The sequence below is a fragment of the Aythya ferina genome (assembly GCF_964211825.1).
Source record: "Aythya ferina genome assembly, chromosome: Z".
Classification (NCBI taxonomy): Eukaryota; Metazoa; Chordata; class Aves; order Anseriformes; family Anatidae; genus Aythya; species Aythya ferina.
The window spans coordinates 36956768-37188439 of NC_140299.1; the positions used below are offsets into that span (position 1 = coordinate 36956768).

Here is a 231672-nt window from a genome sequence, read left to right on the forward strand (position 1 = left end):
CACCAGAAACTTCCAGCGAAGAAAAGCCCTTATTATCCAAATCACTTTTGGCAAATCAAATCACTTTTTGGCAAATCTTGCATTGCAAAATCCTTTTCAGTAATTTCAGCCTTGTAACAGGCTACAAAAGAGAGAAATTATTTCACTTACATTGTTTCTGTTTTGCTGTGTAGCCATGCACCTGTACCACATAAAGCAAGGAGGATTCAGAGAATGTCTATCTACTCTGCAGATTGTCTTAGATGAAAACTCCTGGCAGTTTTTCCCTCCTAGTATTCTAATAAAAAATCAGAAGGCAAAGCCATTATCTATCTCACAATACCATCTTTTATTCAAATGCCAAATGTAAACCATATGGCTTCTATTGCTTCCTCTTCCTTTGCATTCTTTACAGATGTTGCATCTTTAGAAATACTCCTCTCAGTGTAGGCACTCTGGTATGATTTTTTTTTCCCAGAAATCTGTTTTTAATTTTTATCTTATTTTACTGACATTTAAAGAGAAGCATTGAAGTAGACCTAACATAATGACTGTATGTTTTGCAAACATACAGAGAAAGGAAGAACTGTTGGGAAATAACAATGCAGTCTTGAACATGAATAAAAATAATCTTGAACAAGTACAAAAATACAGTTACCAGCTTCAGGAAAAAGCAAGCAGGTTTAAAACCAAATTATGTTCAGGCACTTAAAATATTGTGGTGTTTATTACAATACTATCTTCAGACTCTTAACTGACCTGCTTCATAAGCACAGCAGAAATTAATTTCTAAACATTTTCAGTCATGTTGAACTCTGACCCTTCAAGTAAGGATAAAGTTGAAGAAAATGGAATTACTGGAAGAGATGTGGAAACAGTAATGCTGACTGTCAGAATCTGGGCCAGGGTAAAAGACAGAATTGTTTTACAGAGAAGAGCTCCCATTCCAGATTATCAAGACAGACTAAGTGGGATAAAATACCATTTTAAGAATGTTTGAGAGGATGATAATTTTGTTCTGATAACTCAGTCACCTAGTTTCAAAAGGCTAATTGGCATAAAAGTAAAATCTTTCAAATTCTTTTGTGAAATACAGGGGTAAAGAAAGCTGCATTTTCAGATAGAAAATATCGAGTGTTTGATTCAGATCCCTCTGTCTATTATTCTCTCATCAGAAAGAACTGATAAAACCAGCACCTCAGAAAGCTTTCTGGTGAACATTGAATCTTAAGCAATCTAATTGTACTTTGGGAAAAGAAAGAAAAAAAAGAAAAAGAAAAAAAAATAAAAGTCTTTTAGAAAACAGTAATACACTTTTGTCAAGAATACAGTCTGCAAGCCGTCTACAGAATGGAAGTGAGGAAAGGAGGAGGCAAGTGGTTTCTCAAGGTCACAGAGAAAGTCCTTTGAACCCATATCTCCAAACAACACAGCACTTCAGTTACAAGAACAAACATCCTTTCACTGTCCCCAGAACAGATGATGGGGCTGCAAGCACACATCATTTTTCTTAAAAGCTGCCAACTAATGTAAGAATTATCACTTGCTGTTAAAATGTTTCAGATCTCTTCTTAAGAAATGTATTATTTATACTCTACAAGGGATTTTTTTGCTAACAAGAGGGTGAGCACCAAACCTTTGCACCATCAAAATGCCCCTGTGAGTGTCAGGAAAGATTTCTCCACATATATTTCTTGAGGGTGCAAGGACATAAAGGTAGAACTTGACCTAAGCGGTGATAACAGATAGGAAACTTGAAACACAAACATTTCATTACCAGGCTGTCTAATGACAAATATCTTGCTGAGACAGTGTGATTTTAAAGTAGGCTGACTTCTTAGGATGTCAGGTACAAAGTGTCCCAGATACAGATATCTTTAACTCATCATTTGCCTAGCTCTTGAGGCAAATCCTAGAAAGGTTATTCCTAAGAAGAATAAACAGGAACATTTTGAGCTGGCCAACCCAGACTTCTTCTGTCTCATGTGAAGATGATGGACTTCACCCAGCTGGCATACAGAAGACAAAGTTGAAGGCTGTATCTCAATCCTATGTGGGCCTTCACTATGATGTGCATATCCCTACCTGCTGACAGCAGGGGGAGAGCAATAAGCCAGAGAACTAGCAGCCCTTATGGCTGAGGATGCACTGTAAGAGACAGAGAGAGGTTCTCTGTGGGCAGAATGCCCCTTCTCCATGTATGGCAATAGGTGTAGCAATCCCAGCTCCTCAGGTGACACCCACAGCACTGCAACTGCCCTTTTCCAGCTAACCAAATGGAGTTTCTCTGAATTTGCATATGCTTATGCATTACCCATCACAGATTTATTTCATCCAAGACTCCTGTAAACTCACACTCAAATCAAGCATTTGTTAACTGACAGAACTACCCAAACTGCAAGAGAAGTCCCAGATTCTCAGTGCTAGTCCCTTCCTTTCTGTTCCCCAGCTGGGGTTACTCTCCCCTGCCCATTCCAAGCCATGTGGGTTTAGCGCTAGTTTTCAAGAGCAAAAACATTGCCAATCAAACTTCCTTTCTAGAAGTTTGCTAAGAGGCAAGGCCTCCTTCCTTATCCCTAAGAGACCACCCTTGTTTCAAAGGGCAAACAAGTTAAGAGATTCCCCAGTCATCCACAGGAAACATATTAAATCATTTCAGCACAGATTAGAGCCAATACTGTCGAAATACTGGCAGCACATCAGTCCCTGATACTAATGGAAGCTCTGTTTCCCATCTTAATCATGTATTTGGTCAACCCTTTAAGATGTAAGTCCAATTTTGACAGCTTCAGGCTCAATATATTACACTAATTTTAATTGCCTACCAGATGTAAGAGATCTAATGATGTCTCCTCCTTCTGTGTATCGTAACTTACCTGAATATAATTCTAGCCCAGACCAACAAGGATGAGTGAAAGGAAGTATAATTCATTGTAACAGTCCCATCCATTATGTTTTCCACTGTCAGCCCACCATGAGGCCAGTGCACAGCTATTCTTCCTAACTTATAAAGATGTCTTCCATTCTAAATCTTGGGATTTTCAGTCACATTTCCCACTAAAACCATGGTTGTGTTGATTGAAAAAAGGTTTGGAGTTTATGAAATCCAGTTTTCCTGAAAAAGGAAATTTACATTTTTCCCTCAAGTATCACAGTGCTTTTGTACGTTACACCATGATGTTAACATTGCATTATACTATTCTTCATGTATCAGACAAAATGTGTCCTAACATAAGACCTTCTGCAGAGAAGTCTATTTTTTTTAATACAGCTATTAAAATTAAAATTAAGACTATGGGATAGGTTTTTGTCTTTGTTTTTGATTTTCCAAATATGGTGTTGCACTTTCTTGCAAGTAGTGTTTTTTCTCCCACCTGAATTGCATGTAATAAAATAGAGGCAATTGTGCTTTTGAGACAAACCATAAACAAAGTTAATACAAGCAACTACTCCTTTGAAATTCCTGCTTCTTAGTAGAGAGATAATTTTTTGTTGAGTGTTATGTCAATACAAAGAATCTGAAGTATTTCCAAGAGATGATCTAGAAGAGTCATTAAAGCATGGGGTTGAGTACCATGATACTCCTCATACATTTGACATGATCAAGTGAGCCCCAGTAATTCTGAACCTGCAGTGGAACATTAGTGATGTGCTACAGCAAAAGATCTGGTTCCATTTTTTTTTCTCCTTTTCTTTTAACATTGAAGGGGTCATTATTACCTCTGCATCAATTCATAACAACTATATGCATCTGAAAAAAACAAACAAAACCAGAAAAAAAAGCAATTATCACTACATCAAGGTGCCCATCTTCAGAAGGGATCTCAAGCCACAGAAATTTAATGGTGACTAAATGGCCCCATCTGATGCTGTTATGGGAAAGCAAAACACAGTACACTGTGGACAACATATAGGTAGCATGACATTTTGCTAATGTCAAAGATGTTTTAATATTGCATCAGATGTTGTCAGTCACTAACACATAAAGTGACAAATGCTCATTTAGCAATCTGAAATTAATAAAAAATTCATTATTGCTTGCCAGTATGTGAAATGCAACTGAATACACTGGACGAAGAGAGAGGGGTGGTGGGGGGAGGGAAGAAACTGAGAACTGAGGTAAGCTCTTGTAAAAGTGATTTTTAGCTAGTTTTGTTTGCCATGTTTGTGAAATTTGATGACATTGATTTTGTATAAAAACTATGTGAAATGAAGGGTGCCATGAACCATTGATATCACTTTAATCTTGTTTTTATTTTATTTTAACAGAAAAAAAGTGTAGTGTAATCCGGTTACATTTATCCCTTTCATTTTATTTCAAATTTGATCTCATTCATGTTTTAATGCTGTGGCAAGTACATATGTAAGAAGCCTCATGTACTATTTTTTTTCAATGAAACAACATAGAATCCTAGAATAATAGAATATACCAAGTTGGAAGGGGCCCACACGGATCATCGAGTCCAACTCCTGGCTCCACACGGGTTACCCAAAAATCAGAATTCAGACCTTATGACTGACAGTCCAAACGCTTCTTAAAGTCCCAGAGGCATGGTGCCGTGACTATGCCCCAGGGAGCCTTTTCCAATGCACAACAACCCTCTTGGTGAAGAATCTCTTCCTGATAGCCAGCCTGAACCTCCCCTGTCACAGCTTGACTCAGGTCCTTTCACTGGTCACCAGAGAGAAGAGATCGGCACCTCCCTTCACTCGCCCTTGTGAGGAAGCTGTAAATCATGATCTCTGGGGGTTGTGGTTGACAGCAAGTTGAACATCACCCAGCCTTGGCAGCCAGGAGGGTTAACCATATCCTGGGGTGCATCAAGCACAGCATTGCTAGTTGGTCGAGGGAGATGATTGTCCCGCTCTACTCTGCACTGGTGCAGCCTCACCTTGAGTACTGTGTGCAGTTCTGGGCACCACAGTACAAAAAGGACATTAAACTGTTGGAGAGGGTCCAGAGGAGGGCGACAAAGATGGTGAAGGGACTAGAAGGGAAGATGTATGAAGAGTGGCTGAGGGCACTGGGCCTGTTCAGCCTGGAGAAGAGGAGGTTGAGGGGAGGCTGAGGCTCATTGTGGTCTACAACATCCTCACAAGGGGGAGTAGAGAGGCAGGTGACCTACTCTCACAAAATCACAGAATCACAGAATTTCTAAGTTGGAAGAGACCTCTAGATCATCGAGTCCAACCTCTGACCTAACACTAACAAGTCCTACACTAAACCATATCCCTAAACTCTACATCTAAACATCTTTTAAAGACCAACAACTCTGTAAACACCAGTGACAGGACCCATGGAAATGATGTTAAGCTGAGGCAGGGGAAGTTTAAGCTAGACATCAGGAAGAGGTTCTTCACCGAGAGGGTGGCTGCACACTGGAACAGGCTCCCCAGGGACGTTGTCACTGCACCAAGTCTGTCTGAATTTAAAAAACAATCGGACTGTGCACTTAGCCTTATGGTCTAAACTTTTGGGTAGACCTGTGCGGTGCCAGGAGTTGGCCTTGATGATCCTTATGGGTCCCTTCCAACTCGGGATATTCTATGATTCTATGATTCTATGATTGTGATGATGTCTGAGGTCTCCTCCCCTCTGCCTCCTCTTTTTCAGGCTGAGCAGACAAAGTAACCTCAGCTGTTCCTCGTATGTCTTCCCCCAGGCCCTTCACCATCTTTGTAGCCCTTCCCTTGAAGTGCTTATCTGGAAGCCGTTCTCTACAACAGTTTAACGTCCTTTTTGTACTGTGGTGCCCAAAACTACACACAGTACTTGAGGTGAGGCTGCACCAGAGTAGAGTAGAGCGGGACAATCCCTTCCCTCAACTGAGTAGCAATGCACCCCAGGATACAGTTGGCCCTTGTGGCTGTCAAGGCACACTGCTGGCTCATATTCAGCTTGCTATTGACCAAAACCCTCAGATCCCTCTCTGCAGGACTGCACTGCAGCATATTGTCCCCCAGTCTGTATGTATAGCCAAGATTGCCCTGTCCCAGGTGCAGGACCCGGCAGTTGCTCTTGTTAAAGGTCATGTGGTTGGGGATTGCCCAACTCTCCAATCTGTCCAGACCTCTCTGCAAGGCCTTTCCACCCTCAACAGAGTCAACACCTCCTCCCAGTTTAATATCAGCAGCAAATTTACTCAAAACATACTCTAGTCCTACATCCAAATAATTTATGAAACCGTTGAAAAGAACTGGCCCTAAAATGAAGCCCTGGGGGCCCCACTGGATACCAGCCAACAGTCTGATGTGATCCCTTTTACCATAACCCTTTGAGCCCTATTCATCAGACAATTGTTCACTCTTTGCATGATGTTTTTATCTAGCTGTATGCTGGACATTTTGTCAAGTAGGATCCTATGAGAAATCATATCAAAAGCTTTACTGAAATCCAAAAAACAACATCAACTGGCTTCCCCTGATCAATTAGATGGGTGATCTTATCACAAAAGGAAATTAAAATTGTTAAACAGGACCCACCCCTCGTGAATCCATGTTGGCTGTGACCTGTGACTGCATTGTCTCACCCAGGTGTGTTTCAATAACTTCATGAATCATCTTCTCCATAATTTTACCAGGCACAGACATGAGACTGACAGGCCTGTACTTGCCAGGGTCTTCTTTCTTGGTCTTCTTGAAAATTGGCATAACATTTGCCAGCTTCCAGTCAACTGGGACCTCTCCATATTCCCAAGAATATTGAAAAATAATTGAGAGAGGTCATCAGCCAGCTCTATGAGCACCCGGGGATGAATCTCATCTGGACCCATGGATTTGTATGGATACAGGTGGAGCAGCAAATACTGCACAAGTTTAGGGTTAGCTGAGTTTATCATCCCCACCCTCACAGTCCTCCAGTTCAGGGCAATCAGGGTCCTGAAGCCCATAATCAGTCTTGAATACAGAGGCAAAGAAGGCATTAAAAGTCTCTGCTTTGCCTGTGTCCTTGTTTGTGAGGTGACCATTTTTTTGTCTGGTACTCCTTTTTCTGTTCACATACTTCAAGCAAGGCATCAAGTAAAGCTGTTTTTGTTTCTTTGTTTGTTTGTTTTTGTTGTCGTTTTCTGCACCAGAACACTTACAAAAAATAATAACAATCTGTTTTCAATTTATTTTTATTAAGGATTAATTTTCACTTCACACTTGGACTTCCTAACTTAAGATCAGATCACAATATGAAGTAGTAAGGATTCATAGTAAGGATTTCTTGAATATTTCTGTTAAAAAGGTCTGTTATGTTGAGAGAGTAATACAGAGTTTTCCCTTGCATTTAAATGCTAACATTATCCTGATTTTATTCAGTGGGTAAGAATAGATTTTGGTTGTTCAAAGGTAATGACTGGGTCTGTCTTCATTTTTAAAATGATTTGGTTTTAGTCAGGAAAAGTCATTCACATGAGTATGGCTATCCACTGTCAGGATTATAGTTAGGACACTGATTTCATCTATTCATGTCACATCAGCAGAATCAGAACCAACGTTCCGGAATTGTTTCTTGCCTCATCAACCACATTTTTTTCCCATTCGCTCGTAGATTTGCAGAGAATGCTATCAGGCAAATTTATTTATTTGTTTGTTTGTTTGTTTTGAATTGTCCTTTTTCTAATTAAATGTTGTCTTTTCTCCTTTAGGAGGAGAAAAAAAATAAAATAGAGGGAGAAAAATAATCTCTCTTGGTGCTTCTGCCTGCAAGGTAGAGCATGTTTTTAGAATTTAGGATAAGGGAAGACATTCTGGATTGATTCCAGTTATTTGAGTTATGGAGGGAATATCCTTCCCCAAAATAGCTTTCATGGTTGTTACTTGCCAGCAGATGTAAATTAAGAGCAGATAGGTTTTCATTCAATTTCTTGTTTTCTTAGGTCTCTAATTTCATATTCCTGCCATAGCTTCCTCATCTTATTCTCCACCTCCCTCACTTCCTTCTACCACACTATAAAAAGAAGCATTTTCTTCCTTCTGTGCTCAGAATCTTGATTTAGAAGCTTGAATATGACAAACGGAAAATAATGTTTACAAATTTAATTGAGTGAAGAAATATTTGGAAAGGGTTTGCAGTTTGTGTGCTTATGTTTGTTTTGGTGTGTCTGTGTGTGATTCTTAAAGAAGACAGATAAGTGTATGGAAAAGAAAAAAAATAGCTTTCTGTAGCTTTCTGTTTACTAAGAAAAAATGGGTTTAACCCTATCAGAATATTCACAACAAACAGCATTCATGAAAAAGAAAAAGGAAAACACTCAACCTACAAAAACTTTTTTTTTTTTTTTTTTTTTTTTTTTCTGGAAATGAAAGTGCTTTTGTTTCTTATTCCCTGCTATAGAAAATAATAAAAATTCAGCTCATCACTTTGATGTCTACTTGATCTCACATGCCAGGAGGCCTTCCTCTTCATTGCTTGCATCCTGGCAATCAGGGAGGTATGTGGACTGTAAGAGGACATGTAGAAGTAACACATGAAGAGAAGTTCAGGATGGGCAGTGTGAGAGGATAAAGAAGCCATTGTAATCATGCAGGTGTTACTTAATACTACTTAACAGCAAATGCTCTTGCTTTGTACCAGAGCATCTTTCACTCCAAGTTAACTAGGTGTCCAGTGTGTGGACAGAACAAGGAACACATAAACCAGATCTTGCCCTACAGCATCTCTGAAGGTCTTGCACACACTGCTGAGCAACAGCTTGAAAAGGAACAGCCTACCTCATTTATTTCCTTACCATTTAACAGTTTAAACAAAAGGATATATTTTGCTTAATTTATATTAATTTATATAATAAGATTTGTAACCTTCAGTGGTAAGACACTCGAGGCCTATTTCTGTTGATGGGAAACTTCAAAGGATGCTGAAATCACATACACGTATATGTAATAAAATAGTTGCATCAAGGTAATGATCATTTTTTTCTAAATATGTTGTTAAAAGTATAGGATGTGATGGTGAACATTGTGTGCCTGCACTAAACAACAGTGAAAACAAGTTCTAACTGAGTTTCAAACTGAGACTTAGCAAAGCATTTTGGAATGGTTTTAAATGGTTTGGAACTGTTTAGGAATGGTTAAGAATGGTTTGGAACTATTTAGGAATGGATACTACACACATCAGAAGTCACTGTCAGATTTTGGCAGGCAGCTGTAATGTCAAGAGCCTTCTCTAAAGAAGCCCACAGCAGGTTTATAACCATGACCAGACATGGCCTGGTTATAATAGGCGATTGGTTACAGCTTAGTGTGACAAGCATACTTTTGTCTCTAGATGAAGCCACTAAATTCTTCCATTTTATTTTCCTGATTGCAATTGATAAAGAAATAAGAAAAGAATTAAAATGCAAAGGGACAAGCTCCAATTGCCATGCCCACATCATGCTGGGTTGAAATCCCTCACTGTACTGTCCTTCACAACATGAAAGATATCTGCATGAGCCTGCAGAGTTATTTACTTCATATTCTTTTATGTAAATGAATGCTGTTTTTTGGTTTGTGACCAGCATGCTGTTTGTTTTTATGGTTGTTCACAGGATGAGACAGTGGTTATGTTTAGAAACATACAAGCAGAACAGGAATATTCTCTGGAGCTATGTCCACATCGATAATGCTTACATGAGGAAGAAGCAGACCAAAAAAAAAAACAAAAAAAACCACAAGCCCTTTTTGACAGACAATGGGTAGAGCAGGGACAGTTTTGTGCCAGAAAAGTCCAGAAAAGTGGTTTCAGACCTACTTAGGTCTATTTATATTATCATTCAGTCTTTGATGAGCACTTCCTTGGAAAACTGCCCTAACTCTGCATATTAATAAAGTATTTTTTTTATCTGGTCTTCTCATTAAAGGAAAAACAACTCATCATGGCTAAGAGTTGCATTACAGCTATTCAATTCCCTCCTCTCCTGTTAAGTATTCCCAGGCCACAAGGTCTGTGGTTAAGTGACATCACCATAAATTTTCCAGGGGAAAGTCTGCAGCACAAACAGACTCCTGAAGAGAAAGAAAGGTGCCCTAGCTAATGGCTGTACCTGCAGACCAAGTCCTGCAGGTCCTTTCACTCAGGGAATTTCACCAGGTCCTACGCACTTGTGTGCACAAGGGCCAGTCCTGGGGTCGTAGAGGAATCTGCAAAGCACGTGGCAAAGACAATTTTTTGGTGGAGTTAGATAGTGCTGGGGGAAGAAAAGGCAATTTAAGAAAAAAAAAAAAAAAAAAAAAAAAAAGGTACTGAACAGCACTGGGAAAAAATATACGTGTTTTCTCAAGTGTTTGTACAATTTGCTGATGGGGCTGTGTACTAACAAGTCCCACTCAGAGCCAATCGCCAGAGGCAGTGAACCTGTCATGGTCTCAGGCAGAGCACTTTAGTCTCAAAGTAGACTTTTAAAATAGCTCAGCCTATCCTTTCTGCCTCTGTTATAATAACCAAGTTTGACTTCAATGTGTCTCCTTTCTCAGGTAGAAAAGGAGAAACTTTTTCTTGTGCCTGTATCTGCTTTCAGTGATGTCTTTCTCTGTGTACTACTCGATGAGCAGTGTTGAGCAGACACCACCCCGCTCCAACAGCAGAAACCACATAAGCCACATGTGATGTTGAGCTGAGCTAATCAGCAGCAGAGTTAACAAGCCCTGGTGAAGCCGCACAATATCTCAGTTACCATGCTGTTAGGAGCACAGCACCCTCCCAGCACCAAGTGCTCTGCTCTGCTGCAGAAGACCCACACATCCTCCCAGGACACTCTCCATCTCACCAATGTGCTGTAAGCTGCTGGAGGCATGAGGGGCCTTTTTTCCTTTGCGTCCCTGTGGAATTGAGTTTAGAGCCCTTAAAATCTTTGGTGGGTGGTTTCTGATGGTGTAACAGTCCTGATTAATGATATAATAGGGAATGCATCTCTGTCACAGAGGCATTCTTTTTGCTTGCAGAAAGTTTTTGAAAAGCAAACTGTGAAAATAAAAGGATGCATTTTTATGAAAAATCTAATGCAAAAGTTATAGTTATGCTGTCTACCAAGGAACAGATACACATACACAATTAATTAATCAGAATTAAAGCTTTTTCCCCCTCATTCAATTTCAATAACTGTTTAAAGAGTTTCAAAAAAATTTTGAGGTTCACTTGTGGGAAGGAGGGAAAAAGGAGAAAGGGAACAGCAGTTATTTTATTTTTCCAAACTCTTTGTCATGCAGAGACTTGAGCTCCAAAATTCCCAGACAAGTTTTCCGTGTGATGGAGAGTTGTGCATATCTGATGGCTGTGCTGGGGCAGCTCCTCTGGCAAGCCAGTCTTTCCAAGAGCATTGCACAAGGACAGCTGTATCTGCTACAGCAGCGGCCAGGGATAGTGTGTGGACTCACATAACACATCTGTAATGTTCAGGTTGTGCTCTGCTCCCTCTGGGTTGTCACTGTTGTTCTGACATTGACCGAAATAGGTGTTGCTCACACATAATGAGCCCCCAAAGGACCTGCAACCCAGGTAAAAAGGGGCTGAGATAAAGATAGTAGTTTTTTGTTGTTGTTGTTGTTGTTGTTGCTTGTTTGTTTTTTTATAAGGGGGAAAGGGTTTTTTTTCTGAGGACATGTGGGCAAGTAGCTGGGTGCAAAGCTGACAACAACAGGCTGTGTCAGGCTGTTACCACGAAAGGTGTACAACTTTCACGGATGCTTCAGTGGTGAGGTGATGAAGACCAGACAGGGCAAACAGCAAGACATACAGCGGGAGGGAGTGGGGGAACAAAGACAGGTTTAGATTTGTGGAGAGTCCTTGAATTTCTTGAAGCAACATGAATATTTGCTGCCTGACTATCCTACCTGCAGAAACATGTGCTTCTTCATACAGGCATCTGCTTATCACAAATAAAGCTTAAAACTCTCTAAATTTCAGCTTCTTGGGGTTGCAAGCATAAAGCTTTCTTGTGCACATAGTCAAAAAAATAGTCTGCCCAGAACAGAAAAGCAGGTAAGCACACATAGTGATATTCCTGATGCATACAGTAGAAAGAAACTGAGATGTACACACTAAACATGGGCAATTTCTGTTCTTGTCCTCCATCATACTAAGGACACTATACCAGAAGTTTACTATATTAAAACAATTAAAAAAAAAAAAAAAAGTGAAAGCTATCATGTTGGATGAATGCCAGAACACAGTGTAATAGAAATGCAAAACCAGTTTCTACAGCTTTATTTCTTTCTACATGTAGAAAGAAATGGCACTGCTGGGAACTCTGTTCATAGCATGCTTTCTACTTCACTCACAGGGATTTTCTGTGTGTATGTTATTAATGGTAAGAGGTTAGGAAATATGTAAATCTTTGCACATCAAGATAATACAGAACAGTACCCACTGTGGTATTATAAATCTTTAAAATTGATTCTTAAACTAGCTGAGATGTAGTCTAGGGCTGCTTGTTCAGGCTTAATTGGACTTATCAGCTATGATACCATCTGTATTTGAGAGAAACGGCTGCATTTTCAGCTACTAAATCTGACTTGAGCACTTTATAAAAGAGGCCAGATGAATCAACATAGATACAATCTCTTTCATATTCATTAACTGTAGCAAAAAAAAAAAAAAAAAAAAAAAAAAAAAAAAAAGTTCTAAAGCAAACAAATGAAACAAAACCAAGAAATAACAGTAGTGTAGCATTTCAGTGAGTGGAAAATGTTCTGATTCTGAAAACAGTAAGACCCTTCCCCACCCTACTGACAGTACAATTTTCTAACCAAGATAACAGATTGCAAATGGGCTCCTGGAGGTCCCCTACAGGAAAACTGTTGCTTATATCTGTGAGCTGCTCCTGGCTGCCTGGACCTCCTGTAGTGCAGGCTGGAAGCCCATCAAAGCCCACCACTGGCTCCTCATGTTTGGCCCCCTTAGAGGAGGCAGTGCAACACAGGATGCCATCCTGCTCACAGGGCCATTGTGATGAAATGGGGAGCAACCACTTCCCACCTGTCTGTCCACCTGAGGGAACAGGAGCAGGGAGCCTGCTAATGACTTCTCTAAGAGAGCCCAGCTCGACCATTAGACTCTTCTGGGCACAGCTTGGTTTACTTCAGACCAGGGATTTTTAGGAAAAAAAAAAAAAAATCTAGCTTGAGATTTCCAGAAAGAACTGCTTTTTCAACTGTGTGCATGTGACTGAAAGTTACATACTGGTACTCCTCAGAGAATGCAGTGGAAATCCAGGCCCAGGAGAGAGCATTTTATCTGCTGACTTTTTGGTCTTCCACCACTGGAGACTGGGAGTCTCTGAACTGGAGTGTTGCATACATCAGTTTCTGAGGCTAGCACTTCCCCAGGGGGCTGTGCATCACAGTCATAGGAGATGCCTTGCAGGATTTTGTGCAGAGCCACGGATAATACAACATGATGGTGCCACAAACAGAAGTGTATGTTTGCAGGTTGGAGACCTGAGAGGGTGTAGTTTCCGCATTTAGTCACAGGGCCTAACAAGAATTATATGAAGCACACTAGAAAAGCCAGCCAAGGTCTTTATTTAACGTTTTGACAAGGCACAGGGGAGAATCCTTACTTTGCAAACCTGGCATGAGATTTGGCTTACAATACAAGACACATACCCAACCTTTAAACTCAGCTAAGCACTGGAGACTGACAAGAGAATGGAATCTAAATACACTGCTCAGCTGGAAACCTAGAACTTCTAATAAAGAAAAATAAAGTGTTTATGTATTACATTTGGTTCATATAACACAGAACAGCATTTTAAAAGAAATGAGAATGAAGAATTGTAGCTTGGTTTACATTGGCAATGTACTTTCCATAGAGACACTCCAACTAAAGGGTCTTGTGAGCTAATAGCTACGCCAGTAAAAAATGATTTCTAGTAACATCTGTGGAAGCTACTCCATATAAATTAAAGATAGGTGAATATAAGTGCACAAGTAATTGGAAAGTGGAACGGCAACAATAACTAATGTATTGTTGAGGTGGAAAAGCACATAGGGAGAAGGCTGAGTGTCAGGCAGAGTTCTCCTCCCTTCACTGCTCCTTGATCATATGTCAGGGTGGCTGAAGTCCTTCATGAGGACCAGGTCCTCTGAATGTGAGGCTTCTTGCAATTGTCTGAAGAAGGCTTCGGCTACTATACTTCCTGGTCAGGTGGTCAGTAAGAGCCACTCACCACAGAGTAGCTCAGATGTTGGTGGGTTCATGAATTCTGGCAAGCTCTCAGCTTCTTCATTGCTGGCCCCAAGGCAGAGCCTATCCATTCCTGTTGCTGTTTCACATAAAGGGTTTGTTAGACCTCCTCTTCCTGGCTTCTTTTTCTTAAGCACTATCACTGCAGCACTCCAGTCATGTGGGCTATCCCATCACAGCTCTCTGATCCCAATGAGCAGACAGACTTTTCCTTCTAAATGCTTGTTCCTCAGGCTGTGGTTATTAGAGTATGGGCACTTCAGATAGGCACAGAGTCATCTGGTTTCCCAGAAAGGTTATGCTAGCTTTCCCCATAATGCTGTGGTATTTAGTCTAACCACTAACATACAAGGATTTAATGATGTAACACAGCATGCAGGCAATCATGTGAATCAGACTATTAATGTTTTCTGTTGTAGTAATGGACTATTGCTAGGGACCTCTCTAGCAAACACACACATATATGCACATACTTATAAAAACAAACAAACGATAAAATCACACTTGAGCTTGCAACACCAGTTCCTAGGAGTGACAGACAGCATGCTAAGGAAGAGCTAAGTTGGACACCTCTTGTATGTCTGCCTTAACATATAAATATTGTTGCTTCAGTGGGTGTCTGTGAGAAACATGATGCCGTTTATTCCCCACACGTAATAATTTTGGGTATTCATTATGGTTTCATGTTATGAGATTGGCTGTTCAGAATACTTCAGTGAGGTATTTTACAACTCCCTAGTGAAATCAATGGTGTAGACTACTCTTATGTTTCCACCACATCTACCCTTGTGTTTTCCACCAGGAATCATTTCATTCGGTTTGTTGTTGTTTCTTAATCTTTTTCTCCCCAGGCACATATTTTCCTGGTGTTTTGGACATCCAGAATTTGGAAGGAAGTATTTAAAATGCAGGGAACATTCCTCAGCTTCACATCAGGCTTATCAGAAATATATGTACTTAATTTTTCATTAATGAAAAATGCTGAAAATAGAGCCCATATTTCAGTGCATTTGAAGACAACAGATGCTCTTTTATACAATAAATGTAACATGAAGAACTGTAAGTATGAAGTTACTGCAAAGCAACACAGGTCCATTAAGTTCAGAATAGTTCTGAAAATTTGTATCAGCCAACATTCTGACACAAACATTACCGCCAAAGAGTTGACACTATTCTAACCAGCCACCTGTAGTATGTAAAATTCTGCAAAATGGGGAAATAAAGGAACTAATTGGGTCATTACAGTGCCTCAGGTGGTGCCTTTAAACATCAAGAATCAAATTTTCAAAGGTCAAAATATTCTGACAAGTTCCAGTAATATATTTGATTTATTTCTATAGATAACTCACCCAGAGTGACTATGTATTCAGACTGCTTTCATTTATTAGTTAGATAGTATTAAACAGTTATATAGTACTAAAAAAGAGAAAGAGAACAAAAACACATATTTATATAGTTGATCCAAGAACCACTGAAAAATCTTCTATCTTACTTTCCTGCAGATTGGTGGACTTTATACACGAGGATGCTTCTGTGGCTCTTACTACAGTTTTATCCTTCTATTTTGAACACTACCTAAATGGAGTCCTTGGTGTTATTTTAAATGAACTCACAGCTTTTTGTGAGCTTAAACAGACTTCATGCAATCCTTTTTAGTAGTTGATTTTGTGACGGATCCCAGATGGAAGGACTGAGATCCCAGATGAACCGACTGTAGTAAATGTTCCAAACTAAAACTGGTATGAACTTTCCCCATTTGTCTTAAATTACAGTTAACCTCAAAGCATAGTCGTGACCACTTAAATCCTAAAACTACTGAACAACTAGCTAAAACAGAAGTACTCATTAAAGAATTGTCATCATGAGAAAAGGCAGCTGAGTCAAGTTTTGCTCCAGAATCTGACCAGGAAAATAACTTCACAGAACAAACCTAGACTTTGGTTGTCAGAGGAGGTTACTTCAAAGGTAGGACTACTAGATCACTTTATTTTACTGTCAGGGCACACTTTAATAGGCATATGAACATGTTTTTGATTTTGACAACAATTTTATGTAATGGGTCTCCCCTCTACTGACAAAACAAGGGCTGATGTCTTACACAATTAATGTAATATAGTGATCTAACTGTCTGATTCCGCCTGCAGATCAGGCACCTAATACAACTGGGGCCTGTTGATGCACTTACACTGCACCTGCACCTATTTGCTTTGACAGCTTTCCAGCATACAAATAATGGTAATAATATTAATAATCCAGTTTCTAAAATCTATCTGTAAAAGAATTACAGAATGATTAGAGAAGGGTCACAGACAACTACTTCTGCTGGACCTCCAGAGCATGAAAAACAGAATTTTCATTCACTAGCCACCTACATGATATTCAAAGAGTGGGAGACAGAAAAAGTCCAGACTTCTATAATTTGTAGTTATGTTCAGGAAGGTTTTCTACAAAAACAAGAACACAGCATGTTTAAATGACTGTGGATTTTTCAGTCAAGCCTGAATCATCTTACGAATGAATCTCATAATTCACTGTGGGTACACAAGTTTTATCAATTAAAAAAAAATAAATTAAAAAAAATAAACAAATGTGTCAATTACATGAAGAATCTGAAGAGAAATTATCTATATGGATAGAAAAAAAACACCCTTCTATTTATTATTTAAATTCCCCTTTCAGGACATGGAAAACTTTCAATTTTTAAAGTACAGTATCAAAAATTTTTATACTGAAAATAAAGGTTTGACTAGATAAAGATATGGTTGCACATTTCAGGAAAGGTTTCAGTAATATTGTTATTGTTATAGGCAGTAAATAGTTTGATGACAACACAATAAAGATGATGCAAAGGAAGAAGAAATATTAAAACAATGAATTTTTGTTTGAAAACAAACAAACAACCATCTACACATTCTCTGCTGCTGGATGACTATAAATAGGCATATTAAAAATAAGTACATTAGCTGTATCAAAATCCTTTTTATGTCATGAAAATGAAAAGGATACTCAGATTGCTGTGATTGCCAAAAAAAAAAAAAAAAAAGGAAAAAAGAACAAGAACTACAGGTATACTGTCATGTTCACTCCTCAACAGTACACTTGAAGGTTTTTTTTTCTTTTCTGTTGTTTTTCTGGGCCATCACCAAGTACAGATAGCTACATTTAGGCAATGCAAGGAATGTTTAGTCTTGAAGTAATAAAATTGGAAAAATGAAGACTGAAGAAGCTGTAATTTGCCAGAAGAGATAGAGAAGATAAAAATTATTTAAAAATATAAGTAATTATTAGCAAGTTATTTATCAGTTAAAACACTATCCTCATGTTACTGACACCAGGTATAATGTGACATCATTCTGTAAGACAGTGAAAGGCAGCTCAGTTGAAGTAACAAAATATGTGTTGTTATTCAGAGTTCCTGTATGATATATTTAAAGATTTTGTACAGCTTTTAAGAAAACTGGCTGAAGAGATGAATATGCAACTCTTACAATATAAGAGAAGTTTTAATCCTCTAGTATGAAAATGTTTGGTCCTTATGTGTATATAAAAAATGGAAAGAGCTCAATAGACAAATTATTGTGTCAAAAGCATAGAGCATAGGATTAGGATTTCACAAATCTATTCTCTGTCTCACTTGCATTTCTTTTCAAGGCAAACTTAAAAGATTTTTTTGACCCTACTAACCTCATCCTTCATTTAGCACGCTTCAGTTTTGTCAGTATAAAGGCCTCAGGAAGCTTTCTGTAAACTGGTCTTGCTAGTATGTCCATGTAAATACCCCAGGCAGGGAAAAGAAGTCAAATATCGGTGCTTATAGAAGTCCAAGCACAGCCAGCTAAAAACTATCCTGTCTTGCAGAGAAAGTTGTTCTCTGGGGAAGTCCTTTCCTTTTGAGAAGTAAAATGATTATAAGAAAAGTGATAGGTAAGTGTCATTAAAACTGCTTAATAAGATAAGTTTGGATAACCATTTTCATTTTATTTACATGATAAAGGGACCCGATATCTTAGCTCCACTGCCTGTAAGTCTTCTGAAGAGAAATTCTGGAACGATGGCTCAAGACATCCTGCAGAAAATTAACTTTGAATTTGGGGTTCTGCCCAGTGTCCATATTGAATCCCCACAAAGAGATTCCCAATAGGTGATCCATTTTGGATTGGCTGTGGTGACCCTAGTGCATATCACACAGGGAATGAAATGACACTGTTCTCTTTACAGGGATTTCATTCTCAAGATAAAATACACTTATTTTACAGCCTGGAAATCTTTGGATGGAAGAATTCAACTGTATTTCTTTTCAGCATGTTATCTAGAACAGGACAGCAGAGTAAAAGTTCAGGAAAGTGTTGTAATAATAGCTACCCCTGTATGCTTTCACTAATTTTCACAAAACTAACTATATTTTTTCAGTTCCTGTCATCTTCACGTGCTTTCATGGACACCATTTCTGTATGCTTCTCTGATCTCTCTCTTGCTTCCTGCAATCCTTGAATACCAAAGGACTTTTTGTTTTCCACTCTAGTCTCCAGGCTGCACTGAGACTGCTGCAGACTAATGTTTCCTATTGCCAGAAAGGTATCTGAATGTCTTTCTTCTCTGCTGCCAGCTGCCTGAATGTTTCCTTTGGACTCTGAAATAGTAAAAACTTTTTCATATCCAGCTGAAATTTTCCACTTCAATGAAAACTTGAAAATATGTCAAAAACTTTCAAATAATCCATGTGTGTTCATATCAGTGAAAAGACCGTTCTTACTGCAAATATCTAGGCAAGGACTTCAGCAAATTCTTGAGGACAAGTTGGTAACCAATTTGCTATGGACAAACTTCTCTGTTTAGCCTAGCTAATTAGTGTTTGTACAACATAAACACTCCTATTCCCTCAGTTGTGCTATGTACTTGGGATTCAAGGATTTAGTTAAGCTGGACAAGGCTTCACATGACTTTAAATGGCCTGGTTTTCAAGCCAATGGGAGAACAGCTACTATTTCTGGTGAGCTCCTCACAAAGCTCCCAGCATCTCTTATAACTGTTCTACTCCTAGCACTTGGAAAGTGTTTAAAGAGACAAGCTGTAACCTCAACACAATTTTTTAATTCTTATTCACACAGGTTTACCTGTGCAAACTTGTAAGATTCTCTCTTACCTTGGACAGCTTGGATCATCTTTCTTTTGAGAGTTAGTTAAATGGACTGCAGTCTCATGAAAGTCTGAAGACTCATGGCATCAGAGGAATACCTCTCATTACTTGTAAACAGGCCCTTTCAGTAAACATGAACAATAGTTGATTTGCCAAGAACTACCTGAAGATAAATCAGAAAGCTTTTCAAGAATATACAGGTTTCAAGACCCACTCCACTGGAAAGTGGCTATGCCTGCCTTGCCAAGGCAACTATTTTTCTCATTCAGAAGACAAGAATAATGTCACTGAGTCCTGCAGTTTGGATTTGATCAAATATGTGCAAATACTGAATGATCTCCTAGATGATGATCAAAATTAATAATCAGACCTTTATGAACAACTGGCTACTCTATGAAAAAAAAAATGTAGGGGATTTCCTGTGACAGCAGTGATGTAACTGTTCTTACATAGCAGAGATCTGCTTGGAGCAGAGATCTGTCGTAAGCCACTTGTCAAACCAACCAGCATCCACCTGAATGTAGGCTTTGCACAGCGATGTTAATGGCACTGTAGCCTTGCTACTCCCTTAGACATCCTTTTCATCTGAACGGTGTGGAACATAAGTCAAACCTTTGAGTGCTGACAAAAATTTCCTCTTCACGTACAGAGAAGCTGAAAAACATCTGAGATCTATTCCTCCATGCAGAGTTGTCACTGGAACTTACAGTGTTCTGCATGTGTCCAACTACCTGTACAATTTTGAACAGCCTAACACTAAACGTGATGTTGTAACACAATTCCACATGGGCTTGCTGGACAAAAACATAATTGTTGGAAAAAAGAAAGCTCTGCTCAGTCATATTTTTAAAAATTATCAGTAATTACACAGTTTACATAGATTGAGAAGACAAACATCCTCATCTAGCAAATCAAGCCCATTTCTTCTGCCTTCAGCTGAAATTTCTGACCTTTAGAGGTGTAATTAAAGGTCACTAATAAGAAGGAGAACTGAGAGAGAGCAGAAAAAAAGAAAAAAAAAAAAAAAAAGTATAGTTTACAAAAATTGCACCTGTTAATCAAGCTTTTGAAGATTCAAGAATAGACAGGAAAACCTAAATACTGTGTCCATAAAGTTCTTAAACTAGATGATTTTGCAATATATAGCCCACTTATTCTGAATTTTAAAGTTAATTTATTTAAAAATATATATAATTACTTGGGACTTATACTTTTAAGTGCAATATTTATACTTTCAGGCCCTAGTTATTCTGTGAAGATTGAAACTCTCATAGAAACAATAAAGATGTCATTAATTGTTATGAAGAAAATGAAGAGTTTCAGGCTTCAGAGTCTTTGGCAACAAAGACAGTCAGTCATAGAAATCCAGGAAAAAAAAAAAAATCCCAAGGAAAAAGTGTCTGAAAAAAATAGTAATTTATTAAAAAAAAAAAAAAAAAGATAAAAATATAAAAGTCAGTGGCCTCCCATGAGAATTTCAGAAATTTTCATTAGTGTTGGCTTATGGAGGAGCTTTGAAAAGCAATGTTATATCTATCTCTACCATGAAATTCATTTGACATTATGATTCTTGTGGAGTGTTTGAGATATCCATTTTGAAAGATCTCATAAAAAAGAAAAGCTTTTAAAGGTTTTATATTTAGCATAGCACGGTACTTCCTTTGGATAGCTAACAAAGAGCTTGACGAGAGTTCTAAAGCATTTGAATACTACATAGTTTCCTTAGCACCCAAAGCTAAAACCTCTTTTATCTCCCCAAGTAAAGCTGCTGCAGAATTTAGCTTTCAATGCAAGTGAGGTGTTCCTAAACACTATTATTCACTTTCTGATGCAAGCCCATGCTTCTAAAAATCAGTTTTCCCATAAATTTGTGTCCCCAAAACAATTGATTGTCCAGGGAAAAGAGAAAGTGTCCAGTTCTCTAAAATACTATCAAAATGGGCAGTCCTACCAGCAGAGTTTGTATGAGTCTGGAGAGGGTTAAGGTCAGAAGAGCTACAGCTTAGAATTAGTGATGGTTGCAAATGGAGAACTATAAAACTATCTGGGAGGAATTACAGCTTAATCACAGGCACTGCTGTGCAGCAGTGATACAGGTTAATTCATTTCACAGCCACGCAGCTTCCTGTGAGATCTTCTGATGGCTCGCAGCTGTGCTAAACCACAGTATATGCAGCACCAGATCTCGTGCAGAGAATGAAATTAACTTATGTGTCACCAGTCATCACTTTGGGAACATCATCTTTGTGGCTTTAACTCCAACTTCTTTCGGTGTTGTTATTCCACTATACACTATTGGAGAAGCTTAAGAAGTGGGCCCATGTGAACCTGATGAGGTTCTACAAGTCCATGTGCCAGGTGCTGCACCTGGGTCAGAGTAATCCCAACCATGAGCACAAACTGGGAGAACTCACTGAGAGCAGCCCTGAAGAGAAGGACGTGGGGGTTCTGGTGGACAAAAAGCTCAACATGAGCCAGCGGTGCGTGTTTGCAGCCCAGAATGCCAACTGCATCCTGGGCTGTATCAACAGAGAGAGAAATTTTCTGGCTGAGCAGAGAATGATAGGACAAGGGGGAATGTTTTTAAATTAAAAGCATGGACGTTTAGATTAGGTGTTAGGAGGGAATTCTTCACTGTGATGGTGGTTAGAGCTCTTAAGAGTGTACCCAGATCAAAGGGGTGTACAATGCAAGTTCTACCATTGTTCTGACTAGGTCATAAACTAGAATGAGAGGGGTTGAAATATATTTTTACTGCTCCAGGAGGGAAACAATCATACAAAAGGTTTTCCAGCAGTGTATGTACTTGTCATTGCTAGTCCAGACAGACAATCCACACTGCAGTGTCCAAATGCACTGTATCTTCTGTCTCTGTAGCCTCCTGAGCATCTCCACTGACAGATAAAAGGCAATTACCTGGTAGCATACAAGAACTGGTGAACTTGTAGAAGGATAAAGAAAAATTGAATTTATGTGTCTTGATAAACAGAAGAAAAAACAATAAATAAATAAATAATATGGTGTAGTTACAAATCCAGGTAGGAACTCAGAGATTTTTTTCAGAAACAAAATGTGATTTGCTCTCTTGTGAATTAGAGAACTTGTATGAAATCACACTCTATTACATTGCCTACTAGACTGTCAGTTTGTTTTGCTTTGAACCAAAGGTACGTTTCAAGGAAGAATATAGCACAATCTATATTGAAAGTCTGCCCTAAATCTGTGGACTTGACTCATAAGTTCTAAGGACAGAAAATAATATTTATAGAGCATTTAGTCAAATCATGACAGCACTGAGATATGACACACCTTGTGGGAAGAGCAGTCTTTTGGTCTTTTGAACAAATCACCATCATTAATATAATTTTCAAGTTTTAATGAATAATTGCCATTCTTAATAAACCAGACTTTAAATTCTAGTTTGAAACCAGACTATAATATATCATGGCCTGGTAAATGTAGTTCTGTATACATATTTCTGTTTGATATTTGTAGAATGTTGTCTTCTTGGAAGGGCTGGCATTGAGGGATACTTCCTATACAGCTGATTGACACTGTATTTTCTCTGTCGGGCAGGATAACATAGGCCACACTTCCCAAAGATTCCAGTAAAAAAATCAGTAAGGAAGAAATGATGTGGTTCACATCTGAACGTTCTGTTCATTCTTCGAAGATGAAACAAAATCTGCATCCTTCCTCACCGAAAGAAATAGAAAGATCTGGGTTTTGCATTTTCCATCTCACCTCAGCACATAACTTACTCACAGCTGTCTCAGTTTGTGATGAGACACACATCTGCAGACAGTCTTTGAGACTCATCTGTTCCTCCTAGAAAACACAGCCCCTGTGTTTTCCAATACTGAACCTAAAATCATAGCTCAAAATCAACAGACACACCAGAAAGCAGGTTCCTTGTGGCAATGTTATGAGGAGAAAGGGGCATCAGGGGCAGAATGACATTTCAACTGAGGCACTGTTGGCAACAATCACTTGGACAAAAGTGATTCTCATCATTCTTAATAAACAGATTAAGCTTCTCTGTTTGTATGTTTTAAACACAAATCTCTATAAGCACACATTTCTAATGGAAGCTAGTCATTTTCACATTAAAGAAACTTAAACTGACCTCTTGGTCCTAGAACCAGTGGAAAAAAAATCTTTGACAAAGCTATGAGAGATTTTTAGGTAAAGCTATGAGAGAAACTGGTAAGTGTCATTAGTATAGATTTCACAATATCAGTGCAGTGTATATGTTCCCAAGAACACATACATGTACTGAACAAATTCAAAACTAATTTTTTCAATAATTTACATTTAATTTTTTTCAATAATTTACATTATTGAAAAAAAGGTCATGTTAGCTACAGCACAGACAGCATAGATAACATGTTGCTTGTTAGGGTGTGAAGCAGCTGCTATTTTCCCTCTGCTTCAAATATGTCTAGAAAATTCTAAAAGTTTAAGGCAATACATGGAAAATCTACAGAATTTTCTACAGTTTAGACAATTCTAGAGTCAGTTCTGTTCTGCTGATTTCAACTGCAAAAATATACCATAGCTATTTGTCATGTAGGCTAACATATTACATCATTTAGATAATTTATAAATAGTTCAAGAACAGATGATGGTGCCCTCCTCATTGATTTTTTCTTTATACAAGGTGTCTACTTTTCCTCTTGTAGTTGTAGTATCTAAAAATTGGCAAGATTAAGAGAAATTGATTCCAGAATTAAATGTCTTGCCTTTGGGCCAAACTCTGTTTTCAATTCAATGAATTGAGCGCACCCTGTTCCTCCTGACCTCAGTGCATTAGTTCCATTTATGGAGAGTAGTGAAATAGTCTCACAGACAATGGAAAGCCCTTCGACCCCCTTCACAGGGGCCTGTTTATGTCCAGAGACAGGACTGTCAGCAAAACTACAATCCAGAATCTAAGAGATGATCAGTGCCTACATTTCACAGAATCACAGGATCACAGAACAGTTGAGGTTCTGTGACCTGTTGGCTGGGACCTCTGGAGGTCAACTGGTCCCAGCCCCCTGCTCAGCCAAGGTCACCTACAGCAGGTTGTCAAGGACCATGTCCAGCTGGTTTTTGAAGATCTCCAAGCAGGAAGACTCCACCATTCTTTTTAAGTAGAAGTAGCTATGAGAGATTTGGGGGTTGTGGCTGTATGTTTCCCTGTCTCTGTGTTCTCAAAGTTCTATCAGACAGCCTACAACACTGGAGAATTAAGAGAAAATAATTTCTTCCATGAGCAAAACCTAATGTGACAATTTTCAGCCATTCTGTTTTTACATTATGTTGTAGAATTGTAGAATCAGGAGAGGAAAGAAATGCAAACAAATCAAGATCTGCTATACCCCATCCTCACAAACTGAAGACTCCTTTTCCACGTAAACTGACAGCATTTTGAGATAAGGGAATGACAAATTTATTGGCTGGCCTCCTTTCAATTTGCTCTGTATTTTATCTTGCTAATTTTTATCCTGTTAATCATTCATCTGAGATATATATGAAACCCAGACCTTTGGAAAGACAAGAACAGAGAAATGGGTGGCATTCACAGGTAGATACACTAACTATTGTAAAAATGTTTAAAAACTCATTTGCAAAGCAAATTCCCAAGTTTGAATTTTTCTGGAAGATGGCAGCACATTTCCCAAAGCAGATTGAGAATCAAAGCACAGGAGTGTTTTCCATTCTTAAGCCTCTGCCACAGCTCTGTATCTGCCAGTTTTATCCATTCCTGTATATTTTGGAGTCAATTTTTACTCCTCCACTTTGCATGAGTCCCAGGTTTGACCTTGTCAGCTGTTTACATAGGGAGTGTTTTTCCAGAATAGTCCATATTGTTACAGCTTTCTGTTCCTTAGGCAGTGCCTCTGAATCAATTTTCATACACTATAAAAAAATAAGAATTTAACAGGTAGCTGTCGTGAATCATGCCATCTAGCTGCATGTTAGCAAGAAACAGCACAAAAGCAGATTACGAATTACCAACATGGCTTCTCACTTTCCCTCTCATTCCTTATTTCCCCTGTCTGTCACTACGCTTTGATTCAGCAAAGCACCAAAGCTTACAAATAGCTTTAAACTGTGGTTTTAATCCTCGCTCAAGTGGCCTCCTCCCCACCATGGATACACATGTGAGTGCACAGAGAAACATGTGTTTTACTGAACTTGGGCTTGCACCAGAAGTTATTGGAGGAGGCACCACTCTTCCCATTTATTTGCCATGTCCTTAGCACCATGACCCAAGCCTGTATGTGCACCTTAAGGTACTACTCAGTGAACAGCAGTCAAAGTGACATCAGCTGCCAACTTTCACAGTTCAGCAGCTGCATGAAGCTGAATGGAAACACAACAATATCTTTATACACTGAAGAGGTTCACTGGAGTGTCAAGACAGATTCATATGACATATTTGAATACAGACTGGTATAAGGTAGAGACAAGATCCCCTGAAGCCTGTCACATTCCTAGCACCAGAGGTTCTGTGGCCTCAGCTCATTCCAAGCATCTGCAGCATCCTGTCTGGGGAGTACACAGACACTGCAAACTGGACTACACTGGTGGATCTAAAAAACTGTCTCCAAAGGAAACAACAGGTCACATTTCTGAGATGCATAGAGACCACAGACGTATAAAATATCTGGATGCTCTACCAAGACCTCTCAACCATCTTTAATAGGAGAGATGAGGTCAGTAGAGATGTCAAGCTCGCTTGTTAACTGAGAAACTCCTTAACACTGTGGCAAAATGTAGGAATCATACAAGTATTTAAAGCTGAGATGGTCACAGCTTGTCACCAGTAAAATTTGCCTAATGAACAATAGTTCCTGAAGGATCTATGTTATATCTCCCTCTGTATGTAGTCCCCACTAAGTTTATGGATTTGCATGTGCTGGCTGATATGCACAAAAACTGAGGTTCGTTTTTAAGCCCCTCATTTTGGAGGAAGCATGCTGCAGATGTTTCTTATCCTAGGTACAAATACACAGATAGCACCAGATGTGGTCCATTGGACAGAGAGAAGCTTAGCCTCAAGTAGACAGCTGTAGCTGATGAGGTCATCAATACAGTTTAGAGATGGAAAGAGTTCACTGGAAAAAAACGTGTCACTTTTTCTTTTTCTCTTGTTTGAAGTCACTGAGCTTCAGGGTTCAGGGGAATTGTTGCTTTGACTTTATTCTTCTGTAGGCGGGTGGCTGCTTGCCAGTGGCAGCTGCATATGGGATCATTTGCATTGCATGCAGAGTCTCTTGTTTAAAGGGAAGCTCTTCCTTCCCTTAGATCATCTGCTTCTTTAGAGTCAGGACCACTGTTTCACACAGATTGTATTCTGCCTTTAATCTTTTTTTTTCCTCTGCTTACTCTCTACTCTTTAACAAGTATCCCAAAGCCAGGTCTAGTAGATTCATCTGGGATAGCTGAAAAAGGCATTCTTTGGACAAAGAGGGAATTATTTTATATGGATGTGGTTACATACTTCTGTGAGAGGATTTTTGCAGTGCACATATGCTCTCTTACATCACCATGCTACAAGAAGGAGTCTAAAAAACTGTCATTCACTGCACGCAGGGCACAAAGTGGATATTAAACCTGTCTTGGGAACAGTGTTCTTCATTTGTGTCTCATGCAGACAGTGGGGTAACCCTCTCAGAGCCCCACATCAAACAACTGCGCTACTTTCATCTCCATGAGCAATGCAACTCCTTTCTTTTGCACCTGACAAATCAGGGACAATCAACTATTTTAATGGGTTTTGCAGGGGGAGTACAGAGTGAGGGAGAGAGGAGAAAAAAAGAGTTCCCCTAAAATGACCTTATACAAGCTGTGACTAACATATTAGCAATTTGGCTTCATACACTGCACACAGGAGAGTGCCTAAAAGTAAAATAAGATGAAGTGACTATGATATAGCTCAGGCACTCAAGTCCATACTTGCTGGATGGTTGCCTTTTTCAGAGCAGAGGCACATGCTGTAAACTCACTCCTTCTGTTCCTATTCCATAGTTATGGTATAAGCTATCACTCTATCCCCTTCCTCTCTCACCCCCCACCCACACCCCCACCTTCCCAGACTGTTCAATATATGGGAATAGGTGCTTTGCTGTTTTCTGAAATAAGTTTAAGACTTGCTGTGCGTAGTCGCTCTAGTTATAGACAGCCAGCAAGACCTACACACAAGTAGTGGTTGCCTCTAAATCCTGGTCTGTAAATTAACCTTGCTTCAGAAGAGAAGAATTTTTTAAAAAAAAAAAAAAAAAAAAAAAAAAAAAAAAAGTGGACAAACCTAATTAAAGTGTAATGACATTTTAATACATGGCATCTCATAAAGTAGAGCAGACATGGTTTTAATAAGTTCTTTTTTTATTTTAATTTGCTGAATATATGAGTAAAAGAGGGGAAAAATAGACGTATAAAAATCTTGTTAACCTCGCCTCTATTTTTAAACTCTTTTGCACCCTCCCAAAAGGAAGAAAAGGAAAAAAAGAAAAAGACAACAAGTATGAGAACATGCAGGTTCACTGTGTCTTTGCTGGAGATGCACACATCAGTGACCGACTAAAAAGGGAAGGAGAAAAAAAAAAAAAAGAAAAAAAGAAAAGAAAAGAAAAAAAAAGGAACACAGCAAAAGAAAGCATGTCGAGGCGTCTAATCTATGGGAAGCTAGCCAGACTTCATTTATAGCCAGCCAATTCAGATTTGCCAGCTGAGACTCTCTTCTTCTCTGTCTGTCTAAGCTGGTCCAGACATGGTGTGTCGGGGACTCGCAGTGAATTGCTGCAGAATACCAGGCAGAACAAAGTGCTGTTAGCTGTAGTTTCAGCCCAAACGCATATCAAAGAGCTACTTTTTTATCGTGATTTGTTCTAAAAGCAATTCTATGTATCACAGAAAGAAAGAAGAGAGGGTCTGATTACTGCTTGTTTTGTAGGTGGTTTCTTTTTTTTTTTTTTTTTTTTTTTTTTGTTAACACAGTCTCTGTTAAACCCCTGGTGTATAGTAACTGTAGATTCCACTTGGTTCATTCCCTTTGAAGTCAGTTTGCTTTTGTTCTTTACCTAACTTGATGCCATTTTCCACAAGCTAATTTGTATGCAACCCTGGTCAAGAGCCGCCACCCAGAATTCTGTACGGGAGTTTATCGGCAGGGAGAATGAGTTTACTGTAGGGATAGAGGTGGATTTTGTCAGCTTGTGTGGTTGGGAAGCTGGGGGGAAAAGAAAGATTGAAAAGCACACAAGAAAGGGAAAAATAATAATAATAAAAAAAAAAAAAAGTAGGTTGTCAGCTTTGCCGAGCTATTGCAGACACAAATAAATATGGGAGAGCTGAATGTATCTGAAGAAGGCATGCTGCCTGACAATAACATACCACTAACACGCTGGCAGGGCAAAGAAAGGGAGGAAAATAAAAACAATGACCAAAAATCACCTTTTCCTTATATAATCTGTAGTTTTCACATTGGCAGAATGGCACCAAATTAGTCTGTAAATAAATAAAAAAAAGTATACAACACACACACACACACAAAAAAAAAAAAGCAAACAAACAACCCATCAAACGGAAAACTAAAAAGCCTTGAAGAACCCTGACACATTCAGAAGTTTGGAAAAGAAAACAGCAAAGAAATAAGTTACATATTGAGAGTAGGAAAAAAAAAAAAAAAAAAAAAAAAAAAAAACAGGACCCAGAAACCCATCTGCATTATGGTGTTAGCAAAACTTGTCTTTCCTCTGCTTTGCTTTTACATTTTTATATAATTTGGACTCAAAACTAATTTGGGGAGCAGAATAGAAATGTTTGCATGAATGCTAGCTATTGTTTCTTCTATGTCAAAGCCACCTATGTGATTTTGGCCAAAAAAAAAAGTACAAAAATTAAAAAGAAATTGCTTCTAGGATAATCAATGTGAATTTTGTTTTGGAAACACCTAGAAAAGCTCTAATTTATCCTCAAAAAGAAGAGTGGGCATTTATAAAGAAATACTAACAGTGAGAGTTATAATCAATGGAAACTATTTGGCAAGAGATATTAAAACATATTTTAGGGCTTAAGCCAATATTTAATAAGGGCCAAAATGAGACCTAATACAGTGGCAGGGAAGGAGCAGAGCAGCTTAGTCCATATCTGCTTGCTGTTATTTTCCACCACCGTCTTTGTTTCACTCTCTCAATGTGAGCGAGAGGAGGCTGGAATAGAGAAACCAGTAGTCTGATCTGTTCAAACAATGCTTGTGTTTTATGAGGGTTATTTTGTTTAGCAGTAGCACAGTTTCTGGCACTGTACTGTTCCTGAATACAGAGGGCCCTGACTAAGCTGAATCATGAAGCTGAACTGATGCTGAAGGGAAGCAAAGTAATTTGCTGGTCTCATCATTTCTCATGTAGTACCATGAAAGTATCTGGTCTCAGCTGTCCAAGCAACTCATAATTCACATGGTCTTCTCACAGCTTCTCCAAGCAAGAAATACCTTTCCCAAGACTACTGTTGAGAACATATTACCCCTACTTCTGGGATTTTAACTGTTCATCCCTGACAACAGAGATATTAGGCAATGTCAGAATTGGTTGCTTCATTTCCCCATAAGTAGGTTGAAACAGGTTTAGGTGATGGTGAGATTTCTGCTCTGCAGTATGGACAATGCACTGTAGCTCACCTTCCCTCACCAACTCAAATTTAATGCTCAGAGACTTGCATAGAAATAGTCAAATTACCCAGCAGATCCTCTTTATCCTGCACCATCATGCCTGTACTGCATATGCAGACACAACTTGTGTCCAGCCTTATTGAGCCTTCCATGCATGTCGTTAAGCTATCAAAATCAGCCTGCGGCACCCCGTCACTCACGTGTGGACAATGTCTGGAGCCTACAAAGAGAGTAACGCACAGCTCCAACCTGCAACAGGAATAAGAACGGGAGTTCAAACACGTGGCTTCATCACACCTGTCATTTGCAGCCCCTTGGGCTGAGAGGGTAGCCATGTCCTTGTTCACAAAACCAGGCTAGAGATGGTGGTGGTCCTCCTTGTGTTTTGCCTCAGCCTCCACTTCTTAAGGACTTTCATAAGGCCCAACTTTGATTCAGCCATCTGTGCTTTACAGAAAGGCAACAGTGACAGAGAGACTTCCTTTAAGTCGCATTGTGATAAATGCAGATGAGGACTTTGTATGCCATGATTATGTCAATATTGCCTTCAAATGACTGCTGAAGAATGCCTGTAGTTGTTCAGCTACTAGAGGCCAGGACACTCTTCCATTCCTCCCTTCACTTTTTTCACAGAATGATTTCACTAAACCTTGAATTCAGGACTCCTAAAAAGCACCACAGGGGTAGTACCTTGCTGGAAATACAGCGCTCCCTTCCAGGGAATGGCCATGTTATTAGATGAGGGAACATCATGTTTATTACACATGAAAGAGAATATTTGCTCTAACTGAATTTTCAAGGGTTTGTCATCAAATCGTCTGGCTGATCTGCCAGTTTTCTTTAGGCTATCTTATAAACTTCAGCTTCTTAAGTTGAAATGAAGTGCAAGAAGCAATGTGTAATAAAGTCTCAACACAACAACAAATATAAACCACATTTTGTCACATTAAAGATCATGATTTTCCCATTTTATGCTTTATCCAAGTATAGTAGGTGGCTTTACAGGCCAGACTTTTCTCCCTCAAAGATAAGCATTTAACTTTTCATTTGTTTAAGCTGGGGAAAGAACAGTACCTAATCTGTCACAAAAATTGTTCAAGCTCTTGATTGCATTTCAGAACTTCTTATTCAGCAAATCATGTTACAAGCATTTCTGATCATGAAAAAAAAATTGTTTCTTACTAGATCTACAATTTACTTTTTTTTTTTTAAAAAATGATTTTCTTTATTCCAGCAACATTTAGAACATTAGGAGCTCAAGTGAAAACAAATCACTTTCTGCAACAGGCTTTATTTATTTTAATCATAGGAAACATAACACACACACCAAAATATCTTATTGAACCCTTTTATTTATCAGATATTAAAACACTCAGAATAGCCAGCATGAGTGAGCTCTCAATGTTACTACTATTGACACACTATCCCAACCTGAGTGAGGGGGAGGACTATAACTATTTTAAAACAGTGTTTGTTTCCCAGGACAGTAGGCACTGTGGGCTATGTTGCATGCTCAAAACCTCTAATTATATATTCTGTACACCTAATAGCATCTCTTAATTTACCATGACTCTCCAACATTGATGGTGCCACTCTATCTACTGAAGGGTATTTTGGGGGAAAAAAAAAGAAAAAAGAAAAAAAGAAAAACAAAATAAAACAACAACAACAAATCTTTGGCAATATTTATGGCATTCTTTCCCAAGAAGGGATGTTTCAGATTCAGCATCTGCAGGGATTTCTCAGCAGAGCCCAGGGAGTAATGAGAACACCATGCTGTAAGATTAATGTTTTCTCTTTAGGTCAGGGTTCGTCCCAAACAAGAAGCAAAATGCTGTGCACTGACTGAGTGCAGCAGAAGAGGGCAGGGAAGTATTTACTTGCACTGCACTTCAGGTGGTCTCTGTCTGCTGCTATGTAAGGCTCTGAAAAGGTTGCTGGTATGCCAATGCATGATGCTGACACGCCAGGCATGTGGAAGTAGCACCATAAGTCATTCCCATTTTCTTCAATTAAAGCCATGAAACATGTTTGCAAACCTGTAAATCATGATGAAATGACCACTGCTGTGCACAGAATTTATTACAAGCATATTGCAGCATAGCTTACCTAAACGAGGTTACATACTGCTCAATATTTTTGGAATTGAGTTGGTGTTCAGTTGCATTCATTGGCAGCATCAAAGCTGAAGAGTTATTTCAAGGCACCGCACAGTGTGTGCCATGCCTCAATGTATAATAGTATGGCTATTTCTGGCCGTTATACACATCTGCAATAAACCGAAGTGTCTAATGCATAATAATATTAATTCAGTCTCTCCCCATTTTGAACTGTCATCTATAAGACAACAGCTTCCCCATTGTAATTGTTCTGTGAGGTTATTTTAATAATTTGCACATAAATGCAGAGCTTTGAGCTGCAGCCCATTTACAAGTGGTTTGTTTCACATACTTAAAGATCTGTCTTGAGAGTACGTTTGTAGGCCATACAGCACCCATTCCAGTCTGAACAACATAGCTCTTGATGTCTGCATACCCACATAAAGAATGTTACACAGCTGAATTCAGCAGAGTGGGCTATGTTGGTGGTAGGTCCAACCACTTGCCTCATACACCATTCCAGGAAAGGTGTTCCTGCAGCAGCACACACCTGGCTGAGACGGGTTTGTGTGGAAGACTGAAGAGATGTTTCCTGAAATTGTTTTACAGTTTCTCCAAGTGATTCATCCTCAGAGTTGTGGCTTTGCTCAAATGGTTTGGCCATGGGGGCTCAACAGTGTGGTCTGGAGTATACCACAGGCCCACTGCAGTAGCATGAGGTAGGCACTAATGCAGTGATGCTTATGGCTGCTGCTCTGCTGGAGCACTTCATCCCATCCTGGCAACATCCTCCAGCTCCTCATTTCAAGGGACTGCATTTGATAGTGATGTTATGTTTCTCCTTCAAGCTTTCAAGCAGTTGTGAGCTGGGAAGCATGCAGGTATCCTGTAACATGGAAGACACCAGTGTCTGGGCAGGTCCTGAGCATGTCCATGATGACTAGAGAGATGTTCACAGATGTCTGGGCAGAAAACCAATCACAAGAGGTCAAAACTGGAAGAAATTCTGTCTTGGAATCAATTCATTTTCTATATAAAGATCTGCAAGTGCATACCTGACCTATGTTTGTTCTTTGGTAGACTACTGTCACTATCAAGCATCTGATGACCAAGAAGTAGTGAAGGACTATGTGAAGAATATTTATTCAGTGTACCTCAGATTTCATTCCCCTAGAGCAAAGCTAATGCTAGAGGTAGCTCACAGCAATAGCTGATGGATGATCTGACAAATTGCTCAAGAGATTTGGAAGGGCTCTATTCGTCCAAAGCCAGAGTACACTAGAACTAGACAAACGTTCCCATATGCCTCTTCCCTTCTATAAGCAAATGAGTTTGTTATGGAGGTGAGCCGAGAAGTACCCTGAACAGTGCCAAATATTTTCCAAAGTGAGAAACTGCTGAGAAGAAAGGTCCTTTTTACTGCTGAATGACTGAGGCCAAAAGGGAACATGGATAAATTTAACTGTAATAAAAGAAAAAAAGAGAAAAAAAAAAAAAGCAGATGTGGAGGAGAGATGTGGAGGCCAGAAGGAGACATGATGGTGCATAGATCTGAAGTACCTGCTACTTTAGGCAAAGAAACTAAGAAAGAAATCACAGCTCCCAATTGTTGTCTCATTAGCCAACACTCAGAGAGAGGGGTGAGAGGGAGGGAGTTTCTGGGAAGTCAAAGTTTCTCCAGATTTCATCTGGCAAAGAGAGGTCTTACATTATCAAATTGCTAAATTCATGCACACATGAGCACTATTTACCTAAAACTGTGAGGCAATCACAGAAGAAATCATTCACAGTGCTATCTGGCTTCCTCCTTGGTGATCCCTCTGCAAAAGCTAATGGCTCAGTGGGAGTCCTTCTGCCTCCTCCCCAAAGACAGCATGCTTGCATCACCACCCCTGGGATTCCCTGGCACCTCTCACAGCCCATTTTGGTCACCTCAGCCTGCTCTCTCCTGTGGCTTGGGATTCATTAACAAAACCTATGGTGACATGCCTCCTGAAGCCTATAAACCTGGGCTGCTCTCAAGCCAGCTGCTCTGAAACATCACCATTAATCCCTCTCTCCACAGACCATGAGGAAAGAGTGTTCCCATGTCTTTTATCCCAGAAATCTCCCTTTCCTAGATGTTTCTGCATCCAGCTGGCCACTGTAATTGTAAATCAAATAGCTCATTTGTTCTCTTAGAAAAGCAAATGGCTTGGACCCATTAATTGAAGGGGGTTCTTCACAGAGAGGGTGGTTGCACATTGGAACAGGCTCCCCAGGGAAGTGGTCACTGCACCGAGTCTGTCTGAATTTAAGAAGAGATTGGACTGTGCACTTAGTCACATGGTCTGAACTTTTGGGTAGACCTGTGCGGTGTCAAGAGTTGGACTTGATGATCCCTAAGGGTCCCTTCCAACTCAGGATATTCTATGATTCTATGATTCTATGAATTATGGTCCACCTAATGACACAATGCCTGTTGCTGTGAGGAATCCAGTGTCCTTCTGGAGACACTCTAAAGAAGGGAGTGAAGCTACAGATGATGCTGTGTGTGTCAGCCCTGCATGTTCCTACCATGCTAGTTGTGCTCATTGTACCAAATACCGGCATTTGTCTTCTTGATAACTAATAAGAAATAATGCATGCCAATGTAAAGATAATTACAAGGCAAAGTAATTACATTATGTAGGTAAAATATATCTAAACCAAATGAAGGCTCTGTCATCACTGTGAGAGCAGCAAGTACAATTCAGCCATCAATAGCTTTTTGGTTGTATCCTTTAGGGATGAATAGTTACCAAACATGATAACAGCTCTCTGTACCAGGTGCTCGCAGATCTGAAGCAGGATCAGTTCACAGGGATCAGATCTTAAATTCTTAGGCATGACCTTTAAGGACATCTGGAAACATCTAGGCACATGAAGATGTTATTTCCTTGGACAACAGGGACATATATATGTACTTTGGCAGTTTGGTCTTGCACATAGTAGTTCTTTGTGTTGTATACTACAGTCCTATTTAGGATGTCCCCAGATGTCTCCCTCTGAAGCTTGCTATTTGATGCAATATAGTGGGTTTCAGAGATAAATCCAGCCTCAGTTTACTTGTGCTATGACTTTAGAGGTCCTTAGAAAAGAGTCCATTTGTAAAAGACCTAGAAGCTGAATGAACTCAGGGGGAGAGCACTGCTCTCATCCTCAGGAAGCTCTTGTGGTATTGTTGATGTTCTGCCATCAACCTGGCAAGAGGCCTTGGGTAAAATGTTTTCACATCTCTGTGCTTCAGCATCTTGAATTTTCACATGGAGATAGTGGCAGCTGAAGACAAAAAGCACAACACAAAACTGGAAAGATAGCTGGAGAAACAGGTATAGGGAAACATTTCCCAGTGTTGCACTGCTTTGTCAGTTTAGAAGAAGAAGGCAATGCTTTGAACTGAAAAAATTGATAGCTGAAAGCATCTGTAACAAATAATGACATCAGAAGTTGCTTTTCTTTGAAGAACAAACAGAAGTAATAAAAATTTAGCACTGAAGTGGGAGGTTCCAGTACACAGGCAAAAGAACAGAGAAATCGTGTTTTTTTCTCTGCACCTATGACAGCAGGGAGGTATTCAACAATGGACTACAAGGAGGTATTTAGTAATGTATTACAGGTAGCCCTTGGAAAACAAACCATGTTTAACACAATGAGAGAAAAGAGACAAGGTCATAGCTAAATGAACACACTTACAGGTGAAAGAAGTACATTTTGATGATGAAAGAGAGATGAACTTTTTGAAGAAGTACATGCACTTTACACATTTTTTTCTGAAGAAGCAACAGCTTGAATAATCACAGGCAGAGTTGTGGGACAAAGAGAAGAGAAATGGCATTTGTACTGAAGGGTAGGAACTAGTCCAGAAAAACAGGGCTAAAATCAATCCATACTAATCTCTTCAACTTTTTTTTTTTTTTTTTTCCCCTTAGTGGCTCTTTAATCTGAAGGGGCTAGAAACAAGCCATAGGAAATTCAAACAAACTAGCAAGCAAAGTGGAGATTTAAATCATAATGACAAATACTTTTGCTTAAGCCATCTATTACTGGCAAATACCAGTGCACAGGCAGAATGGCAGCAGTCGATCTCACATGGATAAGTCTTAGGGTCCCTGGGATACATTAGAAAGAAGAAAGCCTTGCTGTTACATACTGCAAGCAGAGATACTGCTCCTCCATAAAGAGTCCTTACAGTCATGCATTCAGTCATCTCTTTGAACAGTGCTGGGGTATATAAACTATGTCATGAAGTGTTCAGGGAAACCTGCAGGGTCTGTTTGGATCCAGAACCCTAGGCTGAGCTTTCTCAGCCAGCAGGTAATTCTGAACATAGATATGGGTTTTGTTTGTTTGTTTTGATGTTATTTTGGGGGTGTGGAAGGTGTAAGGGAGTGGGTTTTTTTTGTTGTTCGTTTGTTTGGTTGGTTTGGGGTTGTTTGGTTTTTATTTATTTATTTATTTATTTTGAAGTTTCATAAATCCTTAAGCAGACACACTGCACAAAAATTTTAAAACAGTCACAACATGAAAGTCTTCTGTGTCTTTGTCATTTTGCCTTCTTACCCCCATCTCCAATAGAAATGCCACTACAAATGCACCCTGTCTTCCCTCCCCTGTCCCTTATTCTGCTGCCTGGGAACCCCTGTCATTGTTGGTCCTTCCAGCACTGGCTCAAGGCGGCACAAGAGCAGAATGAAAAAGACCTGAAAAAGGTTCAACAGATGGCCTTGAAGAGCAGTGGAGACAGAGGGAAAATTCATCTGACTCACTCTAAGGCAGCCTGAGCAAAGTTAGGGAGTGAAGAAACAGAGCAAGCCAAGGAAAAAACAGCTGCAGCATGGGGAAGAGCAAACATAAACTTAGCAGTCTTCTGTTTCCTACCAGACGGAAAGGCTGGGCAGCTATTTCCTTCTCCTCCCCCATCTCAACCACTGCCCTTTACATCCATTTCATGTCACTCCAGCTAATGTATAATATCTTACTTCAATCTTTCTAAACTGCCCAACAAGAGCATTTGTGTTGCCGGTGGTGGATCCAGGATGCTTTCAAGCCCCTTTGAGGTTTAAGGGCTAACAAAATTGTTCGGAAAAGCAGGACAACACAGAACAAACCAAGAAAGGTTGTTTCACATGGGGAAAATATTAGGCCTCAGAAATGGAAATATTTTGTGGACATGCCTTGGTTCTTAAAATCTTTCCAGTTGAAGACATTCTCAGGCCAAGACAGATGTTTGGGAAGAAGCTTGTGGAACAGCTTTAAGAGGAGAGTCTGACTATATAAAGCCTTGTCTGTGTTTAGCACACTGAACACTCATCTCCATACTGCAAACATGCCCTTAGCCCTTAAGCCTTGTCTTTTTCATTTCTTCCAGAAGAAACTCATTATGAATTGGGTGACATTTTTGACCAGTGATTGCTCTTTTTCAGTGTTCAGGGCACTGGACTTATAAATTCTCATCTGGACATGCAAGTTGCCTACCAGATGGGCCTGTTGCTCATCATTGCTGGATGGAAAAAGAAGGCCGATACAGGGACTGCTGCTCTGATCAAAAGAAAATGCAGAATTTACAAGTCTGTTAGCCTAAATATAGTTGTGAGAAAAATAAGTACTGTTCCTCAGTCTCCTGTCTATTCTCTCTTGTTGCTCTGTGAGGAGATGACTGTGGTCAAGTTGTCTTCAGACTAGACTGGATTACCTCTTTTCATTTGCTTGACTAACTGCAGGTACATTTACTACTTTACCAGAAGCTACACAAGACTATGTTGATCTCTGCATCAAGATTTGTTCTGAAGTCCTAAAGACAGGGGAAGTGAAAGTAGCCAAATTGGCCACCAGTTTGTGTGAACGCATGTTGATGGCAACTAAGGAGATTTTTCAAGGAGGCTGCATCCAGCCACCTTAACGTGCAAAAGTCAGTGGCATTTGACTAGATTAGATACCATCAGTTCCTGTACAGTTGGGAGCACACATGCTACATAGCCTATTTTGGATACACTTCATGCTACATCTTTTCATATTGACAGTGCTGAAGCTTAGATAGTTGCTGTAGGAAACACCTTATATCACTGTACCTAAAGGTAAATGCCCAGAGTCCGTTCTCTTTGTGGGCATCTCTTTTGTTGGTCCACAGAATCAACACAAAGGAACTGAGGTGTATTTTGAGGTGAAAGGCTCTGCAAATATCTCTTCTGGCAGTTCTACAGAACTGCTTCCTTAAAAGCCAACTGTGTACCAGAGTTTCAGCAGAACCACTCTCCCGGTACAACTCAAGTCAATAGGCTCTGTAGGACTGCCACATTTTGGAAAACATATTTTGGAAAAACAGTTCTGCAAGAAATGTCAACTCTCTCTTTCTTTACACAAACTCATGTCCACATAACTTGCACACATATTTATTTTAAAGGACAACAGCCTTATTTCTCCTGTGTTTTATGGACTAAACACCTTACTTCATCCAGAAAAAAAAAAAAAAATATATATATATATATATATATATATATATATATATACAAAATTACTTCAGGTAGCAAGGAACCATTTCAAAAGTTGGCACTGAAGGCAACAAGGAGAGCTCTTTAAAACCCCAGCTGCAGTCGCTCACACAATGACCACCTTTGCTGCCCAGAAGCCCCATGTGCATAGCACACCAGCAGTTGGTTAAATGTGAGTGGTTAGGGGAAAAAAGAAGTGTGGGTGGCAAGCTGGGTGTCCATTATACACTCATCTAAATACATTTTCATGCATATGGAGCACATTCAGCTAATGAATTTGCATAAGCTGTATTTTGACAGATTTAATTAGGTAAAAGAAGTAGTACTAAATCATTTATATGAAGGTCTTTGAGTGGGTGGAAGGGAACAAGAAGCACAAAGAGTTGATCCGAGAAATATCTCTGGAAGTGCAAAGAAAATAATTCAATAAAAATACAGTACAACCAAATATGTTATTGTGTTTCAACTGGCTCAACCCAGCACTGCCCCTTACCTTAAGCTAAGGTTTTTTTGGACCCAGTAAGCAAACACATTAAATCCACAGACTCCCCACAGAGGCAAGTCAAATTTAGGTTGCAAAGTACCAATTTCTGTGTAAAATCACATCAGCAGTGAAAAATGAGTTACAACAGCCAGTGACTGCTGGAGGCGTTTTAGGCACACACCTGCAGTTGGCAGCTATGGTTTTCCCTTTGCATGGGAAGCCCCCCTCTCTCCCATCCTTCAGGCACTGCAAGAGAAGCACAAGCACAGACCCTCTCAAAAAGCCCAGGTTTTTGCTGCGCTGAGTGTGTTTTCCTCATCTGTTCCAAACACTTACCAGATTGTCAAAAGCAACATGGCTGTGCCAGCTAGGCGAAAGCTTAATCTCAGAGGGTATTTTTAGACCTACTACAATACTTTTGATCAGTCGCATCCCTAGTTGCTTCCCCTCCCCCAAAACTTTTCCTTTTTGAGCCATATGTTAGGAAATGTCTCAGGTTGCATCTTTCCCCCACAGTGCCAAGTACTGACAAGTGAGCAGCCACCAGAAGTGCTGTGCTGTATCAAAGAAGCTGTCCCAAAGCTGCACTCCAAATGGCTACAGAGGAAACATCCTGGCGCTAATTAAAAGCAGTGTTTAGGAAAAGGAAAAACAAACATTATCTAACATCTCTCTCCATCATCTGCCAAAACATTCACTACTTGCTTCATTAATTTTGCTAATTAGGCCCCCACTGTTGATCCACTACTATCATCTGGACCATTTATTGTTACAATATATGTACAAATCGCTTATTTTGCTGAGATGAGTAGATGTTTTACTTTTCTTTTGATCCACACTTCACACAAAACATTGTGGGTTTTGGTAATTTTTTTCTTTATTGACTAAAATGACAGAGGTCCAGCACTGTGTGCAGGTTTTAATACATCTAATCTCTTTTTAATCTCATGAGACGAAATCCTATTTATAATATCATCCCTTCCATTTTCCCAGTGTACAATACGAACATTTTATTTATTTACAGCTCAACAGTACTTCTCCCAAAATACTGATATTCCTCAGGAAAAAAAAAAAAAAAAAAAAAAAAAAGAACAAACTGCTACAACACCTCAGCCTAACTCCAATCTCTTATGCAGTGACATCAGTTGCTGTAGCAGAGATCCAGCCCTCAAATTAAAAAAAAAAAAAAAAAGTCATTGCATTCTGTTACCATAAGGCTATCATCACAAAGGCACTTACAAGACTCATGCTGCTTACAAAACTTTTCCTTTCACTCTGTGAGAAACATACAGTCTAGTCATTTTTTATTTTTGTTTATTAAATAAGAAAGTCCAGTTATGAGAAAAAGTTGTTAAAAAATACAACCTAAACAAAAGAACAGCAGCACTGGGGAGGTAGAAATGAGCAGGTCTGGACTTTCATTACAGCCTGGAGGACAGTTTTGTATTTAATTCATTTTTGTGGGATTAAAAAAAAAATAAAAAGGAGAAGAGAGAACAAAAGAATAAAGGGGGGAGGGGGGGAGGGAAAGAAAGGAAAAGAAAGAAAGGAAGGGAAGCCAAATAAATGTGAGCATTGCTATGGGTAGCAGTATGATGGCTGCTTGGCTGCCCCCCAGCCACCCGAGGCTGGCTCTCACTGTTCCTTGCAGGCTTTGTTGGCACAGAGGCGAGGAGGGGGCCGCAGGGGCTGTTTCCACACTGACACCAGCACCTGTGCTGGCATTCTGGTCTGTGAAAGGCTCTGCCTCATCAGCTGTGTAGGCAAGGTAAGGAGGCTGAAGTTAATGTGGTGAGACTGGGCTGCAGACTTCTCCTATAGCTGCTGCTCCACCTTGGAGGCTGGGAAGACCTCTGAGGGATGCTGTCCTTACAGTCAGAGCTGAGCAGGTGGCTCCTGTGGGTAGGAGGACAAGTAGAGACTGCCGTGTTAAAACGTGACTGAAAATACATATTCCCACAGGCAGAGCTTTCCAAACCCATTGCTATTTGACTCCACAGAGTTACACAAAAAGCGTTGGCACAGGTACGCAAAATCGCACACACAGAGTTCCCAATCAAATAGCTCTCAAATTCAGGTTCTAAAGATTTCTAGTGCCTTGTATAGCAATTGTCTTGTCAGCAGGTTAAATATCAAATAAGATTTAGTTTATCAGAATTAAGATCAGCATCTGTTCTTTTGAACAGTACCACCTCCAAAAACGGTATGGGCATTATGCAGGAACAGCAGCTACTAAGTGTATTCATGTTGCCCATTGCTTTTATTAGAAAGGACAAAGATCAGAATACTGCATTAGGAAAAACAAAACAAAACAAAACAAAACAAAACAAACAACAACAACAACAAAAAACAATATTCTCAAGTTCTTACACATCTTTACAGAAAGCTTTCTTGAATAAAGAGTGGTTTTATTTTTTTCTATTAATACTACTGATATAAAGATCTGATATAAGCAACAGCTATCTTAGGTAAGTTACAGCATCTCTCTTTGTTATAAATAGTGTTTCTTTGTTGTTGCTGTTACCAAATGTTTGTGAACATAGTGTAACATTTTAGAGTTCACTTACGTTTAACCGGGCTGCATTATTACACGGGTTCTGATTGCTCACAGACTATAAACCATTTATCCTCATGGTTCCCCAGCTCTTGCTGCATCCTTCACCAACAGAGCAGTGCTACACCAAGCACACCGAGTCCATCAGCAAAAAAAATGCTGAGCACCAACCTTCCTCAGTCCCAAATCAACAGCAGTGGCCTGCCCTTAATTATTGTATAAATGCACCCTGAAAACAACAACATGGCAAAGACAGCACATGATATTAAAACAGGTCAGGAATGCCTCTCCCATAGCCCACAGTAATCCTTCCAAAGTTTTGTGGCAGTAATAATCATCATGAAGCCAATCAGTTATTTTTACACTGGACTGCAAGTCCAACATCTGAGTGTCAAACTCCAGAAGGAAAATGGCAATCTTGATGAAGACTTTATCAAAATAAATTAGTGCTACTTTTTTCCTTCTTTGCCAAATGGATCTCATACTGGCTACTACAGGTAAGAGAAAAATAGATGCACAGTTTATATTTCTGCATTGTAGAAATGCTTGAAGAAATCTAATGACATAAATAAATGCAGAATTCTCAAAAGAAAAAAGAAAAAGTGAGGGTAAGGCAAGCTTAGGCTTGACCTTTTTAACCTTAAACCTTGAAGTGTTTAAAAAAGCAAAGAGAAGAACAAAAGAGAAGGTTCATGAGCCTAGAGAGTCTTATTGGGAGGATTTGTCCAGAGCAGCTCCAAAACAGGCTGCAAAACAGAGTGTACAGATCTTAATTTCTTGCTTGAAACCTTGTGTGCTGCTCACAGACATTGTAGGACTAGATTTTCCCCTTGCACACACCTGGTGAATAGATGCATTTCACAGTCACAGCTAGGTCCCTGTACAGGAACAGAGAATTCAAAAAAAATATAGAGTTGTTATTAGTGATTAGCTTTCCTCTCTGCAGAACTGGATTTGTTGCAATTTGCAGACACTTGCCTGCTCATGTGATGCTAACTCTACCGGCTTTTATTGCTTCAACACTAACAACTATAAACCCTTTAACAGGGACAATTTTTTACCAAATGTATAGCTGCTGTAATTGCCACATTGTACAACTGTGAGTGGGAGAGGAGGGCAGCAATACCCATACAAGTGTGGAGAGAAATAGCCCAAGAGGTAGCTGCACCTGTCTTAGAGCATAAACTGCCCTCAAACCAGGCGTCCAGAGCTGTTGAACATCACACCTTGTAATAAGGATCTCCCACAGAGCAGGTTGGTGAAGAACGGAAAATATGTCAACACGAATGTCTGTGTGTTCAAATCACTCTGATTTTTTTCTTGTTCTTTGACAACAAGGACATGTCCACCTGCCAGGCAGGATGAGCTAGCTTCTATCTTTCTTCTGCTTTCACTACTGTTCATTTCCCCTCATGCTCAGCTACACTCCTTTGACCTCCACTTTTATTTCTTTATTTTTGTAAAGAGCACTACCGCTATTAGATGTGAAAAGGTTAGAGTTAATTAAACAGCTTGGAAACACACATATATTCCCTTTTCCACTTGGGAAATTAATGAGGATTTAAGGCAGCACAGAAGAAAGGCACTGTCATTTCACAGCCAGGGTGGCATGAACTGCTTGGGCTGGTAGGCATCCTGGGTTGTGAATTCAGTTGTTTCTCTGTAGCACAAGGAAGACCCATCTGTCTGCCACCTCTAGGTAAGGAACATCACATGTGCACAGGCGTATGACCACACTATGCCCACTGAGCATGAAATCACTCCCAAGGAAGGAAGAACGAAAAGATGACAAAAATTCTCAGGAGACACACGGATGAAAGTTGCAAACATTGCTTCACCTCCTCACTGCCATGCAAGACATCTGCTATTTATTTCCAGCTATCAAATAATATAACAAACATTTGTTGCCTTTATAAACATGTAGAAATGATAATGACCACCACATTGAGCTGTGGCTATATTCAGGGGTCAAAAGGATGTATCCATAGGTTCCTATTCAGTTGTGTTCCTTGTATCCCACCGGGAAGGCATATATGCAGACACCATTTCAACCACTAATCCTATCAGGACTGCAAAAGGTCATCACCATCCCTTCCCTTCTTTAGTGGGACTATTTTTCAAATCAGGAGTAGCATGGACACTCATACGGACATAGACGCTTTAAACAAGTCCAAATTTTAATGGATTAGTGAAACTGCATGCAGGGAGTACCCGGGTGAGAGCAAGCACAAAACCTTTGTTTTGACAATGTTGTACACAAGAGGATGAGAAGTAGGCACAATAGTCAGCCACGTGCAACGTTTGCCTGTAGCAACTGACTGTGCCCGTGAAAATCAGTAGGAACAGCAGTTTTAAAAATTCATATAGAAATAGCTGCATATTGCCTGCATGCACTGGGAAATGCTCTGAAGTTTTCCACTCTGTACATCAGTCATCTGATTTGCCTGTGTCATGTACTTCTTACTCTTCACACTCCTTTCCAGGTCATAGTACAATTTGGCACCTTTCCCTGCTAGGTGGGAAGACTCACATTCTCATTCTCATCTCCTGTATTCTTGCTAGAGAGCAGGTAGTCCACAGTGCCTGAGAGAGCTCCCAGCCAGCTATCCCATATTCACAGCATAGCTCTGTCCAGAAACACGGTCTGGGCCTCAAGTCACAGCATTTTCTGGTGCCTCTTCCAGGGTCCCTAGAATACACAGCTCACTGAGGATGACAAGGCATACATGTTTGGGGTTCTTGGCATTTCTGTTTCTTTAGGTCATCGGGGCACACTTCTAAGATTTCCCAGTGATGGAGCAGAATTGCTGGCTTCCTCTTTTTTTGGCAGCAGCACCGTGCCTTCCTTCAGTAGTCGCTGCTCTGTGATGAAAAACAGTTATGGAAATACAAACATTGCTTTGAGTGGTTAGCATTGCTGAAGAGCAAATGTGGAGTGCTGTTCTGTAAAAGGTGGAGAGGAGTCACAAACAATCTAACTTATTTCCTGGACAAAATGCACTGGAAAACATGTTTGCAATCAAATATTCAACAGCTCACTGCGATAAAATGAATCTTTTTCTTATCCTATGAATATATTTTTTTCTTTTGTTAAGATTTCTGCTTTTTCTTAGTTGGAAACATCCCAGTCATCTACAAATGAAAAGTTGATGCTAAAGTGTATTTTTCCTTTCCTTTCCTTTCCTTTCCTTTCCTTTCCTTTCCTTTCCTTTCCTTTCCTTTCCTTTCCTTTCCTTTCCTTTCCTTTCCTTTCCTTTCCTTTCCTTTCCTTTCCTTTCCTTTCCTTTCCTTTCCTTTCCTTTCCTTTCCTTTCCTTTCCTTTCCTTTCCTTTCCTTTCCTTTCCTTTCCTTTCCTTTCCTTTCCTTTCCTTTCCTATATTCTTGGATTCTGTTTTTCCATAACACTGTCTCTAAACATGCATACACATTTTACCAGTGATTTGTAGAGCTTTCACTTCCCTCCAGGTTCTGTAAAAAGAAGCACCAAGCTAATTGCCTCTTCTCAGCTGTGTCATTACAGAGACCATGTATGTTGAATTCTGCTCAGTTGACCCCAACTAAGTCCATTGGCTTTACAGAGCAAAGTCATTAAATTTGTAAGTAGATTCATAGAGAGCTCAGTGTTAACCACAGTTGTTACAAAGACATGGCTCTGATTTCCCAGAAACATTATCTCAGACACTGCTTTTTGGGAAAGCTTGGAAAACGTTTTTTTAAGTTGTAACTCCTACATGCTTCACAGTGTGTTTCCATCATGCTCATTAACGCATAGCTGGCATTTGCTTACTTCCATATTTTCTGTAGTCATCCATTATTTTCAAATCTGAATACATCAGTGATACAGCCTTTCCTTTTTACTGAGCCTGAACACCCATGGAGCTTTTCCTCTCCACTTGCCCATAGGATCATTCTGTAGGATCTGGCTGAGATTCTGCTTAATGCTCCGGCTCTCATGCAAGACTTCAGCTGCTGGTACTACTGTGGAACCATGCTTGAAGGGTAAGGATGGTTGTCTTCTCTCTCTAGGAAAACAGTAGCAACAAAGAAACAAGAGCATAGAATATTTCTACATGTTAGAGAAAGGCAGATTCCATACAACTGCTGCAACATTTCTCCACAAATCACGTTTTTTCTTCTCACCAGTATTACCCTAAAACTCACATTAGATTTCCTGTACCCATAAGAATGCATCAGTCAGACTGCATACAACCCACAAGAGGCACACAACTATCACAGTTATTGCTACAACACAGCGCACGAGGCTGCTGCAGTGTGGGCTTACTGCCTTTGCTACACCCAGCTGCAGTAGTCAGCAGTAAGATTGAACCCAAGAGGCTGCAGAGGACTCAAAAAGATCCTACATAGTGCTGAAGGCTCAGAGTTACCATTTTTCTAGCATTTTTTGGCCTGGTACCAAGTTGATGCCCCATGCCAATACTTGTTGATATATAAAAAGGCAGGGGCAGAGCAAAAGGGTGCTTACAAGGAACGATGATTTCCTCTATTCAAGGCAATGGAAATAAGACAGAAAAAACAATCCTATAAAACTATTTAAAGGCAAGAAATCTGTGAACAATATTTACTTTTTTTTTTTTTTTTCTTTCTTTTCTTTAATATGGTGACCCTTAGTGATTCCTTTCTTGTTATAGGAAACAGCAAAGATGGCATTGAAAAAGTCTGGGTCATAAGACCTGAATTCTGGCTCCTTTTCTGTCATTGACCTTCCAAATGACTCGTAGCAAATCATTTCAAATTTTCCTTCTTCTGTACTCAAGTGTCAGCCACTAGTCCACTCTCACATATAATAATTAACTTCAAGACAGATCTCTAGAGGTTGACACTCCTCTGTAATGCTGAAAGGAACAATATTACAAAGGGAAAATCATGTTTAGCCAGCCTGACAGCCCTCTACAAGATGAGTGGCTCAGAGGATAGGGAAGAATAGTGGGTGTTGTCTACCTTGACTTTTGTTACACTTTTGATGCTGTCTCTGGTAACATCTGTGCAGACCAGCTAATGAAGTTCAAGTTGAATAAGTGGACAGTGGTGTGTACTGAAATCTAGCCAGCAGGCTGACGAAGGTGATCTTTCCCCAGTGCTCCGCTCAGCACTGGAGAGACACATCTGGATAGTGGTTACAACTATGAGCTCTCCAGCACAAGGAAGACATGGAGATAATGGAGCAAGTCCAGTGAAAGCCACGAAGATGACGAAGGGAATAGAGTATCTCTCATATTAGGAGATGCTCAGAGAACTGGGACTGTTCAGCCTGGAAGAGAGAAAACTCAGGGGAATCTTATTCACACATATACATTTCTGAAGGAATGTTGTAAAGACAAGAGCCAGACTCTTCTTAGTGATGCACAGAGAAAGGAGCAACACATTACAGGAAATTCTCCTTAAACAGAAGAAAGCACTCTGTTATGGTGGGGGTGACCATGCACTGGAGCAGGTTTCCCCACAAAGCTGTGAATTCTCCACCCTTGAAGATACACAAAACCTCATCAGATAAAGACCTGAGCAATCTGCTGTGGTTAAACCTAGTCTGAGTGGGTGGATTGGACTCCCTTTCAATGCCTACTCTTCTCTGATTCTGTAAATGTTGGGATTACCTGTGCAAGGTAGTGGCAGAGATGGCCTCCAGTGATTACTTGGTGTTAAGAAAATTACTGGGAAGCATGAGGAAAGGAACAAAAATAAAATAAAATAATAAAAATAAAATATCCCACATTGCTATTGCCATATTCTCAAAGACCATCTGTCTGATCATCCTTGCCATCTGCAGTGAAGTAAAAGGTAATATACATACATGATACATGTGAAAGTCTCTCATCCTCTGATACAGGGGAAACCTGGTTTATAAGGTGCACCAACTTTAGGTGCACAGCTTGGTCACGTTTGCAGCTCAGGGTACCTCAATGCAGAAATAAGAGACAGACCAGTGTTTTTTGTTTTGCTTTTTTTTTTTTTTTTTTTTCTAGTGACATTTGAGGGTCATGCAGTATAACGTTAAGTCTGTCTGACACACAAAATATTTAAAATTATCATCAACATTTTCATGCTCCCATTAAGACAGGCATATTAAATGTGATTTCAGCTGCATAATATCCCAAGAACCATCACCTGCTGATGAAGCATTTTCATCTGCTTCTCTTATGGACAGCTTGTAGGTTATTTCAAAGAGAGGGTACAGAACACATTTTAAACTCCAATTTATTCTGATCATAGTGGAAACTTTAGCTTAACAGGCGCCTGCATTTGTAAAAGTGTGCCTAAATTTGTATGTACTTCACCAACAGTCCAGAAGACAAGGACAAGCAAAAGCAGCCTATAGTCAATGAATGAAACGAACACCTAAGTTCCCAAAGCTGTCATAACCTTTCCTTCTGATGTTTACCAAGTTCTTTTCACAGATTAAGGAGGTGGAACACAATATCAAGGTCAAGTGATCTGCCTCTACTCCAAGAGGCTGTGACTGCAAAAAAACTGGCAACAAAGGAGAAGAAAATTCTTCTGCTAAATTAACAGATGTGATGTATAACACTTTTTACAATGGTCACATGACAGTGCTATGATGAATGCGTTAGCTAGGATCCCTCTTCCAAAAGTGAAAAGCTGCTGGTTAACACTCTCAAAGTGTTTTGATTCTAAGCAAGGAATCCAGGCATTCAGGTCTGCCCTCTCTGTGTGAATATTTTACCATGAGGGCTGCAGTTGTTTCAGATTTCCTTCTCACACCAAATGGAACTGATGCCAGACAGCAGGTTTGCTTGTACAGCTGAGCTGAGTTTACAGCCCTTCTCACTTTTATGGACCCAAAGTGCTGACTGGCTTGCATGCTTCACCCACTTGAAATACAACCAGGGCACAGTGGTGGAGGGGAAAACTGTTGCCTAAGTCAGAAATGATTAGAATTTCATCAGTTCGTTTCAGTAAAGCAAATAGTGTTCCCAGACTGTTTAAAATGGACTGCTGTCAGTCCTTTAAAAACATTTATTCAGTTCTTCATGTTTATTATGCAATAGGTCATGAGTGTTACTAAGTGTAATGCTGGGAGCTGGGTATCTGAAATTAATGCAAAGCCTTTTTATAAATTGCTGAATTTCTACATCCTCTGTTATCATTCTAAGGAGTTGCAGAAAGATCATTATGAAATAATGATGTCATCTTTAATCAAATGGCAACTTTGAAAGAAAGTCTAGAAAAAGCTCATCAAACTAAGAAGAATAGTCAGGACTTTTAGCATGGGCCCTGAAGACCATTTCAGAGACCATGAAGCTGAAAGTTGTCACATTTTTGTCTTTTTTTTTTTTTTTTTTTAAGTGGTGATCATTACCATCACCAGTTTTTCATAAGATAACTGGGAAAAAGAGATCAGACTTTAATTTTTCTAAGTAAAGAAAAAAAAAAAAAAAAGAAAGAAAGAATGTGACCAGCTCTGGGATACAGGAATACAGCAGTTGAACAGTGCACAGCATCACAGAAGAAGCATGACGTATGATTTCTAGTTGAAGTATGATGGGAAATAAGGCAGGCAGAACACAGATTATCTGAGGCTGATACTTAACAAAAAGGTTCAAATAATGCTGAAGACTAGGTTTCACTGTACGTCTCGGCAACTGGAAAAGTATTTTTACACAGATGATGAGGAACTAACAAGTAAATAAGACAGCATTTGCTTTTTTGCCTGGGGTTAAACTATGGGGTTATTTAACATAACCTATTCTGAGGGTTATTGTTGCATGATTATTATATTTGCCACATGCAAAGGAAAATATCCAATTTATTGCTGAATTGAAGTGTACTATATAGGGTATTAGAAGTGAAGGTTTTGATGGGCACAATATGTGTGGGCTGGATGAGTGACAGAAGATGACCAAAGGAAGCCTTGCAGGGCCTGCTGCCAGGAAGAGAGGGTATCCTGCACAAGAAAATGTCAAAAAATGTCACTGTGGGTACATGGTCCACTTAAATATGGACATTTCCAGTACCACTAGAGAACCACATTAAGTTGCCAGCTGGAAAAGCATACATTTGTAGATGATTTTTGTAGGCAAAGATCTTCAGACATACCTAAGGGTGTGGTGGCTCACTATGCCTGACCATTTGCACCTGTCTTTGGATGGTGGCTGATGCATTCTCTCCATGGCAGCAGCACCAAGTGCTAATGATCATATTAAACATTATTAATAGAAATTCAGTTAGTACAGTGTATTTTGCAGGTTACCACTCTCTTGAAACCATGTCAAAGGAATCACTGTGTTCACAGTAAATTAAACAATATACAGTGCACCCATTTTTAGAAACATTTTTAGCCAACAGTCTGCACCTAGGCAGGAAGTAAATGGTAGTGGCATAGCTTCTTAAACCACCTTTAAAAGAGATAAGCTTTCAGGAAAAATCTCTGAGAGGTAAATTAACAAGGATTTCAAAATGATCAAAGGGCTTTCTGAAAATCCCCAGGTTTAGCACTTGTACTTTTTTCATCAATCAGCTTGTGTTTGTTTTTAAAAGAGGTTATATTAGTATAAAGTAAGGCCATATCATATCACTAAGCCTTATCTATATTTTGTAGAGCACATTGCAAATGCTTTATTTTCATCTTCACCTTCTTAAACAGATCAGCACAAATCAAGAAGCTGAAAGATGGCTCTGTGCTTTGCTAGCAGATGCTGTATTGTGTTCTCTGTTAGATTTAGTTCAGGATTAACTGGATAAAATTTTCATCCCCTATTCATCAGGGGATGAGAATCAATGATTTAATAACTCCTTCTGGTTCTACAAATGGACTGACAAACCATCAGCTAGCATCCAAGACATCCAACTAAGGAAAGGGAGCTAACTGAAATAGTGAGAGTCATTTCTAAATACCACATGATATTGTTGTGTTGAAGAAATAAGAATAATTTTAAACTTGTGAAATGTGTCTATCTGTCCTAGAGCCACAAATGGTCATCTGGAAAGTCATCTGGAAAGTAGCGAACTACATAGGGAATATAGAAAAAATAGAAATCTTTAAAAATGACCAAAAAAATAAAAAATAAAACCAACTCCCTTTAATTAATACCCTAAAATAAAAGAAAGTTATTACACATCCCTTAGATGTTTCATGGCCAGGACCTCATCATCATCTTTGAATTCCAGATCAAAGGCTGAAGTGTGGCTTAAGATGTATTTTCTAAACCAGAGCTTGCAGTTCAATGTCTGCTAGCTATTTAAGATAAGTACACAACAGAAACAGAGTTCATTTCTATTTCTATTTTTCCTGCAGAAAACCAATCAGAATTTAAAGAAAGGTTTATGGGAAGGGAAGGGAAGGGAAGGGAAGGGAAGGGAAGGGAAGGGAAGGGAAGGGAAGGGAAGGGAAGGGAAGGGAAGGGAAGGGAAGGGAAGGGAAGGGAAGGGAAGGGAAGGGAAGGGAAGGGAAGGGAAGGGAAGGGAAGGGAAGGGAAGGGAAGGGAAGGGAAGGGAAGGGAAGGGAAGGGAAGGGAAGGGAAGGGAAGGGAAGGGAAGGGAAGGGAAGGGAAGGGAAGGGAAGGGAAGGGAAGGGAAGGGAAGGGAAGGGAAGGGAAAAGGGCTTGGAAGCATGTTGTCTTTTACTTCCAAATTTTGATTACATTTTGAATGATGTTTGATTATAATGTCCATTTGGCATGAGGTAGTAGCTCAATGACTGGCAGCACCAAAGTTGTCTAAGTGACAAGGCAAACACTCTCCTAAGGCTGTCTTTAAAGAACTGGCAGTAGCAGGCTACTGCCTAGTTACCTTGATTTATTATATGCTGTTTCCTAGCAAAAAAAGTTATAAACCATACCTACTGTTCCCACAATTCAAGAAATATTTGTGGGTTTCTTTATTTGTAAAAAGTCAATCAGGAAATGGATTTATCAGAAGGCAGTAAGTTCACTTTCCAAGTATAAAGAGAAGTGGTTATCATAGAAGCTCTTCATGCTCCAATCCAGAGTGTTCCAAGCTTTGCTCTTTGTTGTCACCACTACCTGTCTACTACATGATCTTTTGTCTGCTTCTTTTTCAGGCACATTGGCTATATCAGGCTTGTTTTTCAAAGGTGCTGAAAATTTACTACAGCAAAGTCAAAGGTTTGCTAAGTTCATGAATAATATTCAAATATTTATCTCTAACACAGTATTACACTTTACATGGCCACTGGCAGCTGTTTAAAACTGAGGTAATGAAAACTATCCCTCGAGCTGAACAGTGCTTTGTACTCAATCCAAAAGTGATAGTTAGCCAGCAAAATGCTGCAACTAGTTTCACTGAGCTTATGACCAAATGCTTTGATGCACACAAATACAGTAGAAGCACCAAGACAATTTACAGACTTTTTATTAATCATATAATTCCATGCTTTTTTTGGTAAACATTTTCCGTGGTTGGTTTCTCACAGGTTTTTGATTTTTTGTGGTGGGCTGGGAGTGATGAATGCCAAGCAACTGTCCATATAATATGTATCATATAATACTCAATATGCAATTATTTCACAAGGCATATTAGACTCTATGATGGTCTCAGCTAAATTTTCTTACTAAGCTATAAAACAGTTATGTGGATGAATTGGTTAGCCTAGGGTTACATACGTAGCAATTCAACAATGTGCACCTAAAGTGTTTAGCTCCTGTTTCTAAATCCAAGGCTCCTGGACATACTACAGTACATCTCTTCCACGATTTGTCATTTACCATTTTCCTCTCCTGGGTCTTTGCACTCTCACCTTCTGAAAGACAAGCTACTTCTTTGCAGTCTCAGTTGAATACCATGGTCTTCCTGGCAATACTGATACATAAAATGTGCCACATTATATTACAGGTCACTGCTGGACAAATCCAGTATCTTGTTTCCAAAATAGGTTAAATACCCATCATAAGGTTCAGGAAACCCGTACGTGAGAAATACTGTGACATTCCACTTACAGCTAACAAGTGATGAAACAGTTCTTGTTTCTTCTTTCATGCTTTTTCCAGAATTCTTTGGTTAGACAATTAAAACTGTAAAAGTTCTAGTAAATGAACTATTTAAATAATAGATAAGTATTATGAAAAACTCAAGTAAGTTTCCCTAGTAAGTCTGCAGAATACAAGTTAATTGACATGAATGGAATTATTGGATGAAAAGGCAGAATAAACTAGAGACTAACTAAGGAACCTCTCCATTGTTAGGGCCTGATACAAGCTTATATGGTGCATTTTTATTAACCCTAAGGAAATGGGGCTGAAATTATCATGCCACCTGCATAAATGTTCTGCCTTACTTCCTGGCCAAGTAACATCTGAGACCTTGATGTGAGAGAAGGAATCTTCTCCAAAAAGCTGGCATTTCTGGGACACAACTCAGGAAAGAGGAGAGCTGCTGGAGGATGTTGGCTCTGTCCATGGCCACAGGGAGGCTGTGAAGGCTGGCTGGGCATGGGGAACTGCCAAGGAATGAGGGAAATGTTTCTGGAAATACTTGAAGTAAGACTCATGGCTTACATTAGACATGAGAGAAGATTTTTGCAAGACAAATTCACCATTGCAGCTGCTGCTCCAGACTCCAGGTTAGCTGTAGTTTGGGTTATTGACCAACGCTCTTCTGCCTTACACGACTGGTGTCCAGATCTGTAAATGCTTCTAATTTAAATTTAATAGCATAAACTCTGACAGCATTGGAATCTTGGGTTCCACTCCAAGCATCTTGGAGTTTGGTTGCATCACACCCTGCAACCTCCATATCTAGCCGACATTTTGTGACTCCTAAGGCACCCATGAAGCACCTCTAGATCTGAGCCACTAATGTGACAAAATTTTCTTTTAACTCTGAAACAAGAATTACCTCTGAATGTATGACATTTAAAACACAGGGACACAAATCCCATGCCTTTGTGTCCATGGCTCATGGTCTGTTTTCAAAAAAACAAATTTTCAGAAACCAGACTAGTATTTATTCTTCAGGATCCCTATCTCCTCCCCTCCTCTTGAAATAGATGCAATAAAATTTATATATTAAAGTAAATGAACATACTCCTCAAGGAACTATACTTTTTTTTAAAAAAAAAAAAAAAAAAAAGTGTGAAGTTTAGAAAAGGCAGATCAGCTCTACACTAATCTATGAAAAAAGCTATCAAGATGTCTGTGATCTCCATTTCCGTTAAATATGAGGTAGCTGAGAATAAGTCAAGGAGGATTTAAAATCTGAGCAATGTTATTCACTGTACAGATGTCTATTTTATCCATTTAGATACGCTATGAGCCATAGCAAAAGAGATTGCTTTACCTTTAAAAACAGAAAAGGGAATTCATGTGAAGTGAGATGCTGAGCACAGCCACCAGCCCAGTGCAGGTGCATGCAGTGGTGGATGTTGCCAAGAACCTGAGAATGCTACAGTGTTTGGTTTTACAGCAGCAAGGGCCTGACCCTTGCAAACTGATCGGCCACTCCTCAGCCCCTCCTTCTGCGGAGACGGGGCCCCAGCAGCTCCTGGACACAAGAGCGGTCTGTGGCAGCTGCTTTTCATTAGTGCGCTTTGTGTATTTCAGTGCTCTTCACAGAGCTCTTTCTATACAAAACAGCAGAAACAAAATAAGTGGAAAGTTTGCCCTGTTCATTTTACTCTCCCCATTTTGTTCACTAACTATGATGGCAAAATAAAAGCACGCTCACTTTCTTTTCTTTTCCTCCTTTTAGCCATATTTCTCACTCTCCAAATGAGTGTACGGGTCATTCCTGTGCATTGTTAGTGGTTCAGGAGAATCACCACTGTGGCTAGAGAGTAAAAAGAAAGACTATGCTCTAGTGTGGTATTCATTAAGTCAGACTTCAGCATGATGGGGATTTCAGTAGCATAAGCATTTAAAATGAGCAGTAGTATAATAAACACGCACTTACCGTGATCTCTCTGCTCTTGTGAGGCCCTGCCTGGCGTGCTGCATCCAGGTCTGGGGGCCACAGCGCAATAAAGATGTGAGGCTATTAGACTAAGTCCAGAGCAGGGCCACAAAGATGATCAGAGGGCTGGAGCACCTCTCCCGTGAAGAAAGGCTGAGAGAGCTGGGGATGTTCAGCCTGGAGAAGAAAAGGCTCTGGGGTGACCTTATTGTAGCTTTTCAATACATAAAGGGGGTTTATGAAATAGATGGGTAGCAACTTTTTGCTCAAGCAGGTAATGACAGAATAAGAAGGAATGGTTTTAAACTAAAAGAGGATAGATTTAGATTAGATATGAGGAGTAAATTCTTCACTGTGAGGCTCAGTGAGGCACTGGCACAGGCTGCCCAGAGCAGCTGTGGCTGCCCCATCCCTGGAGGTGCTCAAGGCCAGGCTGGATGGGGCTTTGGGCAGCCTGGTCTGGTGGGAGGTGTCCCTGCAATGGCAGGGGGTTGGAATAAGAAGGTCTTTGAGGTCCCTTCCAACTGTACTGGGTCTGGCTGGAATGTTAACTTTCCCTGCAGCAGCCCATACAGTGCTGTGCAACCCAAACCATTCTGTGATTCCGTGATTCTCACATTAAATCTTCTAGTCCCCTCTATGCAGCAAATGGGAGATTCCTTCACCTCACATTATTTTAAATGTCTTTTGGTGAAAATCAGCATGTAACCAATCAAAAAATAATGGAAGTTTATAAATACATTACATATACAAAGAAAAACTGTGCCCTGTCTTGCTTTTAGGAGTGCCCCAGAGGCAGCAGCAACTGGTAACATGCAAGTGGTTACTTTGCTTATTTTAACATTTATACTCCAGAGCCTCAGTGTGGGGCTGAATCTCATTAACATAAATGCATCTACATGGAGATCAAAAAACACACACAAGGATGTTTAGAAGCAATGTCTGGAAGAAAAGGTTTAATTGAATGAAACCACATTGTTCCATTAGTTTGAAGAAACATAAACAAACTGCTGACTTCTAGGTATCTAATTCTATTTTAGGAAAGATAAAACCATGAACCTTCACTTGTGCTTAAAGGAATAACACAGGATCCTAAGACACTTGCTAGCATAGAATTACTCATATTATTGAAACTGTCTATAAGCAGATTAATGAGCTTTGTGTCATTAACTTCAACTATCCCAGTTCTCCACATATTGAAATGTTGATACAATAGCCGGAACAAGATTACCCAGTAAAAAAGGTAGAGAAAAGGTAGAGGACAATAAAAATGTAATCAGCTGATCAGCTGAGGCAACTTTCTTTAATACCCTTGCCTATTTTTGCATCCTTTGTTTTTAAAATCAGATTTCACTCTGCCGACCACCCGCCTAGTTTCCTACTGCAATTATATTTTATTGCTCTTTAAAAGAGTGGAACTGTAATTATTAGCCACTAGTAAATTTCTACATCTTTGCCAAAGACAAACTATGAGAGAGCACTCTTCCTCTATCCAAGGCAAGAGATCTCATTTTAAGCCTGGTATCTACATCTTTTATTTCCTTTGCCCATGACCTAATTTTTGCTCGGTATTAGATACATGTGACAGCATGGAGGGAACATGGAGCCTGCAATGCAGTGAGAGAAGCATAAGCATAAGCTTATACATAAGAACACTCCTTAGATGGGGTTACCATGTCAGCCACAGCAACGCGAGCTGGCTGCTTTTGAGAGCTACAAACATGAAGGCACCATGGAGGAAGACTGGGAGGTAGCACTAGTTCTCTGAGCAGTTCTTTGGGTTTCTGCTGCCATTGGTCATTGATGTCAGGGAGTCCTCAGGTATGGGGGAAGCACCTTCACGCAGCAGAGAGCAGGCTGGAGGCCATAGACATCCAAGAACAAAGTTTCTTCGAAATCTGATCAACCTTCAGGTCTGTATTCAAGTGCCATTAGCATTGTCAATAGAGGGCAGTGTCATTTCTTTTGCATAAATTCAGTAACTAGGACAATGCAGCATAGTACTTTCAGTCTCCCATAGGCAAATGTGTTTCTTAAACAATAATTTAAAAAAGAAGCAAGCTTAAAAGTCTTAGTGTTCATTTTATGTCTGTAGCCCTCTGCTACTGAAAGAGAGCTGGAAATGCCAAGGTGACCTACAAAGCCACACAACCTGCTCCACCTAACTATTACTCTGCTCCTTGACAGCTTCCATCCTGGTCTTTGAACCAGGAACAAGACTAACAGTAAAGACATGAATCAAAAAAAAAAAAAAAAAAAAAAAAAAAGGGAATCAAGACTTTAAAAAAGCATGCTAGAGAACTTGTTGAAATGCTTTTAAAAGCCAATATGATTAACTTTTCAAAGAAATTTTAATGAAAGACAAAAGTCTTGAAAATGCTTAAGATTCCAAATCAGTAACAGACTCATGTTTGCACATGCATCTATATGAATGCTACACACATTTACTCAAACTCCTTTACAAAGACATTTAAATATGATTTAATCATTCCTTTTCTTATTATTCTTTTTTTATTTTTTTCTCCAAAAACTACTGAAACCATCTATTTCTTTAATTGTGTGCCAAGGCCTGAGAGAGTTTAGTGGCACTGAAAACACTGCTCAAATAAGTGAACCAATTAGATTAATTGGCACCAGAGGAACTGTGTGCTTTTGGACTGTACACAGATGGAAAAGACCTTCAATGTTTCGTAGTTTTCAAGCTGTGTTTGTAAAGCTTTGTTTTCTTCAAGGATTGTGTCTACGTATCATGCTACTATTGATTTTCACAGAAGAACATGATGCATACATCCTGTCACAATGTGTGTCCACCAAATATCTTCCATATCCAGAAATGCACATTCTGGAAAATATTTATCCCTTCTTATTTTCAGTCACAAACCAACTCAGAAATCATGCTGAGAGCACTTCTGGACAAGAGAGGGTAGACACAGAAAGCAATCCCTTAAACAAATATTAGATGATTTATATTCATGTTTCAGCAGTGCCATAAACAAACAAATGCTAGGCTTATAGGCACAAGCCAGGTTCCAACAGAAGAATGTTCTCTACTTTTTTCAATAATTTTTTTTTCTTTTTTTTTTTTTTTCCTTTTTTTCTTTTTCTTTACTCCCCACCTTGCAACCCTCCAAGGAATTTCAGCAGAAACTTTCTTCTGGGGTTGGCAACACATTTAGTTTTCAAAAGTACTCAAGTACAACATGACTTGTGCATTTCTTTATTATTAAATAGGAGTTCAGACTTTTTGCAGCTTTTGCAACACTTGCACCAGGCAGCTGCAAGCGCTCAGAAGACTTCCACAGTTGCAATATGTAGTTTCATTCCATGATGCCCATCAATAGCTCAACGGCTATTGCAGAACTGGAAGCATTTTTGATGAATTAGGTAGCACATTTGAACAGTTTTTTAATACCTCTGAACTCATTCAGATTAACTGAGAAGCCATAAAGAAAGAACTGACTGACTGTAAATTAACAATACAAACAGCTTCAGAAATCTCCTGTGAGGTAAAGGAATATTCCCACTTTACCATTACTAAAAACAGTATTGAAAACAGAGTGTGATGACAGCCAAAGAGAGCTTTGTGGAAGCAGCACTGTATTCCAACCGTCTTTCCCACCAGTGCTGCTATGCAGATATTTGTCTCTCCACCATATCTGCAGTAAGGAGGGGACATACCATATTAGCATAGTGGGATTGGTTACTTAGTGGCAAGTGGTCACCAGCTGCAGCCCTATGATTTCAAAATGCTTTTAAAAAAATGAACCAAGTTGACTACAGAAATGATCTGTGATTTTGGTCCCTTACAGAATCATAAGGGAAAGAGAAAAATCCCCAGACCTTCCCATGATAGCTGTTTGTTTGTTTTTTATAACAGAGAACAGAAATTTACCTTAAATACAAACTTGAAGTAAATGGGTGATGGGTTTACAGATCATGGACCCTGTAGACTTCAAAACCCATCCAGATCCCATACTCTAATGCAAACATGCTAATGAGACATGAGAATAGCCTATTGCCCATGTACAAAAGGAAAGAGATTATTTTGATTACATGTGAGATAATCTTTCTCAGACAGGTGAGAAGAAAAAAAATCAGGAAAGATGAACTGAATTTCATCAGGATAAGATCACTAACTATCCTCAGTTTTCAATCATCTCAGACGTGAAAACATTTACCTTGCGAGCCTTTTCAGTGAATGCTCTTTTGCAGTCACACTTACAGACGAAGGTCTGTGATGGCATTGCACTGTCTGGAATCAGACCTGGCCTGTCTAGCCAAAGAACAATGAGCTAATGGAGACTCATTGAAAGAGAATGATATTTGATTCTGTTTCAATCATTTGATCTATTTGTTTCCAAAAGCATGGCATACAGGTTGAATAGCTTGGCATTGCTAACTTTTCCTGGTATAACAGAACTTTTAAAACTGGCACATTGCCTACAACATATTCAGTGTAATCACTCCCGGGCTTCTCAAATTTTATTGTTTTTTTATTTATTTAACTACCTGAATTATATCCTACTTAGATGGTAAATTTCTCTGGGATGTTCAGACACCTGTGGAGTGCCAGGTTTACTCACACTGATGTGCAAATAATACTTTGATCTCTAATGTACTGTAAAAATGATGTAAGTGACGATAAGTGATTTAATAACTGCTTCAGTTTAACCTGAAGGGTCTGTAGAAAACACCTTGCCTGTAAAATGTATTTCACCTATTCTGTCTCTCTGAAGATCCATAAAAACTTAAGTGTTTAGTTAAATTTAGACACAAAACAAGATCTCTTGAAAGTTTCAGATGCTGTGAAGAGATCACATCATTAACCATTAATTTAAATTTTAATTACTTATTTCTATGCAACTGACAATTAATGTTCTCAGCAATATCAAGGAAATAAAACTGCAAAGCCTCAAGTGATCACTAACAGAATATAGTGTTTAGGCTTTCTGTAATAAGATTTATTTGAAAACAGAACAAAACAATGCAAACACCCTAAAGCTTTAGGCAAAACAGCAAACTAAATTTAAATATTTTCAGGTTCAATACAGTTTCAGACTAATATTGCAACTCCTATATGCAGGCTGCATAGAAACTGTAGCAAGTTGAATGAGTTTTGGCAACCCTGGCTATACGTACAGACTGGACAATGAGATGCTGGAGAGCAGCCCTGCAGAGAGGGATCTGGGGGTTGTGGTCAACTGCAAGTTGAATATGAGCCAGCAGTGTGCCCTGGCAGCCGGGAAGGCCAACCATATCCTGGGATGCATCAAGCACAGCATTGCTAGTCGGTCAAGGGAGGTGATTGTCCCACTCTACTTTGCGCTGGTGCAGCCTCACCTCGAGCAATGTGTGCAGTTCTGGGCACCACAGTACAAGAAGGACATTAAACTGTTGGGGAGTGTTCAGAGAAGGGCAATGAAGATGGTTAAGGGCCTAGAGGTGAAGACGTATGAGGAGCAGCTGAGGGCACTGGGCCTGTTCAGCCTGGAGAAGAGGAGGCTGAGGGGGGATCTCATTGCAGTCTACAGCTTCCTCACGCGGGGGAGTGGAGAGGCAGGTGACCTATTCTCTGTAATTACCAGTGATAGGACCCACAGGAATGGTGTTAAGCTGAGGCAGGGGAAGTTTAAGCTAGACATCAGGAAGAGGTTCTTCACCGAGAGGGTGGTTGCACACTGGAACAGGCTCCCCAGGGACGTTGTCACTGCACCAAGCCTGTCTGAATTTAAAAAGCGATTGGACTGTGCACTTAGCCTTATGGTCTAAACTTTTGGGTAGACCTGTGCGGTGCCAGGAGTTGGCCTTGATGATCCTTATGGGTCCCTTCCAACTTGGGATATTCTATGATTCTATGATAGGTGAAGAGTAAAGATTGGCATATTCTAGTTGACTTTGTAACTCTTCAGCTACACAGTTTATCAAGCCTCCCACTTGACACTATTGTGAAGATTATACACCAAATGTGTATAAAGACCTACAGTTGTACCTTTATTGCTTGAGCTCTGAGCTCAAGGTCCAGTGTTCTTGCGTACACAGGTAACTTGCATTCAGTTCTGAGGCAAATGGATGTTATTCTATAGGTCCCATACTGCAGCACATGATTCGGGGAAGACAGAAGGATATTCACTACAACAACAAATACATAAAATACATGTCAAAGACAAAATAGAGTAAAAGTCTCAGTGACTGTGGGACCCTTTTGAAAAACAAAACAAAACAACAACAAAACAAAACAAAAACACAAACAAACAAAACAAACAAACAAATAAACAAAGAACAGTAACATCATTCATATCATACAGAGAATTTTAACAGGGGGCTTTGCCAAAAATCTTCAAATAGTTATTACTCCTGTGCATTTCCAGAAATTGCAGAACAGTGAGGTAGTGAGGTTTGAAAGTCCATGCTTTTCCTTCATTTCAGAAAGTAGAGTGCAAGTCTTGACTTTGTTGCTTTTAAAGCTAATGTACAATACAAAGTATGTGAGACCAGTTAAGAAGAAATTATTTCTCTCATGTTTCAGCAGTCAGGGTTTAAATAAAAGACAGAAGGGTCTGAATGGTATTTTTTGTTTCTGTTGTTCCAACAAAGAAAAAAAATAACACAGATAAACTGGAAGACTACCAATAAGTTAAGCAATCATTAAGTAGGACACAATGAATATGTAGCTCAGCTGAGAGTTTAACAAAGGGACGTTTGTTCTGCCAAGCAGCAGAGGTGAAAGGTTAATCAGAGGTAAGAGTGTATTAAAATTTAGGGTCAGGAAAAGATATTAAGCCTTCTGAAATATATTAAAAGCTCACCTTTGAACTTCTTCACCTTACTTCTTTGGCATCTTTGCCTCCTAGATCTCCTTCCCTGGAACAAATCAAGATATCCTGATCTCATTAATAGATTGCTAAAATTGCTTTTCTCAGAAATGTATTCCATATAGCCATTACTCACCAAGTGAGGAAATACTGTCAGTTCTCTACACTGACTCAATTTTCTACTATACGGACCACATCTGTTTCATCTCTATATTAACACTAGAAAAAGTTACACATTCAGTTCACACTTATACCCCCAGTATTTGGATTTTGAAAGTGTCCACAAAACTATGACCAAAATTCTTCAACTTAAAAATACTCTTGGAAGATTAGCCATACAAAGTCCCATTTTCTTAGTTCACATCTTTCTCTTTATCTCATGTGAGTCTTTTGATTTTTTCTTCACATGAAAGCAAATTATAACACTAGTATCAAGGCATCATCCTCCCCCATCTCAATGAAAAGCACTCTTCTGTCAACACCCTGAATTCCCTCCTCTCCATCCCTAATGATTTCTGGATTTTCTTTGGGTATTCCCCTTGAAAACAATTAGCAGCACCAAAGCTCATTTCCTACTTCCTTTTAGCGGATGTACAGTACCTTTCTTCTCAGCCTGTTTGCCTGCAGGCAGGAGAGTGGGGAAGAGAGTGTTCCCTGTTCTTGTCACAGCTCTTTATGAGGGCATCCCATGTGCTCCCCATCCTTCCAGGAGACAAAGTCAGTAACCTCAAGAGGGAATTATTAATCAGTTTTCAACTCCAGTGTTATGACTGTTCAAGTTTTCCACTAAAGCATCTTCCCCTTCTTCTTGCACATACCCATACGCTTCACCCTGCACCAACCCTGCAAATGGACATCTTACCTATTTACTATTCTCTCTCTGATCTACCTCATATTCCAATTGTGTGAATTAAGTGTTTCATCAGTTCTCCAATGATCCCATTTCTTCCTTTTCCTTCCAACTATACATTTCCTTTCAACTCCTTATTTCAGCACATATTTTGGATGAGTTCTTAGTGATCAAGGGCAAGATAATTTATTATGGTCAAATTTGAAGTACAGTTACTACCAAGTGCTCCCTAAATATGTTACATTTTTTTCCTGCAATTGTGATTTAGAGGTCAAATTTGGACATATGTTTTCAGACTTTCTGGATTATTCTTGACAATCTACTTTGGTAAGATGAACAAAAGTCACACTAGAAAAAATGAGGAGGGGATGACCATATCAAAAATCTGTACCTTATGCACCCAGATTAAGCACAGAATGGACAGTAAGACAGTAAACTAGAAACTTAAATCAGAGTTACTGGAAAGAGAAAGTCATGCCCTGCAAATAGTAATGGACAGGTAGGATCTAATTTAGCACATAAAAGTTAGGTACTAAAATAACTAAAACAATGTAGTCTAAATAGCATAAAATGAACACTTAGAATGAAGGGAAGGTTACTGATTTTAGGGATAAGAAACCAGGAATAATTTTCTGCCATAATGCATTCTCAAATACCATTCAGACATCCTGCTGTAGCTCAGCTACACGCTTTTGGAAACAATCATTAGAAGAATTTCAGCATTATGTTATGCAATCGAAGTATGTGATCACTAAATGATATATATGTTCACCAGATCTCCTGGAGGCAAAGGAACACTTTGTCTGGTGTTTTTTCTTCACCATCTTTCTTGAGAAAAAGCTCCACAGTCATTCATGAACCTTTATGCTACACAGCACTAATTGCAAAGCAAACCTAATGTGTAATTCATTAGCTTGAATTTCTTTATCATTGTGCTCCTTGCTGTTGTTTCTGAGAAAATTCTATGCATGACACAGTTTTATGGCCTATTCCAGGAGGAAAAAAAATAAAAATAAACAAACAAACAAAAAACTAACAAAAAAAAAAAAAAAACATACCAAAAAAAAAAAAAAACTTCAAAGAATTTCTCTACGTGTCTTCGGATGAAGGGTGGATCCTCAGCTCTCTTCCAGGCCCTTTGTGCTGCTCTGACACTTGGAAGAGCCAGAGAACTCTTGTAATTGGCATACCTTGCCTCTTTCAAGAGAAGAAATTTTCTAGGTTCAATGTTGAATGCTTTTCCTACTCTAAACTGCACAGCAGTCCCTGCTCAGCCGACATATGAAGAAGCTTTACAGTCTGATAATAGTTCCAGTCTTAATCAGTCTTAATAATCCAGAATCTAGTTAGTGACTGCAGATGCAGATAAGGCTTTGAGATGCCCAGCACCACCACCTTGGCCTTCACTTCACCCCCAGTCCTCTCTGGCTAGAGAGAAAGTTCAAGGAGCAGAAAAGCTACTAAGACTGGATGAGGATCAAAGTTGACATCTCTTGCAAAATCCTATCTCCTGTGTGACCAATACAATGCATACAAAGGTGCTGAGCAAGCTTGCTTACACCTTAGCAATGTTATTCCCTAACATCTTGACAGGTAATGTATCTTGAGGGAGTATCTCCTAGTGACTAGAGAAAGGCAAATGTGGTACCCACCCCTAGAAAGTGCAAGAAGCATGATCTGTTGAACTACAAGCCAGTAAGCTTCTTTTCAGTCCCTGGGAAAATCATGTAAAGAGTCCTCTTGGAAGCCTCTTCAAAGCACATGAAGGTTGTGGTGGTGACAGGTAATGGTCAGCATGTACTTACCAAGGCTGAAATGGAGAGCAGTGGATGTCATTTACCTCAACTTTAGCAAAGCTTTCAATCCATTCACTCACAGTATTTTATAGTCAGGTTAGGACATTAAAGTCTGGGTGGACAGACGGCTAACATAGGTTAAAAAAAAAAAAAAAAAAAAAAAAAAAGAAGGTTGGGTAACGTGGCTTAAAGGTTGGTGATTAACAGTTTGTGCTCTACCTGGAAACCAGTTAGGGGTGGCACTCCATCAGAGTCACTGTTGGTATCTGTCATGTTTAACAGCTTTATCACTGACCTTAAGGTGGAGTTGTACACCTGCCTGAAAAGTGAGTTAGGGTGCCTGTAGTCAAACATTTTGAAGGTAGGGCTGCACAACGAAGTTGGGTGGGAGGAAGGCAATGACAGTGACACCCTGAAATTCAGCAAGGGAAAATGCTGAGTTTTATTCTGGTAAGGCAGAGCCCTGCAGTAATGCAGTCTGGATGTGGGGAGAAGCTTTTTGGAAACAGTCAGGCAGTGAACTGAGCAGGGTGCAGTAATGTGCAGGAGGGCCAGCAGCACCCTGGTTGACATGAGCAGGATATGGCTCTGAGAACTGCCAGACTCCCACTTCTTTGTGCTCGGACCATGTTGTGAATCACAGAATCACAGAATATTAGGGATTGGAAGGGACCTTGAAAGATCATCTAGTCCAATCGAATACTGCACTAAATGCAAGAAAAAAAAAAAAAAAAAGAAAAAAAAAAAAGAAAAAAAAAAAAAGTCAGACTAGCAGGAAGGAGGGGAGGCACCAAGGTGGTGGTGCTGGAGGCCTTGCCCTCTGAGGTGAGAAGGCAGAGTAGGGCCGGTTCAGCTGGGAGAAGGGGCGGCTGTGGGGACACCCAGAAGCAGCCCTGGCACCGTCAGGAGGGGACAGAGGAGACGCAGCTGAGCTCTGCCCAGGGGTGTATGGGTGGGAGGCAGGGCACGGGCTGAGGCATGAGGGGCTCAGGCTGGAGATGAGGAGAAGCCTTTCCCCACCAGGACAGCCCAACTGTGGAGCCAGGGCCCAGGCAGGTTGGGCCTCTGTGGCCTGGGGGTTTCGTGTCCCAGCTGGGTGAAGCCCTGAGCAGCCCGGCCTGAGCCCAGGCTGAGCCTGGTCCGGAGGCCTCCTCAGGGCCTTTCCTATTTAAAATGTTCTGTCATTTTATTTTTCTGCAAACATGCTCTCTTCCTTTTGCTCCACTTAGGTTACAATATTGCGGTTATTTCAGAAATTAACTGTCAAGTCTTAGAGAAATAAAGTGTTCAGGACCTTTCCAGTAAAGTTATTAACATCACCATTTCAATCCTATTAGCCAAAAGGCTTCCTAACAAACTCTGTAAGGTGCATTCATAGTTTCTACGTGAATGGGTAGTGTAGGTAGGGCTGTGTTGTACCTCCTCCTGTTTCTTCATTTTCCCTTTAAAAAAAAAAAATGCAAATTTAATCTTTATCCAAAGTTACTATCACACAAAAGTCAAAATCAATACTTGCTCAAGCTTTAACAGTAATTATCACAGTAGGACATTTATGTTTTGTATCTGCTCTCCTTTTATAACTATTGAAATTTTACCCTGGTGTTGGAGAGGCTCACTGTCCAGTCATCCGTGGTTATTCAACAGCACTGTCCTTGAACTACTCTTCTAAATACAGTAGAAATTTGGTAGGAATCCTAAGGGTTGTTCTGGTATTTCCACCATTAAAACCATCATCCTGCAAAGAATCATGCAAATCTCAGACTAGACTGCAAACCACGTACATTGGTTTTCACAAGCCTGGAAAATAACAGAGCAGTGCCATTCATTGTTTCAATAGCTACTTTAAACCAATCCCCATACAATTACAATGGAGGCACATCAGCCCACGAAGCATGCCACCAAGCTGGGGGTTTTCAGCCTGGAGAAGATGAGGCCTGGGTGAGATTATATCAGTGTATATAAATACCTGAAAGGATGGTGCAATGAGTATAGAAACAGATTCTTTTCTATGGTGCCAAATGACAAAGACAAAAAAAAGAGGCAATGGGCATAAACTGGCACTCAAGAGGTTCTGTCTGAGCATCAGCAAATACTTCTTTACTGCATGGTAAAGGGAGCATTGTCACAGATTGCACAGAGAGGTTGTGGTGTTTTCCTCCTTGAAGATCTTTAAAAGTCACTTGGGTATGGTACTGGGCAATCTGCTCCTGGTAACTGTGCTTGAGCAGAAGGATTGTAAAAGATAACCTCCAGAGGTTCTTGACAACATCAACCACTCTGTGATTCTGTGACCTCCATTTCACTAGACACTGTTGATCTATAAAGTGGTATCTTGTAGAAATACAAGCCTTCTTGCCACTGCAAGAAGCCAGCAGAAGGTGAAAAATATAATATTCACCTACATCTGAAAAGCTGGATCCTGTCTAAACTGAAAAAGAAGGCATCCAGCAAGTGACATACAGAAGTTTTACTACATCTGTAGTATAACTGAGTTCTGCAGTGGAAGCCAGAATGTACACTGACACCACTGGTGTTAAAACAGGAGGCTCTTGTCAGATGTATGATTGAATGAGATCTAAAGACAACTGATTCTCACCAAAAGTCATGTTTATGGAAGACTCCTTGAACTTATCTATTTAATCTTCTAGGGAATGACTACTAGAAGGACTTTCTCACCAAGCGAGAGCAAAGACTACAGTATCTTAAGGGATGTCACCATCTTAGCCACCAAAAGAGAGGCATTTTGTAATGGGCAAGACATTTCACTGAAGTCCTTTTAGAAATCTTACGGAGAGTATAAGCAGATTATGTGAGCCATACATTAATTGAGTCAAAATTTTCCCAAAGTACTGGGAAAGAAATGACCTACAATTCCACAGGTTGTAGGGTGAAATTTCCTTATGAAAACTGAAGCCAAGAAAGATGGAGAGGATTGCTGACCAACTATAGTAAAACAAGCTTTTCCAAACTTCACTAAAGGTTCATCAGAAGTCCCGTCATTGCTTTAGAAGAGATCTTGTGCTAGTCTCTTCAAATGCACCATCAAGGATGTCCTGTTCAAGGATGTGTGGTCCAGGTAGAAGAAAGTGAGGTTATTCTGAGATATCAGAGTTCAAACTCATGATGAGTTTGACGACCCAAACTAGAGCCATCTACCCCATGCCAAAATGAGATTATGTTGATGTACACAGTGTCTTTTTGAAAGTTCAAAAGAAAGAAAAAAGATTAGGTCATGGAGTGAAGAACATCACCCAGTTATCTCTTCCAGAAACAGATTTTTCTGCTGCTATAATATTGTAAGTGGACTGTCAGAAATCTCTATTATAAGAATACTTCAATTTGTTTAAGACCAGAATAACTCTCTGTGGTCAGTTCTTCAAGCTGAGAATTCTGGCACCTAGTAAAGGTGGTCCACAAAGAAGTATGACCAAGTTTTCCACAGGTTCCAAGGGGAGATCCACTATTGAAATGGCACAAAGTATTTTGCCAAATTTCTTAGTTCAGAAGATGATACAGTATGTGCACTAAATGATACTAGAATCAGCACATTTTTAATATCTTTATCAATGATCTGGATGAGGGGATCAAGTGCACCCTCAGTAAGTTTGCAGATGACACCAAGTTAGGTGCGTGTGTCGATCTGCTCGAGGGTAGGAAGGCTCTGCAGGAGGATCTGGATAGGCTGCACCGATGGGCTGAGGTCAACTGCATGAAGTTCAACAAGGCCAAGTGCCGGGTCCTGCACCTGGGGTGCAATAACCCCAAGCAGAGCTACAGGCTGGGAGATGAGTGGTTGGAGAGCTGCCAGGCAGAGAAGGACCTGGGAGTGATGGTGGATAGTCGGCTGAATATGAGCCAGCAGTGTGCTCAGGTGGCCAAGAAGGCCAACGGCATCCTGGCTTGTATCAGGAACAGTGTGACCAGCAGGGCTAGGGAGGTGATCGTCCCCCTGTACTCGGCTCTGGTGAGGCCGCACCTCGAGTACTGTGTTCAGTTTTGGGCCCCTCGCTACAAGAAGGACATCGAGGTGCTTGAGCGGGTGCAGAGAAGGGCGACGAAGCTGGTGAGGGGCCTGGAGAACAAGTCCTACGAGGAGCGGCTGAGGGAGCTGGGCTTGTTCAGCCTGGAGAAGAGGAGGCTCAGGGGCGACCTTATCGCTCTCTATAGGTACCTCAAAGGAGGCTGTAGCGAGGTGGGGGTTGGTCTGTTCTCCCATGTGCCTGGTGACAGGACGAAGGGGAATGGGCTTAAGTTGAGCCAGGGGAGTTTTAGGTTGGATGTTAGGAAGAACTTCTTCACTGAAAGGGTTGTGAGGCATTGGAACAGGCTGCCCAGGGAAGTGGTGGAGTCACCATCCCTGGAAGTCTTCAAAAGACGTTTAGATGTAGAGCTTAGGGATATGGTTTAGTGGGGACTGCTAGCGTTAGGTCAGAGGTTGGACTCGATGATCTTGAGGTCTCTTCCAACCTAGAAATTCTGTGATTCTGTGATAGTCAGCTGAATATGAGCCAGCATTGTGCTCAGGTGGCCAAGAAGGCCAACAGCATCCTGGCTTGTTCACAGGGTCTGCACAAAGCCAATGGGTCTTGCATGGAGAAACCATAGGGTTGGACCAGATGACCTCCAAAGGCCCCTTCCAAACATAACAATTCTGTGAAACTGCAATCTTACTATCTTACTTTAACTCTTTTGGGGAAGAGGAAAAAAAAAAAAAAAAAAGAAAAAAAAAAGCAGTAGATGCAGTGTGGATTTAGGCCATCAAAGGCTGGACAGATGTCCAATGCATAGCACTGTCAAGACATTCTCATTGCATGAGAAAACTCGCTCTCTCCAAAGTTAAAAAAAAAAAAAAAAAAAAAAAGTTCTATAACTGCAGAGGCAGAGGGTAAAGGGGATAAAAAATTATCAGAGGAACCAACATCATGACTAATCCAGAAAACAATTCAACTTAATTCATAACAATGCACCGTAGAGTTCTGTCCTGTATTTGCAAAACAGTAGCAAGTGCCTACTCTAGCTACCTACTCCTGTTACCTGAAATAATGCAAAGAGAAAGTGCTGTTCAGTACTGAAAAATCCAAGCAAATATTAATAAAAAATCATTTTGTTATAGATGGCATGCACATACCCAAGGGAGCTTAGGCAAGTGACAAAGGCTAATTCTGTACCTTAAACAAAAATATGCCTTACCTCATGCTAAGATAGTCTAATTCACACATTCTGTAATTGCTGTAGTTACAGCAATACTGCTAGGTCCCTGTTCTCACAAGTCACATCCTAATATTAGATGTGTACATATTCACAGGAGCTTCATCTTATTTCACTTTCTTATTAACCACTGTGCTAACAAAAAGTGCCACTCTAATAAAAGCAGTATTAACTTCTTCCCACGCGTAAGGCAGTTTGCAAATGAAAATATTTCATAAGCTTTTATCTGCTTATTAAAGAAGCAACTACCACCGTCCACTTCTATCTTCTCATCCCCTGCCCCCAAAAAAGTAACCATAGCAGAACTACCCCACCCCTAGCCTAACTCTATTCCAAACAAACCTGAAACTCCTGAGTGGGACTAATAGCACTGTAAAAAAGAATGAAAATATTTAGTTGAATAAGCAAAATAAAAGCTTAACTGCTAAAGAAAAATGGAGAAAACTGCTTTATCTCAGATAGGCTCAGCCAACGCCACCCAGGCTATCTTGAATGTCTTCTCTGCACTGCTCAGAAACTAAGCCCTCCTGCTGCGTTTTGCACTGTTTTCCAGACCACCCACTCAGACGTGGATACACAAACCACATGTGCTAGGAATGCCTGCCCTACACTGGAAGCAATATCAGCGTTACAACCTTATTACTTGCGTGGCCGGGCTTTTAATGCAACTCATTTGTTTTATCTTTTCAATACCTTTGATTTCGTAGAGTTTTATATTTAGTCTCCCTGATGGCCTTGAGTTGCTTATGGATTTGAAAAGGGAATGCTCTAGGGGGGAAGGGGGAACACGACATGGACAAAACATTATCAGAGTGAAAATATTTTTAGTGGATTTTTCTTCCCTAATTCTGAGATGAGCTTTATTTCTAGGTCTTACTAAAAACAGGTAACTGACAGCATCACAAACCATTTCCTGAACACAACACAACCCTCTAATTCTGTCTCCCTGTCAGCAATGATAAAATGGAATCATTTATGCCTTTCAGTGCAGAGAAGGGCAAAAACAGGTACGACCAGTTTTATAGCATCAGCTCTCTGAAGGAATTTAGCAAAATGCATGACCCATTTAATGCAACATTCTGGACAGGGACACTTCCACTCAGAATCACACTGAATGATAATGAAAATACATTGTCTCCTCTATTCACAGGCCTCAAATCTTCAGATGGGGAAAATTAAAAGTAAATGAAGAATGAAAAATGCAAGATTATCACTGCAGCAAAATCAATCTGGCTGAGGTAAAACAGAATGTAAGATGTAATGTTCACACAAATGTGAAACAGACACAAGCATTTCAAGCCATAAAACAGCTTCGATTTTTGTACTATGCAGCAATACATCTCCCATCAAGACAGCAACAACACAGTTACTACAGCTGTGAACTGAAGAAGCTGACATTCTGCAAGCTGTGTCGTCATGGTATCTTACAGCAGAAAGAACTGCTGACCAAGCAAACTGTATTTTCTTTGTTAACGTAAGAATCACTTTCAGCTACCAAAGGATCTCTCTTATTTTTTAATTCCTCTTTCCTCCTGAAAGGGTATTGTTCTCACTCTGGTAATAGTTCTCCTTCCTGTCTAGTCACAGTGGCACTTCTCGCTGCTCAAGCAAATGCAAAGCCCTTATATGATTGTGCTTTGATGTTAATTTATCTGCTCACTCACACAGAGCTGGCCTTGTAAATGTCATTGTTTTAGCTGTGTTAATGCACTGATTAACCCCCAAGCTACACAAAAGCACTGCAGAAATATGAGTTGCAGTCCCCATCATCTGTTTGTAAGCCTTTTATGCCCAACAATAAATCTTAGTACAGTACACAGAATAGCTTCCTGGTGTAAGCCATATACTGCTGTATACTGCTTAACAATTAAGCAAACTACTGAGACTGAAAAGAAGACATGCACTTGTTGAACTTTGGAACGTATTTTATACTGCTTATTTTTGTGGTTCCTGGTAGCTGCAGCTATGGCTGAAGACAGCCATAGCTTTTGACAGAATTTTCACTAATAAACCTCAATTTCAGTGCATTGTACTACAAGCACCAAAATATATACTTAGGTTATAGATAGTGGCATTTTTGTCTTTCCAATTAAAAATACATAAAAACAAAAAATATGTTCTCAAGGACTACAGAGCACACAGAACAGCCCTGAGTAAATAAGATCCTACAGCAGCTCAAAATACACTCCCAGTTTAGCACCAAACTGTGGAAACCCATGGACCAATTAGCAAATACAGAAATACAAACTCCTCTTATACGCTTAAGCAAGAGTTTGCCAAAAGATTGAATGCTAGCTATTAAACTGCAGTTGGTAAAAGATAGGAGATGATGTGTATGAACAAGGACAGCATGAAGCAAACCAAACATCCTACTCCAGTCACTGTTCCAATGATAAGATAATGCATATGACAACTGAACAGGGTAGTTGTCTCTTCAGACCACTCTACAACTTCCCCATCCATTTTGCAAACTAATGGGGCTTGAAATCAGTAATCTCTCTCAAGAGAACCCAAAACACTAATACAGCTTCTAAGAAATTAAAATTATACTTAACAGCTTCCAAGGACTTGAAACACATTGTGAACATACTTTATTTCACCATGAGAAAGGGAAGGAGGTAAAATGGATCAGACAAAACCTGAGAACTCCCAATTTTCCTTCTCCTAGACTAAAAGAAACATCAGTAGAAACATACTGGGACTCTCCAAATGCACTGTTAATATACTATTTCCAAAATGAAAAGCACAGAATTAATCTAACAAACCAAACCAATGAAAAGTGCAACTTCACCAAGAGAAATTATTGATGATTTCTTAAAACCCAAACTCTGTGGAAGAAAAAGCACAGGTTTTGTTTTACCTTGGAAGACTCTCAGAGTACATCCATTTCTCCTTTCTTGCTCTCTTTACTGTGGACCAAGATATCTTTCAAATTTAGATTCTGAGTATCTTGTAAAGCCTCTCAGTGCATCCAGACTACTAGAAAGATACTAAAACTTGCCTCCACAACGTATGTCCAGTTCGTGAGGCAAAGAGTTAGTGGCAAGAATTAAAATTGTCCTTAATGCAAATGCTATTCTAGTAGCAGTGACTAACTTGCACTGAACAAAAGATTTTTTAGGTATTGCAGCTCACTGATAACTTCTGTCTGGTCACTTTAACCCAAATTCTTCTAGAGAAGTTTGTTTAAACAGCTTGGTGCTACATACAACTCCAAAACATTTATTGCTGAAACACTTTAACCAGTCCCAAAACATCAATGATTTTAAATGTTGAAAATGTTGGTAGGGTATCTTATTACAATTTCTTTAAGAGAAATATGACTGTTTGAAATCAATTGAACAAGGATTTATTTTGTTTCTGTATACAAAATTAGATGAAAATAGCTAATGTATTTTTAAAACTGAAATCAACATTTGGTAACTCTTATTCTATCAGAATTTTGTGGAAAACTCAACATGCACACAGGCACACATACACACAACTCTTCAGTCTATTTTCTTCCTTTGCCAACCTTAATGAATTACAAAATTAACGAGTTTAAGGATGCTCCATGATTTGCAATAAAGTCATTAGTAATTTGATACTGCAACTGCTGTCATCTCTTTTATGCCTGTTTTCCTACTTTCTGCTTTCTTCCACCCCATTCTCAATGAACAATAAAGATTATCCAGTATTTTAACAGTAAAATGATACATTTTGCCATTTCTAATAAGACAGTGCAATATTCATACTAGCAGTATCATGGGATCCTTTCCTCTCCTGAGACTGAAGGAGTTGTTACCATAAAACTTAGTCAGAAAAGTCAAAACTGACAAAATTCCACAAGTATGTTGTGTAACTAAAACATAGGAAGTTGAACACGCACTAGTAGACCAAAGGCTTTTAAGGTTGCTTTTAGATTTCCAAACATTTTCATATAAAATATCAATAAAAATTGAAGTTAATCCCCCTCACATGCACCCCTTCCTCCTCCCCACCATCACCTGTCTTATGCCAAAAGTAACTTTAAAACGATCCCCATCCCCCTCCAACAATTGCACATTAAGACATGGACTTAACAACATAATGCTTCAAGTATGCTTCATGCCAATCGTCAATAAGAGTCATAACATTACTGAAAAAGTACACTTGTTCTTTGGAAGCCTGAGAAGGACTTCCTGCAGAGTGTGGTCAAACAACATTTTAAATATGAAAATAGTCCCCCAACCCAATCCCCAATGCACCCTCTCAAAAACAGTAAAGTGTAAAATTTTCTTTGGACTTAAAGAAACAGTATTAAGATCTACCATCTGAATAAGAAATAACCCCAATAGGAATTTAGTTTTACAGTGCTGCACAAACTGTGTGCATGAAACAATATATCATACAGACACTACTGTTCAACACTAGATATACAGACTACATGTGGCATAAAAGCATATACATGACATATACTGGCCTGTCCAGAAACAAGATATATTTTTAAGACTGGAAAACCTGAATAAAGTTTTGCATCCAGAAGCATGATTTTTTGTTTGTTTGTTTGTGTTTTAATTCTTTTCTCTTTTCATTGGGGACTTTGTTTTACTTTGGAAGGTAAATAGAAAGGTAATGATTTCATCAAGAAACTATCAGCAATATGACAGCACCAATCTTCAATCTGAAACCGAGTACAGGTCCTCTCATTGGATCATACAAAAACAAGGATTCCAATTTTAAGGAATAAAAGAGAGTACGAAAGAATACTCATTTTGATAGTCAAGAAATCCTTCTGGAAGCACAAGCAGGTTATCGAACAGATTCTAAAATCTGGAAAGTGTAGATGTGTGTGTATATATATTTGTGTCAATATGTGCATGTATACACACACATATATATCATATATGTATTTATTCCAACATGTAACTGTATAACAACCTTTTTTTTTCTTTTCAAATAAAGAGTTTTAATTTAGCAGTTGTAAAACAAACAAACAAACAAAAAACAACAAAACAAAAACAAGAAACAAACCAAACGGGCTAAACAGACCATATACTACATGAACAAACAAAAATGTTATGCCAATAGTTTTATGGTATAAGTCACACACTGGCAGCAAAGGAGTGCAGAAACTCATAGTAATAAATAGCTCCAAATTAAGAATTTTCTACAACATTTTCTTAGAAGACAGGACCAGTATTTCTTCTTTTATGACGATCCTGCAGTACACCTTCACTCATATATATTTAACTTTATAACATTAAAACAGACACAAGAATGCAGACTGCAGAAGATGCTGGATTCAGGACAGTATACATAACATTTTTTTTGTTAGAAGTCCTACTGGTTTATTCGCTAAGGCTAGACAGCAAGTCGTATGTCCCATTTGGTGCATTTTCTACCATGGTCAAGATCAATAAATGGATAGAGCCTAGGACCTACAGTCCAACCTGCTGTGGTCTGGCCCACTGTGACAGTGGAAACAAAATATAGGACCATTGTTTGGTCCCCCACTTTGTATCTTGATTCTTGTAAGTGAAGAAGTGGAAAACAAGACTGTAGTGTTTTCAGTGACTACAGAAAGTTAGCAAGAAGTGACAATTTAACATGAATAAGGTTACTAGGCTTTTGATGGGACTGAATCAAAAGAGCATACATGGGATTCCACTACTCACAACATCTGATAGTGTCATTCAGTGACTCAATGACTTTGGAATACATGTATGCAGTAATAAATAGATCAGTAATGTAGTAAGGCAGTGTGTTGAACATGCATTCATCTTGTGGACTGGAACACCACAGAGAGATACATGATACCATACACATTCATTAAGACCAAGGTTTTTTGTTTGTTTGTTTTTGTGTTTGTTTTTCAAGGCTATCCAGGCAAAATCTTCCGGAGCATTTTCTTGTTGAGAAGAGCAGTCCTCTGAGTCTTGTCACTTTTCCTCTCCTTCATCAAGAGATGATGACTGGCTTTAAGGAAAAATAAAGCTGAAGAGTGTTGCTTTGTTTTCCCCCCATTTCGGTTGCATCATTCTGAATGTTTCATTTAGAGAACAGTTTTTGATACAGCCAGATGCTCAATTCTCATGAAGTTCCAGATGTTTCCAGATAACTCTGTAGTTTACGGACTGTGGTTTTGTCCAGTGAGCAAAGATCAAAGTCAAAGGTTGTATTTGTGATGTGAAAGTGTCCAGTTTCTTCTATAAGATTTACTATCTGAAAAGAAAGAAAAAATGCAGTTGAACATTTTAGTTGTATCAGACATCCACTATATCTATTAACAAGCCTCTAAGTATCACACAAAAAGCATAGAACAAACCCACTTCACCAACACTTGCAAATTGAACCTCGATCCTTATCACTGTCTTTCTGACACAGAACTATGGTCCAGACTGTAGTACCTTGTCTTTTTTCAGACTGTCATCAACTGTAACATCAGCCTACCCAACTGCTGTTCCAGAAAACATTACCATTGAGAATGTATTTTTCAAATGTTAAAATAAAATCTGCATATTTTATAAGTCTGTCTTTTACTACAAAATCCAAAAAATCCCTCAACCCCAACCAAACACAGCAACAATGAAACACCGTAACAACAAACAAAACAGGTAGGTCTGTCTGGGCTATCTACTGTTTGCATAGCTGACAAACAAGGCAGCAAAATAACTGACATAAGCCTTTCTGCAAGCAATAGAAAGAAATCCTTACAAAATCTAGTCTAAATCAAACAACACAAGAAAATGTACACAGGAGCTCTCAAATCTATCATTAGTTCACATACTAGCATTTTTTTCTTTAATAACAGACTTAAAAAATCATTAAAAAAACAAACAAACAAAAACCAAATCACACATGAAAGACTTGAAAGACTCATACTAATAAAGTAAGACCATTTCCTTTGGTGACTACTCAATCTAAAATCACAGCTTTCATTCAAACAAGAAGCAGAAGAGCTGTTAGGAATTCTTGTGAAGATCGGGGACTGGAGCACCTCTCCTACACAGAATGGCTGAGAGAGCTTGGATTGTTCACCCTGGAGGAGAACAGGGTCAGCAAGGATTTTACCAATTTATATAAATACCTCAATGGAGAGTGTGAAGAAGATGGAGCCAGGCTCTTTTCAGTGGTGCCAAGTGACAGGAGAAGAGAAAATGGACACAAACTGGAACACAGGAGATTCCCTCTGAACTTGAGAAAACATTTTTTTTCTGTTCTGTGAAGACGACTGAATAGTGGCACAAGTTGTCCACAGAGGTTTTGGCTTCAATGGCCTTTATGACATTTAAAAGTCATCTGGACATCATCTTGTGCAACTGGCTCTAGATGGCCCTGCTATAGCAGTGACAAGATGACCTCCAACAGTTCCTTCCAACCTCAACCAGCCTGTGATTCTGTGATATCAACAGTACACATCCAAGCAGTGCCTTTATACTGTTTTGACACTCTGTACTCTCTAAATTGTAGTCTGTATTTTTAAAGAGTGCTTATATTCAACACTGAGTTTCTGTAGTAAGTAACGCTACACACATGTAAGTGCTAGGATGTGCGTCTACCTAAAATACCCATACAGTATCTTGAGTATCTTGAAAAGCCAAAGCATAATTTGTCACAGGGCTAACACAGTGCCAACACACTATGACTATGGATCTCCTATGTGTTTCTTCATTCCATGAGACAGATACTCGAAGTGAGCATGTGGAAAGGCAACCCACCCCATCCTGAAGTGGGCCTCTTGGTAATGGCATGGACTGACAGAACACTGCTCTGCCTTTCCAGGCATCTCTTTTAAGGCCCTCTGGATAGGCTCAATGTCATATTTGCAATCTTCAGTTTGAAACCCACACAGTTCTAGACCTTCCAGACACACATCCACTGAAACACTGCTCTTTAATACTGAGTTTATTGCTCTATTTCCTTTCCCACAGCTGAAAGAGATACCTATTCTATACCTATTCTTACTGAGAATATATACCTATTCTTACCGATACCTATTCTTGCTGAGGTGATCAGCTCCGGAGCAGACGCCTTCTGCAGCAGAGCAGGGGATCAGGACAGGCAGGGCTTTTTTTCCAGCATCAAGACCACTCGAGGCAGCCGAGGGAGCTGCCAGGGCCTGGCAGCCCTCATGAGGGAGGCTGATGAGGTGTAGGCAGAGCCGGCAGCGCCCTTCTACCCTGACGGTCAAAAGCTGCCCCTAGGGGGCACGGCAACCAGGATGGGCAAACAGGGCGGGGCACATCAGAATGGCATGGGCAGGGTGTGCTGGATGGCCTGGTCCGCCTGGTGGCAGAGCTGAAGGAGGAGGTGGAGAGGTTGAGGGCCATCAGGGAGTGTGAGCAGGAGATAGACTGGTGGAGCAACTCCCTGCAAGGCCTGAAGGAGGGGTACCGGGGTGAGACACCCCAAATGGGGGTGGACCCCCTGCCCTGTCACAGCTGGGCAAAGAGAAGGGACCTGGGAGTTGGGGAGAAATGGAGACAGGTCCTTGCTCCACCTCGCAGGCAACACCCCTTCCTACCAGCCCCATTTTCCCAGGTGCCCTTACACAACAGGATTGAGGTCTTGGAGCTTGAGAGACCGGTGGGTGAGGATGAGGTAGAAAGTCTAACCCGGAGGATGCCTAGGGCGAGGAAGTTGACTCCATGCCTCAAGACTGCCTCCACCAAGAAAGACAGAAGGGTAATTGTAGGCAACTCCCTTCTCAAGCAGGAAAAGGATGAGGTTGAGGGTCTGGACAGTAGTCTGAACCCAGGAAGCAACCCTGCGAAGCGTGTCAAGATTGGGGGAAGTACTGAGCATAGGGATCAGGGCCGGGCAGAGCACTGCACCACAAACAGTGCCAAAAAAAGCCAAAAATGAAGGGAGAGTCTTAGTGATCGGAGACTCCTTGATGAGGGGCACTGAGGCTCCCACTTGTCGCCCAGATAACCTATCCAGAGAGGTGTGCTGTCTTCCTGGGTCACATGTCAGAGACGCTAGGAAGGCTCTGCCACAGCTCATTAAACCGGAGGATTATTATCCTCTTGTTGTCATTCAGGTTGGATCCTGGGAAGCTGCAACTAGAAAATGAGGAACTAGAAAAATTAGGAATATTAAAAAGGACTTTGCATCCCTGGAAAAGTTGTTAAAGGGATCAGATATAGTTAAGGGCGGGTATAGGGGAACACTGTTGTGGGGGTGTACTACAGTTCACCAGATCAGGAGGAGGAGGTCGATGAGGCCTTCTACAAGCAACTGGTAGTAGCCTCACGATCACGGGTGCTGGTTCTCATGGGGGACTTCAATTTTCCAGGCATCTGCTGGGTAAGCAACTTGGCCAGGCATGTGCAGTCCAAATGGTTCCTACAATGTGTTGAAGACAATTTTCTGATGTAGGTGGTGGAAGAGCTGACGAGGCAGGGGGTGCTCCTGGACCTTGTCCTTACCAACAGGGATGGGCTTGTTAGGGATGTGAAGATCGGGAGCAGCTTGGGATGCAGCGACCATGAGATGGTGGAGTTCCAGATGGAACTTGGTGGAAGAAGAAACACTAAAAGCAGGATTGCTACCCTGGACTTTCAGAGAGCCAACCTCGACCTCTTCCAGGACCTGCTTGGGAGTATCTCATGGGCTAGCTTGCTAGAAGGCAAGGGTGCATGTGAGAGCTGGGCTACATTTAAACAGCATTTCTTCCAAGCTCAGGATCAGTGCATCCCTAAGAGTAGGAAATCGGGGAAGGGGGGCAGGAAACCTGTGTGGATGACCAAGGAGCTCATCGATAAGATCGAAAAAGAAGAGGAAGGTTTATGAAATGTGGAAAAAGAGCCTGTCCTCTTGGGAGGAGTATAGAAGCATTGTCAGGGCCTACAGTGATGTGACAAGGAAGGCTAAAGCCCACCTAGAGATGAGGCTTGCAAAAGAGATAAAAGATAGTAAGAAGGGTTTTTTTAAGTACGTAAACAGTAAAAGGAAGACTAGGGATAATGTGGGTCCCTTGCTGAATGAGGGGGGTGTCCTGGTAATGGGAGATGCTGAGAAGGCAGAGATACTGAATGCTTTCTTTGCTTCAGTCTTTGTTCCTTGACCCTGGAGGAAGGAGAAAACGTCTGTGAAGTGGAGGTCTCCCCTCTTGTTGACAAGGAGCGTCTGAGTGGCTCAATGCACACAAATCCATGGGTCCTGATGGGATGCATCCACGTGTGCTAAGGGAGTTGGCAGAGGTGATTGTCATACCACTCTCTATCATCTTTGAAAGGTCCTGGAGAAAAGGAGAGGTGCCTGAAGATTGGAGGATAGCCAATGTCACTTCAGTCTTCAAGAAAGGCAAGAAGGAGGATCTGGGAAAATACAGGTCAGTCAGTCTCACCTCTGTCCCTGGAAAGGTGTTGGAACTTGTTCTGGATGCCATCTCCAAGCAATTGGAAGAGAAGAAGGTTATGAGGAGCAGTCAGCATGGATTCACCAAGGGGAAGTCGTGCTCGACCGACCTCATTGCCTTCTATGATGGCATCACCAGCTGGGTAGATGAGGGGGGAGCAGTGGATGTCATCTACCTTGACTTTAGCAAGGCTTTCAATACTGTCTCTCATGACATCCTGATAGCAAAGCTGAGAAAGTGTGGGATAGAGGAGTGGACAGTAAGGTGGGTTGAGAACTGGCTGACTGGCCGAGCTCAGAGGGTGGTGATTGGCGGCGCAGAGTCCGGCTGGAGGCCTCTGACTAGCGGTGCTCCCCAGGGGTCAGTGCTGGGTCCAGTCTTGTTCAACATCTTCATCGACGACCTTGATGAGGGAATAGTGTGTGCCCTCAGCAGGTACGCCGATGACACAAAGCTGGGAGGAGTGGCTGACATGCCAGAAGGCTGTGCTGCCATTCAGCGAGACCTGGACCGGCTGGAGAGACGGGCAGGAAGAAACCAAGTGAGGTTTAATAAGAGCAAGTGTAGAGTCCTGCACCTGGGAAAGAACAACCCGAAGTATCAGTACGGGCTGGGGGATGACCTGCTGGAGAGGAGCTCCAAGGAGAAGGACCTGGGGGTCCTGGTGGATGACAGGTTGGCCATGAGCCAGCAGTGTGCCCTGGTGGCCAAGAGGGCCAATGGGATCCTGGCGTGCATTAAAAGGAGCATGGCCAGCAGGTCAAGGGAGGTGATCCTCCCCCTCTACTCTGCGCTGGTCAAGCCTCACCTGGAGTACTGTGTCCCGTTCTGGGCTCCTCGGTACAAAAAAGACAGGGATCTCCTGGAAAGAGTCCAGCAGAGGGCCACTAAGACGATACAGGGCCTGGAGCATCTTCCTTATGAGGAAAGGCTGAGAGACCTGGGTCTGCTCAGCCTGGAGAAGAGAAGACTGAGAGGGGATCTCATCAATGTGTATAAATACCTGAGGGGTGGGAGACAGAGGGATTTGGCCAACCTCTTTTCAGTGGTTTGCGGGGACAGGACAAGGGGTAACAGCCACAAAACGGACCACAGGAAGTTCCACACCAACATGAGAAAGAACTTCTTCATGGTGAGGGTGACAGAGCACTGGAACAGGCTGCCCAGGGAGGCTGTGGAGATACACTTCTCTGGAGATATGTAAGGCCTGTCTGGATGCCTACCTGGGCAGCCTGCTCTGAAGAACCTGCTTTGGCAGGGGAGTTGGACCTGACGATCTTTCGAGGTCCCTTCCAACTCCTTCAATTCTGTGATTCACACATGGTTGACAGAATATACCTTGAAATGACAAATCTGCTAGAAATACACCAACTTGTAAAAGAACAATGAATTTACACTAAATGTTTTAAGATTTCCCTCTCCCCATTGCATTATATAAGCAGATGTTTTTTCTGCTGAGACCACAGAAGAAAAGATTATGTCGGTGATAATGAAATAACTTCATGTACATTGCCAGGCATGGAATGACATAGCCCAGGGTGAATTAAATGGAATGGAAATGAGAAATAGTACAAGGGGAATGCCTGTTACAGTAAAAATCCCCATTTCCCATCACATCCTGTTTTCGACTTTCCACAGGTTGGAAAAAAAATAAAATAAAAATCTATGTTAAATTTACTTTGCAGCTGTCCAGAATTCTGAAAGTACTTAGGAACGATCCTCCTCTTATTGACACTTCGTTTAAATCTGTGCCTCTTGGCTTTAATTTTTTTCCATATGGGAATTTTTATTCTAAAATTGCATACTTAATTTGTCCACTTATTGATTTGTTGATTTTTGTAACTTTTTCATCTCCTACTGTCCTGCAACCAATATGAGAGAAAAATTCAAATAGAATACAACTGATTGGTATCAGAAGGAAATTTCAATGTGTTGTTTATCATTCTCATTTTAATTCTCATTGCTATTGAGCCTCATCAAAGAGAGAAGATAAGGAGTCAATCCAGCTCCTAAAGCTAGAAACCTAATCACAGACAGTCCCTGAATATCCACTGTGTGATAAATAACTAGCTGTACAAGAAGTTTTCAGAAGCTGTGGCCAGGAAGAATGAACTGAACAATTCTGTCTAATGCTTCCTTGTGTTAGATACAGTGGAAGAATACCGCCTCTCAAGAATACCATCCCCACAGCAATATATCTGATTTGAAGAACAAAAATTACATAAATGTGTTACCACATGTATTTTTAAGCAGCACTCTACATTAAAAACAACAACAACAACTGATAAGCACTTTTATTGTTCAGGTTCTGATTTGGGCTTTTAAGCCCTAGACCAAAGAAAACATAAATATTTTTAACATGTCCCTTATCCTGCCCTTAAGAAATATAGCCACTATGTCAGGGCACCAGACTGAAACCATAGTAAACCAGATTGAAATTAACTCCCAAAGTTTTAATGGATGTACAAAAATATATCAAGATAAACCCAGACAGTTCAATGAAAAACATCTGCCTGTATGCCTGTCAATGAGGAATTCATGACTTACAGTATTAGCATTCACATCCTCATGCTATTCAGAAATACTTGAAAAAGAAAAAAAGGTTGAGATTAGTTGCCAGGAAGTCTGACAGTTATAATGTTAAAAACACAGCATTAAAATGTTTTATTCAGAGAGCTCAGGCTGCAAAGTACAAAAATATCTCATTTGTTCCTGCTATAGTAAGCTTTGCTTTTCTGCTGTAATGTACATCTCTGTTTACATAATGTCTCTCCAGCTCTGTTTCATCATTATCCATCATAGTACAACTATTTATCTGCCTTTAAACAAGCAAATGAGTGTGTATGTTTAAGGAAGCTGAAGTGCAACTAATGACATAGTCATTTTTCTGTTTATGGAGGGTTTTAGGCCATTTGTTAGTTTCCAGACCTGTAAGCTGCCCCTTGCAGAAAATTTTCAGAAGACAGTTGCCATCTGAATTTAAGTACCTTGTAGACACGAGCAATGTAATTTTCAGCAGTGCTGCACACTCCCAATTTCTTCCTTATGCCTGCGTTGTCTAGTACGCTGGCTTTAAGGAGGTTTTTCATCAGATGAAGATACACCTTCTGATACTTCAAAATAAAAGGCAAAGTCTACCTGAAATCTTGTTGTCTTTCTAGGGGTTATTATAACACCAATTACCCCAAAACCACAGATTTTAGGAACTCAGCTTCAGATAGCCAAATTTGAACATAGGGGACATGCAGCATTAACATCTCATTTCAGACATAATTATCTCTGCTACTTCACTGCAAATCACAGAGAGAAAAGAAGAAGATGCCTTATCGCTGTAAACCATTTCTTTACAGTGAAAGAGGTCAGGAAGGTTGCTTTTTAAAATGTAATTTCAGACCAATTGCTGTCTAGCCATGGTCCAATATTTAGGTATGCATAGACATCTCTGTGCTCTGCTGTGTCAAATGAAACAAATCACAAATTATGCCTTGGAAAACTGGTGGAATATTTGCTTAGGAAGCAAATGTAGCCAGCAGGACCAGGGAGGTGATTATCCCCTTGTACTCTGCTCTGGTGAGACTGCACCTCGAGGACTGTGTTCAGTTTTGGGCCCCTCACTACAAGAAGGACATCGAGGCTCTGGAGTGTGCCCAGAGCAGGGCTACAAAGCTGGTGAGAGGCCTGGAACACAAGTCATGTGAGGAGCATCTGAGGGAACTAGGGGTGTTTAGTCTGGAGATGAGTAGGTTCAGGGGAGAACTTATTGCTCTCTGCAACTACCTGAAAGGAAGCTGTGGGGAGCTGGAGGTCGGCCTCCTCTTGCAGATAACTAGAGATAGCACTAGAGGGAATGGCCTCAAATTGTGCCAGGGGAGGCTTAGGTTGGAAATGAGGAGACATTTCTTCTCAGAAAGAGCAGTCAGACATTGGAATGGGTTGCCCAGGGAGGTGGTAGAGTCACCATCCCTGGGGGTGTTTAAGGAAAGGTTGGACATGGTGCTTAGGGACATGGTTTAGTGGGTGACATTAAGGGTAAGGGGATGATTGGACCAGATGATCTTGGAGGTCTTGTCCAACCTTATTGATTCTATCATTATATGAATTTACAGTGTGGTGGCTTTTCAGTTACACTTTTTATGTGAAAACTCTAAGAATTAATGAATAATGTAAAGTGGACAGGGTGCTGTAATTCCTACTTTTTACTTTCCTGCACAGTTATTTCCCAATATAGATAAAAATGTGCCATTCTGCAAGTGTGCTTTGGTGGAAAAAAAAAAAAAGTACTAATTTGTACTAATGAAAAAGTGAACTTGTGAAATGACAGTACATTTAATATTAAGGATAAAAAATATGTATCATTGTATTTCATAGCATGAAATCTAACACTGCCATCAGGATTCCTCTTTAACTAACAATATTCATAACCATAATTTTCCTTTTCACTGCCCTCCAAGTTGTTTTCTGATCTTTACACACAGTATTAAGCCTGGACTAACAAACATTCACAGATTAATGCTGAGGCTTACAGAATAAAAATTTTAAACACACTTATCCAAGTGTTGAGAAATTTGATAAGTGATTGCAATCATTTAGAAGTGGTACATATTTCCGTCTTTATAACAGGTCGACAAGTGGCACTTAATGGTGCAAAACATAATATAACCATCTGCTCTACAATTACATCTGTTTTGTTAATACTGCTTATTGCTTCGTCTTCACAGTTTGTAATCTAATAGTATCTGACAATGCCACCCAAAACAGAGAATGACAGCTCTTACTATTGGATAACATGTAAATACATCTGGAGTCTTCTCAATTTGTACATTTTGTTATTTTTCCACTTTCATGATTTCATCAGACTCAACCATATGTGTTTCTCCCCAAAGTGAGTTTGACTTTAAATTCCATCAAAGAAAGCATTTTAATTGTCTCAGAGAAAATGCCTATCATTTTCAGCAAAAAGCAATGAGATTTTTATCAAGTTATGGTGCACTGCTGTATATATTCCCCCATCCTGTTTTCATTATTAGTGATTCAATCTGTTGAAAAATATAAAGACAAATTGGTGAAAAACTTATCTCATAGACCTTATATTTTTTTTTTGTTTGTTTGTTCTTTAGTCCTGTCATTTACTGTGGCAACACAATCTAAAGCTTATATAAAAATTCCCTAAACTGCACTGAACGTGTAATGGGCAGTAAATGGATTATACAGGCTTAAAGGATATTAAACCTGATTAGAGAGATTTAGATGAAAGGGGAAAAAAAAGTGACTTCACAACTTCAATGAGCACACTGTTATTTTTCATGAGAGTGCTCCTCACCTGCTGCAGTACATGTCTCTCTCTCAGTGTCATTAATCTTCTGTGGAGCTCTACTAGTTCATCGAGATATGCCTAGAAACAAATTCCCCCCCCCCATAAACAACTTGTTAATTAAGTCATAGCTGTGTATTTCAAAAATTTCAGATCTCTTCAAAAACAATACAAAAGGAAATTTTATTTTAAATCTTCCTTGAGCTAAATTTTCTCACTCAACAGGCTGGCTTTCCTTAGTTTAATACAATCCAAATGTAAGTTTTTATGGGCTTTCTTAGATACTTCATGACACTGAAAATCTTAAGGTACTGCTACAGTATTAAGCCACCATCAGAAGTTATTCTGGCAGAAATTCAGAAGAATCTTGGATAGCTGGGCTTGCCTGTGAGTATGATATGACAACACAAAAACCCTAACAGAGTAAGCCAATTCATACAAAAGAAGTAATCAGTAGGAACCTTCCACTTCATTCAAAGTATATTTTTCAGTTGCACAAAAATATATATTTAAAGAACTGCAGGAGTTCAGGAGACAACCACCTTTTCCCTTTGGAAATTGGATGGTCCTTTGCTGTAGAAGAGAGTCTCTCCACCTTAGCTGAGGCAAAAGGTGTGTAACAGACTTGGGATGTCAAAACAGCATCTTTAAAAACCATCTCCCACCTTTCCACACAAGACATGCAATCAAAGGCTCACAATCAAATCCCCCTTTCTCTAAAGCTGCATCATTAATTTTCTGTGTCAACAAGGAGACATAAGGGGAGAAAGATCAAGAATGATTAATCCAATGGTAAATTCCACTTTCCTCCTTCTTGGGATATCAAACCTTTCCCACTTCTCCAAAGTATAAACTTTCTCCTTTAGCATGAGACATTAGAAACATTTTTTTCAACACAAAGAAATACACCACCAAGCTTAGGAAATTAAAAAAAAAAAAAAAAAAAAAAAAGTGCATGAATCAGGCCATTGAAAATCTAGCAACAGATACTTCAACACTGGTCTCCTACCTCATGTTAGTGCAAAGGAAATACTGCCCTATATAAACCTTGAGAGGAGATTGTCCACACTGGGAAATTACATTATGTTCATTCACACAAGGACTTAAAAGCTCTTATCCGTGGCCAGCTGATGTGATTTTGAACAAAATTATCCTTCTAAGTGGTAAATGTAACTGTCACTTCACATCATCCTAGTTAAAGTGTTAAATCACACTGCCATTTCCTAATACACAGTCCTTTGAAAGGATTCTGGAAAAGGGTTTTCATCAATGGATTTATTGACTAGGATTACAGCTGTGAAGATTCCTGTTCAAAGACTATCACTTCAAATCTGAAGCACAGCGCAAATTCATGGTGGAAAGTAGAGAAAATAAGTGGTAAAAAAGAAAATAAGAAAATACGTGGCAGATTCACATCTGGTGACATTGGCCAAATCAACAACATGTATTGAAGAGACAGAAAACATTTCTACATAGCACAGAAGAATTACCCCCCTTTCCCAAAAAATAAACAAACAAAAAAAAAAAAAAAAAAAAAAAGAAAAAACAATTCCAAAAACAAAAGAAAGAAAACAGAGAATGATCTGCATTTAAAGGAACCCAAAGCAAAGATATGCTAATGACTGAGATTTTCACTCTGTAACAAAAAGTATTTTAAGCTTGTTTCCAGCAAACACATTAATATCACATTTTAGGGTAGTTTACTGTTATTTCATTGCCATTTACCTTATCACAATCCCCATTCTTAATTTGTTTATCAGATTTGTTTTGCTTTGTTGGACTTTTCACTTCTAAAATCTGGAAAACAAAGAAAATCCATTAAAAAATAAATGCATCATTGGATACAATTACACAAGAAGAATTCTTTTATCTGTTAATAACGCAAGGAAAATGACATCTGGAGAAAACAATCAAACTGGGCTTCTCACTATTTAATTAATATAACCTGCCCATGTTATTCAAAAAAAAGCAGAAAATGCTGAGTTGCTGGAATGAGGTGATATAAACATCACCAATCCTAAGAGGAATTAATTTAATGTCATTTAAAGACTCCTCAACACTTTTCTGTATCTTTCACATGCTGGTAAGAAAAGGTCTTATTTTGCAGATACAAAATGATGCCCTCCAGTACCCTCCACTGCCTTTGAAGTGACACTTAATCAGTAAACATTTCCCATTTTTTTTTGTTTGTTTGTTTTTTAATCAAGGCTGTCTCTTTCCTTCTACAGTAGAGAAGCAAAGATTCTGAAACAGTCTTTGAAATGACCACATGAGATATAATTAGGAAAAATATTACTGGACAGAAATTTGTCTTGCGCTTATATGGTACCCTTCTTTCAATACAATACAAAGCCACTTACTACAACATATATGAATCAAGAATGCTTCATCCAGGACTGAAGCACAATTAAAAAGAGCATGTCAACAAGCAGCAGAACACCTTGCTTAATATGAAAATTTTAGGACACAAATGAGGAGCGTTTAGGGGAAATAAAATTGTTGTTTCTTCTTTCAACTTCTAGACATAAAACATACATTTTTTGAAGCTAAAAGTAGAGTTAAACACCACATCATTCCCAACCGGCAACATCATCAGTTCTTCTGAAAAACATCAAGTTTTTCCAGCAAGATCCTGCACTTGGGCTAGGGCAATCCCAAACATCACTATGTGCTGGGCAGAAAATGTACTGATAGCAGCCCTGAGGAGAAGGACCTGGGGGTGTTGGTTGATGAGAAGCTCAACATGAGCCAACAATGTGCACTTGCAGTCCAGAAAGCCAGCCATATCCTGGGCTACATCAAAAGATGCATGGCCAGCAGGGTGAGGGAGGGGATTCTCCACCTCTACTCTGCTCTCGTTAAAAAGCACCTAGAGTCCTGCATTCAGCTCTGGGGACCCCAGCACCTGGACCTCTTAAAGTGAGTCCAGAGGAGGGCCACAAAGATGATCAGAGGGCTGGAGCACCCCTCCTGTGAATAAAGACAGATAGCTGGGAATGTTCAGCATGAAGAGAAAACTCCAGGGAGACTTCATTGCTGCCTTCCAGTACCTAAAGGGGGCCTAAAGAAAAGCAGGAGAGGGACTCTTTGACAGGGATGATAGGAAAAGTGAGAATGGTTTTAAACTAAAAAGGCGTACATTTATATTAGGAAGAAATTCTTTATACAGAGGGTGGTGAGGCACTGGCACAGGTTGCCCAGAGAAGCTGTGGGTGCCCCATCCCTGGAGGTGCTCAAGGCCAGGCTGGATGGGGCTTTGGGCAACCTGGTCTGGTGGGAGGTGTCCCTGCCCATGGCAGGGGGGCTGGGGCTGGGTGATCTGTAACTGTGTCTTCCAATCCAAACCATTCTAAGGTTCCATGATTCTGTGATCAAAAGAAAATGTATATCAGACCATGGAGATTTTGTTTCACATTTTCTTGTAAATTTTCTTGACCAATGTCAATATGCACCGATTTTTCCAAAAGCATCCTGGACAGTCACAGCACAGTACAAAACTCTGCAAATAAAACAATGGAAAAAAGGCTTGCAAAAACAAGTGTTCTAGACTATCCTGAACCCACACTGACAGCTTTCTCCAAGTTGCTTCCAACTTCTACTTCCCTTGGTATAAATGACTAAATTGTATATATGTTTCCCAGGGTGACAAGCACCGTGAAAATATAGCAGACAGGCAGCTACTTCCCTGCAAAGGAAAACGACTGCAGATCTGAGTTAACCTTACCTAAAGTTTTATTTAGCCAAGAGTGATGCATGGCCAGAAAGCAAAACAGGAAACTTTTCAGAAGAAAAATCCCAGTTCTTCGATTCAACACCCCTGGGGTTATTGCAGTGTAGGCCAGTGGAAGAAAACGTCTTGTCTTGAAAAAACAGGCCTCTAGGCATGGATCCAGTAGCTTTTAGATGCTTTTCTTGTTTTCAAACAAAGAAAATTCTTTGTTTTAGAAAAAAACTTAGCAAGGACACACTGTATTTGAAAAAGCTGCTTTCTTACAGGGCTGTTGATGTGTAAGTGGAATCGAACACGTTAAGCATTCTTGTTTAAATGAGATATAGCACTAATCACATCAGAGGATGCTAATATAGAAATATTAACTTGTTCTTAGCCCCTTAGTTCTATAAATGGACTTAGTCTACACAAGCCTGATTTCATCAGTCAAAAGCACCATCCTAGCAAGCAGCAATATGCTACCAAGCACAAACTTGAAACACTCCATATAATTTGAACTCTTGTAATACTTACTATACCTTAAATTTTTCATTTGCAGCTCAGTTTTAAAAATGTCAGAAATAATGTGGCATTCGATTTTAGCTAGCTCACTGCTATTGTTTGAAGCATCTAAATGTGAAGGCAGACCTTTTGTTAGGTTACTAAAATGGAAAGGAACTTGAAAAATGTGACTGAGTGAACTGCTGCTTATTGAGACTCACTTAAAATGATATTTCGTCTTTAGAAGTAAATGTATTACTTAAACAACAAGGCACAGATAGATGTTTGATTTTTCTTACGCTTATATCTTTTAAACTTTAAGGTTTATTTCCAGAAAGAATCCCTCTAAAAAAATCTTGAAACTTATGTACAGGTAATCTTAGAAAAGCCTACAGAATTTTTTGTAGATAAGAAAGCTTTCTGGTCATGGAACCTCCTTTTTCGCTATGCACACACTCTACTCCCTAGTTTTCCCTCCAAAATATTTAACTAACGTGAATGAAGTTGCCACCCAGTATATCACATGACTGTGCTCTGCATGACACAAATGATGCTGGGAGTCAATTATAGTTCCCCGAAATAAAAGAATAAATAAAATAATAAAAATAATAAAATAAAAATTATGTATTTTATAAATTATGACAATCAACTACTTAAATAACATCAACTTTTATGTTTAATTTTTATGGTTAGAGAGCCTTACTGCATTGGTGACTGGGGTGAAGTAACTAATTTTGATTTCTCCTTGCCACTTTTTGTATCTATAGGTTATTTATTTTTTTCCACTAAAAAACAGAACTACCTTACTTTCCAACCTCAAAAATAATAATAAAACGTTAGTTTTTATTGATATAGAATGAGCATTTTTTTCTGCTGGTGAAGTAAAGTCCTGTGTCTTCTAGTGAAGTTAAAAATACTGCATCTTCTAGTCAAGCACTGGTGAGGGAAAGGGGACAAGAATAATGAATAAATTCCTAAGAAAAGGCCTATTAATCTGAACTGTGTCTACTGCTAACACAAACCCAAAACTCTGTGAATTGTAAAACTGGTGTTATAAAGCCAGCTTGCAATTAACCTTACAAAGTTAATACATACGGAAAGGACGTATTCTGTAAATACTGATAAAAATTATAGTTTACAGTATTTGCTAAACCATATACTTATCCATCTCCTGAAAGAAAACAAACAAACAAAGAAACAAACAACAACCCATCCCCTTTGTTAATTTTCAAAGTAATTTCATTTAAGTGATCAGAATAATTTAAGTAATCAGTTACATAAGTTCCCCAGCTGCAAGCCATGCTCCTATGCCAGGCCTGCATTTATGAATCCTGACTTTACCTGGTTGTTGGTGGTTTTTAGTAAAGGTGGTGCTGGTTCACGATGTAGTGGTGAGGAAGCTGAACTGCTGTCACTGTCACTGCCATCACTCAGACTAACCCTATGGAAAAACAGAGGCAAGAGTGTATGCTGTGAGTCAAAAAGCTTCTTACATGGGTGAACCAAGTTTATACTTTGAGGAAGGACACCAAGAATTGGCTTCCCTTGCTAAGGAACCTATCATTAATCAAAGTCCCTTGGAAAAGTGCTGCTCAGTAATGCAGAGGCTTCCAAACATGGCTGCAATCTGGAAAAAGTTCTGTGTAGCATGGAGAACGAGACTGCCTGCCTTCACTTGGCTGAAATTACACTGTCCAGTTAACAGAAGCTAACATTAAGGAAATTATTAAATATTTAGAAAATTAAACTGCTGTTTCTAGCGTTTTTCGAGTGAGTCTGTGTCTCAGCCATGTGAAAGGAGGAACATGTTTTTCAGAGACACTTTTCCGCTCTTCTGAAAGCTTTCTAAAAGCTGTGCTTCCTGCTTGGAAAAGCTTGATTCACTGAAAAGTTCTTTGTTTCTTGTCATAAATAACACTTTTTTTCCTGGCTAAAATTTAAAAATTTAGTATCACAAGAAATGCCACGTGAAAAAGCTCATATTCTAGTCAGTCTCCCCCTTCATTCACTTAGGAACAACAGGGAATACTTACTCACAGGAAGACAACAAACAAACAAACAAAACAACAACAACAAGTTATTGAGGATATATTAGAGAGAAATATTAGCCTTATGTTTTGTTAAAAACTATAACAAAACTTCTAAATTTAAAACAAGTAGATCTTAAGAATCCTTTACACAATTATTGACATGAACAAATTCTCAAATTGCTGGTCTTCCTGCTCTTTTTCTCCATGATTTCAGCTGCAAAAGTGCACCAGGGAAGCAGCTGATGTTCACTTACACTTTCTTATCACCTTCCCATTTAAGCGGTTGCTGATAGAGGCACTCAGTGCTACACACTAACAAATTGTAGAACAAGCAAAACCTTTCAGATCAGATAAATAACCCACTATAAAAAGGTTTGAGGCAGTCTGTGCTTCAGGTTTTCCATAACCTTCAATAAGATGCAGATAGAGCTTCAAGCTGCCTGAAGAACAGTTGAATTTTGGAATGCCCTCTTGAGGATGCAGCTAGGAAGCAGAACCATTTTTAAAAAGTAGTGACTGATACTTGCTTTACCTTCTGTCTGCAATTTTACTTCTTGTTTACTATATGCAGTGCAAAAATAGCTTGGAATTCCACTTTGTTGATTCTGATCCTATTTAACAACCTAAACTAAAGCTCATAAGCAGAAAGATCTTGAAAATGAGATGCCATGTACGGAATAGCTCATCCGGCAATTAAAGGACTTAATTTTATCTCTTTTATGCTAGCGAGTAATTATGACTGCTCCCTGAAGTCACAATGGCATGAAATCAAGGAAAATCAGATGAATGTGGCTCATCATAACCATGTGGTTCAGAATAGAAATAGTTTATATTGGGAATGGCTAAATCTGATAGTTCTTAGGAGAAACACCTTTATATGCACATCTTTTAAAAATAAGTCTGAATTATCTATCCATTTGCTACTCATCACTCTTTAAGAACATTAGAACTCACCCCATTGTTAACAAGCAAATTGTTTTAGCCACCAGGCTATCTTCAATCACTAGACACTCACCTGCGACTCCTGCTTCCTCCTCGTGTATTTACAGGTCGTTCCAATTCAGAATCATTGTCATTCTCATCTGCTTCATCTGATTCATCTTCATTATCATCTGAATGCAGATCTTTCATTATAGACCTCAGTGGACCTGAAACAACAGAAACAATAAAATACCCAAATGAAGTTCACTTTGCAGTGTTCAAGGCAAAACATCAAACTTTGCATATTACGGAAAGCTACCCTCCCAGCATGGTGTTGGGAGGGGCGTGTCAAATATTAAACAAATGAAGTAACACACTAGGGGCTTATGCTGTTGGCACTTATTAATTAATCATGTATTTACATGAGCAACGCAGTAAGCTTCAATAGACTTACTTATGACAGTGAAGTGACTTGTGTTCAAGTGTTTGCAGGTCTGGCCCCCTGGAACATAGCTGAAGTAAATAAGATACTGTCATGACTAGCATTCTCCGTGCATGTTCTAATTTAGGAGAAATGTAGTATTACTGTGTTATTATCAGAAGCAAGATTCTTTCACTTTGCTGGGCTTTAGCTTTTCTTGCTTTCTCAAAGTGTATTATACACCAGTACAGATCTACAGGGGCCTACTGGTAATAGTACATTTGTTGTGTTAATTCATGTATTGAGAAGCAGCATCTAATAAATCATTCTGACTGTTACTTGTACTGGTCAAGGCAGTCTTTGTTTTCCCATTTTTGATACATTTAAATTTAGCTGTTCTTGTGTTTCAAGGTCAATTTCAGGTCAAGTAAGCACTTTGCCAATGTTTGTATGTAAACAATGCATCAATTCCACACAATATCACCCTCTTTTCCACAATTAATATAAAACATGGAGCTTGACTTGCTCATAAAACTGTAAGAAATTCAATTTAGGATTTTAGTTCGACTTTACTCAATTCATTTCGCTGTAAAAGACAGTTACAGAAAAAATAACATGTTTAACATATCTGGGAAAACTGCCATTGCTTGAAAGAACAATGGGCAAAAGCAGCTTAGAAGAGCAAAGGAAGCAAAGTTGATGCCATAGGGCATTAAATTCTGAAGTACAGCACATCTGAGATACAAAACTGCTAGCAAAAGCAACAATGATGGCTGCAAGATCCGCAGTTACTATCAGGTTTCTGTAATTCCCTCAGCACATGAACCACCAAGGACCACTGTTAATGAAGTAGGCCTCAGTGCTCTCCAAAGCGAGAACTCTGTATTTGCTAACGGGAAAGAGTCACAGAATCACAGAATCACAGAATTTCTAGGTTGGAAGAGACCTCAAGATCATCGAGTCCAACCTCTGGCCTAACACTAACAGTCCCCACTAAACCATATCCCTAAGCTCTACATCTAAACGTCTTTTGAAGACTTCCAGGGATGGTGACTCCACCACTTCCCTGGGCAGCCTGTTCCAATGTCTAACAACCCTTTAGGTAAAGAAGTTCTTCCTAACATCTAACCTAAAACTCCCCTGGCTCAACTTAAGCCCATTCCCCCTCGTCCTGTCACCAGGCACGTGGGAGAAGAGACCAATTCCCAACTCGCTACAGCCTCCTTGGTCACAGCCAAAAGAGAAGATAGACCTCTGCCTGCCCATACCCCTAACAGGGAGGGTGTTCCCCTGACAGGAAGAGCAGCCCCGTGGATTACCCCAGACCTGGCAAGGCCCTGGTCACAGGCATTTTGACCTGTTTTGCGCAAGTGACTTCAAAGCCACTGTTGAGAATGATTTATTGCTAAAGCTGCCCAAGAAATTTCCTAAGTTGGGCAGGGTGGGAAGGTTCAGATCTGTGGTTTCCATTATCTATTTGCACCCCTTGAGTTTGGGTGGCAACAGGCCAAGATGGTGCCACTCAGCAAACTTCTGGTGGGCCAGACACTTGCACAGGCCGCAAGGAAAGGCGAGTTATGCAGACTTCTTGTCCGTACAACCACTGCTGATCTGCAGAAGCAGCTGATTTGTGTTTCCTTTTCTGCTTCTGTTTTAGTACCAGGCAGACCATGCTCAGCCATTGTCAAATGCTAAGTTGGAGTCTGTCTGACTATCTAACCATTCAAACTCTTTCCTCTCAGGAAAGGGCTCCCAAATTGGATTTTCATAGGAGTAGCGACCATATTTCCTTTGATACGGAGGAGAGAGGGCACTCGTAGGAGCATCGGCACAGGGATGAAGGAAGAATCTGCCCATTTTGCAAAATATTCTTTCTGATAGGCTTGGCTCGTGACATGGGAGACACGCCAATGAGAAACAACAAATAGGGGACTAAATAAATTGAGGTAAAGGGTTAGAAAAGAGAATTAAATTACAGATATATGAAAAATAAATCCACATTTTAAGAGAGATAAAGAGATAAATACGTGGGTATTTCCACAGTCTAGCTTTACACTAGAAAGGCTAGTTTCCTTACTAGGCAAAGATACTAACAACTTTAGCAGTCCTACTGAAAATTGTAGTCTTTCTCTGTCTGCACTGAGAGCAGAGACATTCTGCTCAACTCCATAGACCAAAGCCAGCTCACAAGAATGCATTTGTCTCCTCACCACAAAGTACAGGCAGGAAAAAAATTACAGAAAAGACCAGATAAAAAGATAGATGAAAGGAAAGCATGATCATGCTCTTAATGAAAAAGCCGAAGAAAAGGACAATGACAAGGAAGGTAAAATCAACCCCAAACTAATTTTGTAATGAAATTTAGTGTGACATGAATAACTGATCTTGCATAAAAGATCAGCACATAACTAAAAAATATGGAAAATGGCAGCTATGCTGGCAGTAGGTTGCAAGTCATTCAATCCTTGATTTTATTTTTAAATAGAAGAAAAATGAAAAACAGCACACTCTCCTCATGCTCTCTACATAGGCTGCTCTTCCAAGTTTAACCTAACTTGTTATCCTTGCCTACATCCTTTTTCCAAGTACAGCAGAGGGACATTTTATCTTCTCCCTTGCTATCTTCAGGTACAATCAGACAGCCGTATCTCAAGCTCGCAACAGGCTGATACTTCCTTCTTGGAGAAAAATGAACGTGGACTCTTGACATGCATCCATGGCTGACAGCCCTACAAGCGGTCAATAATCTGACATTCAGACATGCTTTCATGGAATGGGAGACCATGTCTGCAACTCTGAACAGGTGTTTTGTAACTAAGCTGGCTGACTTCTTCAGTGGACCTTCTTAACAATCCACAATGCATTAATTTTTAGGCCTTTTTGGTAGTCATGTTACTGTTAGTACTCTGCTCCTTGCTAATACTTAATTTAAAATTTCATGACAATGTTTTTTTAAAGGTTAGAGAAGTTGTCCTCTCCTAGAGGGTCAGAGTGGCTCAGGAGAAACTGAAAACTAGGAGTTGCCCAAGAGAAAATGTTCTTGGCAAGGAAACAGAAAACTCAGAGTAAGCCCTGAGGGCGAAAGAACTTGAGAAAACTTCAGTTAGCCCAATGTTTATCTGAAAAGAGGTGAAGAAAGTTCATCCTGTGGTGGTTCTGACACTTGAGTGAGCACTTGATCCTGAAGACAAAGGAAAAAGAGCACGGCCCTTGCAGGAAACATTTAGTTAGGAAATAAAGCATGGGTTCTGACCAGAACACAACATATACAATGCAAATATACCACAGTATGGCCAATGCTTCATCCCTTATTACATACAAATGCACAACCTGGGCACAGCAGATGCTGTTAGTTAACAAAAAGTCCCAGAAAGTAGCAAGAATCACTATTTACTTGACAAGAAAGAGGAGAGGTATATACCACTTAAACATTTTTCACACCAGAAGGAAAATCTCCCACTTGTGCTTGAGAAGGTAAAGAACTGAAAGACAGTCTGTGGTTTGTCTTACATACGACCCAGGAGAAATAGATGGATCCAGTTTGTTCAGAAGAAAACACCACATCAACATGTTTTTGCCCAACATAAAGAAGGTAACATAACAGGAATACAGGAACAGGTATCCAAATCTGTTGGCTTGTAATGACAGCTCACACCACTAATGAGGTTTTCATAAGTGCAGAAATGTGGTTTCAACAAGATAGGTTTTTGTTTAACTTTAGTTAGAAATCAAATGCCTGAAATCAGCCATCAACCACAGTTCACTTCAACTCTTGCTTTCTTTCACCTGTAGTAATGCTTCCAGAACATGCTATAAAATCAGTACCACTCACCTCCAGAAAGGCAGAGGGACAGGCATGTATAATACATAGACCTTTGTAAAAACTTTCTGCCTGAGGTAACTAATGTATTTTCATAACCTTAAAAGCAAGTCTACCATTGAGGAATAAAAAAGGATAAAACAAATGCAATATTAATTAGTCAACAGCTACTTTTTTAATGCTTCCGGATCTAAAGAACAAAACAAAAGCTGATTAAGAATGTATCAGTTGTAAAACCTTACAACCCGGGGAAAATTGCCAAGCAGGAACTAAGTAGTTTAATAGATTGTGTAGAATGAATCTCAACTGATTTATAGAAAACCTGCTTTGGCAAGCTCCCTGGGAAGAAAATTGCATTTCTTGATTGAGTTCTGAATAAATCATAATTATTGGCCAGAAAACCAAAATGTAAACTTAATGTCAACTTAAAATCTAACCATTTTCTTCCCCTGCTATGTTTCCAAAGGGAAGCTGGCATGCGCTGAAAACTTCCCCATAGCACAGGAAGATCATGATCCCTGGGGGGGGGAGGAATCCTCATACACACATTTATGCACTTCCCATTGGAAGCAATGCCAGCCTGAGCAGAGCTCCAGATGGCACATAGGTGCCATATGACGCAAACCTGCAAAAGGACAGCCTCAAGAACAGAAGCTCTCCGGAATTTAGCATGTTAATTGACTGGCATGTCATCTGGTGCTTTAGGACAAATAGCCTTCATGCAGTTTTCTCAGACACACATCATCTCCCCTTTTATACTGCCCTTACAGTCAGATCTGCAAACACCTGAGCAAAAGTCTCTAAAGCAAAACAGTGAACAGGCTGTAAAGTCAGCAGAAATGTGATAACGAGATGCCATCAGTTGTTTGTATTGGCCCCTTCATTTCACACATTTCTTTCAATTTCTTTTCCTTCCTGGGTACCTTGTTGTCTGCTGTTTTGAGATGGTGTAAAACTGGAGCTGGAACTGGAGCTGGAACTCGCAGGACTGGGCTGTTCAGACTCAAAAGAAAAAAAAAAAAAAAAAAAAGAAAATAAATAACATTGTAATAAACATTTTTTTTTTTTTTTTTTTTTTTTTTTGCCTACAACTCTTTCGGCTACTGTTTAAGGCATGCTGTGAAGTAAACTACTGAACAGAAAATACTCTCAGATCTCCAAGTGCCAGCAAGGCAAACATTCAAATTGCTATGCACTCAACATACATGTACACTATATCATGTACATGCTTTATTAAAGTCAGTTTCTCAACAAGAAGATACCATGTTTGAAAGGCTATTCAACATGTAAGCCTAAATAACTTTATAGGAGAATGGACCTAAGGCTACTCTGTCCTTGCCATACTGTGGTTGCAACATTTTCCAAATTAAAAATGATTTAGTGGAATACAGAGAGAAAAGACAAGAGAAGATCAAGCTAAATGCCAGAAAACTCTAAGCAGTTTTCTTTCCCCATCCCTAGAAAATAAGTTTTAAGATAAGTGTTTAGAATAATTTTTCTTTGCTGTAACTTCTTAATTTCTTAATATCACAATATTTTCCTTACATAGTGAGGTCCTATGGACTAAACCAGAAAGACTCCATTATTTTACACATTTTATTCTGAACCCACAGATTTAGTTTTCTATCCCAAGGCTGGTTTTCTATCCAAAACAGAGTTGTTAACATCAGTTTACACTATTTATCAAGCAGTTATAATGCACTGTTTTCTACTGCTGTTTAAAAAGTACATATTTCTCTCTAAAATTCTGTAACATTTCTTAGAAAGGCCTATTACTTCATCTAGACTCAATTCTATATACATTTTCCCACACTGCCTATGGCTTATGAGCATTGCACTGAGAATTCTTGCCTCCTGCTGCCAGATTGTGTGCCTCTACAGACTTCCTTGTGTTATCTTAAAGTTGGTGGCTTTCAGTGTGGGGTTGTTGGTATGCACTTGCACACACAGCTGTGTATATGAGACAACAAATCTCGTACGTGGGTATAGGGAATGCCAACAGAGAACACAAAACAGGAAGCATCCACATGGAAAGACTGGTGAAAATGTAAGTTACGTAGCAATGTTCTAAAAATCTACTACTAAAAATAAAACCTGCTTAATCTTTAAACTTCATATGACTTCATTACTGTGACATGTTAAACAGGCTAATGGAAGTTCTCTGACTCTCCTTTCCCGTATAGTAACTCTTGAGATTTATCTGGAACTAAAATCCTTGTCAAAAATCACAGCAGTAATATCCATTAATTGTAAAACTTAAGAGTTTTCATGCACATCAGTAAGTAAGCCCAACAGTTGCCTTTTCTCCATAAAACAATCTATTGTTGCTTTTCATAATGAGCAGGCAGATTTACGGCCTTTCACCGCCTTTTCTCACACTGAAAGATGCCTATCTGGGCAACAGAACGTTTGAGAAAAACACCACTGACATCTGCTCTCCTGGAATGAACACAGTTCTCACAAACACAGTCAAAATATAAATTCTGGACATGACCGTATGGGTATATACAAACTGGATACATGTGAACCAACCTTCTGCAGGGAAACCCAACCCAACGAACAATAAAATCCCCTTCTGACTAACAAGTGCAATTCTAACATGGTTCACAGGATGGGAACTTTTTTGAAGATATGGCAGCATTGCCTGGCACGACTTCAAAAAAGCAAAGTAGTTCTCTAAAAAAAATGTTCTGAATTTTCTGCAAAACCATCTTTTTTTACTGACTGATTTTCTGATTTTAGCTGTAAAATAAATCTGATGACATGATACAGACTGTACTGCTAAAGAACAAAAATCAATGCAAACTTTAAAGACATTACCATTTTGGAAACTAATTTCAGTCTTCCAGCTGTAGGTTACCCATAGACATCTGGCTTATCTCTCACTTTCTGCTTTCTGCAGCAAAATTACTAGCTGACAACAGATTTCCATTAAACATATTTTTTCCTTTATTAATGTCCACACCAACAGTAGATTATGTAAAATCCATTCCTTTAATAAAAATCCAAACACTATGCTATCATATTCAACTTAAAATAACTTGAAGAAGTGCTAAAACTGTAAAAATAAATAAAACACATAGCTGCAGAGATATTTACTAGTAAAACTTCATTTTCCTTTTGAGCCACTTTATAAAAACGAAACAAGAAAAAAGGGGGAAGGACTGATCTTGTTCATAGCATAAGGCATGCAAATATCAGTGAAATTCCTCCATTTCAAAACTTTCTTCCAGTATTAACTTAAGAAAAAGGATCACAAGCAGGGAAGGTTATGAATGCATATAGGAGGGAACTGTACTGTAAGAGGCCACAGAAACTCCCAATGAAGCGCAAATAGTCATCCCTACTTGTTTAAAAGGGGGTTTTAATGCCACTTGGAACTATTACTTCCTTAAACTGCCCTACCTGAACATTTATTCCAAGAAATACAGATTTGCATAAATGTTAGAAGTGTTAACTGCAGAAAATGAAGCATTTTTTTCTGCTCTGAGAAACCTGAAGTGCAAACCCACTCGAAGGACGGAGCAAACAGCTGCTTTTAACATAAGAACAAACATTATTAACAGAAACGACTTGACTTTTAGAAGGAACTAAAATATGCCTTCCATATATGAATATGGATTAGTGCCTATAGCACTACAGCTCCTTATTACCAGAGGCTATCTTTTGTCACTTAAGCAATGCTTTTTGACAGCTTTACAGGCTGTTATCCCAAGGACTTAGATATTTATGGCTTTATTCACTTGGGCTTTCTACTCTTATCCACTGGTTACTAATCACCAAGTAGATTTTTTTAATAGGTCTGAAATTAGCTAAAAGGGTGCCCTTCAACAATAGAAGCCTAAGACAGGACCAGCAAAGACCTTCTCTCGTATGTCCTTTTCTTGTTTTACTAGTTTTCTCTTCCTGCAGACAAACTAATGAGATTTGGGCCCAAACTGTTCATTAGTGCAATGACCTGATATAATTTATTGTGCTCAGTCTATTTCATTTTACTGCTCTTGCACTGATGCACAGGAGACGCTGGCTGCTTTATTACTCCTTTCTGAGGGATTCTGTGTTTTGAAACTGTTCACCAAGAAAAGGGACTTCTCCCCAGCTCTGGTTTTGCCTGAAAAGGTACTGAGGTTTTGATCAGTTCACTTGCCTTCTGTCCATTACAAGCTCTCTCTTCTTTGTTTTCTGTAAGTAGTACAACAATTTATTCTCAAGCTAGAAACAATATTCAGGTAATCTCACCTGTTTATGACATGGCATAAAAGAGAGCTGTTTGCATAATACTTCATGGTTGGTTGGAGTCATGTAGCAAAATGAAAAAATAAACCCCATCATTTTAAGCTCCTTACACTGAAAAATAGAAAACATCTGCATGTGGGTGACGAGCGCTTTTCATACCTTCCCCTGAACCACCATTAAAGGAACCTAGTGTATTATTTCCTGAAATAAAATTAAAGTGCTGCAGTAGTATCCCACTTCCTATCAGCTAGCCTGCATATTTCCTGGTTTTAGGCACAACAGTCTAAAGATTGAGGTTTCCCTGTGCTGTACGTACTGAAAAGTCTACCCACTTAAAACCACTTACAGTTGGGTATTTTTCTACTTCCACTTTGCCAGAAGTTAGCTTCTCAGGAAGAAGGAACGTGTGCCATAGGACAAGCCTTCTTCTAACAGGAGTCCTGTACTTAAAACTTCTGTTCTGAAGTGCCCTGTCATCAACCACCACTTTGGCTTTCAGGAGAGAAATCCAACCCATCTGTAGCTCAGCGAACACAGAGAACAACCCCACCTCAACCACCAAGAGACCATGTCTGCCTCTGCCATGGGAAGACACCACTTCCACGTTCTCAATGCTCGAAATCAGAACTGAGCAGCCTGCGCCCTGCCAAATTCTGTGCCACCACATCGTGGCTCCAGCAGCTGCATTGGCAATTAACCTACAAGGCAGGGTAAAACTGCTCCTTTTTAACCACTGGGGAAAGTTAGCTTACAGACTGCAAGCTCACAGAGACGGGGCATGAACAGAAGTACTGAGCAAAAAAATAAAATTAAATTAAATGAACCTTTTCTTACAGAAGTGGAAAAAATTATTCCTAACTACGATGTTAAAGCAATAACAAAATATTGAGAAAAGTAGTTTAAAACTAAGAAGATGCAAAATTTTAACAGGAAATGCCATATAATTTATTTTTGAGAGGTGTGGGGAACTAAAATGGTTCTCTCTCACAACAAAAACTAACATACAGCTTACATAACAGCTGAACCTTTATTGATATTAGCATATTATTCACTTAAAAAATATATGTGCCTAAATGCAAATGCATATAGATGTATAGTTTCTGGATTACTTTTTATTAATTACAACAAATACAAATGCAAACAGATGTGTATTTTCTTGAGGATTTTTTTACCAGTTAAAACAGTCATTTGGCAGAAAATGTGACTTAGGTTATTGATACAATTAGCTGTCATAATTATTTACGGTCTTGTTTCAAACAAATTTTTTTTAACAATTGGTAGTTTGTTTATTAATTAAATTGACCCTGTACCAAGAAGAATGAGAACACTGTTCTAAAGGTGAAGGCACTGGTGTCAAAGACAGGCTTACATAAAGTCTTTGCCATCTCAAAATTGGAACTAAAATCTGGACCACATTTCCCTAGAAGTCTGTGAAAGGACATAAGTATTTCTGAAGCATTAATATAGTGTGAGCAGCACAACAAGGGGAAGTTAACAGCTCTGTATGGTGTGAAAAGTCTGAATTATGCATTAAAGAAAAAACATCCAAACAAAAGAAAAAATGGGAAGATAAAGATATGCTAAGTAAATTACTATTTCAATTAATTTTCTGTATCTTGTAAACTCAGTGGTACAAAAGCCTTGTGGAGAGAGAATGATGACTGTGCTTATGTACTCTTGTAGATGTGGAAAGGCCAAACTAAGCCAACATGCAATATTCAGGTATTGATTTTCTGGGAGTTTGACTTTACAACTCTTTCAGTTTTCCTTTAAAAACTTCCACACACTCTACTCACAAAGCTCTCAGAAGCCAGCTGGGCACAAAAGCGAGAAATGGGTTTTAGAGAAGAAAAAAAAAAAGAAAGTCTAACTCAGTCTTAAAACTAGATAAAAGCTAGAAAATTCAGACTAGGCGTTAAAGCCAATGAGATAGTTTTCAATCAACTAATCTACATGTTCTGTTCTACAATTGGACTAATAGAAAAAGAGAAGATAGGTGGTAGATGTTCTGGACTGCCCTGACAGCTGCTGTATGGGAAGTCAAAGCTTCCCAATTCTCTTCTGTTGCCCTGTTTTCTCTGCTATGCCTTATTTTACGTACCAGTGCTGAGAAGGGCAGATGTTGATGCAGCTTCAGTTCTGCACTCTGGGAGAGTGAAAGGACAGTTTGTTGTCACCTTTGGTGCCATAACAAGGCTGTTCATCTAAATTCTCCCAGATTTAAGGTCCTGGTATTAGAAATCAGTGTGTTCCTTTTAACAAAGAAACAGCTGGAGAACCGTCTGACTACTTGTAAAACTTCTTTTATGGATGTTATTCTGCACTACGGTACATTTCCATACCATTAAAGAGCGGGTCTTCTCAGCAGGTACTCACAGAGTTCGCAAATTCACCGTAGTTCCTCTCTCTTCTTATGTAGCTCAAACTATGTGGAGTGCTCCCAGCACAGCCTACTCTAAATATTCAGTGTGCAGAAATCCATGAAAACCATACATATCAAGTAAAAACAGACCTCAATATCTGAGGGGAAAAAAAAAGAAAAAAAAAAAAAAAAGCTTTTCTTCTAAACTGCTGCAGCAGAGTCTTTTCACACCATCTTTGCTATTATAGACCACTGGCTCCTGAACCAATATTCCGGAAAAAAAAAAAAAAAACAACAGTTATTCTCAAAATTTCACACAGAGTACCAATGCAGCTCTTCCATGACAGCAGCGTTGGACTTGACAGTTTTTACAGGGAGGTTTGTTACATTTAGTGTTTGCTCAAACATGATTCCTGGGATTTAAGTAATTACATTAAAATCACAGCTTTCATTTCTGTACCCTCCAGTTTCAGCAAAAAGCTGTACAGAAAAATACAAAAAGCTTTGTAATTAAAAAATCTCAAGTGCTAGAACAAATTAAAGCCCTGCAAACCATTTTCAGAGCTTGGTATTTTTTAGCCATCTAGTAATATCATAGAATGAACAATAATTTTTAGATGCCAATGCTGTGGTTGCCAACAGTATGACACAAGAACATTTTTCTCTATAGATATTTTTGAAGCATCTGTCAGTATGGTTCCTAAGCACTCACTCTATGCTAATATTATTATGCAGTTGTGTAATGGTTTTCACAAAAGTTTATGCGTATTAGAAACACATCGTACTGTGCAGTGCTGATTCTCTTAGAACACAGAACAGATTGACGTATTTTTATTGGTCTTTTACCATTAACAGCTGACATCTGTGTGCTGTATCCTTGCCTACAAATGTATTTCCACCAATTAATACAAAAAAATAATGCTCATTTAAAACTCCTCAACACTAAGTCTACTTTGCAGACTTAGATTTCTGACATTGTGCTCAGTTAGTAGAATTTTGCAGTTGTTACATAAGAAGTAATAAGTTAATAGCACAGGATAAAAACAAATAAAATCTCTAAAAGAAATAACTGTTTATTTTTAAACTACATTTGACTCAAAGCATTATAATGCATTGTAATATAGTTGTAATTGATACAGGTAACTGAAGTTATTATAGTATTAAAAATACTGGCTAAATTAATATCTCTTTCCATGTATTGTAACCCTTATCAATCAATCTGGAGTTTCACAATGTTCAAAAGATCAAAAAGACAGTATATGGCACAAATAAATCAAGTTGAATCATCACACCTACAAACTGTTTTCTTTGGCTAAAACTGTAACATCTACCTTGCAAAATTTTATCTACTCCTCACAGTCCTCTGCCAAAGCAAATTTAGGTTAACAAGAACACTAAGAGTGGCTATTTCCCTTTTGCAGTCTCCTGCCTCAAACCTGTGAACTGCTGTGCTTCAGACTATTCAGACCATCTTTTTAGGTTGATATTCAGGCCCACTCATATTTTGTTCTCCTTAGGGAAGGTGCTATACAATAGGCACCATCTCAAAACCACATCCTTTTCATCCATAGAATAAAACGACAATGTATTAAATAAACTGTATTATTGGGCAACAAAAGTTATGGATACAATGAAAGAAATTAAAATTATCATAGCTTATATTTACTCATTTCTTGTCATGGTTTAAAACACAACACTTTTGTAGCTGATAATGTGAATCATTAAAAGCATACAGGTCAGACTCGCATGTAATCTCCGGATAAGAGTAAGGAATGGCAATGCCATTGGTTCAGTTTCTGCCATTCCTGGTATCCACTATCTGCAGATATATATTCCCTCAAGAGTGCTCAGGTACCAGAAGAGCTGCCTGTCAATTTCAGCTAGAAAATACAGCTCTCCTGGTGACAGGGTATGTATTAGCCTATTTTAAACATTCTCCTGTATTGCTCCAAGGCTGTGATACAAATTCTCTGACTACCTAAGCAGATTCAGATAGGTTCAGTGCTCCATGTATCCATCCCTACCTCCTAAATCTGCTGCCTGATGCATCAGCTCCTCCAACATGGAACATCATTTCCTTCACTTCTGCCAGGTGGCTTGCAACGCAGTTAGTTTAGAGTAAGCAATTCCTTCACAGAGATTCAATCATACAACAAAAACAGCTAAAGTGTCTCAAGATCATTTAAAACAAACAAACAAACAATCAAAAAAAAAAAACAAACAAACAAACAAACAAAAACACTTACATACAGTCCCCTAGAATTATGCAGCTCTGTCTTGCTATCCTACACATCTATGCAAGTAGTATCATTTTCAATGTGATAAAATCACCACTAATGTGCAAATTTTTTAGCAAAATAAAAAGTTAAATACAAATTTTTGAATGGTATGAGATGTTGCTGCTTGGACAGGAACATTTAACATCCCACTTAAGTCCTCAAAGTATTTCAGTTGGCCAGATAATTTATATTTTCAAGGGGAGATACAAACTTTGGCTTTTAACAGAAAAAGATAGGTTTTATGGGAATTACTATCAACATAGCTGGATGTTTTACTTAAAGTTAATTGTTTATTTGTTCAAAGGAATTAGTTTGAAGAAAAATCCATCTTGCAACAACTTTTTTTTTTTTTTTTTTTTTTTTTTTTTTACAAAAACGTCAGCTGTGGTAAATTACTAAGCTGACTAAGACAGCACCACTGAATGACAACACAATTCAGTTAAACCAAATTCACACCAATGCTTCTTAAAACAAGTAAATGACAGTTTTTCTGTTGCCGTTGCGGTGATGGATGACTATCTTTAGCTAATGCAAAATATATTAGCAGAATTAGTTACAGGCATGTTCTCTGAACAGTAACTGCTGCTCAACACAAAATGATTTTGATATGAAAAACTGGACGCTATTGCTATGTGGGAACAGGCAGCCATGCAAAGGGCAAGAAATAGCACGGCTGGATCACATCTGCTTTGAGTTATTTTGTATACCAGGGTCACATCACATGTCGACATTGGATGAACAATTACATACAGAACAATCGTCTACAGGTACTGTCATCCTTCAATTTAAGGCAGGCATACAACGATCAACTAAAGCATCCCTTACCCATTCAGAAAGAGACCCCCCAGACACTCCCAAGGTACAAAATCAACCACAGACACCTTGGACAACTCCAGGACTCCACAGCGTGGACTGCTGAAAGGTGTCACCTCATCAGCAGGCAATAAATTGCCATTAATTCTACACATCCATGATAGATACTCCACCCACAGTAGCAGCAGTGTGTTCAGACAGCCCTTATTCTCCCTGGTAAAATTACACTCCAGAGGATTACTAAGCCTTTAAAATGTAAAAATTACATTGTGTGTTTATGGTCTGTCCTGGAGAAATCACATCAGTCATCACTCTAGATTGCAAGTTTTTGAATGGGAAATGCTATGAAAATTATCTAAGGAATTTCACAGTGAGCTTGGCAGCAGACTTTCAAAAGTACATGCCATTTTTGCCAAAGAAAACAACTGTAAACTTGGTGGTTCCGCATTAAAAAAGGGCATAAAAGCCTCAGATAGATCTAACTGTTGTAGACAGAGTTAAACTATTTCAGCTGGTAACTAACAGGTGTTGGATTTTATGGTAATTATATATAAAGCCATTTCACTAGATCACAACGTCATAGATGTAAGCAGCTAAAGCAACTTAAAAGCAACGAAATCTACACCGAGGAGATTTCACATGATCATGATTAAAATATCTATAGCATTTCTGCCACGATCATCTTTACACTGCAAAACTGTCATGACTTTACCGGTCCAAACATACAGTCTTCAATGTCACTGAAGAATTAAGATATTGGCACTGCACGTACCCTGTTGAAATCCTTACTTGCTGCAGGCAAATGTACTGAAAACAAGGCCCCAGTCCAAAAATGCATTTATGCAGATGATTGAGTTAATCCACATGAGTGGTCTCCACTGAAACAGATGAAGCCAGTCTTGTGAATAAGGTCAGATACTGAAGACTAAACCAGTAGCCTAACAACATACAATGATATTCACATGTTTTCTGTGTTTAAATATGACACCTCCTAAAATTGAAAAAATAATGCAATACACATGACTTTGACTCAAGAATGCAATATTTCCTTTTGCAAAATCGCAGTTGTAACCTGAACATTTAACCATACCTACACAATATTTCTCCCGATTAATTTCTAAATCTGCAGTATTTTTGTAAGCCAATGAATTCCAAACACACCGTAGTAACAAAAGCTCAACATCCCAGCTTGCTGCCACAACAGCATCACTGCCTTTTGGTCTCACTGCTTCCTTATCCTGCAGTGATTCATCTCACCGCATACAGAGCAGTTTAATGTGCACTTAAGCTTTTGCAAGTGAAGCATAAACATTTTACCTCCATCGTAATAGATAATGAAAACAGGCTCAGTACAGCAGTTGAATGGCCTCATACTACAGTAGATGCTGAAGACCATTCAGCATCCTTGTGCCTGCTACTGTTGCTCTAAGGAGGATCGACCATCTTAGGCCACCATTTCTCTGCAAGTACGATCTGGAAGTATTTTGGACTGTATATTTGGTCTGTGCGGTATTTTATCTATCACCTGCCTGTGATTACTGAATTACCTCATCCACACTGGAGTGCTGTAGGCAAACAAGCCCACAGCAATGGTTGATAGCGGCAGAAAAAATGGATAAAAGCATCAAGTAAAAAGTAAAGACTCTAAGAATATGACAGCTTGCAAATCCACAGTCCACAGCCTGAAATTAAGGACATGATCAGTATAAACTTATCTCTTCTGTTCTCAGTATTCAACATCATTAACAATGTTAAGAGAGCCCCAATTTCACACACAAAATTCAAACCTAGCATACTTATTTATTTATTTATTTTCCCCAGAAAACATAAGTTAACTACATGAAAACTCCATATGGAGCTCTTGTTCACTGCTACTACTTTAAAATAAGTATTATCTGAAAGAGATCTTACTTTGGCTCCCAGCCCTGGCAGAAAGCAGGAGTGTTCAGCTAACAAGGACCTGGAGGTTTTACAAGACAATGGGGGTTTTCCAGATATTCTTGCACATTTGTAATAGTCAAATTAATAGATCTTATGCCAGATTCAAAGTGGTATTTTATGGATTACTTTAAAAAGGTACTCATGTTGCAACTTTAAGACTGCTTTAAGACATGCAAACACTTCATTAAATACAAGACCCTAGTCTATGTGAGCACTGCTATATATTCATTGTTCTGTAATGGACTTCCTAAGAAGTTTTTGCATTTTTACTATAAGCAAATGGCTTGCTAAAGTACCATGCTTTTAAAAACCAAAATGCCTCACCCTCGAGCTGTCACAATTTGCTAGCATGCATTTCTAAATTTGTATCCCAAAAGGCTTCAGCATGCCAAAAAGCTGCTACTACCAATGGCAATGCTGTAATTGCAGGAAGAAAAAAACAATACTCATCGTGTGCAACATAATCAGTCTGGAGGCAGCAGCTCATAAAATAGAGCTACATGGACTCTCTAAAACATCCACAAACCTCTGCTTTCATAGATGGTGATGTACTGAGATTAGCAACATCTAAGCTCCTTCTCTTTTGTGCCACTCTGCCACCACAGATTCATTTAGAGCTTTGCGCTATTTTTTTCTCCCTACCCAGCCTTGCAAAATTGGTAACAAACATGGAAGAAATATGACAGCATCCCTTCTGCCGTGATTCCACAGTTCAGAAGGGGCAGCTCTGGCCATGAAAGACACCTACCTTGGAACCAAAGCTTTTTATCTCCCCCACCCAGTGTACAGCTCAGTTAAATATTACGAGATCATAACTCTACTTCATGATCAGAAAGCAAAAACAAGGTCAAGTCCATTTTATATTTTATTTTTATCACGTTGCTACACTATCCCACATAAGAAGCATACAGTTTTCTTCAACTAAAACATCCTGTTATTGAATTTAAAAGCATAATCTTTGGAGTTTTTCAAGTGGACTCTGCTAATACTCATACACCTCATTAAAGCTATAAATCTAGCATGCTTTAACTCCCTGCTCGACTTTATACACTACAGCAAAGCCAGTAAAACAAATCCTTGGCCATTTCTAACTGAATAAACTAAAGCTCCTGAATAGCTCTGTTAGCTCATGTGACTCAAAAAGACCCATACCGTTTTGAACACCGAGTCTATCAGCAATGCTGAACTCTAATTACAAACGTATTTGAAAAGCAATACTCAACAAAGCTGCACAATGAAAAATTGGGACACACACTTCATTTGACAAAACCCAAAGTCAACAGAAAACCGGAGCTGGAGTATATACAGCTGTGCCCCATACAGCAGCATATGCGATATACCACAGAGAAATAACCACACCTGGTGATTAACTCATACATTGAAAGGTTATTTAAAAAAAGCAGAAAGTTTATCATTAAGCAGAGATGATATTTGCTTTGTTTCCTGCTGTAATTTTCTAAGTCTACTAGGAGCTCAGAGCAGGTGCTGACTACTGGACATCACAGGGTAGTGCCTGCTTTTTCTCCCTCAGTCACCTGCCAGGCAATAACAGCATGCTAACCAGCATGAATTGAGCCCAAGTTGCATGGTGTAGTTCAGAGGCTGGACAAGCCACTGTCAGACGTGCACTACCTTATGAAGAAAAACTCCTCTCAGGCACTGGATCCTGGGTTGTGATATCACCCAGCGGGCAGCTCAGCCCCACACAGCCGCTTGCCCACTCTCCCCAGGTGGGATGGGGGAGAGAATCAGAGAGGTAAAAGTGAGAGAACTCATGGGTTGAAATAAGGTTAGTTCACCAGGTGAAGGAAAAGCCGTGTGTCCAAGCAAAGCCAGACAAGGAATTGCTTGGCTACTTCCCAGGCAGCGTGCTCAGCCACTTCCAAGAAAGCAGGGTCTGTCACACCTAACAGTTTCTCGTGGAGACAAAACTCCATCACTCTGAACATCCCCCCTTCCTCCTTCTTTACCCCAGCTGTCACTGTGTCACTTGGCACACAATGGTGTGCCAAGCACACCATTGCATCATATGGGACACCCCTCTGGCCAGCCTGGGCCAGCTGTCCTGGCCGTGTCCCCCCCAGCTCCTGGGGCACCCCCAGGCTCCTCGCTGGCAGGGCAGCACGAGGAGCTGGAAAGGCCTTGGCTTCCCTTGGTGAAGTAGATGGGTAACCTTGTCATAAAAGGAAATTGAGTTTGTTAAACAGGACTTTCCCCTCATGAATCCTTTTATTTTTAAGACCAGTGACTGCATTGTCTTTCAAGTGTTTTTTCAGTAACTCACAGAACAATCTATTCAATTTTACCTGGCACTGAAGAGTTGGTGACAGGCTTGTAATTACCACGGTCTTCTTTTTCACCCTTCTTGAAAACTGGGACAACACTTCCCGGCTTCCAATTGACTGGGACATCTCCAGATTCCCAAGACTGTTGATAAATTATTGAGATGTCTTGTGATGACATCAGCCAGCTCTCTCAGTACCCTGGGATGAATCCCATTGGGCGCTGTATACGCAGTCAGATGGAGCAGCAAATCCCCTACAAGTTCAGGATCAGCTGGGAGTGTCAGGGCTCCAGGGGACACAGGGCCCATCATCAGTGTTAAAGACAGAGGCAACAAAGCCATTAAATGTCTCTGCTTTGCCTATGACTGCATGTGTGAGGTGACCAGCCTCATCAAGTTATGGACCAATGTCATCTCTTGTCCTCCTTTTGCTGATAACATACTTAAAGCTCTTTTTGTTGTCCACTATAGTACTGGCCAAATTCAACTTTAAGTGAGCTTTTGCCACATGAATTTTCTCCCTACAATGGCAAACAGCATCTCTGTAGTCGTCCTGTCTAGCTTCACCTTGCTTCCAGTGTCCATATATCTTCCTTTTTGCCTATGCTCTAGAAGAAGACCCCTGCTAAGCCAAGCTTACCTTCCACCTGACTTGTTTGACTTGAGACACTTTGAAATCATCTGCTCCCTCTGTTTTAAGAGATGGCTCTTAGAAAGTGACTTGAACTGAACCTGGACTACCCACAGCTCTCAGCCCTGAGGTCTGACCAGCAAGAGAAAGAATCTTACTTTTACAAGATGTTTTAGCTTGTGGTGAATGCAATCAATAGAAGCACAAGTTCATCCAAACTTCTACTATGTGATTTGTAAAAAAAAAAAAAAATAAATCCAGAAACAATGCCAGCACTGCTTACCCTTGTCCCATTTCTTAAGTGGTTTCTGTAATACTATAAAAATGAGTTAATGAGCAAAATTCAGAAGCAACAGATATTTGCTAAGGCAAGAACCCTCCAAAGGCCCTGAAATGAAGATCTCTCCCCTTTCCTCACAACTATTCTTGCTGTGGTTTAAACCCAGCAGCCAGATAAGCATGACACAGCCATTCACTCAGACCCATATACTCACAGTGGAATGGGGGAGAGAATCTAAAAAAAAAAAAAGGTAAAAACTCATGGGTTGAGATGAAAGACAGTTTAATATGACAGAAAAGGGAGAGGAAATAATAATAATAATGAAGATAATAATAATAATAGAACATACAAAGCAAGTGATGCAGAATGCAATTGCTCACCACACACTGACCGATGCCCCGACCCCTGTTCGAGCAGCAGCCCCCCAGTTTTATAGTTGAGGATAGCATTGTATGGTGTGGAATATCCCTTTGGCCAGTTTGGGCTAACTGTTCTGGTTCTGTCCCCTCACAGTTCCTTCTGTACCCCCAGAGTCCTTGCTGGCAGGGCAGCACAAGAAGTATAAAATTCCCTCTGCAACAACTAAAACATTAGTGAGTATCAGTATTATTCTTGTCCTAAATCTAAACCACAGCATGATACCAGCTACTAGGAAGAAAATTAACTCTATCCCAGCCAAAAAAAAAAACAAACAAACAAAAAACAAACAAACAAACAAAAAACAGAGAACTAATGCTCCAGTAGAAATGTACGTGCATTTACACAGCATGTATTTCAATGAATAGGAAGTCTGAAATCGACCTCTGTGCTAATTGGATAGCTTCACTAAGAATAGGTACTGAGTTGCAGGATACTGCCTTAACTTTAAAACGGAAGATTCAGCTTCTAAAAGACATTAAAATACAATTCATGCCTAGGCTGTTATATATGAAAATTTTCAGGTTTAAAGGCAACTTCATAACCACGACTTCACCAGCGCTGTGCTATAGAAAGGAGCCTGTCACTTTACATACCTTTGAAATTGTACTGCTGTTGCATATGTAGTGGGCCAATTTAGAAATAAAATAAGAACTTTCTCTCTCTAGCATAAGTTTCTATGACGTAAAACCCTAATGTTGATACCTCAGGTATTTATTGCTTGTTCCAGAGAGTACAAGCAGGACAATGAATTGGATGGCAGTAATGGAAGCACACAAACAGCAGAAAAATGAAAGAATGGATGAACGAGCATGTTTGGGAATACTTTCTCTCTATCCTGATGACTACCTCTAGCCATAAACACAAATGAGCACAAATGAAGGCACCAAATAAGCCTTCTCTTCCTACCTCTTCCCTTCTCTACTCATCTGTCTATGAAAGATGCTCCGGGAAGCCTATAAGGAGAATGATTTAAATCATCAAAATAATATTTTGCTTGAAACAAATGAGCAGGCATGGTATAGAAGTATTTTCAGAAAATTAAACTTCCACAGAAACACTTTCTTGTTGGGTAAGCCTATTATTTTTGGATAGATTGTATTAATCAGAGAGAAGATCCTAGGAACTCCTTCAGAAAACCAGCATCATTTAGAGAACTGAACTTTTCAGCAGAAAGATAACAAACACTCTACATTACTGCAGTCCTTTCCTGAATTTACGCTATTATCCAATGCGTGAACACAAAGTCTTAGCATGTGAAACACAAGTATTTAAATCAATTTCCCTCAGACTCACAGAAAGCATGAAATTCAAAAAGAACAAGATCAAAACAGTAATAATTATTTATAGCCATCTCCCCTATGCCCATTATTCATAATGCTGGCAGATTTATAAATGGAGTAGACTTGAACAGGTAATACAATTGAAACAGAATACACGTAAGTTTAAGCTGGAAGTAGTCAGCATCCTTCAGTTTGAACAATTTGCCAATTGACAAGAGGAGGGGAGGGGAAAACACAGTATGGTGTACAATCCCACAGACTGGAAATACTCAACACACATGAAAAACAAAACACCACTTACTTCAGATTTAGAAGACAAGTTCTCCTCCATGTCAGAATCATTGGGATCTACAATATCATCAAATGGTGGTAAAGTAGATGTCTTCTTTTCCAGTGTATCGCTTTCAATTTTGACTCTCCCCATCTTGAGTTGAGATCTATCCTTTGTTTGTTTTTTGTCAGCTGAACAAGTAAATATCAGTGGTGGAGCACTAGAAAAACTTTTAAATAATGACTCCGACACAACTTTTTTTCTTTTTTTTGCAGAAGATTCATCAGAGTCCAGAACAGAGGGCCTTTTTGTAGGGGTCTTCTTTTCTTGCTGCTGTCCACCTGTAATGGTAAGGATGGTAGTGTTTTCAGATTTTGGCTCCTTGGACATAGATTTGGGTTCCTTGAAGGCCATCTTAGGAACTATTTTTTCATCTTTTAGTGGTTTGTTTTCTTTGGGTTTCTTAAAGGATTCTTTGGAAGATTTGTTGTGTTCCCTGGAAGGTTCTTTGAAGGCACTTTTATGTTCTTTCGAGTCTTTAGAAGTTTTTTCCTTGTGCTCCTTTGTTAACTTGTGGGGCTTTGAAAAACTGTTACTACTGCTGCTACTGCTATTTGTGTTCAGAAGCTTAGTTGGGTCCTGCAAAAGGAAATGCAAAACTTTACTTCAAAAAAACATAAAACAAACAAACAAACGCTAAAGCCCAAAAGACAAAAGCAATATGCACATAGGATTCATATTAAAAACTTTGAACTGCAGGGTTAAAACTATAAACTGCAAATGACTATGCAGGAATAGATACAGAAACGATCATTTTGGTCAATTTATCTGTTACAAAGTGGTTGTACATGAGCAGTTATCACTGCTTGTTGGTACTTCAAAGGGTTAGGTTTTTATCTCTTAAGAATGATATGTCGCCTTTAAGATACATTTTAAGATACACAAAAAGATAGCCTAGGAAATGTTAATCAAGAACGATTAAATAGCAGAAAGAAAACCATCACAAATTCATATAGGTACCATACATTGTTAACAGAATTACTTCAGGATCAGTGCAAAACATGCTCCTGATGACATTTCAGGCAAAGCTCGACTTCCTGACCATGATCCCCTCTACAGCTTTAGTCAGAGCCTCCCAGAAAAAATGGTAACTGTGGGTCCAGCCTGGCTATTGTGGACATGATTGGACATGCAACATTTCACAGTCAATGTTCGTTAATGGAAAGCCTCTAGGAAAAGGGTTTTCTTCTTTGTATTTATTGCTGCTGTCTATGCTGAGTATTCCATTGCATTTTTAAATTCACCTACTGTAAACGAGACAGGTTTCTGAGAGGATGATGACTTGGAAGTCCTATATGATAGGCAAAACAAGAGAAGGCCTTAACAGTGGGCAGAAGCATCAACCCAGCATACAAACTTCCAGGAAATAATCAACCACAAGACTCTGAAGAGATGTGAACATGAAAAAGGATTGTCTCAAGAGTCAAATACAGGCATTATAGATTAATGTAAGAAGCAGATCTAATGCGTTTTAAGTGTATGAGGAGCTGTTGCATTAAAGGGTAAGGAAGTTTGGCAGGGCCTAAACCCCCTTGTATTCCAGCTTGTCTTCAGATATGAGAGGGGTTGGGAGTGGCTGGGCTTAGATTCTGAGTGATGCCCAATTTGGCACTGTTAAGTCCGGTTGCATTCAATATGCTGAATTATCACAATCACAGATGCACAAATAGTGCAATACACTTACAGTCTAGTAAATGGCTGGTGTATTTTATTGAAGTTTATTGAATGTTTTGTTCCATATCCAGACAGATGTCTGAGGCCTTAGCATCTATGCTGTTTAATATCCCTAATCCTGTTCCCAATAACTCAGTGGTATCTCATGGCATGCATTGAGATAATTTCAGAGAATGTCCATGTAACCATGCCAACCAACCAGCGTGGACAGTTCTCAAAAAGGTGGCAAACTTTGAGTTGATTCATGAGATTCCAATGTGCAATGCCAGCTCTACCCTTTTTAGAGACCAGCTAGGGTTAAAGAGAACTCATTGTTGTCCCATGTTTTCAATTAAGTAAGGACCCTTGTGGAAGATGTGAGTAGTTAGCTCAACAGGAGGCCGAGTTGGTACAAATAGCTTTTTAACTTCAATTTTGAACTAAAGTGCTATGGTGGAATGGGTCTCAAAATTAGTCCAGGAACACATTATGAGCACTGAGCAAGATATAATTAAAGTGTACCAACATTCATATCCATGGGGAGAGGCATGTACGTGATCAAAGCCATGTTTGAGCTTACTCCCAGCATCTTCTGTAGTAAGCTGGGAAGCCATTCCACATTCAGTGCTGTTTTCAATTAGGCATCCTATTATGGTGTCTCTGCTTTTCCCTATTAGAAGTGGAATCTGCTGACCTTTGTTCTCATTTTCTATAACCCATTTTCATTTAGAAAAGGTGAAATTGTTTTGCAATGCTACCACAGACAAACTTATAAATTTGTGGGGGAAGTTCCAAGTGTGTATCCATTATAGCCAGCTTAAACATGGATCCACAGCCATCCTGTTGTACAGGTATTCCTTATATCTTGTTTAGTAGTCAGAAATTCAAGTACTCAATTATAAGTTTGCTAAAGGTGGAATTATGCCAGCAATCCAAATTAGGTTGTTACTTTATAACAATCACCATTGTTCTTTTCTGGTTTGGTAGAATCATAATTCCAGTTGGCTTATGAGTAGACCTTTTGATTACCCTGCAGCCAATTTGTACTTTCTCTCCTGGAATGGCATAGAGTCTAGCCATCTAGAGAGTTGCTCAAACTCTGTTCATCCTTTAAACATATTTTGTTTCCACATAAAACTAAAGTGGAGAGATTTAGGTCTGCCTTACTTTGAGGTGTTCCAGTACTTGCAGTGTATTTGAGCAGTACATGGTCCCAAGGGGCTTGTGCTTTGACCACGGTGAGTATAAATCTTCATGTAAATCCTATACGCCCTTGTTGCCAAAGACACAAAAGTGGGTTCTACTAGAGTACAGTTATATCAACAATCCCAATTTTCAGCAACACAAAACTTCCTTGTTCTTGGGCCTAATAGACCACTGAACAATATTTCATGCAACTTTTCATGTGTAGATACATTGATCATTCTACACCATACTGGAATTTCTTCTCTGGCTACTCCCCTCAGGAGGGGCAACAATCTTTCTCCACCCCAGTCCCACTCATGTTTGGAATACACTTCAGCCCCATGCATAACCACAGTGGCCAAGTTTAAATTTTCTTTGATGGACCATAGTCCCATACTTCCAGTGTATTTTACATAAACTTGGGACTATGGCCATTCTGAGTCCTTAAACCAAAATGGATTGCGTTAAGGCCAGGGTAAAGCATAATATAATCAATTCAAACTCCTGATTTGTCATTTTCCAGCTGTACACATGCTGTTCACTCAGGATTTCTGTGAACACAAAAGCAGGGAAAATATGCTCAGTTGTATTCAACCAGAAGGGTCATAAAAGTGGTGAGATCCATCGGGTGCTAACCTGGCACACCTTTCCTGAGCAATCTCTGGATTTGGATGCACAGGGATTTTTGGGAGTAGTTAGTACCATTTGTACTCCAATCTGAAGCATTTTCACCAGCACAGGCTGGTTTGCATAAAAGCTACACTAGGGTGATCCCCTGTTTTTTTTCATCTGCTTTTGGTAGCACAGTTGTGGCAGAAGAGCAAAACGCTTTCATCTTCAGTCAACCATCTCAGCTCTATCTATTATTTAACTGATAGATGGCATTAGACAGTCATAGATACCATTCAGATTTGTAAGTTTTAGCAAAATGCTTGACCAACCCATTTGTTCTCTCAGCAATACCATTGGCTTGGGGGTAGTATGGGGTGTGAAATACCTACTGGATCCCTTACTCCTTTGCCCAGCCAAGTACTAGCTTGGCTGTAAAGTGTGATCTATTATCACTTTGAATCTCCTCTGGAAAGGGAAGTGTATTAAACAATTTTTTCAGGCTGTGGACTGTATTTTCCCCTGCGGCAGCAGTAGCAGCTGTGGCCATGGTAATTCCTGAGATTACTTCCACCCCTACCAATATGTATCTTTTACCCCCTGAGGGTCATAGTGAGCAAACATAATCAATCTGCCAGGTGTGCCACAATGTTTTCTTATCTCTGATATGCAGGGAAGGCACTTTACTCAGGTGGTCTTTGTTAAGTCATAAATGACATTATGAACAGGCAGTCACGACTCATTCACAGTTTAACTGATACAGGCCATCCTCGTCTATGCCTTCCCAATATAAATCAGTTTGTCCAGTGTAGCCGCATTTAACACATAACCATTCAAGTAAGCATTCCCATTCTTGGTCATCATTTAAGACACTAATTTGTGTCAGTCAGGCTGTCTACCTGTTGGCTAAACCGGGCAGCCATCAAGTTTCAATGATTGTGTTCGTTCACCCAGCCAATATGTAGTGCCCTCTTTGTTCTCCTGTCTCCAGCAATTGTTTCCAACTATCAGTTTGCCAAACTGAGGTTTACCTCCCAGTCATTGACTGCCCAGTGCCCTATTCATTCAGTGTCTCCCTTAAAACAGCAATATGAGTCTGTAAATATGGCTGGCACCATGATGTGCAGCTAATAAAACTGCTCTAAGTTCACTACCTGTTCACTACCTTTAAATATTTTACTTAATCTTTGTCCTGTGGTTACTTCTAGTGCTACAGCTTTATTCTCCCTATAAGAGATTTCTCCCTATGAGATGTTTCATCAGTGAACTACACCCCAATCAGATCACTGTCTTCCTTCAGAGGGGTAAGTTCTTGAACTGGAGATGGCTTGCTGGGTGTAGGTTGGAACAACAGAGTACCACTTATGTCCTTTTGCAGTTTAGACATTTTAATATTACCATTGGTAATCCACATGATTTCATTAATTCCTTCCAGGTAAGCATACCACTTATGAACAGTGGGTTTCTGGGCAAAACCAGCAGGCTGTGCTTAAACGTAGCTCTAGATGTAGTCTTCATGGACTACATCTAGAAAGCGTAAAGGTCCTCAGATGATAGCACCTTGCCCTCTTTTTATCTGTCCAACCCACTTTACTGCTCCAGCTAGGGACATCAAACCCTTCGCAAGATCTATCTCCTTTCAGCATCGTTGAAAGCACAGGAGCTAAATTCTAGCAGTCTTTCTGGCCTTCCTGGCCCCTTTTGCCATAGGTTGCAATGAGAACCATGTTCATTAAACCCCCATTCTATATGGATAGGGTCATTTGGGTGTATAGGACCAAGATCTTACAATAACCTCAGTTCTTTTATTAACAACTCTAATCACAGGAGCCCATATATAGCTGGTGGAAAGCAAAAATATTCCATCTGTAAGCTACAAGACCATACTCATTCTTCAGCAGTTGAGCAGGCTGGGCAAAAAAACAACTTAGAAAATAATATTGGATTGATATATTAAAACTTTTTTTTTCTTCCCTCAGTTAAAGCTGTTTTAAATGTTGGAGGAGAAGAGAATTATTATTATTATTATATTTTTAAACTAAAAGTTATACGTGTGTACATAATGGTACTTAAGTCAGAGGAATGCTTGCTTTGTGAAAGATCATCAAGCAACCAATTCTGCAGATTCTTTTAATTAGTTAATTAAAAGACTTTCGCATGGATTCCAACTCTGTGCTTACTGGCCAGGTGTATCACGCACAAACATACAGATAACAATGGGTTAATTTTTAAATCTCCTCTCTCAACTATTAGATTAATATACACTGTACTAACATTCCACACTAATGAAAGATAAATTACTTTGAAATGCAAAGTTGTAAATGAAAATCATTATGTTCCTCAACAATAAACAACATTCTGATGACATTTGAACATCTGAACGTAAGACACTTCCCTGTTTTCAGGGCCAGTAATTAAAAACAAAAATAGAAAAGCATTAATCATTTCTTAAGATGTATTACTCTAGTCAAAACTCCTTACCTGATATCTTAAAAAAGATAAAAATTTATGATAATTTTAAAAAGCTCGATATTTTATATTGGACCTATTATTAATGCTTTTATCTTGTTCTATCACACCAGAGCTGTAAGCATTGCCAGGGAGAGGGAAATGCGTGCCATTAAAAAAATGAGTCCTTATGTTTCCTTTTAGTCTCCTTAGGACATATTTTAGATCCCTGAAATGAGGGGACTGTCCAACTAGTGTCTGTCCAACAAATGACAACTAAGAAATAGGTCCTGGGATGCAGAAGTATTAAAGCTAATAAGAACTGGAGATCTCTCTTGGCTTTTAAATTTTAAAACCAGGGTTCCTTCCTCTTTCTACAACTTGGAAACATACGTTTTCATGGAAATCTTAGTAGAGACATGACATACTTATAGTACCACAACATATATACACACCATGCTGTCTGAAAGCTACTTTCTCATTAAGACATCCAAGCCCTTGATTTTATGCTTGCGTTCATTCTCTAGGTAAAAAATAGATCTTCACTCATTTCCTAATTTTCTGCAATGACCCTAACACATGCCAACTATGAACTTCAAGGAAGCAGCATGAGGAACATAAACATTGAAAGACAGAAAAAAAAATCCAAATATACTCACTAGTAAAATTATATCAATATAATGATGAATGTGGAAGGTTCGCAAGGATGAAATGTGGCTAAATATTCAGATCATGTACAACATAGACCTTACTGAAAATCAGAATGTACTTTGAACTCATTTTGTGGTTAACAAAACCTAATGGGGTGTTTAAATGTTTGTTTTCCTCCTCACCTTAAGAAGTGTTGCAAGAAATAAAAGTGAATGACAAGTTTCTATCAAGAGCAACAAATAGAACAGTTGTTTCTCAGGTTGCATATGCAAAATGGAGATTGGGGTTTTTTGACAGGTGATATATTTACATACCATAGCTTACATTTGTATATTCATCAAATACTAGTTGAAGCAATCCAAGCGAGTGTTACTTTGATACATTGCATAACAAACGTCAAAAGAATAATACAGAGCATTAAACAAATTTTAAAATACCAGTAGATGTTTTCATTTCTTAATCCAAGTAACACTATGTACACACAGTACTTCAACATATATAACTCCTTTCATGGAACAGTACTGACAGGCCTTTAAAAATAAATATTTTTGGAAGTATGATAAAAACCTAAGATCTTACCAACACAGAAAATCTAAGATCTTACCTGTGCTGCTCAACAGGTAACACATTGCAGATTAAAACAATTCTGCAACTACAGGGCAAAAAAAAAGGTGTTGAACTCTGTACATCTTGCAGGGCTGGATAGTGGCTTCATATTACATAATATAATTCCCAATGTGCTTGAATAGGGCTTGGGATAAGCAATATCCTCTGGAAATCACTTCAAACATCCCCAGTTGCTGACAGACATTGGGAAACTAATTAACAAATGAAACAGTTGGAGGGGAGGCAGGTATTGTTTAATTCAGTTAAGTGATTAAACTGAGTACTGTCGTGGCTTTGCCGGTCTACTATATTGCAGTATTAGCCCACAAACTTAGGATTATTGATCCTAAACCCATGCGTTATTTCCATTTGTAATTTAAATAACAAAACAACGCAGTATTTGTTCACATGTTACACCTACTGAGATCACAGCCATGGAGTCAGTCTCATATATGCCTTCCACTCTTAAAAGAAAAAGATAAGGAAGGTATCTAGAAGCATGAAAAAATTCAGATTTCTGTTGAATACAAATGTGTTTGATATTTGACTAAAAACGCTACTTGATTTGGAGAAAAACACCAACACAGCTGAAAGTTTCCATAAATGCTATAGTATTCTTTCTATTCTATTCTATTCTTTATATGGTATATAAATGCTATGCTATTCTTTCAATTGCTAGCTGCTCGTTGGAGATAAATTCACTTGCTGCTGGTTCTGCTATCTTGGCCTGGTGAAAGGTGTCACTGCCCATGGCAGTGAGGCATCAACTAGATGATCTTTAGGGTCCCTTCCAACCCAAACCAACCTATGATTCTATTATTCTTTTTACAGATTTACAAAGCTTTCCACACTTCAGAAGACTTGATTGTCCTTCCCACTAAACTATTATGACCAGTGACATCATAAGAATCAGAAATAGGAGAATTAGAAAACTCACTGGTTAGACAGAGAAAGCCCAAAGGTGAAGAACACAAAACATTATTTTTTTTTTCCTGGTCAGACACTGGAATAAGAGCTTTTGTTTATTTGTTTATAAAGTAAACCTCATTTCATTGCAGCTGACAATACATCTCTCTCCCAAAGATATAATCATCCCAACAATAATTACCAAGATATTCCACATTCTGTGTATAAAGTATTCACACTGTACAAATAGGCAGAGTAATACAACTTAGTATCAGCACAGGTACACACAGTAGCCAGCCTGCAGCAGCTCTGAAACTACAGCTTTGTTTTAGAATCTCACTACTGGGGCTCACTAATATACTCCATATTAAATTAAACATAAACAGATTTTTAGAAATACATTCCTATTTTTAATACATAATTGCAGAAGACCATGCAACAGAAAACCAATTGTCAGTTCTCTCTTATTTCATCTTATTTCACAGTCTATTGTATTTTTTGATAAGTGAATGCTAAGCCAACACCACCACTTCTTTGCAGAGGTTTTACAGTCTTAACTGCAATTTTCCCCTTAACCATAAAGCCCATGTGATAGTTTGTGGACGCTAAGTGAGTAAGCAAACATCCTTAGATTCTGATTTTCCACATTCAGAGTTAAAACTTGACCTCAACTTTGGTATTCACAGACACAAAACAAACCCAAACTAAACCAAGCACAAAGGACTACTGCTGTAGAAGGAAAACCCAAAAATGATCAGGGCCAGACACCCATTATAAAGTATATTATTTACACCCAGAACTACCAAGACACCTATCTTCTGAATCTCTCCTCACTATTAAATATTGCAGTGAACAGCATACCATACAGATAGAAAAAGGAAAAAAAAAAAAAAAAAAGTCAAATATACAGCACTGCTGCTGAACATCCCTGTTTTATAATCACAAAATCATTTAGGTCAGAAAAGTCTTCTAAGATCATCAAGTCCAACCATTAACCTAGCACTGCCAAGTCTACCAGTAAACCACATCCATGTGTTCAACATCTACATGTCTTTTGAAGACCTTCAGTGATAGTGACTCTGCTTCTGTGGGGAACCTATTCCAATGCTGCAGAACTCTTTTGGTGAAGTAATTTTTCCTAATATCCATCCTGAACCTCTCCTGGCACAACTTGAGGCCATTTCCTTTTGTCATATTGCTGTTGCTTTGGAGAAGAGACTGATCCCCACCCCAATACAACCTCTTTAGAGTCAGTTGCAGAGTGGTAATGCCTCCCCTGAGCCTCCTTTTCTCTAGGCTAAACAACCCCAGTTCCCTCAGCCACTCCTTGTAAGACTTGTTCTCTAGACCCTTCACCAGCTTCATGGCCCTTCGCTGGACATGTTCCAGGGCCTCAGTGTCCTTCTTGTAGTGAGGGAACCAAAACTGAACACAGTATGCAAGGTGCAGCCTCACCAGAGTGAAGTAGAGAGGGACAATCACTTCCTTAGTCACACTGGCCACAGATACAAACACTGAATACAACGCTGAGTTGTGATGTACATCTGACTCATACTGACTCCTCCAGCATCATCTTCTGGCTGTAAAACTGGGTCAAACTCACTGCAGGTGTTTGCTTCAGCAGAAATGAAAGATTTCAAGCATTTGTTTTTAAGGAAGAGTGCAGCAAACATGTAAGACTCTCTTCATCTCAACCACCTTGAATGCATGTCAGTTTTCTACACCAAACAGTTAACTGCTATAGGGCTTAGAAAATGACATCTCAGTTAGCACTTGCTTGTGAAATAAACTACACTCAAATTCAAGACTTACCAAAGAGTACAGATACTAGCAGAAGCAGTAGTGTAGGACTTGTTATAATTTCTGTACTCAGACTAAAGTCCTCCTACAGGTGTTTGGGTTGCTTATTTCAGGCCAAGCCTCAATATGCCTGTTTTGACATGCAATGCAAGGGTGAACCAACATTACAGTTGAATCCAAAGTAGTGGTTCAGAAACAGAACTCTACAGAGCTATCCAGCCTCACAAAAACCCCTATTACTAACAGTAATGTGGCAAAACAACTCATCTTCAGTGTCCAAATGTAGGCAGATAAGTTCTAGAATAAGCAGACGAACAGTTACCTGCTTCTTAGTCATTAAGCACCAATTTTGAAATGGCAGAGTAAGTACTTTCATTCTAATCCTCAGCTCCTCACTAGAAAAACAAAAACAACATGTCCATATCTTCTTTAAATGTTGCAAGAACTGCATTACAGATTGTGAGTCACTCCAATACAAAGCCAAGTAGGCAGGAGCATGTCAAAGAGCTTTTTTTCCCCTCTATGTATCCTTTCTGTTGTGATAAGAATGTATTCTTATCAATGGACACATAGACATACCCATAGTTCATTACCTGACAGTTTTTAAAAGAACTTACAAGATAGTCAAACTAGCATTTTTCCAGAAGATAGTATTTTTATAGCTGCAGAACATGAAAGTTATTGATAAAAAAGGATATTGCTCTTGTAGTACACAACCTCAGACACCAGCAAGATTAAGTAACGTGTTTCAAACTGAGAGAAGATGAAAAAAAGTCAAAACAAAATTTAATGGAACATAAAAAGGTCATATAAGATAATTCATTCATGAATCAAGTAATTGTGCTGCATTTCTTTCCCATTTAATAACAAGGTGCTCTTCATTCTCTCACGTGATTAATTCATTACATCAAACTGAAGTTCCCTGCTGTTTTGGAAAGGCCTACATATTATTCAACAGGTTCATTGGAATATATCTGTCTGCCTCATCCTAAATTGGGGTTTCAATCTGATGTCCTAGAGACTGATGATTTGTCAATATATTTGAAACACCTGGTAAAGAATAACCCCTGAACTATAAACAAAATGAAAAATGCTATAAAAAATACAACTTCTAGGTTTCATTTCACACAGTTGCCTTAAAAACACTCATTTTAAGATAATAGACAAATGAAATAATTATTATAGTATTTTGTAATATTTTTACATTTCTGTAGATCATTTTTCCATGCCCAGAATCTCCCAATGCTACAACAGGTAATTATAATTCCTTCTGGAAAAGGAGGAAGACAACCATGCATGTTCAGAAAACAGAAAAGTAATACTTCAGGTAGCACGTACTCTCACAAATAACTGTTTTCTGCATTATTTGCATGTGGCTTACAGTAAGTTCATATTGAAGAAACATTAATATGTTGTCACCACTGAACAACGTCACAAAGTGCAAAGATACCTAGAAAGGTTTTTCTTCTCAAGTTACTTCCCAGAGAAAGCCCTGTTAAGTATCTTCTATCAAAATAAATCTCACCTTTGGCCCATGAGATGATTTCTTCTTCAGTTCAGAAAAAGACAGGGAGTTACTGGGAAGGTTGGGGAGATGAAGGCTCTGCCCTGAAGAGAATGATGTGCCATCTGACATTACCATGATCTGTTGTGAGAGGGAAAGCATGTAAATCAAACATTACCCACAGAGAGAGTCTCACCTGCCTAAGTTACTAGTAAATCATTTTAGTATGAGAATAAAATTTCTCCAACAAACCATATATTTGTTTCTTCTCAACAGGAGACAAGACAATGGCCAACCACATGGCCATCCACTATTCAATGAACAAATCAAATCTTTCAATTCATATGTAAATACAGTGCAAGCCCCTTAAAAAAAAAAAAAAAAAAAAAAAAAAAAAAAAAAAAAAAAACACAAAACATGTTCTAATACAGCTGCTTACACAGCATTGCAACTGAGACCTTAGCACCCTTTTCCTTGTCTTGAGAGATGTCTGTTACCTTTGAATGTCCATTCCACCTGCACTAGAAGGTTCTGCAGGCTACTGACGTCCCATACAGAAATGTGTATGTGCATCTGCCTTTGCTTTCAACTACAACAATGCAACTGAAGACTGTACTGGGTACAGGCAGCAAGGTTGTGGTGGCAGGGGTCACCTCTGTGAGAGTCCAGGGCCTGCCCCAATGCTGAACTGTATGAGTTTCATCAAACTCCAACTGCCTCACAGCAGAACACAGCTGATTCCCTAAAGCAAAGCTGGTTGTGCCTCTGGGAGAACAGTTTGAAGGCTGAGGAGACAAGGGCAAAAAAGTGTGAGAAATTGCAGTGCAAATAACCAAGGTCAGAGAACGGAAGAAACCTGCTCTGGCGTCTGGAGCACTACTTCCCTGCAGCCCATGGAGAGGACCATGCCAGAGCAGATACCCACACACAGCCCACTGAGTACTTTCACACGAGAGCAGGTGGATATACTCTGGAAGACATGGAGAGCCTGGACTAAAGCAGTTCTTTAAAGACAGCAGCCTGCAGACAGGACCCACACTGAGTCAGGGCTAAAGTGTGAGGAGCAAGGAGCAGCAGATAATTGATATGGACTGAACGCCCCATACTGCTTGTGGCGTGGTAAGAGGTAGAGGAGTTAAGAATGAAGGAGTGAAGTTGAGCACAGGAAGGAGGGAGGAAGGAGAAGGTGCTGTTTTAATGTTTGCCTGTACTTCTAACTATCCAAATGTACGTTAATCAGCAATAAATTAAATCAGTTTTCCCTAAGTTGAGGCTGTGCTGTCCATGTCAATAACTGGTAAGCACCAATCTCTTTCTCTCAACCCATGAGCTTTCATATCCCATCTTTCCCTCCTGGCCTACTAAGAAGGAGGAATGAGTAACTGAGTGGCTGCTTGGAGTTTTATCCTTACCCAGGGTTAACCTGCTACAAAGGTACACTGTACAAACACCCTTAGGTTTTATTATGAAAGCAGCAGAGCTGTAGCTTCAACTTCTACCTTCAAGTTTCTGCCTTACCTAGTGTACAGTAAACTGAATAGCTGATGAGTAAACAATATTTTTGCTATGACAGGGGTCTAGTGGCCTCTCTTGATTTTAAAGTCTCATAATTACCAACAGATAAATCCAAGACACTGCACATAGTTCAGCCAATTGTAGAGTTGTACTCTGTGGATAGTACAGAAGTGGTAAATCTAGGCTATAGATTCGTACACTTGATATTTTCTTTCTCCAGTCAATTCAAGTCAAGAAGGATTGTTATTTACTACTTACAACTTTTTCAAGTCAGAATTTCATATTTTTTTATTCACTGATTTATTTAACAAAAGCTCCCCGTGAATCTTGTTGTAGACAACATCATTCAAAAGACCATGTGGCAGCCTGGAGAATAGTAAGGGACATGTCCAGGTAATAAAGATTGTTTATTTTTTTGGCTTGTAAATTGACTGTTATCTTTCCAACACTGCAGCTAGAATCCTAACGAGGAGAATGCAGACGATCTAGGTCACAACTTCAGTTTTTTCTCCTTCCTTGACCAGAGGTTCATGTATTAAAACGTATTATTTAAAAAATATATTAATATATTCAATAAACATTGTGAAGTAGGATTCCACGCAGGGCACATAGCACATTTACTCCTCAGTTCCTCTTTTCCATTTCTCAGACTCCTAAGCCAGAGAATACAAGGAGCCAGAACACTCGAAAAACAACTGGGCAGAACACGACATCCATCTTGTAGTAAAATCCACAGAGATTAGCTGTTGTGAATCACAGTAAATGATTTTATTTAGCCTGACGGATACTCTCTAACCTCAATTTACCAGGTGTTTTGGCTGAATTCAGCCCAGCTGAATACAAGGAAAGGTAGAAGTAACAAATAGTCAGTGATAAAGACAAGGAAAATCTGTAGCCACATTAAGCTGTACAACCATTAAGCTGTACAACACATAGAGAAAAATGCATTTGTCTCTATCATTATGCACAAATGCATTTGTCTCTATCCTTATTTACTCAAAAAAAAAAAATCAAATGGGTGGTTAAATAAGATTGTTCTCCTTTAAATTAAACCTAATGCAATATTTTAAACCCATCAACTTCTTCACAGAAAATACCGCTTGAATTAAAACCAATTCATCTTTCAGCAGAAATAGATATAACGTTGCCCATTATTAAGGAGTTTAAGCAGGTATTTTGTTGGCACAAAGCAGCTCTGCTCAGGCACTCATGCAAGAGAGTGATGCATATGCATGTTATGCAGAAACACAGTCTGGAGGATCAGTGTCTGCCTTGCCTTGATGATTAAACCCAAAGAAACAAAAAAAATCTGCCAAGAATCTTTCTTCTAGAGTCAGAAGCTGCCATTTTCTCCCTGAACCATAAACTTCTGACTCATTAAAAGTAACAGAGATTCAACAACTACATAAATTCTCTTTTTAAAATACACAAACATTTCAGCTTAGAAATGCTTCTGAATATTCCTAGAAAGCTGACTTATTTATTTATTTATTTATTTAAGTATATGGATTTCTCAGGTAACTCAGTTTCTAGACAAGTATTAGAGGGTTTTTTGGACCATTAACAGCCTCGGTATGCCAGATTATACATTTAGACACAGGAGGACTCTAAAGAAAAATCTACAGAGCTTGGACAGACAGCTTTAGCATCTGAGGTCAGGCAGGTTTGGCAAATCTAGTTCCACAGAAAGAAAAACATATCCTGTACACATTTTAGAAGACAAAACCTGAACATTTCAAACTGCAAGCCACAAAAATTTCAGTGTATTAACTCCTGCAGCCTGTTATTTCATTATAAATTCCATGAAAAAAATGGCAATCATAGATTTAAAATGTTGTTTAATGCAATCAAAAATGAATGCAATAAAGCAGAACCTCCGTTCAGCATTCCAGATAAGCACTATATGGACAACAAAAGGTCAAGAAAATCTTCTGTAAAATTCACTTCTTGGCCCCTACAATAAAATACACATCTCTACCTTTCAAATTGATCTCTGTCAAAAGTAGGATCTGGCCCTGACTAAAAAGTCCTACTTCAGGGAAAATCACTTGTCTTCTCTTCCTTCAAAGGAATGAAGTTAATATTAACATTAAAAACTCTCAAACTCTTGCAAAATGTTAGTTTTAATGTTTTAATGTTAGTTTTGTTTGCCAAGATTACCCAAAAAAAGGACAAAACGTGCCTACAAATATTTTTTTTGGAAATGAAATGAATTTCTATTTTGGCTAAACTTAGGAAAGAGACAGTTATATATCCAGTTTAGGCACTACTACAGAAAGAGCCCAGCAAAAAGAACCATAGCAGCTACTGCAATAGGTACCTGCCCTTCATTCTCCTATTAGCCAAAGATTAACTCTTGCAAACAGAAATGCACAGCATGGCAGGCATACTTCAGTGAGTTTCCAGAGAAAGTCCCTCCTTTCATATTGCCACTATCACACTAGCAGCATATACTGTTTATACATGTGTCTTTCTGTGTGTGTATGCGTACGTACACAGCTATGTTAAGTCAAGGCTACATAAAAAGAGGAAAAGATGGAAATGACTTTATCAAAGGAAGCCATTAACTCTACAGCAAGAATTCAAGGTCATCAAAAGCAAACTAAGAGGTCTCCAATAAGGCCACACTATCTATACTTTTTTACTCACTTCCTCCCTTCTGCACTGCCAAGTTCCCTTCCAGCTTAAAGTTCCACAGAAATGTTTACTCCAGTATGCTGACAATACCACAGCCCAAGCATAAGCCAGGCACCCAAGACCATTTGCAGTGGGTGCTTGTCTGCTCCAACAATAAATTTAGGGACAAAACCCAGCAAAAGTATTAACTCCTCAACCACTTCCACAAGTCCCCGATGAACTGGTAACTACTCTGTACTAGCAGAGCAGTATCTGACAACAGTACTGGTATTTGCAAAGCAAGGTGAAATGACAGAGGCAACAGCTCAGCTTTCCAGGAGTCAGTTTAAACAGCAATACAATAACATCCTGAATTCACCAGCACTCAAAGTATGAAAATCCAGTTATAGTTTTGCTGTTCCTTCAGCAATGTATCTTAATATTGACTATATTCAGGCAGAGGAAAGGTTAAGCCAAGATCACAGCATGTCTTTGATGTGGTCAACAGTTACAGTTACAGGAAAAAATACAAGTACAGGACAAATAATGGAGAATTATTCCTTCCCTGTTCCCTACCTCCTCTCAGCAACCAATGGTTTAGGGAATTCCTGTACCAGAAGCTGTATCCATGTCATTGTTTTTAATAATGCTAATGCTAACTTTAAAAAATCATAGAAAAGTTTGGGATGGAAGAGACTTTTAAAGATAGTGAAGAATTTCTTCCTTACAGAAAAAGTACTTCCTCTTGAATCTTTTAAACCCAGTGTATGAATTCCATTTCCATTCCACCTAAATCTCCCCTCTTTTAGTTTAAAATCATTACCCCTTGTCCTATTACTACACTCCCTGACAGAGAGTTCCTCTCCTGCTTTCCTGTAGACCCCCCTTAGGAACTAGAAGGCCCAGTCTTCTCTTCTCCATGCTGAACAACCCCAACTCCCTCAGCCTGTCTTCATAGGAGAGATGCTCCAGCCCTCTGATCATCTTTGTGGTCCTCCTCTGGACTTGCTCTAACAGGTCCATGTCCTTCTTATGTTGGGGCCCCAGAGCTGAACACAGTGCTCCAGGTGGCTTCTCAGAAGAGCAGAGTAGTGGAAGGGAATTATCCCCCTTGACTTGCTGACCATGCTGCTTTTGATGCAGCTCAGAAAATGGTTGGCCTTCTGGGCTGTAAGTCTGCATTGCCAGCTTATACTTAGTTTTTCATCCACCAACACGCCCAAGTCCTTCTCATAAGGGTTGCTCTCAATCCTTTCTCCAGCCAGCCTGTATTCACATTTGGGATTGCCCTGGCCCCAGTGCAGCACCTTGCACTTGTCTTGTTGAACTCCATGAGGTTCACACAGGCCCACCTCTCAAGCCCGTACAGCTCCATCCCTTCTCTCAGGCATGTTGACCACACCACACAGCTTGGTGATATGGGCAAACTTGCTGAAGGTGCACTCAATTTCACTGTCCATGTCACTGACAAAGATGTTATACTGCACCACTTCCAATACCATGTAATATACTGTGAAATGCCATTTGTCACTGGTCTCCACTTGGATATCAAGATCTTGACTGCAACTCTCTGAATGCAATCATCCAGTCAATTTTTAATCCAGTGAGCAGTCTGTCCATCAAACCCACATCTCTCCAATTTAGAATCGCAGAATCATAGAAAATCCAAGTTAGAAGGGATCCACAAGGATCACTGAGTCCAACTCCTACACCCTCAAAGGACCCTTCAATAAATAAGTAAGTAACAGGAAATCAAACCATGTGTCTTGAGAGTGCTGTCTGAACACTTCTTGAACTCTGGCAGGCTCGGTCCCATGACTGCTGTCCTGGGGATCCTATTCCAGTGCCCGACCACCCTCTTGGTTAAAAACCTTCTCCTGATACCTAACCTGAACCCCACCTGTCACAGCTTCAAGGCATTTCCTCAGGTCCTATCACTGGTCAGAAGGTGCAGAGCTCAGCACCTTCCCCTCCGCTCCCCTCATGAGGAAGTTGTAGATAATAATAGTAAGGTCTCCCGTCAGTCTCCTCTTCTTCAGGCTTTACAATCCAAGTGACTTCAGCTGCTCCTCATACATCTTCTCCTGTACATCCTTTACAATATTTGTTGCCCTACTTCGGACACTATTTTTGTTATAATGTGGCACCCAAAACCGCACACAGCACTTGAGATGAGGCCACACCAGCACAGAGCAGAGTGGGACAATCACTTTCCTTGATCAGCAAGCAATGCTGTGCTTGATGCACCCCAAGATATGGTTGGTCCTCCTGGCTACCAAGGCACACTGCTGGCTCATGTTCAGCTTGCTGCTGGTCAAAACCACTAAGTCCCTTTCTGTGGGGCTGCTCTACAGTATCTCGTTCCCCAGTCCATATGTATAACCAGGGTTGCCCCTTCCCAGGTGCAGGCACTTGCTCTTGTTGAACTTCACAGTGGTGGTGACTGCCCAGAAGGATACTGTAAGTGACAGTATCAAAAGCTTTACTGAAATCCAGAAAGATTACATTGGCTGGCTTCCTTTGGTCAACTAGCTGGGTGATCTTGTCCTAGAAGAAAATTATGTTTGCTAGACATGTCCTTCCCCTAGTGAACCCATGTTGGCATTGACCAATGACTGAGTTGTCCTTTATGTGTTTTTCAATAACTCCCAGAATAATCTTCTCCATAATTTTACCAGGCACTGAAGTGAGACTGACAGGCCTGTAATTGCCCACATCTTTTTTGCCCTTTAGAAAACTGGGACCACTTTTGCCAGCTTCTAGTCAACTAGGACATCTCCAGATTCCCAAGACCATTGAAAAATAATTGAGAGAGGTGACATCAGCCAACTCTCTGAGTACTCTGAGATGAATCCCATCAGGGCCCATGGACTTGCATAGATCCAGGTGTAGCAGCAAATCCCGCACAAGTTCAGGGTTAGCAAGGAATTTATCATTCCCACAGTCAGAGTCCTCCAACTCAGGGTAGCAGGAGTCCCAGAGCCCATCACTGGTGTTGAAGAGAAGCAAAAAATGCACCAAACACCTCTGCTTTGTCTATCTCCCTATTTGTTATGTGACCATCCTCATTAAGTATCAGACCAATGTTTGCTCCAGTCCTCCTTTTCCTGTTAACATACTTCAAAAAGCCTTACCAAAACACTTTGAATATGACCATCCATACAATCCGTTACCCACCGAGTGGTCTGTCCATCCAATTCACGTCTTTCCAATTGAGAGACAAGGATATCATGGTGTGAATGATATCCTTTGGACAAGTCCAGGTAGATAATGTCAGTTGCTCTTCTGCTAATCCTGTAACCCCATCATAGGCCACCAGATTTTTCAGTCACAATCTGCCCTTAGTGAAGCCATGCTGGCTGTCACCAAGCACTTCCCTATTTTCCATGTGCCTTTTCATGTTTATTCCCCATGCTACATGCATTTTCTTGGAGACATTTGAGTTGGGCACCCGATGAGGCTGACTTACTGGCTGGAGTGGCTGGAACTCCTTTGTGCTGCCCTTCAGGTGCTCTCCTGCTGACCTGTGACCCTTCTCCAGACTCTGGGCACCTACCACTGACACTGGTGTCCAACTGGGAGAAGCAGAATGGATTGAGGTTCTCCTCCCCATGCAACTCTAGTTTAAAGGGAGTCAGAGAGGGAAATTGACTGGTGGAGGTGTACTCTACCCTCTCTGAGACAGACTCAGGAGCCTGCCACAGCACAAGAGAAGACAAAAATCCTCATCCCACCAGGCACCCACTGGTGCTCCCTAGGGCTGCCTGTCATGGCAGTGGGGGTTTTACAGTGCACAGCTCTGTACAAAGATGGCTGGCAGCTGTTGAAGCTGTCTGATCACACAAGGATCACAGAGAAACAGGAGAAAACTGCCCAATGAAATGAAGGATATGGCTTTGTCAATACATAATGCCTGATAGGGTTTCAGGGGATCGTTGTTAGAACCGAATGTGTTAAAGGTATGATGGCTTCTTCACAGCTGACGGAGATTTCCCAAACCTCAAACTTTCTCTGCTGAAACTGTCATAAAAAAACAACAACAACTAAGCCACTAAAAGAGAGAAGGAGATGAAAAAGCATCCTTGTCCTAAGTCCTACAAATAGTTGGTAGGAAGAAGACTCTAATGCTGAGTGGTTGTATCAGGCACGAACAACTGCAGTGCTGGAAGAGACCAACAAGCAGCTACATGGTACTGACAAAGATGGTTTCTCAAAAAGGAACTTGATAGTGCTGGGCAGCTCTCTGTGTTCTTGGCCACGCTGTACCAGTGACATAAGAAAACAGTCAGGGAATCTAAACACTAGGCTGAAAAGGACACTTGCAATGCAAGTTTCACTGGTAGCATATTATTCAAGGCTTCCAATATCAAATTTGGCAGTAGATAGAAAGGCAGTCTCAACACAAACTTGAGAATAAAACAGGAAAAATGGCCATCACTAGCAAGCCTGCAAACTTTGGAAGGGATACAGTATCTGAATAAAATATGCTCTACGTAAACTGTCAAGGAATTAAATTAGCACCTAAAAAATTAAAGGCAAACTTTAAAGCATGAGACTACAGAGATGCAGGGAAGCATAGAAAAAACAGATTGGGATAGTACATCTTTCTAGATACAAAGAGGAAAAAGAAATTCAGGCAAGAAACAATACAGTCTGAACAAAGAGTTCTGTTTTAGTACACAACTGTGTTGGGTCTGTCTGGGATGCAGTCACGTTTCCCTGCAGCAGCCCACACAGTGCTGTGCTCTGCACTCGTAGCTGGAACAGCACTGATATCACTCCAGTGTTGTGTCTATTGCTGCGTAGTGCTGGCACAGCATCAGGACTCCTTCCAAGCCCCCAGGAGCCAGCAGGCTGGCAGTGGGCAAGTGATGGGGAGGGGACATTGCCGGGGCAGCTGACCTAAACCAACCAAAGGGATATTCCATAACACCTGATGTCACACTCAGCAATAAAAAGGGGGGCTCTCGTGGAGGAGGGGGCTGTTCCTTCTGAACAACCACTATGCATTTTGAGGCCCTACTTCCCAGGACGAGGCCGAACATTGCTCGTTGATAGAAAGTAGCTATTTTTTTTTTTCCTTTCTCTCTGTGCTTCCGTGTGGCCTTATTGTTTCCTTTTTTTTTTTTTTTTTTTCTTTTCTTCTTTTTCTCCCCATTCCCTTTCCCTTTAATTAAACCATTCTCATCCCAAACCTCGACCTCTTTGTGTTGTATTTTCTCCCCCTTCCTCTTTGAGGAGGAGGGAGTGAGAGAGCGGTGGTGGTGGAGCTCGGCTGCCCACCCGAGTAAAACCACCACAGTCCTTTTTGGCGCCCAGCATGGGGCTCGAGGGTTGAGATAACAGTAGAATTGGTTGAAGTATTTACAACTAACATACTGCTAGTCACAATGTTCAGTTTTATGTTAATATTTTTCTGTGTGATTATGTTGTATCTAGTCCTTTCTCTGTTCTCTTTTTTCCTCTACATCCGATCAGAGAACATGTTGAAATTTGTGTTTGATTTCTTTATCATGCTGTGCTGTAACATGCCAGCCTTCAGTTTCATCTGGTACTCAGGCCCTGCATTGTTATCATTCTTGTCTCCTGGAGATTATCTTCTTGGAAATATTAAGAATTACAGCGCCTTCTTTTTCTCCCCTAGCAGTCAATCCGTGAATAATATCAGGGGTGGTGCCTTCTTCTTCTCTTCCAGTGGGCAAATTGCAGCAGCCTTTGAGTATTTTGGATATCCTTGGTCAGATGTTATCCTCCTATTGCTACTTCTAGTGTTTGTCTTTCTCCCTAAGGTCAAACAATTTATTAAGAATATCATCCAAGGACCTGCCCTGAGACAAAGTAGTTGTGGGTGGCAAGGTGTGTGTGGGGGTATGGGCAGGTACCTGTCATGGTTTTCTCCTCTGATGGTTCTTAACTTCACCCCTGAACAAGTTCAAAATCCAAGAAAACAGGTATAATGTTTGAAAGACGCATGCCCAGATCCTGGCAATACCAGAGAACTCCACCAGCTTGCTGCATGCTGCTGGGGTCTGGCTTACGCCTATCAAATGTCAATTAACATTGCCCAGCACCCTCAAGGGGATAGGGAAGTTTCTGAATTCAATGACGAGATAACACACACTGTGACCAGCCCTGAGGACCAACCATCTATGGTGTCAGTCACCCCTATAGCCAAGACAAAACAATGGAAACGGATGTCAGCTTGTTTAGTAAGGGAAGAAGCTCCTCCTAAGGAGGAGGGAGAAGAGGAAAAGGCAGGCAGCTCTAAAGCAGCAGCATTATGGCAACATCAGGAAGAAGAGACCGAAATCATAAATGAGTCAGAAACCACTCGATCTCTATCCTTGAGCAAGTTGTGAGAAATACAGAAGGATTTCAGTCGTCATCTGGGTGAGCACATCCTTGCCTGGCTGCTTCGATGCTGGGACACTGGGGCCAATAGCCAAGAGCTAGAAGGCAAAGAAACCAAGCAGCTAGGATCCCTCTCTAGAGAAAGGCTCATTGATAGAGTAATTGGGAGAGAGGCACAGGTTTTCAGCCTCTGGAGGTGACTCCTGGCAGCTGTGAAAGAAAGGTGTCCCCACAAGGAAGATATTGTATATCAAGTAGGCAAGTGGACCACTATAGATAAAGGTATCCAGCACCCACAGTAGTTAGCTGTGCTGGAGATATTTATAGAGGTTTGAACAATGCCCAGACACCTAAAGACCCTGATGAAGTCCATTGCACAGCATCCATGTGGCGGAAGTTTGTACAGGCTGCACGCCCATCACATGCCAGCACACTGGCAGCAATGGATTGGGAGGACAGGATGGGGCCAACTGTGGATAACGTGTCCAACCAGCTCCATAAATATGAAGAAAATCTCTCTGCCCCAGTACGGGCCTGCATTTCAGCTGTGGAGAGACTGTCCCAACAGTTAGAAGAACACAGTTTCCTCCTCAGCTAGATGGGAGAATCTTGAAGCCATTATGTGCCAGCAGTCTCTGGCTCAAGCAAGGGACAATCCGGGACACTCACCACAGGGTACCTTGTGATTTTATTTACATGACCACGGGAAAGATATGAGGAAGTGAGACTGTGAACCGACCTCGGCCCTAGCTGCTCGGGTACGTGAGCTGCAGAAAGATACAGCAGCAAGAAAAGGGGCCTCTAGGAGGATTTCTGTTTCTGTTTCCAGTTGGGCAGTCCCTCAGGGGCAGTCAAAGGGCTAGTATTACTCCTGATCTTGACGAAGAGACCTCTGCTTCACATTTGGAAGAATTAATTGATAGATACTCCAACCAGGACTAGTGGGGCCCTGCCTCTGGCCAGGTAGAGGAGAGGAACAACCGGATTTACTGGACTGTGTGGATTCGATGGTCTGGCACACCGGAACCACAGAAATATAAAGCTTTAGTGGACACAGACACACAGTGTACCCTAATGCCGTCAAGCCACCAAGGGGCAGAACTCATCTCTATCTCTGGAGTGACAGGGGGATCCCAAGAGCTAACTGTACTGGAAGCTGAAGTAAGTCTAACTGGGAATGAGTGGCAAAAGCACCCCATCGTGACTGGCCCAGAGGTTCCGTGCATCCTCAGCATAGACTATCTCAAGAAAGGGTACTTCAAAGATCCACAAGGGTACTGGTGCGTTGATAAGTTATTTTGTAAGGCATATAAAAAGTTAGTGAGTGAAAGCCAACTCCCAAGAAAGCCAGCCTGAAATCTACTAAATATGGAGAGGTGATGACTACAGGTCAGAGGATACTGGTCAAGACAAAGAAGACAGACTAATACCAGCAGTGATTAATAGAACAGCCACCTGATATGAATGAGCAAAAACAGGAGAAAACAGAGATGTCCACTGATGTTATTCCTTGTCCTGCTCCAAGGACTATCAGCTCCAGCAGCACCATAGACTGCAGTTAACGCACAGTTTTGAGAGGGGAGTTATTTTAATAATCCAAGTCAGAGACACATTCCATCTCACTTCCTCCATGAAAGCAGAGCTGGAGCATCAGTGTAGGCAGCTCCTCAACACAAGATAATAAACTGGAGCAAGAGAAAACTACTTGAATTTTATTTTATTTTTTAATGATGTAACTAGGAAGTTTCCTATACCACTGTTAGTAAAAAAAGTTTTAGCTTAAGATAGGAAAGAGTTAACATCAAAAATAAGGTTTAACAAGATCTCATCCTAATAACATGTCCAATAAAAAAAAAAAAATGAAAACAATGCAAGGCTAAATCTTAGTGGAGCATACAAATATGATATTAATATCTTGTTGATATTATCTACTAGAGTTATTATCTCTGACCACAGAGCAAAAGGAAGAGTGTACATAAACTATCTTTTATTCTCATTGCCATTGCAGGCAAAAATACAAGATAGTTATTTTTCCTTTTTTAAACACTCTTCCTATCAAATTCCAGAGAAAAATAATATCCTTCTGCCATGTGCATCACTATGTCATAAACCACTATATACAGACAAGTATCCAAATAGATCTGCTCCCAGTACTTTCATGCCTCTAGTTCACCAAACATCCACGTTGCCACCCTGCAGCTATTGGACTAGTAATTTAAACCTTTGTCTGCCAGTTGTTTTAACTGAAAGGGCAAGGGCAAAGGAAAAGTTAATTCTCCCAAAACACAGTAGGTAGAACAGGTACTCGTGCTGGGAAGGAACAATTCTACCTGCTTCATCAAGCTGATTCACAAGTTGCCCTCTAATTCACAAGTTGCCCTACAAAAATTGACCTGACCAAGACAAGTGCTATCAACCAGCATGTTAAACAACTTGGAGTACCCAGCTATCCAACAACCATTTTTTTTCAAAACTCCAAACCATTTTTTTTCAAAACTCCAAAACATTTTTTTTCAAAACTCCAAAACAACACTTTTCAGATCCCAGTAGAGAAAGCATGAAGAATGGACTCAAATGTTTGATGGAAGCTGGTCTTCTCTTACCGATAATTTCTGCAAACATGCATCCTGTGATTCCTGATATGCATTAATCAGTCCTACCATACTACACAGATTCTCACAGTTAAAAAACTTCATGAGCTGTCACAGTTGTTCCACATCAAGACAATCTCCTCAAAGAACATCAGAGTTTCTGCAGGGGAATGAAGCACTATCAAAAAGCTCATCTGTCTCCTACTTTTGTTTTCCAATACAAGAAGGCCATCACAGCTGGAATAATCTTGCCTCAAAAGGGTCCACACCAAGCTACCTCATGTTTCATTTATTTAGCTGGTAATCCAGAAACACCTCCACACAGCAGTCTTAGACAAGTAGATAAAATTCTCCATAACATGCTGCTGAAATATTTGAATCATACTTTTAGTCAGTTCTATTACGTATCTGTTAGAATTCCAGGCAAAATGGCCCATTACATTTCTGCAGCACTGAAAATGCAATTAAACTTGTCTGGCATACAGAATAAGCCAATTTCTTTGTGTGGTCCTGGGCTGCTGCCACCCCACATCATTTCACGGTGAAGAACAAGTTCATTCACTACTGAAAGCACTAAGAGAAACAACAAACATAATTTCCCTGAACCACTATTATTCCTATTCAAAAAACGATGATAATACCATTAACAAAAACCTACAGCCTAAAGGGAATAGAAAATCTTTTTGAATTCTTTTAAGTTATTTGCTTGAAACTAAAGTAATATATAGTTTAAGAAAACTCTATTACCTAATTATGAAAAGCACAAGCTTAAAGATAATCCCTTCCCTCGAGCAGCATTATACCTGAAGTTGGCTCTGGGTAAAAGCCAACTCTTCCAACTGACACTGAAGAATTGCAAAGAAAAAGGAAGGGGAGAGAAGAGGGAAATCCCCATGATTTCATCTTCATTATATGGACAAAGAACACATTTTAAAACATGTATTACATAGGTTTCTGGAGTAATTGGAAAGATATTTCTAAACTTTAACAGAGTGAAAACAAAAAGATTTGGGAAAAAAAAAAAAAAAGGAAAAAAAGAAAGCAGTGGTTCTGATTTTTTTTTTCCAGAAAACCTGAATTTCTACTCTGATACCTTTTTTTTTTTTAAAAAAAAAATGCAACCTGTTTAATGTCTTTCTTCCCTCTTGATTCATAAATAGAAACATATTACATATTAGTTTCTCATCATTGGGTACTACACTGTGAAAGTAGAGGCAAAAATTTCTGAAGTTTGCTGTGGAAATAAAATTTTCTAAGGGAAATGTAATTTACTGTAGATATGGAAAGAGAACAGAGAATTATACTGAATATTTTGACTGAATTTGCTCAGTATACTCTTGAAAGCATATTTTTTTTCTCCATAAACTTTTGTTAACATTTATGAGAACAAATGAATGTAGGTAAAAGGCAGAGAAAGACCTAAGCATAAATAGAAACTTCTCAGGGCATAGGGGAAAGTTCATTAAGTAAAAAATGTTTCAGAAGATGGCAAACCTTGATGAAGGACGTTGCAAATTGGATATAGCCTCTATAAAATTGAGCCAAAAGGTTTCTATTTATCTCCCTGAGTACAGAAATACATTTTCTGAAGCCAATCTTCCTATAAGGCTAAAAAAATAATTCTCAGATTCTGGTCATGAGTGGTGCTGCCCAGGGGGCAGTGTTGGGGCCCATGCCCTTTTGTGTCTTCATTGATGATTTAGACAAGGGAACTGAGTGCATCCTTAGCAAGTTTGCAGATTTCACCAAGTTGGGGGGAAGCGTCAATCTGCCGGAGGATAGGAAGGCCCTGCAGTGGGACCTGGACAGGACAAGTCAATAGGAATGGGATGAGGTTCTACATGGCTAAGTGCTGAGTCCTGCACTTTGGCCACAACAACTCCATGCAATGCTACAGGCTTGGGGCAGAATGGCTAGAAAGCTGTGCAGAGGAAAAGGATCTGGGGATGCTAATTGATGCTCACCTGAACACGAGCCAGCAGTGTGCCCAGGCGACCAAGAAGGCCAATGGTATCCTGGTCTGTATCAGGAACAGTGCAGCCAGCAAGGCCAGGGAGGTGATCGTCCTCTTGTACGCAGCTCCGGTGAGGCTGCACCTCAAGGACTGTCTGTGTTCAGCTTTGGGCCCTTCACTACAAGAAGGACATCGAGGCCCTGGAGCATGTCCAGAGAAGGGCTACAAAGCTGGTGAAGGGCCTGGAACACAAGTCCTGTGAGGAGCAACTGAGGGAACTGGGATTGTTTAGTCTGGAGAAGAGGAGGCTCAGGGGAGACCTTATTGCTCTCTACAGATACCTGAAAGGAAGGTGTGGGGAGCTGCAGGTCAGCCTCTCTTTGCAGATAACTAGTGGTAGGACTAGAGGGAATGGCCTCAAGTTGTGCCAGGGGAGGTTCAGGTTGGAAATGAGGAGATGGTTCTTCTGAGAAAGAGCAGTTAGACATTGGAAGGGGTTGCTCAGGGAAGTAAGTGGTGGTGTCACCATCCCTGGGGGTGTTTTAGGAAAGGTTGGACCTGGTGCTTAGGGACATGGTTTAGTGTCTGACAGTGGTAATAGGGGGATGGTTGGACCAGATGATCTTGGAGATCTGGTTGGAAATGCTGCCAGGCAGAGAAGGACCTGGGAGTGATGGTGGATAGTCGGCTGAATATGAGCCAGCAGTGTGCTCAGGTGGCCAAGAAGGCCAACGGCATCCTGGCTTGTATCAGGAACAGTGTGACCAGCAGGGCTAGGGAGGTGATCGTCCCCCTGTACTCAGCTCTGGTGAGGCCGCACCTCGAGTACTGTGTTCAGTTTTGGGCCCCTCGCTACAAGAAGGACATGGAGGTGCTTGAGCGGGTGCAGAGAAGGGCGATGAAGCTGGTGAGGGGCCTGGAGAACAAGTCCTACGAGGAGCGGCTGAGGGAGCTGGGCTTGTTCAGCCTGGAGAAGAGGAGGCTCAGGGGCGACCTTATCGCTCTTTTTAGGTACCTCAAGGGAGGCTGTAGCGAGGTGGGGGTTGGCCTGTTCTCCCACGTGCCTGGTGACAGGACGAGGGGGAATGGGCTTAAGTTGAGCCAGGGGAGTTTTAGGTTAGATGTTAGGAAGAACTTCTTCACTGAAAGGGTTGTGAGGCACTGGAACAGGCTGCCCAGGGAAGTGGTGGAGTCACCATCCCTGGAAGTCTTCAAAAGATGTTTAGATGTAGAGCTTAGGGATATGGTTTAGTGGAGGGCTGTTAGCGTTAGGTTGGAGGTTGGACTCGATGACCTTGAGGTCTCTTCCAACCTAGAAAATTCTGTGATTCTGTAATCTTGTGGGAGATCTTTTTCAACCCTAATAATTCTATCATTGAAAGCCTGTAGTTTGGTAACCTCCTACTAATCAAGACTGAGGGATCATTTATGCTTCTGTTCTCATGATACCAAATATAACACTAAGATAGAAATATTTCACAGAGTTTATCTTATTGAATGGCACCACTCTAAATATCATACTTGGCTTAGTGGGTAGTAGTATAGTAGTAGTGGATATAGAAACACTGCAGAGTTGTGCAGTTTATTACCTGGGATATCCAAACGTTACTCTTACTCTCTCAGTGGGCTGCAAGAGAACCAGTCAGACCTTTGGGCACATAATGGACGGGATACATATGGAGAAGGTGTGAAAGGAAACCAGAAGAAGGCACTGGCAATCTCTGTGCTTTTTTTTTTTCCTTTTAAGAAATAGCCTATTACTCTGAAAGACAGAAGAACATTGGCTGTAGCAAATATTCCTTGCTTATTCGCATTTGGGATACAATGAAGTATGTGGTGTGAGTGAAGAGCAGAGTCGTGAACATCCAAATGACATCTCAAGAAAATTCTGCAGTAAAAAATAAATGTTTAGACAGGACTAAAATGCTTAGACACGACTATTCTGAAAAAGGCAACATGCAAAGAAATTCCAGGTTCAGCTCCTGAGTGAAGCCAAATACTTCCAAGAGTAAACGCTAACTACAGCTGTTCTTCTAGCTTGCTTCCTTAAAACTTATGCCTTATTTTACATTTAAATGATGTGTTGGGTACATAACATTTTATATAAAGCCTGCACTTTTTCCTTCAGAAGGATGTAGTCTTTGTTATATAAAAATGTTCTTTAAAACTATAAATATTCATGTTTAATAGTCTACTTCAGTTGAACTACATCTCCCAACTTTTTCTTGGAGAACAAAACTAATGAGGGGTCTGGGTTTTGAGATGCACAGAAATTAAGTGGTTTACACTATTACTTATAAGCATGTCAGCAGAAGTCCTCCACCTTCAAGTGCTTTTCCTAAAGCTACCACTCCACATTTTGCATTAATATAGTACCTCATTCATTCTGAAGGACATTAACCTGATTTGGCCTGCCTTGTCACTGGTTGAGGAAAATTCAGCAACTCATTACTCTTACTTTTTCTTAGAGGCAGTTGTAAGCTAGCAGTATTAATTACTGATACTTAAGTACCTGCAAATTATATTTTATTTTCCTGTAATTGCCTTTCTCAGCATAAAGCACTGTAGTTGCAGATAAGTTAGTGTATCCTGGATTCATTAAACTGTCTATTCTACCTACACTTAGAAGCGAGAGCTAGCTTTCAACAACTAAAACAAAACCCGTGGACAATATGTCATAAAAGTATAATGGACCTTTCAATGTTGGGAGATGTAAGCCCTTCATGAAGACCTATAACACTGAGACTGACAGAATGTTATTAGTTCATGTCTCCTGAGTCAGTTGGACATACCCCTAGGTCAGAAAACCTAAAGAGAGAAGCGTGAATGAATGACAGCTTCAAGAACGAGATCCATTTCTTGGAAGCAGATTGGAGAAATAAAAATAATAATAATAATAATAAAAAAAAGCAGTTTGCCTCCTCCAGAAGAAAAAAACTTCACATCATTGCCTTTTAAGAATGCTGATACATTCAGGAAAAGGCTTCAATTAAAACATCCTGTATTTCATTGTTTACAATTAGGCAGCATTTTTGCCTTTGTTAATTCAAGAAACATAAAATTAGAAGGCACATAAAATGAACAATAAAAGGGGATGTTTAGTGTTATCTTTTTTTTTTTTTTTCCTTTTTACTCATCCTACTCTGTCAAAGTCCCTGTCAGAATACATTTAGATTTATTACACTTGTGGGTAAATCTTGTTCATTGACAATTGACCTGATTATGATTAATATTAAAGCAGTTGCTCATTAAGTTTTCCAGAGTACAATCCTGATGTTTTATTTGGAAACACGCTAAAAAGACAATATGCTGTCCAGACACTGATACCCTCTCACACCTAATAAATGCAAACACAAAGCACAGCTCATGCTTCTATTTCAATAGCATTATAGTAGTAACAGTTCTCTTCTCCAGGAGGATAACACGGTCTTTCAGACTATACCTACTACTTACTTTTGCTTTGTTTCAAAGATCCTCTTCAGCAGACAGAATATTCACAAACTAGCTCCCTCTTATCTTGAGCCTAGAACCTACTGTTGTGTATTTGCATTAAATAGGGCTAACCATTTTTGATACTTTTGACTGCCCAAAACTATAAAGATAAGCATTGGCCTAATGTACGTACACAAAATGTAGGCTTGCACGTGTCTACTTGTGGCCCACAGGAGGAGACAGAACACAATCCTATTCATCAACATACTAGGGAAGGGAAGCAGCTGACACTCAAAAGTAGGGGTGCCACCTATAGGGACCCAAACAGGCTGGAGGAACAAGTTAACAAAATTCTCATTGGGACAGATGCCAAGTCCTACAGCCACACAGCCTTGGAAGGAGAGAAGCTTTGGAGGACAGCTCTGGGTGCTGATGGCAGTGAGCTGAGCTGGAGCCAGCCATGTGCCTAAGAAGCAATGCCTGGGGTGGTGGGACCAGGACATGGCCCTAGAGGCAGCTGAGAGCAGGAGCTGTCCACTCTGCTTGGTGCTCTAGATGCTGCTCCCATTTCTGGGCTCCAGAGTACTGGAAAAACACACAAACAGGCAGAAAGGAGGGGAGGCACCAAGGCAGTGGTGCTGGAGGCCTTGCCCTGTGAGGTGAGGCTGTGGAGCAGGGCTGGTTCAGCTGGGAGAAGGGGCGGCTGGAGGAGACAGAGGAGATGCGGCCGGGCTCTGCCCAGGGGTGTGTGATGGGGGGGTGGGAGGCAGGGCATGGGCTGAGGCACGAGAGGCTCAGGCTGGAGATGAGGAGAAGCCTTTCCCCACCAGTACAGCCTGGCTGTGGAGCTGGGGCCCAGGCAGGTTGGGCCTCTGTGGCCTGGGTGTTTCGTGTCCCGGCTGGGTGAAGCCCTGAGCAGCCCGGCCTGAGCCCAGGCTGAACCTCTTGTGGCTCCTGCCAGAATGAGCGATCCTGCCATTTTGTGAAATTCAGCAGAGCCCTAACAGACAAAATGTCATATAAATATGTTTCTAAAGGCATGACCCTTTCTTCCCTCTGAAGAGGCTAACTTCCTTTGGGCTTTTACGTACACACTAATTCTAAAAAATTGTGAACAAGTCTTGGTTAATTTTCTGGTTCAGACTGTGTAATATATATTATATGAAATGCAGCATGTTTACTGATACTTACTGTTTCTAACTTGTTCTACAACTACTGAATTCATTCTGCTTTATATAGAATAATTTCTCAGTAAATGAGAAAAACTTTATGCTCTTATTACTCTCATCAAAATAGCCCTTCTGTATTTCATCTGTGGAGTGTCAAGCAAGCAATGCTTCACGTATAAAAACCTAAGCTCTCTTTTGCAGAAATAAATGTGAATCACTTGGGTGTTAAGAGGCATCAGATGCAACTATCTAATTGTGTATTTGAGGTAGGCACATTCTCATTTGTTCACCCATTCAACTTGAAAACAAGCATTGAGCTCTTTTACTAAGTTAATAACAAAGACACTTCATTTAGTTTCACTGCCAGGTCAATCTCTGTTACACTAATCATGCACCAGCAATAAGCAGCAATGTCTTTATTGTGATTGCTTTTGACACGGGTGCAGGACTCACCCCTCCTGCCTTTAGCAGCTTTCTTCTGAATTCTTCTGTCGGGTTGTTGAATGTGAGCTTTTCACAGCGGAGGTGATTTACAGGTGGGTGGCCTTCAAGGTGCAGGAATAAGTCATAGTCAAATCGAACTTTCTTAGGTTCTTCCTGAGGGTTGAAAATAACCAGACAGAAAGATCTAACACCAAAACTAACTAAATTGAAAACAAGGGCTACATAAGACTGTCAATTAAAATTAAATTAAGTTGTTTTTAACCATTCTGTGTTCTGAGAGAATTCCTTCTTACACAGCCCATCAGCTGAGCTACAGTAAATCAGAGAAGTTCCTATCAGCCCACAGTAACACATGGTAAAATACATGGACTTCAAGCTGTCCTGACAAGGCTTAGTTGAAAGTGTTACATCATGTCTGGCATAGGCTAAAGACATGTACATGTATAACATGATTCAATTTACACTAGTTAACTCAGTCACCAACACAATAATTTTAACCATTTCTGAGCTGTAGTAAAGACCATGTTGCAGTAAATTTTCAGATACAAATTCTTCCTTAGATCCCAAAAAGTTGGAAAAAAAAGCTAAGAATGAGACTGTTGCAGCAAACTATATTTGAACTCCCATGTATGATATCTGTTTGTTTATTAATGATACTTCTTTGCCTTGAACTATTGTGGTCAGATAGAATTCAAGTATTCCACCACAGCTTCCAAGCATTTAAAGTTCTCTGCCACTGTAGTTAAAAAAAAATAAAAAAATTAAAAAAATGAAGCTGAATGTTCCCTGTACCAATATGGAGAGAGAAAGAACAGGAAAGGCAAATTTATCTTGGAAGAAAACGCTCCACTGTTCTGAGAAATTGTCAGCTGAAAAAGGACACTACAGTGACTAAATAAAACTACACTACAGTGACTGCTAAAACCAGAGAAAAGATATTAAGTACAATTTGTGTTATACATTTACAAAGTTCTGTTCCAGAAGTTTGGAAATAAATTAATAATAATTATTTAATAATAAATAATAACTTAAGTGCTCTTTTAAAGCAACATTAAATAGCCCTTTCTCCAAGGATCCAGATGTGCAAAAGAAGCCACCAAACCAATGTCAGTCTTTAGGCAGAACACAAGTAAAAGGGTAAATTCAGGAAAGGCTAGTAAAAAGGGAGCCAAAAGGAAAGAAGAGGAAGAGACAGCAAAATCTCAGCATATAACCCACGCTGTATCTGATCAAAATGTGGTCTGTTCAGTGACAGAAATACCAAATGCTTAAAAAATCACATTAAAAAATGTTGTTTTGATTCAGGATTCCAAGGATGCCAAGAACAGGAAGTACAGAAATCTCTAAAAGTAATATTGTAAAAGTCAAATTTTTCAAGCGCAGTCAAGGGTTCAGCATCCCATCTCTAAACCTGGAGCAGAGACAACAGAAAGAGACCTGAGATAAAAGGCCTGCAGTAGCTTATTTCTGAAAACAGAAGACAGTAGTTGCCTTATATGGTCTCTTTTCTTCATCGACCATTTTCAAAGGCTACCATGGATGAAGACATTTCTTATCATTAAAGATGAACACATGATTTCTTGCAAAAAAAATTGGAAGCAATTTACTCCCCAGGCTGCTTAGAAAATGGTCATGTTGCTATAGGGAATCAGCTGGTATCAGCAGCTTTATCACGAAAGCAGAGTTACAAGAATTTACAAACTGAAGTCTTTAAAGAATTCTGTGGAAAGTTAGATGGACAAAACCAATAATTTCAAGTCAAACTTTTACTAAACAAAGCACTCCCTTTAGCACTGCCATTACTTCAAAACAGTCCTGACAGTGAAGGCAGAGTATAGTGCAGTCTATGAACCTTATTCTAAACTGACTGCGTTTTCCAGAGTAGAAGTCTTTCAACCTAAAAGCCTTTTTTCAAGGACTTCATCTCAACAGATAACAACTATATCCTGATGACGATGATGATTACATTTTTGGCAGAGGATCGTTTTTTCCATCCACAATCATTTTGGCCTTGGAACATTTTCTGTCAGGGCAAAATGACTATTAGATTTTCTACCAATTTCTATTAAGTCCTGGGAAAGGGTGCATTTTCTCCCTGATCCGCGTGGCATCTTGTACCACTGCCCTCTCCATTCATTAGGGTTCCTTATGAACCAGTAAAGTTTTCTACCTTGAATAAGTGATGATGTTCTGTCTCCTCTTCCTCCTTCTATATCCTATTCTTCAGTTCTGGAATATTTGGAAGTATGGAAGTATCTTGAAAGAAGATGAGTAGCTGAGCCACCAGAAAGCAGTAATTTGCCTCAGGAATGTCAGCTCAAATTTTATGCCACTTTTCCTTTGGATTGTACTGGCCCCAGAAACGGTAAGCTGCTACAACTAGCTAGCTGACTCACAATTCAACTGCTGCTTGTTGTATTCCATTACACCAAAATAGGGGCGGGGATGTTTGCAAACTTCCTAATTCTGCATGGTGCTTGAGGGTGAGCTGAGTTGTAATTACTGATGCCCTCTTGATTTCAGTCTAAACAACAACTCCTGAAGAGAACTCCTGAGACGCTTGGGTCTCCACAGTCAAAGGCAATCACAAGTCTGAATGAAAAACAGAGAAAGAAATGTGGGGTGGGAAGCTTTCTGTAGAGATGCTTCAATGAATCAACGTCTTCTGACTTAGTCCACCTGGGGTGAGCTCTTAATAAATGAGCTAAAAAGAAGGTTTTGCTTTTCTTTAATAAAATCTGATTTTTTGTAATGAATCAAACTGCTTTCCTGTCTGAAACAGAGCTAAAAAGCATTCCGAAGAGGCCAGTCAACTTTGAGACAGTTCTGTTTCCCTATCCAACAGCAAATGGGGTGGGTAGAATGAGCTTTATTCCTCACAGATTGATACAGGGAACATTTCAAAATTAATTTCAAAACCTACGACTTAGAAAGTGCCTCAGCAGGATTATCTACACCTTATACCTCGACAGAGTTTCTGTGAAAGATAATACTGGAACTTCTACCTGAAAGCACACAGAGCTAACAAAGTTGTACTCTAACCCAAATTATGTGAGCCAGGTTCCAGCAAAAAGTCTTATTATGCATCTGTTTTCTTGTCTTTTTAGCTTTTCACCAAGCATTTGACATATTAAAGGTAGTAAAAAAATGCCTTGATTAAAATGATGTTATAACTAGGTAAGTATCTTAGAAGCGTATGTGAAGTATAATAGGTCCACCAAAACACGATATACAAAATGAACCTATAATATTGCAATTATTAATTTTTTTTTCATTAAGTCTAATATCAGGCAAGCTTTCTCTTCTTTAGTTCCACCCAAGTCCAATTCTTTTCATCTGAACAAGTTAAGAGTAAAACAGAACCCATTATGTACATTAAAGGAAAATTCTGTATTTGTTATCTAAAGGACTGCACTTACTGTGCAGTATTTACTTAGACCTTAAATTTGAGATATCACAATAATGCAAGCATTGTAGAATGACACTAATTTTCATTTTAAACTATGCCCCCTGGTAATGTTGAGTAGAATCAATGTTCACATATAAGCTAAAAGAATGTTTATGCAGACTTAGGACACACGATTAAAAGACTCTCTATCAAAGACCAAAAATGTGAACAAATTATAAAGATCAGCAATACTTACAACAGAACAATGGGCTCATTATGAAATCAACATGATCAATATCAGCTTCCTTTCTTCAAATTTTAAAGTGGCTTTTGAGTTTTCTGAAGCATTATTTAAAGCCTGTCTACTTCTGAGTAATAAGTGTTCTTCTAAATAACTACTGAATAATTCATCTTCTTTAATTTATTAGGTAATCCTAACTTCAGAGAGTTATCTACTAAATACAGTTATGTTTCTAAACATTAGTGATTTTGAATTAAAAGCAGTTACAAATGCATCCTTAAACATTAATTATAACTGCGTTTATGAATTAAAGCACACATCTTAAAAGACTTCCATATAGTTTTTGTTTTATTTTGTTTGTTTGTTTTTTCTCTTTTAAATGAAAAGTGATTCCTTACCTTATTTTTGAAGTAAACCTCAATTGGCAAAATGAAACCAGCATACCCAGATTCTTCAACTTTGTAGGGAGGATCCTTACACACTGAAAAAGATAAAAACATCTATTTAACAGAAAGATTTGAAAGCAAACAAAACTTGAGTAAATAATCTGCAACAACACTTCCTTGAAAACATCATTAGAAAACTGCACACGCATAGTAGGACATATTTTTTCACATATCCTACTGGCCACACTTCCTGTGACACAGACCAGAAAATGGTTGGCCTTCTGGGCTGTAAGCCTGCACTGCCAGCTCATGCTTAGTTTTTCATTCACCAACACGCCCAAGTCATTCTCATAAGGGCTGCTCTCAATCCCTTCTCCATCCAACCTGTATTCACATTTGGGATTGCCCTGACCCAGCAGCAGCACCTTGCACTTGTCCTGGAAACTTTATGAGGTTCACGTAGGCTCACCTCTCAAGCCCATCCAGCTCCACCTGGATGGCATCATCCCTTCTCTCCAGAACTTTGACCATACCACACAGCTTGGTGTCATGCACAAACTTGCTGAGGATGCACTGAATACCACTGTCCACATCACTGACAACAAAGATGTTAAACAGTACTAGTCCCAGTACCGACCCCTGAGGGATATGACTTATTATTGGTCTCTACCTGGACATTGAGCTGTTAAGCCATTGCCGTGAGAATGGAAAATTTGGAGGATTCCACCCTGAGAAATTTACATGTGTAGAGGGCAAGAGATTGCCCTTCATCCATTCATAACCTAATACTAATAAAAGCCTAATTCTAATGAATTTAATTTAAATAAATACTTAAATTAGAAGTAATGGTAATAAAATAAAAATCTGTATTGTCAGGGCAGGCAGTGGGAAAGTGTGAAATAAAACATGATCACTTTACAGTATGTACTGAGAACACTGAGGGTGGTTAACTGTTTCACTATGTTAAAACAGTACCGGGGTTTACCCTATAGGATTCACAAATCTTACATAGAAGGTTTTACCAGGTCCAATGTACAACATTTACCTTCAAGTTTCAGTTAAATGCAGAGGCTTTTAGTTCTATGAAATCCCCATTGTACTTAGCTTGAGCTCTCTGACAAATGGCAGTAGCCTGTCAAGTCAAGCTGGTGACAAAAAGCACGTCTTTAGAGAGCTTGAAACAGAAGCCTTCTCTTCCTCTTCAGCTGTATGACAACTTTTATAAAGAACTGATGTTCAGGTAACAAATACAAAGACAGGCTGACCTTGAGAAACCATCTAACTCCCGCAGCACAAACTCATACACTTCCAGTGCTGCACTGATATGCACAACTACAGTCACGTGCCATATCATCTCACCAATACCACAGGACACTGACAGCATCTCTGCTGAAGACTCATAGAAGGATGCAATTCATACACGAGGACTGACTTTTTCAGAAAGTTGCTCTAGCTCTTTCAGTACTGGCTGCCTGAAGGAAACTTCACACTGCCACATGGGTCATTGTTGGCTAGTACAAGTCCTCTTTTCAGAATTGCTTTCTAGCTGCTCACTGCACTGTATCAGGTGCAATTTAAACTATTCATATACATCATTTGAAGTGTGTCTTGCAATTAACTGCACAAGGCTGAAATACCAATATTACTCTTCTTTAGCAAAGTGTCATGGGTGGGCACTTAGCACCTTCTGTCATCCCAGAAAGATGACCAGGTCTATCCAAAACATCCAGAAAAATAACTGCTACCATATTCTCCACAGCACGATCAGCACATCAGCTTTCTGAGGACATGCAAGCTTGGTTAATCTCCAAGTCAATGAACACAGAAGTTTTTCCTACTACCTCACCATTCTCCTCCTGCTTTGCTAGCACTAACCTCACACAGTGACTTCAAGAATAAGGAAGACTCCAAGTCCCTGCTCACCTGCTGCAGTTGTCTATCACTACCCGACTTACTTTACGCAGTCAATGGAAAAGGAAAAGGATGATAAAAATGGAGGAAAAATAATCTCCTTTACAGAGTTGTTCTTGAACACCATACGCTTCCAGCAACAGAACTTATTTTGCTTCTCTTGGCAGGAAACAAGAGGACATGTAGTTAAAGTGGGATTTGAAAACATCTTGTAAAAAAACGTTAAGATGATCGGTCAAAACTGAGAGGTAGCTTCAGATAGACAAAGCTTTTAAGGTAGAAACTAAACATTTCAATTTAGAACCTCAAAGTAACAGTATATCACCTTATGCTGACATGTCTTCCCTTACGCAGGCTTTGTAGCATCTGAAAACATCAATTTAATAGTCCTAGTTAAACATAGTTTACTAGGAGTTTACAGTAACACATACTGACAGCTTTTCAAAGATAGAGTAGCCCTCCTGCTCCTCCTTCACACTCAGAAGATACCCCGAGGGGAAAGCCTTCCTGGTATTATTTGAATGCCATTATAGATGTAAAGACAGAAGACTGAAAGCCACTTAAAACAAGAAGATATTAAACATGAGATATTTATCCAGATGGAAAAATAAAAAACTTTAAAAACTGTAATACATTAGCTGCTACAGATATTTCAGGCTCCATTACATAGTATGCCACAAATCACATTTCAATTTTTTTTTGAAGTCACATCAACTTCTTCCTGAGCACTTAATTGGTGCAGAAAACAGTCAGCATAAATATTTTTCTTTTTCCTCTCTCAAATCTCTCTTCCTTCAGATTTACACAGCTGTAAGCAATACTGAATAGTACCATGTCAGAGTTTCACATTACAGTTCCAAAAATAAAGTCTGTTATACTTGCAGTCTTTGTTGAAACTTGGGCGATGGGCTACAAAACCTCTAGCACAAGGAAACTACTCTGTGTGCCTTCCCAAACCAAAAGGCGGGCTTCTGAAAAGATAGAATTCTACAGTCTTGTGGTTGAAAGCTTCCTGGAAAAAAGAATTAACTAACTGAGCAAAGATCCATGAGCATAGACTACAACTACAGTGAAGGTTGTGACAATTTTCTCACCTTTCTTGTGGATGCTGCTATTATACATACTGGCAGAAGCAGCACCTTGGTGCAGTCTGCACAAATACCCACTGATGTAAGCTCTTTTTTGTTTTGTTGAACTGTCACACCTAGCAACCAGGGTTCCTGTAACAGCATGTGTAGGTCAACCAACAGGCAACCATCCTAGCAAAGTTTGGGAAGTGAGAAAGCGATAGGTACCAGAAGTCAGGTAACCCACAGAAGAGAGAAAAATAATAGGAGAGAAAAAAGCCACTAGGATAAAGAAAACAAAAAACAAGAGCAATTTTGTCATGTTCAGACCAACAGAGTACAATCAGCAACAGAAATTAGGATGGAGTGATTCTGAAGACAGAAGAACCCAGAAACTCTAACAGGCTTCTCAAAGCGCGTTAGAAAAGCAGCCACTCTGGACCAACCAGGTAAGCAGAAAACACTGCCATGCTAGACAACCTCCTCCTCAACCAGAAGGAGGGAGGCATTTCCCCAGTGATTGCTCCACTCCTCTGAAGTGGCACCCACAAATGTATGTAAGTACCAGAGAAAACAATGGCTCTTGCATAATGCTATCACTAAGAGTTAATAATTCTGGTCAGTTTCTGCTACACACACACCACTACCCGCCACTCCTCCTTGCCACCCAGTGGAAACAGTTTACATGGTGAAAAGGCATTTCCTTCCCCTCTCCTACATACTTTGGATATGTGTTCCAACTTCAAGGTAGTCTCTGTGTTACTTAAGGCTCTATAGATTCCTACAAAAAAAGTAGTTCCTGCACTGAGAAAATAGTTCCAGAGAATATCATTGCTGTGATGCAGCAAGAAGCAGCCAGCAATAAGAGTAACTATAGTTCACTTATAACAGTGTCTCTTCTCATGAGAACTATAAGAGTCAGGCAAAGTAAAGGAAAAGCAAGAATATGTAGATTTATGAAGGCCCAATGCTCTCAGGAAAAAAAAAAAAAAAAAAAAAAGCACATTTTGTTTCCCGCGTAAGGCAAGATTTGTAACACCATGCTGTTGTTGTACCTTGGTCAGAATTCAGGATCCTCCATAAAGGAAAGCTTTAATCTTACATATTTGAAAATGCATTTGCTAAACATCAAACTCCAGCCCCCTGAGACAATTTTAGGTGCAATTTTGAAATAAAAGTTATATAATTGTGTTGCATAGATTCCTAAGTCCATCCCATCTGATCATATTTTCATTTTACTTCTAGACAAATGTTACTACAACAAGCAGCAACGTTGGTATCTTTCAGGTTAAAGAGGAACTTTCTAACTATAGAAAAAGCAAGAACTACACCAAATTAGTATAGCAAAATAATGCATGGGAGCCCCAACCTATGTGGAACTGAGAGACTACACAAGCTGTTAAACTTGTCCTAGGACAAGAAGCAGTTCTCAGATAGGTGAAAAGCCATTGTTCCACAATGCTAGGGAAGCACACGTGTACATCTGTTTGAGTGCCACTGCACAGGTAGTGGCTTATAGTACCATGGAAACCTCAGGTGCTCACCTACACTGCACTGTCACTTAATTTCCCTTGATACAGGATTATTTAGACACTCAGCTACAGTACTAGCTGTATTAAAAACACTTCTAAAATAATAGGAACAGGCAGGAACACGTTGGCTATGCTGTTATGTTCACTCTGACCAGCTTTTCCACACACACATACCATTGCAGTAATCTGCAGCTGATAAAAATACTTGAAATGCTCCTCAAACAGAACATGCCTTACAGAGACCAACTGCAAATATCAACGTGCATCTTTAAATTAAAATTGCAATGACATTATTATCACTTCTGCATGATTTTATTAACAAGGATTTGTTACAAGATCTCAGGACCTGTTCTGGAAATATTGTTTGTTACACTCACTCTGCACGAACAGATGCAAGTGCACAGTTCTCATTCAATGCACTCTACAACTAAATTCTGGTAATGTCAACTTAATGAATTACCCAAGATTACAGCGTGCCAGGACAGGATTTGTAGTTCTAGATTATCTATGTCCCCTACTTGTCAGGGCAATATGTCTTCTCCACAGCTCACATAAATGGATTAATTCACTTCTCTCAGATGTTTTGCTTCTTTATTCCACAAGTGAAGCACTACGTTTTCCATGTACGCATTCCCATGTGTTGCATCAGACATGAACTGGCACCTAAAGAACACACACAAACCAAGCCACAAGGATTCATTTTTTATTAGTAGTAACCGCACTGAGGCCTGTGGAAATGACAACAACAAAATTGTGGTAATAGCCATCAGTTTTAAAAGCTTTAACAAGAGATTTGTTTGCTACTTCAGCACCAAACACTTTATTGTGTTTATTCCTTGATGAAAAATACAGAGTGAGTAAAGAAAGCAGAAGTTCTTTTCATGCGGATGCTGGCAGAACAACATCAGGGACATGCAGAACTGACTGTTACAACTCACAGATATTTTGTGCACACAGCAGAACAGACGATGTGGGTCCTTGCAGGAATAGAAGACTTCTGACAGAGAACTGGCTTGACTGTAAGTTTTTTGCACTGGTACTTTATAGATTCTTGCCTATAATTTGCTCACATCACTCACCCTTCAACGAACTTCCCTGCTAATTACCATCTTTGTTAAGGTACATCTTACTATAAAGGAATGGTATTTAAAGGAATGGTATTTATTTTCAGATGAAGGCAGACTGTAGGACCAAATCTCTCCTGACCTAAGAAGTTGTTTTTAAATATTCAGCTGTGATTTCTACAGAAGCTTTTTGACCTTGGTATCTACTACCACATCTTCCCAGGTGGTGGGCTCCAGTGCTTTGACTCTATACAAAATGAGGCAAGGGAGAGTAGCTTACTCCAGGCACACCTCAGTCATTAATACCAACAAATTGCCAGGCAGGTTCAAACAGCAGCTAGCAAAAATTACTGAGTTCAATGCAGGCTAAACAGTAGCTCACACTAGGAATAAAGTGTTCCCATTTGCTTAATATCTTATGCTGACAAGTCCTTCATGAGACATACACAACACTGAAATGAAAGTATGGGGGGATCTGAGAGAAAATTAAAACTAAGCTGTCAGCATTGTGTTTACAGTCTCATTAACTTCCCTACCCCACATACCAACCTGCCTACATCCCCACTGCTTCTACCAGTTGGATCAGATAGCACAACAAATAAAGTGAACCCTAACGAAGACATGGAGCGACATTTTCTGTATATAATATCTACATATTGACCATTGGATACTGTCATCAACTGAAATCAAACATGCAGAAAACAGGAGGAAGGAAAGCAGAAAAACTTCTGTCATGATCAAAGGCTTTCCAAATCCAAGTCTTACTGGACTTCTTAACTCAGCACTGGCCTTTAAACATGGAGAAGAGACCTGCAAAGAGGGTTTCTTAATCCCTTCAAAACCAGACTGAAAAAAGGTAGGTTTTTAAACACGGCTAAATATTAAAGTTGAATTAATGCCGAGTTAGAACTCTGTACTTTCCCCTTAATTCTGCCCTTTTGCACATGAAGGCAGCAATAAACCTTGAACGCTCAGCTGCCAGTTTCTGAAACACAGCAGAGAGCTCCCTACATCCCCCAGCTCAGGTGCAGCAACTTGCAGTTTTGCATTTACAATGCTCCCAGTAATTCAGAAGAATTTACAGGTGTTTTTCTGTAATTTAATGATTCGCATCACATATATACTGCCTGTCTGCATGTCCTAGGAAAAAAAAAATAGGAAAAAAAAAAAATAAGATAAAGCAGTAAATTCAACAGATCTAGGAAGTCCTAACTTGACTTTTTTCTGCAGCACATACTGTGTGCTCTTTAAAAATACAATCACTTTTGACAAACTGAGATGAACCAGGACACGTAAAGTGTCTTCACTATTTCAAAATACTGTGCAAGCCCATTCAACACACAGATGCTGCAAACTGTAAAGGAGAATGGAATCTGTACTGCCAGAGGACAAGCAAGGGCTACCTTACTTTGGAAGTTTCCTTTCATGTTAATTTAAACAGTATAACCTTATTTCCCAGTTTTGCTGAAACGGGAGACAAGTTGGGGAGGACTAAAATGGTCCTCTCACATATCAGATTCTGGACTGACACTGTCTGGTAGCAAAATCACCCACAGGACCTTGTGAAATGCCATTGTACCTGCACTGTCATGTCCCACCCCTTCCAAGACTTCCACAAGGAGGAGCACTTCTCTCAACCAACCAACCCAGCATCCACAGACATCAAAAGATACTTTGGCACCTGCAGGCTTTCTAACTTTCCAAATGGTGCAGAAGCTCCTCCTCTTGACTCATAGCACACAGAGTTACCTGGCTAGATTCTGCAATGCACATACAAGCAACAATCCATAGTCACCATAAATCTAGGTGACATTTTACATGACAATTAAAAAGAAAGTGATGTAAGTAATTCCAGTAACAAAAGCAAATGATTTTTGAATGGCTAGAAAATCTCCCAAGCTAAATGATCAGTCTCCAACAAAAGTTAAGTGGGAGAGGAGTTCTCTTCAAAGTAGATGAAATAAGGTATTTAAAATTGAGAAACAGTGGCGATTTGGATGCAACAGCACAATCCAGTTACTGTTCATGAGAAACAAAGGAAGTGTTTGAAATAACATTAACTAGAATCTAAGAAAGATGATCATTCAATGAAGTTAGCACATCCTGATTATCTGTTGCAATAGCATTTTACACTTACGGGAACAATATCCATTATACCCCTTTATTGTCCTTTGAAGCCTGAAGACACAGCAACGTATTTTAACTTAGGTCAGCAGGAAGCCACTTATTACTAAAGTATTTCAGTATTAATTACAATAATTCTTTATTCATATTAAAAGAAGTAGAAGATACTGGAAAACATTATCAATGTTGCTTCTGCCACTTCCTTGATAGCCTTCCTGATGCTGTTCAGAGCAGCTGCATATGAGATCATGAATGCTACTCCACATTTTACAGCTATTCTAGCAATTGCACAGTGGGACTAAGAAGAGAAATAAAATAGTGTTTGGGGCATGTTTTGTTAAGAGCATTCATGAGCAGATGGGAAAACATGATATAGCACACTACCCCAATTTAACCAAAGCACTGATATATTAATATGATACGATCTTAGAATTATAGAAGGGTACAGCTAAGGCTGGAACAACTACTTATGTTGTGTTTAAATGAATGTGCCCAATTGTTCTGTCTTTCACTCATCATTACTTGTGTAAGAGACCAATACAAAGCTGTAAAACTAAAAATAACCCCTAAGTACACAGATTTCAACTCTGTGTGAAAACCCATTCTATGATGAATATGATGCAAATGTACACTCGAGGGCATAAACACAGTTTAAGAGCTGTGTATGAATGCAAGTAACGCCTATGTTGTATATGTAGGCACACAGGTAATGATCCCAACAGTTATACTATTTGGTAATCTGACATTTTGAGGGCAGAGAACAAGAGAACAGATTGCCACCTGAGACTAATGATGAGTGCATTGTAAAGAAGAATCACAGAAAAGATTTTCTTCAAAAAGAAAATTGAAGTGTTAACACCATTTCTAACTACTGTAGCACGCACACCCCTTTATTTTTCTGCTTACAGTAAATACACGATATTAATGCCTGAAAACCAGACCCAGCTATATTGCTTCTGAAATACTTCAGTCCTATACACCACATAGCTAACAAACTTTCCTGCATATATATAATAGAAAAGGGAAGAGGAAGAAGTATAGATCGGACCTTAAAAGCAGGAAATCTTTAAAGTGGTACATGGTCTAATCCTGAGTAATTGATTCAGTTCTACGCCAATTCTAGCATGAAGAGAACAAACAGATTTGGAAAATCATCACCTTACAAAATGCTACATTCCTAAGACTGTATTTGTTCTACTAATATACTGGTAATCTATAAAACAGTAACAAAAATAAAGTGACAATGCTGTCCAAATATACATTTGATAGATTTTGTCTAGGGATTTCTTTAAGAAAGCAAACAGCTTTCTTAGGCATGAAAGCCATTTGTTCTGCACTCTTTCAGCTGTTTTAAAAATGTCAGGGGAAAACAAATAGACAAAACTGCATTTACAAATAGGTCATTTTCTTTAAAAGAATACACACACAAAAGCACCTGTAAGACTATCGACTGAAACATTAGTAATGTTTTACTTGCTTATGTACTATAGATTAAAAATACTTTTCCAGTTCAACAACAAAAATTTCTTGTTGTAGACTTGCACATAAGAGGGAAACAGGCTCTAATGGCATAAGAGAGTGTGTACAGTACAGAGAGGGAGAATCTGAAAGTACAACAGCACCTGCAGAGTCCAAGTGGCTACCTGAAAGAGAAGAAAAATAAGAAGCCCCTATCTCATTGTAACATTGAAGCCAAACAATTCTAACAGACCACACTACACGGTACAGTCTGAAACAGAAAAATGGCCAAATGAGATGTGGTTGCTCAGACATTTCACAGTAAAAAAAAGTAAAATTTTCATCCCTCAAAAGAAACCAGGCATTGCTTATTTTATACGGTTTCACTAAATGAGTTAAGCTATGATTCTGAAGTTTAAATAATCCAGGGCTGACAAAAACATAAAAAAGTATTCACAATTTCAACACAGGTTATTCTGTTCCAGACTTAAACCGAATGTAACACATGGAAATAATTAATGATACTGGTTTGTACTGAACTGTTTTCACTTCTGTCAAACCAATTGAGCTATACATCTACCAAACAAAGCCTAAACAAATGAAAATGTGAATGAAGATAACAGCTTAGGAAAAAGACTTTGTAACTCTTCTTACAATTCATCCCTTAACCTTCTGAATGTGAAGTTTACTGCTCCGGCTCCAATTCTTTTCCTTTGCTAATAGCAATACATATTTGTTCTCTTGGTACTCCTTCAGAGCATTATTTCTCCATGTATTTTGTATGACTAAACAACAGCTCAGAGAAAAGCAATTCAACATAAACACCTTGACCAAAAATTCAAGTGATGAGACCATCCATACACGCAGAAAACAATCTCACACCATTGTTTCAGTCATGGCCATGACTCAACGGTGCTTCAGAGGAACAGAAGACTATGCTTTTCTTCAATTTTGATGAAGAGAATGCCGTGTTTTACTTTTCATGAAAATGGAGCAATTCAAATCTGCAAAATTATGTACTCCTGGAAGTAATTTGCTTCAGCCTAAGGAATTTTTCCCCATTTAACTAACTCCCATTTATAATTCTTTCTGTCATTACAGTACACATTGACTAGATGACAGTACTACTCAAAGCACTACTCAAAGTGGAAATCGGTGTTGCAGACACCTTCAGACACTTGCATAGTCCGCTCACAGCTTTTCTATATCAAAGCCTACTCCCTCAGACTTCAATTATCCAAAACATGACTTCCCATAGTACATTTGATTGATAACTAACAGATGAAGTTATGAAGATGAACAGATAACTAGCAGATGAAGGATTTTCAAAATTTTACGGGTTTCTTACCTTCTTTTTGTTTTGTTTGGTTGGTTTTTTAACCTAGAAATTGAATGATTGCCCCAGGAAGTTGTCTGAATAGATGATGCACCTTAGGTTATGTTCCCAATCTGATTTCCTGGTTGGAAAAAAGGCCACCCTAAGCACACTATACATGCATTCCACTATTAGATTAAGAAATAAAAAGAGAGGGAAGCACTTACAGAAATGTACCCAAATCAAAGTAATGCTCATCAAGCTTTCTCACTCATTTCTCTGTACATTTCTGGAAGGACAACAGTTCTCTCCATCTGTTTTAAAGGTAGCTTTCTATGTTAAAGACAGGTGATATTTGTTTTTTAAATTCAAGATGTTGTCTTTATTTAATTTATCACAGATAAGCATGAAAGAGAGCCAAACAAGAGAAATAAGTTTGCCTGATTTTTTTCATCATCTGCTGGTCTTTTCTTTAAAAGTACCCTTCAACCTAAGCTAGAACTCACATGCTAGACAACACATTGGGCAAACTGCCTCCTAGAGCATCTTCAAAAAAAAAAAAAAAAAAAAAAAAAAAGAAATGAAAACAACAAAAACCCTTTTTCTTCTGTAAGAAGGTCACAGTGTCAAAAACGTGCCTGTCCAAGGTCTCATGCTGGGTGAGCATAAAGAAAACCTCCCAAAATACATAACCAAATATACTACAAAGAAAATGCTAACAATAATAAAGTTGTGGGCGTGGAGACTCTTAGTACACAGGAGTAGGAAAAACAGAAGTGAAACCAGTAACACATGCCATGACGAGCCCCAGAGAGCTGTGAAAGGGCTGCAAGGTTCAGAGGTGAACAATGAACTGGAGAGGGTGAGTGAGGGACGGGAATTGTTCCAACACCAAATTTCCATCCCAGTCGTCAGGAGCCGATTTCAGCTGATAGCAGAGCTTCAGTCATGTGCATCAGAAACTAAAGATGCTTTCTTGGCTGTTCACCAGGGTAATGAATGTCAACATTCAGTGCTATTTAGACACACCAAGACTACAGGAAGTAGATGGATCAGATCAGTCACACGGTTTTCAACCGTGGGAACAAATAAATAGTCTTTCTGCTATTTTAACTTATAAGACATGCACTCATCTCTCTGCTATTGGTCCTACAAGCAAAACCCGGTTAAATGTAATTAAAAAGACTAAGAAGGGCAATGAAAGGACAATGTTGAAAACATACAATGCCAAAATTCTGTTTTTAGTCACTACTACCCTCCAAAATGTATGGTAGTTACTTTATGGAGAATATTTGCATGTGTATGCAAATGGCATCAAGGTAAAATGTACTTTGGTCCACAACATCTTGATTCTCCCCCAGCTGTTTACATTCCTACTAGGATGGCACAAATGATGAAACCTCCTTTTGCTCCAGGGTAGACTTTGGAGAACAGAGGAATTAACAGCATCTTTTTCTTGTAGGAAATATTTGCTTTAATCAAGACCAAGAACAAAGACAGATAGACCCTATCTGATCCATTTTATTATTTTATTTTTTTTTTTCCAAGAATGATTTTGAGTACCACACACTGTTAAGCTTTCCCACAGGTAGAGTAAGCTTAAAGATTTCAGACACAAAAGATGAAACAATAAAAGCGAGCAAAGATGTCCACTGTACAGTTAGAGAAATGAAGTGCACACAGAAAATGTACTGCCCAGTAACACAGAATGTACATGGCAAAGTCAGTTAAAGGAGCCCAAAACTTGAACATACAATCATGATGACACTACCTACTCCTACCTGAAGGCTTCAGAACCAAGAAAAACATCAGAAGAGTTGGAGAAGAAGCATATAGGTAATCATAAAGTACTACAGAAAAAAACTTCTGTGAAGTGACAAATACAGAACACTCAAACTGGACATTTTTTTTTTTTTTTTTTAAATTACTAAGGCAGATATATTGACTTTTGTGATTCTTAATTAGCTACTTTCAACACATAAGTGCTATTCACTACATTTATTAATGGATGTAAGGCAGGTGGCCTACTGGAAAAAAAATCTTGTTAAAAGAAAATTAGGTTAAGATCCAATTGAGCATTATGAAGAAAACCAGGTGACTTCACGTAACTTCTTATACTGAGCACGGTAATAACATATGAAAATCAATGTAGGGAGAAGCATATCATATACATGGTAAAAGGGCACAATTTGAAATTGTAATTCCATTTTAAGTACCTATCAGTTAGTACCATAACCTACTTATGAACATTAAAAGTCAAAGCAATCTCCATGTGAATCCGGTAAATTGAATGACTGGCTCTTACAGTTAATTATACACCTGCTTTTCTACAGTGTAACATAATTATTCTGGGTAACTGAAATTGCTGTAATACTTGTGAGGTTTTCTTTTATCTATAAGATGCTATTCAACACAAAACCTCTTGATATTTCTGTTGAACAACACCCCAAGCCTAATATATTTCTGTATTTAACATCTTCACTTCCCTTCCCCTGCAAACCTACAAAACACAGCTTATAAAAACTCTTATAGTCAAGCCCATTCCTCATCTGTGCAAATTACACATGCTTGATAAATTCAAGTGATAGAACTCCTTTGATATGCTAATGAAAACATCATAACTACTGAAATATGCAGATTTCACCTCTCTATCCCTAACGACTGCTCTTACAGTATAGAGAGGAGGTTACCACCAAACCTCCAATCTTTGTCTGCAAGCGGCTTAAGCATTTGGCAGAGACTCTGGGGGTATGGTATCACCACAATTAATTAAATGGATCATTTCCATGAAGATACAGGGGAAAAAAAGCCTTACACTTGCATATTAACCTATACTGAACATTTTCTACTCTCTCCTCTCCAACTTCCCTCCCAGAAGGCTGCACAAGAGTTCATTCTTCTACTCCAGCAAGCTATACCTTACTGCAGGAACACCCTAAGAAATAAAGCTACTACCCTTCTAGGCATTCAGATAACTTTCACCTTACCACACTGAACACTTCACAGCCACCAATCCATTTTATGCTTTGAAAACATACACAATTGTGTAGGAAATGTGATGTCAGGATGCCAAAACAATCTGTTCAATTCATCAAAATCACTTAAACCTTCATTAAGATGGCCTTATGAGGCTAGGCTTTGTTGTGTTTTGTTTGTTTTTTTTTCCTCTCTCACTCTCTCCTCCTCTTCCAGGGCTCCCCAAATCCTTGAAATAATCATTTTTATACATAGACTGTTTTCCATATTCTTGTTCCATCAGCTTGTGGCTGCTAGTTCATGGGACACAGCCTAAACTTGATTCCAATTCTCTCCTAAAGTGGAGGTAGTAACTGAAAACATTAATCTTTAGGAATGTATCGTACAAGCTTTGCTAATACTCCTATCCTTGGGAAACAATTCATTTAATAACTTAGAGAGACAGGAGTTGCTTAGTTCTGATTTCTCAGACACTTATATTTTTTAAACCTTAATGCTTTGAACTAGGACAGGTCATTCATTTCATACTATTTGCTCAAATGAGGCAGGCACAAAGATTTTTGCTGCACATTTTCACTGAGATCTCTACAAAAGAAAAACCAATGGAGCCAGCCAGTTCAACACCCACCAAACTATGGAGAGATAGTTCAGATTAGTGTTATGACTGGGAATCTGATACCATTTTAAATTGATCTAGGTGGTATTTTATTATTTTAATTCTTCCAATCTAGAGTTTATCCACACATGAGCAACTCCATGGCATTTAGAGATACCTGCATCCCACATTTGTGCGCAGGTGTTAGCATGTGCTACTGTGCACCCAGGCTGATGTGTCAGGAAGAAAGCCCAGTAGAAAATACTAGTATCAACTTGTCTTGCCTATCCATTGCTGGCAGCACTGGTTGGTGGGGTCTATCCTCCCCTTCCCAAGGCACCAATTTCCACAAAAAATGGAAAAATGTAATATCTTCAGTGCTTCCATCTCTCTTGTCAAGTTCAATTGAAACTGACTTTCATATTTTGTATTCTTATCATCTTGCAAATCCTATTCTGTTATTATATAAAATAGTTTTCCCACAGGAGCCCCTCATCTGCACCATGATGAAATTCCCAGAGGCTAGTATCTTATTCCACCTGTGGGAGTTTCTTTCACTCACATGTTTTTCCTTAGCTGAGTTGGCTGTTGCAGTAAATTAAGGAAATTGCAGAAAACATTTAGCCCCTTGGACCTTGAAGTTAAGCCACAACTAAAAATATGCCTCTGTAGAAAGGTATGTGGGCACTGGTTATTTTTGCTACTCAAATATCCTCCAAGTGAAAATTTAAATCACTGGCCTGTCTTATACTGCTGTTTTTATGTGAGTCCAGACCACAGTCACCCTAATCTTAAAAGTTTTGTTGTTTTTTTTTCATCCCCTGATCAGTAACATGACTAACTATAGGAAGAACACTTCTATCTCAAGCTTTTTATGATCAGATAACTAAGCTTTTTTTTTTTTCTTTTTTTTTTTTTTTTTTTTACCTACCTAAGAAATATTATATGGAAAGGATCAATAAAATCCTTTTGGGAAACTTCATGAAATTTATTTTCTCCCCTGGTGAAAATAGGCTGTTCTACTGCGCTTCATGTGTTTTGGTTTCCTCAACACAGTATTAGAAGTCTACAATAGGCTGAAAACTTAAGAATATTACAATACCTCAAATGCATACTTCTGTGGGTTTGGATCATAGACAAACTACAAATAGCACCTTCAGGAGTTGCCATGTTGGTATTTTCTGCACTCTGTTATCTTCTACATACCACATTAATTATCATCATTTCTCCTTATCTGCAGATATACCATTGAGTTCGGAGTAACCACCGTCCTATTTCATCCTAAGCACACTATAGCCTCTCTTTCTCTCCTTAATTATCTCATAATATATCAGACTTGTATCTGTGGCTTATGAAAACTAAGTTCTTTGCACTGAGGACCAGCACTTTGTGAAATACCATACACGCGTATCATAGAATATCCCAAGTTGAAAGGGACCCATAAGGATCATCGAGTCCAACTCCTGGCAACATACAGGTCTACCCAAAAGTTTAGACCATGTGATTAAGAGCACAGTCCAAACGCTTCTCAAACTCAGACAGGCTTGGTGCAGTGACTACTTCCCTGGAGAGCCTGTTCCAGTGTGCAACCACCCTCTCAGTGAAATGAGAGTGAAATAATACCTAATGCAGGCATCTCTGAAATAACACAAAGGCAAGCGAGTAACTTTCTTTTACTGAATTATTTTCTAAGGAAAACAAAAGATTACAAGTTCTCAAAATGTAAGAAAGGAGAAATTAAAGGGTAGAAAAAAAGAAAAATTGTACATATATGGTATAGAGGAGCATCGAGTAGCTTGTGAACCTGTAGTACTCAGCCAATGAGTGCAACACCCTAATACTGCACCAGAGGCAGCAGCAGCTGCTCCAGGAGGGGAGGCAGGGACTGCAAGTGATGCTGTCCCTGGAGAAGTCGCAGCTACACCACGGGCTGTGGGGGTCCGCCTTCCCCACCAGGGGCCTCTCTGTGGGCTGCGAGGGGACTTCGGCTCTGGCACCTGGAGCACCTCTGCACTGACCTTGGTGTCTGCAGGGAGGTTTCCCACTCCTCCCTCTCCCAGCTGCTGTTGTGCAGATCATTTTTTTTTTTCCCTTTTCTTTGGTGTGCTCTCGTTTAAACTTTTTAAACTGCATTGCTCATGGCTTGGCTCTGGGCAGCGGTGGGCCCCTTTGGAGCTGGCTGAAACTGGCCCTTATCTAACATGGGGCAGCTGCTGGATTCTTCTCACAGGGGCTACCTCTGCAGCCCCCTCCACTACCAGAACCTGGCCATGTGAACCCAATACACTGGGGCAGCTAGGTCATTACTGGCCTGTAAAGTATTAAGGCTTAAATGAACTAATGAAACCCTAAATGTGATGGGGGTAGAAGGGACTGGGATAACAGTGCCATTTTTTGGGGACACCAAGCTGAGACTAGGGGATAGGATGATCACTGGGCAATTATTGTATGTACATGAGGCAGCGACATCATAATAACATAATAACATCATGAACTGTAATTAATACCAATTAATAATACTAATTAATAGAGAACAACTTTTTACTTGGACAGCAGTGATAGGACAAGTATGAATTTAGCCTTAAATCAACAGATGTTTAAATTAGACGTTAGGAGGAAACTTCACTCAGAAGGTGGTGAGGCACTGGCACAGGCTGCCCAGAGAAGCTGTGGATGCCCCATCCCTGGAGGTGCTCAAGACCAGGCTGGATGGGGCTTTGGGCAGCCTGGTCTGGTGGGAGGTGTCCCTGCCTGTGGCAGGGGGGTGGAATTGGATGATCTTTAAGGTCCCTTCCAACCCAAACCATTCTATGATTCTAAGCCAACTTGCAACATCTTCTAATTCCTTCAGGTATGCATAGTCCACTCCCTGCTATTTTCTTTTATATTGATTATCAAACTTGAATAAGTTTAACAATTAGTCCACTATTTTATAAAATTCTATTTTTTATTTTTTTTGCGGGGGGGTTGTTTGTTTTTTTTTTTTTGCGTGAGGCACCCACAGTCCTTCAGCCCATCTAAAAAAAAAAAACATAATTGTCTTACTGATCAATGGAAACTGATGTTTTTTGTTTTATAAAGATTAAAGGTCCTCCAATTAAAACAAACAGAGGAGCAGAGTTTCACTATAAGGATCATGTTAGTGTGGAATCCCATCATATTTTGTTCAACTGAATAGGAAGTGAGAGAAAACACTAAACAAGCTCAAGGCAAGTATAGTAATAACAGTTTACCTTGAAGTATTTAACCAAGGAATTCATCATTAGTACTACTAGCACCAACTTTTAGAGGATTTGGTGGGAGGAGGGGGGAACAACACCTTGTTCAAAGTCATCCATCAAATCAGTATTGGAATTGAAAACAGATGTAATGGTTGCTGACTACTGTTCAAGATACAAGTCTTCTGTGTGCAGAGCTGTATTTTGCTAGACTTTGGAGTCAAATCTGAACCAAGCTCAACTAAAAGATAACATACCTGTTTTCCTACTAAGATAAATTTTGTTTTGTTTCCTGTGCTTTGTTTTTTTGTTTGGTTGGTTTCAAATGTGGGATCGTTTTAAAAACAAACTATAAACATTTTGCGATTAAAGTATGAGTTTTCTGAACAGCACATATAATTGGCTTTGTTACTAAAGCAATGAATGAAAGACAAGGAATCACGAAATTTTATGCTGTAGAACGCTACAAATCCAACATGTATTTAAGTCACAGCACAAGACCTGCAATTATCACAAAATAATTAGAAGCAATTGAATGAGGTCATACTCAATATAGATACTGCAGTAAAGTATGTTTATACATACTACATTACACAGAGTGAAATAACTGAGTCACATGTCCATTTATTCAAAATGTAACAGCACTAGGAATTCCTAAACAGATTTACTACCCGATTTATTTGAGCAGTGTATCAAATATTGACAATTTCGTTCCTAAGCAAAACTTATTTTCAAGTCTTACACTAGTAAATTGTTTTCCTAAAAAGCCATTTGCTCAAATATTCTTAATTGGTAAAGCATGTTTTTCTAAAAGTAAAGAGACTTTCAATCTTTTGATACGAGTCTTTAAGAGGAAGCCAGAATCCTAAGCAATGTTATTAGATGTTTCAATTATATGCTTTGCTATTAAACACTTCATTAAAAGAGAAGCAAGCAAAAGCTTGCTGCAATCAAATCCACTAAAATTAAAGAAGCTACAGTACTGCATGGCAGTCACTGACAGCAGTTCAAGGGTTTCAAGGGAGAAACAAGGTTTTTACATGCTTACTCTTTACCGGGGTGAACTGCCTTTGTACAGGATAACGTCCTCCTGACACAACTTTCCTCAGCACTGGTTCTTACCAACATATGGTAAACAGATGTGAAAGGAAAAACGTGTTGGGAAGCAGAACCTGCAAGCAGAAAGCTAATAAGATCAAATTAAAGTTAAAGTATCAGCTAATTATTTTCTGTTAGTCTTCTTTACTTTTATAAAGGGAATACTCACTTGTACACAAGACCAAGTGACCTCTCTTGCTATTCAAAACAATTCCTAACCTGCAGGGGTATTATTTTCACAGTTTCATACTTTGAGGGAGTTAATGTGTATTGACAAAGCAATCATGTCACAAGGGTAGCTGCAACAAGTGAGATTTTGCCATCAATATCCACATATTGCACCCAACATGAACAATAGTGAGAGGGTCACTGCAGCTGCCTTTTACAGCCTGTAATATTAAGTGCCAAAAACAGCACAACTGAGTAATGATCTGAGAAGCAAAGCAAAATCACAAACCAAACAGCATCTTTCTTCGAAAAGTACCAGACACTGCCTCATCTAACAGCCAGGATTTCTTCTGCATTCTTCATTTGGGTGATTATAACAGGCTTTCAAAAATATCCGGTTTTCAATCAAGACATCAACGTTGCTAGAAGGATCAAACAGCTGATGCAGAACACAGTAAGGACAAGGTATATGACTTGTTCTTCCCCTCAGTTCTAGGCTGGAACAACAGCTTGGTAAAAGAGAAAAAAGGAAGCAGTTTCCTCTCAACTTTCCCAATCTTTCATTGCTTTCCATTCTGCATCTTTACCTATGTACCTCATTATTTAATTTTACTATAGGAAATCGGGAATTTTTTATGTGCCACAAGCACTGGTGTGAGTTCTCTGCTAGCTCACTTGAAAAACATGATTCTATCAAAGCATCCCTTATCCCTGCTTCTCCCACGCATTCTCACAAATACCCCAGTCTTTCACTATCTCATCTTAAGCTTCAAAGTAAAACTGATGTTGAAATACCTCTTGCAACACTTCTTTTTACTGACATGTTTGTACATACTACCACCTGCACAGGGGAGGACGTCTGCCCACACGGGAATGTGCATCGTCACATCCATGTAAGTACACATTCTCTCCACCATGCATCTTAAATGCTCAGCACATCAATAACACATTTATGCTGAAGTAGCAAATGAATACTAATTTAGATATTATTTCATGACATCGCTATTCTAACTTGTAGATTGTGAAAAGAATTTAGTGACAACACAGAAGTATCTCAACAATACAGGAACGAGTTACTAATGCAAGGGATGGCCACTCAACACATTTTACCAAAATCTAAGCCATTCTATTCTTCCATCACAGTATGAGCTGATTCAGGGAACCATTACTTAAAGATCCTGCCCGCTGGGTGCTCTAACAGTTCTGAAGCTCTTCCAAGGCAGAGTGGTGCTATTGATGGTAACTGGCATGATGGTAACTGGCTACCAAATCAAAAGTCTTTTTTCAAAGACTACAGTGATGGTAAGAAATTAAATCAGACTGATGTCAAACCATTTTGCTTGGGCAGCAACAGCCTGTGGAAACCTCATAAGGAACATGTTATCCAAGACCCTTTTCAAAAAGAAAACAGCAACACAAAAACAAAACCATCAACAAAAAACAGGTCTTAATTCAACAAGCTTTTAATACAAATAGAAGCTCCAAAGAAATTCTCATGCATAGTCTCCAGTGATGTGAAACTTAAGCCAGCATGGCTATAGTTCTGCTCCAAGCTGTTTTATAATTATAAACTGCCACGATCAGTAACTGCTGGTCAAATTTAAAGTCACATATCACATGGCTTTCGTAAGCACAGAATTTTTGTGCTCATTCGCCTTCACAACATCACAGAATCATATAATGGTTTGGATTAGAAGGGACCTTAAAGATGCCCCCTGCCATGGGCCTCCCACCAGATCAGGTTGCTTCAAGCCCCATCCAACCTGGCCTTGAACAACTTTAGCACACATCTCTGCAAATCACTGGTGCTCAGTGAAGCACTGTTCCTTTACAACATATTTGGTCCAAACCAGTTTGATAGGCATTATAGTTTCCATCCACAAGGTCTCCAAATAAGGAAGAAAATCTCATTACACAGAAGAGAAACACACAATTAAATTGAAGAAAAAATAGGAAATTATCTCCTGAAAGCTCTATAACAAGCTCAGTTCAAATAAGCTTCTGTAACAACAACAAAAGGCAGAACTATGTTAACAGCACTTTCAATTTGCTCATTTGCACAACTGACTGTGCAGGAAGGAGGAAGAGTTGTTAATCTGCTGGTCTTGCATCTGTGCGGTGTTTTCTATTCTTCATTTTTCTAGTTAACATTTTACTATTTGTTTTATAATCTATTTTCTGTCAGAAAAGATGTACAAGCTAGAGTTAATGCTTCTCTTGGCTCCCAGTTACAACCACAAGACACTAGTAAATGTAATTATGCAGTCTTAGCACTGCATTAGCAATTTCTTGCAGTGACTGTAAAACAGAACTGAATGACAGCACTACAAGAGTTTAACACAGATCTCCTGGTGATTGTTTATGCTGAAGACAAGACAGAACACACACACGCACTCTCTGTCTCTCCCCCACGCCCCAAGCAATCAGTGACAATCTCTAGGAGAGATGGACACCCTCAGGGAAAAGGTCAGGTACCTGGCAGTCAGTCAGAACGCTGCACCAGTGTACACACTCGGTACTACAGTAATTAGGAAAGGTAATTTAATTGGTCTCTTCCTTCTTTTTAGCAACTTGAATTCATTCAGAGCTCTTTATTGTTTCTACATCTTTCTGGCATGAGTCTTTATTTACAAGCTTCTCCTACCGATCAGATTTATAAATGACTGCATAATACTTTCTACTTGACAGCATCCTGTGAGATATTCTGTTATTATATTTGGCAGAAATCTGAAGGTATCTGGCAGAAATCTTGAAGAACAAGGCATAATTCATCTTTTCTTACAGTTTGATATTTGTATATATTTTCACCACTGCATCTACCTCAGTATCACTTTTAGTAAATAAAATGTTCTAACAGTAGGGATTTTCTGCCAAAAGGCAGCACCAGCCCCCAAATAAAAATTAAAAGGTAAACCAGGGACACTGTGTCTTCTATAATCTACCTTTAATTTTTGTCTTTGACAGCCTTAACAGAAACTGCTTTCACATCTTAGTATAAATATTGTCCTATCTACAGCATCTAACAAAAGGTGATCACACAATCCCACACGATCATCACTTCTGAATAAAAGGCAGGTTTTCCTATAGTCTTTCCCAGCTCTGAGATCTGGTTACATCAGAGACACTGCAAAGCTTTGAACTGGAAACAAAACAGAAAAATAATCTAACCTATTGTCTGGAGTTTGCTGGGAAACACGGGACACAACCAAACCCTCTCCCCCATTTGTCAAGTTCCATCTTAACTCGGCCATGACCCGTCCTCACTGTCCATGCTAGCACACAACTCTTTGCTCACTTCTTGTGTAAGAACATTTCCTAGCAACTTTCCACCCACACCTATCCATGGCTGCTTTTAGAGACGAGGTGAACAGGAACCACCAATACTTCTTTGGTATGGGGAGCATGCAGAAGGGCTCCCATCACCTTTAATCACCACCTCTCTTCGGTGGAGAAATCAGGAACATAACTTGAGCACTCATACACCAGCAAACTGAGAAGGAAGAAATGTTCACAACCAAGCCTTGGAGAGTAGGAAAGATATATCTTCAGTTGTGATCGGTCAAAACTACAAATGGTGGAGAGGTAGGGGGAGAAGGAAGAAGGGAAGGAGGGTTTAATCTACTAGCACCTAAAGCTGTATCAGCTCTAGGAAAGACAGAATGGAATGAAAATGAGATAAATTATACAGAGTCGTGTAATGAATAACCAACGGAGCCTGAAGAACCCTGATTCCCTGTTCGGCTGAGCACATATACGAGACACTGGGTGTTGAAATGTCCCAGCACATGGCTATTGCACTGCTGCTTTCTTCCAGGTTCTCCCTTGCTGCAGTCCACACAAACCAGTAAACAAGCACACTGAAAAACACCCTTCCTCAATATATACAACATACCCATTCCCCTGCCTCTCATTATTTCCTTTCTCGGGTATACAGTCTGTCAAGGAAAGGCTTACTAGCACAGACATATAAAGGAACTGGGCTTGAAACAAACTAACAAAAAAACACTCCAAGGATACCAACAGAGAGTTATAACACTGTATATGTCTGGCTGTTCTCTCACTTCCAAAGGTACTTTCAGATGCTTAAGAACACTGTTACAACTTAAGAGAACAACTTTGGCAAGCAAATGACAAAAACAATTTTTGTAGTCTAAAAAGTGCACAGAGCCTTAAAATAAGAGCTCAAGTTCAGCTTTCATTCCAGCCAAATGTAACTGTATACTTACTACACATGCTTTTTATTTCTCTGGTCTGCAAACCATTCCTGTCAAATCCCCAAAGCAAGCGTTCAGTCCCAAGGTCACTACAAACACATACTTCTCTCTCTTCCTCTCTCTCAGTAAATCAGTTTTGGTACATTTTTGGAGGATTTTCAGTCTTCTTGAAGCAACAATAAGGCTTTTCACCATGTCCAATTGTTATTCTAAATCCCCCAAAGGCCTTTATTACTGCTTTATGGGCCTTTGTTATTGCAGTGTAATTGCTACCTTCCAAAACTGCTTTCTGAAAAGCTTGTCCACAGCCACTTAGAAAAGCTGGCCGAGAAAATGTGCTGGCCTTGTATTTTGGATGTCCCAGCACGTGAGAATGTTTCTAACCAGACCAGTGCAAGAGATGGACAGCTAGTTATTCTCTAGTAAGTCATGTTTCTGACTCTAAGAAGAAAAAACACAGCATATAAATTACTACAGAAACTTATGCCCTCAATCCTCTTTCCATGCACTGGTTTTTATATAGCAAGCAGCCTTCAGCCTTTGAGTTGGCTACTCACTTGGCCCTCACCCTGCTCACCACCACCCAGACCATCCACCTGTCCACAGGGCACAGTAATCCCAAGGGGAGGACACGTTCCGTGGTCACAAACTTGCTGGACAGAATAAAAAGTGTTTTAAAAGGATTTTTCGCATAAAACTGCATATTAAAAGGGTCATTTACAGTTAAAGGGCAAACACTAAAATTAAGGACAAATTTACACACCTACAGTAATCTCTTAAGAGGACTACACACATCACTGGCATTATTTTCACCTACAGATTCTCTATAACAAGGGTTTTCAAAGCTGCTTTCTCAATATATTTATTTTAGGAAAATCATATGACTCAGAGAATTGTGCTGGTTATGCTTTTATACAGAATTATGCTATGTGTTGGTGATACTTCAGTTCATTTTCAGTCACAAGAACTGGAAATAAGCACATTAAATGTGAAGGAGAAAGGCAAAGGAAACTCTGCCTCTCTCGGAAAGTATGGAAAAGTCATACTGATGAAAAAAGATGCTTTACAGTGATAGTTCTTTTCTTCGACTTCAGATTACTTCAATTTCTCCCCGAAACCTCATTTCTACGACTGCCCCTGTTCCTGCCTTCTCCTGTTAAATGAAGATTTTGCTTTTCTGTTACTCAAGGTGCTTCCCCAGTAATTTCATAGCACCTGTCTCAAAGATAATTTGTTCTTTCACACTGAAACTGGAAGAGAGTATAGAAGCTACATTTAGAGAGGGAGTAAAACAAACTACAATAAACACTCAACTTTGGTAAGGAGGGAAAGCCACTACTCTGCTGCTGTTACACAAATTAGCAGAGACACTTCCCTTATAAAGAAATACCCATAAAAGATATTTAGAATGTCTACCTGCTGTTTCAAGCCCCTCACCTCCAAGTGAAGTTGCAAATCGTCTTCTTTTAAGCTGAAGCTACCATTCAGTATTACTGATTTTTCCTTACTGCCCTCCACTCTCATTTACTTTCCTGGAGTGAGCCAGCATAGAAGTGCTGGGATTTATTGTCTCAAGGAGTCTGCTCTGCCTGATGTTCACCTTCATTTTTAAGGGTTTTAATATCATTTCAGTTTAGCAAGGTTTAGCTGAATTCATTTATAATTACTCTGCTCTATACTTCCTATTCATTCTGCTATTCCTGATTGATGAACATTATTTCTCATGATATTTTTCCCAGCAGACCTTTGGAGAGTTAAGCAGATGAAGTCAATCACCTTTTTTTTTTTTTTTATCCATTATTTAAGTAGTGAAGACACAGACACCTTTTAATTTTACATTCTCCATCTATTAATTGCACTATTACCTATCTGATCTAGCTGACAAACTGATTCATCAGTCAAGCAAAAGACAGTGGGAAAGAAGAACCTTCCAAACCCTATATATACACATCATCTAATTTTGAAGAAATTACCACTTCAGACTTTAGAACTCCGTGCTAAGGCAGACCTGTTGTACTACCATATTTTACATATTTAGGTTATACTGTTTAGCATCTGCAATATATCTTTGTGTATTACAACCAAGGAACTGTTTAAGACTACCTCAGAAGTTTAACAAGGACACCACTTTCCTGACATTGCAACTAATATCATTTACAAAGGTAGATGTGAGGATATGCGTTAATACTAATGACAAACCCCCATATGTTACAAGACAATTTGTACTTCCATGTCTCAAAATAATTTCTACTATTTTTGCACAGCACGTTTTTGTTTTTAAGAAACACACATGATGTAAACATTCATTTAAACAGATGTACTGCAGACATGCAGTTGTAGCCATAATGGTTCAAGAACCTCATAAAGTATGCTGACTTGCTGTAAGCTTAAATTAGCAAAAAAAAAAATCAGAAATCTGATAAGTTTAGTATAATGCCATTCCTCATAATTCACATCAAAAGAAGAGAGCATTCCTGAAGCTCACTCATTTGTTTCCCCAGCTCTGTTAGTTGGCCTATTAATTCCAAGCAGCATGTTTTCACAGACGGTGAAGGGTGAGCAGGAGAAAAAGAACAGCAAAATGACTTGGAGTAACTTGGTCTCCAGAAATTGATGTCATTCTGGCATCTGATACATTCATTCTCTCAGAACTCCACAACCCAAAGACATCAGAAAATGATCACCAAAGCAGTAGCGTGGTACGGCTTCAACAAAGCTGGTATTTCCCAATGACACCAGCCCTTCCCACATTTTTTCCCCACAAATTTTGAGCTGAAACACTGTAAAAGATTCATTCTTTTAAACAAAAATACCAACCTTCTTTACAAGGGGATTCACTTACAACGTCTGTTCTATGGTTTCCTTGAATTCAAATTCCCTGAAGTTTTGAAGATCAAGAATCTGGAGAGGATGTTTTCTTCCTTAATGTTCTTAAGAGTTCGATTACTTTTTTTGCTTTGTTTTGCTTTAGAAGGTTAATTGCCAGAAGTGAGCAGGTTTCCTCTAGGAAGGACTATGAAGGAGACAAGGAACACCCACCACAAAGTACTGTCACAACTAAACAGGCTGTACACAAAAAATGTCATTAAGAGTATGAGCAGAAATCCATCATCACGGACGTGATTTAAAGGTCCGGCCATATCTTCCCACATTCAAGATGTTGGTTAAAACATAAGAGCACCATCTGGTATGGAAGTGTTCATGTGAGGTCTGTGATGGGCAGATGACCTATCTCTGAGGTCACAGAGCTCTAGTGGTGATGCGTGGGGTGGGGGGAAGATCACATACCCCTGTCTTTCTCCAGCAAAGAACACATCCTTCTTCCTTCAATCAGATCAGAAACGTTATCAAAAAAAAACGTTCAGTTCACGTGTTCTCTTAAAGGGATGTTAAAATTTTAGAGGGGAATCTTTATACCAACTTCATGGAATTCCACTTGAATTTCAAAGCAATTGCTGAAAAATCCTAAGTTATTACAATTGCTTATAATGAAAGTGACTTTTTTTTAAGCATATTTTCTTGTGTCACACAGATGGGCAATAGAGATGTCACATAACACAAATACCTGATATTTGTCGTAGAGAGTAACTTCTGAGAACATGATGAAACCTCATAATGTTATTCAGTTTTAATTAAGTTAAACTGACTAAACTGATTGTTCAGTATATGCTACCATACACCGTATTCTTACACTGTATAAGTTTTAAGGAACTGCAGTGCAAAAAAGAACAGCATGTATATATGAGAAGTACCAGACATTTCACTTTCAACAGATTTTAAATAGAACAAGCATAAAACAGGCTGTTAGAGGCATTAGTAACTGTTCAGCATTTAACATCAGAGAGGCTAAAAAGAATTTCTATTGACAACCAGTATTATCTCCTGAAAAAAAATCAATTATAAATTCAAATCTTTTTTGCTTGATCTCATCTTCTAAATGTACACAGCTAAACAAAGTTGAATTTAATATTAAAAAATTCTCACAGTACATTACTACATTGTTAGTAGAGTAGATCTATTGCTGCATCTCATTTCTTTTCTGAAGCTGATAATGTCTCCTCTGGAAAAACGTCTTCACAAACTCTGCACCTAGCACAGTATCTGACTAAAGACAAAGCAAGTCACAGTCACCCAAAAGCAACTACACACAAAAAAAAAACACATTTCCAAGTTTTTAGAGGTCAACTGCACATCTGAAAAAATGAACTGCATATTGTTCTTCCAAACAATGCATACTTTGATTTAAAGCTCTGTGTCTTTCCTCTGAAAGCTTTGCCCTTTACTTCATAGAAGAATTCTAACTGGAAGAATTTTTAAATTCAAGGAACAACAGTAAGCTTCTGATGCTGGCAAAGACTGAAATCTAATGGAAAATAAAGACAGAATTTCACACTCTCCCATGATAGCTTATCGAAAAGATTGTTCAAGTCTGAACTTAGACTATGCTAAAAAAGAACAGAATTACTCAAGTCTACAATAAAGATTATAGTCTATATTATGCAGCCATAGTCCCTCATTTTAAATCACATGCACCAGTAAATGGAGGAAGGTTTTTCAACAGTACAGTGCAGCTCTGAACAGCCTGCCTGTCAGGCTGTAGAATAAGTGTAGATCCTACATATGAAGTTCAGGAAAAAAAAAAAAGCACCTATCATTGGCTATCAACAGCAGCTGCTGTGTCCTTAACCAACCTGTAGCCCAAGGGATGCCTGTGACCACAAAATACATGCACTGAGGGCTGCTAACACGGGTCCTTCTTGCTGGTGCTGGACTCCACAGCTCCAAGCAGGCAGAGCTGGGCACGTGCATCTCAAGGGAGCTCTGCACCCCAAACACCTCGTGCAGCATCACTCATTGTTATAGTCCTGTTGCAGAGAGGCAATATTTGTAGTTGAACTTCTCAAACAAGAGGAAGCATTAGTTTGGAAGTATCCATTTAGGAAACATTTCTAGAGTGAGCTTTGATGTCCTTATGTGGCATTGTTTTCCCCCCTAGAACTCAGCCCATCCATTCCTTCCCTCCATTCAAAAAGCTTTCTGGTTTTGGGACAATGAGGATTGAAAAACAAGGGATGTATTTCTCCTCCAAAATGCATCGATTCTATTGCACTGGAGAACAAACGTAGGGAGAAAAAAGTGTTTAAAAATGCTTTAAAAAGCAACAACCGTCATCTTTAAATTTAATTATACCCCATTCTTTCAGAATCCTGAAGGTTAAAAAAAGAAATTTCCTAATCAAAAAAAAAAAAAGGCCACCACTTTTAAAGAGTATTTTTTTTTGTTTGTTTGTTTTAAAGCAGATATGACTTTCTCAAAGTTTCAGCCCTCTCTAAGATAAGTTTTAAGACACCTTCACCTCTACACCAAAAACTTCAGCATAACAGGACAGCAGCGATCTCAGCTAGCCTTCCGCAGGCTAAAAGACGACAAACACAAACAACGTGTGTCCCCTCCCTGCCCTGCCATCCCCACACCAGCACACCATATTTCTCAGACAAAGTGCTTTAACCTATAGTACGAGCTCACTTGCAAATCAGTTCATAATGATGTGATAGCCACACACTCGGATTTTAGTAAGTTCATTTTAAAAGCAAGTAATCAGGTTAGATACAAAAACACCTCCTCACAAGTAGACTATAAACTGAGAAGCTACTCTGCTTAGTAACGTGAAAGCCTGCAAGGAACAGAGATGCTTACCACCCACCTGCTCCACCTTCCCTCAGGAGAGAAGCCTGCTGGCAATCCCCAGCCCAGCCAGGTGCTCGGGCAGAGCTGGCTGGTTTGGCAAAGAAAAGGAATCCCCCTGGAGCAGCAGTGAGACACCTCTATTCCTCCCCATACACCCTGCTGCCGAGAGGGCCCACAAGTTGCTCTCTGGCATAGAATCTGGTTCCTTAAACACACAGCACATTTCCACAGCTGTCATCTTCCTGCATCTTCTTCGCTGAGCGTGAAATCCTTCAACACTGCACTACCTTAGGGATGATGGTATTTTACGGCGTTAGCAGTTCTTCTGCCTAGTACTACCTCCATCTTTCGCAACATCCCTGTTAGATTCAAATATTAAAAAGCCCCACTAATCACAGAGCCCCACCAAATCAGCAAAGTACACATAGAAATGTGAATTAGGTAAAACAATCAAAGCTTTTGTTCTGAATATAGACAGATGTTACTCGCATGCCATTATTTTAATCCCAAAACAAAACAGATAAAGAAGACTTTACAAACCAATCACAATTGCTAGCTAAACAGTTTAAGGCCAAGTGGGGACTACTCCAGTTATCTTTGGTAGCCTAACAGCTCAGTGCTTATAGACATTTGTTTTGAACACTAAACATGGTCACGATTAAAATGACTTATCTCAAAACTTACGGGTGGGAGGTGTTCCAAGGGCAGAATCAGCACTTACTTGCTCAAATCATGGTACCTGAGTTATGTGCCTTCTGGAAAAAAAAATATTTTCTCTACCATAATCATTTATGAATTACCAGAGACTATGAACACTAAAGGGAGCATAGCAAAACAATCAAAAAAATCCACATACAAACCAATCCAAAATTTGGCATTTACATCATACTGTTTGGAATTAAACAGAGACTGGTAATGAACAACATACTGCTCCCAAACCAACACCCAGTAGCACCAGGGGGAGGCCAAGCAGAACCAATACACAGTTACCCTGCCCATCAAAGCCTGTCACTGGCACTCAGTTCTCAATCAGAATTATTTAATCAATGCCAAATTCTCCAGGTTTCTGTTAAAGGCAACATTGTTCAACAACCCATTTTCACAGAGGGGAATAGTTCAAGCATTCCACACTCTCCAGGACACTACGTTTAGTCTTTGCATCGTAAGAAACCTTCGGTCTCTTCTGCATCATGTCCAAGTATTAGCTGTTTGAAATTTCATATTTGCATTATTTAATTGGCACCACATGAGGGACATTGCAGCTGCTGAGTAATATTTCTCATAGGGCTCTCCCTACAGGGGCATTAATGACTGCAATCAGCCCAGTCCGACCTCCCTGCCCAGTGATTTAATTTCCTCTACAGTATGGCTTTCAGCTTGCCTTTGAACACCTCCTTGGCCAGCACTGCACAGCAGACCCCTGTTCTGTCATTGCAGAGAGCTTCTGGTGTATGGTGGCTGGTCTATGGCCAGCCTGCAAGATGTAATCAGTCATGTCACTCACTGCTCTCCTGAAGACCCCTGTTGAAACAAGAGCTGCAGAAAGGCTCAGGGTTGATTGGGTTTACTGCCCAGCCCCACTTCGGTCAACACATCACTGAGTGAAGGGAACCTCTCGCAGCAAAAGAAAAAAAAGAGCACCTCAAACAAAAGCTGTACACTGGAGAAACTGCCATTAAAAAGCTGAAAAACTAGCATGGTAAAACACAAGAGTTAGCAAAGTTAAGCTTTTGCCAGGGTTAAAACACCAGAAAAGAAAAAAAGAAAAGCAACCAAACTGTAAACTTGAAACAAAACACAGAAGCATGACCTGAAAAACACACTATTTTTTGGTAGAGCTCACGAACAGGATGGGAAGTCCTGGCATACATGTCACATACAAAAGGAAATTAATAACATTAAAAAAAAATCTGTATTGTATTAATTGCAAGTGATTCTATTTTTAACCTTCCCTGCTTTAATTTGCCAACTTTACTTCAACTCCAGCGTCCTCAAAGGCACTCAATCTTCAGAAGTTGTCACAACTCCCAGAAGTATTTTAGCTGCAGTGATTCTTAGTGATTCAGTGATTCTTATCTTCAATGATTCTAGACAAATTTTGGCAGTTGCAAGAAACAAGAGAATGGGAGCAATAAATGTTGGCACACCTTACTTCATCCATTTAACAGCCTTCTTAAACAGGCTCCTTCATTTAACAAGCTCCTTTAAACACTATTGATGACAAATTCTTTAAACAGGAACATTTTCATTCATATCAGTGGTCCGAGTTGAGCTCCCATCTTTCTGTACTACAAAGAAAGCATACCATCTCATCTCTGGGAACCAACACTATCATTTACACCACTTCAGTGGAGCTTGAGTTACATGTTGCTGTTGGGTAGTAAAACCAGTGGCTGTGCTTGAAGAGGACCTTGCTGAAGAGGAGGGGCTCGGCTGTGTTTAACGTGGCTGAAATGGCAAAGACTGTTCACACTATATGAAGTTAACAATCACCTCTTCTGAAGGCAAGAAATGGAGTGTAGGTTTCCATTTTGGGTCCAGGAAGGAAATATACAGCATGCAAAGAACATGCAAGTTAGACCTTGCCTTTTAGGGGTCCCAGAAAATAAGGCTATCTGATAGACAGCAGTTATTATGTTAGTCCTGCAGCTGTAACATATTCCACTGAAATCAAGCAATTCCTTGCACAGGGAGTCTACAATTAACACTGAGGTATTTAATAGTCACGTTACAAGTACTTTTTGCATGATTAAGATTAATTATAGAACATCAACTTCAATTGGGTTATGCTAAAAGAAGGCATTCTGAGAAGACAGAAACGTGGTCATTAGCAACTTGCAATGCTCCTATAAAATAGGAAAGAAATGTGCATTAGAGGATTTACTTCCTGTAGCAGCTTAGAATTAATCGACTATTATTAAGTGCCAGATCTAGTACAGTCAAGGTCAGTGAGCATTCATTGTTCAAAGAACAATTCAAAGCCCTTCAGAAAATGCCCTGCCTACTCCTCTTTGCACTGTGTGAAAGGTGGTCAGAAAAGGCAGCCAACTCCTTGAAGCTGTTTACAGATTTGTTTGCATGTGGGAGTAAGACTGCTAGCATCCCTACTTACATTTGAAGTAATGAGCATGAAGTAGCTCCTCACATGCTATTACTTGAAGTACTACCGAGAACAAAATGTTGAGCATACAGCATGACGGATTGAAATGGTAAGCTGCGGTTCATGAACACAGTACTGATGATATGGGAGTACGGGAGAAACAACCTCAAATACTTCATTTAATCAAAATCTCATTTGGGCAAGTGACCTCAGTGCCTCATGCCTACTTCAGACTAAAAAAGTTACTACAGACCAAGCTAAGCCAGTGCTGTAAATTCACATCAGTCAGTCTGGCACACTGAAAGACGTATCACTCAGTTTTTTATGGGACTGGCAACACAGAGGGAAATACTGCATGTGGTCACTAAACCTGACCTATGCTGAAGCACTACAGCTTTCAATGTCTTGACAAAACAGTACATTTCCCTGACATCTGACTGTCAAAGGCACTGTTGGGAGTGTAAAAAAGAAATGAAGAGGAAGGAAAAAAAGGAACGTCACCTGAAGGGCTGGAAGCACGACTGCAGTACCACGTCATGCAGCTGAGGCACAATCAGGGACTGCACGCACCCTCTTCGCCCAAGGGGAAAGCGAGGTGGGACACGCACAGCCCCGCTGTGCGAGCACATCACGGTGCTGAGCTCTGCTGGTGCACCAAGGACAATATACCATATCGTGAGCAGCTATTCAACTATTGAAAAAAGCTAGGTGATGGCTTTCTTTTGGATAGGAACCACAAAGGACAGAAACAGTACGGTAACAGTAGAAGGAAGTTTTCAGTCAGGAGATTATAAGGAGGGACACGGGTCACGTGCTGGCTAAGAATTTCCTCCTTCGCATCGATGTGCAAGCGCCCACGGGCACCCTTGCCACAGAGCAGCCCCGCTGATGCCGGGGTACGCACCCCTCCGGGTGGGAGCCAACCAGCCTCACGGAAACCAGGTGGTCAAAAGGGCACAGCTGAAAGGAGGGGAAAAGGAATACAAGGGATGAGCTACAGGAAGGGCTCTGGGCTTGTTTTTAACCACAGAACTGAAGCATGTGATCCTCTCTAGAAGACTAGTACAAGATTTGCAACTCTCGCGATTACAAGTTTTCTTCCTTGTTTTTTTTTTGTTTGTTTGTTTTTGTTTTTAAATAGTTCAACCCCTCCCGTTGAGCAATTTAAACACACAAACACTGGATTTATTATCCTACAGGAGCATTTAAGTACAGCGGAGAACTGATCATAGACTTCCATCATATGTCTGGTGGAGAGACCCTGGTCTGAGCACATGGCAGAGCTGCACCCTCTTCAAGGTTCAGCCACCAGCCTCGAGGGAAGGTTTGCCACCACATCTCAGGCTTTCCCTGTCTGTAAATCATGATACAGATGCCTGAGAAACACCTTGAGTTCCATGGGCAAAATTCAAGAGTTATGCATTACCATGGCTGAACCCCACAGAACCTTAGCTGAAAAGTGAAATCGCTGCCATTGCTGCAACTACTCCAAATAAGCAGAAAAGTAAAAAAATATTCCTGATCTTAGAGAACCTCACCAAGATGCTCTCTCCAGAGCAGCACAGCCAGTAACTTTCAGAATCACAAAGACAAGGAATGGAGCGGGAAAGGTAGATCACAAGATCCTGCTATGCCTCCCTGCTTTTCTGTCCTCCCAACAGCCAGCAACAGCTCACCAACAGCAGCCATCTAGCTGCAGATAAAGCTGTATTCACCATGCTCAACATACTGATGACAAAAGGCTTGATGAGAGGCTGGAAAAGCTGTATGTGTGCCAAAGGAGCCCTCCACATACTTATTTAGAGAAGAGCATACACTATTCATGCGCTCCCCGCATGCCAGAACAGCAGCCCTTCTGTTGTGGCATTGACGATGGCACAAGCATTAGAGCTAGAACTGCCTTGCTACGAGGAGAAAGGCTGTGAAGGCAGAGCAGACATGACCACAAGGCAGCCCACGTGCAATTGACTCCAGGCACAAGGATAGGGAAAGAAAACACAACAAAGGCTGAAACTGCTTGGTTAGGTACTGGGCAGACAATGATAGGAGCAGTCTTGTGGATGACTTTGTAGAAACTGACATTTTCTGAAATGCCCCGTATTTAGTCTGACAGCTCAGACAAACTTAGGCATGTACAACAACATGCAGTGGTTGTGCATGGAAGAACACACCTAAAATTTTAGTGCTACTGGCTATGGATTTGTGCATTTTATTATTAGTGGACAGGTCAAACCTAAAATAAATTTACAGTGTTACAAGCTGTGATCACAACAGGGCAGCCAAAGTTGCTGGATGAAATCAGTCAAAGTTTCAGACATGGATTTGCAATTTGCATGAACAGCAGTCCACACAGAAAACAAACAGAGAAGGTTAATTCAGAACTGAAAACAGGTAAATGGATACCATTAGACAGATATGCAAGTGACCACCCTTCCACATCCTGTCAAACTGAATTAAAATAGAAAGTTACCTTAATTTATAGTAGTAACACGGACCACCAAAAACTTGAACTTCAAACCGTCTAAGTTTCTGTTGGCAGTGGTCAGATTTTTTTGTGTATATGTTGTTGTTGTTGTTTTGTTTGTTTTTCTTTTTCATTTGTTTGTTATTGTTTTGTTTCTCTAGGAGGAGAAGATGGAGGGAAGCCTACTCTGTTCTCTTTGGCTATGAAAAAGTTCTCTATGAAAAAGAACATTCTATGAATGTTCTCTTTGGCTATGCTGAGACCAAAAGCTTATTTCTAAAGGCAACACAAAAAGCATTTGGGAATGTGATTTTCCCTTTTAAGTTACTCTGTAAAGGTTATTCATAAGAGTACTGGTCTACCTGACTTTCACATTCTATTAGGAGGTAGCACAAACTTAAAACTCTCCTTTTATTGCCTTAAGATAATGCATCAATCCTTTCTTGTCTGAAACTTTCAATTAATTGCATTTCAAATCACCAAATAAAAAATTAATTCAAGCTCTTAGCTAGGCAAAAAGCTATCTGTTTACATCACAAAGCCACATAAAAACAAGACTGACAGCCCTGCAATGAAGGCAGAACAGTAACAAGTCAGTACTCAAAATTGCCGACAGCAAGTTGGCACATCTCAGGAATGAGTGGTAATACCTTGGTCTCACCTCTGAACAGCTGTCCACCATTTACAAGCTCACTCTGTGTTCCTGCATAGACCAGTAAGTGTAAGCGTGGCTGGGATTTCAGAGTACAAATCCATTGTCTCATTTACAGGCTCTGTTCAAATCCCATTTGTTAATGATTGTGTTTCCTTGGGACATATTTCCTCCCTTCTTTAATCCCTGATCAACTTGTAAGGCTCTTTGCAGCAGACATATTTCAGCTACTCTGAGCACTTACATGCCTCACCTCTAATATTGTTCCAAGGAACTCAGATTCATTCAAGTGTTCTGGAGACAAAGTGCTAACAGGCACTGCCAAGATCATCACTTCTTGAAACCTTCACACCAATTAACTGCCAACCACAAAGCAGCTTGACCTGCACCTCTCTTTCTCTATCAGTGAAATTCTATATTATTCTATCATTTAATAAATACAGTCTAGGAGGGCAGCATACTAAAATATACCTACTGTGTTTTTAACACCTCCAGAATCTCACAGGAAGATCCATACAGAGCACAAGGTAAGATTGAGTGCAACGCTCTTATTAATAAACTTACACCTGACCTCGGGTTTCTTCTGGACTGATGCCTGCAGTTCTTGGTCTTGAATAATGCCCATCGTCTCTGAGCTTCTGCTAGGGCAGGAAGTCTGCTGGAGGCTTTACCTCCACTCCAACTAGAAACCTGTTTACACAGGTAAAGAAGTTGCCAGCTTGATTACAGATTCTTGTACTTGACAGTCATTCCATAATGAAGACATTACAGAACACTCTCCACAAAACAGAAAAGACAAGATGAAGTTGGATTTTGCAGATCCTACTGCTAAAGTAACCTAAAAGCAAGTCATAAGTTAGCAAGTTATCCCAAAACGATAGCAGAAAAGGGAATACCATTTCAAACAGAGATACAGCAGTTCCTCACATTTTCCTTTGCAGTAGAAAACTTCAAATCTTTTGAGTAGTTCAACCTTTTGTACTAGCATGTATTTGGTATAAAAAAGAAAACAATTAGGTTTATGTAACTCAGTAAAGTACAATCCATTGAATACGCTTCATGCCCATGTAAAGTATTTTACTCCAAAGAGTTTAAAATGTTATAAAACTACAAATGTCTTCCTATCATCATGGCAGATATGGCCTACTGGTAGAACCATGAGATAATTATGAGTTATTCTAACTCCTCACACATGGAAGAGAATTGTATTGCAAATCTATCCAGCCATAAAAGCATGACAGCAAAGGAAAAAAAGGAAGAAACATTACAACCAGATGCACGGATGAAAAAATTATTTTATGATTAAATGGGGAAGATTCTCAAGAGGAAAGAGTGGGACAGTCTCTGAATTTCGAACAGAAAAACACAAAGAACCCCAGGATGAAAATTGCTTCTACCACCAGATTTCATGCACATGCTTCAAATGCATGGAAAAACGTATGCCTCCCAGACAGCAGGAGAGACACCATAACTCAGGCAGTCCGTTTTCAACACTTTTTCCCCTCTCTGCTCAGAAAAAAAAACAGTAGAATTACTTTCAGGGAAAGATATTAGCCTGACATCCACACAAAGCATGGAAACACTAGCCTGAACAACTGAAGTTTGCAGAAATTGTTTCTTGCAAGAGGACACATCTGTAAGACACCGCTACCAGCTTCATCTGTCAAACTGAACACTAACACTGCACCGACTTGGAAAGGTATAAACCGTGCATCTCCAAATGTTATCTTTCAAAACTGCGACACAGCAGTGAAGACAAGAAAGAAGTAGCACCACGAAACCACAGATTATTTATCACCACAATCTGTTTTCTCCATTTTTTAGCACTCGTGATTCCAGTAAGTGCCAGTTCTTTTCAACCTCCCATTTCTATCCCTGACTTCTGCTGTTCTACTTTTCTAGCCTTCCAGACTAAACTTTGCACACTCCAAATTCCTCTCACTTTCCACCAGAAAAAAAAGTAAAATTACCTAAAAGTTAGCAGTTATGAAAACCTTGTACCACCTCATGAGAATCATAATTCCTCTAAATGCACTGACAAATATGGTCTCCCTATCAAACAGGGAAGACTAGATTTGCCTTATAAATTCCAAGACAAATTAAAACAGAAAGGCGAAGATTATCAAATATTTTTCAACCCTTGCTTACATTGGTGAATTTACTACCTATCACTAAGTGCAAAACAGCACTGCCATTTTATTTGTATTACATACATCTGAGCAACAAATACACTTCTCATTCTTGTCATTTGTGCCTTTTGCACAAATTATTTTGAAGTTTTACAATTAGTATGCCTATATGTTCTTCAATACATTATCCACTAGGCAGTTTTCTCTCCAGCATATTTTCCATTTTAAAAACCTACGCTCTGGCTCCACACATCTGTGGAACTGACATTTGACTTTAATGGAAGTGGGATTCAGCTTCTTCAACTGAGTTTGAAGACTGTTTCCCCAGATGGATTATTGCCAGGAATTAAGATAAGAAACATAAAAGGGGAGAGCAGAATGAGTCTCCCATATTTTAAAATAAAATATCCTGCTTTAAATAAAGCAGGATGAGTAGTTTCAGTATCCATGTTAACATGGAAAACCAAGTAATAAGGACTACTCATGCTTCTGAGGCCACTACGAAGACAAAGACAACACAGATATCAGCTCCTAAGCACATCTGACTGAAACAAAGATGTTTTACCACATCTATGTGCTTTCTAGGTGTGTTGGGTCTGTCTGGGATGGAGTCACGTTTCCCTGCAGCAGCCCACACAGTGCTGTGCTCTGCACTCATAGCTGGAACAGCACTGATATCACTCCAGTGTTGTGTCTATTGCTGCGTAGTGCTGGCACAGCATCAGGACTCCTTCCAAGCCCCCAAGAGCCAGCAGGCTGGGGGTGGGCAAGTGATGGGGAGGGGACATTGCCGGGGCAGCTGACCTAAACCAACCAAAGGGATATTCCATAACACCTGATGTCACGCTCAGCAATAAAAAGGGGGGACTCTCATGGAGGAGGGGGCTGTTCCTTCTGAACAACCACTATGCATTTTGAGGCCCTGCTTCCCAGGATGTGGCCAAACATCGCTTGTTGATGGGAAGTAGAGAATTTCTTTTCCTTGTCTCTGTGAGTAAAACCGCCACGCTAGGTATGTATGTCTTGCCAGTTCAAAACAGAGAAAAAAAAAAAAAAAAACAGAAATAAGCTTTTTTTAAATAAATAATATAATGGGAAAAGCTGTGAATGATAGTTACATTAAGAGGAAGAAAGAGGACTTTTGGCCAACCCCTTTTCAGTGGTTTGCAGGGACAGGACAAGGGGCAATGGCCACAAGATGGAGCACAGGAAGTTCCGCACCAACACGCGAAAGAACTTCTTCACGGTGACAGTGACAGAGCACTGGAACAGGCTGCCCAGGGAGGTTGTGGAGTCTCCTTCTTTGGAGATATTCAAGGCCCAACTGGATGCCTACCTGGGCAGCCTGCTCTGAGGAACCTGCTTTGGCAGGGGGGTTGGACCCGATGATCTTTCGAGGTCCCTTCCAACCCCTGCAGTTCTGTGATTCTGTGACTTTAATACACATCCAAAACAGACACGAGGATCATCAACAGACAAATGAAAAGTATTTGTAGTTCTTTCAAAAAAAAAAAAAATGGTACAACAATCTAATTACTATTAAGCCTGAAAATCCCATCAATCTGAAAGAAGTCAACATCACTGCATAGCATTACCATCATAAAACAGCCAATTTGGAAGCTTTGTTACCATACTGCTGTAGCTACCAAATGTTGATAAAAAACGATCCAAGGATACAAAACAGCCCCAAAATTTTCACCAGGTATATTCTACTCTAAACGTTGCCACATATGTAGCATTTTAAAGAAAAACTTTGAGAACAAATGTTCACTTTCTTTGTATGTGAAGAATTTTTCAACAATTTTTCCCCCACGCATTAACTCAAAGTTTCCAGTACTGTATTCAGCTAAGTGCTGGATTATTTGTTTTGGGGTTTTCAAAGTCTGCTCAGAGTAAATTCAATCATATTCTCAGCATATAAAACAACGTTTCTAGTACAGATTAATAAAAACATTTCTCACATCAAATGACTAAGGTATGATTTTACCTTTTGATAGTCAAGGACAGATTTAAATATCCGTTCAAAGCTTCTGTGTTTATATACATGACACTGAGGTTCTCCCTTTGAATTCACTTGCGCTCCTCCCTCACCTCCCCTTTTGGGCCAAAAGCTCTTAACACCCTGATGTGCATGTTGTTCGTCTACCTAAAACAATCAGAGACAGAGAAGCAGAAATGAAATGGCAAAATGAACCTTCCCATTCTCCTGTATGAAATTATTTTCTGCAAGGAACTGACTGAGCAGTCAGAAGAAATTTCTGAGAAGCAAGAGGAGATGGAAGGCTCTCAGACAAGCCTTAATTTACTGCAGCCCTGCCACATAACTGGGATGGTGTTGCCCAAGACAGGAAAACAAAATAAAAAGTTGGGCGCTTACTCATCTTTACTTCCAAACACAGAGAATTTTGCACTTAACAAGCATAAATTTAGGTTTCTATACAATTCTATGCTCATTTCCTCAGTCCTTTGATCTTACTTTAATAACATTCAGTATCATCTGCCTTCTTCAGGGATTAATCTTTCAGATCTCTGCAAATCTCAAAAGCAGAGATCTTTTCATGTACAGTTAATCACCAAGACATGACAGGCAGAAAAAGAAACCATAAATTAGGATTATGAATACAAGGCAAGAGGGTGAAAGGGGGTTGGATTTGTTTTCTCAAGATCGGTTTTGGTTGGAAAACTCTTTTTCAGAAAGGAAATACTTCTGTTCCCTAGGAAGTTCACTGCAGCATCAAACACAGGTTAGGAACAATCCAGGGCTGAAATCACATATCAACTGCTGTGGTGAACTTCCTGTTCCCCAGGTATAATCACCACCCAAGACTATAGTGTAAGGAGTATTCTTAAATCATTACTAAGTTTTCTAATCACTACTCCTCCAATAACTCTAGGGGGCTGGAATGAGATGGTTGTTAAGGTTGCTTCCAACCCAAACCGTTCTGTGATTCTATGATTCTACTCACCTGAATCAGCCTTGTACAGCTGAACTAGAGATAAATATCTCTATTGCTTCTTGTGCCTGGAACCGTCCCATCTTCGGCTATTTTCAGCCTGAAAGCCCAAATTTTTTAATTCATTGTTCACTGAACGGTGGATTGGTTTACTTTATCTTAGTGTATGTAATGTAGCTGATTCCAAAGAAACAGATAACGAGGAAAATGATCACTTGCAAATTATGAACTGTATTTTTTGTGAGCACGGTACTTAATTTTACTGGACACAAAACTGGCATAAGCTGAGTAAAATATCCTCACGCAACACCTTGTCTTCTTATCAAGCAGCTCAGAACACAGCTCAAAACAAGAAACAGGACAAGTGGCAAAAGAAAGCATTTACATGAGGTACACTCCTCCTCCTAAGTAAGAAATTTTGACATCTGAGAGCAAACAAGTGAAAACTAAACAAACTTTACAGTGCTTTAACCACAAGTAGGTGTGAACTTGTCAAAAAACAATAATGGTGTCATGCTGACTGAACCTAGTACCATATTTTCCCTCTATTCATTGCTGATGTTTCTTCACACTGTTGTTGACATGGAAGCAGAGCCATACCAATTCTTCAGAGGAAACCACAGAATCAAACATTCTGGAGTTGTGGTGATAATCCTGTATATCCTGCCCAGCTGCTAAAACAGGTAATTGATGCTTGCCTGTTTAAACTTCAGTCTAAGGTACAGTGATACTTCAGAAATACTTAGGACACAATGAAGTTCATAGTGTTCCTCCTCAAAGAAAGATACATTAATGTCAATAGTAACCCCTGCACTTCATACTTTCTAGCAGAAATTAATGGTAATCAAAGTTAGTAAAGTAAAGGCTGTTAGCAACAGAGGCAGGAACAATGCAATTCTGAAATAATTATAACTGATGAACAGCTGCTACCTAACACCAGCAGCAGCAGAAACATTTATTACTCAGGAGCAATACCTGCAAAACACCACCTTGAGGTAATAATTCACCATAGTACGGAAAACATACTATAGAAAAACAAAGATCAGCATGTGAAATTTCTAAAATACAGTGCTAGTGGATCCTTGCCCAAACTATTGTCAACTCTAGAAGATGAGTTTACATTCTAATCTACACTAAACCTTTTGTACACACAGAGAAAAACTGAAGTTTCCAATCAAAATTTGAAGAGTGAACAATGAAAAGAAAAATCCATACATTCTTACCAAGCCACATCCCACATGCAACAGAAACAGCATATCAGCTTTGCAGACAACACTTACCTTCACAGCGTTTAGCACTCAAGCAAACTAGTATCCAGCAAGGTTGCATGCCTCTACAGTCACACATCCCATCTATACCACAGGCATGGATCCTTACCTGTACCTGTGCTTGTAAGGAGCTCTAAAATGCAGAAAATGATCATGTTTCTTTGGCCTGGCTAACTTCAGTGGTCAAACAATCCTCTGACCAAGTTTCCTTAACCAAACCAAAATGCTTATAATAAACTTGGCTTTCCACTGTCAGTCCTTTGTTTGTTATTCCAGGAAAGCTCTGGCTAAGGAACTGCTGCTTTATGAAAAAAAGAGCTACTAGCAAAATTATATTTTTCTTACCACCGAGAGTCTTGTGACATAGTTAGCCCTTCCATGCTTCAGCAATGGTAACCAGTGAACTAAGAATAAGATTTTTTACCTGCCATGGGCTTCTTTTCAAACACACTAATATTGGGAGGTAAGGGGATGGAAACAGAATAGAGCCAAATCTTTGCTTTGGATGCCAAACAGCTGCATGGCCAGTTTAGCAATGCAGGTCTGAGCTGCAGCTGCATGTTGCTTTATATTACCATCTCAGGCACCAATTTTCTAACTTCTCAATCTGCATCTTTTCTGAGGCCTAAAATACAGGGAATCTGCCCAGCGCTACTCAGCTGACAACAGATCTGGTGTTCCCATTCAGTATTTGCTTTCCAGCAAATATTTTAATTTAGGTAAGGACAGACAGATGCAAGTAAGCTTACATCTATTTGCATTCAGCCTCTTTCTGGGTACAGACATTTCAGAATACCACAAAGAATCCAGCATATGCTATCTGTTCTTTAATAATTTACTTTTATATAAGAATCCCTATTTTTGCCACAGACTTGCTGCAGGACCATGGAAGGGTCATTTCATCTATATTTCTACATAACTCTTCTCAAAAGGAGCTTTTAAGCCCCTGAATAAAGTCTATGAAATGGTGAACTATAAAACTTAGGCATGCTAGAACTAAAGAAAGGCACAAGGTGCGAGAGAAAAGAAATATATGCAGTACAGCACTGCAAAATCCCATTAAAAAAAAAAATCTTATCCTTTCAACCATGCAGTCCCTTAGAGTATCCTAGCTGGGTATACGATACGTTCCCCTACGAAAGAGGAACAAAGTAGAAGACAGTTGGCAAGTGATAAGTCATGTTCCAACACCTGTGCATGTGCACAGTTTTTAATCTGCACAGTTAAAGCTTCCAGAAATATTGAAATTCATTAAAACACTTCCCCCTTCTGTATTCCCACTTCTGCTACTTCACAGAACCACAGAAGAGGTGAGGCTAGGAGGTACCGTTAGGTTCCCTGCTTCTCTTGTTAAGTTCTGGTCAGTTCGAGTACTATCACTCCATCGCTCAACCGAAATAGTTTTGCCAAGAACTCAGCCCAGCCAGGATTTAAGCAGCAAAAAGGATGGTGTCTCCACAACCTCTGAGCAACCTAGTCCAGAGTTTCAATCATCACAGATTATCCCAAGTTGGAAGGAACCCATGAGGATCACTGAGTCCAACCCCTGCCTCCACACAGGACCACCCAAAAACAAGACTGTGTGTCTGAGAGCGTTGTCCAAATGCTTCTTGAACTCCAGCAGGCTCAGTGCTGTGGCCACTGCCCTGGGGAGCCTGTCCCAGTGTCTGACCACTCTCTCGGTGAAGAACCCTTTCCTAACACCCAGCCCTGACCAAAACCATCAGATCCTTATCTGCAGGGCAGATCCTTATCTGTGTGTGATTTATTTATGTATTTATTTAAATACTTTGTTGTTTGGTATTTCCTGTATTTCAGTGTGTTCCCAACTGCGTCTTGTCCTGTCAGTGTGCAGCACTGAGAGAAGTCCGGGTCTGTACAGATAAATAAGATCCCCTCCCCAGGCATTCTCTTCTGGCTGAACAGTCCCAGCTTACTCAGGTTCTCCTCCTATGCTCCATTCTTCCATTGACCAATCCTATGAATGGTCAATTCCATTGACCATTGCTCCTATGACCAATCTTCCACTCCCTTAATCATCTTCATGGCCTTTGCTGGACTCACTCCAGCATGCCCATGTCTCTCCTGCACTGGGGAGAGGCTGGAATTGGACCCAGATGTGCCGCTCCAGTACAGAGTAGATGGGAAAGATCACCTATTTCAATCCAGCAGCAAGACTAATGCAGTCAACGATGCTGTTGGTCTTCTTTGCAGCAATCGCACTTGGCTGTCTTCTAGTCAGCCTGATAATTCAGCGGCACCCCGCAGGTTTTTCTGACAAGCAGCTCCTCAGCTGGTTGCCCGCTAGCCTGTACTGGTAGATGGGGTTATTACTCTCCAGTGCCATTCTTGGCACTTCCCAGTCCTGAATGGCATGCAGTTCCTGCTGACATTCACCACCCTGTCCACATCCCTCTGGAAGACAGCACGGGCCCTTAGTGTATCAGTCTGTACTCCTAGTTTTGTATCATCCGCAAACTTACTGTGGGTGCAGATCGTTCATGAAGATGTTAAACAGCATGGGGCACCCCACTCAGACTGGATTCTGACTGTGCTTTGTGCTGCCAATCAAGCACTGAGCCTTGTAGTCAGCCTGCTTTCATTACACATCACTCCGTTTACTTTGTCTATACTTTGTCAGATTGCCTACAAAAACATTTTGAGATGAGCTGAAAATCTCGCTAAAGTCGAGCAAAACAGCATCCACGGTTTTCCATTCATCCACAAAAACAGACACGTCATCAGAGAGAGCTGTATGAGGCTGGTCAAGCATTGTTTTCCTTCATAAATCCATGCTGACTGCTTCTGATCACCTTGCTATGTTTTGCAAATGATTTACAGGACAATTTGCTATATCACGTGCTCAAGAGTTGAGGTGAGGCTGACTGGCATGTAGTTCTCAGGATCAACAGTAGCCTAGCAGTAACATGAGCCATCCTCCTTGGCGCATCCCATCAGGGCTCACTTATATTTTTGCATTCAATTCCTTGATTTTTCTTTTTCAGTCAAATGTTAACAGTTACCTGAGGTAATAAAATTGGAGAACTGAAAATTCAGTGCTGACCTTACCGTGTGCTTCTCTGTGTTAAACTGTGCTACATTCCTTTACCCTTACTACATTTTGTCTAATGAAACTTAACAACACCCAGCATTCAATATATTTTGAGTTAGTGTATGTGTATTGGTATGTCAGCAACTACACTTTACATCCATAATGTACTGCCAGCACCTTCAGCCATCAATACCACAAATTAACACTTAACATATAGATACCTGACTTTCTTGGCAGAGTTGTCTTCCAGGAAATCCAGCTATTTGTTAGACTTGCATATCCATGAGATAATAAGCATAGATAGCTTTTGAGTTACATTATTAAAATTGCAAAGCCTGAATCAACATCAAAAATATTTTGAAGTAAATAAATGGCCATCTGTTTTGAGAAAAGCCTTTACCAATAAAAGAATCACGCTATTAACTAAATCAACAGTAAAATCTCCAAATATTTCAGTAATAAAAAGTATATTTATATCATAACAATCCCCAAACAACTTCCAGGCAGTTCAAGGTTGAATGTAAGTACAAAATGAAATATGTTGCACAGTTTTCCCATTAACTAATTATGGCAAAAATACATTATTCTTCTCCTGTTAAATTCAGGCTATTTGGGGGAAGATAACAAAAAAAAAAAGTTTTGGAAGGAGTTTAAAGGGCTTTTGAATGGTAGAAAAGAGCTGAGAAAAAAAGCTATACTATTTTTAAGTATTACATTAAAAAACAAACTGCTTTATATCACTAATCAACACTACTACACATATTTTGTACAGATTCAGTAATACAGGAAACTCCCTAACAGTGTTTTTAAAGCAAGGCAAAGGGAAAAGAAAACGGTAAAAAAATCTTTAAAAATATTTCATGCACAGGCCTTGAAGCATTTTACTACTATGTTCACAGATTAGTAATTTCCAGAAGTAAGGTGTTTTGGCTTTTTAATTAAAGAAACCTTATGTTTCAAAGCAAACTATGTGCATCTATGCAAGTTTCCAAAAAAGTAATACATCTCAAATATTTTTATTTATTCTGAGAAATTGGTGAAAAATCTGTAGAATGCAATCCAACTGCATTGGTATTTTAAATTTGCTGTTGGAAGAGGGTTTTTTCCAAAATAATCTCCAGATATTAAAGTACTTAAACCGCTGTGCACTACAGTTCACAACCTCAGTAAAGGTAAGTCAGGCTCCCATTTTAGAGAAGCTTATATATCAGAAAGCAGGATTAGTTACATAGACCCCAGGAGCAACTTGCTTAACAATGACCCCTACGTAAAATTAGTGTTAGTGACAACACACACAGATGTTTACAGGCTTGACCTTTTTCCAAACTAAATCAGGTATTCCCTCCCCCCCCAAACATGAAGCTTTTAAAGTGAGGAAAAAAAAAAAAACTATAAAAAAAGATGAAATAACATCTATCCGGAACAACAAAAAAAGGGGGTAAAAGAAGAATCTACTTGACAAAGTCACAACATAAAATGAAAATTACAATTCTTAAAAAAAAAAAAAAAAAATCTAATTAGCATACCCTCATGATATTTATCTTAAATTTGCTTAAGATAAGTGAATTTACACCACTTGACTTTGCCATGGAATGGTTCCAACCTCCCTGCTTTGTCCTAGGCACAGACTGTTTATGTCAGAATTAGGTCAAGTTTTTTCAGCAAGATATGGCCTAAGTAGCCACTGGTTGGATCAAATCATGGAAATCTCCATTTTAGCTTTTCATTAATTGGGTTTTGAGTGATGGTTTTTGTTGGTTTGTTTTTTAAACCTTTTCCCCTTTAGGGTTTCAATTCTGTAAAGTTTTGCATAAGCTTCTCTCCCCCTGACAAATCGGAACACCCCTGGAGAACCAGGTTCACAGGAATGGCAACACTTGCAGGCAAGCACAGTAGCTTCTGCATTTTCCATATGCTCCTAATGCAGAGCTGCACCTGTAGATCCACCTGTCCTTACACAGTTAATTCTACTAACTTCACTTAGCTTAGAAGAAGGAAATGTACGAGCCCTAGAACTCCAGTCTCCCTCCTCTGATGAGTCTGCTCATTGCTTTTCCACACACCTTCCCTGGACACTTGGCTGTTGACAACTAGACAGAGCAAACCTTCCTTCTAGAGAATGAAGAGGGAAATAACAGAAAGCCCCAAGCATTTACTTACATGAACGTCTATAAAAACCCTCTTCAATTTTCTTATTTTAATAAGAAAATAATCTTATATAATAAAATTAATATTAATAATAATCTTATATTGGTCTTAATAATCTTATTTTGGTCAATTCCAAAAGGCAGCAAACATCTGCTAAAAGCATTTAAAATGCAAAAACTGACAGGTTAACATGTGCTATCCTATTCATACCGCCCATGGTTTGGGCAGCCAAGATCCATGCATTCTCCTGTTAACCTGCCTGAGACCCTGGTGAGGGGGTTCAGCTGTATCAAACGCTGCACGTATTTATTTTCAGAACAGTCCAACTGATTTATTTCCAGCAGTAACCTATGAAGAAAAGGAATAACATAACATAGGCTTCCTGAAAAATTGTCAGATTTTTTTTTTCTGGTGCTATTCACATCCTTGTAGATGCAAGCCAGCTGACAAAGCCTGAGCAAGAGATTTTCAGACACACGATTTAAAAAGCCCCTAACTCACCTGAATCGAACTCCTCTGCATTTCATACATGCACACTGACCCTATCCTGATTTCACCACACCTCTTCATGGCTCAACTCTGTCATGATATCACTCATTACTGTCTTTCGGACACCTGTAGCCTGTGAGCAAGCCAAAAGAGAAGGCAGCAGATAATTTTACCTGTTAAAATGCTTACAGAAGGTAACAGCTAGCCTTACAGAACACAAAGCTGCTCCAACACTTGTACATGCTCTCTGCAACAGAAAGTCAAGATTTTTTTCCTGTTGCTAGTCAGGCAACCAAACTGCAAATGTGTCATCTATAAGACAACAAGCAAAAACCACGAGGCCACATCTTTCTGTGGAGAAAAAAAAAAAAAGATTCTGTGAGCATAAAGTCATGCATTCTGAGGCAGGCAGAAACGCAGGAAAGGCTTTTGGACTAGTAGACACAGAAGCATATATAGTAATCAGCTACTGCTCTGCATTTTGGCAGGAAGATTCAGCTTTTGCCAAGCAATTGGCAAGAGTCCTTAGCTTTGCGTGAAGCAACAGTGTTTGCAGTCCTCTAGCACATCCAAGTCCTACCACTGCCAGCAACATAAAAAACACCCTATGATTCCTTACAACATTGCTCCTTGGCTCGCGTATTATGGAAGAGTCATTAGATGTGTCTGAAGTGGTGTAACAAGTGCTGGAAGCAGCACTAGAAGCAGTACACTAACGTCCTGCAGATTCGGGACCAACAAATTTGTTTTACTTTCTTGGATCTGGAAAATGATAATCTGCAGTAGAAGCAAGCAACGCAGTCTGAGAAATCTATTTCTTTAAACAAAGACTTTACAGCAACAAAGAACCTCTCAACTTCAGATAGGTACCAAACATAGGCTGTTTGTATGAGGTAAGAAGCAATAAATTAGCAGTAAAAACATTCATTACTAGAAATAACAAGGTTATATTGCTTTTATGAAGTCAGGACTGTTTCCAAGCTATGAATTTCTACAGAAAAAATGATCAGCTCATTCAACTTCAGTATGGATCAATTCTCTCGTACAGACTGTTGTCACTTTGGTATATTGCTGCCACAGCTATGAGAAGCAGCTTGAGTCATTGCTCGCCTCTTTATCCTAAGAGACCAATATTTAAAGAAAAAACTTCGGAGTCATAGAATAGAAGAGAATCAGAATATCCCAAGCTGAAAGGGACCCATAAGGATCACTGAATTCAACTCCTGGCTCCACCCAGGACCACCCAACAATCAGACCTTGTGTCTGAGAGCATCCAAAGGCTTCTTTAACTCCAGCAGCTCAGTGCTGTGACCACTGCCCTGGGGAGCCTGTCCCAGTGCCCGAGCACCCTCTGGGTGCAGACCCTTTCCCTAACCCCCAGCCTGACCCTCCCCTGTCCCAGCTCCATGCCATTCCCTCGGGTCCAACACTTTGTATCCAGTTAAACTTACCACGCACAGTCCAAATCAAAAGGTGTAGTCAGATTTTAATTACAGTCTATCTTCTGCCAAAATGTGGTATGTGACTACCTAATTCTGAGCCTGTAGCAGTGACAATTCTCTGACTTGGGCAGGCAGAGTTCAGCTCCCACATCACTGGCTGACTGCAGCATAATCTGTGTCACTGTTAAGCGATTCAGCTGATGAACACTGCTATCAGAGTGCCACTGTGCCAAGTGCAGTCTCTTAAAAACAGCGCACCAATGTAAGAAGCTTATCTTCAAGTATCACTTGTCACTGCTAATCCTCATCTCTTGCATTGGAGAGTTTTGTCTCTGGAGACAGAAAATGAAATGCATGCTCATTTTGATTAAACGCTGTACAGGAAAAAGACATGACCACACCACTTATCCTTTACCCCTGCAAATACCAAACACCAGAGAAATAGTCTGATTGATTTATTTGGTGATATGAGATTAACAATTACGAAAACAGTGAAACAGTTCAAATGCCCTGATACAAAAACAAACCAATAGAAACTAAAGCAAAAAAAAAAAAAAAAAGAAAGAAAAAGAAAAGAAATCAAGGACGTACTTGGAACATAAGCAGCAGAAAGAGTCTCATGGATATTACAGATAGATAGAAAAGCAAATCCTGGCTTTGGAGCGACCACTGCAGACAATTTCTCTTTAAACCCCTCAATTCACTGGGCAGCAAAGTTTACCAGAATAGTATCTCATACCTTGCACACTACTAACCTTATGGTCATTCCAAAAAAAAAAAAATCATGGTTCTTTGGAATTGTATAAATCCTAGAAATACAAGGTAGATCTCCTCTTACGAGCCTTCCTTACCCACTGAGTGAACACAATAGACCAGTTTCGGGGAAACAACAGGGAAATAATGGGAAAGACAGGAAATCAATGAAAAAAGCTTTCTAAAATATCACATCTTCCTTTTCAAGTGAAAAGCAAAGCATTCCACTAACTTTACCTATAATACTTTTGCATAGATCTTATAGATAACCTTCTTTCAGATACAGTGCAAACTTTCCCCAAGCTCTGCAATTTCTTTCGGACCTTAACATTAATACTGCAGTGTTCTTCATGTCCCAGATCTGCAAGATGTACAACTGACAGAATTCACTACGAGTAAGTACAGTTTTACAGCAAGTTAAAGACCCTTGTACAGAGCCACAAGTTTCAAAGCCAAGACCACAATACAACTGTGGTGTCAACGCTATACTTAAGTATTTAAGGAATCTGAGGATGCATTTCGTTTTCTTTTAAATGCGGTATCTCACCTCATCTGACTGAGAACTGCCACTGAAAGAAGTCATCCTATGTTTCCTCCCACCTCTCAGCCATGCCTCTCCTGTTTGCACTGGATGGCTCTGTAGCTCTACAATCACTTCAGCTCATGGACCCAACAGAAAACATCTCGTACAGAGTTTGGAGTCAGAAGCAGTCGAAAAGGCCTGGAAGTTGTTTTCTGTTGAATGAAGGGTCTGGGCCCAGCTCACACCACTGTCACATGGAAAACCATGGCATCCCACAGACATGAGACAAGCACAGCCATCCAGTTTGGCAGCAGGCTGCATGCAGATCTAAGGCATACCACAAAACTACACTATTAAAAAGTTGTTTGTTCTTTGTATGAATCCCATAATTGTACTCAGCAGAGCCCTAAGAACAAAAATATTTATCTAATAACTGCCGTCCTTGAGAAACAGAAGGTCAAAATATTTAAATAAGGAGGTGCTGAGCTACTCTGGAAGAGCCTACCTTGAGCATTAACTGCAGCACGATAAGATTAGCCATACAGGAATTCAGCATGGTTGATAAGCTCACAAGCTGCAGATCTGCTTTTTACCAAAGATCTTGTCTTATAGATGTTTAAAAAGGAATCATGTTCCTTTTTGCTATAAGCCTTGCACAGAAAACAATGACGTGGCAGTAACAGATTAAAAGAGGAGCTATAAACAAGAGGCCTTGTCATGATCTATTGCCATTTCAAGCTTCTCATGCACTCCTAAATTTCAGGATAAAAACAGATGAGCTGCAGATTCTTCCCCTCCTTTTCTTATTAAGCTGTTCTTATCTCAACCCATAAATTCTTCCACATTTCTTATCAATTCTCTTCCCCATCCCTCAGCAGGGGACCGATCGAATGAATGGCTGTGCAGTGTTTAGCTGCCTGCTGGGTGGCTGCCACAACACCAGGGTACTCAGTGTAGTCAACAGAGAAGCAAGACAAATACAAGTAAGCTGTCACCGGATGCTTGACACATTGGAAAGCAGCAGAACACTCAAAATCTCCTTTACGGAGACCCAGTGCTTCTTAACCTGTTTTTTCAAAATAAGGTCGCTAACACATCTGCAAGATGCCTTCTCCAGGCACCTGAAAAAGCAACCTACTACAGTTTCAAGCCTGCAAGCCTAACTGCTTAGGCTTGAACGGTACCTGAAGAGCAATTTGGAGTGAGACTTTCAGAAGACAGTAAGGGCATCACGCATGTACTCCCAACTAATCCGATTTTTCCAGACATGACGTCACTTGGACTACCTACTCATGCTCCATGAACTTATCCTTTTGACTTCTTAGCAATTAAGTCCTTTTTATTCTGTACATCTTCAATGATGTGACCTCATACTAAGGGAGCAAACAAACATATAATTTCACAGTGAAAGTACAGTATTAAATATTCTTGAAGTAGACAGGGTCCTTGTTGACTCTGCTCCAATAAAAAGTTTCCTAAACTGTTTCCTTTTTGTTCCTTTGAGAAAACGGAGGCACAGTTTCCATTTACAGCTTAGTTCCTGTTTCCAAAATACCCCCTTTAACTTTTTTTTTTTTTTATGGTGGATATAAATGGCACCAAACTGTCAAATCACAGCTATTTTCTGTGCTACCTATACAAATAGGTCTGATTTCTGGCAAGCCATAAAACAATTATGGCTGAATTCCTGTAGCCCTTTGATATCCCAGCTTGCTTGCAGGGCTTCAAAGCCATCTTGGGGCAATACTAAAATCTAACTTCAAAAAGACAGAGGGCAGATAAAACATTTAAACTCCTTGGCATTCTAACAGGAACACACCAAAATCTTAACAATAGGATAATTATATTTGAAAGGAAAGTTGCCTGAATTCTCTTGTGCCCCAGCAAAGGAAATCCATATACCACGTAATTTTTGTAAGCTTTGCATCACCTTGATCAGTTTAAAACTGCTGGTTGGATTTATAGAGAAAAGTTCTCTGCTTTACTCAAGTAGCATCCCTTGTTGCTATTTAATAGGACCTGAACTGTAAACCATCTGCTTCAGTATATAAATACCAGTCAGAGTTGATTATTCCTTTAATCCAACCAAGAAAGCCATTACTAGTTTGCTCATATCAATATATTAAGCTGACTTAAAGCAAACATAGAGAACAGACAATACACTTCAACAGTTCACATTAACACTATGTTACTGAAAGCAGAGACACAAGCAGCTGGAAAAAGCAGAGGGCAAAGAACGAACGCATATTACACCTGCCTCTGAATCTACAAAACTTACTGCAAGTTTGGAAGCCCATTTTCATATTTAAGCAGTCTTCTCACCCATTCTGGTGTGAACATACTTATCACATTTTTTCGCCACACACAATGAATAGGTAGAAAAGTTGCTGCAGAAAGTTAACATCATCCTAACAAAATCCATAATTTTGTTTCTAATCCAAATTTCTAAAAGCAGGCACAATCCTGGTGTTCCCTAGCAAGGGAAAGTGTTGTTTCATAAAGTTCTAGTGAAAGTCAAAACAAGAAGAATAACCTTTAGCCCATGCCTTTTCCTGATTTTTGCCCCCAGTACTTTCGTGACACTTCTGAAGAAACACACTTCTCGGGATCATTTAGAGTTTTGCTTAATTTTTATCAAGTCCACTATTTTCAACTTAGTCAAGAAAAGGAGTTGCAAAAGCTTTTACTCATATACCTGGCCATGGTTGGAAGGCATTTTGTACTTACTGTATTCCTAATTTGCAGTTAAGCTGGTGGGCCCCACAATGGCTTTGTGAACCCAATTTCTTAGAAAAACAGTTCAAAAACAGTTATTTGAGATTAATACAAAGTAAAACAGGTTGCACAGACTGTTTGAAAGAAAATAACCATGCTGGGAATGCAGGAGGAGGAGAAGAAAGTAAATTGTATCTTCAGTGCCCCATCACATAGCAGTCTTAATTTGTTTCAGTGTTTTTCATACAAAGATACAGATGCCAGATTTGAAAATAATACTATTCAATAAAACAAAAGAGTAATGTGCCAGAAATTTTCAGCAGAGTTTAGATTAAGTTACGGATGCCTGAAGGCGAACACACTGATCTAATCACTGCATTAGGTTTCAAAACACTTATGGTTCAAGTCAGAAGAAAAATAGGCTGTTAAGATTCTAACACTACAATACATATGAACATATTTATAGAGTACATGGTAGCTATATAGCTAAATCTTAATATTTACATACTAAAAGCGTAATTAAGATGATGCACGAAACTCAGATTTTGATCAAGAAGTACCTTATCTATGCTTCAGAATAGACCACAGAGGAGGAAACTAAAACCAAAACGTGAAATTTCCAGTTGTCTAGATACAAACCAACAAATTCCCAGACTTAAGCTATTCATAAAAACACAAAACTGAAAACAAAACCTTTTAAACATTCCACCTGAAATGAATAGAGAATTTGGACCATATATTTAAAATGTCAGTCAACAAGTACTTTATTAGTATTCCAACTCCTGTAAAGTTGCAGTTCAGCCATTAACACAGAAATATCCTAAGGAAACATTCCTACAGGCCAGTATTAGTAGACTAGTATAACTAAACTTCTTTTGTTACAAAACCTGCAATATCTGTAGCAGTTGTTTAACTTTGCTTTTACAGTACTAAAAATTCAAGGAAGTAATCTAATGCAGTTCTGCTTCATGGAAACCAGATTGTTTCTATTTAGTTTCCAGGCAAAGGAAAGGATAATGAAAACAAAAATCATTCCACAGTTTATTTGACAACCTCATTTTTGTCACATATTAACTTTTATTCTCATGTACCTTCAATGGAGACATTTAGTTTGTTTGGAAAGAATTCTGTAGGTGAAAATTACACTTTCCAGCACGGGATGACTCAACTTTAACAGAAAAGCCTGAAGTAAATTCCAAAACGATTCACAACTACCATTTTAAGAACACTGTTTAAATGCAATATCCCACAGATACTTGCAGGTTTCCCAGAACAGGGGCATTTAAACACAGTAGGTGCAGCACATCCTCTCAGCTTGGGCTGTCAGACAGGTACAGCACCCACCCAGCACTGCTGTTCCACGCTGTCGCTATTGTGAGAAGTGTGCATGTGTGCGCATTTGTGATGGGTTTCTGAAATTCATCATCCCACTAAAACAGTTTGGTCACTGCTCCTACCAAGTTTGAGCTACCGAACTGCAATAGCCAGATTCACGCGGAACATCTCTGCAACAAGGACCTGCCCCGCATGGGTCCAGCTTAATGACGGATGCCTTAATGACAGATGGGGCAACTCTCATTGTTTCCACCCAGCCAGCAGCAGAGTGCTTAGCAGTGCCTGCAGAAGCCGAGTGATCAGCTATAGCGTTGCCGAGCTACCTTGTTTGATTTATGTTCGGGGGCTGGTCTTTGAGTATTTACACAAGGCTGCGAAAGGCACCCAAAGAACTCGGATGGAATCACTTCACAGTAATATACACGCAAATATCTTGCGGCATTTCTAACAGTTGGCTGTACGTAGTTTCCCATATTAAAAGGACATGCATTATGGGGAAGACTTGCTCTAAAGAATAATACAAGCCAGTCACTTGATAAGAAAGAATGTTAGCTTAGTAAACAGAAGTGCTGCTTGTAATAGTGCCACCTCCCCATACGCACATAATGCAGACAAACAAGGTTAATTCCACGAAACAGAACACATTTACATGTTTTAGTTGCCTTTTTTATTAAGCAAGGGACACGCTAAGACCAGCCTTCAAAAGCAAAACAAAACAGTTGTTTATAGACTGAGAAGTCAAACTCCCTAGAGTATCTTGATTGAGTCTTCAGACAACAAGGGTATCCAATTGTACGGCTATAATGCTGCTTCTCTTAACTCAGCTGTAACAAGTTACTGAGCCTATTACACGTTATGGGTAAAATCTTTTGCTGACAAAACATCACAGAAGTGCTCTGCAGAATCAGGATAACACCCGGGCTCAACTGCAAGGCTGAAGAAGAAAAGCCTCCTCAAATATACAGAAGTTGTAGTTTCTGTTTTGGAACGTCTGATAGATACAAGTGGCAACCTTACAAGGTTCAGACTCAGAAAACCACACACTTCAAAAGACACTTTAGAGGAAAGAGTAATCTACAGGCAAAGAAATAGTAACTTGAGTGCCAAAAAGCAATTTTAAAACAGGAATTGTATCAGATGTGAACAGAATTCTGCAGTTAAAAAAGGTGCAACTTTAACAGGAACAGTATTAAAACATATCAAGAGCCCTCACATACTACAGAGCTCATGAGATTTTCTACCTCTAGCATAGTGCAAAGAAATTTCCTTCAGAACTGGCTTTTTAAAGGAAAGGCTAAGCAAAACAGTATGTCTACAAAACACATCTTTTGTCTGAAGCATACGTTTTCCACATATATTACTGGCATCATTGGATTCTGTCTTTATTCCTTGCCATCACTTGTTATTTTCTGAGGTGACGGAAACGTGTCTGGTTTGAGTTTTTGTGCTGTCGTTTATGACCTCAGAGAAGGGTCAGTCAGTGGTACTAGCACAACTGCACACCCACCCTCTGGTCAGCCGCTCAGCTGAGACAACAACTCGCCTAAGCACTTTCAGCACTCAGGTTTCAAGCATACGAAAGCCCTTCCTCAAAACCCAGGAGCAGGTCTCCCGTGGGGTCACCTGCCAGCAGTGGATGCCCACCTCTTCCTCCTCCTCCTCCTCACTCCCTGCAGCCCCACGCCATGGGACTGGAGCGAGTGCTCGGGCAGGGACAGGCAAAACACCACCGCTGGAGGCTGGGATGCTGGTGAGCCTGCACACGCCGCGCAGATCCCAAATGTGAGCAGCGCCTCCAACGCCTGTGTGGCTTTTGGATCGTAAAAGACATCAGCTAGGTGCTGGCTGAAAAGGGTCGGGTGTTGTATTTGACTACAAAAAATAAAGTGGTGCTTATTGTTGTCTGCTTATTTCCCCAAGTTTACCCTCTCAGAGAGAAAATACTGCATTGTTGGCCTGACAGTATTACAAGAGCATGCTGTTTGTTTTAGAAGTGAAAGCTGTTCAGCTTTAAACATTTATGGATATCTAAAGAAATATTTTGGAATTGTTCTAACAAACTAACTTTCATTAAGATCCCCTTACAGAAACTGGTTTCAGATCTATGTTTCTATCCCATTCATATGGCTCCATGCACTTCAATATATTTTGTCGTTTTTTATTTTCTTTCTTCTATTAACATTAAATCATTTTGAGACACCAAGAATATCCAGAAATGTATCGTGCCCCAAGTCAGGCAAGCAAAAAAACAAACAAACAAACAAAAAAAAAAAAACAACACCACACCACAGAAAACCATAAAAAAAAAAAACATCAGGACATGTGCATCTCTGTATTTAGAAAGCACATGGAATTTCAAACTCAATCCACTTCTCCAGCTTTGCAGTAAAACACAGTATCAGTGCTGTGATCGCTCACAAACAGCCACTCTGCAGTTTCACAGCATACTTCAGCAAAATACCCACCTGTAGCTTATATTATGTAAGATAAATTGTGCAAAGATTATTTTTTTTTAATCTTTGTTATTGTTAATTATTGGCCCCAGTATTGAATTTCAGGACTAATTTGAATGCTATTTACCTGCTTAAAAGGAGAATAGTTACTAATCAAAATTCCTCAAGAAGACTTTTGCCCTCCTGAGTTACCACAAGTGCTTTTAGACCTGCCCTATTTCCCTCACAGGATGAAGAGCTCAATGACTGCTGGCTTCCAGCCCATGATATCAAGTAGTTCTGTCTTAACTAAATCTCAACATCATTCCTTTCTGGATTATTTGCCCTTTAAAGTTAGCACATGAGAAGTAAAACAACACCTCCCTGTAAATAAACACAGGAAGTCCTTGATTTTCCTTACGAGTCTAGAAATAGAGAACACCTTGTCTGTCAACCCTTGTTTCAAGTGGTATGCGATATTCATATTACTTCTGTCCAGAGTGGGCAAAATAATATGCAGCTCATTGAGTTGGGTGGAGTTTTTCCTCTATAAGCTTCAGAAAAGCAGCCACAAATAGTAAGTTTAGACATACAACAAGCTGCTCAGTATCCTAACAATCAGCAAAGTTTAATCCACCCCATATTTCTCAGTTCAGTTCTGCTTCTTTTTAACGTGTAATAGTGTAGCTTGCACTGTAACCTCTGTTACCACAACCACCTGAAGACCTACCTTGGTGTTTACACCAAGAAAACACCTATCTTGGTGTTGAACTTCAAGAGCAAAGTTCCACACAACAAATGCACACATCCTACTGTACCGACACGTTTGCTTATATGAAATTACATGTGGCATGCTGAAGCCATAAGCAGGCGATTCGCACGGACCAACCACTCAGACCAGGTCCTAGCCTGAAAGCAGCAGCACACAACCCACCACCGGTGTGACACTGCAGCAGACGAGGTGTCGAAGCAGAGCTCCTCCAGCAGCACAAGAGGCAGGCCTGTGCTCCTCTGAGGGGACCACCTGCCCACCCAGGAGCCCTCAGCAAGACCCAGAGCACGATGTCCCCTCTGCTGGCAAGCATCAGAGGCATGTCAGCATCCGTACCCTGTGCATGGGAGCACCATCACAAGGCGGCTGATGAAAGAAGCTCTTCCCATGACTGGCTGCCTGGCAGCAGAGACTTGTCCACTAACACTTAAAAAACAAAACAAAGAAAAAGACAAAAAGCAGCCTGGAAAGAAGCTTTTTTTCTTTTAAAATAGGTACCAGGAAACAGGTTTTACCTAGCAATAAACATTTTTAAATTATTTTCTAAACTGCAGAATTAATATTTTAGCTGTATCCTTTAATGGTAGGCAGTATAAGACATTTCATTAAAAAAAAAAAAAAAAAACTCTTCACACAAAGACTTAAGTACAAATATTTTAAATACCACTCTGTTCTTCCTCCCTTTTATGTATGAGAAAGCACAGCAAAAAGCCAACAGAAATGCAAAAAGAAAAAAAAAACATTTTCCATTAGAAGCCAAGTGGCTTGCGACAGGATGAGGAAGCATAATTTTCAGACAAATGTACAGAAGTGCTAGAATTTGATTGTCACTTTGTTCTCATGTGCCCATCAATCACTGCAAAATGATCCCACATGAGCTAAACTCCACTGTTTCAAACATACTGGTGACCAGCACAGCAATCTCACAAAAATGAATGCCGTCAAACTGCAGCAGCCTGCAGACCAGATTAAGCCTTTGTAAATTAGCCTGTTTAGCTACCACAGGCGTTATCAATAGGCTCTGCCAGGTTGCAGCTATCAAGTTTTAAGTCTTCTCCACAGGTTCCAACACAAACGACAGAACAACACTCCAGCATTTCGTTCCAAAGCCTAAACCAAAACCAACAAAAAACCAAACCCCTCCAATCTCACTGCATGTCAACGTGATAATAACAGCCTTCGTACCTTGAACAACGTCACCAAAAGTAACATAAACTAAATTAACAAAATCTTACAGATTATATCTGGAGTTCCTATCACCTAATCTATAATAGTAAATAGATACATAGGAAAATCTTTAAGACACCTATTTTTTTCTAAAGATAAAAACTGTTGCTACTTTTTTTTTACTGCTATACAAACAACAAACTGAGCTGTTTTCATTTTCTCACATAAATTTTATAACTGTCTACTGATTTAAAAATGCTGAGATCTTCCCCCTCATTTTACAAAAGAAGCAACAGAATTTATCTCATGCACAACAACCTGGTTCTCCACACTTCTTTCAAATGACTACTGCTCTACAGCTACCCAATTCCTTCTGTATGATGACCCTGAAACTGTACTTCGTCTCCTACCTTTTTAACATCTGGAAGACTTAGTTACAGAATTAATACTGTAGCTTCAGGAAACCCTAACCACAACTTCTTAAAATTAAAAATACCATGAATACCATTTCATTGTTAATAAAGTTAACTTGACATGAGATAAATGCTGTATACCTTTACTAGTAACCTAGGCTCATTTTTAAGAACTGTGAAATGAGAATCCGAGCTGACAAATCAGTATTCTCCCTTGTAGAAACATGCTATATGGGAACCCAAAAAAAAAAAAAAGAAAAGAATCCAGCAGGAACTACACATCCCATGGAGGAGAACGATAATAAATGCAAAACACACAGTTATCCACAATTAACAACATGCAAGTAATCTTTTAAAGCATAACTTAGTGATGCTGGATGATGTAGCAGCCTTGTTAGTCATGTGTCCTGTTACACTGAGGTACTACAGACTGTACAATCACTGAGTACCTTTAGCAGGGATAAGAACCCATTGTCACACTTCCATCTTAAACTTCATTTAAATTGAATGCAATGCATTTCATCCCAGACAGCAAACCAATTCTGTTAAGGACTGACAAATATACGCAGTAGGTTTTAAACTAGTATTACTTAAATGATGCAAAAATATATGGAACAGAGCTGTATACTCATAAAACAGATGTATGCTGCCCAAGTCCTTATTACACTTTGACTTCGAAATAAAGTGTCATCTTCAAACTTGATCACGTTTAGAGACATACCAGAGAAGTGAAATTTCTTAGAAAAAGGTTTAGAAAAAGGTTCTTTAGAAAAAGGTTTTCCTCTACCAGTAGCATCTTATTTTCAGAGCTGCCAGCATTTACTGACAGCACTCACGTAATGATGAAACTTGATAGCTTCACTATATACAACCTCTTCTCAGTCTCTGAGAAAGAGCAGTGAGAAATGCCCTTGTGATTTACACTGGGCTGAATTAGAAACTGCATTTGAAAACACCTATGTATTCTCACGGCTCTTCAGCTGCTTATTAAAGGAGTAGCAACGTTATATCTCTAGAGTTCTTGTTAAACAAACAAAACTGCCCACTAGACATCCTAAGTTCTATCTGGCTGCAACTGGATTCCACTGACAAGCAAATCCACAGCCCATAACAAAATCTTCACAAATTAAATCAGCAATGCCTGCCCTAAAGTTGCAGTATTGAACCTGATACTCTTGAACACTGTATCTCTAAGACTGATAGAAAAAGAAATTCCTACGTAGCCTACCCCTCCAGGTGTGATAGATTTGGAAAAAAAAATGAAGTTAATTGTAGCTCTCTTCTTCCTAAGTTCTTAGAAGTGCAGCTAAATACCCTACTAAAATATCCAACAGAAAACTGTTTTCTGACAATCAGAAGTAGACTGTCAGTAATCTACTGACAGTCAGTAGACTGACCATCTACTTAAAGGAAAACTCAAGTTGTACACTAAATAAGAAGATGGCTGCTGGTCTCTATCCTCACACCTCTCTATTTACTAAAACTGATAGAAAGCTAAGCCTCTCATTGACTTTAAATGGGGCAGGGCATGGCTACTATCTTTTCATACTTCATATTAAAAAAGAAGATGATCACCAAAAGAATAAAAAATTAAGTGAGAAACATGAGAAAGATAATATGGACAGGCCATTTTCTCCCAACTTTTACAAGACAAAACACGAACTACTAAAAGCAGCTTTTGCATTATGGTCAACAAATTAATAATAGGTCTACAAACAGAGGGAAAGATCAAGGATCCTCTTTGCATTTCTTCCATACATCCTAATACAGTGAAATATATTGAAAAGAAAATTTAAAAACAAAACCACTATATAGTCAGGGGGAAATGGATCAGTATTTTCTAATTAAAGCTAAATCTAAGGTACTTTATTGATTTCCTTAGCCAGCATATTTTCAATAAATACTTTCAGGGAGCTTCATGAAGCATTTTTAAAGCTGTAAGATGGGACACTAGAGACTGTTTAAAATACATCATTGGATGTACTTTCACAAAAGGAATAAGCTGTCACTAAACTAAAATTGTCTCACTTTAAACATTCTTTTTAAGTAGCAAAACAAAACATCTCCATGGAGTAGCTTCATTACATCCTGACAACGTACAACCTGTCCATTACAAGTCCAGTGACTGATACAGTTAACACTGTACAACAAATCCAGGTGTGTAGGAGCAGAATTTGACTCTCACTTTTGATTTTCCAGGTAGTATACACAGAAAAGAAAGCCATGAGTCTTTTCCCCTTATTCCACATTGAAAAGAAGTCTCCCCTTCATAAAAAAATAATTCTGCATACTAAATTAGGGTTTATCTACAGATACATTTTCTCAAGAAGTCCTTACAAACACACCGAAGGATGCTTTTTACAAAGTTTCCACTCTACAGCTGCATTCCTGTACACCAAGGATGTCAGAGACACAAGCGTGTACCACCCTGTACCACGAGATGCCAGAGATTAAGTCTGCTTGCGGGTTTGCAGGGCAGCCACTTCCATGAGGAAAAACGCATGCATTCTGCCATCTGTTGATACCATGCTTCCCCTTCCAGAAGATTCACATCTTGCCACCCACCCCACAAAGTACCGTGGTCTTTAGAACAAAATCACCTTAAAAAAAAATTAACAAACAACAATAAAATGCAGAAAGACTGCATCTTTCAGAGTTTCTTCCTCCTCGCTGTAACTCCTAGAAAATGACAGATTGAGGAGAGGAGAGTTCCTAATTCTCATAAGGAAGATTTTTCAGAAAAACTGCCTAGTTGAACTGCGGGAACAAAACTGGAAAAGCTATCATGGGAGAAGGGAAAGACTGTTTTTATTGGAAAGCAATCATTGGCACTTCCTACAGTTGCTAAATCTATTATGAAGTGTTATGGCCCACCAAAGCTTCATTTTGCACTAGCAGACAACCCTTAGAAAAAAGGAACGGTACTGGAAATGTGGATTTTCTAAATAACATTACAGTTTGGTCCAGCAGTGTAACAAGCAGCTCCACTTGCATCACTTAGTTCAAGAAGTTTTAGTGATGTACAACACATGATATGACAACGTGAGGCAGTAACCATTGTTCCCCTCAAGTCCATGGGGAAAAGCAACACCTTCCCTTCCGCTTTTCAAGTTACAACTTCCTGCTCTCCAAACCTGCACTTTTATATTAAGTTATTTGCACAGAAATATTAGTCCACCCCTTTTTAATAAGGAAAAAAAAAATTAATGAATTTGTCAAAATGCACCACCAATTAGCAGAAACTTAACCACAGCCACACCAGCTGCAATGCAGTCTCCAATAATCACTTAAAATGAGCCGCTGGAGGATATCAAGGGATGTGTTCCCTTACTCGACCGAAATGCTGCGAGGCAAATAGCAAGCTAGGCTGTTGCTACAGAGCATCAGCAATCATAAGAGGAATAAAGTTTTTCTAAACCACTTAGCATCTTCAGAAATAAGAAGATACATTGTCATAAAGAGCAACAGCTCCTCTTTTGGAGGCAGTTCGCTGGTTATGCAGCGGACCAAAACGAACCATAACCCAGTGGCAAATCCTGTTCCATGGGTGTGCTTTCATGCTGTACTCCTGTACACAGCACAGCTTCCTTCACACAACTGGAAAAAGGTAGCACAACACATGATTTGAAATAAAGCTAGAAACCTAGTAATTTTCCATGCCTTCTGTTAACCAATTTACTTAAGCATCATGAAACAGGCTAAATTTGAAAACTCTTTTTTGGTTCATTGTTTGTTGTGTTTGGTTTTTTTTTTTGGTGACTGCATGATCTTAGAGAGCTTTTGCCTTGCAAAACTCTGCTCCAGAATGGGGCCTGGGTACGATATACTTTCTTTATTCTGACAAATAGTCCTGCAGTCCCCCCAGTGAAGCCACTCATGGAAGTCAGATGACAGAAGCAAGCCATTAGATGTGACAAAGTGCAGGGAACCATGGAGAATGGCTGTATGCTCTTTTGTGCAAGGACAAACTGGAGCACTTGGTCATCATAAGGCAAACAACAGAAAACAAAATTGCTGCCAAGCTCAAGTTTTTGAGGTGAGATAGTGAAGGAGGCTCGTTCATTAAGTGGCTGTAGATAATACACACTCTGTTCCCCACCAGTCACCATCACCTTCCCATCTTGACTGGGCACACAAATCAGCCTGTTCCGCACTGTGGAAACTCAAATGCTGTTCCCAGCTACATTCCCACCTTAAAAATAATGCAACTTCAGTGTATAGGACCCTGCCTGCCCTGCAGCAGCTATTAGAAGAACAAACACAGGGACACACCTTTGTTTGCAAACTTACCTCCAACCTCCACTATTTCCAAAATCCCTGGTACAGTCAGAAGAGATAGGCAAAACCAGAGCTGTAGCCAAACCGACATTCGCCCAGCTATTCTCATAAACAAGTAAAGCAAGCGCATGGAAAAGCTGCTTCAGAAAATAATTCACTTCCCCTCCCTCGATGTTTGGATGACTATGCCAGCAATAAAGTGAGCTGGTAGCATAAATGCTAGGAGCTAATAAAGCCCATGATAGCCTATTCATTTATTATTCTCAAATTGATCCAAGGGTTTTGCAAACAGACTTAATGAATTAGAACTTTTCCTCACAAGCACACACATCAGGGCAGCCATTCACAGCACGAATCCAGAGATACACAGATCACTCACCAAGAAGTTCAGTCCTACAGCCAGTCCCTATCCTGACACTTAGCTTTGATTAACATTGTACACCTACGTCTGCTCATGAAAGGGGAGGCTCAGGATTAGTTTGAAAACTTATCAAGTAACTCCAAGTGGCCGGTTATCTTGTAACAAAGCAATAAAGCATGTCGCAACTTCAGGGACAGCGACTGAGAACCAGTACGCAAACACCAACCAATGGGTACGGCTACCAGCAAGCCTCCTACTCCCACGGAACAGGCAACACTTCCACCGCTACAGCGAAGGCCATCTGAGGTCAGATCAAACCAGCAGCCCCGACTTACAGAGCTAAGAAAACCCAGAATATTTCTGGCAAAGACGTTAACCATATTTGTAAGTTAGAAAAACACACAAGATGTTCCCATTCACAAGGCGCACGTCACCGCCATTCCTCTAAACACATCTGAACACAAGAGAGCGTGCTAGATAACTCAAACACAGCAGCACAATGCTCATCTTTTCCACCGTGATTTCGAGGGCCTGAAGTCCCTCACGCTGCCCCCCAACTCCTCTCTGCTGCAGTTTTAGGGAGGGGGAAGCAAAGCCTAGCAGGGAACAGAGCGCTCACCATCTCGTCCTACGGCAGCCGCTCCCACCGAACAGCCCGTATTCTCCTATGATCCGAGTCATGTGCAATCACAAAATGACAAGTCCCCTCCCGGGCTATATAAGCTGGCATCTTTCCCAGCAGCTGCCACATCATGAAAAAGATGCACAGAAATAAAACTCCAAAACAAACACTTTAAAACAATGGCTTAAATGACTGCATAACTAGCTTCAGCAGCTGTAGACACAAAGCACTCGCTGGAGCAAACCATGCCATCCTTCACTTGCCGAAGTCCTCATATATTCTTACTAGCGAGATCCACATCGCCCCTAGCAATCACCCCTAGCTCTGGGCTGCAAAGTCATGTTCCCCAGGGCCAGACAGAAACAAGTAGATAAATAAATACAGAGTCGGTGATAAAAGCAGAGTGCTGTAAGCACCCGCTACACAGAGACCAGCCTTCAAAGTATTAAACGTACTTTCTCTCCCCGACTTCAATATAACTATGTTCATTCACTACGTACAGACAATGCCATTGCGCCTATTTGGGCTATGCAGAGCTCAGTTTTTCTTCCAAACTATTTAGACTGAGCTGAAGTCACGTTTTTCTGCACAAGAAACAGGGAAATAGGAAAGAAAGGAAGGCTCCACGGTGCATCTGGGCAACTTAATTCACCGGGAATATCACAGTACTACAAGCCACTGAAAACAGTTTGTGCAACCCCATCCGGCTTTTACACGGACTTTGAAACATGTTCGGCTTTACGATGACAAAAGGGAAATAGCAGCTCATGCTCGAGCAGAGGATCTCGGCAGCTGAAGCGCTGCTGCTCTTACAGGGCACTGGTTGAGGCAAGGAAAACGCTCTTGGAGAACCTCAATAACTGATGTAAAAACGCATCAAGAGTCACAGCTCGCCGCCTTTGAACCGAGCCAAAAATTTAAGTTAAAAATCAAGTCAAAGCACGGCTCTACCTCGCCGCAGAGCGGCTTTCCCATCCCAGCGCTGGGAAACGTGCTGCCTCTGCCCCCCGCACGCCCGACTCCTGCCCTGCACCGCTCTGGGCAGCGAGGACCCCGCTCCTGGGCTCTGCGGGCGCTGAAGGTGCCGTGGGGACCCCAGACCCGTGGGGAGCCACCAGGGTGCCCAGCAGGGAGAGGAACCTGCTCACAAAGGAGGCACCCGTCCTCCTCCTTTTGTCTGCACCGCTACCTCCCCGCGGCAACCCGGGCACCGCCGGGGGACCCCAGACAAAAGGCTCCGGGGCACCCCTGGGGGGAGGTGCAGACCCCTTTTTGGGGGGAGGGTCTGCGGATGGTTTGGGGGGCGGCCGAGCCCCCCCCCGGGTGGGCGAGGAGCCCCCGCTTTTGTTCCCTACCTCTCTTGGGGCGGGGGAAGCTCTCGTGCAGGTGGAAGACGACCTTCTCCACGAAGTGCTGGATGTTGCTGTGCTCGGGCCCCCGGACGAACACCATCCAGTCGTGGGTGAAGCCCTCCACCGTCGGCTTCTTCCTCACCTGCGCTCGGTGCCCCAGCTCCAGCTTCACCTGGACGGCGCACTGCGGGGCGGGCGGCGAGCACCCCACGGGGAGAGAGGAAAATAAATACAACAATAATAATTAAAAAAAATAATAAATAAATAAATACAGAATAAATACAAAAATAAAGGAGAAACGGCAATAAGCACAGGATAAAAGCACGGGACGGGAACACGCCGGGGCGCGGCGCGGTACTCACCGAGCCGGCCATGCCGGGGCGCCGGCCCCGCCGGGCGCTCGCTCGCTCCTGCCCCTGCCCCTGCCCCTGCCCCCGCCGCCGCCCCGCGGCGTCAGCTCATGGGGACGGGGAGCGGCGGGGGCGGCCGCGGCCGGCGGTGGGCATCGTCTGCCTGCCGCCCCGCCCCGCCCCGCCCCGCTGCCGGCCTCCGTCCACCTCCTCCCCGCCCTCCTGCTGCTGCTGCTGCTGCCGCCCCTCCTCGCCCCTCCTCGCCCTGCTCCTGCTCCTGCTCCTGCTCCTCCTGCCCCTGCCCCGCCGCCGCCCGCCCCGCTCCGCGCCCGCCCCGCTCGCAGCGCTGCCCCCGGCCCCGCCGGTTGGCAGTACGCATGCGCGCCGCGCCGCCCGGCCGGCCGCCGCCGCCGCCACACCGACATAACGGCGTGCCCAGCGGGGCGGGCGCCGCGCCGCGGCGGGCAGCCAATGGCGAGCGCCCGCCCGGCCGCCCGCCGCCCCGCCCGGACACGCCCCCCCGCCTCCCGCCGCCCTTAAAGGCACGGGCGGGCGGGGAGGTGGCGCCCGAGGGCTGCGTGCGCCCGGTGCTGGGCAGTGATAGCGCTTCTAGTCCCCAACCCAAAACGCTGCGCCGTGCCCGTGCAGGACACCCCTCTGGCCAGCCTGGGCCAGCTGTCCTGCCCGCGTCCCCTCCCAGCTCCTGGTGCACCCCCAGGCTCCTCGCTGTCAGGGCAGCACGAGGAGCAGCAGATAAAACATCGACCTGTTATCAGCGTTATTCTCACCCTAAACCCCAACAAAGCGTCGTGTGAGCCTCTGTGAAGAAAATTAGTTCCCAGCCAAAACCGTGGCATCCAGTCAGGTGGTACAGAGTCTTTACAGCCCCTGCTGCATGAAGGCATAAACCGGTTGTTTCAAGGCTGCATGCCTGAAACTAGGTAGAGCTTGATGCCGGTATGGAGAAGGGTTGAGCACACAATTGCTTTTCTGCCTGATACTAAAGCCCATTAATTGCAAACAGCTCACTGAGCAGCGGCTGCCTCTGAAGAAATCAGGGGAGTGGCAGCATCACCTTCCTAGAGCACCTACCCAGTTACCACACCCCTGCAGCCATCAGCAGCCAGGTGTGACTCAACAGAGCTCTGAGGACACCCTGAGACACGCTGGGAAACAGGCTGCCATACAAAAGTTTAAACACTGGTGGTAATGCTGATGCTTTATGAACTGCCCAGAGTCCTGTTAGCAGAGCTAAACAGCACCATGCTCATGTCCCAAACTGGGGCTTGACAGAATTATTTCTACCTGCATTTAATGATACTTTGATGACATCATTTACAATGAGGACTTCGCAGGGTGTCATCCTTAATTTAAAAACCTGCACCCAGCACTTGCAATTGCTGAACTAGAATCATAGAATCAGCGGATATCCCAAGTTGCAGTGGACCCACAAGGATTATTGAGTCCAACTCCTGGCTCCACACCAGACTACCCAAAAAATTACACCCTGTGTCTAAGTGCATTGTCCAAACACTTCTTGAACTCCCCTAGGCTCAGTGCTGTGACCGCTGCCCTGGGGAGCCTGTCCCAGTGCCTGCCCACCCTCTGGGTGCAGACCCTTTCCCTAACCCCCAGCCTGACCCTCCCCTGTCCCAGCTCCATGCCGTTCCCTCGGGTCCTGTCGCTGTCCCCAGAGAGCAGAGCTCAGCGCCTGCCCCTCCGCTCCCCTCCTGAGGGAGCTGCAGGCCGCCATGAGGCCTCCCCTCAGCCTGCTCTGCTCTGGGCTGAGCAAACCAAGGGGCCTCAGCTGCTTCTCATATGTCTTGCCCTCCAGACCTTTCACCATCTTTTGCCCTCCTTTGAACACTCTTTAATAGTTTTATGTCCTTTTTGTACTGTGGTGCCCAACACTAAACACAGTACTTGAGGTGAGGCCACACCAGTGCTGAGTAGAGCATGAACTTACTCCAACAATAAACATGGAGCACCAATGACTTCCGAGCAGTAACAGGGCATGATATTTAAGTCATGACAATACTACACCATTCCTCTTTCTTCCACTCCAATGCCTATATTCTCACTTTGTGTAACACATTAACCTCTCTGCCGTTCTCAGCTGAGAATTCACAGGGAAGATAGGGAAGATGCAGTTCTCTGCTGTCAAAGTGGTGCTTCCACTCCCTTGCCAGTGTGGCAGATAGAATAAGTTTTATGACAATCATGATGCATATTTCTGCTTTCTTATTTCTGCCTTTAAAAATTACACAAATACAGTTGAATTAGTAATAAGCAAACCATAATTTATTTTATAAAGATGATGCAGTTTTTAAATGTTGTAATCAAAAATTAAGTGTTTCATATGAATGTAGTTTCATTCCCATATGTATTTCATCACAGAAGCATCACAGAATGGTTTGGTTTGGAAGGGACATTAAAGATCACCCGGTCCCAGCCCCCCTGCCATGGGCAGGGACACCTCCCACCAGACCAGGTTGGCCAAAGCCCCATCCAGCCTGACCTTGAACACTTCAGGGTGGGTGAATTAACAAACTCTCTGTGCAACCTGTTTCAATGCCCCACCACCCTCTGAGTAAAGAATTTCCTCCTAACCTTTAATCTAAATCTCCCCTCTCAACATTGAACATATTCATATTCATGCTCAACATGTTGAATGTGTTGAACTGTCAGTAGTAAAGTAGAAAGTGGAAGAATGCTCAGTGATACAGATTCGTTATGGAAACAGATCTACAGAATGATTTCTATACTCACTGACTGTAGTATTGTCCCTAAGAATCTTTTTTTTTTTTTTTTTTTTTTTTTTTCCCCTGTGTACCCTCAGCTTTAACACTTGAGGACTACAGAATGTTGCCTTAAAATATTCAGGTACAGACATCATTTTATTACGGAAATGTATGCTGGAGACACTGCAGTTCAAAATCCCACTATATATCAACTTCTGTCTTCGATACATCTTGCTAGCTACAAAATAAATCCTCTTACATTCTCTCCCCACATTCCTGGGCAACTCTTCAAAGATCTTGACGGCCTGTTTGTTTTTGACTTCCTTATATACATAATAGTTTGACATCATGAAGAATATATTTGCTTCTTATGCTGCGGCAGAAGTCGGGGCTTCTTTGTGTAATAAATTATGTTCTGTTGTGGGGTACCTACAGGCAGCTAAGTACCACATAGCTATTCACTCACCCCTCATCTGCCAGTGAGATGGAGGAGAGAACAATAAAAAACAAAAACAACAATAACAAAAAAAAAAAAAAAACAGCTTGTGAGTTGAAAGACAGTTTAATATGACAGAAGAGAAAAGGAAAATAATAGCAGTAAAAGAATTTTTACTTTTTTTTTTTTTTTTTTTTTTTTTTTTACAATGCACATGATGCACAGTGTAGTTGCTCACCACACACCAAGCAATGCCCAGCCTGTCCCTGGGCAGCATGTCCTCCCCCTTCCCCAGCCAGCCACCCCCATTTATTGTTCAGCATGACATTATATGCTACGGAATATCCCTTTGGTCCATATGGGCCAGCTGTCCTGGCTGTGTCCCCTCCCAGCTCCTGGTGTACCCCCAGCCTCTTTGCTGGCAGGGCAGCATGAGGAGCTGAAAAGTCCTTGGCTCTGTGTGAGCACTGCTCTGCAACAACCAAAACATTGGTGTGTTATCAACATTATTCTCATCTGAAATCCAAAACACAGCACCATACCAACTACTAGGAAGAAAATTAACTCTGTGCCAGCTGAAACTGGAACAGAAAATTAGCCCTGTCCCACGTAAAACCAGAACAGAAAATGAACTCTATCCCAGACAAAACTGGGACAGTGCTGTATAAAAATAAAACCCTTTTTTTCAACTCAGTTTTTATGCTAAAAAATAATATGGACAATCTCTGTGTATGAGTCATCATAGTTTTGTCAAGTAGGACCAAGGCAGACAATGAAACAAATCAAACACAAAAAGAAAACTATCACATCATTTGGAATTTTTCTACTTCTTGTCCACCTCCTTCTTGCTCTTTTTCTTCCACCAAGATCTGAATCATTCTCCCCAGGTTTGTTCTGGAAATCCTTATTAGTCAATACAAGCTTTGGGCTTGCTCAGATTGATGATTCCCTTTGTATAACAGCGCAAATGATCCACAGCTATAGATTTGAGGAAAAGTCACAGTGGGCCTGATCCTGAATGCATATTCGTTTGCCAGGATCCACGGTAGAAATGGAAGCACCATTTCCCATTCTAAAGGTCTGCAAAGCTGATTACTGTCCTACACGTTAAAAGCCACGTTAACCCATTTTTAGAAAAGATATACCTGTACACAGAAATTTATTTGCTCTGGTTTTCTCAGAAGGTTCAAAAGATAGGATTTGATTTCTTTCTTTCCTCACACTATAATAATTCTAAGACGGGAGCAATTCCCTTAGACCTGGCAGCATCAGGTCATCATATCCTGCAAAGAGAACAAATAAGACACACGAAAGAACTGTTGTCTGTCTCCACAAAGTCTGTGACTCTGTGCTCCTACTAGCTTTTATGCTGAAGTAAAGAAACCAAAGTGCCTTTTGGATCTCTGCAGATTTTTCTTGAAAACTATAAAACTACATATAACTACTTCAATGGCAGTCTTCTCTTGTTACTTTATGACATCTTTGGCATTTTTGTTTTAACAGAATTAGAGTATAGATCACTAAAATTTCAAAAAAAAACTTCATGTCACTTAAAAAGAGTGAGAGGAATTTTCATGACAGTGTAGGCAAACAGACTGCCTATTTTACCAGGAGTTCCAATATAGCTGGTGAAATCAGAACCTGTTTAATGAGAGAGAAGGTGTCCAAACACTGAAGAGTATCCACTACACTGTATAACCAGGGTTGCTGGATTTTTAACTTTCTTAAGATACCTGTGAGACAATACTCTTTTCTGTATTCCCTTAAGTTGGTGCATTTTCTGGCAGAGACTCACACACCATACTCCATAACTCGGGATTCTACAGGAAGGAATGGAGCTGGATGGTCCTTTGGAGTCCTCTCTGCTGATTTTTATTTCTTATGTATTTGGGCAGAAGTATTTTCCTCTTGACTTAGGACAGGACTGAACCAATACAAGCAGTGCTGAACCAATACAGGCCATTTTCCCGTGTTGTACATCAAAGTAGTACTGGAAATGCTTCAACCTGACTTTATTCACTCATATTCTTTTTGACTATTTATTTGAGGGCAGTCAGTTGACTAATGTGTACTCAGAAATGCCTGCAGACTCAGATCCAAATTTGAAGAGATAAAGGGAATTATTTAGCATGTCAGTTGTGAAGCAATATTGGTTTTTAGACCCAAAAAAAAAAAAAAGTAACATTTGTATTTAAGCTGAAGGGGTTGTGATGCCATTACAGACATTTTAAAAATGTATCAATTTTACACTTTAAGTTGACAGAAGCAGAATCAAAGAATGATCCTGAGCTGGTTAACCAACAAACTGGTGCAATCATTTTTTCATTTTGGATGAGCAGTTAAAACAACCATTCTTTGATCTCATTATGGCAGATGGATGCAATTATGTGCATATTAAAGTGCAAAGACTCTGGGTCAAAGAACTACAGAGTTACAAAGGTGACAGCAATTTTCTAGTAGTACTGTCTAGTATTGAAGGGCTTACCATGGAATAATTGTACAGCTGCAGTTTCCCTTTGGAAAATTGGAGACATTTGAGTCATGTTCTTAAAGGCATTTAACTACCTAGAGGTTCATGCAATCAGTCGCTGCAATGCTAAAAATCCTTGTACATTTTATGTCTGCTGAGATACCTGACGTAGCTACAGGCTTCCCAGTAGGCACCAGACCCTATATGAAGACTGTGAAGTGTGATCCCAGCTCGCTGTCTTAGAAGGAACGAGTAAACATTTCAGCTCAGTGCACAGCTAACTCTGGAAGCCACGTAGCTATGTGAATGCAACACTGCAATTGACCTAACAAGGGCCACATTTCATAACTATACACTTGTTGATTCCACACAAGGCTGAAAGGAACATGGCCATTCCCTGTTATTTTCTTAAACAAGCCAGAAATATCTTGTGTCACTAAAAATGAAATTGTTTCCCAAGCCACTTGGACACACTAAATTGTCTTCAGTGTTTCAAACGCAGGTGTTTAAAATTAACTTTTCAAAGTTCACTTTCTGTGACTCAAATATATGGACTGACTTTTACATGGGCCTTGTTTTAAAAACAAAACTAGCTGAAACAGCTAATATTACTGGTGATAAAGGAAACCACAATGCCTTTTAAATATATCGTCAGTCAGAATTTCTCTTTATTTGAGATCTTTTAATTTCCTTATGCAGACAATATATAAAATTGTAGCCCAGTCCTGTTCCAAGCCAGATACTTTGATTGCAATGTTAAGATGTTAGTCTGAACCAGAGCCAAAACTTAAAACGAGCCTACAGCTGATCTTACACATATGACAAAGGATATGTATAAGCTGCTTTGTAATGCCACTCTGGCTGCCAGGAACTAATGGCAAGATACTCTCACTGGGCTGTCTCTTTTCTGAGTTAGCTATATAGACTGGACAAACACCAAGCAGCCTGGGCCAAGTGTGCGCCTGTTTTGAGGTTTTATTGGCTTGTCCATTTCTACTCACAAATCAAAGAGAAAATAAGCACTTTAGCTGGTAACACATTAAACCACCAGTCAATGGGAAAGACCTTTAAGAGCAATGTCTGCGTATTTTAGAAAACAATATAAAATAGTTTATAACTCACCACCAGCCACCTTAGGGGGAGGTAGTAATGACAAAGGATACATGTACAAAGGGAGTATTGGTTATGCACAATATTATAGTAAGCAAAGTAAAATATATATATATATATATATATAATATTTATATATATAAAATATATATATAAAATAAAGGTCTCTAGGGACACATAAGGAAATGTGTTTGGAGTGGAAAGCCATGTTGAGAGACCTACAAGGAAGTATTTAGTTTTTGATTTCCTCACTATGATGTAGCCCCTGCAGGAAATACTCCTGTTATACAAAGCAACACAATCAAATTTTGCAGTCAGTTTAAGCCTTGGTAACGAATGAGTTCAGAGAACCTCCTCTGGATTTCCACAGGTGTAGCCAGGACAGAGTCTGATCATACATGCAAAGAACTTATTAAGGAGTAGCTTTAGCAAAATCAGTTTGCTCAGTTCTTTGCCTGAAGGGAGATTTACTTGCGGGAAATAAACCAAATATTTAAAGGATTTATGTGATTGTCCTCAGTCTGCATCAGGTTCTTGACCTGGCCGTTATACTGCGCATGTAAGCTAACATTGCCCAAGACAGGAGTTTACACATAAGGTGATCATTGTGTCTTGAGCACTGACTACTTATGCTAGAGCCTAGTTACAAGAGTATCAGAGAGGTCAAGTATATTGTATTCACACCTTCTGTGGCCAGAACCAAGAAACAGCCAGTATCACCAGAAAGTGAGTGAGAAACTAGAATGGCTTACCATTACCTTGGAGTAATGGTAATGATAGACCTCTCTGATACTCTTGTAACTAAGCTCTAGCATAAGGCAAACTAATGATGAAAAGCAAAATTATGTATTAGTGACATGTACTTACATAACCATAGGGTCTCAGTGGTCCTCATCTTCAATGAACTCATCATTACATCAATACTGTGACTCAGAAAGCAGTTTTAGTCCCACTTAATGGATGGGTAATTAGAACAAAAAGAGATTAAATGACATGCCCAACGAAAACAAAACGAAACAAAACAAAACAAAACAACAACAACAAAAAGTTTTCTAGTAGATCAAGCAGTTAAAACCAGTGAGGACAAATGTTGGCCCTAAAAAAAAAAAAAAAAAAAAATGATTGAAAGAAATTATAATCAAAAGTAGCACAAAAGTAGCACGGGAGAGCAGAGAGACCATAATTCACAGCTAGCTGAACAATAAGAAATGTTTGAGAAATGTGGAATTTGAAAGAACATTGCAAAGTTTGAGAGATATATTCCTCTTGTTTGCAGAACTCTGGTCTTAGAAGCTAGATAGGCACATATCAGAAATCTAAATAGAAATCATATGGATAAGAAATAGCTATTTCTACACATGATGAGGTTTTAAAGCAAGACTGCTCAACATATGGATGTTTGGGAGCCAGGTTGGGGACCAGCTAGTAATTAGAGCATTACACAAAAGCTGGACGTAATTTTTATGAAGGCACAGAGGGGAGCAAGGCAGAATTAAGATAGGGTGGAAATGCTTTGCCAGCTGCTAGAAGGGGACAGAGAGGAGCTGCAGCCTCTACATTCTTATTTGCCACACAGATTTCTGAAAGCCTTCCACATAAGCTCTGTGTGGTCCATTGAATTCATCAGACCTTAGCACTAGAACAGCTGCACTCCGTTTACACTCCTCCTAATCGTAGGCACCCCTCAATGCACAATGAATTTCCTATCAGAAGACTTTCCATCACCATATGACTTTAATTTCAGATACTTTTCTATATATTTATAATTTCGGTTATAACTCGCCAGCTCTCCACAAGATACAAATGCAAAAGCATGCTGTCCTGATTGACTGCAATTTCCACCTATCAGTACTCTATTGCCTCTTTTTAACCTGTTCCTCATTTATCCGTTCCCTACAATGTATTTTAAACTGATCACAACTGTCAGTTTTATCCATGTCAAGGTGCAAGTACATACAAATGTGTGTGTGATATGTGTATACTATTATCATTACAAATAGAGAGAGCAATGGTTTTCTAGGGCATCACTGATCACTATTCTTTACTTGCATCCTTCTGTGAATAGAAATATTTGAGAGAAACCAGGGTAAAAAGGGGCATCACTAACTATGAAAATGGATGCCACAAAGCACACAAGTCTTTTGGGGAGTAGTTGGATTATAAATAATCTGCTTTTAGAGTCTAGAAAGAGGAGACAAATTCCAGAATTTTATTGCACTAAAGGTCTCTGTTCGGTGGGAATAAGCTTCAGAGACACTTTGTAGGGCCAACAAAAGATGGAAAGTTTGGGTACAAGCAGTGTTTAAACTACTATAATGGATCTCAGTGGAAACACTGGAAATAGTTTCAATACGAGTGATTGAGTTAATAATTAAAGAAAATCTTGAAGGTTCCAGATTGCTGTCTCAAACAGAGACGGAGAAACTGGTAACTCCAATAAGCCCAGAAAACATAAGCCATCAGAAACATTGCTCTAAAAGATCCCTGAAAAATGTAACTTATAGTAAAAAAAAATAAATAAGAATAAGAATATTGACAACCAAGTAAAAGACAGAAGTATAAAAATTCACTCATGTCATTAGTCTTCCCTTACACTGCTCGTGCCTGTCATATCATTACCATTGTTTGTGTAGAAAGAAGTAGAAGTATTCACAGAATTTGCCAAGAAAGGCTCACACCATCTCTTAGTTTTCATCTTTGTATTAATAACTCAGGTGAAATCCAGTGCATTTTAATGGGAACATTAAAACTAAACTCTTGCTTAAGACTAAGGAGACCTTAATCCCCTAATTGATCCATGCTTCCTTGTGCACCATAGGCACCACCTGCATTGTCTGTCCTCTTCTTTCTTGTTTCCTGACTCTGGCTGCAGGGAAGCAGAGAAGCGGTGACTCTGCACAGAACCCAAGAAGTCTGTATCTCAAGATCTATCTCACAGTTCTGCCCTACATATGAAACCTGATCCAGAGGTTTGTCCTCATCACAGGAATTCTCAGTATTGCCCTTCACCCCAACTCAGAAGCTACCCATAAAACTAATCCAGTTGCAGAGCTTTTTGAGCACACAGAAACAAAAGTCATTATTTACATATTTTGTTAAATAAGCCTTTTTTTTTTCCTCAAAATTCAGCGCTTCACCTTCACGCTTGGCTGCAGGGATAACTAGACTCTGCTGCTGTTGGGTAAGAATCACAGAGTGTTATTCTGATAACTGAAATGGCTGTGGTGGCTGACACAATACAGTCCTCTTTTCTGAAATTTCTGTGCATTTGCAATTGGCAGATTTGTATAGGCATATTGCTCTGAAGTAAGCTGTCCATGAAATTAAGGTTACCAGGACGCTACCAGGACTTAGGTAAGTGGATGATGAAGCCAGTAATTTTAATCTTATGCAGCCTGAAATGTGATAAAGTAAAAACAACAACAAAAACAGCAACAACAACCAATCAAACAAACAAAAGAAAGGTTTTGTTTGTTTGTTTGTTTGTTTGTTTCAAGTAGGCACTTTTATGTTTAAAAGTGTAGCTGAGGCATAAATCAATCTAAATCACATCCTTAACAGCATTCCTTCTCAGGTCTTCCTCTGCTGCATTGTATATGTGAAAGAAGAACATGGTTTATTGTTTTGACATTACTTGTACCCCAGTCTTATGTCTTGGTATGCTACAGCTGGCGATCTTTCATCGCGGTTGCAGAACGGGGATTAAAATATATAGACTATATTTCCACAGAAGACAGGAACACCTTACTGATCAAAGTGTTCCCATAATATGAAATATGTTTACAAAATTACAGCTTAAGGGGACTTCAGAAACTTAGGGGAATGTAAAAGTTGGCAGGGAGGATATCAAGAATTTGCAGAAATATCTTCAAAACACTTGGCTGTTTAGAGATGTTACATGCTTTTGAAAGTCACTGCTCAGATTTCAATTTCCCACTTGCATTCTGGTGTCCAAATGAAGATACTTCAGAATTATTAATAGTCAACAAATGAGCATCCAGATGACATGCTATCTTGTCACTTTGATCAACCCATGTTACAAAAACAACACTGAGGTTTTAACTTCATGTTTGTGTAAGTATGCACATGGAACATCAATTCTTACTTCAAAGTACTATTCTAGCTTTCTGGAAAGACACTAAATGTTCTTTCTAAAAGTCAGATCCAACAAATCATTGTTAAGGATGTAGCTGAGCTTACCCGAATCACTCTTGCCAATGTTAAGCAGTATTCTCCCTAGTGTCAGCCCCTGGTCTACACCACTACAAACTGGCCTCCAACTACTCTTTCCAAACGTCACAAACCTTTGAGCTTAGCAGTTCAGCCAGCTTTCAGTACACCTCAGTCTCTACTTATATGGTCCATAGTCTCCAGTTTGTGAGAATGTTACGGGAGTCAGGCATTGGAAGGGGGTGCACAGGGAGGTGGTGGTGTCACCGTCCCTAGGGGTGTTCAAGGAAACCTCGAGTACTGTGTTCAGTTTTGGGCCCCTCGCTACAAGAAGGACATCGAGGTGCTTGAGCGGGTGCAGAGAAGGGCGATGAAGCTGGTGAGGGGCCTGGAGAACAAGTCCTACGAGGAGCAGCTGAGGGAGCTGGGCTTGTTCAGCCTGGAGAAGAGGAGGCTCAGGGGCGACCTTATCGCTCTCTATAGGTACCTTAAAGGAGGCTGTAGCGAGGTGGGGGTTGGTCTGTTCTCCCATGTGCCTGGTGACAGGACGAGGGGGAATGGGCTTAAGTTGAGCCAGGGGAGTTTTAGGTTAGATGTTAGGAAGAACTTCTTCACTGAAAGGGTTGTGAGGCACTGGAACAGGCTGCCCAGGGAAGTGGTGGAGTCACCATCCCTGGAAGTCTTCAAAAGACGTTTAGATGTAGAGCTTAGGGATATGGTTTAGTGGGGACTGCTAGCGTTAGGTCAGAGGTTGGACTCGATGATCTTGAGGTCTCTTCCAACCTAGAAATTCTGTGTGATTCTGTGGTGCTTAGAGACTTGGTTTAGTGGGTGACATTGCAAGTAGGGGAATGGTTGGACCGGATGATCTTGGAGGTCTTTTCCAACCATAACGATTCTGTGATTCTATTGAAGACATTTATTGAAGTTAGTAGTGGGATAGCCCATGCAAGTCTGATTGAAAAAGAAATTCAGAATTAGGATATTTTAAATGTAGCTTACAAGATGGCAAGTGCATTTCCTTGGGGCCAAACTCTCTGTAGATTCCACCATACACTGCAGACAGTAATACTGGAGGCAAATTAGAGTTTTTAAAGGATAAGAGACCACAAAACGCAGAAAGGAAATATATAAAGTGAAACTACACAGTATTAAAAGCTTATTGGATTCCTTTTGTTTTAGCCACAGTCATGTCTCACCCACTTAAATCTACCTGCAATTGTCATTCTTACATGCTCAAAACCAAAATCTGATTAATAAATCAGTAAATGTTTAAATTCTAGGAGATTGCTCAGCCAGATAAATGACTTAGCAATGCTCAGGCTTGCTACTCAAATATAAGGGCAAGGGCAAGCAATACTGGTGGAGTAGATAGAAAATTTCACCATACAACCTTGTAGCAGGTGTCAGGGCCTTCCCCTTTCCTTGGGGAAGAAGGCACATAAGAACTGGATCTTTAATATACTAAATTATAGACATACTCTGTAATGGTAGGGCAGGTGTAGATGCTCATTCACTCAACTCCCGAGCAATATCAAATGATGACAGGATTCATGAAGAAAAATTCCCAGTACACATGAAACTAAGAAGTATCACATCTTTGCCAACAAGACCTTGAAATATGCCCCTACGCATAAGCATAACTGCCTTGCAGGTTTATTAGATGTTTTTGGAGCAACTAACCAAAAGTGAGGGATGAAATATGTAATTCGGCATTCATTTTATAGGCATATCTGAACTAAAATCTACAAATATATGTATTACAATTCACATTAGGTAAGCATGAGAACTAAATCCAGTAAAAGTACCAGATGAGAAAAGGCAATTTAGGTTATATTTCTTTTCTTGGTTTTTTTTTTTTTTTTTTTTTTTGTTTGTTTGTTTGTTTGTTTGTTTTGTTTGTTTGTTTGTTTGTTTGTTTTTTGTTTGTTTATTTTTTTTGTTTTTTGTTTTTTGTTTTTTGTTTGTTTGTTTAGAGAAAATCTTGACATAGTTAGGATTTAATACCCCAAATCTTGGCACTCTCAGCCAGTCACTACAATCAATGGGAAACTGAAATGCTCCAGTGATAGAGATTAGCCTCTGCCCAGAATTAGTCTCAAACGTTCTACATCGCTCTTCAACAAAACAAGAGACAAATGATTATATGTATCCAAGCTCTTTTGTAGGTCTTGATTGCACTACCACAAAGACGATTTTTATCTATGTAACTTTAAGGTTCTGGAAGGCATTTCAAACCTAATCTTGTGAGCTAAAGAGCACTCCCTGGCAGGTGTTAAGCACTTTCAACTCTCATTAATCTCAACAGGCTGGAGGATGGATACAAATTAGGAACTTCCAGTTCAATTCTACCCTCATTCTACATGCTCAATTTTCATGTAAGTCCATGGAAGCTCTGTGTGTGTGTTGTGATGGCCCTTCATAACTGACTACAGTTTGCAGTAAAAACAGCTGCATCTAAAAGTTTAATGTGTTTTAAATCAGCCTTATTCTTAGTATTAGCTGATTAGACCCATTTGCTAAAACCATATTTTATCATCAGGCCTAAGAGATTTTAAATAAATAAATTTTAATAATAGCAAGCTTTGCTGCTATTGATTTCTAAACTTTCTAAACTGGGACTTTTCTTACTCCTTTTTTTTTTTTTTTTTTTTTTTTTTTTTTTTAAGACAGAATTATTTTCTGGCATATATGAAATGTGATACAAGAAATGAGGTATATTGGGCCATTATCAGTGTTGTGACTGTATGATTTTCATTTGGATAATATCCTTCACTGGGAGATCTCACAACACATTAAAAAAGCTGCCAAGAGAACCTTCTGGCAGATCTTGAGGGGTGCTGCTGGCACATCACCCCTCATGCTATGACTGTCCCCTGATAAAACGACTCAGAAAATCATAGAAAAAGTGTAACTGGAGCCAATGATTCCTGTGCACTTTCTCTCCCTGGAACAGAACTCCCAGGCCAGTGAATAGGGCAGTTTTCATGGATTCACTGACCTTCACGACATCTCTTGTCTCAGGAACTGAAGGGTGGCAATCCTGTTTGGGAGCCAAATCCAACCTGAGCTGTATTTTAACTGTTTTTTGTATAACAGATAGGCCACATTAAAACTATCAGGAAACAATGTTGGCGACACCTCCCAGAGGCATCAAATTTCTTTCAAATCTGACTAGCAAACGCAGATTTGGCAGCATAGTCTGCAGCGGGTATAAGCAGCTTTGAATCAAACCCAACTATAACTCTGGCACGGATGCTGCTCTAATGACTCCTAAGTATTTATTTTATCTTATTGGAAGACCTTGGATGCTAAGGATGCCACTGAAAGGAACTACAGAAAACATATCTTAGTTTAAAGCCAGGCTCCAGAAGACATGAAAGTTGGAAGACAATCAAAAAAATCAAATCAAATAAAAATCACTATTCATGAATTTAAGCATGTCCATTAAAGGATCTTCTGCTTTGTTTCTTCTTCTGAGATCCAAGCATAGGAAAAAAGAAAAAAAGAAAAAAAAAAAAGTATTAAAATAGATAGAGACTATAGGACAGTAAATGGCTCCATATGGATTAGATAGATCCCTTTTGTCTCAAGCCAGAAATGACTCGATGGAGATACCAAAAGCCCTTTGCTAGAGTGTTTGGGTTATGTATGTTCTTACATTTAATACCGTGATTCATCAATGTCCTCAGTTGACTTACAGGAAACTCAGGATTTTGAAACATTGCTGGGAATTAGGCAACAGAGTTAATGAATCCAGAGAATGAATGTGATATTATTGATATGATGAACCAAGCATGAAGCCACTCTGGTGATCTGCTTCTCAAAGATAGATGCTTCTCAGTATAAACAGAACTAGACCTTTCAGCACCAAAAAATAAATCAAAAGGATATTTACTCCTTTCCTCTTCAGAGATGTATTTGCAATTTTCATCTAATTGAAAACTATTTTGGCCAGTGCTCATTTGGGCAACAGCAGACTTTTATTTAGTGCTGTACTGAGACCAAGTGTCTCCTCTCTTGGGAATAAAACAGAGCTGAAATACGGACAGAGAAGTTTCCTTCGTTAATATGCTGCTGAGATACAATTTACCAGTCTAGGCAAGCTCTGCAAGGTGACAGATTCAAAAACAGAAAAGCTGGTTACCCAAAAGGCTACATAGCAACACCAACAAAAAATAATCTTTATAGTTGTAAGTAAAATAAATAGGAAGCAAAGCAACAGAAGATCACACCAAATACATCCGCAATCCCATTGCAAGACTGGATCTGACTGCAGTTGGGACTCACCCACTGTCTGCCCCAGTAGCATGTAAGGCAAGGACCTGATGAGGTGTATTGGGAGCACTGCAGAAGACTGCATCTGAAGAGTTAGTGACCTTGAAGAGGCCACGTCTGCTCTACTGGGCCTTATATTTTGGGTTGAAGAAGGCGGCATATTGCTATACATTCTGTAACTTACAACGTTGTTGGGAAAGGTGATGGGTATGTGACAGGTGTTACCTGCTCACGGCAGGGGGGCTGGAATTAGATGATCTTTAAGGTCCCTTCCAATCCTAACCATTCTGTGGTTCCTCATGAATTAAGGGGTGGAATGCAGTGATCCTGACCAGAAACCACTGTACATTGGTGAGCCACATAACATCTGGCTTCAGGAGGTGCAGACCTGTGCTGTGCTGCACGTTCAACATGGCCTTTAGGCCCACCTTGTGCTGCACAGGTCCCCTGGCCAAAGGACAACCTCAGCCAGCCCATTGTACCAGAGAAGTCTTCAGGCAGCTCCCAGTTGGTACCAGCAATTGTCACCTGCATGGCCTTGCCCTTACCTCAAACACAGCAGAAAGTTCTCATGCAAGCAATTGTTTTCAAACATATCTGTTTTCTTGAAAGAGTACTATATAATAGCTTCAACAACCAAAAAGGAGGAACCCCTCTCCACAGATGGTATCTGTGCAGTGCCCTGCAGGAAAATCTGTCTTAAGTCTGAATCTGCATGAATGCAGAATTTCTATCATCTGAAGGGATGTGAGATTTACTTCCTATCTGTATTACTCCTTTTATTCTATGTTATTATAACAACTATTTTATTAAGCTGTTGTTGCTGTTCCATACGGACAGGCAAAAAGAGCCCCACACTGTCTCTGCCTCCCATTTGGCTCCCCGTGCAGTGGCGGCAAACTTGAGTGCCCTACTCACAGCCTCTGCTACAGGGAAAATGCTTGGCAATGCAACCCTTTCACCAAGACAAACTTACTGTGATGGAGCAAACCTACACTAAAATTCCCACAACTTAATCTGGTCAGCATGTGAAGGCCTAAAATCCTTCAAGAAAGTCAAGTCCATTATGCTTTTTTCCTGTTTTTAAGGAAAACTAGCAATGTCCAAAATTATTACTTGGTCCACTGTACAGGCTTTTCACTCCCTGTTGAGATTTTATTTCTCAAGCCTGACTGAATAATAAAGACTTCCTAAGTATATAACACCTTGAATGTTGTACATCCATTTATACTTACTTACAAAACACCATTAAATGTGATTTTTAAACATATTTAAGATTCAGTGTTTCATAGACCAATTTAACTGGCTTTGGGGCTGGTTGTCATTTATACTACTGGCACAACAGAGTACTAGAAGGCATAAATCAGGGCCATGAATGTCCAACCATGATACAAGAACAAACAGAAAATGAGAACTGAAGCATCACACTTTCTAAGCAAACAGAACAATGATGAACCAACTGGTCAATGGTGAGATGCTCCCCGCACAAGGCAGAAAGGGGGAAATGGGAAGATTTTTGATTCATGCCATTGCTAATGGTTACCTGGAGACAGACTGAAATTTACCCCCTGCGAAAGGGCCTACATGACCTTTCAGGTGATCTTGGGGTACGACAGTTTCAGTAGCAAGGAGAGTTGCGAGCCCATTGTGGGCTCAGTACACCAAGCCCAAAGCCACACTACAAATAATTGCACACACCTTTTGCAAAAATAAAAATAAAAATAAAAATAAATTACTGTGAAATCATGTAGACAAAACAAAAGTCTACATGATCTAAGGCATCTGACTGATCTTCGTTGTGTGTGTACACATGTAGGCAGAGCAGGAAAATATAGTTTTGTCCTCTGGGTGACGTTTGGGCTTTTTCTAGGTTCTGAATCATCAGTATGTGCATTCCCACCAGTTCTGTAGGACAAGATATTTGGGATCCTGGAAAACTGTGTACTGCTTTTATTGGTGAACCTGGTCTCAATAAAATAAAATTCTAAGCAATGCCCACCTAAGCAATGCCCATCTAAGCAACTGCTTAAAAATAGGACAGACTTATTTACATCTACTTTTGTTTCATATTTGTTGGCATTTCACTACCTTCAACTCAAACCAATTTGCAGTACATACCCTTGAGTTACTTTGCAGAATAATCTAGCCCTTTCCAAAATAACTTCTCTCAAAGCATTTGTGATTTTTTCTTTTTCTTATGATAACTCCAGAGAAAGTAATTTTGATGTTATTAATAACATGTCTTGCAGAAGTTTCCTGTTGCTCCCATGTTGAGGAATAAAGTGCTCTTGTGTGTTTAAATAGTTTAATTGAGAATACAACCCCTCAGCTGTCTTAGCTGTGAGGAGCATTCAACCTGTTAGTAACACTGGGGTTTCCAAAATGCATCACAGCAGAGCTTAAACTAAGCCATCCTTCTCTCTGAGGTCTGGAAGGGCCTGTAAATGAGAAAGGTGTGTAACATGCAGCAAAGAGGAAATCATGTTTTCTTCCTGTCCAGTATCTTCCTGATTTCTGTATAGCATGCTGGTCACTGTACCTCTCAAACCATTTAGAAGGTTGAAGAGACTCACTCTGCAGTAATTTCAAATCTGATGAAGATCTTAATTTCCATGTTCAGAGAATGTATCACAAACTCCCTTATCCATTTCAACCTGAGAGGTATTGTTTCTGTGTAAGTCTTTGGAGTTCAGCCTGTGTTTAACTTTGGATTGATGGGGCAGCAACCTACCAGAAGACTGGTAGGATTCACACTCCCTGGTAGATCCAAGACCAGCAGAATTCAGGAACTCACACCACCAGAACC

General features: G+C 39.9%; 1 protein-coding gene across 6 annotated transcripts; it reads right to left on the reverse strand.

Annotated features, from left to right (window-relative positions):
* Positions 1 to 71687: 71687 nt before the first annotated feature.
* MLLT3 (MLLT3 super elongation complex subunit) lies at positions 71688 to 213790 on the reverse strand. Of its 6 annotated transcripts, none has more exons than XM_084503715.1 (12): positions 213674 to 213790; positions 213315 to 213495; positions 148475 to 148557; positions 144457 to 144600; positions 124397 to 124516; positions 112984 to 113592; positions 97080 to 97158; positions 92010 to 92142; positions 90306 to 90405; positions 86480 to 86551; positions 84764 to 84835; positions 71688 to 75302 (listed from the first exon to the last, which is right to left on the reverse strand). In XM_084503715.1, exons 1-12 carry the CDS (start codon positions 213683 to 213685, stop codon positions 75171 to 75173), a joined length of 1737 nt encoding a protein of 578 aa, XP_084359841.1. In that variant the 5' UTR covers positions 213686 to 213790; the 3' UTR covers positions 71688 to 75170. The 6 variants fall into 6 exon arrangements, with proteins under 6 accessions (XP_084359841.1, XP_084359845.1, XP_084359844.1 ...); XM_084503717.1 differs by lacking the exon at positions 71688 to 75302 and adding an exon at positions 83867 to 84479; XM_084503719.1 differs by lacking the exon at positions 144457 to 144600.
* Positions 213791 to 231672: the final 17882 nt, after the last annotated feature.

Excerpts from the sequence above, each read along its gene's own strand:
- MLLT3 (XM_084503715.1), bottom strand. Across the intron at positions 144,601-148,474 it reads AGGTTTACTTCAAAAATAAG|GAAGAACCTAAGAAAGTTCG; the intron begins GTAAGGAATCAC and ends TTCAACCCTCAG. Across the intron at positions 90,406-92,009 it reads GGAGGAAGCAGGAGTCGCAG|GGTTAGTCTGAGTGATGGCA; the intron begins GTGAGTGTCTAG and ends GTTTTTCCATAG.